We start from the raw sequence: 287,091 nt of genomic DNA on the forward strand, positions 1-287,091 counted from the left end.
GGGAAGGCCACAAACTTCAAAAGGCTTTGTTAGTGAAGCAGCAGAAGGAGATGTGCATGTCTGTGCCTCATCCATGGATTTTGTTGTGTTGTTGCTGAGGCGTGTGGCTTTGATACCAGTGAAAACACAGTGAACCCCCTCTGGGAAGGGGTCTTGAGATGAAGTGCTTCCTGCTCCCCCTCGCTTTTGAAACACCCAGTTGATGTTCAGCCTTCAAGGCTGCTGAGCGAGTTTTTCATCCGCAGGCAGATTTTGCTGCCACATTCTCACTCACTTTCCTAAAATAAAGGGGGAAAAAAAAATAAAAGAATCCTTGTGCTAATTTAATCTAGCCAAGCATCCTGCTGTCCTGCCTCATAATATCTCTCCAATCTGTCATTTCCAACAGACAGTGGTTTATTGGTTTGGCTTTTTTTTTTTTTCCTCCCCCTGCTCTTGAAATATCTCCCCTTCTTTCTCAAGTAGCCCAGAGCTCCCCCAGGGGTGTCCCAAGTTTTCCCCTTGCTTTGGTGGGAGCTCTGGGTGAAAACATCTCCCTTCTCCAGGAAAAACCCTACAACAGCTTCAGACAGAGAAAAGCTTGCTAAAGAATGCCCAACTTATGTCCTGGTCCTGTCGGTGCTTCATTGATGGAGGGACTCAATGGTCTTAAAGGTCTTTTCCAACCTTAACAATTTTATAATTCCAGGAGCTGGTGCAGGATCAAACCTCACTGGGTTTCTCTTGATCTCTTTTCCAATTACCCACCCACACGGGACCAGGGAAGGAGCATTTGGTAATTAGCACTCTCAGCCCCCTGAGCCCCTCATCCCCACACTGCGTTCCTCAAACTTCTCAGCTCACCTTTGTTTAGATGAACCTAGACAAAAAAACCCTTGAGGCATCCCTTGAGCCCCTCAGGGCATCCCCTCACACCCAGAGCCCCTCTGAGCCCCTGAGGCCACTTCAGCTCCATGGGGCATTCCTCAGAAAATCCCCTCAGACCCAGAGCCCTTCTGAGCTCCTCAGGCTGCCTCAGCTCCATGGGGCATCTTCTGAGTCCCCCAGGACATCCCCTGAGACTCACAGCCTCTGTGAGCTCCTCAGGCTGCCTCAGCTCCATGGGGCATCCCCTCAGCTCCATAGCGCATCCCCTGAGACCCACAGCCCTGGTGAACTCCTCAGGCCACCTCAGCTCCATGGGACATCCTCTGAGTCCCTCAGGACATCCGCTCAGCCCCTCTGAGCATCCCGTGAACGCCTCACAGCCCCGAGGGGCAGCGTCTGAACCCCTCAGTCCCACAGAGCAGCACCTCAGCCGCCCCCCAGCCTCCTCAGACCGCTCCCACCCCTCCCGGCGCGGCCCCTTTAAGAGCGCGGCCCCTTTAAGAGCTTGGCCCCGCCCCCCGCGGTCGCTGCCGGGGCCGCTGCTGACAACAAGATGGCGGCGGCGGCGGGTCCGGCGGGCGCTGAGAGTCGCGTGTTGGGCTACAGCCTGCACCGCTGGAGCAGCTTCTCCTCCACCTACCTGCCCGAGTGAGTGCCGGGCTCGGCAGCGCGCCTGGAACGCGCTCCGGGCTCGGGTCTGGGGGTGGCCGGGCGGCTGGGCCTGTGTGCGGCCTGCGCGGGCCCCGCGCTGAGGCCCGCGCGGGGAGGCCGCGGCGGGGGGACTGGGACCGGAGCTGTGTGTGAGCGGCGTTCTGTGTGTGGGAGGGCTCTGTGCAGCAGATTTTGGGGGAGCCGTGTGTTATCAGGGTCTCTACAGGAGAGTTTGGGGTGGCTGCGTGTAAGAGGGTTCTCTGCAGCAGGGTTTGACGGAGATCTGTACTGCGGGATTTGGGGGTGTTAGTGGGGCAGGAGGTGCTCAGCAGGGCTGGAGGTTCAGGGACAGGGCAGCATCACTTGGACCTGTGTTTGGGGCAGTGGTTCATGAAGAGATTTGGGAGGAGTTGCGTGGAGCAGAAGGTCTGGGCTTGCAGGTTTTTGGGGTGGTGAGTTAAATGGGGAGGGCCTGGAGAGTCGCGTTTGGGGGTAGCTTTAGGACGAGATACGGGCAAAGCAAAGTTGCAGGTAAAGCTGCCCCCAGATTTGGGGGAAGAACAGGTGCCGGTTTGGGGGAGGCTGGTCAGTTACTGGGTAAAACAAGGAGAAGGGTCAGTGCCCCACCTGCCCTGCCCTGCCTCGCCTCTGTCAGGTGCTTGTGGGCTCTGTGTTTTTTGGCAGCTGGGTGTCCTGTCCTGCCCCTGACCTCTGGAATGCTGGGCTGTGTCCCCTGCTGTGTGTGGCTTTAGGGGAAAGGGGTCACCTGCTGCTCTAATCGCCTGCCTCTAGGAATTTGGGGCTTGGCAGGAGCTGTTACAGCCATCGGTTTGTGCTGCTGTACCAAGTGATCCCATCCTCTGTTGACGTCCAGCTGCAGCCTGTGGAATCCCTCTAGTGCTGACAGTCAAGTTTGGAGTGACCTCAGCGTGGTTTAGGTGTGATGTTTTTGGTACACCTTTGGGATAAGCCATCCTTGGTGCTGGAATTCGGGAGGACTGCTGGGGTCACAGCACAACGAGGTCATTATGGGCTGTCGAGACTCATCCCATCATCGATTGTGCTGCATTTGCTGACCTTTGATTGATGTATCCTCAACTCACCCGCTATCAACAAGTGACAGAGTTGCCTTAGTTGTTAATTATTAATGCCCTCAATTATCTCCACTTTGCAAAATGAGATAAACCTCTAAATCCAGGTTTTTAACTGAACTCTGAATTGTTTTATTTTTCTGTATATTTTCTGTGTTAGATGTGAAAAAGAATTGGTTTCTTCTCTAATTGTTAATCTTTGGTGGTAATTAAGCCATCCCTTTACCTTTCCTGTTTAAACAGCTTGCCCTTAGGGTGCCTCTTTCAGGTCTCTGACGATCTTGTAGTTATTTCTACTGGCATTTCTGGCTTTTAAAATCTTGTTTAAGTGTTGGTCCCTGAGGAGAGGGGTGACAGTCCATTATTGATCTCAGTGATGCTATACAAACACAGAGTATTGTCTTTGTCCTTGATATTCCTTTCCAAGGCTCCCATTAGTCCCTTTTTGCTACAGACTCGTGTCAGGAATTAAGTTTCACGTGGCATCTGCAGTGCTGCCCAAAGTCCTTAATGCCTTCCCTGATACAAATTCCCATTCCTGTAGCTGGGGTGGTATTTTACAAACGTGTGACCTTGCATTTGGCTGGTTTTAAGATGTTGTTTGAAAGTGCTTGTCATCAGTGAAAACAATTTTATCTGCTTTTAAGCACTGTAATCCCAGCAATGGGCTTGTTCTCTGGTGTGCTGACCTTGGTCTGAGGGATTCTGGTCTTGCTATGGAGGTTTTGGTTTTTGCTTGCTAACTTTTTATTCCCATGGCCTGGGAGAGAGCTGGAATTCAGTCTGAATTGGAAGGGAGAGGCTGTGACCTGTAATTTAATTTAATCAGCATCTCAAAAAGAGAAAGTTTAATAAGAAATGGATGGGAGGGTGGGTTTTTGGGGATGGACTGAACATGGAAATCTTGAAAATTGCTGGGACAAGACCATAACACCCTGTGGGATCAACGTGCACACACAGCTAAAGGTTCTCTTAGTATTTAATACGCAAAACAAAATGATGCTTGTCTGGAAGAACTTGATCTTAGAGGATGTTTTCCATCCTGCATGATTCTATGACACTGGGAATTCTGGTTATGCTCTAGTTTAAATAAATTTGCTGGCATAGATAGAAAGAAACCACTTTAACCTTTAAGGAGAAAAGGGGCTCTGCCCTCATGTGTGTAGGAGTGAATATACAACTTATTAAATATTATTGATTGTTGTTGGGAGTTGTGGTATTGCAGGCAAAGTGCTCAGGGAGGAGCAGCAGAGGAGTTAAGCCTGATTTAAACACATGCCTTAAGTAGTTGTATGGTTTTAAATGTAAAACCAAGTTCTGGAATGGAAAACTTCCATCACTGCTGACCAGGGAGGAAATTAGATGTCTAGTGACATCTCACCTGCTTATGTGGTGCTGAACTGACATTGAAACTTTTCAGAACACTGAAATCATCTGATAACCTCTCTTTTAATTAAAAAAGCCTAAACAAAGCCAAACAAAAAGTGTTTTTCAAAGGCCTTTCTGGTCATGCTCTAGTTGAGGATCAGTAGTTTATTGAAAAGCACTCATTTTCTTTCAGTGACAGAGAAGCTTCCTCTGCTGAATGCCAGTGTCTTTCCTCTGCATTTGCTGGTGGTACTGAAGGATTAGTTAGTGCTGGATCCAGTTTCTGGCAGTTTTACCAGTGCTGCAGTTACCTGCATGTTTGCAAGGACCTTTCCAGACACTAAGTGAGGACTGTCTTAATGAAAAGAAATACTTCTCCTGTTTTTCAAGTCGCTGGAGTTGTCTATTGGTTTGTACCTGCAAGAAGACTGACTTGGATATTTATTTTAGGACCTGTGGGTAGAAATCAAAGATTTGGTCTGGTAATAAGTGGCTGTGTTGTAGGGGAGGTTGTGCCTTTGGGAAGAGAATTGATCCAGGAGGAAATTTGGTGTTGAAACATCTGATGCTTTCAGAGATGCTCAGCCTATGTGGAAGTGTGATGGTGTTCACAGGGGTCTCAGGATGAGGGAAGAGACGAGGATCTGACTCCATGTTTCAGAAGGCTGATTTATTATTTTATGATATATATTACATTAAAACTATACTAAAAGAATAGAAGAAAGGATTTCATCAGAAGGCTGGCTAAGAATAGAAAAAGAAGGAATGATAACAAAGGTTTGTGGCTCAGACAGAGTCCAGCCAGCTGGGCTGTGATTGGCCATTAATTAGAAACATCCACATGAGACCAATCCCAGCTGCACCTGTTGCATTCCACAGCAGCAGAAAACCATTGTTTACATTTTGTTCCTGAGGCCTCTCAACTTCTCAGGAGGAAAAATCCTAAGGAAAGGATTTTTCATAAAAGATGTCTGTGACACGGGAGCACCAGTTCAGCATTGAGAAGCTTCAGCTTATCCAACCTGGAAAATGATCAGCCCAAGCCCATTGCCTGAGGCTGCTCTGTCAGATCCATTCCTTGTCTCTCCAAGGTTCCTCCCTGGAAGAATGGAGCCTCAGGAGAGGCTGCTCCCTGGTGCCTCACATGGGGCTGGCCTAGGGGTTGCCCCAGCATGGCAGTGTCTTCAGTGACACAAGCAAGTGCTGGTGTCTTTAGACATGAACAGAACCGGGGAGATGGGCTCAGTCCTCTCCCTTCTCTGCCCTCCTGCAGGAAGTGATGAGCTCAGTCACTTTGTTTCTTTCTGGACAAGGAGGGAATAAAGAGTTGTAGAAGGTAATGCAGGCCCTGCACCGATTTGGTTTTTTGGTTTTTTTCCCCTTTGGTAAGGAATAGAACCAGGAGCTCTTGCTCTTCACTGAGAGAAGCACTTCATATCCTGACTTTTTTAGGGGCTTCTTTTTGTACCTGCTCCAGTTTGAACTTCCTCCTGAGGTGAATGAGAGGTGAAGTGCTGTGCTCTGTGTGATGGCAGCTTTGTACCCTTTTTCATTGCCAGATTACTGCATCCTGGGGCTGTGGCTTCTAGTGGCTGCATCAGCCTCGTGACTGATAGCATTTTGTGTTTGATAATGCACTCAGGTCCTTCTGTCACTGTTTTATATGGCTGAAATCCCACTTCAGAGACTAACAAGAGCTTTTTGCTGTGTTCCTCTATTCACATACTTCAGTGAGGAATGTTCATCCTGTTTCTGTTGCTCAAATTTTCAGTCCTTCAAGTTTTCCTGCATGGAATCTCCGTAGAGGAAGAGCAGATATTTCCTATGTTTGACTCCAGGATTTTTAATTAGTGTTTTGTTTATTTCTTGTGCTAAGGTTGTTATTAAGAATATAAATTAAGATTGGTTTCTTAGCTGATAATTAAATACCATTAGCAACCTCTTAGTTGGTGTCACTTTTTCACTGCAACTCACTTTTATCTATTTAATGATCAACTTCAGTTGTTCAGAGAATTCCAGTCTTGTCCAGTTTGATGCCTTGAGTGCTGTCCTATGCTGAAGGCTGAATAACTCTCTTGTCCCTTTCCTAGGAAGTATCCTGGGGCAGGGAAGGATCTAGTTGATTTGTTAAAATGCACTCAAAATAATTTTATTTTTTCATTGGTTTTCTGTATTCCCATCAAACTAGGGGAAGAAAACTTAGTGTAAGATACTTTGATAGTAAAATATGAGTGACTCATAGGCTTTTCAAGTGAGTATGCAAATTTAACTTTTGCTTTCTAGTTATGAGGATGTAACAGCAAGTTCCTGGCCAAACTAAAATGTACTGCTGTAGTGGTCTACTCTGAAAGAAGTGTACTCTGATGTTTTCAAATCTTGCAAAACCTTATCCAGAAGGTGAAGAGAACACATGCAGCAAACTTTTTGGGGTAAAGTCCATAAGGATTAAAAACAACACAGACCTAAACAAACAAACAAAAAGCCCCAGGTGAAAAATAACCTGAATTCCAGCTCCTGTGCTCGCTGAGATTTTTGTAACAGGAAAAAACATATGTTTGTGGCCAGTGAAATGTGGTTCTCAGTTTCTCCTCCAACCACATGAAACAGATGACTCAGATCTGTACCATAGAGGTTCATAAATCTCCTTGTAGATGCATCCAGCTCTTGAAGAATCTCCTGTTCAGGCTGAGAGCAGTCATGACTAATGAAAAGGTTTATTTTTAATATTATGTTCCCTGAAACCAAGCTCTGTGCCCTTTACAAGGCAAGGATACCTTCTGCTGAGGTCTAAGCAGTTTAAAGCCATCTAAACCAGACCCAGTGGTGGAAGAGTTGTAGAACTGTGACTTTGGAGTTTTTTGCACTAGTAATAACCATTAATGTACTTTTTTTCAGCTTAAGTTATCAGCATTTCTAGCTTTCCTTCAGTATTTTGATGTAGCCAATTCACTTTCCTTGTTGTAGTTGCTTTGCCTTTAGCTGGGGAAAGGCACAGGGGCTGGCTCTGTAACTGCTGATGACTTTCAATATTGATCAATACTTCCAACATTTCTTAAAATGAGCAGGGGATGCAAACCCTGGCTAACCAGTGAGCTGTGCCACTCCTTGCCTCTCTGGGTACAGAAATGCTCTCAGTTCTGCTTTTTGTCCTTTTCAGTGGCCAGTGGAAAATATTTTTTCGACTCTGCTTGTCTGTGTGGACTTTCTGGATGTTTCTAGACAACCTCATGTTCTGACAGGCGTTTTGCCTCTTGTTTACATCACTTCTGTAGCCTAGGGTTTTTCTGTGAGTGCTGAAATTCAGTACTTACAGAGCAAGGTATTTCTGTAGAAAATAAAGTTGCCTAGCCACTGAATGTATAACTATAAAATGGTTCTTTGGTGTCTGATAAAATTAATTAGTGAGAATGAAAAATGTCAGAGGTGGAGGGAGTGAAAAAAATCACAAAATTATGAAGTTATGAAGGATTATGAGTTATGATATATCTCTTGCTCCCCAGGTAAAAGCACAAGTGCTGTAGAGTATGAGGAGAAACCTCTTTAGGCTGCAGTTAAAATATAGATGTTATTGAAGAGATTAGACAGGTTTGTTCACTGGCAGGAGGAGGAAGGTGAAATGCTAATTGCTCAGGTTCCCTGGTGTGCCCAACCTGGCAGAACCTGTAGTGCTCTGATGTTCAGCCTATTCTGGGATGGCATTTTACAGAACATTAAGAATGTAAAATTTTCATGGGAGGTGTTAACATCATCAGATTGTGGATCATTTGCTGTGCATGTTGCTGTATAGCCTGGGAGTTTAATAAAAGTTTTCCAGCCTTTAATTACTAATTACTGGTTTAAAGACTAACTAGTAATTAAAACAGAATTTTCCTTGAGATAAATGTTACTGTTCAGGCATCACATATAGTCTGCTTGGTTTTTTTTTTCTTTTCATGGCAAAGAATATGGTTTTTAATTCTGTACATTCATTATGTTTTTATCACATTGCTGGTAGATTGATTAGGTTTATCACCACCACCAATTTTGTGATCTGATCCTGATTTTTTTGCTGAGATTAAGTGGTGTGGGTAGCACTGATTCCATCACTTACATAGATGGTGACTTGTTCCAAAGCAAGCCAGTACTTGACTTCATTGCATGTTAATATAAACTTGTAAACCCAGATGTAATTTTGCTTTTTTTGCCTGTTGAATTTTGTGGGAAGAGTGAGCTGTAAGTTCACTGGGTTTGAATTCCATATTCACCAGTTACTGGAAGGGGAGGAGGAGCACTGAGGATGTAGAGTAGTTTGTTGCTTTAGGTAGTTGCTATTTCAGTCATTCCTTCCAACTCAGTGTGCATAATCCTTGAGAAATTATTTCCTGAATCAATTTAAATCAAGGAGCACAACCATTTATTTAAGTTGAGGACAGCAGCCTGCATGTCTGAATTTAAACTGCAGTTGCAGTCTGGCTGATAGCACTTGCTCTTCCTTTGCTGGCACCTTCTGCTGTTCCTGGAAAAGGACAGGATCTTCATCATGGAGAAAAATTGTGCTCTGGTCAGTTTGAATTTGGTGGTGTTTTCCTTGGTCTTCCCTGCCTTTCCTCCTGAGACTGGCTGGGTTCATAATGTCATGCTCAAGCTCTGGGTTGGTGCCTGAAAAAACAGTGAAACTCTCTTTAGGACATGACCTGTGTTTTTCTGGAATCCTTTTCTGTCAGTACATAGTTTAAACAGCATTTGGCTGTTATGGTAATTATATTTAAACAGTAATTTCCCAGCCTGTTCTGCACTTGAAAGTTTTATTAGTATAGAAATGCTCTTAACACAGAGTGTTAAATTGGAGGTAAAAATTTGGTTTAGGTAAATTGACCCATGAATAAGGAGTTGATGAATGAGTTCCCACTCCACTCTTATGTGACACTGTACTATTACTAACTTTCAATTTTGTCTTCTAAAAATCCTCATTTCTGCTACAAGGTTTGGAAACTGCCAAATATGAAAGTAATTTTGGCCTGGGAAGTGCTGTATCCTTTAGCATGAATTATGTGTATTGATCCAAAATAAGGAATTATTCCCTAACGTAATCCAGGGTTAAATGTTTGACCTGTACTGCGTTTCTGCACATAACCAGCACTTAACAGGCTGAAACTTCCTTTTCTTCCCAGATCAGTATTTTGTCTTCTGCATTCCCTGAGTTGCACTGTCAGTGAGGGAAGCTTAATTTTGAAAGGAAAACTGTGAAAGTTTTCCCACCTGAAACCAGGAGGCATTTTCCATCGAGTTTTGGTGGAAACATTTCCAAACCTGACATCAGTTTGGGCATGAGGGCTCTTCAGTCTGTTTTGTTGAACATAGTCTGCTTTAAATTCTTTTACAGGCATCAGTTTTTTGGGTGAACTTTTACTGGCTGTGAGGTTACAGTGCTGATGAGTATTAAAGATGTGTTTATGGCTTACATTTAGCAATGTATATCTTTACATATCATCACTCAGTCTGGTTTTGTGGCTTCCCCTGAGTGGAATTATTACAGATATTGTGGAATATAAGAGCATCCTTGCACTGTTGTGAAATTGTGGAAGGCCTTGATCTACTTCCTGGCCTTTGTTAAGTTTTTCCATATGTGCATTAGTCAAGCAGAAATACTCTACTGAGCTTGTGATGCTTCCAAAATACAGCACAGGGAATTTACATAGATGTGTGCTAGACATTGCTTTCCTCTATTCTACTTAAAAAGAATCTGTCCCATCCCAAGGAAATGCTTTTGGAAAGAAGAAGTGAACAGTGCTGAAGTGGGCTGCTCCACCAGAATTTTGGAAGATTTGGAAAGTCCAAGTTCTTGTGGTGATTGCTGGCTGTAGAAATCCCTATGTTTGCACACAATCCAAACTATTTTCAAACCAGATAGGAGATTTTCTCAGAATGAAAACTGAATGTTGTTATCCAGTGGTTGTGGGTGGTGATATTTGTTTTAAATTCTGGAGGATTTTACTCCAGTATTTTATCTATTGGCTACAAATTCAGTCAACTGAAGAGTGTAATCTCTTCATCTTTATCCTTGAGTCTTGAAGGGCAGAATTCATGCTATTCTTGGTCTTTTTATTAAGCCAGGGATTTATTTCTACTCAGGGAGTCTTCTGGTATCTCACCTAAGCTTGGTTAAAAGGCAGGAATTCAGATATCCTTGAGTGCTAAAATAGCCTTACTGAGGATAACAATGTGTACAAGTGGACATGTGTAATACATGTACAGGTGAGCACAGAGTATGACATGAGTAAAGGAAACTGCATCAGATGATCTTATAATCACTGAGTTCACTAATATCACTGGCATTTTCAGTTATTTTCTTATTAAAAAAACAGACATTAATCGAAATATGTAGAAAAGATCTGCTTTAGTGATCTAACAATTTTTAAATTCAAATCCAAAGTTAGTGCAGAGAGAGAACGAACCTTGGTAATTTTTCAAGCTTAGCAGATTCTCATCATCACTTAGCAGTGAAATTGCATCTAAACTGTAATCCCTAAATGTTGGGACAATTAGGCTGGTAATCATCTGTGATGCATGAAGTTACTGTGGGTACCAACTTCAGTAAATAAGCCTGACTTTATTTTTTCTCCTGTTTGTTTTTCCTCTGTGCTAATATTGATATTGCCTGCCTGGAGCTGGGAGCTCTTGCCACCAAGGATTTGAGTCTCACAGTGATACAGTCAAAAGTTTAATCCGTGATTTAGAGTTGTTGAGTGTCACTGGAATAGAAGTTATTTACTGGGCTCTGATAACTTGGAAATGACCTGAAGTTGTGCCAGGGGAGGGTTAGATGGGATATCAGCAAGGGATTCTTTACCAAAAGGGTTGTCCAGCCCTGGCTCAGCTGCCCAGAGCTGGGGTGGATTCACCATTCCTAGAGGGATTTAAGGACACGTGGATGTGGCACCTGGGACGTGGTTTAGTGGTGGCCTTGGCAGTGCTGTTTAATGGCTGGACTTGGTGATCTTAGGGATTTCCCAACCCCAAGTGATTCTGTAACTTCCTGCACTACATTGCTGCAGTTCTAGTCATTATTGTTACTATTTCATTCCTGTCATGTCTCTAGGAAGAACTGATGAATCAAAAAAGTCTAGTTTTAGTCTTAACTAGATGGGGGGAGTGATAATAAAAAAGTACTTCTTAACTTGCCTCACTGGAAATGTCTGTGACAGGGTCATTTACCATTTAAGGTTGGTCTGGCTGGGATGATAGGCAGCTTAAAAAACAAAACCAAACTTTTCATTGAAAAAATTGAGAACCTGATTTTAATTGGGCTGTTTCTAGGCCAGAACTAAGTAATCCCAGGTTTGTTGTTCCAGTGTGATCTGATGAATATATTTCTGTAAGATTTCTAAATTCTTCAGTTTATTTTTGTAATGCTGTATTTACTAAGCTATTTTATTTTTTATGGAAATGGGTTTATAATATACTGGATGACAGGGTGAGACTGGTGAGGACATGAAGGAAAATTGAACAGAAAGTTGGCCAGTCTTGTCACATTTTAATATTTAAAACTGTGCTCCTGTGCATGTTCTAGTCAAACTTTGTTTTGCTGTGCAAGAGGTTAAGAAGTCCTATATTGTAAAAGAGCAACCCCAAAACCCCCCACTTTTTTTCCTGAATGAATCTGAATAAAAACTTCCTGTTTTTACTGTGTTTCAATCAAGACATTTTCATGTCTTTACATCCTTCTGCCACTCTGAGCAGAGAACTTTTCCAGTGAGGAGAGAAACTGTAGCAGAACCTAAAAAGTGGATTTTGACTTGCTTTAGGGGACAGCTCTAGGTTCATGCAGGTTTTCAAACATTGCAGCCAGGTGGTTTGAAACCAGCATGGCTTTTAGTGAGTTATGGGAGTTGCAGGATAAAAAAAAACCCCCTGTATTTCTTTCCAGATCCATTGGGTTTTTAGGTGGTAAGTCATTTTTTTTCCCCTGTTTTTCTTGGTTAAGGCTGTGTGTACATTCCAGTGTCTAGGCTGGGCAGGATTATCTCCCTGGATGCTTTCTGCTGGCTGCTGTGAGGGTTCTGCATGTTTGGAATAGTTCGATCCACCACGTCTTACAGTGGACTTAGTGGAAATTCTAGTCCATGTATTCCAGTTGCTGTGTTCTTCCCAATCTCTTTTGGGATGGTTGTAGGAAAAACTAAAAGAATCATCACGTGGCCAACCCTGGAGCAAGTATTTAGTCCATTTCTAGCCAGTCTGTGTTTTCCTAGCACTCTGAGTGCCTTTTTGCAGTGTAATGGCATGGTAGCTCTGTGGTTTTGAAGAAGAGAGTCTGAGTTCCAAGTCCTCTTAGTGCAGCCTGTGCCCTTTCCTGCACAGCTGCTCTCTGAAGAGCCACATGAATGTGCCAAGCAAAGAGAGTGTTTGGGATTTGTTTATTCTTCAAGACTTGTTCCTAAAGTCATGGATTTCCCTAATAGCAGCTCCATGAAAATATTTAGGTTAGATGCAAATTATAGCAGCCTTAAACCTAATTTGCAGCGTATTCTGCAAAGTCATCTTACTTCTCTCTTTCCCTCTGGAGCAAAGGAAGACCCTCCCTTAGTGATTGTCGTGCCTGAACCCACAGAGCTCTTTGCACAGAGAGGTCCCCAGGCACGGGGACATCTCTGTCATTCCAGCAGAGATCAGCCAGCAGTTGGCACAAAGGGTATGACAGTTTCTGTGTTGGTAAAAGGAAAAATTATCTCCTTCCAGCAGTTGTGAGACCAGTGTCTGCCTGGGTAATGAAAAGAAACTCGCACTGTGCTCTGCCAGGAGCTTTCTGCATGGAACCATCCACTCTAGTGATGGGAATGCTTACAGTGAGGCTTAGCTGCTGGGAGCTGTGCAGGCAGCCAGGTTAGGAGATAAGGCACACCAGGGCCGTCTCTGGAATTGCTTGTGATGTTAATAAATGGCCCCTCCTGCTTTGCTTTTCATAGCAGAGGTGCTAAAATTCTAAAAGCAGAGGGTCTAAAACTCTCAGCATCCAGAGTTCCAACATCACATCATCTCATTTTTTCTTTCCAGTGGGAAGGAGGGATTGGGAGTTCACTCCAGTGGGAGCCCCTTGTCCCAGTCCAGCTGCTCGTATTTTAGTCTCAGTTTGTGCTGGTGCTGGTATGAGCTGAGCTGGAGAACTGCTCTGATGAAATAAGTTATTTATGCAAATCTTTATTATAGCTGCTGGTGTAGGGAGGGGGAGGAGGATCCTTTGCGAGTGGGTGGGCTGGTCCCTTTGGCAGTGTTGTAAATTTGTGCTAGACTTGATCTTGTACCCACAGCTGATGATGGGAAGTTCTCTCAAACCACCTTTAATGGGTTGCTTTTTTCACAGGAAAAGCTTGCGTAAAACCCTTGGCACGTGTGGTAGCTCGAGGGCTTACAAATACCTTTTTTAATGTCTTGTGAAAATGACTTGGAAAGTCGTTGTGTTAATGGAATTTTCACTTCTAAAGTTTCTCAGATTTTAATCTAGGTGTCATATCTGCAAAGCCTCCCTCCGGGTACTGTGTAGGAGTTTTGTGATGTCCAGAAAAAGGGCTTTACATGGAAAAAGGCATCTGCTGTTAGGACATGCATTTGTTTGTTTCTTATTGCCTCACGGCTGCTGCAGTGCTTGAATTCCTCTGAGTCCATAAATTTTCCTAAACTGTTATGGTAAATTGGCTTTGTACACATGGACTTCTGTCTTCAGTGTTTGTTTAATCTTAATAAATTAATACCCAATGTATTTTAAACATTTCTAACTCCATTGATACTGCTGTCTTTATCTTTTACATTTCTTTTTATCTGTTATTTTGTGTGAGCTGCCTGTCTCTTTTCTCTCGCTCTGTGGAAGGGTTTTTATCTTGTCTAGCTGTGCTGATTGAGATCTTCCTTGGTTGTGGCAAAACTGATCTTTGACCTGGAGAAGCAAACAAATCTGCTTCTAAAAATACAGTATTTGGGATCTGTCCCAGGTACAAAATGCCTCTTTCCAGCTGGGCATAATCTGACCATGCAGCAGTGCCAATCCCTGCGAGTGTTGCTCAGTGTATGAGGAGTTTATTGTCTAATGTTTAAACAAATGTAATGGAATCATAAATAAAATTTATTCCGTAGGGTAACTTGTCTTCTTGTGTTCCAGGATTAGGATAAAGTTCCATAAAGGAGAAAAGCCATACAGCATTATCTAGTTTGATCTGCCTTTGTATCCCTAAAGTGTTTAATATAAGATACATGTCTTTAGGTTTAGCATTTTTTTTTCTCTCCAGATGCTGAGGTATTAAGAATTTATTAAATACCATGTCTTGCCTATGGCATGGTACAGGAGACTGCAGGTGATTCTTCTCAAAAGCAAGCGTCTTGTGGTTTCTAATGGTGACTTAGCTTTCAAACTGGCAGCTTTTATTAGAAATTTGTGTTTCACTTCCCAAATTCTTCCTTTTGCTTGGATTTGTTTGTTTTGTCCCAGTTGTTATTAAAGCCAGGGCCAGGTTTTCTCTTGTAATTGAGCCTCGTTGCAGTGCAGATGATGTTGTTAGCTGGATGCTGAATTATGCAGAGCCATGTTTTTTATGTTTGATGGGGTTGGAGCAGAGGGCAGTGCTGTTCCATTGCATTTTCCCAAGTGGGGATGGGTGAATAAAGCAGCCACAGACCTGGATCGGTGCTGGCATCACTGTGTTAATAAATGCTGTGCTCTGATGGCAATCAGCTAAAGGGAGGGGGAACTTCAGTTTTATTCCTGCACTGTGTGAAAATCCGGAGGTGTTCTCCAAGCCTATGGATAGACACAGCCACTTGGCCAGCTCTCAAAAGTGCTCAGATTTAAGAGGCCACCCTGGAGTGGCTCCTGGCCGTGTCCCTCGTCCCATCAAGGGACTGCCTGGATACCGTTGCTGCTGTGGTGATTTTGGGCTGCCCAGTGTGCAAAGAGCCAGCTGATTTCTGTCTGGTAATGCTCAACCTCTGACTTAACCTCTTTCCCTTTGGAGCTTTCATTGGAGTGCTTTTTCCTCCAGCCCTTTGTAGTAATCCAGATGCTCATGTTCTTTTCCTCCTACACAGCAGATGGAGATGGCAGAAGCCTTTTGATGACTGTTTCCTTCTTTTTACATAAGTTTTATGAGCTGACGAGTTCGTTAGTTGGAAGTGGTGAAGCTCACAAGCCCTGTCCAGCAGGTGGTGCATTGTCACCTTGCCAATAATTATATATATTTTAGGGATTTATAGGGTTTTTTTTTTTAGTTTAATCTGGGGTGTGAGCTTTACTGCGTGGTTATAGAAGAGAAAGCAGATGTGTCATGTAACTGTCATGATGAATCTGTTTCATTTGAGCCAAAAAACTATTTTGAATTTATTAAATACCTAAGTATTGTACTATTTCAAAGTGAAGAAAGCAACTCAATTTTGCTGGATGAAGACTTGAACTTCTACTTTTCTGTGTGTTGTTCAGGGCTTATAACTCGTGAAAAATACTTGTTAAAATTTGGCATGGCTCTGGTGGTCATCTTTCTATGCTCCAGGAAAGCTTAAGTGGGTTAGCAGCCCTTTCTCTACCCTTCCAGTATTGCCTATCTACTAAAGGAGAGTTTTTGGCTTACTAACCCTCCAACTGCTCATCATTTTAACCTTATTGAAAAGTTCTTACCCTACTGAGTTGTATAAGCCCATTTTTTTCCACTTCATTACAGTCTTAGGCCTATGTAAATTCATCTGTTTTACATTTATGTCACAGTTTGAATTTTTTTTTATTTTGCAACTTGCAGCTCTGTTTCACAACCACAAAGCTTGAAGGCGTATTTTGATGGGTCCTGTAAAATAGCAATTTAGGAAATCTTTAATAAAAAAGGGGGAAAACCTGAGTCTGTACCTAATGATTTAGTAGTTGCACGAGAATGTTACTGATCTGAATGTACAGCACATTTATTGGAGATGTAAAATATGCAGCTGTTACTTAAATTACTTTTGGCTTCTCGTTTCTTAGGAATATCTTGGTGGATAGACCAAATGATCAGTCCTCAAGATGGTCTTCAGAAAGCAATTATCCTCCCCAGGTAAGCTCCTGAATCTGTGCTGCTCTATGGAATATATGCTGGGTTTTTATTTTATATGTAGGCTGCTGCTATTGACATGGACATATTTATAGGCTTCCTTCTCTGAATAAAATGCAGGTTGTTGCTACATGAGATATTTACATTTCTAGCAAATTGTGATCCTTCTAGAAGTGCTTCATTGCGGGGGAAGTTTCAGGTTTCCTCCTTGGCAGTCCTTGGTCATGCTGGAAATAATCAAACCTTATGGTGAGATTAAGCTGCTAATGAGGCGTGCAGGTCCCCCTTTGTCAGCACTACTGGAGGCTGTTGTAGGTTCTTGGCCTTGAATCCCACATCTAAGGAGCTGGTATTTATTTTTCCTTATAGCACGTTCAGAAATGTGGCCTCTGGTTAGAGACACAAATGTCACCTCTTCTGCTGGTTAAGCACCTTATTAAAATAAGATTTGTATTGATTTTAGCATTTAATTTGCTTTCTTGCTATTATTAAGGTTGTTAGATTATCCAGAATAGTCTTTTCCACTTTTTTTTTCCAGTGAATATTCTCCTTCTCTCTGTGTTAGATCTGTACCTTATTACTCTGACATGTTTGATCAGCTTCTATGTTTCTTATGCTGCTTGTTTTCAATTCTTTATTTAAAGCACTGATACACAGCAGAGTGATTTGCACAGTGTCCCTCTCATGCAAATTTCTGCTTATTTACTTATTTAATCCAAGTATTCTTCATGAGTGAAATCTCACAGGATCTTTCTCCAGGTAAATCTTCCTGCTTTGTTTTGGAGTTGTGTTAAAGATCCAGAGTCTACACTGGTGGCTCCCTAGAGCAGCAGGTCATCTTCTGCCACTGAAGAGCTTTCACCTGGATTTTCTGATCAATCCTTCTATGTCATTGTGTCTGTAAAATTAGGTTTTTGGGTTTTTTAGAGGAGAAGGAAAGGTATCCTGTGTATTCTTTAAACCTGATTGTGAAGACTGATATTGATCCTCTTGATGCCTCTGTGCATCTACTGCTCTTTGAATTTGATTATTTTACTTATTTATATTTTGATAAACAATGCAGGATTTTAATCCATAGCCTGAAGCAGTTTAGTCTATCTAGGAACTATGGATTGCAGAGTAATGAGTATTGAGCATGGATTGTATCCCAGCCTGTGCCATCCTTTACTTTCTTTTATACAGGAAGCACATGTTTGTCTTGGGGTGGTTTTGTTCCCAAGTCAAGGTTGGCTCATGGTGTGTCTTTGGACTGGGTTTTTCATCAGACATGAGCTCTTAGTTGTTGCTTAAATTCACTCTTTATTTTCTGAGCCATCATGAACCTTCAGCCTTTTTAAAAATCTGATTCTGGAATGGAAACACACCTCCTGTAAGTGGATGCTTTAGAATATTCCCAATTTATACTTAAGGCTGACAAGGAGTGATGCAGGTTATACTCAGACATGTAGATTAAGCAGAGATTAATTAGAGTGGCAGACTTCTGTACAAACCACACGAGCTTGTTAAAGAGATGTCTTCCAAAAATTCCCTGTGTACAAGTCATGACCTGAATGGAGATACTATTGCAGAGTGACTTGACTCCAACCCTGGAGAATTGGGCACTGCTCTGCATGCTAAGCAAGGCATTTAACACAAACTTCTTGGTAGGAGAGAGATGAATTAACACTGGCATTGTCTACCTGGGTGTCACATACCAACACATATATTAGGTATCCAGAATTAAGGCCTGGCTTGCAAAAAAAAAAAAAATCCTCATGTGGCAACTGAAATTGGCAAGAGAGTATTTGAGTTTTATTCTCTTACTTACAAAACTAACAGAAAACGTAGCTGCCTGGCTGGAAAAGACCAAGTTGCTGTATCCTCTTGCTTGAATCTTTGTATCTAAAAATGAGAATATAAAGTACTGTGTAGTTGCTCATGTGTTCAGCAAGCCCAATCCTAAACACTAAGTAAGAGAGAGGATGTATTTGCAGTGCCTTTGTGCTATATAAAGTACTATATACTGCAGCTAATTCTCGTGTTTCTAATCTGAGTGTTTAATTATTCATGTCAAGCATTTCTTATGGTTTAATTTCTCTGTTGAAAAATCAGCTGGAAAGAGGAAGTAGGGAATTGAAATCTTCAGAAGACTCCTGTGTGCAAAGAGTGCAGTTTTTGTTATTTTTGTGTATATTAAAGCAGTTCCCATTTGTGTTGTCTCATATTTGACAAATGAAAGAACTCCAGATTTGGTTGCATTTTGATCAAAATAATTCTTGCACCTTGTCCATTGAAAGACTGCCAAATTAAATGCAGGAAAACATTTATATAGGTGTTCTGCTTCCTTGTTTTTTTCCCCAGTGGCTGAAGTTGTTACAGCAGAATCTTAGCTTGGAAAACTTCAGTTCAAACAGTGGATGACTGAATTATAAATGTGGTGAGGAGAGAATTTGGGGAAAAATCAAGCTGAATAGTTCATATTCCAAAAAATGTTGATTTATACACATGACTTTTAATCTCTGGAATAAACATTATGGATCCTGTAGGAAATGAAGCTGGAAAGCATTTTCTAGGTGTTGTGTTGGCAGCTCTCCATTTAAAAACTGGTCACTCGTGCGGTGACGCACTTGCTCAAGTGTGTGGGTGGCCATAATGGTCTGGACAGGAAGCGAACTAAAACTCAGGGAAATAAAGCTCTCCTTGTTCCCAGCTTTATTAGCTGAAACCAGGGCTTAGGCACAACACAAGGACTGATGTCCAGCATGCTCAATGTGAGATATTTTAATAAGCTCTGCAGCCCTGATCGCTCGTGTTTGTCTCCTCTGTGCCTCACCTTAATGCCAGGGTTTAGCAATTCCCTGCTGAGGTGATGATGCTGTGCTGGCTTAAGGGTAAAAATATGAGTGAGTCCCTTAACATTGGTTTATTCCCTTCCCTCATTGACTGAAACAAAACTTTTCCAGGCACCTTTTCTTTCAAAGCACGAATCAGAAGAACATAGGCAAAAACATCAAGATGTGTTCAGAAGCTCAATGAAAATGCAGTAAATGTTCTGAAGTCCCTACCAAACCTTTTTAAAAGGAGAAAGAAAATGAAAGTGGAAGTGTAGGCACTTGAAATGCTGCCACGTGACTATATTTAGTGAAGGGTTTTCCTGGCTTCATGGGTATGGTAGAGTTAAATAATTCTCATGGCCATGAAAGCCATCAGTTGGTTATGAATGAGTGCCAGTGAAAGGAAATACATCTGACAGCTGTTTTTCTGTTTATTAAACTAGATATCTTTCTTGAGTCTTGAAATAGATGACCCAGAAATTGTATATTTAATAACAAACCTGTTATGTAGTAACCTATTCAGGCAGGAGAGGGCTGATGGTTCTATTTTTAATGCTGTTCTCGGCTTACATTGGAAGTGTGAAGCAATGAGGCTGGTGATGCTGAAGACCATGACCCTGTCAGAAAGGCTCATTCTGATGATTCCAGTGATGGTCTGATGTGGAAGACTCTGCAGAGCACTTAATTCCCCTGAGTGCCTTGATTAATAACATGTAGAACAAGAGCATAGATTTTTATTTAGCCACCAACTTAATTGCAAGAGCAATCGAGATTTTTGTGTGGTGGACAAGGGCAGCCCTTGTTATTTTGTTATTTTGTGGGTTTTATTTTTACATGCAATGCAAGTTTCACTGTTCCCTAATCAAAAATTATGCTTGAGCAGAACTGGTTAAAGAGAAAGAAATTGGTAAAAGATTATGTGACTCTAATTGTACAGGCAGCTTGTGTAGTGCAGTTTGGAATCTAGTTCAGCATATTTGGTCACAGAATCAATTAAGTTGGAATAGACCTCTGAGATCAGAGTCCAACCCTTTACCAATCACCACCTTCTCAGTGCCAGAGTCCAGTTAAATGCCACATCCACTTGTTTCTTGGACACCTCCAGGGATGGTGACTCTGTCACCTGCTCCCTGGGCAGCCAATTCCAGTCCTGTGGAATTGTGAATTTTGAACAGTTGAAGATCATATGCATAAAGCTAGTGGCATTGTCCAAACAGTTGGTTTCAGTTTTGTATCTGAAGACCAGTTTTCCTCTGATTTCCATGCTGCTGTGTAGATTGTATCAGGAATTAATTTCAAGTACATTAATAAAATTTACACTGTTGGTGTGATGCAGCAGCCTACATATGGTTGTCATTAAATGGTAGCACCAGACCAGAGCTTCAAAAAGGTTTGGAATTTGCTGCAGCTCCCAGTGTGACAAGAATGGACTTGCTTTTTTTGGGGGGTGCATTGTAAGGAGCTGTTGAGTTGCTGAAGTGCCATATGTGACTCACTCTGCTCTTTGTGCATATTTACTTACAAAGGAGTTGGATCAGAAACCAGAAGTTTTCCTCTTCTGGTGTTTGTAGCATCTTTTTTGTTAGTGTTGTGATCTGAGGCCTAACAACTGGGCTGAGGTTTTTGCTCAGTCATGCCAATTAGTATCTGTGTGCCATGTTTTAATGGACAAACACTTCTGTTATAATTTGGATTTCTGGAATACTGCATGAATACGTGGACATTCAATGTACTGATGTTACTCACAGCAATAAAATGGAAAAGTGTCAAATATCTTGATGCATTTGCCTGAAATCTCATAGACTTGTTCTGTTTCCAGGTTGAATAAATCACTTGATCCTACAGACACTTCTGTCACATCTTTTAGAGCTACAGAGAATAGTCTGTCACAGCTAAAATCCTGGTAGCAGTCCAAAAATATTCATGCAGCCAGCTGCTAGCAGCTCTTGAGGCAGTGTGTTTTTTCAACATCAGTGAGGTTCATAGCTGGTACCCACACAGTGGCAGTGGTGTGTGTATAGAAACCCAAAAAGTACATCTCTGTATTTTTACATGTATCATTGAATTACAGAATAGTTTGTGTTAGAAGGGTCCTTAAACATCTCATTCCAGGGACACCTTCCTCTAGACCAGCTTGCTCCAAGTCCTGTCCAACCTGGCCTTGGACACTTCCAGGGATGGGGAATCCAGAGGGTCTCACCACCCTCACAGTAAAGAATTTATTCCTAATAGCTGATCTAAATGTATCTTCTAGTTTGAAAGACTTTCAGTTTGATGTGTGTGTATATGCATTATAAACCAGAAAAACACAAATCTAGGCACAGGTTTTTATAGCAGATCTGTTCTTTGTTTCCATATCAATCAGCAGATAATTCACAAAAAAAGGTTGAGTTTAGCTTTGGTGCTTCTATTTTCTGTAAGGTCTGCATGACTCAGCAGGTGGTGGGATGTGTGGAAGTGGGAAGGAGGGTGGCAGAGTTCCCTCTCCTGTCTGTAGGGTTAAGAAATCACTGCTGGCCATGTGGAGTAATTGCTGTGCCTTGCTCCCTTCCAGGCATAAAGGATTTAACTGCAGTCCTGGTTTTCTCTCCCTTAATTTAGGGTAAGAATTGAATAATGCAGGATGACGTTTGTGCCAAGTTTTTGCAAATCTTGTGTGGTACTTGAGAAAGTATGTGTTCATGGCCCAGGCATTAGGTTTGGGATTCCAGCAGGATTAAGAATTGCAATTGCTGGTAGTGCTGGCTTCACTTTTCCAGCTTTGGGAGAAATCTGTAGGGAAGATATGATGGTGTAGGAGGAGTTCTTAGACATTGTGTACTGTCTGTTCTGTATGGGAATTTTGGCAGCGGGCTGTGCCATGTATCAAGTGCTGCCTTGCTCATTAAAGGACCGTCCTTTTGCTTATTCTTTCCTTTTTTCTCTTTAGAAAATCAGTTTTCTCTATAGAATTTTAGTGGGGTTTTTCCCCTGAAGTTTGGGAAGTACTTTGAGACAGCAGCATGGCTTGCTGCGGCATAAATGGTGGGTTCTGACATTTAGGTGGATGGTATTCTTCACAAAAGCAGAAATTTCTCATTAAAAGCATTTGGAAAAGCACTAAAGTGTTCTCCTGTTGTACTCCCACAGTGCTGCTACTGGTTTATTTTCTTAATTTTGAAAAAATCTGAGTTGCTGGAAGCATCTTTGACAGTAAATCTGGTGTTGGTACCTATCCAGTCTGCATCCTCATCTGTAACTGCTTTGTGTACAAGTATTTCTCTGAATCTAAGCTTTTTGTAAGTATAGTAGGAACCAGGCATTGAGGTCAAACCTTTTTCCTGGTGCTCTCCAGAACAATATCAGTACTGCTACTAGATTGAGAATTATTTGCTTTATAGGGCTGAGGGGAAAAAAAAGAAGACTGAGAACTAAATGGATGAGCAAGTTTTTCCTGCTGCTCTCTGAAAAGTTAGCTTTGTAGGGTGAGATTGCCCTACTGATACACTTGTCTAGGATAGTAGATACTCTCCTAAGATGTTTAGCATAGGAGATACCACTCAGGATCTACAGAAAGCAGCCACACAGATGCAGATATCTACTTGATGCTGATGAAAGACCAAAACTCAGGCATCGTGTCTGGCTTGGCAGTGCTGCTGCTTGGAGGACAGGGCCACCAGCAGAGCCTGTGGTGGGAGGTGTCCTACAACGTGCTGATCTGCTTGTGCTGGAGCCCTGATGACAGGGCTTTGTAACAAAATCCAGCAGCATGAGTAATTGTCATTCTGTGCTTTGCCTCTGTGGTGCACTTATTTCTGAGAAATAAGGGAAGAGCATGAAAAACATTATTTTCAGATCTAAAACTTGATGTGTTCTGCAAGGTGAAAAAAACCAAAGTGTCTCCAGATTCCCTCCAGGAGCTGTTTGGTAGGGGAAGGTACTTGGTGGTCCCTGATGAATGGTGCAATGCTTCCCTTCTGCTGCTTTTCCATGGGAACAGACCTCTTCCTCCAGCAGTGCTGCTGAAGCTGGTAGCTGTGGCCTGAGTATAAACAATCTAACTACTCATACACAGATTGTGTTCACCCAGTGTGAGAGGGGAGCAAACGTTCACAAGGGAGAACATTTTCATCATTTTGCATGTAAAGCTCCTTTTCTGTAATTAAGTGGCTCAGTTTTATCTGGGATGGTTAATAAGCAGTTGGTTCCGCTGTTTGCCACACACCAAACTTTGTGTTAGTGGTTAAACAGCATCAGCCCAGAGAGGAAAAGTAATTTGATGTTCTCTTAGCATGTGGAACATACTGTATTTATCTAATTGTGTATTCAGTTTAGGTTTCATTTCAGGCTGTAGTGGGCGTTTGAATCTTCACTCTCTGTAGTTGGATCCTATTTGCCAGATTTCAGGAAGTCTTGAGTCCAACTTAAAGGAATGTATGTAAGCTCTGAATAGAATTGCTTGGCATAAGTAGTTCAACCAAATCTTTTTCCTAGGTAAACTGATTTAAAAATAGTATTTTTTTAAAACCTTTCCTTCATTCCAGGACCAGTGAAAAAATACCATAATGGGGAGGTTTCATCTTCACTTTTGTTCTCTGGCTTTGAGTATTTGGAGGCTGTAGTGCTTCTCCCTTAGCGTGTTTTGCAGCCTTAGCTTTAATATTCAAACTCACTGTTTTCTCTTCCACAGTATTTGATTTTGAAGCTTGAAAGACCTGCTATAGTCCAGAGCATCACATTTGGCAAATATGAGAAAACACATGTCTGCAATTTAAAGAAGTTTAAAGTCTTTGGTGGAATGAATGAGGAGAACATGACAGACCTCTTATCCAGGTAAGATGTGATTCCATCAGCTCTGGGAATCATAAAGGCTGGACCAAAATGCTCTTCCCCCTTGTCTCCCCAGCAGACACATGGCCAGCAGAGGGGCAGAGCTGTGGTTGTGACCCTGCCATTAGCTGCCCTTGTGTTTATGGTCAGGTCAGAGAGCAGCAATCCCAACACTCCCTCCAGGAGCCTTCCTTATCCTGCTCTAACCACAGAGGTTTGTGGAGAGCGAGCTTTTGGGGATTTGGAAGAGCTGAGTGCTGGGTGCAGTGTTGCTGGATTGCTGTTCCTTCCTTCCATGTGCATGAGGCATGGAAGAAATGATTCCCCAGGTGTAGGGGACTTTGAAGTAACTTTTAAAAGCCCAATCCCCTTGTCAAAACCCTTGTTGCAGCCTGAAAGATCTGAACTAGTCAGCTGATTTGCCTTTTTCACATGGGTAAATCAATCAAACAGGCAAGTGGAAACCTGCATTTTCTTCTGTTTAGTTGGATTTCATAGAGTTGTACTGATAGGTACTAAAAAAGCCTTTGGGCTGTTCAGTTTATCCAGAATTTCTGAGTAGTTGCTAATATAAATTTGCAAGGGCCTTTTAAGGAGTGTGCTGTTTCAGAAAGGGAAATGAGATTTAAAATTCAGGAGTACAAGAGATAAGAGTAGGAAGAACCAGTGTATTTTAGGGGGCCTACAGAAGAGAAGTCCATCTCCAGGGGTTCATCATCTGTAGTCAAGCAGAGTAGCCATGGACAAACATGGGAAATTCTATGTTGCAGGTATCATTCTAGACCATATAGAATCTATCCACAACCCTTCCCACACTTTTACCCTCTTTAGATAGATCTGTCTTGAAATTTGACTTCATTGCTGTTACAATTGTGGGAGGAAAAGTCTTTTAGAGTCATAGTAATTATTGGCATTTAATATTGTTTCACTTCTGCTGAAGTTTAATGAAAATCCTCATTTTGGGACCTGTACTTGTATTTTCAGTAAATATGGACTTAAGTTTCTTTATAAATTATACTAAGTATTTGATATTTTTTGAAAGCAATGCCCATAAGTGAATCACAAAGCACTTTGTCAGGGTGATCATTTTGAGACCTGATCCATCTCCCTCTTGAGAATGGAAGAGTGCAGTTCAGCACATCAGCAGCTGAAGTCTCAGGGTTCCAGTTGCAGAGGAGCAGCACTGATCCAAAGCCAATTCCCTCCCAAAATGCCAGTGCTGCCTCCCAGGGAGGCACAGGTAGGTGGAGAGCAGCCCAGGCCTGGGTCCAGCACGTGTACTGATGATTCAGAGTGGTGTGAAACAAGCTGCGTGTTTCAGGCGTGACCTAGATTGCATTTATTAGCTAGTCCTTAAATACAAGGTAAGATTTAGTAACCTTATTTATTTTTTCCCACAGTGGCTTAAAGAATGATTATAACAAAGAAACATTCACCTTGAAGCATAAAATTGATGAACAGATGTTCCCCTGTCGATTCATTAAGATAGGTAAATGCATTTTTTCAGCATTCTGAGTAGAAAATAATCTCTTCTGATACTTGTGCCTGTCTTGGCACTTGTGACTTCATTGTACTCAGGCACAGTATCCACAATAGCTGTTCCATTTCATCATCTTTTAGGCTGGTTAGATTGGAACACAGTGAAGTCCTGTTAATAAGAAATAGTAGCTTCATAATTTAGATCCTGGGGAGTGAAAGCAAAATAGAGCAATTTTCAGAAATACAGCTGTTGAGTCAACTAATTGCGGGCAAAGCTGCTTACTGTCCTCCTGTGAATTGCTGTATAGAGCTTTAAAGAAAGAACTAAGCTAAATACCAGTAAAAGTTTCTCTATTGACAGCCCTCTATTCTTGAAAAGTTTTGTTCTCAAACACAGTTGTAACCCATAAAGCAACAGCAGAAGCCTCCCTTGTTCTCTCCCTGCTGCTCTTACCACAATGTCTCACTCACCTCTGGCTAAGGATGACACCCAGGGGCAGGGAGGGGTTGTACCCTCTGATTTCTGGTTTGGCTGGGGCAGAGGTTGAGGGGCCAGGTACTGGGATGTGTGATAGGAGCAGGTGAGGATAGCTCTTCCTTGCTTTCTGCAGGCCTGAGAGAACAAGGAACAATCCTTACAGTTGTTGGATTTAATCCAAGGATTTGGAGCCTTTCAGCTTGCTCAGTAAATTTATCTTTCCCTTCCTACCTACTGAGATAGTACAAGAATGACTGGGTTTAAACTAGCTGTTTAAGGTTAAAAATAGAGCAAGGAGGTAATTGCTGAAAAATAAGATAAGATCCTGTTGGCTAGTTTAGATGAATTTAGGAGTGTTTTGATGTGTTGGGTAATTCCTTTGCCAAGACTCTGATGATAGTGGCTGTGTAGGGGCTCCCCTCTGAGCCCTTTGCTCCAGTGTGTTCTTTCTGAATCTCCTCATGTTTGTCAGGAACTGAAAGCTTCAGGCTGGGAATCCAGTAATCATTTGTGGGGTTTCCTGTTCTTAGAGAAGTGGAGTATTTGGTTGTTCACTGGGCTGGTTTCTGGCTGCTACTTTTGGAAGCAACTGTAGTGCTTGGCTTTAGAAAACCTCAAGAGTAGCAGAGGAATCAAGTTAAAGGTTGACTAAATCAGGGAAGTTAAATGAATTTTTAAAAGCTTTATTTTTTTTTTATTATTATTTTTTATTCTGAAGCTTCCAACATTAAGTTTTTGGAAAATGTTATTTTTCAGTGGCTAAAAACTAGCAAGTAGTTCCTGGAGGGCTAAAGGGCCCAATGGAAAGATTTCTGGCTGCTTCTTTGGATGTGTAAATTGTATTCTAGGAAAGTGTGTTCTGATGAAATGAAGTGTAGCTGTGAGTTGAAACTTGTTGTGAAAGTGAAAGGCTGATTAATTCCCATTACCAGGATGTTTTCCTCTGAAATTATATCAGTACCTTGTTTTATTGGGATGGGATCTTCATGTAGCACTTCTCTCAAGGGCATGTACTGATAGCACAAGAGGAAACAGCCTTATCTGAAGGAGGGCAGATTTAGATTAGATATTAGCAGGAAATTCCTGACTGTGAGGGTGGGAAGGCCCTGGCACAGGGTGCCCAGAGAAGCTGTGGCTGCCCCTGGATCCCTGCAAGTGTCCCAGACCAGGCTGGACAGGGCTTGGAGCAACCTGGGGTAGTGAAAGGTGTCCCTGAGCATGTCAGGGGGATGAAGTTGGGTGCCCTTTCAGTTGTCTTGCAACCCAAACCATTCCATGAATAAACATTATTATCTACGTTAATATTAGGTTTGCAATGAGCTGCCACTTCCTCACTGGTTATGGTTTGAGATGAGTTTTCCTTTATCTATAGCCTTTGATTTCCTGAAGCTGTCTTTCATGAAGAAATTTCTATGCTAAGACAGAATTGGAAATGGTCTTTTCACCTAAACCTATGAAAGCCTCTGGGTGATGGCTGGTGTCATTTTGTTGATGAAGTTTTTTGCTGTGAAACAACTGCAAAACACTGTTACGAAATTCTGTTATTTTTCAGATTCACAGCTTGAAAATGTTTTGAGTTTGTTAAAATTTCCAAGCTGCTAGCCAAAGTAACTCAAAATTTCAAGCACCGTGCTGTGTTCCTTGTAACAGTGCCAGGAAACAAGGCCAAAATCTGCCCTTTTGGACTCTCAGGGACTGACAGGGTGAAATCCTGCTATCAGTGAGGTTTGGGCTTGGGGGTTCACAGCACTTGCATTCAGGAATGGGCTTTATGATTCCACACATCAGCACAGGGACCTACAACAGCACTGTCAGCAACACAGCAGTGGGGTTTATATGGGGGTATGGGGCAGGAGAAACCATGGGCAGATCTGGGAGAGGGGGAGGTTCCTGCTCCAGCCTCCATTGCTCACATAGCAGAGGAATTTTCAGGCTCATAAAATGCAGAAAGAATAACCTCTCTCCTTTGGTCAAGGAAAGCCTTGCACTTCTGTTAGTTTAATTACTTCAACTGCAGTTCCTGAGCACTGAAATGCCCAGTTGTGCAGGCTTTTTGACTTACTTGACAGGTAATTTTTACATTTCATGTAGTACCTCATTAAAGAGCTGGAGAGAGAGAAGAAAGTATTTATCTGGACAAAAGATCAAAGAATAATCTTTATCATGTCTGTGAGCTTTGTTTCTGGCTCTGTTCTCATGATTTCTCCAAGCAGAGATTTTTCTGTGCTGTGTCCTTGAAAGCAGAAGGTGTAAAGACTGATTACCATGAAAGAACTTGAAAAATGCCAGGTGTAATTCTCATTGCAGTTTGTTATTAGCATGGGATTTGGTAACTAAGCTTCAAGATTTTTAGGTTTTGATGGAACAAAAAAGAGGGATACTTTTTTAGTGGATATTTTCTTCATTTTGCAAGTGTACCTGTTTGTATGTCTGCCTGTAGATGAGGGACACAGAAATTAGCTTGAGAGAGGTATTTAAAATTACTGTGTTTAATGCCTTTGCTATTAGCTTCTCTACTATAGAGTTGCAATCCTTGTCTAGGCATAGCTATTATTGAGAAGTATCCCCTAAAATCATCCTTGTATGGATTAAGAAGTGTTTAAGTGACTCAAATACCTTCTGTTTCTCAGAAGAATATTGATTTTAAGAAGTTTTTTTTTCCTCTGCTGAACTCCTCTCACTGTGGAGTGACAATTCAACTGCTCTGAGCAGTTACACCTTTTAGGATGGATTGCTGTGGTACCTGCAGGAAAAAACATAGTGAGGTGGCTTTTTGATAAAAAGTGGAGGAATTACATACCTTTAGGCCTTCAACATCTTTGATTGTAGCACATTTCCATCTCAAAGGTGTGCAGAAAAAAGTGCTTCCATGCTGCACTTAGTGTCTCCTCTTTCCAGGTATAAGTCAGATTGTGGGTGCTCTAAAATGAGATTTTTCTGAAGATCTGAGCACTCCTATGGAGGCCTCAAAAGAGAGAGGGCAGAAGAAAGGGTGAGAGGTGTCTCCTGGGAGTCAGGAAAGAAGTTCAAAAATGGGGAGATGATCCAGCAGAACACTTCAACTTGCCTAACTGGAACAGAAATCACATTTCAGTGTCAACCTTCAGCTTTGTTTCTTTTTCTGCTCCTGTGGAGTCAGGTTCAGTTTTCTCTGCCTGTGCAGTTCTGGGGAAGGGTTTTCTTTCCCTTCCCTGTACATCTTAATGTGCTTTCCTTAGAAAAGATTGCACCCTGAAAATCTTGCTGTTAAAAATCACCATTTCTGGTGTTTTGTTTTTTCCTTTTTGTAAAAAAGACTGTTGGAAGCTCTGAGTTAACTGTGGGGAGGACAAATGTCAGCAAGTTGATGGCTTTGCTTTTTCTTGTGTACATCCCAATAACTTCTTGGGGGTTGTAGTTAGCATCAAAGAGAGGAGGGTGAATTGTTAATTTGTTTCCTGAGAGAAGCTCATAGAAGTTTTGAGTTTTGAGGAGTTTTGAGGAGAAGTTTTGAGGAGAATTGCTGAAAAGAAAGGAGGTGGATAGAGAAGGGAGTAATATTTCAGTTTGGAAGGTGGCCTCAGGTTTACCATCAGGAAATGGATGGTCTTGGCCCATTTGAGGTGGTCTGTGGTTTAGTTGAGCATTTCAGTCCAGTGAGCTGTTGGATAGACTCTGATGTTTATAGCTGACCAAATAGCAAATTTAAGCTCAGTTTGGTCTGGTCTGTGTGTTCAGGTCTGAGGACAGACCAAAGGTGCTGCCCTTAGATGTGGTATTTTGCCAGACTGCTGCAGTAATGGGTAGGATATCCGGGACCCAACTTGAATTTAGCAGCAGTCATGTTTTATGGTGTTAAGTTACCCCATTGGCAGCTCTCAGCCTGTGCAGGGGCTGAAAGTCAGCAAGAGGGAAATTTCTTGGGCAGAGAGTGTGGATTGTGGATGGGAGACAGGTGACTTAGTTTTTTTGACCACCTCACTTCTCTCTTCTCTCCACAAACATGCACCTACAAGGAACTGCTCTGAAAGCATCACGCTGTGTGCTTAATAATCAAGTTGAAAAAAACCTGTTTGAAAAGATGTTTTGAGAGCTGTACAATAGAAAGGACCTTCTTAGGGATATTAAAATCAGTTAAGAGTTGCATATACAAAGTCTCTTTGGCTCTTGACTGTTCCCAGAAGTTACTGTGCATCTTTAGCAATAGGTTTGTAAATACACTCTCTAAAACTTAGAAAATCATGTGTTTGAACATGTGCCTTGTGCCCAAACACATTGCAGACAATCATAGATGTAGCTTGTTTGAGGTAGAAATACTTAAGAACCTGTAAGAGCTCAGGAGAAGCTTTCTGATGAGTTTGGGGTTTTTATTTCCTCAAGGAGTAGGTCAGAAAAACGTGAGTTCAGCAGGTTAATCTCAGTGGTATTTCATGGTGCCTGTTTCAACAGGCAATTTCTTAGTGGCAAAAATAGTGGAAGGGAGGAGGTAGTGGAGACTCCTTGGTGTTGCTGGTAACTGCTCCTTCAACTTCAATACTGTCTTTTCCTGTTTATCAGTTAGAGTCAAATAAAAAGGAAACAAAAATGTTTGAAATGAAACCACTCAATTTCATTGCAGTTTTAATGAGTCAGAGTTCACACACAAGTTTTCTGGGGGTTGGAGTTGCTTCAAAAAGCAGAACCAGGTCTTAACCTACAGATTAACCACAAAATCAGTGCAAGGCCACAGATACTAACCCAGAGTGGTAGAGAAGCCATAGGTGAGAGGCTGTAGTGTGTTTCATGGGTCTTTTAGTATTTCAGGTCCATTTGTTCCAATATTCAGATGAAATAGTACCAGCAAAAAAACTGCACAGATTAAATAAAGCTTTTAAAAAAATAGAGTTTTTAAGTTAGAAACTGACAGTTATCCCTCCCTCGCTCCTCCACAACTTGCAGATGTTACTAATTTTGTAAAATTTAAACTACCCAAGCTACTTGTCTTCACCATTAGGGAAAATAATTGTTGCTGACAAATGGGGAAATAAATGTACTATGAGGAGCAAATACTGTCGCTAGTATGCTCGTGATTCCCATCCTTGTCAAAGCTTGTTGCCTCTTGGAGCTGTTTTTAATGATAGTGTTTTTGCTCTTCTGCTTAAAGCAAGCTTCTGCTTTGTAATGATCTGCTGTGTTAATGTTGCTCAGCACAGGTTGCTTTAAATGACAAACTTGAACATGATGTATTTGGTAATTTTCCTAAGCTAAGTTAAATGAGCTAGAACTTAAGTCAGAAACACTGAATTTTGTGTAAACTTTAAAATCATTCTGTTGCAATAGTGATTGTTTGATGTTTATGCATAGTTTTTCTCCTTTTCCTTTCTTCTCCAGTTCCACTCTTATCGTGGGGACCTAGCTTCAATTTTAGTATCTGGTATGTTGAACTAAATGGCATTGATGATCCAGATGTGGTCCAGCCGTGCCTCAACTGGTACAGCAAGGTAGGCCTGCATTTTGGATGCCTGTTTGTTTGAAGATTCCCAGTCTCAGAATCTTGTGAAACCTCTCTTACTGGAGTGATGTGACCTTTTCATTCCTTGAACATCAGCTATTAAAACAGCAAACATGCATACTTGGAACCATGTGGCTGACTTTGACCCTGAGGGAAACTCTCTGAATTTTATCTGTTTGTTCTCTTTGAAAGACCAACAAAACAGCCCCAAGAAACCCCAAAACCACCAGCATCACCCAAAAAACCTGGCAGGTAGACATCACAAGAAATGGACACTGAGCCAAAGGGGACAATATTAGTAAAGTATTAGTATTTGTATTGGGAGGGAAATGAATGTTAACAAAACCAGATTCTGTTTCTTCCTCTTGTTGCCTTCTGACTCTTCTAACTCCAGAGTCCACGGAGTCCAGAACCTTTTGGGTTACAGATGCACCTTTTGTTGCAGGGTATAAAAATGACCTTTTTTTAAAGAGAATCCTTGTTGGTGTCTTGCTCTTTAGATGTTTCCCTCTTACTGTCTTTTTGCTGAATATCCTGGAACAGAGTGGGGCTGGTGCCACTGGACCGTGAGATGAGATGATTTATGTCATTTGTCATTAGATAGACAGGAAGTTCAAGGGTTTCCAAACTTTATTTTTATAACTTGTGTTTAATTGAGTATTAGAGATGCCTCTCCCTTGGGAGGGAAGTGCACACTGACAACCAGAACACATTTTATTGGTACATTTTGTGCTTTGGTTCCTCTGGAACAATTAATGAAACTCATATTGTGTTGCAGAGAAGACATCCTTCCCAGCTGAGTAGGACTGAGTAGTGGAGCAGTGTATCTCTGCTTCCAGAAGGAAGAGCTTAGAAGGAGATGGAGATTGTGTGTGATTAGTTCAGGGTGCTGCCAGAATGGTCAAGAAGCAGTGTGTGACTGTGGTGTCTGGCTCGTGCCCATTTACACCAACATCATGAGCTGCTTTGTGGAGGATTTAAATAACCAGCACAGTGGAAGTTGTCTGGAGCTGCTTTATGGTCCGAGTGGTGTTGTGGTCATGAGTCAGCTGATGATGGAAGTCCACTTGACAGAAGCTGCTGGTGGTTTTCCTTTTGCTGGCTCTGCACGTGGTGGCGTGTCTGGCAGTTTGGACCAGTTGCTGAAAGCAGGAAGCTCTGATTTTTATTTTCTCTTTTGGTCAGGAGTCATGCAGCGACGATGTCTGCATCTGTTTTGTTCCATCTTCTCCCATGGAATGGGTGCTTTTCCTGGTCAGCATTGTGTGTAGGGCCAGCTTCTTCAAGGGCTGCCAGCATTGTTCTCCTAGAGCTTGGAGCCCCAAGGCAGCAGTGCAGAGACTGAGTCATGGTGGTGTGAGCTCTGCTAGGATCCACTGCCAAGTTTTTGGTGATGAGTGCATGTGCCACTGATGTTCTCCTCTCTCACAGAAGAGAGGCTGCTCTTGCTGGATCCATGGAGAGGGATGTGCTGTCCCATATTTAGGGAAAGGCAGAAAGGTTGACCTGTTTCCTCCAGTTCTTTGAGATGGTGGGAATATTTTCACGTGTGTTTTTGGAAATCTCAGAGTCTTTGAAGTGTAATAATTTTCCACTGCCTGCAACATCAGATGAGAGGAAGGTTTTACACCACATTGCCCTTCCTTTTTGTTTTGTGCCAACAAAACCTCCCTCTCCTGTGGGGAGTGGAGCTGGGGGTAATGGATAAGGAGTGAAACATTCCTCAGCACTTTCTCCTTGCTGTCCAGCTCAGCCTACTGCCTCCAAACAGCCTTACTCCTCTTTCCTGAGGAGTGGACATACTTCAGCACCTGAGAAGGGGTACTTGATCACTGGGTAGCACTTCTAATAATGAGCACATAAGTATTTTTAATTCTACGAGTGTATTTGACAGTGTTGATGTCTTAGTTTCCTGCTCTTGTTACGTTTTTAACCATAGGAATTATTTTCAGCTTCAGATCAAAGCTATTATTTGGGTTGTCATCTCTTTAAACCTGTATGACAGCATTTAAAAAGGAGCCTTTTATATACTTTTTATACATATTTTTTGCTTAAAGCAGGTTTTTACATTTAACTTTTGAAGTACTACCATGATGTCACTTGAATATAAACTTGAATATAAACTTTTATATTGCATCAAGTGGCCAGACTCCATCCAAGTCATTCCTAGCTATCTAAGCCAGGTCTATCAGTCATGAGAGGCTCAGTGAAAGGGGGGAGGTACCCTCTGTCTCAAGTCTGCATTTTGTCTGATTTCTATACTGGAGGATCTAAAAATGCAGAAGCTGGTAGTTACTGGTGTGCAGCTCTCCTTTTACTTGCTATCCCTTTGAACAAAAAAAATCTAACTTGGTTTTGGCCTTGACTCATGCAAGTGAAGATTTGCTTAGAGAGTGTCTTAGGCATCTCTTGGAAAGAAAAAAAAGGAGTTGTTTTTTGCCAGTTGTGCTGTAAAACTGTTTTAGCTTTAATAATTCTTTGCTGCAGCCTTGCATTCTTATCGGTACATGTCCTTGGCCTTTATGTGGGCTGGGAACTGGTTTTCTAAAAATGCATAGTTCTGGCTATTTGCAGCTGTGAAATACTGATGGATTAAGAACTAAAAATACAGCACATGGCCGTGTTTCTTTTTAGCCGCTTCAGTTTATGAGATTCTTGCTATCGAGCCATTCTTTCGAGAGCATTAAATTTTGTTGAATGTCAGTGTTAGTTCCAGGTTTTCAGAAATATTCTGTTCATTTGAATACTATAAACTTCACTTTTAGCAGTAGTGTTCATTTAGGAGTAAAATCTTTTGTCTGTAATTTGATCAGTCTTATCGATGCTTAAAGTTACATTTGCTTTTTACCATAGTAGTTGTGTGTTAAAGATGGAAATGGAGATTTTTTTTTAATGCCTTAGAATTTAGGATTGAAAAGTCTGTTTAAAATAAAGTGTTTCTGCTACTTATCAACTTAAAAATCTGTGGTTTTTAAACGTCTTGTTAGCAGCTTTGAAAATTGTAGCTCTTACTCAGAGTTTACTACTCCCTCGTGTGTCTGTGCCAGGATGTTTGACCCAATGTGGGTTTTCTTGCACCTTTCTCACCCCTTCCCACAGCTGAGTGGGAGGTGGGCAGCTGTGGCTCCATCCGTGGTGTGAAAACAGAGGTTCTGCTTCAAGATGCAGGAGAATATTTAGAAGTTAAAACTTTGGCGTGCACAGAAATCCTTGGTGCTGTGATTGCAAACCCTCACAAACCCACAGGATTTGGGGTCAGCCTTCTGCCTTTCCGTGGCAGGAGTGCTGGTCATTGCAAGTATTCCCATTCTCACAGCTTTTTTTTTTTTTCCTCCTTCTGCTTCTAGAAAAGCTGTGACCTACTTACTCTTCTAAATTATTTTGTTATGTAAGAGTCATACAATCAAATTATGTAACGCTGATAGCGACGGCTTTTTCTTGCTCTGTGCTTCGTGTAGGCCTCGAACAGCAGGGCCAAGCAGATGGGGGGGAAATAATGGTCACCCCAGAGATCTGGGACACCATGCACTCTCTTTCTTGTATGCTTATTAAATTGGATGATACCAAATTGTATAATTTCTATACTGTTGGAAAGTAAATGCCTGCACAGCTTGTAATGTCTCTCACACAGCCTTCCTCCATGAGCCCGCGAGCCCTTAGCGCGGCGTGGATAAGAGATCCTGTCTCTGGGCAGGTTCACAGGTAGCTGCCAGCAGTGCTGGTCAGAGGAAGAATCTCCATGTCTCAGAGGTTTTCTTGTGTTCCAGTAGTACCGTGAACAGGAAGCCATTCGCCTTTGCCTAAAGCATTTTCGGCAGCACAACTACACCGAGGCTTTCGAGTCGCTGCAGAAGAAAACCAAGATTGCTCTGGAGCACCCCATGTTGACAGACCTGCACGACAAGCTGGTGTTGAAGGGGGACTTCGATGCTTGTGAAGAACTGATAGAAAAAGCTGTGAATGGTAAGAGAATCAGAGGAAGTGATTCATTAGCTTGAAAAAAAGTGCATTGAAATGTTACCTTCTTTTGAATGTTAGTGTGCTTAGTAGTAGAGTTGGCAGGTTCATGTGTTGTTTCATTTCTGGTGTGCTGTCAGCTTTTGGACTTGTGAGTGTGTGTGTGATGAGGGATAAAAATTCATGAAATCTCTTATTGCTGCTACTTTTGGAGTCACTTTCCCCCAGAGATGACAAGGCGGTGCACTTGAGTGGGTAAAGACAAGTTCTTCATGTAAGTGTTGGCAAGCTGAAGGTGGGCTTAAACTGTCAGGAAAGTCACTGGAATGGTGAGCAGGGAAGCAAAAGACTGGAGTTCTCAGTAGTAATCTGGATCATGGTTTCTGCTTGGAGCTCACCACTGAGTTGGTGTTCAGGCAGAAGTTTTCAGCTGTGTATCAAAGAGGATGCTCTCTTTGCTTATGGGGAAGATAATCCTTGGACAATTCTGTGGAAGTGACTGGAGGCAGAGTCTGTTTTCCTTTGCAGAGTGGGACCTTGGCAGGCCAGTCAGTTTCATTGGAACTGCTATTAATCTTTTGCTTGAAAGCTTTCTACTTAAAAACAGGGTGTATAAACAGCTCTCAACCCCTAAAAGGAGGGAGATGTACTCTGTCTTGATCAATAGGATACAGAAGGAGTGGAGCTGTTGCACTGAAGTGACTCTCAAGACCTGTGCAGCAGTTTTGGATTGCAGTCTGATAAAACAGATGTGCTCTTGGCTGTGGGTGTAGAGCTTTTTGACTCTGTGCAGTCATTTGTTATGGGAGACTTGTGCTGGTGTAAGAGGAAAACTTTGTGTCTGATGCCAGTGGAGTTAGGGACTTAGTGAACCAATTTCATGGATAGCTGGCACCAGAGATATTATTCTTTAATTCTGGGCTAATCAGTCATTTTGTAATACCTTTGGAAAGATGCCAGTGTACCTGCTTGACTCCCATCAGTGTGGTTTGTACCACTCAAGCTGGAAGTGCTTCTCAGAATGTGACAGAAATGATAGCTTGGAAATCAAGGGCTGTCTTCCATGAAAACCCACCATCTTTTTGTGACTAAGCTGTTCAACTGAGCACAGTTTTAAGGAGCTTACTGCAACAGGTCTTCCAAAACTGCAGTAAATAGTTTTCTATGGGTTTGGCTCAAGGTTTCTCTTCAGACAGAGCAGTGGAGACCTGCCCTGTGCTGAGCTCCATGAGCAGCTACACGTGTTGAGACTGAGAATTGCCATGTTCATCCTCACCCTCCCGAGACAGCGGAGTGTTGGCTGGGCTGGGAGTGTGAACAGCTTCCTGCAATGCAGGGGCATTTTGCAACTGGCAGCTTCCTCCTGAATCGTAAGGGCAAGGGAGGATTGCAGGCTGGAAAAGCAGCAGGGAGCTGTTTCTGTGTGTGTCTCAAAGACACGAGTGCCTGGAGGGAGCTGATGAGCCCACCATGATGCAGCAGCAGCCAGAGGAGTGCTGAGTGCTGATGGTGATGATTTTATCATTGCCTCGCTCTGCTGCCTTGGCCATGGCTTAATCTCAGTGCCTGGAGGCTGTCCTCTTTCCACTTCATTGCAGGCTGGAGTGGAAATGATTTCTTGAATGGAATTTCACTCAAAGTCTTAGAATGTGCTGAAAAAGTACTCTCAAAAATGGAATTTTTGTCTTAGGTGCTAATGAAGTGAATGTTTTTAACCTCATTTTTTGAGCTCTTATATTTTAATTTCTTTTACTACTTAATGTTTGCTGAGAGTGGGGCTGCTGTCAGCAGTGCACTGCTTTTCCAGGTGTGAAAATACTGGCAAAGGACTGGCCTGGTAGGAAACTGTAGGTCTTGTATTGTTCTGCCTGACAGACACTTGTTTCTTGTCAGATTTGATGTGGATAATCCTCCTTTGCTGGTTTTTGTTATCACATCCCTTTTTGGAGGCTGAGGGGCTCAGCATCACTTAGGTGAGCTGAAGGAATATGCTGCAGCTTGTTTCATCAGCCTTTTTTTAGTTCCAGCAAGTCTTGGTAGTAACAGACGGTGGATAATTTAGCAGGAGAGTCTTCAAGAGCATCATTAGGTTTTGTCACTGCTTCTAAGGGACAGAAAAATATGCATGGGGATGTTTATTTTGCTTCATTTTCATCCAGCACCTGGCTAGCTAAAGTTAAATGTCAGTGTGCGCATCTCCCAGCGCTCTGTTGGTCATCCTTAATGATTTTGCTTGTCTTGGAATACATTAACCTTCCTTCCCCCATCCTCCTGCCATTCTTTATGCTGTCTTCAGCTTTAAATGTACCCATTTAAAGCTCTATCGCCTCCCAGCACTCTTTGGAGAGAAGTGCTATCTATCCCGAGACACCGAGGCTGCATCCCATATTTGCTTTAAGCTGACACCGCTGCGGGTTTTCACTAACTGGGTCAATCCTGCCCTTGCTCAGGACACTGTGTCCCTGGCACTGGTGCTCGTGCTGCCACATGGCCAACCCAGACAGGGAGCTGATCAGGCTGGGGTGGGGGAGAGGGCAGGACAAACCTCTTCTGATCGCCACAAAACCCCTCAAAACTGCAGCTGGAACAATTTGTTTGAAGTTGTGGCAGTCAAGGTGCTGAATATTAATGGTGCTTAACAGCTGGATTCTTCTTGGTAGGATGGGAATAGAGGTTTTCAGCCTTCAGCATGTTCTCCTGCAGTATTCCTGATCCCTGTGATCTTCCACAGTTACCTGTCCTTACTGTGTTCTGCATCTGTCAAGCTCCCCAGCATTTTCTGAGCAGCCTGCTCTGCTGAAAGGTGTCCCTGTCTCCATGGCATGGGGATTAGAACCAGATTATTTTTCAGGTTCCTTCCAACCCAGGCCATTCTGTGATGATTTTTTTATCATTTTACTTTCCTAGCAGCTCTGTTGTGAAGTCTCAGTAGCTTGCTGCTTAGTCTCTAAGGTGTGGGTGTTCTTACCACTGAACTCCTGTCTGATGCGTTGTTTTTCCAAATAAAAGAGGATTAACTTTAGTCCTGTGTCTGTGTACTGTGTAGCTGAAGTGTAGAGTTAATTGAGACATACAGATCCTTAAATTATCCCTGAAATCGTTCAAAGAGCAACTGTTCTGTTGCAGACTGGGCATGAATATGTGAACTCCTGACCGCTTGCTGATCTGGGAGTTCATTGCCTTAAAGGCACAAACAGAAGTGCAGCGAGGTTGACAGAGATACTGCACACTCAGTTCAGCCTAAAATGTCTTCTGGAGAGGCTGATATTTGCAGTGGTGGGTATTGACAAAGTGCAACGCTCTGCATCTCTCGCAGGCTATTTCCATAGGCTTAGTCATGTAGAAAAAGAGTAGGTGGTCAAGAATTAGTGCTGGCAGAGCTAACTCTTGTTCTTTTGCATTGCTAATGATGAACGCTGTCTTCCACCTCACATCACCAGATGATTTCTTTTGAGAGCTCGGTGGCAGGCAGCCACACTTTTCCCACTGATTCTTTTGACTTGTGCGTTACACTTAGAAAATGGGCAAATGGAAACTCTGGCAGCTGCCTGACTTCGTCTCAAAAAGAAAAGGTTCCCTAAATCTCAGCTGGTTCACAGACTCGGTTCAAATGCTTCACATTTGGATCCATTCCTATAGCTTTCGGGCCTATATTATTGAAGGGAAAAAATCTGCTTAATATTCCTACAGAGAGTATGTGGAGTGCAAATTGCTTGGTTGAACTGCTCCCAGCTCCCGTAGACATGGAAAGCTGCTTGGAATGGTGGAAGAACTGCTTGTTTCCCATTAGTATTCCAGGACTGAGGTGTTCCTTCTGGCACTGCTCGTGTCAGTATGTGACATGTGTTTATCTGGTGACAAGTCAGTTCTGTGCGACAAACAAGAAGTTGTGATGTGCAGCCTGCAGGCTCCAGTGTCTCCCAGAACTCATGATTCACAGGAACAGGAGGCACAAGAACAATTGTATTCCCCCTGGAAACTCTAGACAGACACGTATACCTGAATTTTACCATTTAATATTGTTTGGATTTAGTTCTGAGGAAGCTGTTCTGTATACTGGGGTACATGGAGGAGAGAGGCTGGCTAAGGATCCAAAGCCTCTGGGAAGTAAATGATAGGGGTTTGTGTAGAAGTAGGATAACTTACATGGATTTGAGAGCAAACCTTGTTTCATTTTTATGAAGAACAAAGTGCAGGAAAATATTACAGCTCGGAGGCTGGAAAAAAAATTGTATGTTTCCTTCTTTCTCTCAAGTCTTGAGGAAATTGTCAAGGAATGTCTGGATTTTTATCTGGTAGAACCTTTCTCTCCTTCAGGTTTTCTTTAGAAGGTAGTTTGTGACTCAAAAAGCCTTAAGGCTGTTTAGGTATTTTGGCTGCTTTTGTTTGGTTGGAGAAAAATCTCAAAACCTCAAACCCCAGCTCCCAGAAATTATGGGCTAATGTCACTCTGAAGGTTTTTGAGCCATTGGCAGTGAAGTGAACAGATTTCAGCAGCCTTACCTGGAGATGTGTGTTGTCTAAAAACCCCCAAGCTTTATACAATTTGCTCCTGATTGGCTTCAACAAGTTAAATATTTTTGTCCGCAATGTTTGTCGTAATCCTTTCTGGATAACCTGCAATTGGCTGGCAAAATCAAGACTTGGCTTATCAGGGAGGCAGAATTTACCAAGCTTTAATCACGGTGAACTTCGTGTTGTTACATCCAAAATGCGTCATGGCTTACTGCAAAGGGCTTGAAAATAGTACAAAGTTGTTTTTTTGGCTGTAATTTTAGTAAACATGGACATTGAAGTGAGAGGTCTCCGGAGTGACAGAAAACACTTCATTTAAAAACTTCCACTCAGCGCTTTTTTTCTTTTTCTTTTTTTTTTTTTTTTTTGACAAGAGTCTTGAAATTTATTTTAAACTCCTGTTTCATTGGGAACAGCTGACAGACCTGAGCAGGCCTAGCTGTGAGCCTCAGTGCCTCACAGGAGCTTTGGAGACCTTTTGGTCAGCAGTGCTCTCCTGACAAGGAACATAAGGAGTGCGCTGGCGTAGGTCTGGCGTCGGGTACAGAATCCACCTAGAAATCCTCCTTTTTTTCCCTGGTGGTGTCAGACAGGTGGTGATTCAGCTTCCAAAACAAGCTGCTGCTGGTTTGCAATGCAAGTAGAGTGAATGTGGAACTGCTTCCAGCAGAAGGAAACATTTCTGGGAAGCAAGCTGGAGTATTTCCAAACCAGTGTCCCATGGAAGACGAGAAGCATTATTAAAAGAGGCCGAAGGCACAGTAGGGGAGAAGTGTCATATCTTGACAAGTGCAGCCTGTGGGTGTAGAGCATGGGAGAGAGGTTAAATCACCCTTTCAGATCCTGTGTGGTGTAATTCATCCTTTTGAGCTATTTATGTCCAATTATCTATTGGCTGCCATAGGGATAAATATGGTTTTGGTTTCTGTCTTGCAGACCCAAGGCTGTAACGATAACCAAAAAGCTGCATTTCTGTCTGGGTTTGTGGCTGAGTCACTGTGGGATTTCTTACAGCACATGCATTTGTTCTATTAGGCCTGGCTTTTCTGAATCACAATTTATGAGATCTCAAGCTTCAAGCCTCTAGTGTGTTGTCCCAGCTTCATAAATGCTGAAGAAGTGGGAGTTAAGAGCCCTGCTATTAAACCCAAAATAAACCACTTTTCCTTCTACATACGTTGAGCAAACTTCTTCTGGCTTTCCTCGATTACCTCATGTGGTGGGGAGAGCTGCTGGTTTTGCTGCTGAGGTGAAAGTAAAATCTGCCCTGTTTTCAGAGTATTTATTTGGAAAAACTTGCACAGCTGAGTTTATGGAAGTTTTATATTTTCAGACCAAACTCATCACTTTTCAGGAGCTCTTGAGTGCCCTTGTTTTCCTGTTAGATGGTCTCTAAATAGAGCTTTCATCTTCTCCCAGGAAATACTTGCTGGCTTGGATTTTAATTAAAACCTGGATTTCAGTCACGACAAAGTACAGGATGCCAGGAAACACTTGAAAATTTTCTCTGAGCCTTGTGTCGTGTTTAACAAAGATTTTTTACCTTTTTCTAAATAAATAGGGATGCATTCAGTAAGGATCATTCTTTTTTGCCTATATACCTACAAAGGGCTTTTGTATAAATAAACAGAGGCATTCATCATTATTAAATTCCTATTGTTTTTCTTCCAGTGCATTAATACATAAATAGAGCAGAAATATTTGCCAGGAAGAGTTTGTGTGTTGAGATGGTGGGTGATGGGTGGGATGTAGCCAGGCAAGCAGTGCTCAGGTGCTCTCATAGTTTGTTGTGCTACAGAAGGTAAGGTAGGTGTTTCAGAGGAGACATTTGAAGAACAAAAGCACCAAGTTCCCCACGTGCTAAGCCCTTCCCAGACTGGAGAGCAGTCCTAGGGAGTGTGGGTGTTACAAGTCTCCTTTATTGGTGTTTGTGTGATGGACTGCTACCATCTGAACAGGATTAGGAATTTGCCTCTGGATGCTGAAGAGGTGGAGGGCTCAAGGGGAGTGTGGAAAATGCTGGAGCTGGTGCTGCTCACAGAAATGCTGCACTTGGCACATCTGGCCCAGGATCTAACGCCTCCTCTGTCGCTCTTCTTGCTTAACTCTCTGAAGAGAATGTAAACTCTTGTTTTGTTTTTCATCCAGCACTTGGTTGTCCCATATCACAGCATTTAAACAATCTGCTCTGCTTCCCTTCTCAGATGAAGCTCCAGAGATGCTGTCTGACCTAGTTTTAACTTAACATGCACCAAAATGGTTGAATTTTATATGCACTGGCAACTTTCCTTTTGCTTAAATAAGGGGGAGGGATTCTATTCTTAATTAAATACACCACACTGGAGATTTATAGACACTTGGCACGACCTGGCAGGCAAACTGGATAATTCCTGATTGATCTAGTAGCAAGTATTCTTTTTATTTTAGTGCTCGCACATTTAGTTCATTAACAAACTAACAAAAGTTTAACAAACTAACAAAAGTTTAACAAACTAACTGACACATAATGGAGAACTCACTGAAAATGGAGTCTTTGGAGTGGCATACTGGATTGAGTTAGGCTGAAGTTAGCACCTTAATAGTGATTTTGCTGAAATGGAAGGATAAATGTTTTATCCAGCAAAATTTTTGTTTTGCAGATGGCTTGTTCAATCAGTATATCAGTCAGCAAGAGTACAAACCTCGCTGGGGGCAGATTATCCCCAAAAGCACCAAAGGTAAGGACATTTCTTAAGATAGAACTCATGTACTGCCAGTTCTGTCTTGTTCCTTTGAGAATATGGAGCAAGAGAATGATGCAAGAAAGTCTCCTCTAGGAGAGTTCTAGGGAATGGTTTCTTCTCTGAAAAAGTTGCGTTTGTCTGCAAATTCAGTGAAATTCAGCCTGCCCTCTGGATGAGTAAGGATCACTGTAGGAATACTAGCTGTAACTTCAAGAACAGATCATCAGTTTGGTAACAAATCCCAGAATATTGGTTAAACATGAGAACAGCTATCTGTGTTACTGGATTTAGAACATGGAGTTGATGTAAGTTCAATTTAAACTGAGGAGCTGGCAAATAAATACATTATCTCAACAGGGAGTATTTTAAATGAGGTGCATCTTTTGAAGCCCCGATCTGTTACACAGTAAATCCAAACTGCAGAATCTTTTCCATTCCTGTCTGCCTTGAGAGGAGACTTGTAGCAGCATCCTTAACTGCAGAGTACAAAAATCACTGTCACAGAGCAAATGCAGGATCCAAGGTGACAATTGCCAAGTGTGCAGCACTGTCCCCAAGCCCCTTGGGAGGGGTTATCTGTGTCACCTGTCCTGAATACTTAAGATAGATAAGGTGGTTGGAAAGCTGCTTTAATTGGACAGTTGGAATTCCCTTATATGTGAGAATAGCTGGTGCAAAGCTGGCTGTGCTCTGTGGTCTGCATCACCTCCTGTTCCCATCCCAGGGGTTCATTTCCCTGCCATTTGAGTATCTATTCTCACAGCTCAGCCCTCAGGCAGCTCTCAGGTGTGGAGAGATGGAAGGGGAGCCAAAGGGTGACTGTGTCATCCCTTCTGGAGAGCTGCAAGGACATCTCAGAGCTCTTTTGTGTGCACCAAGTGTGTCAGGAGCGTTGGAGCTCCTCTCCAAGGCACTGAGAGTTGCAGTATTCACTTCTGCTCTCTGTACTGTCAATCACCAGCTAGTTCAGTATAAAACTTTGTACAGTTTTATAATGCACAAAAGATATTACTTGGAAAAAAGTGATGTGCCAGTGTTTAAGGAAGGGTGAGTTACTCAGTTCCTCTGCTTCCATGTTGAGGCTGTACTTTTCTTTGGTTTAAAAATCTTAAAATGGAAAATTCTCTCTTCTCTCTTTTTCTGAAGGTGATGGGGAAGACAGTCGGCCAGGGATGAGAGGTGGCCATCAGATGGTGATAGATGTGCAGACAGGTGAGTAGTTGTTACATTTCTTAACTAAATTATTTAATCAGTTTTTTTCCAGATTAATATGCAAATGTGTTTTTCTTCAGACACTGTGTTAGCTTCAGGTTTTGAGGAAAAAAGAATTGCACTTTCTAATAGTTGGATTAAAGGTTCTGCTTCCTCTCTGGATCTATATCCCAGCTGCCTTTATCCTTCTTCCCTAATAATTCTGTGTTATGTCTTAGCTATTGTCTTGTCTTAACTAAGACAAGAGCAATTGGTTTTAATTTTTTGTTCCTCCTAACATCTTAGAGCAGGAATTCAAATAAGAGAAGAGAAATTAGGGAAAATAATTTCCCTTATCTTATACAGACTGTGTTCAAGCAATAGATCTGATGTGTTGAAACATTCCTTGTATTTTGGTTGGAGTGGCTTCTAATTCCCACAGCGTGCAAGAAACTCCTGTTAAATATAATTCTAGAAACTCCTGTTAAATATAATTCTTTAGACATCTTTTGCAAAAACGTTTCCTGTAGCAGTTTAAGGAATGGCTCAGCCTCTGTTTCAGAGAACATACAGAGAAAAGAAAGTGGGGTGGTGTATCAGGAGCAGTTCCAGTGATTGTTGTTCTGCATAATTTTTTATATCTTTGTCTGTTACTTAATCAGATTTCTGTGCTACGTCAGTCCTTACTAAAATAAGGAAAGCATCTGCCTGAGTCTTTGCTGTGTGAGTGAAAGGATTGTTCTTGGGAAGGGAGAAACAAGACCAGGGCGTGGGTATTGGACAGGAATATAGGGTGGCATTGAAGGAGCTGGCAAAAAAGTGCCCATGGCCATATCTGTCGTGGTCACAGGACAGGGACAGAGCATGTGACAGGACAGGACCTTCCAGAGTAATTTGCCAAGTCATGGTGAACAAGCAAAAATGCAGCAGTAGCTGCAGCCTCTGGCTTTTGCTCAGAGTAGTTACTGCACTGGAGGAAGCACTCAAGTTATTTGGTGTAGGGGAGTAAACTTCTTTCATTTGCTGGGAGAGGTTTGAGATTGATTAGAACAAAACACTGCTGGAGGATTTGCTGGTGTTTGTCTATGCAGAGGCTGGGGACGCTCCCTAGTGGCCTCGGGAATTAGCAGTGAGTGTTTCACAAGAGCGTGGAAGAAACATGATCCTTGTCAACTTGGAAATGATAGTCCTGCACACCTCCTGAAAATAAAATATCCATGGTAGTGTGAGCCTTCCTTTCCACTGCTCTTCTCTAAAGTCCCAGTAAGCTTGTCAGCTCTGCCTTTGACTTCAGTTTCACTCTGCTTTAACAAGGCAGTGAAACTCATCCAGATATTTTTTAATATTTCTCGATACATTTTATATGTATTATAGATACATTTGATACATGTGTGTATTTAATCTATAATAATATTTATATTATTTATGGGAATATATGTATAATACATTATATTATAAATGTATGTATATATATATTATACATTATAATATAAATTATCAAATATATATATTTTTAAAATTTTATTTTAATTGTTTTACTTGCACAAAAGTGGCTGGACACTACCCACAGAGGTGGAGTCCTGGATCTCCCCCCCTTATGGTGGTCCTTTCCTGCTGTAGCTCTACTTTCAGGTGGTGGGATACCTTCCCAAAAGTTCCCTGTGGGCTGTTTGGGAAGTTGCTCTCAGTTTTGCATCCAGGTCCACTGAGGCTTGTAAAAGCTGAAATGTTTTTGAGATGATCAGTTTTGCCATTTAATTTAGCTCGTGACAGGCCAGGGGAAGTTCTTGGGGCTGTTTCCCATTGCTGATTGCTGGAGTTTTCCTTTTGAATATAGGTGGAGTTTAATGAGCTGGTGGGAATGTAGCCAGTTATGTCAGGATGTGTTTTACAGACTGGAGCTGGAAAGCTCCCTGGCTAACCTTGGACAGATCCAGTGCTAATGGAAAAAGGAGCAGTGGTGTACTCTTCCCTTCAAAGACATCCTCCCTCCTTACTCACACACTTGCTGAGTGGGTTTTTTTCAGAAGACTTTGGCAACTGAAGAAAAATCATCTCACTTTGCACTCCTTTTAGTGGAGTTAGGTCCTTCTCAAAAATCAGTATTTTCTTCAACTTGAATCTTTTGGAAGTGAAGTGAAACAGCAAAAATCATACTTACAAGGAGATTCTGAAGTTTCAGATCATGTAGAATTAAGTATTGGAATCAAATTTTCATCTCTGATGTCCAGACCTGCCATAGCTATAGATGAACTATAAATGGTTCAGTATTTTGATTAACCTCAAAGAGATTTTAACCACTCATTACTGAGTAGAAGAATAATTTAATAGTACTGAGCCTGCTGGATGCAGATGCTGGTGTCAAGGTAGAGGATATGGGCTGGTGAATAGCTGAACTAGATCTTAAGTTGCTGCCAGTGCATGGAGTCACTGAGACTTTGTTTATCAGTTTTGGGTGGAACGTGGATTAGCTTGGTCTAAACTGCCTTTTAGCATGATTTATCTTTCACTTAGAGTAGGCTGAAAGTAACTGAAAGAGAATTTAACATCTCTGCTGGCAGCCAGAAACTTGTGCTGGAGCTCATTTCCATCTGGTACTCCTGTTCTTAATACCTGCCACAGCTGACTGAGTAAGTGCAGTGTTCCTGATGCTTTGGAAATTCCTTAAAGCAGTTTGAAATGGAACTGTAGGCATTGTGGCATGCAGAACTGAGAATGCAGCTTGATGTCTTCCTATATTAAAAAAAAAAAGAGAAATTAAAAATGGGAAGTTAGTGATTCCCACAATATCCTCCATCATTTTAATCACATTAACACTGAGACTGGAATGACTCTGTATGGGAGAATTAGGAAGTTGGATTTGGTATACATGTGCAGAAACAGAAACGAAGAAAAATTCACAGTTACAGCTGAAACCACTGGTAGGTACTTTAAAGCTTTAGGCTGCAAATGAAAACAGAAAGCTCCTGTGGTTCCTGCTTTTCCCTGCAAGGTGCATTTCTCATGCAGCTCTCCATGTGGGAGGCTGGAGAGTTCTCTCTGCTTTTCTACTAGGAAGGGGAAGTATTTGAGTAGTTGCAACCCAGGTACATAGATTAAAACAAAATTATCCCCCAAACAACCCCAAAAGTACACAAGAACACAGTGTTGTGTGCTGCATGTCAGGCATGAGAAGCTATTTGTGTAGGCCCTGGGGAAATACTGGGGCAGTAACACTCATGCTTGTGCAGAACTGTGTTCCCAGGGAATTGAACCTTAATGCAGTTTTGGATGAGGGTGTCAGCATCTGGCACTGGTTCCTTATTAACAGCTCTTTGTGTCTGCCCTCCCTGGCCTCCTTATGGGTCAGATCTGCCACATGTTTCACAATTCCTGTGCTTATTCTGGAAGAGGGAATGGGTAAGTGAATTGCCAAAAGCAAGTTTTAAGGAGTAATGTTGGTACTTAGGAACAGTATGTGTGTTGTGTTTTGGAGATGTGGTTTATAATTCCATAGGCAAGGTGGAATTGATCTCTTTTGCTCTTACAGAGCAGACACAGTGAATGACAGTGCAGTCCATAAAGCCATGTAATTGTTTTGGCAACAATAGAAATAGGGACCATGTAGAAATCATTCTATTAAAAAAAAAGATATTTGGTGTTATATCAGGCTTTCTTAAATGTTGAAGTTTTCCCATGAGCCTGCTTTAGAAATAACAGCAAAGCAGCCAGGATGATTTTTCTTCTGTCTCCATTTCTCTTCTCTTTGGCAAATGAAACAATTTTTTGAGGGAAAACATTAGTGAAATGATCTTTATTGATGTGGTACCTCTGTTCTATCGCTGAAGTGCAACTGCTGTGTAATTTTGGTTGTACATCATTTTTGCTTTTCCTTTCGTCCGAAGGAATTCTGTTTGCTTCCTTCCATTAGATAAACGAGGACAAATCTGTAGGTTGGGAACAGAGGGAGATTCAGAGCACTGGGCCCAGCGTGCCCATTGTGTACGTGGGCAGCACAGCAGAAATGACAAGGCTCCTTCAAAAGCAGCATGGAAAGATGAAAAAGATGAAGAGAGAGCAGCAGACATGAAGGATGCTGTTTTGCCTGAGGAAAACACTGCTATCCATAAGATATTTAAAGACAAGACTTGTGTACAGGATGAAGGGATCTCAGAAACAAAACACAGATGGCTTCTAAGCTCTGAAACACAAACAGCTGCTGAATCCTGGAGGTTACTCAACTTCATGGGGCTTTCACATTTGAGACTGTATGCCTATCCTTAAAAAAACCCCTTGTATTCAGCCAACTTGTATCCAGCTGAACTGTGGCTCAGAACCCAAGGAGTGTGATACTGCAAGAAGATTTAAGGCTGGTTTTATATTTGTGCTCTTAAATGCTCCTCACAAAGTGGGCAGCACTGCTGGCACATAACTAAAGGTGTGGGTGCTGCTTGGAGAAGTGACATCCTTTTGTAGAAGGCTTTTGAGAGATCTTACACCTTGGTTGGTTTGTTATTTCTGAGAGGAATCTTTCATAGCTGTAGAGACAGTGATGCTCCAGTATAGTCCAGCAAGTCTGTGCTGGCAGCTGCCTGTGAGGGCAGTGGCTGATGAAAAGGGGAGCAGGGCCATGAGTCCAGGGGGGCTGCAGGAGAGCATTGTGAGCTTCTGATCCTGCCCCTGGGATGTGACAGCTGTGCAGGAGGACAGGCTGACTGCATGGAAGGATTTGCAAGGCTCTGGAAGCTGAGTGTGCATCATCAACATGTCCTTGTGGCCTCTCCTGCTGGGCTGTACCTGCACAAGCACGGCCAGCAGGGAAAGGGGAGGGTGATGTTCCTCTTCTGGTTCCTTGGGGACACATCTGGAGTGCTGTGCCTGATTTGGGCTCTCTGGGACAGTAAGGATTGTGTCAAACTGAACTGACCAAGGTGATCAGGGCTGGAGCATGTGATGTGTGAGGAGATGCTCAGGGAGCCACTTTTGTTCATCTGGTAGGAAAAAGGTTCATGGGAGGATCCTAGAGCTGTCTTCAGCTACTGGTGAGAGCATGGAGAGAGCCAGGCCCATTCTGGGGGGAGCAGAGGGATAGGATAAAGGACAGGAAGGGAAAATCCTGTTGGGGAGTGAATATTAGGGGGAAAACATTGTAATGAAGTAAATTAGTCATTGCAGTCTGAAATGTCCATCCTTGGACATTGTATAACTGAATAATTACCTGGACAATGTGGTCTCTGCTGAAGTTAGCCCTCCTGTGAGGGATTTGGGGGGTGACTGATGGACCTTGCACAAGTGCTGTAGATCCACAATTCTTTTACATTCCTTAGATAACTGTTCTAGCAGAGACATGGAAATACTACTTGACCAAAGAATATAGTTAAATATGTCAGCAGGACTGGAATGTACTCACTGAGGAAGACCTCCTGTACCAAAATCCCACCAAGTATTTCAGCACATGGAGAAAATGCAGATAACAGGAGTTAGAGAACTGTCCCTGAGAATGTGTCTGAACCTGGACTGAAAGCACCCCAGGAATTTTGATATTTCATGGGTTGGAGAAGGCTGCTGTGCTGCTTTTCTGAGAAACAGAAATTAAGGAGAGATTGACAGGAAATATGTGTATTGTTGGGAATGTACGTCCTCTAATTTGAGGACTTCTGTGGCACCTTTTAATCATCTAGAGAGTAAGGGAAGAAAAGAACTCAGACATTACAGAAAAATTTTTGACTGAGCAAGCAGTTTAGAAATACTCACAGAACATATTTAATTAAAAGTGTTGAATTTGTATTCAGAAAAAAATGTAGAGGAAATAAGCTGAGGATGCTGGAGGAAAAATTTGACTTCCTAAACGTAGCTGGTGAAAGCTTTGGGTAAATATAATTGCTTTCATGTTTTTTTCTTGTTGCCTTGCAGCTAGGTTTGAAAATTCTCCTGCTCTGCTCCTAAAGCTGAATAGAGACTTGCTTTAATAAAGCAGCATCAATTTGCTGTGTTCCATATTGCTTGGATGCAGAGGGAGGATCCTTTCCTCCTTGAGTTCCCCAGTGCTACCAGAGTTATATTGGAGTGAGACTGCTTGGCTGCCCCACTGCTGCTGCCTGGGGTTTGTGGCCTCTGTCCTCTCCTTTGAATATTTGCATTTCATATCTGTCCTGGTTGGGTCTCTGCATGCAGAGTGAAAAAAACCCCTCCCATAAAATCTGAATTAACAGCTAGAATACAAACAGAGATACTGGTTGGGAAATAGAGTGAAGTTTGACTTAAAAAAAAAAAAAGTTTAAAGTCCCCAAAAAACACAAACCCAACCAAACCAAAACAATCAAACCCAACCTCAACTAAACAAGAACAATCCCACAAACCACCAAACAACTATTTTTTTGCTTTATACCATGGGAAAACAATTACAAATTTTCAGAGAACTATAAAAAATTATTTACTTGACATTACCAGCAACAGATGCATTTATGCATTAAGAAATATTCCTTTTAAAACATGGAACCTTCCTCTAAAATATGTATATACTTCTGCAATAAGCCAATAAGCAAAAAGTTATTTTCCTTGGGTCTAGATAGTGATGGAGCCTTTCTTTCATGTGAGCTACAGTTTTACTTCATGATGAAAAATGGTTCTGGCACAGAGTCCATGTCCAGTTGTGTTCAGGGTGTTGCTCTGGGGATGCTCAGCACCAGCTGGGTGCTCGTGCTCCTCTCTCAGTGCTCACATTTAATTCTGTCAGCCCAAGTTAGGTAACTTCCAAAATCTGAGTTTTCATCAGAGTCATTCAGGTTTGCTATTAAATTTCATGTGAGCCAACAAAGCCTTTCCAGGCAGGCCTGACATTTTGGCAAGGCCCCAGTAGGATTTTTAGCTGGTGCCAAATCTTTTATTTTTCTCGGCTATCAATGAAGCTGTTGTGGTAATGTGGGTTTTGTGAGCTGTGAGAATTTATGCGCACAAAGGGACCTGCTCTTTGCAGGGAACACTGGGAGCCCTGAGTCCAGGAGGAAGGGTAATTAAAGTTAATGAACCAGGGTAACCTTTCCATGGTGATGACCACTATCCTGATGGTAGGTAAGGGTCAGGGACTAGTCCCATTTTATAATCGCGCTCTAACTCCGTGCTTTAATTGGTGTTGGATTAAAAATTGGCCATTACCTCCATAATAGAAGTGGTTTGTGGATTTTAAAGGAGTTTTTCAAAGCTCTGCAAGTCTTGAGGAGCTTGTTCTTCTTGGGCTTGGCTTTGTGTTCTGTTTTAATGCAGTCTAAAAATGAAGTATTTTTAGAATTTGAGACCAGATAGTGCTGTTTCTATAATGGGAGCAGCTTGGTTATCTCTCCATGGCAGAACAGAAACTCCTTTCTTAAATGCTTCCCCTTTTCAAAGGCTTCATCTGGATTTATCAGTGAGTCTGGGAAGCCTTAGAACTTGCTGTACACAGAGCAGTTGTGGGTTTGAGGTGACAGCCCTGAAACACTGACTTAAATTTGTGACTCTTGTACTCACTGGTTTTGGGCATCAGGTAAGCTACTTTATGCAAGACATTTCCCTTGAAGAGGATTTTGTACTTGATTTTTCTATCTAAGGGATGGACTAAACAGAAAAACTTGGCTGCTCCTATCTCCAAAATCTTGTTGATGTATAAATCCTGCACCAAACAGGGCACAGGATGAGATGTCATTGATAGACTACATGCACAGGATCCAAAATGTTAAATATTGTTCATTTGTCTGTCTGGAATTTTAATCAGAAGGCTGTGGGTTTGATTGCCTCTTATGTAAATGTGGAAATAGAAAATGACTCTGAGAATTGGCTGTCTATCAATCCTAAAATCTTCCATTACTAAACCAAACCATATTTTTGTGTTGATGACTAGTTCCATTCAAAGAGCAGTGGTGTTTTAAATAAAAAAAAAGAGTTTAAATTTATCTTCTGATAGTTTGTCTCTGTCACAAATGTTTTGTAGGTATTAGCCTGTTTAAACACATTCTCTTTTTAAAATAAAATTAACTTTTTTTTTTTTTTAATAGAAACTGTTTATTTGTTTGGTGGCTGGGATGGAACTCAGGATCTGGCTGACTTCTGGGCATACAGTGTGAAGGAAAACCAGTGGACCTGTATATCCAGGGATACTGAGAAAGAGGTAAGTTGTGCAAACATCCATATTTTTAAAAATACATCAATGGTTGCCCTCAAAAATGCCCCTCCTAAAGTACTTGTGTTGAAGTGCAGTATAAGAGTGAGAGCCACAAAGTTCAGACCTTCAAGTTCTGAAGACTTTTGAAATGCTTACATGGGGAAAAGATGAGCTGGAGGTGGCTTTGAAGTGCTAAGATTCCTGGAGGGGAAAGGTTTATTTCTCAAAAGCAGAAATGATCGGCCAAAAAATCAGCTCAGCAAGTAGAGCACGAGTTAAATAATTTTGTGTGACTGAACAACCAGACTTATCACAGAATGTTTTGGGTTGGAAGAGACCTTAAAGATCATCCAGTTCCAGCCCTGCTGCCATGGGCAGGGACACCTCCCACTGGAAGGTTCCAAGAACTTGCTAATGAACATTTCAGACCTGATCCTGGTGTTTGAGCTTCAGAAACCAATTGTTTATTTTTTTAGCTTCTGTCAAAAATGAATAGAAATGGACAACTACCAGATGGAAATCTAGAGGACAGGGGTTACTGCCAAAGGCTACACAACCCCGAGAGCTTTCGTGGAATTCATTTGAACCATTTTCCTTGGCCTGTTTTGCTCAGTATTTGACGTATGAAACCTGAAATGAATGTAGCTTGGGTTGTAGGACCAGACAAAAAATATCCAAGACCTTTGGCTTCTGTAATTCATTTCACTGTACATCTTCAAGTTTTGTGTGGTTATTGTATTTTGTGTTCATTACTTGTTTTTCAGAGAAAATTCCTGCTGCCTCTTCTTGGAGGTATGAAAAGTTTGATATCCCACCATTTTTGATAAATTCAGGAGTTGATTTCCTCGGCTATTTGCAAACAGTATAAAAACATCTTGTTTCTCATTTATATTTCTCAGTTTCTTGTCATGGCTAATTTTGTGAGCTTCCTTACCAGATTAAATAACAGTTTAATATTCTCATTTTTTTCCCTAGCAAAGGTTTTTTAGAGATTGTGATCAAGTAGGACAAATAGCCTGAGCTGGGGAAAAAAAAAACTCATAGGCATTTCCTGTAGCCCTTGAATCTCTGTGTCATGTACTTACTGATTGGAACATCCTTTACAAAATGGGCAATAACAAAACTGAATGTGATACTCTGGTTTCTGTCATAACAGAGCTGTGGAGACGTAAAATTGTTATATTTATGTACTGTTTAGTCAAAAAGGGGCTGCTGTGCTTTCTTCCTGCACAAACCAGTGTGGGTCAGTCTGGTGTTTAAGGGATGCATTTCCTTCTTGCTGGGGTCATGTCACATCCAGTTGAGTTTCTCTAAAGCTTAGGAGGCCTGGCTGGGATGGGAGAAAGGAGGAATGCACAAAAGGAGAGCTGTGGAGGAGACACAGTAGAAGAGCTGTGATTTTGTGTGATTAAATGATTATAAAGGGATTTTGGAGGGAAAAATGTTAGCAGAGTGTTATGGAAGTTCAGGAAATTCAGATGGAAGTTGGGAAGGGTCTAGCAAGGAGAGGAAGAAAGGAATTTTTAAAAAGTGGAGACTTGCTGAACGTGTGAGGAGTTTTCAAGAAGAGATGTATTTAATTGTGAGAAGTGTGGAGAAACATGGCTTTGGAAAGGGAATTCTGGAAGGACTCTCTGTGACAAACTTATTAGGTGGGGCCCCTGTGAGCCTTGTGGAGTTCAGCAAGGCCAAGTGCAAGGTCCTGCACATGGATTGGGGCAATTCCAAGAGCAGATAGAGGCCAAGCAGAGAATGGATCCAAGAGCAGCCCCAGGGAGGAGGAGAACTTGGGGTGTTGGTGGATGAGAAGCTCAACAGTTTTCCATGATGTGGACTTGAGCACTTCTGCTCTGAAGTCAGGCTGGCAGAGCTGGGGGTGCTCACCTGGAGGAGAGAAGGCTCCAGAGAGAGCTCAGAGCCCCTTCCAGTGCCTAAAAGGGCTTCAGGAGAGCTGGAGAGGGACTTGGGACAAAGGCATGGTGTTCCAGGACAAGGGGGAATGGCTTCCCAGTGCCAGAGGGCAGGGTTAGATGGGATATTGGGAAGGAATTCCTGGCTGGGAGGGTGGGGAGGCCCTGGCACAGATTAGCCAGAGCAGCTGTGGCTGCCCCTGGATCCCTGGAAGTGCCCAAGGCCAGGCTGGACAGGGCTTGGAGCACCCTGGGACAGTGGAAAGTGTCCCTGCCCACAGCAAGGGGTGGCACTGGATGGGCTTAAAAGTCCCTTCCTACCCAAAGCATTCCATGATTCTGTGATACGTTCAGCAGTGTTCAGGAGGCATCCTGAAGTATAATTCAGGTTTTTGGTGACTTTCTGAGGTACAGTGAGCTGCCAGCTGCTGTACTTACATCACTAGAAACCAGCAATGGGTTGTGGTTTTGTTTTTTTTTCCCAAACAGATCTGGAAGAAACCTGATTTAGAAATGAAAAGGTCAATCTCAAATGTTGAGAAGTATATTCAAAAACAAAGAATCCAGATGTTTCTCTAATAGGGACATCAACTGCTCACAAACAATTTGCAAAAAGGAAATGTCTGTTGACATGGAATTTTAAAAAATATTCAGAGTAGATTCCAGTGGAGCTTAATCTTGTTTTGTTGTATTGTGCTAGTTCTTCTTCTGACTTTTTTATTCTAATTAATCAATGGCAGTGGTTAAATTAGCCACTTAATAATGAAACTTGGATAAGAGTGAAATATGGTGAAAGTTGCATCCTGTCCAGTGTTATTGTAGGGATAATGCAGAGTAATGCTTTGGGATAAGGGTACTGGGAGCTTCTGCTGCAGTGCATTAGGAGAACATTGTGTGACCTTTTTAAAAATATTTTTGCTTCTGTTTTTCAACATTTTCCAGTGAGGTGTCTCTTTGTCACCTGAAGTTGCATTTGTCTTTTTTAACAATTAGACACCCAAACTCATTTTTCATAGCTCTTTTTCATAGAATCATTGAATGGTTCAGTTGGAAAAGCTCTCTAAGATCAGCTCCAACTGTTTCTCCCAGCACTGCCAAGGCCACCACTAAACCGTGTCCCCAAGTCTCACATCCACATGGCTTTGGAGTTCCTCCAGGGATGGGGACTCCATCACTGCCTTGGGCAGCTGTTCCAGGGATGCAAAACCCTTTCAGTAAAGAAATTTTTCCAAATATTCAAGCTCAACCTCCCCTGGTGTAACTTGAGGCCGTTCCCTCTGCTCCTGTCCCTGTTCCCTGGAGCACAGCCCAACCCCCCTGTGCTGTCCCCTCCTGGCAGGGACTTGTGCAGAGCCACAAGGGCCCCCTGAGCCTCCTTTGCTCCAGGCTCAGCCCCTGCCCAGCTCCCTGAGGTTCTCCTGCTGCTCCAGACCCTTCCCCAGCTCTGCTCTCTTGTCTGGATATGCTCCAGCTCCTTATGCCTGTCTTGTATGTCTGGACAAACTGCTCAGGGCTCTGCTGGAGTAGCTGATCACCTACAGCATGGAAACAGGGTCTGCAGGACCTGCTGGTGAGCACACCACCACTGCTGATGGACAGACAGACAGACCCCACCACCCCTTCAGAGTATGGATCCAGCAGGATTCCTGCTGTGCTTGTCAAACCCTGTTCCTCAAGCCAGAATCCTTCCAGGGAGATGCTCCCTGGAGCAGCTCAGGACCTCTCAGCTTCCCCCAGCTCGTGTCTGTGCAGTGTGTGACAGCCCTGTGAATCAGCTGGCACAAGGCACAGCCAGAATGGGGTTCATTTAAGAGCCTTGAAGAGTTTCTACCCTGAATCAGTTGGAATGTTCTGACAAATGCTGTTGTCTTCAGGGTTTTTTTAGCGGCTGTAGATCAACAGACCTCTTCAGGATTAGGGAATAAATAGTTTTTTTAAAAACAAACCTTGTCATTCCTTGGACATTTTTACTCTAGGCCAGTGTCAGTTAACAGGGAAATTTCATGTGTGTGTTTTGATGTCTATTTCTAGTTTCCAAGTAGCAGCTTTCTCTTTTGAAGGGTAATTTAGTTAAAATCAGTGCAGGAGGCCAGTTTTAAATGTAGGAAAGACTTTGTTTGGTGTAAATTGATAGTCAGGGGATTTTGAAATAGGATCAAAATGCTGAGGGGTGTTGATGCCTCTGGAGATGAGATAAATGAGGCTACAGCAGTGTGATAGTTGGCATATTTTGTGTGTCTCTGGTATTCCTGTACCTTGTTCTAGTATTTCCTAGAGACAAGAGACAGGGGGATCTCCCTTCAAACAGTGTCACTGCACTGATTGGTACCTTCTGTGCTGCTTCTTGGAAAATGCATTGACTCATCCTCATTCTGGCTTCTTCAGAGGAAAATCCTGCTCACAAACCAGCTCTGTGAAGGATGTGGAAATTGTGTAAATGGGTTAGGTTTAGGTGACACTGTGTTTCTCTCAAAAATTGTTGAAGTATTTCCTTACCAAAGGTAGAAGTGAAGGTCTTGCAATGGTTTAACTGCTTGAGAGGATAAATCTTTGCTCACAGTGAAGGAAAGTGTAGGTCAACAAGTGCCTCCTGTTCAGTAGGTCCAAAATGATGTAGAAAATGGGTACATTGTGAGGTGACAGTTTGCTGTGAACAGAAAGTGCTTTTCCAGGATGCTGAAAGTAAAAGCTGACAAGTGTAGAAAGATCTTCTAATGGTGAGAGCCAGGGGGAATTTCAGCTGCTATTGTATTTCCAGTTAAATTTTCTCCAGTCTCTGCATGCATTTCTTTGCATTTGTTGACATGGATGAATTTACCCAAAGCTTTCAGTGTCATGTTACCACAGAAGCATTTTTTGTAGGAGTTTGTGACATCTCTGACTGGTTTTTTTTGGGTGTGATGCAAAAGTACATGAGCTTATCAATGTAAAACTTCTACTCTGTTCTGTTTGAAGTGTAGAAACTGAACTAGTCTCAAATATTGACTTCTTCCCACAGATGGTGATACAGTTTGGAAGACACATCAAGTGACTTGAGGGGCTTTTTGTTGCAAATATTGTGATGTTTACAGACTTGATATCTAATACAGTGAGTGTGCCATGTCCTACTGCTGAGCAGTTCCAGTGGTACAGATGCTCAGTTGTAGGAGATTCCTGGTGCTGCAAAAGCACATAGGGAGAAAGCAGCTGTCCCTGAAAGAAACTTGGATACTGCACACATACCTTGGAGCCAACTCCCTAAATAGTGCAAATGCCTACAAAAGTAGGGACAAAGACAGCAGATGCTGGAGTGAACTAAATGAAAAGTATCCTAGGCTGATCCTAAATACCACAGGCTAATGGTTTATTTTCCTCCCTATTTAGTAGCATAATGGTTTAAAATGTTCTAAGCCAGTATTCTTTCACCAGAATGTTTGAGAGAGACTTTCACATATGGCTAACTGACATCCCCAGTGATTTCCACTTAGGCAGCCTAAAGCAAAAAAAAGCCCTGTTGAGGGAGCAGCACCTCAGCTTTTAAAATAATTTATTTTTAAATAAACATTTTGGGAAAGGTTTTCAGCCTTTAAAGCTAACTGATGTGCTTATGCTACCTTGTGTGCCTCAAGAGTTCTATCCTCTTGATCCTGGTTTATTTGTCTTTTTTTTTTTTTAACTTTGACATTTTTTTAAGGAAAAGATCATCCATATTTGAAAACAGCTTCGGGTCTTGAGTTATTCAGTTTCCTCACTAGGTGCCTGTATTTCTTGCTTCCAGCATGGAAAAAAAAGCCCAGAAAACCAGCCAAACTTCAGTTATTCCTCACACCAGGTGTCTGAATGTGTGGAGGTCCTTTTCCTCCACACACTGCTGTTCAAGTCAGTCTCGTGAAAAAAGGAGCATTAAGTAAATGCCTTGTGCCCGATGTTCTGGAGGCTGCACAACTTTGGCAGCCCTGGAGCTTGTGCATGCCAGTCTTCAGGTTATGCTGAATTTCCAAGTCATCATAAAGCTTTCAGTTGCAAAGTAAAACTACTTTTAGTCCTTGAAGTAATGCATCAGGCAGAGTTGATTTGTGGCGTTTATGTTCCGATAAAAATCACCACTTCAGCTGCAGCTTATGATGAGTTTAATGCTCTGATTTCTGCTCTGGAATGGAACTTTATTTTACTTACATGGCTTTATTAGGACATTATTGCATCATCCTGATGCATTTTGCAATTCCCTGTAAATTGTAGATGAGGCAGTGTAGAGTCATTCTTGGGTGGCTGTGGATGCATACTGGGGGGAAATGGCATTACAGGATTTTCAGGTAAAGATTTAGTGAAGAGGTTGATGTTGGTACAAGGAATTCTGATTTATATCCTTTTGGCTTTTAAAGACACAGAAATATGCACCTGTGAGATGAGCCAGCTGGAATGCCAGGACCCCAGCATTTCACACTGAAGGGATTAAAAGAAAAGGATTTTAAAGAAATAGGAGAATATGTAGAGGTGGAAGGAAAACTTAACTCTTTTGCCGGTGAGTGAAAGTAGCTTCACACACCAGTCAACTTTGCCTTGGGAGTAGAGTAATGTCTTATTTCAGCTACACTGAGAGACTTGTTACATTAATGTTACATTAACATTGCTCAGTCTGTGCAAATACAGAAATCCCTAAAGAAATATCAGTTATCCCAAGGTGGTAACATAAGGGAAGCAGTCTCAAGTAGTATCACAGGCAAATCTGTAGCTAAAATTGTCTAGATAATTACGCGCTTGAAAACGTAGTAAGTTTTTGTGGACCTTGCTGCTGAGGTATTTCAGCAACTGGGTTTTGGAGGTAATTGGGAATTGAGCTTTCTGGAGTGTCTCAAGAGAACTTACTGGCACAGTGACTGGTGCAATGATGCGTTGAATTCAGATCTATCTGAAAGAGCTTAGTGTGCTTAATAGGACTTAATCCTTGAATTTTCCAGGGCTTGCATGTGATGGAGATGTTACTGATACTGGGCTCTAGGAAATTAAACAGCCAACTTGCCAACACCTTTTGTGCAAACTACTCTTTTGTCACAGCTCTAAACTGTCTTCACTTTCTCAGAAACATCTGAGAGCCTGTGGCTGTCGAGGGATTTAGACTTAGAATTTCATGTTTGTCTATCACCAGCATCTCAAGGACAATTAATTACAAAAAAAAACCAACTTCTAAAAGTGTAGCCTTGCTTGTAACCTTTTGTGGCTAAACAGTTTATAAGCAACCAGTTAAATTTTTTCAGCCTTCTGGTTTGCAAGCGAGGCTGTAGCCCAGCCGAGTAGTTTGTGTCTATGGAAAAATCTCTCTTGGCTGGACCTTTGCTGGCCATTGTTACTGGTAATGAGAGGACAGAGTGAACTTGTGATGCATGCAAAAATGACCTCATTCAACATCCTGCCATTGTTAATGGGGTTAGTTAAATTCGGCACACGAGGGACGTTGTCCTGAGGGCCCATCTCAGAGCTGGTGAAAGCTCTGGTTCTCTGGTGGGTTGTCTGTTACATTTCATCTGCCTTGCTGAAAGCAAAGCTGAGCACTGGATGTGGAACAAACTGACAATTTACTTGGTAAAATTTAAGAAGTTGAAACTTCTTTCCCATTTCAGCAGTGCGAGCAGTGCTTTGTTTGCAGGTGAATTGTGCCTTTTGTTAGAAATAGCACAGAACCGATGTCCTTTTGCTGCAAGGTCACCGTGTACTGGGGTGTTCCTTCAGTACTTCTCTTGTTTGCATTTGTAAGCAGAATCACAAAGGTTGGATGACTTTTACTTTTGACTGTAAACTAAAGCCTGCACAAGACCTTCATACACATTCCCGCAACCTTTTTCAAATAAATTAAAGAATTACAGAATAGTTTGGGTTGGAAGGGTGGAAAGATCAACTCATTCCACCCCCTGCCATGCACTGGGACACCTTCCACTATCCTAGGTTGCTCCAAGCCCCATCCAGCCTGGCCTTGAGCAGTTCCAGGGATGAGGCAGCCACAGCTTCTCTGGGCACCCTGTGCCAGGGCCTCGCCACCCTCCTGAGCAGAGAATTTCCTTCTAACAGCTGATCTAAATGTCTTCCCTTTCAGTTTAAAATTGTTCCACCTTGTCCTGTCACTATCTGTCTGTGTAAAAAGTCCCCTTTCTTTCATCTTTTTTAATAACCCCATTTTAAATACTGAGTGGCCACAAATTATTTCCCACTATTTGCATGCTTGAAGATGTGGGAGCTTTTTCCCCTTCCCATTGGCTTTTAAGATGTTTTACTGCAACACAAGATCCATGGTGTTATGCATTGCTGGAAGGCCTTGATGATACCTTGGTGTGAGAGCAGAGAGCACAGGAGATCCAGGAATGTGGCTCCTGCTCTGGCAATTCCTCTGGCAGTGGCTGCCAAAGCTGTTTCTGCACTGTAGGAAAACTCAGGCAGCACAGCTGTCAAAGCACAGTGTTGGGGCTTTGGAAAGTTGAGCTGTGAGGACACACTTGGTCCTTAGAGGTGCCTTGATCAGGGCACATCAGGAGCCAGAAGATTGTGTATTAATTCATTCCTTTATGAAAATACTCTCAATTTACTTATTTCTACAAGCAGGTGGCAGGGAGGCTAATAAATATTAATTTCATGAGAACAGAGCATTATCTATTTGTTTTCATAGCAATCCTCATGGGCTGCATCCAGTTTGTGCTGTGATAAACCTGTGCTGATCCCTGGAGGATGGAGCTAAGACTTGGAGTCAAGTTTGTGTCAGACTGGAAGGGTTGAGCTGTCAAGGGTCATCAAATCCAGCCCACTGCTGTCATAAGGATTGTGTTGTATGATCTCTGAGCCTGATCATTTGACTTATAAGCTCAGTGAACCGTCTTTCAAAAATAGAACATCAGGCCGTTTATTTTTTTTTAATTCTAATTTAAGCAGGGAAAGTCTCTTCGTTACTGTAATGAGAGGACAGCTCATGACCACACAGCATCAACAGTGGGAAATTAGGACTGTCCCAAATGTGAGCATGCTTTTAGGAAAGGGAAAAAGAAAGCTTCATTCTGTTAAATTTTATTGTTTTCCCACCTTGAAGAGATGTGCACACAAAACTGTGTGCTAAAAGCTGCCTCTGACTTTAATCTGCTCCATCATGTCTGAGTCAGATGCCCAGAAAGGACTTTGCTGGTAAATCTATCCCGTGGCATCACTGTGGGAGGGCACCAGTAAGCAGATTAGCCATAGCTCAGATTCTGTGTCAACTGCCTGACCAAGGGTGTCTTCCTGTCTTGGCTGTGCCTGGACTTATTAACAGTTAATTATAACTTTTTAATACCCAAACTTAATATTTATCATAAAGCATTTAACTCTCTTGTGTGAAAAATGGTGTAAATTCATGGCTTTCCAGTCCTGAGGAGTTTTTAGCATGATGACTCTTAGATAGATTCTGGTCTATTTCTTAGGCTTCCCAAAATATTTTTTAACAGAACACATTTAATTTATATGTAACACTTTTCTAGAGAAGCTGTGGCTGCCCTGTCCCTGGAAGTGCCCAGTCCCAGGGGCTTGGAACAACCTGGGGAATAGTGGCAGGTGGGGCAGTGGGACTGGATGAGCTTTAAGGTCCCTTCCAACTCAAACCTTTCTGTGGCTGATGAACTTGCTTGTTCTCAGAAATATCCTTTATAACTGGTGAAGCAGACTTAAAAATTTAGTTGGAATGTCTGTTACTTTTATAGATAGTGGCAAGAATCGTGGAATGTTAAAGGTTGGAAGGGACCTTAGAGATCATCTAGTCCCAAACCCCTGCCATGGGCAGGGACACCTGCCACTAGACCAGGTTGCTCCAAGCCCCATCCAAGCCGCCCCCGGCCTTGAACACTTCCAGGGATTATTTGTGAAGTAATTTAAAAAATGGAGTGTACATAGAGTATCCGAAAAACATTTTCTGGAGCTAAACTCCCATTTTAAGGTGCTGGAATCATTCAGTGCTGTGCTGCATCTACCTTGTGTGACATGCAAAGGTTTTTAATTCTAGTGTTGGAACTGGCTGGTCTTGGACATCAAATGACACGAGTGGCACTGATTTCTGCCATCATACAGAGTAAGAAGTTGGGATGTGCTGTTTGAGGGAGGGTCTTTCATGCTGAAGAAACCCTTCCAGGGGGCTTTGAGCCCCTGCCATGTGCCTGTGCTGGGCTGCTCTGGCCTTGAGCACAGTTGTGATGCTCCTGTTGTGGAATTGGACGTGCAGGACCCTCCTTCTGGTGGTTTGGTGCTCCTGGCAGATCATCAGTGATTTCATGGGTGATAGGAATGACACATCAGCCCCCAGCTCCTGTTTTGTGTTGAGGGACCACACAAATCCTCCATGCTACCATCAAAAAAGAAAAGATTAAATTATTTTCTTATGTTTCTGGAACCTTTAGGTTATGATAAACTTCTGTGAGTAACTTGTATGGGATGTAAATGTTTTATTTTGTTGTATAGCTGCAGTTGTTTCTCTTGCTGAATTTAGTGCTCATCTAGAGCAAAGCAAATCTTTGCTGCGGCTCAGATTAAACATTTTGGGACCGCATTAACTCTAGACTGGCATTGATAAAGCACTAACAAGCTCTAATCTTAAAGCACATGGACTTGAATTAATGCCAGGAATAATATGCATTTCCTTTCATTTTCAAGTTTGTGGAGAACTTTCCCCCCCTTTTTTTTTTTTTTTTTAATTGGGGGGAGGTGGAGGAGGAAACGAATTATAGTCCAAAACTGGGAAATGAGAGCAATTAATCTCTGCAGTTGTGTGTAGGCAGGAGGGACTATTTGTTGCCTGACAGACTGCTCTCAGGACTGGAAACAAAGTAGGTTGTTTGTGTCTTTTTATGTCCTCGTCCTAGTTTGCTTTAGGACAAGAGCATTTACCTCATGACGCTTATTTTTGAACTTCATACTGGAGGCAGTGTTCACATTCCACTCAGTCTTTTACAGGACCAAGAACGGAGAATTAGTCAGCTGTTCTTTGTTTTTATTTCCCTGACTCTTGAACAGGATCCAGGCTTGCTCCTGAGGTTTTTCATCTGGATTGGTCTGAATAAAACAGATTTTTCTTGCAACTGAAACCCCTTTATTTGCAAAAGGTTATGATAACCAGAAGAAGCCAAGCTCCCCCAGTTTATGTTTGGGATGGGCAGTGGAACCGGCTTCCTGCGGTCATGTTCTCATTAAAGGAGGTTCATAGGACATTTATTTAAAAACAAACTAAAAAATGAAAGCTATCATGTTTGTGCCTTAATGTAGCATTCCAGGATGCTGTTGCTAAGATGATGCCTGCTGATTCTGGCATAAATAGTGATTTGAGCAGACCCTACCCTAAGGAGTTGAGTCCCAATCCTTTCTCCCCTGTATAGGAACAAATCAATTATTCTAAGGAGGCGGTGTTGTCTCTCGGTGCTGTTGTGTTGCTTTTTGAAAACGTTTTGTAAGTTAGTCCTTAAGTGGGATAATTGCTTTCAGCATTTGCAAGTTAAATGAAGAAAGCTCTAATTAGATTTTATAAAGTGGCTTAGCATGTTGAGAAGGCTTTTCATAAAGTATACTGTGTATTCACTTGGCATTGCACAATTGAATTTCGTGTAGCACTGACGAAACCTAAAAATCCTATTTGGCCCTGGGTGCTTAAAGGATTGAAAGCCTTTCTTAAGTGCTCCTGGCCATACAGCCTCTCTTCCTTTCCCCACCATCCCACCCTCACCAGGGCATTTATCTCTGCTGTAGAGACCAGAGGAGTTACATCAACATCAACCTGTATAAAGAAGAGCCTTGGAGCTGGGCATAAAGCTTGGTATTTTGTAGCACTTCCAAGCAGGACCCTGCACATGCTGTTTAATCTGTTTTAGCTGTTACTGTGCTGTGCTGATTGTATGGTGGGGCTGGGTGGCACAAGAGCCACTTTGTTCAGGTCACTCCTGGCTCTGTGCGGGCACTTATTGAGTCCCACACAAGCCCAGCAGTGCCTGTGCTTAGTAGATTTTGGTATTGTTTGGTGTCCTGTAGGTTAGAAATGTGATATGCTAATGCTTTCCTCTTGCCATCACAGCCTTGGCAGCAGCTGAGGCACTGGCCAAAGCAGCCTGACACACTTATTGCCATCTGAATAAGGACTTAGCCCAGTCACAAGTTCCTTTCACGTGTGGTTTCTGCAGTGTGTGTGCCAGGAGCTTTCTGATGAGAATTGGAAGGAGTCCCCAGAGGCAGTGTTTGTTCAGATCATTTGGGTGCTGTTGCTGGATGTGACTTTCAGAAGATGGGCTCTGTTTGGGGAGTAACACCTCTGCTACCTCAGTCAATCAGGTCGTGAAGGTTTATCTGCAAAAATGTGCATTCCATGTGTAACAACTTAGAAGAAACCTGATCTAAAGTAAAGTGCTTAATTACAAAATCACAGAATGGTTTGGGTTGGGATGGACTTTAAAGACCCTCTAGTTCACCCCCCTGCCATGGACAAGGACACCTTCCACTAGGCAGGCTGCTGAGAGCCCCATCCACTGGCCTTGAACACTTCCAGAGATGAGTTTTGCACAGGTTTGTTATGAGTTCAGACAGTCACAGAAACAACTTGTCAAAACCATGACTTGGTGATAAGGCCTGAATGTGAAGAAGGGCGTAGGGATTTCTAGTAAGATCCACTCAGCCTGGGACATTAATTAATGGATCATGGTCAGCCTACATCCTGGCAGGGGGATAAAAGGTTGCTCTTTTGCCCTCTAGCCATGCTTGATCTCTTCAACCTTGGCTTAGACAGTCATCTCTGTCATGGTCAGTTTTTCTCAGTTATTGCTTTTAAAGGATCAGATTCTTTGAACGCTTGTGGAATCAACAAACTTTCCTGTTTGAATTTACTGGATTGCTGTGTCCATGGCAAGCTGTGGCAGAGTGTTCCTCGTGTGAACAACAGGCTGCTGTTGTAACCACATGGAGCACAGGGCTTTGGATGAACCCTCACAGCCACCCACGGGCACTTGATTCATCACATGTGCCTTGAAGCATTTTACTCTTTTGTGGTGTCTTTGTAAATGGACTTTGTGTCCCTCTTTGAAGTACATATGAGCTGCAAGGGCTGCCATGGTCAAGCTGAACTCAGAAGTGAACACAGATTTGAACCTTTCCCCTTTTCCTGCCTTAAATGTCAAGCCAGCATATATCACTGTTAATGGAGTTACTTACTCATTTTGGTAACATGTAGGCTAAGGAGGAAACTTTGGCAGGTTCCTTGTGACCTTGTGAGTGGTGTGCAGGCAGAACTCCAGTTTTCTTGGAGAACAGGTTTCAAACTGGATGAAGTTTCCTGTATTACAAGAGATAGCTCATGCTATGGCAGGCTCTGCAGTTTGGTAGAGCCGAAGTTCTTGCTTGAACTTGAGACGATGAGGATTCTGTGTCTGTAGAGATGAAATGTTAAACTTAAGAGCTCTTTAAGAAAGCAGATTATTCCTGTGTGAGATGTGGCTAGGATGTAATTAAAGAAAAAAGGTATTTTTCCTAAATTCTTTTCTCATTTTAGAACAGTCTTAGGAAATCTGTATGTTGCACATTTAGTGTAGCAACTGTGGTTTTGGTGCCATTGCCTTGAAATGGGTATTGAGTTGTGAAGTGTCTCAACTTTGTGTCTGTTTTTAGACAAATTTTGGTTGATGATGTAGTTTTTCATGGCAAGGCAGATCTGGAAATTGCTAAATTGGAGATTTACTCCTGAAAGTGCCAAAGACATTATTTGAACAATTTTGAGAGGATTTATTTTAGTCCGCATAGAGGTGAGAGAGAGGGGGAATGATTCTTAAATTGTCCAATTCCATTAAAAAACTGCAGTGACCTGCCAGAGGGGAGGGTCAGAAAGCACAGGTGGGTCCTCACATCTCACCCACAAGGCAGCTGTGCCAAGGCAAATAGGTGCTCATGGGCAGGGGAGTGGTGCCATATCCCTCAGGGTCCCAGCTCCATGGCTTGGCATGGACTTTGCACACTGGGGTGATTTATTGGTGAACCAGGGGCTGCCTTTGTGAGTGCACAGCCTGGTGCTTCTCATGCAAAGGAAGTCGCCCGTGTGTTTGGAACAGGGTCCTCTGCAAGATGCTGTTTTTGTATTTCTAGGAACAAAGAATTGTGTTGTTGCTTTCTGTGTCCAAAGGCAATCAATGAGCTTTTGCTGCATTTCAGGATTTTATGCTAATATTTCACTGCTATCAGTACTTTTATTTTCAGAAAATAAAATTATCCTAATTACCATGAAGTAACTAATCCTCAAAGCTGTAATCATTGCCGACATAATGCTTCGTATTTACAAAATATGAACAATTCAGTTCACCTCTTCACATGGTCTTTTGAGTTACTGTAAACAGTTTCCTGGAACTATTGCTTAATCAAGAAATTGAATTCTGTAACATGAATAGCAAAGGCTTTTGACAACAAAGATGTAATGCTTCCTTTATTGTTTTATCCAATTTGGTGATGTGCATTCCATTAGTGTACTTTAAATTTCAATAGACTTTAGGTGAAAGTACAAGTATGAAGATTTTTTCATAAGGCAATGCACATAAGGTAGCACAGAGAGCAACTGTTGTGCTGATTATTTGGTGTGATGTGGCTACTCTTTAACTATAAGTCTTCAATAATGATTTTAAAGATTTGCTATATCCTTGCCTACTTGCCTAATCTTTACTTTTCAATAGTTTTAAATAGATTTTTTTTTGTATAGAAATCCCAGAATGGTTTGGGTTGGAAGGGACCTTAAAGATCATCCCATTCCAAAGCCCTACCATGGGCAGGGACACCTTCCACTGTCCCAGGCTGCTCCAGGCCCTGTCCAGCCTGGCCTTGGACACTTTCAGGGATCCAGGGGCAGCCACAGCTTCTCTGGGCAACTTGTGCCAAGGCCTCACCACCCTCATAGGGAAGAATTTCTTCCCAGTATCTAATTTAAACCTGCCCTCTGTCAGTGGGAAGCCATTCTTTGTGTCCTGGCGCCCAACTGTGTCAAAATAAACTACAGAATTGATCTGTACTCATGATGTGATGTTTTTCATCTGATATTTTGCACATAAGGCTTTGCAAACCTTGATTTCTAACGTTTTGGTGTACCAGAACATCACTCTCATGCTTCAAGAAGTGTATGAAGGCCCTTAAAAAGAGATTTGGGATGCAGAAAGGAAACTGCTCAGGCCTGCATAATCATCATCATAATGTCATTAAATAAATTACTCCATGATTTAACTTGAGCACTCCTGGATGGATTAAGCCCATAATAATTTGACATGGGGCACTCTGTGTGTTTCTCTTGAAGATCATAACTCAGGGCAGTTTTGCTTACCGTGGGAAACTTTCTTTCAGCTGGAGCCTGGGAGGGCCATATCTATTTGTGAAGGACAGGGAGTGCTTTTGTTACCTTTCCAGAGCCATTACAGGATATGATTGCTTGGGGGAGTGTCTGCTTATGATCTGTTAGAAAACAGCCTATTAATAAAACAGAGGCTCTTGTAATAGAGCACTTCTTAATCTTCTTCCTGTGTAGTTATTTATAGGCTGTGACATCTTAATTTGCCTCTCATGTGCATCGACTTCTGTTATTTTAAAAGATCAAGTAGTTTTCACACGCCTCTGAGAATCACTTCTGGGAGAAACTGTCTGTTTTCTAAGGAATCTGACAAAAAAGGTTCAAATCATAAGTTTGTTGTGACAAATGCATTAAGGTTTTTTGCTGGTGTCTTTCTAAAAGGACAGAAGTTATGGGATGTGCTCTTGTAGTTAGTATATATTAATCCTGTATTTGATTACAAGCAGATTTTCCTGAATTCCCCAAGAATTTCTAGCTGCTGCTAATACTTATTTCCCCTTAGCCACCTACCTGGAGCAATATTAAATCCATTACTCTCTACATTTTTGTGGTCCTTGGCTTTCTCAGAGCGGTCCCAGTGCCAGGTCCTGTCACAAGATGTGCATTGACATCCAGAGAAGGCAGATCTACACCCTGGGGCGGTACCTGGATTCCTCTGTGAGGAACAGCAAGTCCCTGAAAAGTGATTTCTACCGCTACGACATCGACACCAACACCTGGATGCTGCTGAGCGAGGACACTGCAGCAGATGGAGGCCCCAAGCTGGTGTTTGATCATCAGGTCAGCCACACTCATGTCACCACATTTCTCTTCACAGAGAAAAAAGCAAAGCACAATTCTTCCCAAGAATATTTCTGGGTTTCATGTTCTCTGAACTTCAGAGAAAGGAAAAACAATTCTTATCATTTGCTGTGCCTGTGTTTGTGCCAAAGCAGAATGCAATATGGAGATGGTTTACCCACAGTGATGGTGTTTTGGTTCCTTGGCCTGTCAGGGCCAGGTGTGTGTGTGTGTGTGTGTGTGTGTCTCTCAGGACTGTCAGCTGAGATTCTGTGCAGTGTGTGCAGAGTTGAGTGCTTGGCAGATTCAGTTTAGATGTAATGTAATATAATGCAATATAATATAGACTAATATAGTATAATGAAGTAATTAATTAGCCTTCTGATACGATGGAGTCCTCCTCATCGTTTCTCCCTGCCATGGGGCTCATCCTGTTTCAATGCCCTCATCCTCCTGCTGCAAGTTCCCAGTGTTTAAAAGCCAGTTTTGACTGTAGTCTCTGTGATTTTGAGGTGCTGTAGCAGGTAACAGAGCAGGGATGAAGAGGGTGTGATCTGCACTCAATTAAATCCTAATAGCAGTGGTGCTCAACGCCACTGGCTGCTGGTGCTCTAATCAAACCGAGTCAGAAGAATCATAAAAACCTTTGCAAACAAATGCATTTTATTAAGACACGTTTTATTAAAGCCCAAAGCACAGTTCATCTGGTTTTAATCAGTCTCCTTGAGCTGGGTTTGCAGATATGCCTTGCCTGGAGGGCCTTGGGGAGCAACTTTTAAAGCTGTGTATGGTACCTTTGGAAGAATACTCTAAGCAAGCTGCTGGACTAAGGCCAGCACAGGAGCAGGATCCTTTCCAAATTGGTTACCTTTAAAAATTGTAGAATGTGCTTTCTTTGTAGAGCTTAAAACACCTTGGAGGAATGGCTACTAATCCTTTAAAAAGTCACATCTGTCCACGTGTTCAAATTAATAACTTCTTTACTTATGTTGTGTTCAGTGGCTTTTGTCTACTTGAAAAAGGTATTTTGTTCTCAATTGATTTTTTTTTTTTTTTTTTTAATGAAGCATCGCCAAGAAACAGCACATCAGGACTCATTTTTAAAGCAGCCCAAGATCAGCTTTTATTGGTACTGGCTGTTTTGTAACCAAAGCTGTTGTTTGCCAGCACAATGTGCCTTTCTGCTGACACCGAAAATTAAAGATACGCCATGTCTGCAGAACAAAAGCCAATCAGTCTTTCTGTTCTATTAATAACCAGTGCCAGTCTCCCAGGTGTTGGGGAAGAGGCACAAGGAAATTGTCAGCTGGCAAGGCTACTCTGGGTACCTTGCTTGCCTCTTGAAATGATTCCTTTTTTCCCTGCTCTGTCTCTCAGGGAAGAAGGGCCTCACTGACTTCTGTCAGTCTGCAGCTCTCCCTCTTCTCTCCCTCAGCACCTACTGCAATAGCAGTTTTTATTTAACCTTCAGAAATGTGCTGCACTAGAAGTGTTTTGTGTAGGCTTTGCTGAGTAGCATCTCTGTCTTACTGTAATCTTGTCTGTTGGTTTGCTTTTTTTTTTTTCCCCTCTGGTATTTTGTAACCCTCTGCTTTGCACTTTGTCTGAAAACATCACCTGGAGTCAGGGGGTTTGGTTTGATTTGTGCTGCAGTGCTTCTCATGTGTGCCATAACCTCAGTTAAAGTTTGGAGATTAAACAAGTTTCTGCTGCAGTCCCAGGAGGAATCTTTGGCTGGGTTAAGCCCCCACTTTGTGTTCCAGTAATGGGGGTAACAGTAAATGTGTGCTGGGGATGGAATCTCAGTAACAAATCACAGACTAATTTTTGCATCAGTTGATGGGTGGGCAGTGAATTAGAAGTGATTTTGAATTTCTTCCTTGCACAACCATTGCCAAAGGTGATACTCTGTTAACTCTGGCTATAAGAATGTAGCTTGAAAAGATTCCCATGGATCTTTTCTGTGGAATCTATGGGAAAGAACCTTGTGAATCCTTGTGAAAGACTCTCAAGTACTTTTCCCTGAAATCAGCAGGTTTTTTAGGTGATGAAGGGTACATTAATTTTTTTCTTTTCCACATTGAATGGCATATAGAAACTAGACTTGTGTTTTAAATTTCTTTTATGAGATTAGACCTGACAACCATGAAGATGTGTGTCCTTTTCTGTTTGTTGAAGGCTCAGATGTGCAGAGCACTGTCTTAGTTTAGTAGGCATTGCTTGCAGGAGAGGGGTGTTTAATATTAGATCTCAAAGTGTTCAGCTCTTACCTGCTTAAAACGGCTTCCCTGCTTCTTGCAGATGTGCATGGATTCTGAAAAACACATGATCTACACCTTTGGGGGCCGAATCCTGACCTGCAATGGCAGTGTGGACGACAGCAGAGCCAGTGAGCCCCAGTTCAGTGGCTTGTTTGCTTTTGATTGCCAGTGCCAGACATGGAAACTTCTGAGGGAGGATTCCTGCAACGCCGGACCCGAGGATATCCAGTCCCGGATAGGACACTGCATGCTGTTCCATTCTGTAAGTATCCACACCCTGCTTTGATTCATGAGGTCTGACTTTAAGGAGAACATCTGGTTTTGGTTTTTCTTGCAAATTTTGAGCTCTTTAATCTCCTGAGTGATGTGTTGTCTCAGTTAATCCAATGTTTGCTGACATTCTGATACTGCTTTGCTAAGTGCAGGAGGTGCTAATTCAAGTTTCAGAGCTTTCATGACTCCAACTGAATAAAATTTCAAGTAAAAATCAAGGTGAATTTTAAAGAGTTGATTTTAATATAATAATATTAATGGGACTTAATGGGTGTGCATTGAGTTGCAGAGGCCTCAGAGCCTTTGATGGAGGAGCATCCAGCTGCTCTTTGTAGTCCTGAGCAGCTGCAAACAGCTGTAAACAGCTGGAATTCTGGACACTTCATCCAGAGCCTCCTGGAGAAGCAGAAGGATGGGGGAAAGGTGTATCTAAGCATTTTACTCCATGTTGGGTATTAAAAAACACCTTCATTGCCTTTCCAGATGTGTTCATCAACCACATGTCCATTTAAGAGAAGAGAACTAAAGAGAATTTAAATTAATGTTGTGGCATTTAAATATTTACTGATACCATCAACTCAAACCTCACCAATCTGAAGGAATTGCTGATTTTACTTCTCTTGCCCTTTCAAGTGAGAGATCAGAATTTCTACAGTGAATACTGGGCTTTCTGAGCTTTTAATTTTATTTTTGTTTTGAATGGTTCTTTAAAATCTGGTGGAAAAACATATTGCCCCACAAATTCCTGCACAAGGACTTGAGGATCTTTCAAATAGTTGTCTGTGGTAAATATAAGAATACTGGTTTCTGTAAGCACAGGTCATGGAAGTTTAAGTCCTTTTCTGTTTTCTCAACCATTTGAAAGAAAAATAATCTGCCTCTTATGGACTTTCCACTTGGCAGACTTGAAAGAAGCAATAAACCTGTTATTCTTGGCTTGCTCCTTGCCATTTGCCTGTACTGAATTTAGTAATGTGCTGGTACTTGGATGGTTTCTCCTACAGTCTATCTTTTGTTCCTGTTGTGTTTTTAACAGTGATTTTATGATGGACTTTAGAAACAGGGCCTGGTAATTCTTTAATAATAAACTTGAAAGATGAGCTGCTGCTTTAATGTGCTGAAGTTAAAGCTAGATGAGGCAGGGGCTGCATCAGTTACCTGAGCACAATGATGTTAAACTTAGAAGAGACATCTCTGTTCCTCTTTGATTCATTAATGGCTGCCCCTGGATGTGCCAGGCCAGGTTGGATGGGACTTGGAGCAGCCTGGAATAGTGGAAGCGGATTGGAACTGGATGGGCTTTAATGTCCCTTCCAACCCAAACCACTTATGATTCTGTGATAAATATCACTGCTAACGATCACAGTTGACCAACATACTGTCTTGAACTCGTAAAGATTTTTTTTTTCCCTCCCTTTTCCAGAAAAATCGCTGTTTATATGTGTTTGGTGGCCAGAGATCAAAGACTTACTTGAACGACTTCTTCAGTTATGATGTGGACAGCGACCACGTGGACATTATCTCAGATGGCACAAAGAAAGATTCAGGCATGGGTAAGAGGATAACAACATAATATTTCCCTTGGTACAAGTGAGAAATATACTGTGAAGGATGAAATATTGTAAAAGGAGAAATATGGAGGTGAAAGGCCAGGTTCAACCTGTGGGATCACGTTGACATCCTTAACTAACCCTCCATACCCAGGTGAACTCCACTATCCAGGTTAAACTTCTGCCAGCTCTTCTGTTCTTTCTGTCATTTGACACTCTCCATCTTGAGCACAATACAAATAATTGATGCATGAAACCACACAGCACCTCAAAAGGAAAAAAAAAAACCTAGCAAAATAAGAACAAACACCTCTTCTGGAAACTCTTAACAAAGACTAAAAAGATTGGAAAAAAATCTTTAGGCCTGGAAAGGAGAAAGTAAATTGTTATTTTTCTGGTTTTCACTGAGTGTAAATTGCCATAAGATAAAGATAGTCTGCAGAAAGGCAGGTAGGGTGCCCAGAGGCAGAGAATTGGAGTAGAGGGACAGAAGTTATTTTCACCAGAAAGATGAGACCAGGCTGTTGTCCTGTTATATTTATAATAATTACCAGAAAAGAGTGAAAAAAAGGAAGAGGAGGGAGCAAGGCTTCAGTTCTGTGTGATTCATAGCACTGGAGCTACATATCCTGTGTGTAGTTCTGTATGACAGAAGTCTTTAAAAACACCCAGAAGGCCTGTAACATAACCATGAAGAACTGATTTCATGCCTTTTCTCCTCAAATGACAGAGAAAAATGTTCCTTTCTTCCCGAAACGCCTTTCTGCATGTATAAGCACATCATTTGCCTGTTACAAATACCCTGATCTTCATCCTGCCAGTCAGAATTTGAAATTTGAGTTGCACTGTGTACCACTATGGGACAGAAGTTATGAGTATTTCATGTTTTGTATGTTCAGTCCCAGCCTTCTCTTCTTCCAGTTACTAAAAACCCCAGGAAGGTAATTCATCTTCAATTTAGGCTGCCCTCCTTCTTTTGATCAGGATTAACTTTTAACAAGTAATTTTGCTGAAATTCTGAAGTCAATTATTGGTGGTGACGAGTGATTGTTTGCTCATTAATTTAGTTATGCCAGTAAGGGAGAAAGGTACCCAAGCTGTAATTCTCTGGAATCATTTATTTACTCAAGTGCTTCCAAGAAAGCACTAGCTCCTATTGTTGACAGTCTCCTTTATTCAGGTGCACATTGCCTGATGCTGCTCTGTACACACCCACGCTCCCTTTGTTGTCCTTAGAGCTTTTAAAGAATAGATTTTCTTTTCTCCAGGAAATTAGTAACATTCTGCCATTTTGATCTTTTCAAGCTACATGTCTTCATAGCTGGAAGCTTGAAAATATATGGCTTTAAGCTGACACCTTTGTCTACTTCAGATTTAAAGATACTGAGTTTGTCAGGATGCTGAGCTCTGCTTTTCATACATGAACTTCAGTGTTTAGTAAAGTAAATGAGAAATTTACTAAATTTTTAGCCGTTCTCCCCATTCCCACAGGCCCTGAAGTCATGAATAGAAGATTTTGTATTTTTTTTAATAAGAAAATGACTCACTGGAAATAATTCACAAGTAGATTTTTTTGGTTTACTGTTCTCCTGTGTGTGGAAAGTAAACAAAGAGATTTGAATGTTTCCATTGCTTTTGAAAGAAAACACTGAGATAATTTGCATTTTAACAGGAAGAGAACAAAATGCTTATTACATTCAGACAGCAAATGTTGACAGCACTATTTTCACCCCAAAAAAGCAAGTCTTTATTGTGCTCTTGTTAGGTAGTGATACACCATTTTGATCTGTCTGAACAAAGTGATTGCCTGCCTGGGTGAAGTTTTAAGCTGCTCAGTGTGATGAGTCAAGTTGAGGATGCCTGACCTAGATGTTCCTATAAAGTCCCATGATTACATTTTGTTCCTGGCTCGCATGTGGCATTCAGTTCTATTCTTAGTTGAGCTATTTTGATTTTTACCCTTTCTAAAAGAACTTAATTGTGCATTTGTTTAAATATCTCGTGGAGTAGGGATTTTTTTTTTTTAAAGTAGTGAAATAGATAATAAGGATTATCAGTAACACAGAGTTGTTGCAATGCTATGAAACCATGGTAATGATATGTTGGTTTTGCTATTTCATCTTCTGAGATATTTGTGCTGTTCAGCGTTTCTTTGATTTTGTTTGTGCCTCTGATGTTGATCCTGTGGCCAGCTTCTTGGATGGCTAAGGTGTTTGGGAGTGATGGGTGATAAGTATCACTTAAATTTTCTTAATTTGAAGTAAAAGACATAATTCTAACAAATTTAGACATGCACCTGTGGTGATGTCTTGTATGTGAAGGAAGACAACAGAGGTGCAAAGTAGAGGTGTTTTAGTACCTTTGTGTTTGGAGGAGAGACATAAATGTTTATGTTGATGGACACACTTTTAGAGCAGTTTTATATTTTAATTGCTTTAAAAAGCACATAAACAACACTCAAGCAACCTCCAGCAAAATAATAACCCCCCCAAGCAAACAAAAATTGTGTATATCTGAAGCATACAGGTGGTCTGGCGATGCCACCAGTCCCAGGTGTCCCTAAGGGCTGGACTGGGAGCTTTCCTGAGTCCCTTAATCCCATGACTAATTGTGGACAGTCATTTCAGCTCTGAGGGAGCTCATGGTAACATTTGTGGTTGAGGTTTCTGTGATAATCCCCTCTGGCCCTGACTCAGGTGGTGTGTCAGAGCTCCCTGCTCAGAGGGAGAATTCCTTCTGCAAGAGGATGTGCAGAGCATCTTCTATCCCTTGGCATCAAATAACTTCCAAAGTCAAATGTGAGCAAGCCTTAAAAGTTCTTGTGGCTCATTGTAGTGGTGGAGTGGTTCTTAAGGGCAGCCTGCAGATTTTAAAGCTAAGCTCAGTTTTTAAGCTACCAGGGAAGCTCCCAGGACTCTTGTTGGGCAGGTGCTCATTTCATGTACACAACTGTGCACCTGATGGATGGGGAATTTCATGGTTAAGTACCACGGACAGAGGCGACACAGCCCAGCCCAGGAAAGAAGGCAAAGTCAGAAAAACATGAATCACAATAGATAGTACAGCTGGCTCAGCATGGCTGGGGTCCAGCTCAGACAGGCAGCCTCAGTGTGTGATTTTCATCACCTCTTAGTGACACCTGGCACGTTGTGCCTGTGTTCAGGTAAGGTTTGTGGCCAGCACATCCCTTGCTGTGGAAGCATTTTGTTTTGTGAGGGACCTTATGTGCTTTTTATCTTGTGAGGTGCTTCTCAGACCTAATCCCCAAATCCTTTCCTCTACCTGTGAAGATGAGGAGGGGCAGAGGCAGTCACCAGCTCCTAGAGATGCCTTGCAGAGCTGCCATAGCTCAGAATTCCATTCAGATTTACTGCCTGATTGTTTTTTTCCAAAATCTCAGAGACAACCAAGCATTGGACATTGGATTGTTGCTTTGTCAACATGACAACCAAACTGTTCAGATGGTCTCCTTAGCTGCTCCTTGGCAGACTGCCAGATGCAGTCTCATCAGGAAAAATCCAAGAGGATAATCATTATCTTGCTGTGTCAACAGCTGGCCTGGTGCTATCACTCACCATGACTTGCTCCATTAAAGTCTGGGGGAGGTCCTGCTTCCACTTTATAGGAACTACAAGGAGTGGCTTGGAATAATTTGCACCTACCACTTTTTAAAAAATTAATCCACTGGGAGGTGCCAGGTTCTGGTGAGCTGCAGTATCCATGTGATGAAGTTTTCTCCCAGTTTTGTAATCACGAGGCAGCACAAGGAGGGAGGATACTTGTGAATCGCTTGCAGTGGGACTGGCAGTCACATGTTCTGAGGGTTTCATAACTCAGGTGGCACTAAAACCCTGTCACTGAACTTGCTTCCCTTATTTATCCTTCATGAATCCTTCAGGCATGGTCTGTAGACTATAAATTTATAGAATTGTTTTGCCATTGCTTTGTTTCAAAGCGTGTTGAAAAATTTGCCGTAGTATCCCCTCAAATGTAAGAGATGAGATTTTATTTCCAAAATGCTGTCCAGTACTATGAGAACCACATCTGTGTAACCATAAACTTGACTTTAGGTTACCCAGAGAAGCTGTGGCTACACCTGGATCCCTGGAAATGTCCAAGGCCAGGTTGGATGGGAGTTGGAGCAACTTGGAGTAGTGGAAGGTGTCCCTGCCGTGGCAGGGGGTGGCACTGGATAATCTTTAAGGTCCCTTCCAACCCAAACCACCCTAGAAGTCCATGAATTTAAACTTCCTGCTTCGCAAGCTCTGTCTCTGTGTTAAAGTTGTTTTCTTGCTTCGATACTGGCAGCAGCCAAGGTTATGCTTGAACAACTGTAGCTGTTTGCATACACAAGCCAAAAAATATTCAGCTGGCTGAAATGATCACTGTGATCCCATAAACTCCTGTAAGCAGGGACTGTGGCAGTGGGAACCTGGCTGTTCCATGATGAGGTGTCACTTTCAGAGAAAAGCTTTTCCCGTGTGTTGTGTTTAAATGGAAATGACACTGTACAGAGCTGCACAGCATCTCCTCGGAGCTTGCTCAGGAATTATTGCTTGCTTATGGAACTGGCTGCAAACTCCAGGCCTGTGTGGCTGAATATTGTTTTTTAAGTATTGAGGCCACAAGCTTTTAATTTTTACTGTGTAAAAATGAATGAAAATACTGAGTTCCTGGGCAAGGATTCAGACCTCTTATTTTCAGGTAGTTACTGCCTTTCTACCATAGGCTGGTTAATGAGATTAGGGGGAAGAAAACAGTCAGTAGCACAGGAAAAGCATTCACCATCTTCTAGACTTTTTAGGATTGTGTGGTGCTCAGTGATTTCTCTCTACATCTTTTCCTCTTCAATAAGTGATGCATTGTCATAGGAGCCAAGTTAATACCACATAGCCACAGGCCAGTGTTAAAACACCCAGGGCTAAGTCCTCAGTCACTGCTTTGTCCCTGGAGCTGGCTGCCCACGCTGACCCAGGAGGTGCCCTGAAAGGTGTGGAATTGGTGGGGATTTGCACCAAAGCTGATCTTACATCTCTGTGAAGAAGCTCAAGTGAGGGAACTTGCATGGAGCCTTTCTTATCACTTCATTCACCCCTTGGATCTAATACATTGCAGATAACAGATCTGGAAGTGCTCTGCTTCTCACCCCTTGTTACTTAACTTTTTTCTCCCAAGTCCTAAAATTTAAAAAGATATGTCCTAAGCAATCAATTATTGTCACTGTTATAGACCCATGTTTACAGGTTCAGTTTTGTTGCCCATGCTCAATTAGATTTCTTTCCCAGTGTACATTTTGTTACCTAAATGTCACAAGTATTTTTCCGATGTTTCCAGACCGTGTCCTTCTCTAATACTCCAACCATTCTCGTTTGGATTCTGTCCAACATTTCCTGCCAGTCTGCTGCACTTGCAGATGATGAACCTCTCTTACCCCCTAGTGGAAGTATTTCAGTCCTGAGTTTTTTATGGAGCCCTTTTGCTCTGGCAAGGATCAGACTTGCTTGGAAAACATCTTTTTGACGTTTCTGTTGGGTTTAAAGCATCACAGCTTTTCCTGCCCACTGTGTAGTATCTTGTCTTACTGTCTATTTATTTTCAGGGACTTGTTTATCAAATTTGTGTTATGGGGTTTTCATAATGACTCTGCATCCAACTTTCTCATTTTGTCCTCCTCTGCAAAAGACCAGATGTCAACTCTTTCTTGCCTAAGGCACTACTTAAATACAGTTTCTACCCAGTTGCTTAGATAGGTCGCAGAGTTTATGTAAGTTACTCCTTGTCTCTGGCCCTTAGTAAATGTGGGGATTTATATTTCTGATACTTTTCTAGGCATTCTGCATTTCAAACAGTCTCAAGAAGAGATTGATTTACAGCTGAGGGAAGCCTGAAATTACTTGACTTGAATCTTGGTTTGATTGCAGTTGCTGCAGATGAATTCTATTCTTAATATCAAGAGGAAAAAACCACCAGCGCTGAACTTTGGCAGCTTTTCCCTCCTTCATTATTTAAATAATAATTTCAGCTTCGGGAAATCGAGCATAAACGGGATACAAAATTATTTTATTTAACAACATTTCAGGAGGAGGGATGGGACTTCCATAGACAAGTTTCAGATGCTTTGAGTATCAGTGGTAAGAGAGCAGCTATGTTCCTCATGATTATAATAATTTTCATTTCAATGAGGTATTAGTGCTCTGAAGATTTGCACAAGGTTTTTTTTGTTTTTTTTTTTGTAATATTCCCAGCTTGGTTTCAAATGTTCAAAGCAGCAGATAGGGTTGCAAAGACATTTTCCATGTGCATTAGCATTGCTGATCAAATTTAGGTGGCTCTCCTGCCAGAAATGTCTCAAGCAGGCCTTGAATTTAATCCTTTTGGGTCAGCAACTTAGTCCCTGACTATGCAAGCAAACATATTGCACGATACTTCTCAAAAATTAGCAATTTTTAGTCTATAGTCATCTTTCTGTTCTCAGTTTCCTTATGGGATGACTTTCACAGTCCTCATTTGCTTTATTTAAAAGCTAAGTTCTTTGTGGTTTGCAGATAAAACAAGGTGTGCAGTCATTGCTGTGTCAGTATTATTCTCTTATTTTTTTCTCTTTTCTACCACCCATTTTGCTTATAAACTGGATTCATTTTCCTTTAAAACATTGTGGCAAAATTGGAGACCAAAGTAGACAGGTTTATGCTGATGAGGGCTCCAAAGCCTCTTCTTCCTGTAAAATCATAAGGAAGGATTTTGTCAAAGGAAGTCTGAGAATTAGTTACCCAAATATATTCCAGTTTCTATTTAAATTTACATGAGAATTAAGCATTTAATTTTTTTTTAAAGAAATGCTTAGGTTTTATGGTATTGCTAAATTCTTCAGTAGGGACTAAAATTGTAGAGAACCAAATTCTACTCAGAATTTTTTAATTCCTTTATTGCTTTCCTGGCCTAACAAATGAAAAGAGTGAAGCGTGAGAATGAAACCAGTTACAGGATGGGTTTCCAAAATACCATTTTGTGTATTCCCCAACGGCAATATTAAATATTTTATTAACATAGGGCTCCTTTTCTAGGCTGTGGGGGCAGTTCAGTTAATTGCAGGGAAGAATTTGCAAAATACAAGACTTCTGAGAATTTTTCATGCCAAAATCTTGACCGAAGGCCAGGAACCTTTACCAGCCTTTGTAAACTGACCCAGAAAGAGAAAGGAGACAAACAGGATCTGTAAACAAAGATCACGTGCCCCTCACAAATACATTTTGGAAGGATGGTTGCCTAGGGAAACAGGAAATGGGGAATTACACAACAAACAAAAAGGACTGCCAAACAAATTTGCTGACCTTTTTTTTCGGGGAATTATGGTGAAAACTATTGGAATCCGTAGGATTTCACCATATTTCTAAATCTGAAGGTGGGACAGAGAAATAGTTTGGTAATTACGCCACAACTCTTCAGAAAATACAAAAAGTTTCTTTGATATCTTTGTCCTGCAGGGTTGTGAGCTATAGAATTGAGAGGTCATCTTGAATTTTTTGGAGTTTCCCAGCTTTTGCAATTAAGCTTTCTGGAATCAATGCTTCCTTTTACAGATGAGATAATAACAAAACCACTCCATTCATATTTGTAAGGGTCATCTGGTCATTCAGCTCTATATTAGGCAGCTAATCCTCATTTCTGAGCTGGTCATCTCCCAAATGGCTCTGTCCATATCTTTTCCTAGGAAACAGCAGCTCTCAGAATGGTTTGTTTTTTTCTTCCATGAGTCAGAGATGGGAAGAGAAGAATTTTCATTGGACTTGGCTTTAATAGGGAAGAAGTTGGCCTCTGCATGGTGATTGCTGAATTGCAGGGGGAAGGAAACTCATTTGTCTGATGTTTGGATCCCTCCTGCATCCTCTGCTGTTTCCAGCATGTAACTTTTATTTTCTTTTCTCAGTTCCAATGACAGGTTTCACTCAAAGGGCCACCATTGATCCTGAACTGAATGAAATCCACGTCTTGTCAGGACTCAGTAAGGACAAGGAGAAACGGGAAGAGAACGTGAGGAATTCCTTCTGGATTTATGACATTGTGAGGAATAGCTGGTAAGTCCTAACTTCTGACTTCCACACTGACTTTATTTAGAAAGCAATCCTGTCTCCATAAGGCAGCTCTGTAACCTCTATTAACCATGGAATTGTTGAAAGTTGTGAAAGACAGCTGAGTTCCCTTTAGGCACCTCTTTTTCCCATTGTCTTTAAAAGTAATAATGGCAATAATCCAAATGAGAGAGGGAAATCATGTGAACATCTTTATTGAAGCCAGGTGGAGGGGATGAGGGAAGTGAGCAGTTAAAAAAGGCTTTTCCTGCAGGAAGGGTTCAAGGCCAGGATTCAGGTCCAGTGCAGCAAATTCAGTCCAATGTAAGTTGTTAATAGTAGTGTACATGGCTCTAGTTCTTAGAAACTGAGGAAACTGGTGCAAGTGAATGGTGATGGAGAAGTCTCTGTGCCAAAAGGGATATTCTGAGAAAATATCTCCTGGTTTTGTAGCTCGTTGCCACTGTTCCTTTCCAGAACTGGCAGAGATTTTATGTTCAAGGCCTCTTCTAAAGTGGGGTCAATCACTTCAAAGGTGTGAGTATTGTTTTTTAAAAGTGAATTCTCAGTTATAATTTAAGTCTGCTTAGAAATCACTGAGTGAAATACTACCTCTACTACAATATGTAGTCTAAAGCTCTACTGGGTTCAAGATGTTTTCTTCCATAATAAAAAAATACTTCATGCTGACAGTTCTGTAGGCAGATAATGTAACATGTGAAGAGCTCCCCAAAGCTTATGACAAATAATTTTCTAGAATTTTTTCCTGTTTGACTTGTGCTTGAGGACTGTTTTCAGCCAGATGACCTCTGATTGCTGGCTGGCTTCTTTGTAGAGCTATGGGATGGGATAATAGAGGACAACATTAAGAGAAGTAGGAAAATCTTTGGTGTTTTACATCATTTATACCTTCCAGCCTTTCAGCAACTTTTCTGCTTCCTGTAGGTACAACTAATAATTCCTTACTACTTTGAATTTCAGGTCTTGTGTCTATAAGAATGACCAAGCAGCAAAAGAGAATCCAGGTAAAAGCCTTCAGGAAGAGGAGCCCTGCCCAAGGTTTGCCCATCAGCTGGTGTATGATGAGTTGCACAAGGTAAAAAGTGATTTTAATTTTTTTTTTAAGTCTTTTTGCTCTGAAAATGTAGCTATTTCCTTAAAGATGGTACAATAAATATCCTTTTTGAATGTTTGGATTAATATGGTGAATAACTCTCACTTCCCATATTTTGAAATATGGTGCTAAACTACTTTTAATGTTAATATGAAGTAAACATGAGATCTGTTCTCACACTTCAGAACACACAAAGCTTCATTCATTATTCTTAGGGATTTAATCTCACCTTTTGGTGAATAAATGAGAACAGATAGTTACAAAAATTTCTAGGAAAAGATATGTTTGAATGAGCTAATCACAGTTAAGAATCCTCTGAATCAGAGGTGCCTGACTTTGCCCTGCATGTCAGAAGGAACTGTCATTCTTTAGCACTGTCAGCCTCCAATGGACACATTCATACTTAAATAGACTTAAAGTTTGGTTTAGTGTATATAACAGCTCAGTAAACTTAAAGCTTTGTACATATTAACCAGTAAAGCACAAACCCACAGATTAGGTTCATAAACTCATGAATTTAAATTACTGTGACATGTTTACTGGTCCTTTCATGGATTTTTCTAAAAATTCTCCCTAGTCTGAAACAGTCTGAGTTAAAGAAAAACATATTTTAGTCTTGCATTCTGTGGGATGTTAATCAAATTTGGGAAACCCAGCTAGCCCAAAACTTAAGGGATTTAAAGGAGGAATGGGTGCAGATTCTGTATGGGGAAATGGCATTGCTTGTTGTCTTCACTGCAATGATACATGTAAATAAGTAAATACTGTTCTACTTTTACTTCTAAGTGTAAGGCACCATGAGAGAGTAGTATTTTCTGAGTTACTCTGAAGGTTGCTAAATCATCACAGTTGCCCAGCTTTATCTGAGGAGCTGTTTGATGTGCTTGTTTTGAAGAGTCTTATTTTTAGAAACCTCTGTTCCAATGACCTTTCTAAACTCCTCTGATATAAATAAGGAGAGCCTTCAGCAGTGGGATGCAGAATACATTGTTTTGAGTGATTATTTTTAAAGCCATGGGGAAAGGTAGGCTCTTGGACTTGTTAAACTTCAGTATTTGAAGGTCCTTTGTAGCATGTTTAATATCAACACTTCTGAGTCTGAAATTACCACACGATGGGAAGAAAAATGTAGCAAAGAAATAAACAGTTCTTTTGTGACACTTCCACTCTTCTGGAAGTTTGCCTTTCTCTAGGTCTACATTGTGCTGGACTGGGCTTGCTCTCACTTTACTTTGGATGTCTGCAGGACTTCCAACTCACTTTGTCAGTGCGTAAGGATTTATCATGCTCATAGGCTTTTCCTAAAGAAAGAGTTTGCATGAATTTTGGATGTTCATTTATAAATATCTCAGGTATCTGCTAAAGGGATGTTCTAACAGTACAACTCTTTTATTATCTTAAAATGTAAATTGTTTAGGAGAACTTTCTTCATCTCTAAAGGGACAAAGTGAGGCTGATAGTAAGATGGAGCAGCTTGTCTAAAAGGCAGAGTTTATCCCACCAGAATAAACCTCTGCAAAGCTGCTGACATAGTAAATTGTCTTTGTTCAGTAGATTTACACAAACAATCAATTTTTTGATCTGCCTCTCATTTCCTTAGGTTCATTACTTATTTGGAGGGAATCCTGGTAAATCCTGCTCTCCAAAGATGAGATTAGATGACTTCTGGTCTCTGAAGCTCTGTCGACCTTCAAAGGAATATCTGCTAAGACACTGCAAATACCTCATCAGAAAGCACAGGTATAGAAACAAAGGTGGTTTGCAATTTCCTTTTCCAGGTATCTGGGTTTTTTTCAAGTTGCTAAGACTCAAATCTCTCATAAACCATTTTGTGAAATGTCATTTTGTTGGTTATATGAAACTAGATGATCTTCAAGGTCCCTTCTAAACCTTCTGCACATTTCTTGATTATTCTTTTAAATTATTTTAATAAAAAGCAGTGGGTTGGTGCTAAACTACAAAATTAACTCGATTCATTTTGCCCATGCTATTCTAAAAGTAGAAAAATCTGGTTATTGTGTGGGGAGTCATGGGGAATTTTTAGATTCCCTTTTCACTGTGCTGCTCATCAACATGTGTTTTGGTGCTGTCACCTCCCAAGGAAATGGAGTATGTTTTGGAAACACTGTGCTTGGAGATAGTAACAGCCTGCAAGGATGCTAATGAAGTCTGGGGGCTGGATGCCTTTGCACATCTGAGACTCAACCATGGTGAGGTCATCAGAGTTTCTCATTCAGAAACTCCTGAAAGAGCTCACTTAGGCAGAATTCAGCTACACTGCAGTGCTTCTTGCACTCTGGATGCTTCAGAGCTGCCTTATATTTGCTATTAAGGGCAACAGCTTTTCCAAATCAAGCTTATGGTGTTGCCTTAGTCAAGAAATTGCAGCAGTGAGAGAGCCTTTCAGGACCCAGCAAATCATCTGAAAGCAGTAAATAGCTCTCCCTGCATTCTGGGGGAGAATACTTTGTTATCAGGCTCTGCCAAGAGTTAGAAGGTCAGGTTAAAATACCTGATGGTATTTTATTTCTGAGGCAGCAAGCAAATTGCTGTACTCAACTCACAGCTACTGTGGCTGGGTGAGACACTGAGATTAGCCACACAGTAGATGTGAATACCTACAAGAATGAATAAAGGCCTTGCCCAGTTATCTGGGAGGCTTATTAAACCCAGATGTGATGGTATGGCAATGCAGCTGTGCAGGGACAGCTCTGAATTATTTGTTTCTACTTGCTTAAATTGCACTCGAAGGAAATGCTGCTGTGTGTTACCTGGCAGAAGTTTGGGGTTTATGCACCATGCTCCCATTTTTGGGGTCTGTGTGAGGGAGCCAAACCTGAGCATTCAGGGATGGTGGGATGGGTGCCTGGCTGGGGCTGAATTGCTGTGGAGTCACTGGCTGCCCTTCACCTGCACTGCCCCAAACTCTGGCTACCAGAACAGGTACTGGCCTTGCATCCACAGCAAACCCACAGCATCAGCCTGGGTCCTGTTTTTCCTATGAGCTTGTTCAGTAGCAGTCAGCCAGGCTGGGCAGGTGGGAAAGAGCAGGGTGGCAGTGGTTCCACTCATTTAAAGCACTTCAGCTCTCTGGACCGTGGTGATGTCATCTGAGAAAATCGATGGCAATGTCTGAAACCACGTGTAGTGACCAAACTGTCAGATGCAGCAGGTGACAGACAAGGTCTTTGTGCTCCCTGTGCTGCTCAATCACTGACATCTTTTGGCAGTTTCAAAATTCAGGCTATACATGTCCACTGTGGTATAAATAGCCAGATAGATGACCCAAATAAAAAAATAACAATATGATAAGATGACAAACAGTGTGATACTGCACCCAGGGGTAGGTGAGAGGAGGAAAAAGATGATTTTAAACCTGATCCTTTCTAGGCTTATGCAACCAGCTCAGTGCTGCAGGGAAGCAGCTCTGCTCACTGAGTATGCTGAGCCCAGAATCATATCCTGAGGGCTCTGTTCACTTCTTGAGGGAATTCACAGAAGTTGCAGTTCCTGTTCATTAAAAGACAATGAGGAAATAATGGTGGTAGTGCACAGGATTTTTATGGAGCTGTGCTCTTTCCAAAGGTGGGATGTTAATATCCCAGGGACTGAAGTGCTCAAGGCTTGCCTGTGTCTGCTCTGTGAGATGCTGCTCACATCTTACTTCATTTGTGGAAGACAAGCTGTACTCAAGATGTTATATATTAAGAAGTTTCTGTGCATATGCTTTTGAATATTTTTAGTAAGAATGTAATACTTTGCCCTTTTAACTCCTTTGCACCCCAAAAACCCTCTTCCATGTTTCAGTCTGGCTTGAAATTCCATGAAACGTGAGGCTCACTAATGTGGTTTTCTTTGGAAATACTGTGTGTGTTGGATGGGTTTTGCTCTCTGTTGAACCAGTAGTACTTAGACCTGAGGGATATGGCTGTGCTCAAGTTTTCTGTCTCTTCTCTGCAGGTTTGAGGAGAAAGCTCAGACTGACCCTCTTAGTGCACTGAAGTACCTGCAGAATGATTTATATGTAACCGTGGATCACTCGGACCCTGAGGAGACAAAGGAGGTGAGGATCAATCAACCTTGTCCTAAAGAAATTTAGAATGCATTCTCATTGAAAGTTTTGGGCTTCTTAAACCTGGGTTTTATTCCATTTGTAAAAGCTCAGCAGGTGCCAGACACTTTGCTGTATCATGTATTTCTCTGCACTTAAGTCAGACTGCTTTGGAAACAGTCATGTAACAACTGCAGGTCCAGATAAAACAGCTTTTGTACTCCTAAGAGTGAAGGCTAAGCCTTGTTTTAATTCCAGTGTGCTGCTGTATATTTTGGGAGCTTTAATTGAAATGTAAACTCTCTGAAATGTCACCACTCTGTAGTTGGTTGTGCAGTAGAAAGGGAATAGAAACTTACTTGTGCTCAGGCTTCTCAATATTCAGCATCTCTGGGGAGGGAAAGCTTTTCCAAAGATGATCAGTATTTCTGGAAGTAGTTTATACCTATACACTGCTTGCTACCCTTAAAATCTTATGTCCTTTGCCTTTTGAATATTATCCAGTAGGCATGTTCTTTATTTATTCCAGGAATTTGTTTCCATTTCCTGTTTTGATTCCAGTACTGCAGCGCGTGTCGCTTCACAAAAGGGATTAAAGAAAGAGTGAGAAGTGTCAGATAAGGTGGTTGATTTGACTCTGGCATTAATTTCCACATGGAGTTTGGGGCAGCCAGCTGAGATGTGCCAACATTCAGCTCCTGATGGGTAGATAAGGAAGAGTCTGGGGGTCTTGCTGTCTTCTTTCCTTAATGAATTGGGAATGGATTCAACAGCTCCATTTATAAAATCACGCTAGGAGGAGGGGCAGTTCTATTCCATGCTGAGTCCCTGGATTAAATCTCTTAATCTGGTGGCTTTAACTTGCTACTTTAGCTAAAGAAAAGATTATACAGACACTGAAAGGTCTTGGGGGAGAATATAAGAATATTCTTGTGTGTGCACAGGATGGAATTGTAGGGTTAGAATTAGGAAAAAAAGCTTACTCTTATCAGGATCTTGGAAGTGGTCACATTTGTCATAAATTCTAATCAGCATTTATAAACATGTGATTGAACAAAATATTTAAGTGCTGGGACTCTCTGTTCTCTCTAAATGGTTTCTTGTTCAAATTGTTCCATAACAAGTAGTTTCACATCCTTTCTAGTCATTTCTAGCATAGGAAAGACAACAGATGATCTTGATTTTCTTGAAGTAGGAAAGGAGATTTTTTTTTCCTCAATATGTGTCATCTTCCCAGTGTGGTAACACTTCTAGAGTCTTGGAGGTTGGAAAAGACCTTTAAGGTCGTCAGGTGCAACCATGGCATCAGCACTGCCAAGGCCAACACTAAATCATGTCCCCAGGTGCCACATCTATATGGCTTCCCCAGGTGGCCTGTGCCAGAGCTAGACAGCCCTTCTGATGAATTTTTTCCTGATACCCAGTCTTAATTTGAGGCCATTTCCTCTTCTCCTGTGTTTTATTACTTGTGAGTGACCCCACACCCCAGCTGTCCCCTCCTGTTAGGAGCTGTGCAGAGCCAGAAGGTCCCCCCTGAGGCTCCTTTTCTCCAGGCTGAGCCCCTTTCCCAGCTCCCTCAGCCCCTCCTGGTGCCTCAGACCTTTTCCAGCTCCATTCCCCTCCCTGGACCTACTCCATCCCTCCAGTGACTTTCTTCTTGTGAGGGGCCCAAAACTGAACCCAGAATTCAAGGTTTCTTCTTCCTGTTTGAGCCTGTACTAACCCATACAGTACAAGCCCCCATCCTGATGCTCTCTTTTTCCCTCCCACTCCTATAAGGTATGTCCTGTGTTCTCTGATCTCCTTTTTTCTCCATGTCACACCTGCGTGCTGGTTGCCTGTCTCTCCTCAGCCTGTTATTCCTAAGGAGATTTTGCATCTCATGGCTGGCTGGGCCTTTTTATTATTCCCTGAACAGCAAAGATCTGTGGTGTGATGAGCAAGCTCTTCTCCTAGTTCCTGCTGCCTCCTGTCGCCCACAGACCGAGGGAGCTGCTGCAGAAGCTGCATGTTGGGCACATCTGGCACAGAAAACCCTTTAATATCCTCCTTTTCCTTTTCCCACATCAGTGTTCAACTTGTCCACCTTGTAGGAATGGAGAATTTGCATGTCTGCATGGGCTCCTCTGAGATTTTGGGGAATGTAGAAGCTGTATCATACCAGTAGAAGTAGAATAAAATGAAAAAAAGAATTACCCCTTTTCAGAGAGCACACTGGTGTTCTGAACATTAATGATCCAATGAATGAGCTTACATAGCTCAGTCCAGCTGAGTGAATATATTGTGGATTCTTTCTCTGCAGGCCTAATGTCTGATCCAAACAAAATCCAATAGCTTCTGTCTGTCGTGCTGGGCTGTCGGATCAGCACACACCATTCAGCAGAATTAAAGCTTCCATCCATCCCAGCCATCTCCAAAAATCATCTAACAATTTCTGGGATGCTTTGTTGTTTGGGTTTTGCTATTTTGTTTTTTGTTTGGAATTTTTTTTTTTTAATTATTCTTCATTGTGCTGATCATAAAGCTTTAACATCCAAACCTTTTTTTTCCACTGGGACAGATCTGCCAGGGCTGTGGCACAGAGCCAGCTGCTGGGCTGGTACTGACTGGGTGCATTTCCAGTTGACGTCAATTTACCTTCCGGTTATCACATCGAGTTGGCTTTTTGCTCTGGCATTGCATCTTCAAATAGCTCCTGTGCTTTCCAAAGGACTGACTGACGCAGGCATTTTGGATTCCATATCGAATTTCAAGCACCAGTTTGATTGTGTCTGTCAGCCCAGACACCTCCATACCCTGCCTTTATTTGATTTTGGCATCTCGATTAATAGCAAAGGTGATAGATGTGATTGGCTGCAGCCATTGAATGCTGTAAGGCATCTTAGAACTTTAGGGAATCGATTCCTGCCTGTTTTCCCTCTTTCCAGGGCAGCTGTTACATTTGGGAAAGACCAGGCTGAATAGTTTCATCCCTAACTTCATGCAATAATTCTGGAGACTGGCCTGTATGGCTTCATGTTTTATGGATGGAGATCTGGGTGGTGTTATATACCATTACAAGCAGAATTTCCCCTTGTGGTGAAGCTTGCTTGCTTTGTAATAGAAGTAATTCCTTCTGACTTAGTTAGGCAAGTCTGTTCAGCTGTTTGCAGTTGGATGCCAAGGAAAACAAACAGACTGTTCTTGAAACTTACTTTGGCCTTAGTGTAACCAATTTTGTTTAAAGTAGCATGAATGATTGATAGTAGGAACATACCCCAAGATTTTCATTCTGTTGCTGTGAATTTTAGGGATGCTAAGAGGTCTATTTTTTTTTCTATATTTTTTTATTACTCTGAAATGAAGTAGATGCCTGCAAGTAACAGGTATTGCATGGGTGCTTGGTTTAGTAGCCACAGGCTGTGTGCCAGCAATTTCTCTGCCCACAAATGCAGATCCAGTCATTAACTGTGATTCTGCTTGGCATCACTTAAACCTCCTCAGTCAGTTCAGTGTTCCCAGATCAGTGGATCTTTTTAGTGGCTGTGGGTTAATAGCCCTGACACTATAGGAAAAGGAGGGTAAATTTCTAGAAAATGGGGAATTTTGCCCATGCTTTAACTGATTAAAAGGGTCATTTGCTGGTGTAAAATTTTCTGCTGGCAAGGCTGTTCTTCTCTGTCACACACAGATGTGAATTTGGTGGAAGATTACAACAGCAGGCTTTTAAAGATAAAAGGATGGTCAAAATAAATATCAGTTGAATTCCAAATTTTGTACTTCGAGAAAAACAGGTGCTGTTAAGTCACAGAAACATCAGTAGTTCATGTATAAAAGCTAAAGATGCTCCTTGAACACTGCAGTAATCATACCCAGAACTTTGCTGCTGTTAAATGGGCTGCAGTAGAAATCAAGATGACGCACAAAAATGTCCAGTGCTTTCCAAGTGTGAGAGAGCAGGATGACTTTGTACATGGAGATTCAACAACTGATGAAGCTCAATCCCATGATTGTTGTAAAACAGATACAAAGCACAAGGAAAACTCACAGTATGTTTTTCTTGGAGCGTGGTAGGAGAAAGAGCAAGGACCTGGAGGCCAATCTGAGGCCTGACTTGCTTGTAGACTGAGGCTGGAGGCCCCTGTTCAAGGCTGCTTCATACTTTCCATTCTTAAGACCTTGTCTTTAATAAATTTGACAGATAAAGCCAGCAGGGCCCAAAAGTATTGTTTGAATCTGCATTAGACTGGTATTTCTGGGAAAATTGAAGCCCAAATGGGAAAAATAGTTCTAGGAAGGAGCTAAGAAAAGCCTGTTTCTCCTCCTTGTGTCCTGCTGTGATTCTTTGTAAAGCCTCAGAGCCTGAGTGCTGCAGGAGCAGAGGCTTTGGAGCCAAGGAGCCTTTACAAAAACAGCGTTCAGCCTTCCCAATTTCAGCAACAGCTCCATCCTCAAAGGGTTTGAGCTTCCCTTTGCCTCTTTGAGCCTGTGCTGGGAGTCACCAGCCCCAGAGAACTGGTCAAAGCTGAGGAACTGGTTTATGCTGTGATCTGAGCACTCACACACAGGCATTACAGAGGAGGAGGAGGAGGAATTGTGTCTGATTCACACAACTGGCCAGGTATCCCAAACGAGAGTTACTCATTCCCCCTTAATCATTTTGTTTGTGCAAAGGCAGAGGTGTGCAGCAAATATATAAAAATAGACATAGTATATGACCTTCTGTTAGTTAACCAGATCTGTTTATCTCCAAGGAACCCCTGCCTCTGTTCAGGAGGTTGGTTGGATCTCTGAGAGAGAAGTTAATTGGGTAACAAAGGGAACTGCTGTCTTTTGAGTGGAGGCTTAATTTGGAATGGATGAAGCCAGTGAGCCAGAGGGATTGTCAGAAGAAAATGGGTGGTGGTGTGATTAAAGCAGTTGGATGCTTCTGCTGGATAATTGAATTCTGCTCTTGTCTCCATAGCAGAGTTGCTGTGTGATATTAAGCAAATTGTTTTTCCTAGATGGTCATTAATTGGATGTTTCATTCTGGTGCCTGATGGGAGAGATCTGAGGTGTGATTTGCTTGAGGGCCATGCTTTTCTGCAAATTCAGAAGCTGTTGCATAACACTACATATTTTGAAAAATCAGATACTGTTAGTTTCAAATAGACCCAAAATTAATCAGAGTTTGAAGTGCCATCTGTTAGAATAACAATTAATATGATAAGAAAGTCAATGAAGAAATTAATTCCTTCTTTAGAGCAGAGCTTGTACTTTGTGAAGAAAATAGTACATTGGATATCTGCTGGGAATGGTATGTAGGGGACCTGGTATTGAGTGAGCAGTAACTGTCCTGCACTTTGGGAAAAACATAGGGATCTTATGGGAGAACATTGTAGGGTTTGGGATTGTAATACAGATGCAGAGTGAACCAGCTTGGGTTCAGCACTGTCCTTAACTGATGTTATTAACTCACAAGCTTGACTTTCCTATCAGAAAGTGCTTTTCAAGTGTGAGCTGATACACAAATTAAATTTCAAACCAAACAAACAACAGCCCTCAAGGTTAACTCAAGTGTGGCACCATCAGTGGAGAAGGGAACAAGATCCTCCTTCCCCACAAAGAAACTCATAGCCATGAAAATCCATCATGCCTGCTGCAGATGAGGCTGGAAACTTGGCAGAGGCCATTTTCAGCGGGGTTTTGGTCTCAGTTCAGCGAGTTCTTGGCTGAACCCTGCTCATCTGGCCTCTTGGTCAGGCACCTGAGCCCCAGGGTGGCTTTGTCCTCCCAGCAGGGCGTTGCTGCAGGAGCATGGGAACCCCTGGGAGCGCGTGGCACCCTCTTTATCCCAGCTTGCTGTGCCACCAGGCAGCTGGCAGCGGGCCCCTGAGCCATCCTGTAGGAGGCAGGGATGGCCAGAGCGTGGCATTTGCTCTCAGAAGCTGCAGGGATTTAGCCACGGGTTTATTGGAACTTTTGGAGCTATTTCTGCTGGGCAGCTGTTTAAGTAGGGTGCTGCTGGGAAGCCAAGCTGCTCTCACAAATGAGGCTCACAGTGGAATCCACGTGGGGCTTTGCAGTGATTTAGTGTGACCAGGCCTTGCACTCAGGAGGGCACTTTACAGCCCCTTCTCCCTCAACTCCAGTTTTTCAATCCTGTGTTTTACCATACCCTCCCCAAAGGATGCAGACATACCCCAGACACTACAGTCCTTATTTTAGCCTGACTTTCCCTTTGATGTCACATTGAAACTGATCTCACTGAAGTGTTTTTGTAGCTTATTGCACTTGGTTGTAGATCTACTTTCTGTAGCATCTTATTTTTCTTTTTTTTTCTACTTTTTGCTTCTCTGTTTTCTGGCAGTTTTGTGTTTGGCCATTGTTCTCTGCAGCCCTGACTCTTTTGAGCTTTCTTTGTAGAACTTGCTTTTTAGACCACTTAATTTTTTTTCTAGTGCTTTCCTCATATGTTGCTAGCTGATACAGGCCATCCCAAAATGGGCTCCTTATTGTAGAGGAGACTTTGAAACCTTGATAACAGCAAGAGTATTTTATTTAAAGATTCTGCTCCTTTTCATGCATTTGTCAGTTTTATAATAAAGTGATACTGATCTGTTGTAGTGCCTAAGTGCATTTTCACAGAGCCTCTGCACCTGTTCTGTATTGCTGATTTTTCCTGTTTATGTTGATTTGCACTCGGCCCTGGTGAAATGCACCTAAATCCATCATTATAATTTGGATTAAGTGGAAAAACAGTTGGAAGGCTGTCTGTGCCATGCTGGCAGTCAGTCTGAGTGTGGTGTAAGGTCTGATGATCCTGCCCTGTTCTGCCAGTCAGGTTATCACTGAAAACCCAGGGTGATGCTGACCCTGGGGCACAGATGAATCACTCCTGATTCAAGGCTCCATTTTGATGTCAAACCATTGATGGCCACCCACAGAAAAGTTATTTGACCTGTTTGCCTTTCCCTGCTGGCTTAATCTAAGTAATGCCTTGACAATGTGCCGTAAATATCATATAAAAGTGTTAGAATTCCTATGAAAGTCAGAATGGACAAGGTCTATTGCCAAGTCCCATCCCTAGGGCCTTCTGCCTCATAGGAGAAATCAGATTGATGTGCTACAACTTGTTGTTGCCAAATTCACGTTGGCTGCTAGTCATCACCTTCTCCACTCCTACATGCCTACAAACTGTCTGTGTTCCCATTTTTTATTGAAATTGAAATTAAACTGATGGATATGTAATGCCTGGCTGTTCTTTCCACTCCTTCCCTGAACATATTTGCTTCTCTTCTGGTTTTTTTCCTCCCTTCTTTTCCTTCAGGCTGTGTGCTGAAAAGACACACAGGCAGGAGACACAAGATTCCAAGGCTTTAAGGAATCAACTCTTTCTTTGCAGGAGCATGACAAAGCACTAAGCTTTTCTGTTCCTTGGGTTCCTGGAAACATCAGTCAGGGGCAGAGGAAGACGCCGTGGTCACTGTCTATCAGTGAGACATGAAGGGAGAATAAAACCATGAATGTGTTAAGTAAAATGTTTTTATTCATGGTCTTGATGTTCCCAAACAAAGAATTTTTATTTTTAGTTAAGAAGATATTGCCTTAAATTTGTCATGTGAGATCTCTGGCAGTTCAGAAGGGCTGTTATTAGAATCTTAGAATGGTTTGGGTTGGATGGGGCGTTAAGGATCATTGAGTTCCAAACCCCCTGCCATGGGCAGGGATGCCACCCATTAGATCAGATTGCTCAGTCCCATCTGGCCTTCAACACTGCCAGGGTTGGGGCATCCACAGCTTCTCTCTGAGGGGCAGAGCTTTCTCTGTGTTCAAGAAGTTCATGCTCACTCCAGCAGTTACCCTGTTTTTGTGCCATCAATCCCTGGCTGCTGAGCCTGTACCATGTTAATCCCTGGGAATGTTACTGTGTGGAGGGACTCTACCTTCTGCCAAGGATTCAAAAAATTACATGTAAAAAAATGAGATTTTTAGAGCTCTCAGTCAAATACCTTTCATTGCATCAACACTGCTCTAATTCTAGGAAAAACCATCTAACTTGTGCCAAGGTGACAAATTGTAGTGCTCATGTGAAAGTGCCTGCTGCTGTTATTCATGTGTATGGCACAGGAGTTAGGACGACTGTGTGGAGAGCAACTCTAAAGCTACTTGTACTTCTGTGAATCCCTTGGGGTTCTTGCCTTTGTGGTTAATAACACTTTTTTCTTTCTTTGTCCCTTTACCTCTTCTTCTGCAGTTTCAGCTTCTTGCCTCAGCATTATTTAAGTCTGGCTCGGATTTCACGACTCTCGGTGAGTATTGTGTGTCAGAGGAATTACATGATGTTCTCTTTGATAATTACTCTTAGTTTCTACTGGTTTTTATATCAAATTTTATAGTTCCTATGAACATTGCAGGCTCTTTTCAATATGCAAAGTGCCACTACCCAGACATTTGAGAGGTTATTTATAATGACCAGTGTCCAATACCTCAAGCCCACATTTAAAACATCTGTCAACATCAGTGGTTTTAAACCAATGCCTCCTGGGATCATTTTGTGTCTCTTATTACATCTGATCCTTCGCTGTTACCCAAGTAAACAGAAGCTTTGGTCAGAATAAAGCACCTCCTGTCATGTCACTTTGGAATCTCACAGCATGGCTACGGCTCTGTTTGCTGTGATAACTGCAATTCCTGGAGTAGTTTAGTTCGCTCTGTTCTCTGCAGAACGAGTTCTTTGGGCAGGGTGTCAAGAGTGGAGAAAACAGTGGCGTGAAGGGCTGGAAACAGGAGGGCTGAGCCAAAGCCATGATTTGTTTCACTTCGCTGTCCAGTTAACTCTTTGAGAGATCTCAGAGACTCATCCTGGGCAAGCTGTAGGAAAGGTACAGGCAGAAATGACATCCTTGTATTGGAGTGTCCTCAAGTCACTGAGGTCTCACTAAGAGAATGGATGACTTCAGTTTTTGATGGAGGTATAATTCCCAGTCTGAGAAACTGAGGGAAGGTTAAGGCCCACTGCAGTTCTGTCCTGCAGGATGAGAAAGCTCTGCTGAGTTCCAATGGTTTGGAAGACATCAATATGTGTGATAGGATCAACTTCTTTTAAAGGAAGAAAACCCAAGTTTCAAAAAAGTTAGATTTTTCATAGACTCATAGAATAGTTTGGGCTGGAAGGGACCTTCAAAAACCATCCCATTCCAACCCCCTCTGCCATGGGCAGGGATGCCTTCCACTATCCCAGGTTGCTCCGAGCCCCATCCAACCTGGCCTTGAACACTTCAGGGATGGGACATCCACAGCTTCTCTGGGCAACCTGTGCCAGTGCTTCACCACCCTCAAAACTTTTCCCTAGTTTTAAGCATTTTAAAAGATGAATTAGTTCTTGACTCAGTACAATATCCAGATTTTGGATTTACAGATAGGAACATATGTACACCAAGAAGTGCTTTGAAAATAAAAACCCCAGCCCTCCTTGATTTGATTAACTTGGTTGACTTTGATTAACTGAGGAGTGAGTTCACTGAATTAAAAAGCATTCCTTTGAGATAGCAGCAATGGAAGTAATCCAAAGTGGAGGAGATCATTGTGTGCCTGCCCTATTGTTCTTGCTGATGGTTTTAGTGTAGGATTTGGATAAACAATGCAAATCAAACCCTCCCAAGCCATGTTGGGAGGCAGCGCTCCAGAAACCAGTTTGCAAAGCTCCTGTGTGCCAAGATGCAGCCAGGTGCAAGTCCAGTGAGTAAATACCAACTCTGAGTTGGGACTCCTGCTGTCAAGACAGCTTATCTCAAGGAAAACTCCAAGCAATCCAAGGAGCAGTTCTGGTTATGGCAATGAAGATAATGAAGAAAGCCCGAGGACAGAAGAAATGAGGCACCAAATAAAAATAGCTGCATGGATTTTGTTTTCTGGGACATCAGAACAGTCCCCTGAGAACTCCTGCTTCCCCTGTTTCTTCAGGGCTGTCAGTGAGCTTGACAGGCATTTGTTTATTACTTTTTATGGCATCTTGATGGCAGTGCTGGCTTGGGGTGACATAATCTCTCTATACGTGCTCACAGTAGTGGGACAGAGCGGTGGCAGCCTTATTAGTGGAGGCAGAGGGAGCTGTTAACATTTATCCCAAATGGACAATTCCACAGCTAAACAGAGTGTTTGGGATTGGGAGCAGTGACTTATTTTCCCTTTCCTTCCTCCCCCAGGATTTTCAGATGTTGACCACACATATGCCCAGAGAACTCAGCTGTTTGACACGTTAGTCAACTTCTTCCCAGACAACATGACCCCTCCTAAAGGCAACCTGGTGGACCTCATCACGCTGTAACGGAGCAATCACTGGACACATGGAAGAGGGGAAAAGCATCCATTTTCAGTATTTTAATTTTTTTACTGCATTGATTGACTGCTGGGATGAAGTTAATATAGTAACCCCTAGGTGTTTGAAAGGGGTTTTATACTTGTATGGTGAATCCCTAGAGCTTTTCCCTTGGAGTAGGTTAATAAAATGTAACTGACGTACTTCTGACTAAATATATATATTTTTTCTGACTTTGGATTTTGAGTTAGCAAATGTAAGATGAAAAGGTGGGGGAAAAAGAAAAAGAAATAAAACCCAGTCATGCAGTGATCTTTTTGCCTATGGGGGAAAATTTGAGATTTGTGAGTTGTCTGGGATTAAAGATGATGGGTTTTATTTTGTGTTTCCTGAGGAAGAGGGGGAAGAGGTTTTTCTTTCCTCATTTGTAACTAGTCACGATGTATTGCTTTATCCTACAACTCCATCCTCAGCAGCTGAATAACTTGGTGGCAGGACACTGGCAGGTGTTGAGATGATGTAATTTATGTCCTGAGTTTTGCACTCACGGTGTGTTGCGGGAAGGCGAGCGTGTGTTCCAAACCGTCTGTCTCCCCTTCCCAGAGTTGTGCTGACAGTCATGTCTAATTGCTTCTGAGACTCCACCTAAACTGACGACCTACATCCCTATCTCCTGTTCTCTGGAGCCTTCCATTAAACCTGGCAGGCAGGAGGGAAGCTGAGATACAGCTGGAAAACAGGAGTGCGGTCACTGCCCACACGGGCCCCTTTTCAGGGACTGATCTCTTTGCTGCTGTGCTCATCCACTGAGAAACCCTGTGGGTCCTCAGCGAGCCTGGCAGAACTGGGTCTTCCACCACACACATCCCCAACCTCTGCAAACCTGACCCCAGGTTGGGTGTAGTATTTCTGAAGCAGATTGTCTTCATTTCCATGTGAAGCGTTTCTGTGTGCGTTTGTCCATGTGTACATGTGTGTACAGGGCGTTGCTCCCAACAGCTTGTCTCCTTCCCATGTAAGTGCAGCTCCCTTGTCAATGCATTTTAGACCTAGATCTGAATGTGAGGGAGGCCTTCTTAGCATAAATCTCTGAAAATGAGCTGATGCATATGTATAGAAAATGTATTCTTCCTTTTGCTGAAAGCCTTCTTTATAAACACTGTAAGGGCTTGGTGCTGCACTGTGAGGTTGAATGAAGGACATGCATACCCAGCATTAGAAACTCTGCATTCAGTGTCTGTGAGCATTCAGTACACACTGGCAGATGTAAATATTTATATGAAACTGCAAAACTTTCTGTCCAGCAGTGTTCATGCCAGTCAGGTATCGTTGCTGCACCCGCTGTGGCTCCTGTTGAACTTGGTGGAAGTCCTGTGTGTGCAAAGATGATTTGGACTCTTGAAATAAAGAGTTAGTCAAGTGTCTTTTTCAGAGCTCGAGTGTCTGCTTGCTTTGATTGTATTGCCTCTTTATCATGTTCTTTGTGTAACTTTTGTAGTCCTGGTGCATTAGAAATAAATTTCAAAACCTCATACTAGTGTTTAATCACTTAGAAAGGAACAGTATGTCAGAGGCCAGGCTTGTCTTCAGGGAGGACTGTACAAATGAAGTGTTTTTAACCTGTCACTTGAGACTGTTCAGACACTGTGCACTTCAGTGGATGGCAAATCAGATGTCTGCAGAAGAATCCACTCTGTGTGGGAAGTGAAATCTGATGAAATTGTTTCTTTGGAACGTGGCAGGTTTTTTTTCCTCTTGACACAGAAAGTTTTACATCACTGCTGGGCTTTGTGGTGTGCTACCTGTGCTGAGGCTTTGTTAAGTAGTGTAGAGTTTATACAGTACAAATGTAGATACTGGGGGAATATTCCAGCTGAGCTGTTGCTTCCATTGAGATCAAAATGAGCACTTTTAAAGCAACCAGCCAAAATTCTGCAACCTTTTTAGTACTTAAATTTCCTGCTGCTGTGCTCCTTTACCACTTGATCTCATTGCTTGTGTATCCTCAGCTTCAGTCAGATGATTAAATACTCTTTGTGACACTTCTCTAATTAACCAAACTCTTCATAAACTGTTGTGTGTCTACCTTGGACAGCTGAAAGAAGCCAAAAGATACACCTTGAGAAGCCCTGGTGAGCAGGCAGGGGAGGTTCAGGAGCAGCCAGAGCTGTGAATGGCATTGCTGGTGAGCAGTGCATCGTGTCAGGTCGGATTTGTGCGACAGGAATTCGATCCAAACTCATTGTCCTCTGCGCCGGGGGTGCGCGCGGAGCCCGGCAGCCTCGGCTCTGTGCTCTGTAGCATGGTGCAAATCAATGATTTGTGTGAGCCAGGGGAACGTGGCTTCTGCAGGACTGACAGTCCCAGCTAACGAGAGCACTTCAGGATGATCAAATATTGACCTGCCTTTGTCCCAGGCAGATCGATGCCGCTCGCACCAGCACAGTTCATGGATTACAGCTGCTGATTAACCAGCAGAAACTTTGCTCAGCTCTGCAGTATTTGTTGAGCAGCAGAGGCACCGTGTGGCCAGAGAGGTTAATCCAAAGGGAAGGCTTCTTGTGGCTTTGCCAAGGATCTTCCCTTCTTTTTGTCCTTAAAGCTAGGAGTCAAATGATCTCTTTGCATTGATGTATGCTACGTTACCTGCTTTAAATTCTAACCAAAAATTCTGAGCAGTGAAGTATAAATTTACTTTTAAAATCAGCCACTTGCTGTCGGGCAGTGACACAAGTAGTCTGAATTTCATTGCATGCTGATCTTTAAAGACACTGATGATATTCCAGGAAAGCATCTGATGTGCTCATTACAGAAAGCCCAAAATACAAACAGCAAAGAAACCCACTGGATCAGAAAACAGCCACCTGAAAACGTTTCACAGCCCAGTGCATGCAAGGTTATAAATACCTGAGCTGTGCGTGAGAAGTCTTTGAACCTCACCATCATTGCTTGTAGGCTGTGTCTGAGGCTGCTCCTTAGCTTAGACAAGACAAACATACTCTATTTGCCTTTACTTTAGATTATAAGGTGACTTTGTGTATGAACTTGACACCACATAATCTTTGCACTACAGTGAGTAGTTCTATCTGTAAATTCTATGTTAACTTGTAAATAAGGTATTGCGAAGGAAAGCGTCGTTCCTTGTCAGAGAGGGACTCATTCATCATGTTTTGGGTCTTTAAAGCCAAAGTTACAAGGTTCTGGTATGTCTTTTAAAGCTAGAGGAAGTCAGGGTGGGGTAAACTTGATACAGACATCCAGACTTCACTCTTGATTTAGCTTTTTAAAAATATTCTTTGAAATCCCTGTGTTTGGTTCTTCACTGACTCTGTCCCTTACAATAACCTTTAGTAGATCATCTCCTTGGAAAACAAGAAATTATTCTTTATATTTTTCCTATCAAGTGATGCATTTTCTTAGAGAAATAGAGCCCTTCAGAATTAATTCTTTTGGTCACTTGGATTAGGTAGAATTAAGTGAGTTTGTTAATGTTCATCTTACACAACCCCTCATAGTAGGCATGAGGTAGAAGTTGTTAAGAGTTCTCCCAAAATTACTTCTCCAAGCATGTTCTGCTCTTGCAGTGTGACCCAAAATGTTGTCATGTGGCAGAAGGACTTTGTTACATGTTGTTAAATGAGATTATAACCACTTTAGCCACCTTTTTCCTCTTTTCTTTTGAGGATCCCGTTAGTTAGTATTGGTCCTGGGAAGGCCTGAAGGGTGATGCAACATGTTCATTGAAATTAATTGTAGTTGTTATCTTCTGACTCTTTATATTTGTGATGTATTTATTCTTATAATCTCTTCCTTTTGCTGAGCATAATGAGGAAGGAGAACTTTGTCTTGGAAAAGTTCAGTTTGCCCTTTCCCTGGGTGGCATCTTGCATGGGTAGTTAAGGTAGTTGTACCCAGTTGTGTAAATAAACCTCTGGAATTTGGTTTTTGTTTGCCTGGGCACCTGGCTCTGGGTGTACACAGGTACACGCTGGCTCAGGGATCATGCTGGAGCTTCCTACCAGAACTTCAGTTAGCAAAGTCTTATTTTGGAAAATCAGTCTGGGAACACCCAGTTGGAAAAGCTTTTCTAAGGCATTGCCTTGTGCAGTGGCAACTGGAGTGAAATTAGAAATTTTCCTAAAGAGCATAGAAAAGCTTCCCTTTGTGGAGTAACAAAGTTAAATTAAATTGCTGAAAGTTTTTGGTCATTGATAATAATTACCCAGCTTGAAAATTGAATGATTCATGATTACAGTTTAAAGATTGAGGAGGCAATAAGAAAATTAACTGGACCCACCTATTTACAGCAGGGTGGCAGAGATGTGGGGCTGGTGGGCAGGGATTGCCACAGCTCATCTGTGTGTGTCTTTAATTGGCAGCCACAAGTGTCCAGGGCTCCATGAGCTATTCCTTCTTCCAGAAGAAACTCCTTCCAAAGCCGAGTAATGACTCTGGAAGAGTGTTTTCCATAGGGCTTTGTGGAACAGCTGTTGGCTGAACCATTTTCCTGATGTGTGCAGATTTTTTGAAGGGAGTTTTCTCTGTCCCAGAGTTTTGTGCTGACCTGGCTGTGCTGTGCCAACCTGCTCTGGTGAGTGATGGGTTCAGAGCAGAGTCCTGAGGAATGCTGCAAACTTTTTTGCTGCTCTTACTGTGAGGAAGATGAGCATTAATGCTGCTTGTGTCAAATGCAGGAGGGTGGTAGGTACCTATAACACAAATACTGTCAGCTCTCTTGCTGCCTCCTGCATTTCAGAATCAAGAAATAAATACTTCTGTAGAGCTTATTGAGTGAACTTTAAGTTTGAATAACTTGTGTACAGCCTCCATCTCTGTACAGGCAGTAATTCTGCTGATGTAATGCTGTGCCACTTCTGGGGAAAATGGCAAAAATTAGTAGATATGTTTCCATTCGGTCCCTTTGTTTTTAAAAGTGGAAAAATGTCTTGTGAAACTTTGAATTCCCCGTGTATGCTTTGAATTTTAGCTTATTAGTTGGCTCAGAGTTAAGGAATGTTTGGCTATTGTCAAGTGAAGTCCTGACAGTAAAAGCAGTTTATGTATGTCTCTGGAAGTGCTTGTGTTGTTTTATAGCTGTACTTATTACAGAAACAGAGGTGGACCCAGTTGAAAAATCAAAATTATTGGTGTTTTAATTTAGGGGAAATATTATAGAAACTCTGAGCTTGGCCTATTTTAAATAAGTACATGTGTTAATTTGGAGATGGGTCTTATTTTGTGAGAGGAGAGTTTAAGATCAGCTATATGACTTGTTCTTGCTATAGATTGCTAGTAGTATATAAGCTGTAAATACTGTTGAAATGTAAATGTGCTGTCAGAAGCTTGTTAGTGTATCTAAATGCCTGTGGGAATGGGAGACCCAATCATATCCTGTCATGGAAAAGGTTATTTTGGAGATTATTCAGGTTGTGGTAATGGCTTATAGGCAGAATCCCTCTTTTACTGAAAGCTTCTAGTATACTGAAAAGTAGGAGTGGAGAGAGTAGGTTAAATGTACTGGAACCAGGGTAAGAGTCCATGGCTCAGTGCTTGGATAAATTGACTCCAGATGCTTTTGTCCATAGTCAGTGGCTCCAAACGTGGTTTTGGAGTGGAAGCCAGTTAATGAGCTGCTTATTGCTGCTGGAGAGTCCTACAGGAGAGCCTCATGGGGATGCCAGCAGGTATCCCTTGGGCATTCCAGGCAGGGGTCACAGAGCTGGCTGGAGTTTGGGATTATCCACATGTGCTTTGGTTATATCCTGAACCTCCAAGGAGGGGGCAGTGGCTGCGTGGGTTGTGTGCAGTTCCAGCTGTGTGGGGTTTGTGCAATTCCAGCTGTGTGGGGTTTGTGCAATTCCAGCTGCATGGCTGAGGTGTGGAGCCCTGCAGGGCAGCACCTTCCCCAAGCACAGAGCCTGAGGATAACACATTGCTGCTGTCTGCTTTGCTTTCATGGGCTTGGTTTGACAGGGGTGAACTCCAGACATTGCTGTGACCCAAATTCAGTGCTCTGCTTCCAATGGAGCTGCTGTCAGTGCATCACCTTGGTACCCTGAAATCTCAATTTATATTTGGTGCAGACACAGCTCCATGCTGTCTTGGCTTCCAGCTGTTTGCTGTAAGTCAGCACAGCTTTTACTGGTGACCTGGAGAGTGTGAGTGCTGTCAGAACTCACTCGGCTGTTCAGCTCCAGCGTGGAATCACAGTTCATTCCTGGAAACAGGGATGTGAGTGAACAGCTCAAGCCTGGCTCTGTCAGGTTAGATGTTTGGGTTTGCTACTAATTTTGAAAGGAAAATCTTATCAGTAGCAGGTGTGATGGTTAAAGCATGACCCCTTGGTTATTCCCCCATTTATTCTGAGTTTTCTTTCTCTGTGTGGCTGTTCATTCCTATTAAAGTGCTTCAGACTTCCCTGAGTTTAATGGGTACGTATGGAGGAGTTAAAGGTTAGAGCTGCATAGTGGGTATTGAGGCATCAGTGTCTCCACATCATACTCCAGTTGTTTCCTTTGCAAAACTCCTCCTGCTGCCTCTGAAGCAGTCAGCAAGGATCCTTGTGATTTACATTGTTCTTTCCAGGGCTGTTTCTCATCCTGGGTCAAGGACAGGGAAGCCTGGGAGATGATTTCCCACTGCAGCACACACTTATTTACTTGTGCCCTTCCATGGCCTCACATTCAGTGCTGTGATGCTCCTTCCTTCCCATCTCAGGGTTTATTTTGTGAAGAAGAAAAAGGTATGGTAATGATACCAACCCTTAAGTTGTCCTAGGTTCCTGCACCTGCTCTAAGCATCCCAAAACTTTCATGAGTATTGGGTTGTTTGGTTTATTTCTGTGGGGTAGAAGCAATGAGAAGAGAAATAATCTTGGGGTTAATGCAGAGGTGCTGATGTGAGTAGGTGTGTAAGGTGAGGTCTGTCTTTGTGGAAGGGCTTCAAAGGACTCTCCTAGCAGTACCTTTGCTATGTAGAGCTGGTTTTACAGTGTGAGCTGGATTCTCTGGCTCTTTTTCAGAAAGAAGTGATGCAATATCAGGATCTTCTAGTCCTGGAGCTTCACCTCAAGCTTCAGCCCACTTCCACCCCAGACACCAGAGAGAATAATACAAATTCTATTCTCTCCACAGCAATTGTGAGGAAGCCAGTTGGGCTAAACCCTGCTCAAACAGACCTGAGCTGGTGCAGCCCCGTTGGCTTTTGGATCAGGTCTGGCTGCCCTAAGGGATTGTTAAAACCTAAAAATGTTTTGAGCTTTCTGATGAAATCTGCCAGTTTGATTAAAGGAAATTAGGTGCTTTTTAATTAATATGATGGTGGGGAGGCTAGACCATAATAGTGGCTCTAGTGGTTGCAGTCATCTCCACATCCCAAATAGCAATGGATAGGTTTTACTCCCCAATGATAGGAAAATATGCTTTAAATATCCTGATTTAGTAACCAAGGGATTCAATCAATTACTCGGTGTTTCACTAAATAGAGAAGTGCTGCGGTGTGTGAACAGGGTCTGTTCATTAAAAAAGCCACTTCAAGGCTGAAAAGTGCTTTTTTTTTTGAGGTTTTGACAAAAACTCAGTTCTTAAAAGGGGAAAATGGAGGAGAACTACTGTGCTGCTGACTTGTTTTCCCCTCCTGTCAGCTGTGGTCATCAGGAATGCCAACTAGCAGTGCAGGGTGAATATTGTCTTCATCTCTCCCTCCTCATTCCTGTCCCTCCCGTTGATGTTTTGATGTGCAAAACACTCTTCACTTCAGAAGCTGCTGTGCAGGCTAGTGGAAAAGAAAACAAACCCCTCATTATTAGTAGCTGTTGCCATTTGCTAAAGCTGTATTTTCTGCTGCCTTCCAGCACTCCCTCCTCCACAGCAGGAAATGAGGGGGTGCTGGGGAGACCATAAGCCAGAGAAAAGAGCTTAATTATACAAACAAATGTGTTCATGGGAGTCTTGCGAGTTGGAGGCCCCGAACCACGCAGACCACTTTGCTGAGGGACAGAAATTGAAAGTCTGTGGGCTCATTCCCAGTTAATTGGAGGTGACATTCCCATCCTTGTGGGCTGGTGGTGTTGTACATGTTGTGCATTCAGATGCTGAGATGCAGCGTGTCTCATTTTGGGAGTGCTGAGCCTCGTTAAATGTTTGCCCTTTGAAACTGCTGCAGTTGCCCCTTTTAGGGGCAGTTGGCCCTTTTAGGGGAGTTGGTGGTGTGGACAGGACCTTGGTAGCTTGGGGTCAAACACCAGTGAGCTGGCTGGGCACCATCACCTGATTGGGGTGGGGTTTGGAGCTGTTTGTTGAGCTGTTGCCTCTACTCTGATGGTATCACTGTAGTGTGTGATGGTTTGTTTGTCTGGACCTTCAGTGTTCATTATCTGTCCTCTACACCCCAGTGTGGTCCCCAGAAGCTGGTTCTCCTTCCCTAGTGCTGGCAGTGTGAGTGTCCACCCCCTGTCCACAATTTGGCCTCTCTGTTCTGTTCTGGCACTCAGCTTGAAGTGTTTGCACCTCCCCAGCAATCCTGCAGGCTCTGGATTCCCTTTGGTGTCTGTCCTGCAGTTGTTGTCTGGGACACCTGAGCACAGGAGAGCTGAGCTGAGAGGTGTGGACAGCCCTGGGCTGGAAAGAAGCATCCATGGGGTGATGAAAGCTGTGAACTGCTCATGTGTTTGAATAGGCAGGTCAAATATTGACTGCTCCTGTGCTGAGCCCATGGTGGTTACAGGCATCTTCCCTGGACTCTGGTGATTCCCCTTCCCACCCTTTTCTTTATGGATGATCTTCAGCCTGGAGTGTTAATTTTCTTCCTTGGCATAAATCATCTTTGATGATTTCTGGGTTGGTGTGTGAGCCCCATGCTGTACATAAATGAATGAGTGACACGAGGAATATCTACAAATGTAGTTATGTTGTATGTAATGTACATAAGGAGAGAATGTATTTTGTTCATTTTTTTCTTAATAAAAATGTATATGCTAGCAAGGGTGTTGATTTAATATCTGTTTGTTCTCACATCGCTTCAGAGAGTGGAAAAATGCCTGTGAAGGTCTTTTAGTGGTAGAGAAATTGTGGAACTAGTGGCACATTACATCTGGCCCCGTTGCTTGACCTCACTGATGAGCTCAGTCAGTATCCCATAAATCCAGCATGTTCCACACATTCACAGGAACTTTTTCTGGGGAGAAGCACAGAGTTAGAACACAGGCTGCGGCAAACCACTGATTTTTAATATCTGACTTCAACAAATTACTTTTTTTTTTTTTCCTTTACATAAGCAGAAACTTAACCTGGAGCAAAATGTTTTATTTTGGGTGCTTGAAGGCCAATGGAGTTGCTGAACTGCCCACGCTGCTGCTGCCCCTCTGGTACCCTTGGGTGATGCCTCTCCTGCTTTATGTGTGAGGTTTGATTCCCTCCTCCACAGCCTGACCTGAGGAGGGGCTGCACTCTGCAGACCAGAGTGAGTTAGGATGAAATGCAGAAATAAACGAGGCTGAAATGGAGAAATAAGGGTGAAATGCAGAAATAAGGGTGAGTTGCCTTTTCCTGTGAGAGCCTGAAGGCACCAAGAGCTCAAGCAAGTGCCCAGGCTGTGGTGGGGGTGCCCTAACATCACCTCAGCTTCCCACCCCTCTGAATCCTCTGATTTTTACATTTAATAGGTTTTCCACCACTATAATACTTCCTTCTGCACAGGAAAAATACAGGCTTTTCCATGGCTGGCTACCTTGAAGGTCTGGGTTGGTTTTGTTCCAGCTGTTCCAGTGTTTTCCCATGGAGCCTCTCCAGAGCAGGAAGTTGTGGCCCTGGAACTTGTCCTCTGACCTGCCAACCCCTCCTGACTCATCCAAAGACACGAATCTTTTACATAAGAATGTTTATTGACAGAAATACATGATGCTCTCAAAATATATTTGTAGGAAAATGCAAGAATAATCTCTTACAATCCAGTTCCTCAGTAAATTCCAGTGTAAATCAGACTCCTGTCCCCGTGAGAGGTGCTGCTACACACAGTATTTAAGAGCTCTACTCTATGTGCAAGGTTCAACAGGTAACCACCTGGGGAATTAGGTTTTCCTTCACCAGTCCCTCATGGATTATGACTTCTGTGTGTCTTCTGTAGGCAGCAGTCCCAGTATCAACCTCATCAGCTGGGTCACGGCACTGTGAGTGGGAGATAAAATGCTCCTAAAGTATTTACACGTTTCCTCTTGAATCTGAAAATAGAAAAGTCTCTTGCAAGGACATCTGAGCTGCTTGTAAAGCTCTCGCCGAAAGGTAAGAGCAGGAATCTCTTTGTACAATGTGTGGGATGTTAAAGCTGGTTTGGGGCAGAGAGGAGGAGCACAGGGAAGGGAGGAGGGGCAGGGAGGAAGGAAATGCCTTGGTAAATCTTATTTTTTTATTTATTGTTTTTGGTCTAACAATTATGGCTACACTCTATGAAGGGAAGGGTTAAGGCCAAAGATGCTCATTGCTGCATTTCCTACCTGATTTTTTTTTTTCCAAAAAAAGAATGTTCTCAACATTTAAAAAAAACAAAAAGTACTGTTTTCTTTTCCTGTGGAAATAGTTCTTTTAAATAGGGGAAGGAAAATCTACTATAAAATATTAGTGGTTTAAAAATATGGTGTCTGGAAAAATAAATAAATGTACAATTCCTATTCAAATATAAATCACTATAAGCACTTGCTGAGCAGTTAATATCCTCACTGGTCTCTGCTTGGAAAGATTTAAGGTTGCTTGATCTCAAGCCTCTGTAGGATTCTCTTGGAAAGTCTTTGGACCTGACTCATTAAAGCACTTTGGCATCTCTTTGCTGGGAAGGGGGAATCTTTAGGCACATGCCAAAGCCTGGAGATGCCCTGCCAGGGATGTCCTCGTGGCAGCTCCAGCCCTGGTGGCCACAGCGTTCCTGCTGCCCTGTGTTTGTTTTCTGGGAAGGACAGAAATGTGAGGAATGGGCCTGCTGCTTGTCTGTCAGGGCAGCTGGGAGGCCACAATGCTCACAGGAGCAGTTGTGGATGCTGAGGTCCATCCTCTGAGACTCGTGGCCATGTTAAAGAGCTGAACTTGATGCTGCCAGAACAGGGACAAAGCTGTGGCACAAAGTTACCTTGGGCAAGAGATGTTTTTCTGCTTCATGTCAATTTTTTATCTCCTACCAGGCTGGCCTTTAGCTTTTTCTTGCCTTTTTTTTTTTATTTTTTCAGATTTAAATTTTTTTTAATTTATTTTATTTGTTATTTCCCCTCCCCTCCAAAATTACTTCCCCATAGTGCAGTGCACAAGTAAGTGAAGTGTGCTGAATACATTGCTAATGAATAGCAGGAATATTTACATACAAAAATAGAAAGGCTTGAACACTTCAGACTCTGCCCTTCAGTGCAGGACAGAAGGGGGAAGAGCCACTTGTATCTTCTGCCAGTTCCTGTCCTGGGGCTGAGCAAAACACCCCAAATCCCCTCCTTCCTGAGTACTCCCAACTCCACCAGGGTTTCCCCAAGCTTCCCATTGCTTGGCTCTGCTTTTCCCCTCATTCAGGGCAGCCGTGGGAGCAGATCCCAGTCGGGTTGACTTGGTGGCAGAGCCCAGAGGAAATCTCCCCATTGTGCCTTGGTTTATGGCAGGCAGAGGAGCAGGGCTGTGTTTGGGCATCGCTCTGATCTGCAGCTCCTCTGGCTTGCAGAGGGTTTGGGACAAGCACCATCCTCATGCTGGGAGAGGGACTCAGCCAAGTCACCTTCTGCTCCTCGTGTGCTGGAGGGTGCACCCCAGCTGGAGGATGATCCCTGCCTCTGCCAGGACTGAGCTACTTCACCAGAGCAAAGGCATGAAACTCTCCCCAGCCTTTCAGAGCCATTCAGGAGCTGTGCTGGGGAGTCAAAATCCAGACATGGCCTCAGTCCAGCCATGTTTTTCTTCTCCCCTTGAAAGGCTTCAGCAAAGGGAGGCCTGGGTGACAGACCAAGGGCTGCAGGACAAAGCTCAGCCCCAGCTTCACTGCTGAGCTGGAAGTTGCTTTGCAGGTCTCTGTTATTTTAGTGGCTTACGAAGAAGAGCTTGAGGCTGAGCTTTTAAACCTTGAGGGTGTGAAACACCGAGGCCACCTGAATGCCACTGAGCTCCCTGGCTCACGTTCTGCTGCTCTTCTACCTCTTCTGCTGCTCATGCAGGAAAATGTGCCCTCAAAAATCACAAACCATCGTGGTGCCTGTGTCCCACAGTCTCGTGGAGGATGGCTGAGGGCTGTGAGATGCTGCTGTGTAATTCCTGGAAGGCAAGTGATCCTTCCAGAGGGAAATGCAGCACCAGAGCTGGGCTCCTGCACCACAAAACCCCCAACATCACACCTGAGCTAGAGACCAGGCATTGCTCTTGCTGTCCACACCCTTCCTAAAGAGGGATGAACTCAAGGAATTCCTCCTTTTCCTCTCCCTCCATCTCATCCTTTCAAAACAAGAAGCTGCTGCACCTCTCTCGGTCTCCAGGTGGGTGCAGGATCTGTTCCTCAGCCCTTGGCACAGGGGCTGAGCATCACTTGGCACTGCTGCATCCCTGCCATCCCACTGGGTCTGGATGCATCCATTTGCCCATGGCACAACGAGGGGCTCTTGTGCGTTTCAGCTCTGGGGAGAGGCTGGAAACTGGATTAAAAAGGAACAGGCAGTTCCAGCTTTCTTCATTCACTACCTGGGTGTCAGGGAGGGCAGGGTGATGACTAAACAGCGTGGGCCAGAGGATTTGTTGAGCTGTAATTGCCAGGTGCTGCTTTGCTGTCAGATGCACTCCATCTCCTGTCCTATTTATTTTATTTCTCTTGATTTTTTGAGTCTCTCGGTGGCTGGAGGATGTTGCTGGCGTGGTCAGATGTGGGATGGGAGGGGACATGCTTGGAGGAGACACCAGCAGCTCTTCAGGAGCAGAGCCACCCTGTTTGCCCATGGCTGGTCAGGTCTGGCATGGGAGGTGGATGGGGGTTGGAGGATGCTTGGCCAGATGTGGCCACCAAAGTGGCGCGTGGTGTTGTGCCCCAGAGGTGTCTTCTCATGTCCTTTTCTCTTCCGTCCTGCACCCCATGTGGTGGCACAATTAGTTCATTAAGGGATTTTCTGCTTTTTGGGGGGAATTTTGCCTTATTTTGGAGCTCTGTGTGCGTGTGTGTAGGGTTTATGGGGTTTTTTTTGCGGGGGGTGGTTGTTTTTCTCTTGATCAAGTTCTGCATCCTATAAATGCGTGTCCTCCTCTTCCTCCAGGTCCTCCTTCATGAGGGTGTCCAGAGGAACGATCCAGCTGTCCCCCAGCTCACCATTGAGGTTCACCTTCTTCTCCTGCATTTCAGAGGAGGTCTCCATCACCTCCAGCGTGGGGTTGTCGTGGTAGCCATTCTCCATGGTCTGCATCTCCTCGGTCAGGCGCTGCTATGAGGAAAGAAAGCCATAAACCCCACTGAACAACACCTTGGCCATGCTGCAAGTGTCACCTCAGGGCTGTCAGCTCCCAGCCAGCTGTGACAGCTGCCCCATATAGAGTTACATAGCTACATATAGAGACTTTCATGGTCAGGTCGAGGCAGGGGGCAGCGAGGGGATAGCATGGAGCTGGCAAGAGGAAGACTCTGCTGATGATGGGAAGGAGGAGGGAGCAGCCAGAGACAGGAAAACCTTCAGGAGCAGCTGCCAGCTTCAGTTTGTTCCATCCAGGACCTTGGGAAGAGGTTGAGCAACACTGCATCCCAACTCCTGCCTCCCTACCTCAAATCTGCTCTTCCCCTCCCCTTTCTATCCACCCCTGTCCTTTTTCTAGTTGCTTTATTATTCTTCTCCTTTATTCAGGGGCAGCTCCCATCTGCCAGATCTTGAGCATTATCCTTCCTCATTCTGGAACTTTCAGTGGAAACCAGGCAGGGGAAGATGGAATCAGACACTTTATCACCCTGGTCCTTTGGTGTGATGTGCTTCTGGCTCCAGCTCAGCCCTTCATCCCTTGGCAGAACCCCAGCCTGTCCTAATTTTGAATTCACTTGGGCTTCTGCATCCCCATCCTTCCCTAGAGGGATTCAGTGGGTTGCTCAGCCCTTTTTGGGAATAACAGGGCTCTTGGTGGGTCCTTCATCCCTATCCTTCCCTGGAAGGATTCAGTGGGGAGCTGCAGTCCTTGCTCAGCCCTTTTTGGGGAGCCCTGTTAAAATCTGCCTGGATTCACAGCTTGCTCTGTTACAGTGCTCCTATAAATGTCAGGAGACAGGCGTGGGAGGGAATCCATGGAGAAGGAGAGGGATGGAGAAGCAAAACTGCAGGGCTTGGTGCTGGCAGAGGAGCTGCAAAGGCACTGCTGGGAGTCCCCTGTGTCACTCCCCTGTGGCAGGGTGGGGATCGTGGGATGCTCAAAAAGCAAAGAACACACCTGGGGCTCTCCCAAGGGCTGCTTCCCTGTGGGATTGCTGGTCTCCCACCATGGCAAGGCACCTTCCAGCCATGCAGCAAGAGGAAAGGGGCTGTAAAGCTGGGCTTTAGTCCTGTTAAAAGCTACTGGGCCCTACCAAGCACTGGAGGTGAGAGCTGGGGGTGTTACGGATGCGGCGCCCGCCCCTCCGATCCCTGTGTCGGAACTCACATTAAAGATCAGGGCCACATGTCCATCATCAAACCCGGGGACATCAGGGTGGATGTTCTGGGTATTTCCAAGATAAAACAACAGGGAGGGAGGTGGGGGATGAGGAGGGTTGGAGAGAAAAAAAAAATAAAATAGGAAAAAAAAAAAAACAAACTTTCAAGTCATTTTTGGAAACGAAACAGAAGGAGAACAAAAGAAACCACCCAAAAACAAAGGCAGGAAAGAGGAATGTATTTGATTTTTGGAAATAGCATCCCTTGCTTTGATTTTGCTATTTTACCCTGTGTCTGGTGGGAATTTACCTCTGGAACATCCAAGTTGGACTGGTACCTATTGCTCTGCACCAGGTTATTTTAGGGACACGTGTTCCCATCACTAAAATACCCTATTTCTACCTGTTTTCTGAACAACATGGGGCATGTTATGCTGCTATCTGTCCCTGGTGGGATGTTTTTCATGCCAGCCAGGGAGATTTCATGCAAGGGATGATGAAAACCTGGAAGCTCCAAGAGGACCACAGTGCAGGTCAAATATTTATTGAGGTCTTGCCTCTTCCCCTATTTCTTCCCAAAAAATCAAGCCTGGTAAGTACAAACAAGTCTGACAGGGAAATTAATTTGCTCTTCCCTCCCTGCTGTGTTCACCTACCTTGCACTGTAAATATTTAAAGTTTTATCCCTTGTTTTCCTGTGGTTCAGAGGTTGGGGTCGCTGAGAAAGGATGAGCTGGTCCAGAGGAAAGTGATTTGAAGTAGGAGTGAAGTAGGTTTGCTTCTCCATCAGGAGGGTGATTTACCCTGATTGCATAATCTGATTTCATAACTATTTTCCTTTTCTGTTTCTGCCCTAGAGCTAAGTCCTCAGGAACAGCAGCTGGGACCAGTGCAAACCTCAGTGCCCCAGGGTGTGGGAATGGCCAGTCCTTGCAGGTGGATGCTACACTAAAATCGCCTAGGATTGCTTCCTGAGATAAAAATCACATTATTTTCTCTTTCTGTGTTGGTTCTTCCTTAAATCCTGCTGCTGCTGCTCTGAAATTTGGCCCTGGCCCAGCTCTAGCAAAGGCTGAGCCCTGCAGTGTTGATGCCCCTCCTGCTGACACCCTCCTCCTTCTCTGCACACAGCTTGGGGCTGCCTGGCACCCACCCCAGCTCCACTACTTGTAAAAGTATTACAAGAAATTTTTTGAGGGCTAAAGCTTGTTTTTGGAATGAGGTTTTGGATTGAGAAAGCCTTTCTTGTCAAAATTACAATCCAGGGTGATGCCCACTGGGGAAACCAGGATATCTCTGCCAGCAGAGACAGCAACATCCTCATCTCCTGAAGATGCTTCTGGGATGGAAAAGGTGTTGGCACACCTGTCCCCCCCTCCTGCCACCTTACCTGGTCCTTCTTTTGGGAGAGGCGCTGGTGGCAGCCGTAGATGGCCGCGACGAGCAGCAGGGAGCCGGCCAGGGTGATGATGGTGATGATCAGGGGCGTGCTGAACTCGTCCTTGATGGTCATGTCCTCCACCATTTTGTCAGAGGTGATGTTGACGATGCCAAGCTGCCGCAGAAGGGACAGGTCAGGCTCCTGTGCCACCCACCCACCACTGGGGGACATCCCTGGGGCAGCTGTGCCGTGACCAGGGACCCGCTTACCTCCTCTAACCTGTCCTTCTTCTCCTTCAGCCCCATGAGGACTTCTCCAGAGTCCAGGGGAACTGGGGGAAGAAAAAGGCTTCAGTGAGCACAAGGTGTGGACAGGGGACAGTTTGTGCCACTATCCCCTTGTCAGAGGGGTGACCCAGTTTCTGGGGGAGGTGGATGAAGATGTGTGGGGATGAAGCCAACCCTTGTAGGTGCTTCACAGCCAGACCAGGAGCCAGGCTGTCTTGTGGAAGTGGGACAGCCCCAGAGCCTCCAGGCCCCACCATCCATCTCCAGTGGATGATTTACAAGTAAGCCCAGTGAGGGGCTGTACCTGTCTCCTCAAGGATTAGTCTCCATTGCCTGGGTGTTTTCCCTGAGCTTGGATGTGGAGTTTGGATCACCCACCAGCTCCTGCTCTGATGATGAGTAAGAGCAGATGGAGCTCAGGCCTTCCTCCCCCTCATGCTAGGGCAGCAGGATGTCTGCATCTCCCAGGCACCCTGATCCTAAAGCAGTGTTTGAGCACACCCAGGCTGAGCTGGGTATCCCAGCAGGGCTCTGACATGGGCAAGAACCTCCTCTGTGTGGTCTTTGGAGAAGGATTTAAACTGGGCACTGGGAAGAATTCTTCCTCCTGGAGACTGAGGCACATGGACTGGACATGGCTCAACAGGGCAGAGGGATCTGGTGCATTCCTTGAGGCGCAGAGCTCATTTCTGAGATCCTTCCTCTCCCAGACCGCTGGGATGGGGCAGAACAGAGCCCTTGGGCCAAGCTCTAGCAGATGTGAGTGCTCTGCCAGGCCTCCAGCTGCAGGGTGCCCAGTGCCAGTGATGGGATCATACTCACCGTGCAGGACCACCCTCACGGCCCATTGGCGGGAGGGTCTCTCACAGGCCGTCAGTATCAACGTGCACCAGTCCCTGCTGGCATCAAACGCCTGCTGGGCCGTGGAGCAGAAGCTCTCAAAGAAGGAGTTGTTCTTGCTGGCAGCCATCCACTCATCCTGCAGTGACAGCAAGGGTCAGCACTGCTCCCCCAGCCAGGGACTGCCCAGGATCACCCTGCCCCATCGCCAGGGGTGCAGGATGTCCCATCCTGACAGAATGACCCCTTTAAGACTGGATATGGTGCCAGGCTTATGGTGCCCCTCCGTGCCATGGTTTGGTGGACAAGGTGGTGTTGGGCCATAGGCTGGACCCATAGCTGATCTCAGAGGTCTTTTCCAACCAGATGGATTCTGCGATCTTCCCTCCTCCCTGTGCACTGCCCGGCTGCCGCCGGCCCTCCCGGGGAACAGGAAAAGTTTAAAAGGAGTTTCTTTACAAGGAGCCGAGCTCTTGGCTGCCGTTCCTCACCGGGGCCCTGCACCAGCCTTATCTGTGAGCCACAGCTTTCGGTGTTCCAGGAATAGCAGGTCCCTGAGGGAAGCAGGGCGGGGGGGCTGGCTAGGCCAGGGGGCCACAGCGGGAGCAGGGCAGGGCTGTGCAACCCCACAGTTCCCCATCTCCAGCCTTTCTGGCCTCTGTCCCCACCAACACAGCTCCCTGTCCTGCCTAAAACTTCCCCACAGCTCTGCAGGGAAGAGCAAGAGAGTGTGTCTTGCTTTTGGATAGAATCACAGAATGAATCACGGAGTGGTTTGGGTTAGAAGGGACCCAAAACATCGTCCAGTTCCACTCCCTGCCATGGGCAGAGACACCTTCCACAGACCAGATTGCTCTAACCCTGGCCTTCAACACGTCCAGGGATGGGAAACCACAGCTTCTCTGGGCAACTCAAAGCATCCCTGGAGAGGTGAGAGAGGGGTGCTTGGAGCCCACGCTCCCTCTGGGGTGTTCCTCAGGTTTTTTGCTCGATGTTTTGTAGCATTTGGGAGCTCAGTAAAGTGCTCCCTCCTGCCTGCACAGATCCTGATGTGTGGATGTGGCACTTGGGGACACAGGTTAGGGGTGGTTTTGTCAGTGCTGGGTAAATGGTTGAACTTGATGATCTTAGTAGGCTTTTCCAACCTAAGTCCTTCCATGATTCTGTGCACAGACCTGGCCCTCTCAGGTCCTATGTGAGAGGCGCTGTATTTTATTTACAGCTCCTGCGTGCACAAGTCTTTTATGACACAGGTGATCCTGTGTGTAAAAGTCCTTGATCCCTGCTGAAATGAGGTGGGAAAGGCTCTGCTCCTGCCTGTTCCATCACCCCAAACCTTCCCTTCCCATCCCAACACCACTGGTGGCTGGAGCACCCCACTTGCTGCCCGGCTGGGATGGGAGCTGCCGGGCCCAGGGACGCACCTAATCTCACCCCATCTTATCTGAACATTTGGGAAGCAGCAGCGGAGACAGGATGCGCTTGCCGGGGCGGAAGGCTGGCCCCGGGTACAGAGCTCAGCATCGGGAGGCCCCGGCCGTCCCTGGGAACGGCCGCTGTCCCTTGCCTGTCCTTTCGCTTTGCAGCGGGACAGCCTCCCCGGGGCCCCTCCGTGGGGTTGTGCCATCCCTGGGAAAAGAGCTGGATGGGAAACCTGCCCCAGCCCGAGGGCAGCATTCCCTGCGAAGCTGGTTCCCAGCAGGACAGCGAGGAGGGGGCTGTAGCTCGGTGGTTTTATCACATCTGGACGCTGGGTTGTGCTCCTACGCTTGGAATGTCCTGACATTTACCAGAGCCTGTCTGTGCAGCGCTTTCTGCTTGGCAGAGGAAGGAAAAGCCTCTGCTGCCTCCCTGCATCCTCCTTCCCCTGGTTTTGCCGCAGCTCTGCTTTCCCCCAGCCCTCAATAACCTGCTTCTTCCCCTACCACACCATGGGAGATAAAAGAAAATCATTTTTTGGGTGAGGAGGGAAATGGGATGCGAGGCTAAAACCTCGCTGAGGTTTTTGCCACTACAGGGGCAGCTGGTGAGCAGCGCCTGGAGCCCTTCAGGGGGTGAACTGGGTGGCTTGGCCCTTTGCAGGGCTGGAGAGGGGCAGCGTGAGGCAGGGATGCCCCTGGCAGCTCCCCCTCCGCCGCTCGCATTCCTTGGCCGCAGCCGACAGCGCTGCCGAGCAGCTCGGATCCGGTTCCCACACTGGCGGGGACCTAAAACCAACATCCCCGAATGAGGTAACAGCACTTGAGTCAACAAACCAGCCCCGCCAGCTGCACGGGGTGAGGGGGGACCACGGCCCTCGAGCCTGCTTGGTGAGAGAGTCCCTCTGCCTGCTCCAGGGGCTGTCCTGTGTCATCCCTGGGCCAGTGGGTGTCACACAGCAATTCCAGTGGGCTCCAGTGGTCCTGCTGTGGTTTTTGCAGGTTCTGGTGCTCTCCAGCATCCACTGACTCAGCTCCTTGGACACATCTGTGCCCAGCTGGGGGACACGATGGAGGAGGAACTCCTGGGAGATGGGCACGGGGTTGTGTGGCTGAACCACACACTACAAACTTACTCTAACTAACATTAACAAAACCACAATGGGATGACACAACTTATTAAAGATTCTATTTGCAGCTGGTGACTACCTAAAGATCACATCTCACTAGCGATGATCTCCATTTTGTTTTATTCTTTGCAGAATTCTGGTTATTTCTTTCTCCAGGCTACACCAACCACCTCTGTCATCGTCACGTCTTGCTTCACCTAACTCATTTTGGGGTTGGAATGAGGAGCAGATCATCCATCCATCCATCCGTCCATCCATCCATCCATCCATCCATCCATCCATCATCCATCCATCCATCCATCATCCATCCATCATCCATCCATCATCCATCATCCATCCATCCATCCATCATCCATCCATCCATCCATCCATCCATCCATCCATCCATCCATCCATCCATCCATCTTCCACCCATCCCTTCCAAAGCAGGAGAAACCCAACTGAAAATGAATTTGTGAGCCAGGAAGAAGTCATCCTCTTGAATGTAAAGCATTGAGCTAATAAGCCTTACTAAAAAACTCATTAAGATACTGCTGTAATTAAAGGAAGGAGGAGGTGGGGGAACATGGACCAACCTGCTCAGCATTGGTTCAAAGCATCACCTGAAGAGGAAGGATGCAGGGAACCAACCAGCCTGTGAAACACCTACAGTCCACAAAGTGGTACCAGCTCTATATTTGGCTTTTGTTTTGTTTTGTTTTTTAGAGGATTTCTAGTTTGAATTCCTTGTTTTCTGGAGAAAGTGAGGTGTGGTGGGGTGAAAGGTCTGCAGTTCCTGGGTTCAGTCCCAGCTGTTTGCTGGGGTACCCCCATCACTGGTGCTGCCCCACCAGCCCAGCTGTGAATGGGGTGGGTGGCTCTGCACTGTCCTCTCCCCTGCCCTGTGTGATCCAGACCTGTCCCCCACCACTGGTCCCCCCACACAGCCCTGGCTTCTTGCTGGATCTGAGTTTTTAGTACAATGCCACCCCAACTCTGGCTTGTTCCTGGAGCAGGGTTGGAGCTGTTTCTGGAACACTTCTTACAGCACACACTTTCCTGTTTTCCCACGGGCTGTGAAACACAGAGGATTTTTTCACTTTGCTGTCAGGATTTGGCTACAGACGTGTTTACCAGGCCTACAAAGCAGGGAAACCAGATAGTGCCATTTCTCTGTTATCTGCTGGGCTTGGGAGGCACAAAATGGGCTGTGATTTTCGGGAATACAACGAGTGGAAAGTTAAGGGCAAGCTGGGGGGGAGGTGCTTTGGCAGCCAAGGAGGGTGATGGGATGGGAGGATGCAGCCCTGCAGCTTTTCTGTGCCTGTTTTGGGGTGTAATTGGCATTTTGTGCTAACAATGCTCTGGCTTGTTATTACACCCAGAAGGATCAAAGGGAAGCAGGGTGGGAGACTCCCTGGCTCTCCAGCTCCATGGCCCTGGAGCAGGCTGTGATGCCAAGATGTGGTTTCTGCCCATCCCTCAGCTTGCTGGTGCTTCCCAGCCTCACCATCCCTGCTTCCAAAATTCTCCCAGGACAACCCCATGGGAAGGACAGCAGCTCTGGAACATCACTGTGCCCAGAAGGAGGGGGGAAGCTTTAAACACCAGCCTGGTCCTAAGTCCCTTTAAGCTCCAAAATTGGATTTTGTCAATCTGATTGAATATTTTTATCTATTCAGTACAAAATTTGATGAGAAGATTTTCCAGCATGAACCCCCAGCCGTGTCCAGACATTACAGGGGGAAAGGGATGGTCTGAGGAGAGACCATCCTGCTGGAGCCCCATGGAAATAAGGCCCCTCCTTGGAATCATCCTCAGCATTCAGAGCATCACCAAGGACATCTCCACTACTGCAGGTGTGTGGGCAAGGAGCATTTACACCCAGCAGCAGCCAGAGCAGGGAGGTGACAACAGGCAGCAGGCGGGTGCTTTCCCTCCTCCAGGAGCACAGTGGATGATGCTGGGAGGTCCAAGCCCTGTCCAGGGCTGCCAGGCAGGGCCATCACCCAGGCACAGGGAATTTCAAGAGCTGCTGTGCTCAGGAGTTGAATTCACAATGTGTCTGGAGGGGTTTTGTGAACACTGTGTGGTTTCATTTGGAGAATCCCTTCCAACTTGGCTGATTCTGTGATTCACTTAGGAGTGACAGGACAAAGGGGAGCAGTTTTAAATTAAAAGAGGAGAGATTTAGATTAGATATTAGGAAGGAATTCTTTACTGTGAGGATGGTGAGACACTGGAGCAGGTTGTCCAGAGAAGCTGAGGCTGCCCCATCCCTGGAAGTGTCCAAGGCCAGGCTGGACAGAGCTTGGAGCAGCCTGGTCTGGTGGAAGGTGTCCCTGCCCATGCCACAGGCTGTGAGAATGTCCCTGAGGTGTCAATTTTCCACTGCTTACACTGCCAGAAACCAGATTATCATGCCAAACCCCACCCCTGAGCCCTGCCCACAGTCAGGACCTCACCAGTCATTTATTGGTGTCTCTTCCTCTCTATCACCAACTTCAAACTTCTTCCTATTTGGAACTTATCAGGATAGTGCATCTTCCCTATTACAGGAAGCTCACAGTTTCCACCAGAACCATTCTGGATATCCCTCAGGAACACCAGCAGACAGTGCCCACCCACCAGAAAGGGTCCTGGTGTGTGGTCCTAAATTTGGGCTTCCCTGCTCTCAGCCTTCCCACCACATTTTACTGATCCCTGGTCTTGCAGAGGCTCTGAAACCAGTGAAATGGAGTTTTTCCCTCTCATTTAAGGGCTCTATGAGGAGCACAGGGAACCCCAAGCTCCAGGCTCCTCTGCTTCCCAGCTGCTGATGCCACCCTAGCCCAGTGTGAGGTGCAAGATCTCACAAGAGCACAATAACTGTAGAGGAACACCTCGAATTTTTCTTGGGTTTTGGGACAGAATTTCAGCCCTTCAGTTTAGGAAAAAAGCTTTCCTGCTAGCATAGGGAAAGATTTATCCTTTAAACTTTTCCATTTGTCCTTCTGTAAGACCTGGATGGGCTCAGCTGGTCCTTCTGCTTGGAGAAGACAACACTGGCCTCTTGTCCTCCTGCCACATCCCCCACTGGTGACACTGCTGAACATGGGTTTGCATTTACCATTTTACATTGGTGGCATCTTTGATGAAATTCCCTCATTTCTGAGCATTTTCTCACATCTTCAGAGCACCACAGGTTAAAATCTGAACCTCCAACAGCTGCTAATTCTCCATGGAAGTCAAAAAGGTGACACTTACACAGGTTCTGGGTTCTTTCAGGTGGATGCTGGGCCTGGTATGTTGCACACCTTCTTTACAGATGAGCTGGAAAGGCAGAAGAAAAGCATCTCTAAGTGGTGGACAAAGATTGGAAGGACAGTTGGTCACCAATCCAACAGCCCATCATTTGTTTCCTGGGAAAAGAGCCTGGCCCCCTCCTGGCTGCACTCTTCTGGGAGTTGTAGAGAGCCAGAAGGTCCCCCCTGAGCCTCCTTTTCCCCAGGCTGAGCCCTCCCAGCTCCCTCAGCTGCTCCTGGTGCTCCAGACCCGTCCCCTGGACACGCTCCCTTCACCTCCATCCTCATTGTCTCTGCTCTGGAAAGCTCCAGGAGAAAGGGATGGGAGGAAATGACCTCTAAAGGTCCTTTCCAACCCAAACAGTTCTGCCATTCTACAACTCCTGGAATTCCTTTGCTGGCAGATTTTCCCTCTCTCTGACACGGGAACAGCGAGAAGAGCCGCAGACTCTGCGTGCACGTGGGATGGAGCTGAGTTAACACCCCTGAGAGGTGCCCACCTTCCCATTTGGTGCTGTTACCTCTGAATTAACACCCCTGAGAGGTGCCCACCTTCCCATTTGGTGCTGTTACCTCGTTTGAGGAAGAAATGTTGGGTTGTGGGTGGCCAGAAGTGCAGGTCTCTGCCTGGTGTGTCTGGTCCCCCGGGGCTGGAGGCTGGGCACTGGCAGGGCTCTGGGAGGCACTGCTGGGCTTGGCTGATGCAGGTCCAGCGTCCCGGGTACTCTGGTCTGGCTCCCCAGCATGCACCAAAGAAACAAGCAGACAGACACTGACACAGTATAGAGGATACAGCTGGCACAGCCCTGTTAGGGATCACCTCAAAATCACTTCTCATCTCTAGTTCTGCCTTGAAGCTCGTTTTGCTGGAGAGGCTTTAGATTCCTTCTTTAATTTTATTTATTTTTTGACTGAACTTTGATATGGAAAGAATCTGATTACTGATTTTATTTTCTGCTGCTGAAACTCATCAGAGAGGAAGCAAAGGCCACTGGATGGCTGTGTGTGGGTAGCTGGGTAGTCACTGAGAAGTGTGGGGTGGCCCTCCTTTCACTTTATCTGGGGTGTCTTCCATGGATATTTCCTCAGCAGACACAGACCTGGATCTGCCACGGCTGGGAGGGGATGTGATGCCATAACCTCTGCTGACTGCACCTCCATGGAAGAACTCCAGGGTGACCAGCTTAGAAGCAGTGCCTGGTTCTACAGGAGACAGCCTGGTGTGTCCTGCCTGGTGTTCCAGGAGGGCACAGGTCCCAAATCTGCCAGCCCCATGCAGGTGTCTCTGATAGCTGAGGTCACCCCTGAGGACTTGGTTAAGCTCTGTATCATCTTAGAGTTGTTTGTGTAGTGGGAGCAGGCAAGGAGCACAGCAGCCTCCTGCCTCCCCAGATCCCTTTGAAGACATGGATCTTCATCCCTGGCTTACTAATTGATCCTTAAGTGGTGACAAAGAGAATTAAAATGCCACAGGATATTCACAGCCTGTTTGCTCTCGGGACTCCTACCTCTTCCACAGAAAAGATGAGGGATATTTCTCTCCCAGACACATTCTGAAGGCTCCAGGAGAGAATTAATTCCAAAGCCATCTGTTTCTCATGAATTCTGCCAGCTATTTATTAAATATAAAGGGGTTTTTAGACCTCTTCAGGCTTAAATGCTTGAGGCCCAATTCGAATTAACATAATTTTATATATGATCCTTCAGTGGAGAACAGTCCTGTGGAGCAGAAGGGGAAAGAAAGGAAAAAGAAACATCCTTCATGGATATTTTCACCTCATTCCTGCCCACACATGAAAACATGACTTGGGGGAATCCAGTGAAGATGGCCTTGCAATAAAACCTTGGCCCATTCAGTGGTGCAGCAGCTGAGAGGGATGGAGATGGTTTTTGAGTGGCTTCTGTATTCCAGGTAACTGCAAATTGGGTCAAGAAGAGCATTTTCCAGGGGAAGATAATGAGGGGCTCCAGTGTGATCACAGATTTTATTCAGAGCCAGATGTGAGCTGAGCCCACAATGCCAGCCAAGGCTGGAAGGCTCCATGGAGCCCTCACAGGGTCTGTGGATCCCCTGTGAATGCTACCAGACAAAATGCCAGTTTGGGAGGCTGAACCAGACCAAATGCCAGTTTGGGAGGCTGAACTGTGCCTCACCAGGACAGCCAGGAGCTAACACGACTGTAAAACTCCAGAGGTCAGAGAAAACACCTTACTGGTGTTCAGCAAGGTCCTGAACATCATGTGGACACTCCTACTGCAGCAGCCAAAGCCCTCCCGCAGCACTGATGGACGTCCTACCAAAGTCAGACTCCTCAGGGCTTGTAAACTCAGAGTTTAGCCACAAAATCCCCTTAGTCATCTAAAGCTCATTTTCTGTGCATGCCCAGACAGCCTTCCCTGAGCTGTCAGCTGCACCAGGGATCTCCCAGGGGCAGCATTTTGGGGGCTGTCACACTGCTTCCCCAGTTCTCCCCCCTCAGTCCCCAGCCCATCGCTGCTGCTCCTGTTCCCTGTCACTGAAGATGGAGCCACTGCAGCTGATGGTGCCTCAGGCACCATTTGGTCCATCCAAAAGCCAGTGCCTGCACTTTGCCACTTGATTCATTCCTTGGATTTCACTGACTGCATTGACTTGACCTCCACCGAGGACAACGGGGACTTAAACACACGCTTGTCACGCAGACAACCGCGCTGGAAAGGCCTAAAATGAGACAAGGTGGGGACAGCCCATAGTGGCAGGAGGTGCTTAGGTAGCCAGAGGGAGAGAAAACACAAAAAGGCCTCCCCAGCACAAGTAAACCAAGGTTCCTGTCCCCTGTTACCTGCCCCAGGAGTTGTCATGGTGGTTGCCTCCGGGACTGTGTCTTTGCTGCCATGCTGTGACATCGGAGTGGTGGCTGGGGACGGGGATCCAGTTGGAGGGGTGACAGTTTTGGTGCTTCCAGGACTGGTGGGAGGGGTTGATCCCTGGGCTGGAGAGCTGGAAGAAGGAGGAGGCTGCTTGGTGGCACATTGTGGAGGAGGGACAACACAGTCCTTGGAGCTTTGGGGAGACTCAGTCCTTGGAGCTGCGGTGCTCACAGTGGTGTTGGACTTATGATCCAAAGGCTGCTTTCCCTGAGGCTCTGGGGTGGGAGGGGATGTGCCAAGAGCCCCTGCAGCTCCTGCAGGACTGGTTGCATCAGTGACAACAGATTTTGCAGCAGTGGTGCTGCCCGAGCTTCCTGAACTGGCTGAAGTGCTGGGCTGCTGTTGAGCAGTGGAGCTTGCAGCAGGGCTGGTTTTGGGGCTAGCAGTGCTCTGTGAGGAGCTGTCCTGCCCAGGCACGGGGGCTGGGGTGATGGCAGCACCCGATGAGGTCTCTGATGCTGCAAGGCTGGACCCTGCCACCGTGGCGGGAGATGTAGCAGTGGGGGATGAAGCCATTCCTGGGCTGGTTGTGGTGGTGGTGGTGGTGCTGGTGCTTTGAGCAGAGGTGGCTGCTGACACGGTGGGCGGGCTCGTGGCAGTGGTGGTGGGTTCGACTGCGGTAGCTGCTGGTGCAGGTTTGGTTGGTGAGGTCTCTCCGGTGCTTGCAGGCGGGGTCGTCGTGGTGGTTTCTGCGGTTCCGGTGGTCAAGGCTTGTTCTGGGTCTGTATTTTCCTGAGACCTGACACCTGGGAGAAGAGAAAACACCAAATTGAATGCTGAACTAAGGAAACTGCCCTTGGTTTCTCCTCAGAACGTGTATCTGTAGAAGTAAACACTGGTATAAACCACGAGTCATTCCCTCAGGGCTTGCCTCGTGCTCTCCAAAGTCGTATCAAATTCCATGTTCTGGTATCACTGTGTCCTGCAGAAGGTACAGCAGAAGAGGACAAGAGGAACCTCCAGACATAGTCAAACTAGCAGGACTTTAGAGCAAGAGCAGGAGGACAAGGCCTGCTGGGTCTCAGGACAGGTCTCCCTCAGATGAGAGGTCCAGCATGAAAATCTTTTCACTTCCATGAAAAGTCCTGCAAGTGGTTCCCAAAATAAAGCAGATCCAGCCCTTGTAAGGGGACGGGCAAGGGATGCACTGACTGCAAGTGTCCATCCCTGCTAGGAGGGTCTCCCCCATCCCTGGTGACACAGAATCACAGAGTCATTAACGTTGGAAAACACCTCCAAGATCATGAAGCCTAATTACCTTCCATTATCACATGCAAAGAGATCTGTGCTTGTTTCTGAAGAATATTTTAAACTTTCAAATGATGAAGCTGTTCCTCAGTGGGGGATGCAGCTGAAGGACAACTCACCTGACAAGAGAGAAGTCTCTCACTGCAGAGAGCTCTGCAATGTGCAGTGATGCCAAAATGGGGCATTTTCACTGCTAAACCAGTATAAAAACCTAGGTCTATTCTTCTGTTTGTAATCACTGCAGGAGCTCCATCAATGGCCACAGAGAGTTTCCCTACGTGGCAATCACCAGTTCTGGGCTCTTGTTCAAATTCACCCTGGAAAAGTTTTACCAATTTTTCATCTTTCAGGAAACATGGGCTGAGCCACTTTATCCATGGATCCCTCTGGAATCAAAGCAATGACCTGATTTGGGGACAAGGTTCTTCCACTTGGGGACTGTGCACAAGAACTGCTATTTTTTTTTTTTTTTTTTTTTTTTCCCATCAAGCATTCATATATTATTTCCAACCCTCAAAAACAGGAGTCACACTTCCAAGGATTGATTTTTAGCCTAATGCTTCTCTCCAGAAATCTGCTTTGTTCCTCCATGCTGGCACGCAGGCAAACTATCTTCTCTCTTAGAGCCTGTCTATTGGCACTGATTGTGCACCAAAGATCTGATGAAGCTCAAGTTTCTGGTGGGAAAATTTAACTCCACCATGTCAGGATCTGGCTTGAGAAGGACCTGGGGAGTGGGGTTTGGGATGGGGAGGCTGCAACAAGTTTGGGTTCCTGTGGGAACTGCCTGGGGACAGAGTGGGATTGGAGGAGGCAGAGGAGCTACAGCTGGGTCCTGCATGGGCATCCAAACAGGGAATGGCAAGGAATGGAATGGAATGTAGAATATTTCAGTTGGAATGGACCTGCACTGATCAGATCATGCAACTGCCTGACCATTTCAGGGGGATCACAGATACCACAGAGTGATTTGGGTTGGAAGGGACCTCAAAGATCATCGCCTTCCAACCCCTCCTGCCATGGGCAGGGACACCTTCCACTATCCCAGGCTGCTCCAAGCCCCATCCAGCCTGGCCCTGAATGTTTCCAGGGATGGGGCGACCACAGCATCTCTGGGCAACCTGTGCCAGGGCCTCCCCACCTTCCCAGACAAGAATTTCCTCCCAATACCCCATCTAACCCTGCTCTCTGTCCCTTTAAAGCCATCACCCCTTCTCGTGTCACTCTGTGCCTTTGTAAAAGTTCAGATCTCCTCCCAAAACATGGTTTCCTCACCAGCCACCAAGAGCAGCCACTCCTGGAAACACAATCAAGATGTGAGTGCAACTGAAAGCAGCAGCATGAATTATTTTAGGAAACACTTGGCTGGTGAGAAAACATTTCCATTACATCTGCAGGAAAAGGGCTTTTGTGGAGATAAGTTATGTTTCCTATAGGCTGACCACTGTCTGCAGGAGAAGAAGAGGTGAAGAAGTAAAACACCATCACAGGGTCCTGACAGATAAACCCCAAGTGCTGAAGACAGAAGGGAGTTTTGATCTACCACCTCCTTAGATGTATTTTAAGTTGTGTTATCAATTTGTGTGGCTTGAATTGTCAGTGATGGTTGCACCAAGCTGGGGGGAGACCAGGAATCCAGTGAGCCACAAAATGGGTCTGTCCCATAAATAGGGTGTAAAAGTTTGACAGGGGGTCTGACAACAAAAGAGGTACAAAAAAAAATCCCCTAAAGGTAGAAACAATACAAAAGAGATGTAAAGAAAGAAAGGGTTAGAAGGAAGGAAGGAAGGAAGGAGGAAATCCCCCACTGCTCTCATTTCCTCCTCATGCCCCAGGCTCATCCCAGAGGGGCAGAAACTAAAGGCTCCCAACAGAGGTCAAAAAGACAATTCAATTCAACTGAGTCCAAGAGAAGGGGACAGGACCATGCCTTGGCTCTGGGCCAGTCTTGGTGTCCAGCTGGGACCACCCTGTGATCCAAGGAACCAGGATCCCTGCCCCAGCACTTTCCTGTTCCACCCTGGGGAGGTATAGATAGGATTTTAGCACTTTTAACAAAAAACTGAGAGCAAAAACCCAAAACAAGGGGTTGTTCTGCTAATGGAGAGGTCTGGTGGCATCCTCCAGGCTAGTCCTGTCTCTGGGGTGTAGCAGGGTCTTTTTTGGGGCACACAGAGTGACACAGTCTCCCCCCCAAAAAAAAGACTGGGAGAAGAACCAGGACACAAGTTGGTGCCCAAAAATTTCATTAGTATTCTATCTTTCTGTATCTCTGCACCCACTCCTAGTGTTCCTCTTCACTAAGGTCAAGAGACATTAAAAATCCATTTATTCTTCCTCATTAAGCCAGGACCAGTGATTTAAGTGGGATCAAGCATCATGGGCTGGACCTACCACACACCAGTGGAGAGGGTTTGTGGCCACAGAGATACAGAGGAGCAGCAACATCCATCTCCACACCCCTTCTGCAGGTTTTGGGGCGCCTTCCTGTCAGCAAAATTTACCTTTTCTATCCTGCTGCATTAAATTAAACTGTTTTCTCACTGCTGCTGCACCTGATGCTGCTGCAGTCACGGGGCTCAATACCTTCCTGCAGCTTTATTGCTCTGAGCTTAATGTTGTTGTTTGTCCAGGGACTCTGTCTCACTGCAGCTTTAGGAAAAAATGCATTTCATTTAGAAAAATTGCCTTTTTTTTTTTTTTTTTTTTTTGTTGTTGTTGCATTGCAGGTCACCACCCACAGAAGACCTGGCTTAGGCTAAGCCATTGCAAACTTAATTCCAAAGCAGAAACAACTACAGAGCAAGCACCACAGTCCCAGGAGTCACTGTTTTCCTTCCACACGTACTGTATCTCTTTCAAATGCCAGAAAATGGGATTTTTTTTTTCAATCTCTTCCACCCTCACTAGCCAGCCTTGCCAAATTTCAGTGGTGGACTCAAGGGTAATAGCTGGTAACAAGCCCCTGTTTGCCTGGGCTGGTGGCCAGTATTGCCTGACAACTGTCCCCAGCAGAAGAAATGAAAAGGATCTGGTTGAAGGAGGAGAAAAGCCCTGGTAAGAACAGCCAGACAGGACAGGATTATGTCTGGGGCCCCTTCAGCATGAAAATCACTCACAAAAGATACAGTAAGTCCTTTAGCAGGGGACAAGTGATCCCTTCATGCCGTGAGCCCGGAGATAAAAGGATTTAAGGCATCTATGAGAGAGAGGGAGGATGGAGCATGGAGATGCTCCAAGTTATCACTCCCCTTATCCAGAGGAGACCCTTCCCAAAAGAAAAACCACTTGAATTTCAGCCAGAGTCCCTCACCTTGTTTTCCAGAAGGCAGAAAAAAACCACCTGCCCCTGACCTTCCTGGCTGCATTTTGGCACGCCAAGGCCGCTTTTCTGATTTCACTTTTCTGGACCGTCACCAATTCCCCGTTTTATGGAAGATGAGAGCGATTTAGCAGCTACTGGGGGCATTTTGACCTGGCTGCAGTGAGTCTAAAGGTTGGTCTGTGCTTCTCTTTTTTTGTGTCCCTCAGAAAAGCCAAACCTCTGGGGCTGGGTGTGGGGTGGATCTGTGGGAGGAGGGCGCGAGCCCTGCAGGCATCCGCGGGCCAAACGGGAGGAAATGAGTGCGCTGCAAAAACATGATTTCATGTCCGGATACGCGTATCCCACAGCCAGGCCCGTGATACAGAGTGTCTGGGACAGCTGGGGACAGCCAGGAGGGGAGACAACTTTCCCTTATTGCTGGTGACCCAGACGGGCCCATCTGGGAGGCTGGGAGTGCCCCTGTGGGTGGGGATGGGGATGGGGTGGGAGTTCTCTGGCCAGGGGCTGGTGGGATGTGGAAAGTCACCTGTCACAGACATCTTTTATGAAAAATCCTTTCTTTAGGATTTTTCCTCCTGAGAAGCTGAGAGGCTGCAAGAACAAAGTGTAAACAATGGTTATCTGCTGCTGTGGAATGCAACAGGTGCATCTGGGATTGGGCTCATGTGGTTGTTTCTAATTAATGGCCAATCACAGCCCAGCGGGCTCAGACTCTCTCTCCAACACACAAACCTTTGTTATCATTCTTTCATTTTCTATTCTTAGCCAGCCTTCTGATGAAATCCTTTCTTCTATTCTTCTAGTACAGTTTTAATATAATATATATCATAAAATAATAAATCAGCCTTCTGAAACATGGAATCAGATCCTCATCTCTTCCCTCATCCTAAGACCCCTGTGAACACAGTCACAGTCACCCAAAATGTAAAAGGAAAGGTGATCTCATTTGTGCCAGCACAGCTCCTCACAATAGCAGGCACAGACACAACTTTGAGCACCACCTCTAACTCATGGAATCACAGAATGGGTTGGGTTGAACGGGACCTTAAAGGGCCTTTAGTCCAACCTTCTGCCATGGGCAGGGACATCTTCCACTATCCCAGGATGCTCCTTGAACACTTGAACACTTTCAGGGATGGGGCAGACACAGATTCTCTGAAGGCATCATCACCCTCACAGGAAGAAATTTCCTACTAATTTCCAACTAACATCTAGTCTAAAGTGTCTCTCTCTTTCCAGTTTAACCTGGCCATGGAGTGATGCTCTGGTTGTAACCTCAGTGCAGTGAGTACGTGAAATTTTGCAGGCTGGGGAAGGCACTCAGGGGAGAAGTTTTTTTGGAAAGGTCAAGGCTTGGAGAGCAAAAAGAGAATCAAAGAGGCTCAAAATGCAAAGTGAAAGGACACAGCCCGTCCATCCTCCCAGAGCCCACCCAAAGCCAGCGATTATTCCCTCTCCAGGCAGCTCCTCCGATTATTCCCTCCCCAACAGCTTCCCGCTTCCTATTTTGGTAACGCCTCCCCCTGTCTCCCCCCCATCCACCTTGTTGAAAGAGCTCAGATATTGGCTGAAATTCTATTAATAGTGAGAAAAGGAAACTCAAAAGAATAACTTAGGAAATGGTGGGTGACACACCCCAGGCCGGCAGGCTCGGAGCCTTAGGGCAGCCGGCTCCTGCTCCTCCCAAGGCGGGATGAGAAAGCCAAGGAGCCTGAGCAGCCCGGGGAAGGGGAAGGGATGTAAGCCAGGCCCTGAGGAAGTTCCTATTTTCCTCCCCTTTTGTGCAGCCTTTCCTGATTGAACAGGAGCAGCGGGCTGAGTTCATCAAAGGCAAAGCAGGGGCTGAGGCTCCGGGGGTGGCCTTTCCTAGGGGACAGCATTTGCCAAAGTCATGGAGGAAGCTCCTGGACTTTTCTTTGCGTTGCAAGGAGCTCTTGGGAGAAAGGAGGGTTTTATCCACCCTTCTGCAATGCAGCCATATCTGAGATGCAGCAGAGCCCAGTCACTGCAGAGGACAGGAAATCTGTCACCTCCTTTTGAAACTGTGAGAGGGATCAGATTGGCAGAATATCACAGAGCAGTGTTATTTATCCTGGAATTAAGCTGGGCTACCAGAGCAAGTGGTTACTTCACAGGGTTTTTAATTTTGCCTGCGCAGAGGCTCTTTCCCTTCCAGTGGCTTAGGGATAGATGGGATCCAAACAGGGTCTTCCTGAGCTGCCTGCAGAGATTTTAGTGAGGGATGTGGTACAAGGACGTTTTACACACCACCCTGGCACTCTCCATCTCTTAAGATGCTTTCCTAATGAGCATCACCCAGGCCCTTTGCTGCCAGCCTCGCCATCAGCTTTATGAAATGGCTTCACCCAGGCCAAAGACCAGCTTGGCTTCCTGGGTTAGAGAATGGGGAAAGGTCCAACAGCAGCTGCCAGAGCACTTGCCTCTAATCCATCAGTCCAATCATCCAGTGCAGACATATCCTCTCCAAACCCCTGCCAGAATAAAAACTGCTGCAGAACACTTTTGATAGAATTGCTCTGCAAAATGTTCCAGATGAGACCTAATGGCTGGGTCTAATTAGTGCTGCAATAACACTTGGGGAGGGGCTGCATGAAAGATGTGTGGGCAGCAGGTCAGGGGAGGGGATTCCTGGCTGTGAGGGGGGTGAGGCCCTGGCACAGGGTGCACAGAGCAGCTGTGGCTGCCCCTGGGTCCCTGGAAGTGTCCCAGGCCAGGCTGGATGGGACTTGGAGCAGCCTGTGACAGTGGAAGGTGTCCCTGCCCATGGTAGGGGGGTTAGAATGAGATGATTTTTAAGGTCCTTTCTAAACCAAACCATTCTATGGTTCTATGAAATGAGTGTGCCCCGGCTCTGATTTAAAGACACTGGGTTTATTGTCCTCAGGGAACATCCTTTGCCCCTCTGTGAAAAGACTCTGTTGAAAAAAACTCTTCAAATTGCTGCTGTTTAGATCGTGCATGGAAGTGACAGTGAGATGGAGGCAATAATGCTGACAGTGCCCTCCTCTCTGCTGTCAGATTGAAAGAATCTGCAGCCTCTGCCCTGAAAACCCTTCCCAATAAACCCTTACTGTCTGAGTTGGAGCAGGGCAGGGGGGGAAATGGATGTGCTTCAAGCCCCAAGGAGTTTTGCCTCATCTCCAGATGGAGAGGAGCACCCAGGGCTTCCTACTCCACTGCCAGCCTGGAGATACCCCTCAGCAGGAGATCTGGAGAATGTCCCCACAGCATTCTAGCATCAGCTTGAGGACTCTAAGTCTGCAGCATTTTGCAGTGAATCATATCCCTACAGTAGCCAAAAGGCCACTCTGCTTTGAGAACTGGGAAAAATTCAAGTTTTCCCTATTTTTATAAAGTACAGGTAACCCTGAAGCCCAAAGAGCAGGACTTGAAACAAACCTCACGTGAGCTTTGGCTGCTTCATCTTCTCTAGTAGATCTGCCTGGCTTTATTTTATTCACACAACAGCCTTTAAACCTCCTTGGTTTCAACCAAGAAACCCACCCACAGCCTGATACACTTTTCCTGCCAGGACTGCAACACATGTCCCCAGAACCCAGGTTTTGATGAACCAGCATTTTCTGATGACAAACTTGCTTCATTAACAAATTCCCAATCAGCTCTTTCTGCAAGTGTTTGAGCCAGCTCAGCTCATCTGCTGTTTCATTTGGAAGTGTGACAAATATTAAAAACAATCATCCCAAGGCACACCTCCCCATACTCCCCTTTCCTTCAGCCCTGACTCGCCTCCTCTTCACACTCCCCTGGTCCCTCTAAACACCACATTTGGGGAGGCAGAAATGGGTTCATTTGCTGCACTAATTAATGACCAGACAGTGGGTTTGAGGGAGAAGGAATATCTCAGTGTTCCTCACTCCCACCTTCTCAAAAACATTGTTGTTGAGTTGTCCTTCATGCCATGCTTGGAACTCTTCTGAATTTCTCCTCAGAGCCTGGGGTTTGCCTGAAATTTGTGGTCAGGGGCATTTTTCACTCAAGTGGACCCAGCTGGTCCATCCCAGGCTGTTCTGCATCCCATGGCCAGCTCCAGCCAGAGGTGAGGGATGCCAGCAGTGGGAAGTCCAGCCCCTCTTAGGGATAAACATAGGACATCCTATTTAGGATTGTGTCTCCACCGCTCTTCTCATGGAAAATCTGTGGCTAAGTGAAGGGGAAAGATGAGAAAACCATCAGAAGGAGACAGGAAGACCACTGTGGAAAATGAAATCTCCAAAATCCTTCACAGGAGGTTGTCAAGGAATCAAACCAACACAAACACAAGTGCCCACCTCTATCCACGCAACCCACAGGCATTTTTCACCACTAAGCTTGGAAATAATCCTCTTTCCATCAGGGGAAAGAGGCTATTTCCACCCTATCCATGATGGGATTTTTAAGGGAGCTGGCTCCAGCCCTGCACCCTTCCCAGGCTGCAGAATGAGCTGGGGTCTCTGCAGCCAGAATCATCTCATTGTGTAGGAAATGGCACCAGAGCTGCTGGAGCAGAAACGTGGGGAGCACGAGCCAAAAATGCCTCATGTCCCAGCCTGACCAGGCCCTCCAAAGCACAGAGCATGGACGGGCTCCTGTCCTCTCCTCAATCCTTTGTACCCTTGGAGTGGAGCTGCCCCATGATGACCTTGCTGCTGTGGAGGAGGATTTGTGGCCCAAGAGAGCATCAATCACCCAGTGCTGAAGGACACGGTGTCTGCTACATTTAGCCCTGAAACCCCTCTATTTCTGCAAAAGTCACACAGGACTTTGGAATAAACTCAAGGTTTACACCGAGTAATGGGCCAGAAAGTCTCCCTGGATCAAGGTAAAGCACAGGTGCTTCTGTCCCAGAAGAGTGGTTGTGAGTCAACACAACACTGAAAACCTCAGGAAAACTTTAAGAATACAGAACTTTGTTATGCTTTGAATATCTGGTGTTTTTCTTCAATGTTTTAAGTCTTAAAGCTGGTCTTTCAGGATTTTTTCTATGGACATGAACACTAAAAAAGTCCTCTTTAAATAAGAAAAGGCAGATAAGTTAAAAGTCTAAATTTTTCTGAATTTGGGCAGGAATCCATGAGAAGAACCTAAAGACTTGGGCTGCCACATTGGCAATTCCACCTTGACCATATGAGGATCCCATCCAGTTTCACCACAGCTCTCCAGGGTGGAAGAAGGGTTGGAGGAACTTCACCACCTCTCCCCGAGGCTGAGGGCTGGACCACGAGTTGATACCAGCACTGAGGAGCTGTGGAGCTGTCAGGGTGGTGGGAAGGAGCCCTTTGGAGAAGCCAACACCATGAACTGCTTGGCCAAAGCATCAGCTTTGCTCTGGAGGGCTGAGGTGTCACATCCCAGCAGCTCCTGCTGGGGACCCGACCTCCTTTCTCCACCCTCACCAACGAGGGTGTCTGGGCACACAGATTTATTCATTCAGACAGAGGAAAGTTCCTCCCTCTGCTTTTCACCCTAGAAAGATTAATCATCCCTTGCTGGATTCTCCTGGAGGACTCCAGACAGCTTGGGAAGGAGTGAGGACGTGAGCCCGTGAGACAGGAACTGATCTTGATACGGCCTGATGGCTTGTCTACACAGGGGTACTCAGAAAAAATTAATCTAAAATTAAAAGGAGGTATGACTTCAGAGTGGATTAGTCAAAGTGCACACAACCCACCAGGTGGCCACTCTTGCTCAGCTTTAAATCATTCTTAATTTAATTTGGACTAAATGAAGTAAGTTAAATCAACCTCTCCTCAGCTCTTAAACCTGATGAGGGGGATCTGATGCACTTTAGGAAAGTTAATTCAGGAGAAATTTGGTGATGGTCCCCAGAAAACAAACTCCTAAATGTTGCACTTACCAAACATCAGGGATGGGGCACACTTTCCTCCCCAGCTGAGGTTGGCCCTTCCTAATTCCTGGGCATGGGAAGCTTTGTTTGATGCCAGATTTGATGTCACATCATAGAATCATAGATTAGTTTGGGTTGGAACAGATGTTTAAAATCTTGTCCAACCCCCCTGTAATGAGCAAGGACATCTTCAACTAGATCAGGTTGCTCTGAGTCCCATCCAACCTGGTGCTGAACACTTCCAGGGATGAGGCATCCACAGCTTCACAAAATGTGACAGCATCTCAGCACCCTTATCAAAAATCTCTGCCTTGTATTTAATCTAAATTGAACCTTGTTCAGTTTAAAACCATCATCCCTGTCCTATTGAAACAGACCCTGCTAAAAAGTTTGTTCCCATCTTTCTTATAAGTGCCCTTAACTACAGAAAGGTCATGATCAGGGCTCCCTGGAAATCAGTTTTTCTCAGTTTTTGCCATGGGGAAAGGCAGAACCCAAGAAGGCAGCGGAGAGAGCGCCCTACAAGTTGTTGGGTGGCAGGGGAGGGTGGAATTCTTCACCTTGCTCTCCTCTCCAGCTGGCTGGGCCCATATTTGGGCTCATGCTGAGCAAGGCAGGGATGGAGCTGGCCCTGAGCTACTCATCCTGCCAGCTGAACCTCTGCCAGCTGGCTGGCATCAGGGAAGGGTTGTCACATCCAATGTCACTCAAGTTGGGTGCTGTGCATCAGCGACGTGTCTAGACTTTGTCCACGGGCAATGAGGGCCACAAGGCTCTTGTGGAGCAGAGCTCCTGTGGGTTGCTTGTGCAGCCAAAACCCCTCACTTTTTGTGAGTGTCACTCTAATTTTTGCACTGAGGAAGAAGAAGGGAGGGAATATTCCCTTTCTTGTGGCAGGGGCTCTTCCTAAAGGAAAAGGATCAACCCCAAGCTCGAGGACAGGCTTCTCTGGAACCTCACAGCCTGAAAAAGCCAGACCACAGAGAGGTGTTAAAGCTGATATTAGCAGCAGGGATCTAATGCCCAGATTTGTGCCATCAAAACCAAGGATGCCATCCTCAGCTGGAGACTAAAGCTGCAGGCCCAGCACACAGGAGGCCCAAACCACAGCCCTAAGGGGCAGAAAACAAGAGGAAGAGACCCTAAACCCAAAAGAATAAGGAGACCTCGGCCTGGCCACAGGCTGCTCTTGTCCAAGGGAAGAAATGGGGAGGGGTGAGTGGGAGGTGAGTTTGTGCTGGCACAGTGCTGCTGTGGTACTGCCACACGCTGTGCCCTGCTTCTTGCACCTCCCTTTCCTCTCCGCCTCCCCCGAAGATTTACAGCAGGAATCGCCCTCAGAAACAGCTCTGCCTGCTCCTGCCACCGCTGTGGGTTGTGTGGGGAGGCTGCCAGTCCCCAGGGTCATGCTCAGGGCAGGACTGGGACATTGCCTGCCTGTCCCCAGGACAGAATGGACCAGCGGAAAAGAGATGGTGGGGACAGGATAAGGCCCAGAGCCTCACCCTCCTTTGTGCACCCAGCGCCTCTGATGAGTCACAAATCAGCCCAAATTTACGCCCTCCAGCCAGCAAATTTACTTTTCTGGGTGGTAAGTCACGTTGCCTCCCCCGGCCCATCTCACACACCACCCACCACCAGGCCAGGATGAGCCCAAAGAGGACTGACCTCAAATGTCTTGAACTGGATAATCCTTGTGGGTCCCTTCCAGCTGGAGATACTCTGTGATTCTGAGGTCTTTGGTTTATTGACACTCAAAGGTGATGTGAAAGACACAAGTGATGCCAACTGACATAGAAGCCACCTCCAAGAGGCACTGGTGATGCCCTTAAGCATCCCAGCTTCTCTAAGTAAAATTTTGGGTGATTCCTGGTTAAATATCCTCCCCAGTTCTGTCTACTTGGCTTCTCTTTCAGGCTATGCTGGAGACAGATTCCTCTGCAGGCACATCTGGGACACCTGCAAATCCTCTCTGACATAAAAGCTTCCAGCTCACACCCCTCACCCCAGGATTTTTGCAGAGGATGGATGTCAGGATCCATCTCTCCACCACAATCAGTCCCCCATGACCTTGGCTGGCCAGGGTTACTGAACCAGCAGCCCAGAGATTTCCTGTCAATGCCGTGAGGAGAGCTCCACATTTCCTTGGGATCCTTTGTGTGTCCGTGCTATTTTGGGTCCTACCTTTTTTTGTTTTACTTTTTTCCCTCCAGTTCCACACCCACACCTCCCTCAGGGTGGGGTCTTCCCAGATGATTGGGAAGCTCTATATATACACACTGCATGCATGAGCACCTACATATATTTATATATTTATATATTTATATACTGGGCCTTCGGGCAGGGACTTGGCAGGAGGCTCGGTGCTATTCTTTAGGTGGGGAGAGCCTCGGAAGGGAAGGACACAGCCAACCCTCCCTCTTATTCAAAACTATTTAAAGACTGTCTGGCACTGAGTTTCTTTCCCACCAAATGGCCCCAGTGACGATCTGGCTTTGCAGGCCCCTGGTTTTACAGGCCTGTGTAATCTGATCAGCTTCTATTGTTGGCAAATCCGTAATTGCCTCATTATTTAACTCTCCTGAAACTTTACAGAAAGATAAACCTATTTTAGCTTTTTGTTTTGTTGTTTGTTTGTTTATTTTGTTTTGTTTTTCAGGAGAAGCGAGACTTAGCTTCCATTTGAAGCACTTGTGTTCTTTGATAGCTCCTGCTCCTCCCCTCCTTAAAATAATACACATGATCACAGAAATCACTTATTAAAGGCACAAACAATGAGAAACTACCTTTTCCAGTGCTGTCCTAGGGCAGGACCCTCCAGCACAGCATATTTGTTACCCAATGGCCTCTTAGGTGGAACTGGAAACAGCACAAGTAAAGGAAGTGTCCAAGCCCAGGCTGGATAGGATTTGAGCAACCTGATCCAGAGGAAGGTGTCCCTTCCTAGGGGGTGGAACGAGATGGTCTTTAAAGAAGTCCCTTCCCACCCAAACCATTTTGCAGTTCCATGTTCTAGGATTCACCCCCAGAGAGGAAGGATGCTCCCATAAGCACTGCATGCTGGTTCACCTCCTTGCTGAGCCACAACTCTCCAAAACAACCCTTGTTACACTTGACAACCTCTCCCTGCCTCAGTTTCCCCATCTCTACCTGCAAGAATGCACAGATTTTGGACAGAAGATCTGTCTTCATCTGCAGGCTGATCCAGCACCTTGCTAACCGGGGCCCCAACCTTGGTTGGGTGCCAGAGCAATACAAATAATTACTACTAGTAAATCCCATGGGAGTGTATTACATTATGGTTCAACTTCCTCCCAAACAATTGCTCCTCTTCCTTGCTTTGTGTGTTCTTCAAAAGAAGCGGCTGCTGTGCTTTAGGGCTGGGACACAGGCCCTGGTAAACACACACCCAGCGTTCCTGCTCAGCAGGGCCTGGGCAGCAAAAAGGAGATAAATCTGCTTTGACACAATCACACTGCAGGCTGAAAAAACCCTGGGGGTTTAATGGAAATGGCAAGGTGGCTGCACGGAGCAGGGTTTGTCCTGTGGAGTCCCTCAGGGCACATTTGTTCTCTGGTTTGGGGATGGTGTTACTCAGAGTGGCAATGAGAGCAAGAGATGCAAAGAGCAGAAGTGGCCATTGGTCTCAGGGCTCAAAACATCTTCATTCAGACAGTGATGAGGGTCCTGGCAGAGCAGGAGCACTCAGCTGAGGAAGCAAGGATTTACTGTGGGCACATCTCTTGCCAGTGCTTGGGCATGTCCCTGCTTTCCACCTGCACTGCACCACCCAAAAAGTACATAAATTTTTATAAACTATTAGAGTTAATTAGAGTTTGAGTAGTTTATTTTCTAGGGAGGCTGCAAGGGGGAATGAAAGTAGAATGATTATGGAATAAGTGAATGAGGCTAGTTGACCAATGATGATGAATGAGTGTTCTATTGGTTGGCTGCCTGCTCAGGTTAGGACGAGGATGTTAGTGACATAAAGAGAAAGATGGCCCAGAAATGGGAAGAAAAATGCTCTTGGCCCACAGCCAGTGGATCAAATTGTCCTTGTAAAGCCTGCAGGATATGGGAGCACCCCAGTGTCATAGGTTTAGGTGCAATATCAAACTCCTACAGGAGCCGGGAACCCAAAATACCAAGTGTCCAACAAAAGGTGTGATGGTAACACAGAGAGGCCATCCCAAAGTGGCTTGAGTGGGCTTTGGATGAGCTTTCTTGAGGTCCTTGGGGCCTCAGTCAAACAGCTTGCTCTGCAACACATGGTGGGATATCTCTAAGGAGGTTTTCCCACTGCCAGGACCAGGAATTAAGGCCTGCACAGCAAGTGGCAAAGTGGAGAAGGAAGAAAGGTCTTGCTTCTTAATCAGCCAACTGGCCTGACTTAATGCTGACAAAGAACAATGTCTATTTTGGTCATCCCTTCGAAGATGGAGCCTGCAAAAGCTTTAATTAGTCAATTAAAAGTGGCTTTGTCACAGGAGATGAGACACAACCGGGATCAGCCAGCTGGGTTCTTGGCTGCTGAATGACATTGTCTTTCCAGCCCAATGACCTCATTGTTAATGACTCAATAGGGGAACAATGTTGTCCACCCTGCAGCCCAGCAAGGAGTGAGATTCCTGCCTGGTTACAGCTGAGCAGAAGAGCATGGGAAGCTGTGGGATGTCACTGGGTTGGGGATGCAATGCTTTGCACTCAGTAGGTTTCAATGGAGTGGTTGCGTGCTGAGAAAATGCAGCCAAAAAAAAAATGTAATATATGAAAAAAATACAGCACACAACAAGGATCATACTCAGGTCCCCAAAACTCCCATGACAGGTAGTGAGTTTGAGCACAAAGAGATTTGCCAGGCAGGGAGGAAAAACCTAAATGGTATCTAGAGGAAAACAAAGCTTACAGCACCTGCACCCAGAGTGGTCTGGATGGAACAGACCCTGTCCATGCCACCTTTTGAGCTCAGGGTTTTGCTGAGCTCAAAAACATCTCCCTGCCAGCAAATCCTTCTCTCCAGGGCAGTGCCTGGAGGCTGTGCCACAGGGAAGGCAGTGGCAGGGCAAGGGAAGGGAGCAAAGGAAGCAGGAAGGAAGAAGGAGCTGCATCCCCTCCCTGCTGCTAATCATCCTCCTCTTCCTCCTAAGAGAGGCCATCAGGTCTGCAAATACCAGGCTGAGTTCTTACCTTGGAGGGCATCCACAGCTCTGGGTACAGGAGGGAGCTGTGGGGCTGGGCTTGGTGGTAATATCCCAATTCCTCTGCTTCTGGGGTGACAGACACCAGGTCCTGCTTTGGGCTCAGCAGGGAAACTCTGACACGTCAGCTTGGGCATTTCCTTTAGGAAACTGAGCTGGACTCGTGGTGGGGATGGAGATGGGAGGAGAGGGCAGGGACCTGATGGGACCCACAGAAAGCCACCAGCAGAGCAGAGGAGAGGGGGCACTGAGCTGGGATTCAGTGGGTGCTGCTGGTTGTAATCCTGGGGCTGGGCAGTGGAGGTGGAGCCCCTGCTCTGGTGAAGCCTGCAGCTGCATGAACGTTCCTGGCATGTTTGCAAGTGATCCCTGGCCAAATCAAAGCATGGCTTTGCTGCCAAAACTACCTGAAGACAGCATCCCTGATTACAGCTAGGCAGAACAGAGCTGAAAAATCCCCATGCACATTTCAAATATGCATTTGGAGAAGCACAATCAGCTGTGCATAAATACCCTCTCGCTGCCCTGAGCCCCATCTCCTCCTGACATCTCTGGAAATTATTCTCTAATTGGATAAAATGATGCTGGACACCACTCAGAAATCAAGCCCTGAGCCTGCTGACCGTGGAGGCAAGAAAGAGCTGAGCCATCAAAAGCAAATGACAACTTCCAGCAATGCTCATTGATAATTCTCAGTAACTGACTGTTGTTTGTTTTAAATTCTTAGCAACTGATTGCTTTAAATAATTAATTACTTGCAAGCCCGTGTACTGCAGACACTGCTCTGTGGTGCAGGCATGCTCCTGGCCCTGGTGGCTGGCACAGAATCATCACAGAATCACAGAATGGTTTGTGTTGGAAGGGACCTTGAAGATCATCCAGTTCCAGCCCTGCTGCCATGGGCAAGGACTGGAACTGGATGATCACTAGACCAGAACTCCACCCAGCCTGGCCTGGAATTGCTTTGCTTCTCCATCACCAGTCCCTCCCAGTACCCAGGCCTCTCAATGTGGGCCACAGAGTCACTGATGAGAGGCTGAAATGCTCAAATGGTGCATTTGAAACTTCCTTTGCCCAGGAAGTTTCTGCACGGCAGAGCAGCCAAATAAATAGAATATATACTGGAATCCAGGCACTGCATTTTGGGACTAAGGATGATGCAGCAGATGGCCAAGTCCTGTGCTGCTGCAGGATTCAAAATCAGCTCTCCCAAACAGAAGCAGAAACAGTGTTGGAGGAAAGCAAGGTGTGGAGCAAATCCCTTTCTTGCAAACCCAAACCCTAACCCTGATGTTTGGAGGGCAGCCCAAATGTGTGATGGAGATGAGTGACAGCATCAGGACATTTGGATGCTGGGCCCTCACCCCTGGGAAGATAGCTCAAATCCAAATCCAAGCAGATCCAAAAGCTGATCCTTATTACTACAGAACAAATTCCTTGTTCCTAATCTAGATTATCAAGCAGAAGGCTCCTTCTTTCCCCACTCTTGGCAGTTTCATGGCAACAGCCATAGCTTAAACAGACTGGGAAAATTTGCAACTCTTTGGCTTTGGGGAGTCCTGAGAGATGCAGGTGGCACCAAGTTCCTGTAACAAGCCATTTCTTGCCTTTTGTGAGGAGAAAAATGGGAAATCTGCCCACAGGCATCACTGTCCATCTCAGGAGGGAATAGTGTCAGTGCTTAAAACAGGGCGTGAGAGATCCGAGGGTCTCAGAAATAAATATTTCCTCCAATATTTCCTCTATTTCCTTTCTAAAAAAGTTCCTGTAAGAAATCAATTCCTGAGGCAGGAATGCTTCTTATTTCTTCAGACATAGGCTGTGAGCATCTGATCTTGTCAGATTTGAGCAGAGACAAAACCTTAGCACCCCTTCTCTCTCCTGTCCCTCTCTGTGGAGTGAGTGCCTCTGCTCAGACTGAGTTGAAATCCTTGCAGGAACAGCTCATGGGCTGCACTTTTTTTATCCTCCCTGTGACTGTGATGAGCGTCAACCTTCAGGACATGAGTAAATAAATAAACAAATATATTAATTAGTTAATTATTAATTAATAAATAAGTAGAGCGGGATCCCAAAATCCAGACGCAAAGGCAGTTCCCCTACAGAGGTTTCCTTGTGCCTCTGCTCCTCACCCATCCACTTTATCAACACTCCTCCTCCAGCACCTCAGGGTACCAATCTGACCAGCCAAGACAGAGATAAACCCCTGCCCCAAAACTGCTTCTGAGCTGGATTAGGAGGGATCCCTCCCTAAAAGGCCAGCTGGGCTCGGGGCATCCCCTGGCTGCTGCTCCCAGGGAAAGCAGCTTTGCATCCATCGCCCTGCTGCCCCCACAGACAGCCCCCTCCTAATCAAACCTCCTCCTAATCAGATTGGAGCCATCCTGCCAGACATGCAAAAGGCTCTCACGGCAGAAAAAGTGTGGAGCTGCAACCCTCCTCCTCCTCCTCCTGCTGCTCCTGCCTCTCAAACACAAACACAGCCCGAAATAGCCGGCATTCCTTCGGCCTGGCTGTCCCCCCCAGTGCTCCCCATCAAACCCCCAAGGCACACCGAGTTTCTTTTGGTGGTTTCCTGACTTATTTTATTTTTTTTTTCTTCCCTTGCAGTATTTTATCAGGATTGGCAGTGGGATTTTTCAGTGTGAGAACACAGCGGAGATAACGGAGAGCTGCACGCAGTGGGACCACTCCAGAGCCTGGCTTTGGGTTTGGGCCAAAATAACCCACTCTCCACAGCACCCCCATGAATTTCTCATCGTGCTGGGGCTTTGCATCCATCCAGAGCCTCTCCAATTATCCATGAAATGTCCTGCAATGCTGAAAGCCTCTACTCTGGCCAGGGATTGTGCAGAGACTCCTGCAGGAGCTGCTGGTGGGGCCAGGTCACTTTGCTTCCAACAAGGATGCTGACAAAATGCTGGAATTTTCATTTCTAACATGATCAGGGAGGAAGAGCACTGCTCCTTTGGGGTTTTCCTGTCACACCCAAACTCCTTTAAATGCCCCAAATTTTACCAGGTGCAGCTATCAGCTACCTGTGGCCAGGTGCAGTAACAGGAACACACAAACAGGTGGATTTTTTTAAAGCAGAAAAATCTTTTTGCTTTCTCAACCATCTTTTTGCTTTCTCAGCCATCAGTTTGGACTCCTGTGTTTCCCTCCCCAACCCTCTGTGAAGGGCATTCATAAATGCACACACCAACCACGACATCCCCTGCTTCTCTTGCCACCAACCCTACCTCACATTTCTACTTTTCACCACCCTCCCACCACTCCACCCTGCTTGAACCACTTCCTTTGCCAAAATAAAAGCTTTTTTTCCCTCCCCCTCCCAAACTGGCTGCCCTAAATCACCCCCAGCAAGTGAAGCTGTGATTTGGAGAAACCTGGAACGGGGAGTGTGAAGAGTGATGGGTGACAGGTTTTGTCCTTCACCGGGCACCCAACAGTGGGGGTTTTATTGAATTCCTCAACACCACCCCCTCCACTACTGACCTTCTCCTGGCTGGAAAACTGCCCAGAAAATAATGTTTGGGGTTGAGATGGTGAATTACAGGCCAGGTTTTGATAAGCACTCACCATGGAAGAACTTTTCAGGAGCATGGCCATCGTGGGATGCTGCTCCTCCCGAGAGCCTGGGAGGGATTTGGATTAAGGAAATGCAGAGTGAGAGCACCAGGAACCTGCCCAGGGTCTGTTAGTGCATCCTCCACCCTGAGCTGCTTATCAGAGACCTTTATCAGCCTCAACTGATGTGTGGCAGCAGAAGCAGATGTGTCCTCTCACTGGGATGGATTTGTGCAAAGAGTGATGGCAGGAGTGGCAACCACAATCACCTCAGGATTATTTTATTTTCCTTCATTTTCTCCCCTCTGTTGCTTCAAACAGCAAAGTTTTATTTGCCAAGCCTGCTGGGGAAAATGCTCTCATGTTGGACCAGCAAGGGGACACATCAGAGCAAGGTGGATGAGGGGAATGGGCCACAGACCATCAAGCCCAAATCTCTTCCTAATTTTTGGGGGATTTTATCATCTAGCACTAAAAAGAACATTAAACATATTACAGTGAGACCAAACCCAGCAAGGACACCATGGCATTTGAGGAACTCAGCTTTTCCAGCACTAAGTGGGGCTGGATTTGGATGTGAGACAATAACAGGGCGGTCAATTAAAGGAAGTTTTGTTAATTTTTGCTTCTCTTTAATTGCTTTCTGCCTACACTATGGGCAGATGTCCAGGGTATCCAGACATGGGGTAGTCAGTCCTATTTAGACAGTCAAAAGTTATTTGCATAAACCTCAGCTATCCACTGAAATTGCCTCTCCAAGTCAAGGAGAAACACATTCAGCTGCTCCACCAAGAGTTAATTACAAACTGCAAAAACAACTGGAAACCAGCAGCTGAAAAATAAAATTGTTTCCTCTCCCATTTTAAACATTAGAAGTGAATTTTAAGAGAATGACTCCTGTTTATTTGATACCCTCAAGGGACACAGAACAATTCATTTCAGTCACTAACTCCATCACAGATTGACGCTGGAGATTTGCTCTTAGCATTAAACTGAAAAGTTTGTTCAAAAGTTTATTGCACAAGGTACCCAGGTCCTCGGTTATTTGATGTATCTTAAAGGAATTGTAAATGCTCTTTTGCATTTGTCAGTTTAACAGAAATTTCCTCTACAAGCAAAGACTGATTTCCACCAATAAACCCTAAATTAGTTTTATTCATCATTACCAAGGACAACTCCAGAGATGCATAAATTAGAGACCAAAATAGAGAGGTCTCAGGCTATAAAACTCCTTCCACAAATATGTTCAGAGTGTGCCAGCCTGGTTAGAAAACACAGCTGAAAGGCAAGAGTGGGCTGTAAATCTCCAAGTTTTACAATGAGGAGAATCAGCCCTGCTTAAGGGATATAGCTATGAATTGTAAATGAAAAACATGATAAAAATCAAATCATTCAAATTATGACTTTCTCCTTCTGTATTTTAAGTCATGATTAAAATTCATAATTTAAGCCACATCAATTTAAATCAAAGCACCCTGCCATAAAATGAGGTTTTGAACCCTTTGTGAAGCTTTAATGAGAAAAAAAGATCATTCTCCTGTTGAATGCAGTTAATGGGGATTTATTTGTGCCATTCGTGGGCAGGAACTGTCTTAGAAGCCCACAAAATCACATGGACTGAGAGCCTTGAAGGCTTTTTTTAGCCAGCTGGGAAAATTTTAAGGAAACAAAGTAATTGTCTATAATAGGGTGTTGCATTAATCTCCAAACTTTCATTTTCCACAGCATTCTGTGTACTGTACAGGACAGGAAGATTCATTCTCTATGTCAAAGAGATCAGCATCTCTCCTTGGCTTTTTGGTATGGGAATGACCCTGAGCCTTGGGAAAGTGGAGGTGATGGGGAGATTAAATCCTGCACATTTGAAATTTGGGCTCAAGGCTGTGAATTTTGCTCTCTGGCTTCACAGCTGACACAATGCCCTGTCCCATTTTGCTTATCTTTTGTGCTGGCTGTCTCTCAGTTGGATCAGGATTTCTGGGAGCCCCAGAATTGCTGGTTCCTCCCATTTGCAGCACAGGTATCACAGCTTTTCTTTGCCACACTGGATTTTGGGGTGTTTATGGCAATGCTGTGATTTGGTATAAATTTATGTGCCCTTAGAATGAGGCAGTGGACAGCACAAACATTTCTTAGCACTTGTCAAACCAGATCAGGGTGCTGATCCATCTGAAAATGAGACCAATGTTAGGAGGAAAAAGCCAACAAAGGAGAAAATAAAACAGGAGGAGGCTGTTTTCTGCTTTTACTGCGTGTTGCTACTTTCTCTGCTTTGCCAAGAGAAACCCACAGGAACAAATTCTTGTTTGTTTATTTGTTGTTTTTATTCCTTCAGGCTCCAAAACCAAACCAGGTCGCCAGCAGAGAGTGATGGCTGCAAAAAATGCATGATGAGAATACTGATTTGGAGATCTGCAACCACAACCTGCTTTGAGGCTGCTCCTTATCAACTGACCCAGTACGTGGTAAAAAACTTCCTTCCCTTACCTGTGCTTTAAACATTGCTTCTGTTGCTTGATTAATTAGAAATGTCCAATGAGGACAACTTTATTGCTTATTTAATGTGGATATAGATATAGATACATATAGATAGATTAGATATATCCTGAGGACCTTGGTTACTTGATGTTGTTCCAGTACAACCACTGCTAACCAGATCCGTGCTGGCACAGAGCATCTCTTAAATTACTCTGCTTTTTCTCACAGTCAGGGCTCACAGCATTTTGATAAGCAGCACATAACAGTCACCCTGAGAGCTCTCCACTTTCCACAGCCTGCAGCAGTATCATTTAAACTTTTCTCTTTTTTTTTCCCCATTTGCCTACGTGGTGGAATGTCTTATCTTGCCCTCCTGCCTTTAGACTCCAGGGAGGAGGGGGAAAAAAAAGTGGTCTTTGCTATTAGGTTTCAAAGAAGCACTTTCTCAAACAGAGTTTCTCCAAGCCTTTCTGAAGAGCCTTTCAAGTCCCCTTTGTCCAAGTTAGAAATTGGGTATTTTTCGCTTTGCCTGTATCCAGCAGAAGCCACTTAGAATAAAAGTTTAACAAGGCTGTCTCCTCATTTCTCTACAATAGATCTAATATATATTTAAGTATTAGGGCTTAATTTCTAAGCCAATTTCGACTTTCTCCTCCAGTTAAATTTGCCAAAATCAATTAAGGCTGAGAGAGAAAATTTCAGCCTTTGCCATTAATAACTGAGGCCTTATTCTTCCACTACAAAATGACCTTCCTTCCCCTTTCACCACCCTCATCAGCCATGTGGCCTAAGACCAAAGCTCCTTGCACACAGAGCCTGTGAAACAGAGAAAAAAACACTGGATTAATCCAATTTTATTCAGGATGATAAGAATATGAACCAGACCTCAAAGCAACATCTAAAATGGGGCCAACTCAGAAAGAAAAAAATTACCTTTTCAGTTTTGGAGGAGCTTTTAACTCAGATCCCATCTCTGCCTGTTTCTAAGGATCTGTCCTGCACCTGACAACAGGCACAGATTTGGTTTTTAAACCCAAGGACCATGTTCTTCTTATTTGTCTGTTCATTTTGCAGCCTTTAGGGTGCACTCCTGACCCACCAGCAAGAAGTTCATCCAAATCCCAAAACCAATTTTGTTTTTTTAACATTTTTGAGCGTATACAGAGACTGTTACACAATATAAGTGTTTCCAGGGGCAGGTCCTGGATATTTTTGGTGCAACATCAGACCATGTTGGGGAGCATTTATGGAAACAAGCATCTCTAGTGGACAAATCATCCCAAGACCCATCTGAATTGCCTTCAGAAGGCACAGCTGGATTCAAGGATAACTCAGCTTCAACCTTAAGCACCTTAGTTAAATATCTGAACCTCCATGGCCTTACCTTGTGTCCCTCAGTGGGAGGAAAAGGCAGAAGAGTCACGCTGTGACTCCAATTTTCCCTTCCTCCTCAAGTCCAGTCATCCCAGTTTGCCCAAACTGGAGCCCATCCCCTTCCTGCTGCCACCCAGCCCCAAGACACAGAACCTTGGGTGTTATTCACAAGTGGAGCCTTGCTGAAAGCCAAATCTCAGCCTGTCCTTTTCCCTTCCCTCTGCCGCTCATTTTGGATGCACATCCAAAAGCAGATGTTCCAGCAGCGCTGGAATTCCCATTGCCCAAAAGAAAGGTTCACTCCTATTCCTTCCCCCTCCTGCTCTCTGCTGGGTGCTGTGGCACCACACTGAGTTGATTTTAATAAGTTGTTTGAATTCTCCTTGTGTCCTTGCAATGCTTTGTCACCAAAGTGCCACTGGTGTCTGCCGAGAGCGCCTGGCCCGCGGCCAAGCCAGGCGTGAGACACACATTATTTAGGGGGCAGAAAAGGTGCCTGCAGCATGCAGAGCTGCAGGGATGCAAAGATTTGCTAAACAGGCACATCTGGTGATGAGAAAACTTCCATCAGCAAGACCTGGGACCCAACAGGCAGACGAGTAATGAAGGATGTTGGTGCTTTTGGAGTTTGAGAGGCTTTGCTTTGATGCCTCAGGTTTGAGCTTTCAGGGGGGAAATAATGACTCAGGTTTGAGCTTTTATATTTTTCAGATTCTGTGCTACTTTAGTGTGTGGGTCTGGGCTTCAGATCAGGGGATGGTGAGCTCTGTGCACAGAGCAGGGAGACAAAACAATTCCTGCTCCAGCTGGGCACCAAGGACAAATGCCCCAAATCTCAGCCCAGGAGCACAAACCCCGTGGGCTGGAGAGAGAAAAACAAGCAGGGTGGGACTGCAGGGGCTAAAGCTGGGATGGGACAATGAACTGCAAGATGCAAATGGAGCAGAACTGATCCCAGGGAGAGACCCCGGGAGCGCTGGTGCATTTTGGGGCCATTTTGGTTCATCTTGGGTGCAGCCCTGGCTGGGCTCTGGTGCTGCCCAAGGTGCATCCATGGAGGAGATCCTTGGAATGAATCCCTGCTTTATTCAGGAACTCTGCTCTGCATCTGCTCTAGCTCAGCCTTCACAAGGCATCAGTTTCACCTCTTGAAGGAGAGAGGGGTTTTTTCCTCTTTAGGGTATCCTGGCATTTTCTGGTTCCCAATGGATTTCAGCAACATTCAGTGACAAAGGCTGGCTCTGAGACACACAACAGCTGAAATCAAGTGTGTATGGGCATGTGACCCTCAAAGAGTCACCCTAAATAAGCCACCACAGAGCTCTACAATCTCTAAGGTCATGAAAGGTACTATTGGCATTTTCCAAGATTCCCACCAATAATCACTATTTCCAGAATTATTTGCAATTCAAAGCCCGCAGGTAACTTGGAACAGGTTTAGTCATCTTTGAAGGAACCTCAGCTTTACTGTGAGGGTGGTGAGGCCTTGGCACAGGGTGCCCAGAGAAGCTGTGGCTGCTCTGGATCCCTGGAAGTGTCCAAGGCCAGGCTGGATGGGGATTGGAGCAGCCTGGGGTAGTGGGAGGGGTCCCTGCCTGTGGAATCATGGAATCATTAGAAGGAAAAGACCTCCAGGAACATTAAGTCCATTAAGTCATTAAGCTAACATGCCAGATCCCCCACTAAACCGTGCCCCTAAGCACCACATCTACACTTTTGAACACTTCTTGGTGCTATTTTTGTACCACAGCAGCCCCAGCTGAGAGAATGTCCCCTGTCCCTGACCACTTACTGCACAGTCTGGGCAAAAAACACTTGAAAAATAGAGAGAGGAACTCCACACAGCCAGTTCTTTAAACAGCATTTCACCTCTTCAGTTTATACCTGAAAAAAAATCTTATATGATTTTTGTACAGTAACAAGGAAGATTATCTGTTTCTCCCCAGCTCTGTCTACCTTCCCAGACAGGGCTTTTTAACATAAAAATTAGCATCTTTTTGGATAAAAATTAGCAACTTTTTTGGATAGAAATTAGCATCTTTTTGAGCACCTTTGGAGCTGTCATATGAGCAGAGCACATCCCTCCTGCCTGTTTGCAGTGGATCTGTGTATTCCTCAAGGATATACACAGATATATCCAGAGCAAAACACTGCAAGGCTTCAGCTCAGCACAACAACAAATATATAATTAGAGCACTTAAAATCCAATGAAGCTCAGAAAAAACTGTCCCCAAACAACAAAGCACTGGAGGAAGCACCCTTACTCTGGGGTGGGGGACACCATCCCACCAGGCAGTTCAGGGGGAAAAAAAAAAGATTTTTTTTCATTAAGCCCCAGTGTCAAACAGAGAGGTTTTTGGGGGAGATGGGTGCCACATTCCCAAAGGAGCTGCAAGACCCAAATGGAGAATCAAGGTGGTCTCACAAACTGCAAATGAAACACTTCATTGATTTGTTTGGTAATTCCCAGCCTAAAGGAACTGCTCTCTGCAACTTGGAGTATTTGGCAAAGCCCTGGGGGTGGCAGTGGACCGAGCACAGGTAGCTGGAGAACAAGAAATGCCAGATGACTTTGTGTGTGCGTTGCTTAGAGAGTGGGAAAAGAGGGAAAAAAAAAAAAAAAAAAGAAAAAGCAAGAAAAGCAAGGTTTGCTCAGGATCTCTGTGTGAAGGAAAGGGCAGGCATTGCAAGAATTCAGAAACAACATCCTTAGGTGGAGATGGGCCAGTAGTGGAAGGGGCTGAGCACGTAAACAGGCTGAGGAGCAGGAAGCTGCCAGGAGCTGAGATTTCACGCGCCTGCACACGGGGAACGGACCCAACCGGGCCACCCGGATTCCTTCAGGCTTCAAACCCTCTGCTGCAGCTCTGGGCAGAGCTGGGGCTGGATCCTGGCCCTGCAGGGGTGGTGTCAGGCTGGGAACAACACTGGAGGTCAGGGGCATGCACAGGCTCACAACCTGCACGTTTCTGAGCGCCACTACTCAGCAGTGGGGAGGGAGGAATTCCTGCACATCCTCAGGTGGGTTTGCTACAGGCATCATCCTGCCTGGAGCACCTGGAGATGAAGCTGCTGAAGGCTCCTGAGCTTGGGGTTTGAGCCCCTGTAGCACAGGCAGATGTTACAGCAGGACCTTGTCACAGACATCTTTACTGAAAAATCCTTTCCTTGGGATTTTTTCTCCTGAGGAGCTGAGAGGCCTCAGGAACAAAATGTAACCAATGGTTATCTGCTGCTGTGGAATGCAACAGGTGCATCTGGGATTGGCTCATGTGGTTGTTTCTAATTAATGGCCAATCACAGCCCAGCTGGCTCAGACTCTCTGTCTGAGCCACAAACCTTTGTTATTCAGTCCTTCTTTTTCTATTTTCAGCCAGCCTTCTGATGAAATCCTTTCTTCTATTTTAGTATAGTTTTAATATAATATATATCATAAAATAATAAATCAGCCTTCTGAAACATGGAGTCAGATCCTCATCTCTTCCCTCATCCTCAGACCCCTGTGAACACCAGCACAGGACCTCACCTCCACCCTGTAAGGATAAAACCCCACTCACCCCATCCCTGGCTCTGTAGGGCTTCAGGGAGCTCTGGGTGGAATTTAAAAGTGTGTTTTTGCCTCATTTGCTGCATCTCTTGTACACACTGGCTGTTCTAACACCCAGGGAGCAACATAAAAGCATCTCTCAGGAGCTTGTGTCAAAATTTAAGAGCAGCAATGAATGGCAGAAAACACTGTTTTGAAGGATTTAATCAATTAATTTTTGAGAAAGATGTACTAGAATATCACTTCAGAGTGTTATAGAAACAGGTCCCCACTCCTATTACATGCCTGGTTTGTCCCTATCCCTATGATATGTATTTATCACCTCATTTTGGAAAACAGAACAAAACCTTCTGAGAAGGCAAAGTCAGCTAAACTCAGCTAAATTCTGGCCAGCACAAGAAAAATTGCATGAACAGCTCCTACTTTATGCCACTATTAATGATGCTCAGGGCTTCCTGACTCTTAATGGGGAGAGAAATCTCTTTTCAAGCCCATGTTGGCATCAGGGACAGATGGGGGTTCACACCTGCCTGCCCCCCAAACCCCGTGAGTCCCAAGAGGAAGAGGAAAACACAAGGAGCAGGCAGAGATTTCAGCCAGACCTCGGGGAATTCACCCCAGAGTTAAATCCCCAGGGCCCTGCCTCCACTTGTGCTTTTGCCTCTGGTCTGGTGAGTCCTTGGGAACACAGCAAAGGGGCCACCCAGAGCAGCACCACAAAAAAAGGGGCAAAATTACCTAAACCCCAACAGCTCCTCTCTCATCTCACAGAGTGATAAAACCCCCAGGATAATGGGGCACAGCCAGAGGGATCCTCACTGTCTGTAAATCACCTCCCCCAGTCCCAAAAAACACCCCAGAGCTCATGCTGGTGGGTTTGGACCTTATAGAAGTGCAGATGGGGATATAAAATACACGGTTTATAGGGCAAACAATACCCAAAGCAAGTGCTGGGAGCAGATATTTCCAGCCAGCAGAATGAATGATCCCCCTCATCACAAGCCTTCAGAGCGACTCCCAGGAATTAAATCAGTATATTGCACGGTTCCAGTTCCTTTCATCCAGGAATCTTCAAGTGATTTACAAACAATCCTTTAATTAAGCATCCCAAACAGCCCCCGGGGTGGTGGTACTGTGTCTGCGCAGGGAATCCAAGGCTTTGCACGGCTAAAATGGCACAAAGGCTGCAAAAGTCTCATCAAAGTTCCTCCGAGACAAAATATCCTAGAAGAGTCTCTCTGCTTTGATGCTGATTCTCAAACCCTCTGGTTAAACATTTCTTTTTTCTCCTCCTGGGGACGTGGCCCCAGTTGCCTCCTCCTGCCCGTGTCAGGATTAGTATTCAGAGGGTAAAATGTTTGTTTTTTAAATGCACACCTCTGACAGCTCATCCACAAACACGAACTCCCAGTACCAGGGAACTCTCAGTGCTGGGGAGGTGGCCTGGGAATTCAGCTTTGGGAATGAAAAGCGGTGTTTTGGCAACAAGGGTTTCAAACCCATCAATCTGTGCCTTGCTTTGAGCCCGGTGCTTGATCTCCAGTAAAAACCCTTCGTGCTCTTTTTTTGCCCCCAGGATAGGTTTGAGCTGCGGCTCTTTTGAATCCCCTAAGAATAAAAAGTATTTTTTGTCTCTTCCTGATGCAATTTTGGTGGGAATACAAGATGCAGTGTGGAGAAAGAATAAATAAAATATAATATCCCATGAAGATGCTGTGATGGGTAACTCTGAGCCCCTCTCCAGCTGGTGGAATTTAAAGATGTTTTTTACCTAATGCTATATTTATTGCATCTCTTGCACACACTGGCTGTGCCTTGTCTAAAGCTGATTTAAGCAAGGATATAAAGAGGAATCTCTGCAAAATCAAAGGATTGGGATGTACAAGCCTGGAAGTCAGTATTTCTAAGGAAATTGCTGTATCCCAGAGAGCTGCTTTTAAAAACTACATCAACCTTGGTTCTGCTCTGCTCCACACAGAAGTTATCACCTTCCAAAAACTAGCTCTGAAATCCCCAACTCTCATTTCACATCCAATTTAAACACAGCAAATCATGCAGGCTCCATCCCAATTGCTATTTCCTAAGATACTCAAAATACTACAGCTTCACTTATAAACCCAAATTCTTCCCATCAAAGGAGGAAGGGGGAAAAAAGATGAATTTTAGGCTTTGAGGAACTCAGATGACCACAGCAGGTTCCAGTTTTGGAGTTAAGCACTGCTGGACTCTGAGCCCACACACTCAGCAAACAGGGATGTCTATCTTGGCCCCTAAGGAAGAAAATCCTGGTTCCAACACCCAGGGAGCAACATAAAAGCATCTCTAAAAAGCTTATTTCAAAATTTAAGAGCAGCAATGAATGGCAGAAAACGCTGTTTTGAAGGATTTAATCAATTAATTTTTGAGAAAGATGTAATAGGATCACTTCAGAGTGTTATAGAAACAGGTCCACACACTACAAGCCTATTTTGTCCCAATCCCAGTGTATTTATCAGCTCATTTTGAAAAACAGAACAAAACCTTCTGAGAAGGCAAAGTCAGCTAAACTCAGCTAAATTCTGGCCAGCACAAGAAAAATTGCATGAACAGCTCCTACTTTATGCCACTATTAATGATGCTCAGGGCTTCCTGACTCTTAATGGGGAGAGAAATCTCTTTTCAAGCCCATGCTGGCATCAGGGACAGATGGGAGTTCACACCTGCCTGCCCCCCAAACCCCGTGAGTCCCAAGAGGAAGAGGAAAACACAAGGAGCAGGCAGAGATTTCAGCCAGACCTCGGGGAATTCACCCCAGAGTTAAATCCCCAGGGCCCTGCCTCCACTTGTGCTTTTACCTCCGGAGCATCCCCCAGCTTTTGTTACCTTGAATAAAAGCACATTCAGCTCTGCAGAGGCTCTTCTGGGAGCCAGGAGTTGAAGCAGGATTTTATTTTATTACTTTATTATTTTATTTTATTATTTTATTTTATTCATTTAATTTCATTTTGCTTCATTTAATTTCATTTTATATTTTATTTTATTCTATTATTTTATTTCATTTTATTTCATTCTATTATTTTATTTTAATATTTTTATTTTATTATTTTATTTTCTCACCTCCCTCTCCTTCCCCGATTACAAGGAAGAAATGCCCCACTCCTCCCTACCTTTATTCACTCTGGAAAGCATCAGTGCCTTTCCTTTCCCTGCTACTTTTCCATGTGGTTTATGGCCACTTATCCAACAAAACACCCCACCGGAGCACCACAACTCCCACTCCATCACCCCGAACCCCAACACTCCCGCAGCACCCCAGGAGCTGTTTCCCCTCCCAAACCTCCGCAAGAATCCCCAGTTTCACCTTTTCCCAAACTCCACCATCAACTCCCAGCCGGGAATCGCTGCCTCCAGCAGCATTCCCCACTCCTCTCCCGCGCCATCTCCGCCTCCCGTTCCGCGGGTGCAGCACCTGGACCGCTGCACGAACAGCCCAAAATTCCCCCCCGGCTCCATGGGACCCCAAAAGCGGGATGGGAAGCTCGGCTCTCCCCAGAGCCCGAACCCCCGAGCGGGATGCGGGAGGGCAGAGCTGGAGCTCATCCGTCCCTCCGCAGAACCGAGCGGCACTGCGGCTCCAAGCCGGAGCGCTGGATGTGCCCCGGCTGCCGATCAGAGCCGCGATAAAGCCGCATTCGGGCTGCGCCCCGCGTCCCCCGGCTGCTTTTCCTCCAAACTCGCCGATAGTGACGGGAAAAGCGGAGCGCGGCGAGAAGGCGAGGGATGCTCGGAGCGGGGGAGAAGGCACGGGAAGCGGAGGGGCGGCACTCACTCACCGAGCAGCAGCAGCAGCAGCAGCGGCAGCAGCGGCAGCAGCCCCGCAGCCCGCATGGTGCCTCGGCGCGGCCGTCCCGGCGCGGCTCCCGGCGCTCTCTCCCGGCGGGGCGGGCGGGCGATGCCCTCCCTCCCCCGGCCCCGGCCACGGCCCCGGCCCCGGCCACGGCCCCCCCTTCTCCCGCCGCCGGGGGAGGCGCAGGACGGCCCCGGACCGCCCCCGCCTCCGCCCCCGGCGCGGGGGGAGAGAGCGCCGGGATGGGGATGGGGATGGGGATGGGGATGGATGGGGATGGGGATGGAGATGGAGATGGGGATGGGGATGGGATGGGGATGGAGATGGGGATGGGGATTGATGAGGATGGGGATGAGGATGGGGATGGGGATGGATGGGGATAGATGGGGATGGGGATGGGATGGGGATGGGGATGGGGATGGATGGGGATGGATGGGGATAGGAATGGGGATTGGGATGGGGATGGATGGGGATGGGGATGGGGATGGGGATGGGGATGGGGATCGGGATGGGGATGGGGATGGAGATGGGGATGGGGATGGATGGGGATGAGGATGGGGATGGCGATGGGGATGGATGGTAATGGAGGTGGGGATGGGGATGGATGGGGATGGGGATGGATGTGGATGGGGATTGATGGGGATGGGGATGGCTGGGGATGGGGATGGGGATAGATGGGGATGGGGATGGGGATGGATGGGGATGGGGTTGGGGATAGGAATGGGGATTGGGATGGGGATTGATGAGGATGGGGATGAGGATGAGGATGGGGATGGGGATGGAGATGGGAATGGATGGGATGGGGATGGGATGGGGATGGGGATGGATGGGGATGGGTATGAGGATGGCTGGGGATGGGGATGAGGATGGAGTGGGCAGTGAGGAGCAGGGGATGCGCCTTGGGAGGGGATCAGGGAGATTTCGTTGGGATGTGAGGTCTGGGGAAATTTGGGCTTCTCAACTTCACGGAGGAATTTGGAGGGGCTCATTGGAGATGGGAGAGGGTTTAAAAGGTTTGTTGGGATGGGGATCTAGGGGAGATTCAGACTTCTCAACTTTATGAAGGGATTTGCGTGTTTCGTTGGACTTGGGAGGTTGGAGATTTGTTAGGATGGAGGTATGGGAGGGGGGATTTGGGGTTCTCAACTTCCTGGAGGGATTTGTGGGGTTTCATTGGATTTGGGAAGTTGGAGAGGGTTTAAGGGGTTTGTTAGGATGTAGGTATGGGAGGCAGAGTTCAGGGTTCTCGACTTCATTAAGGGATTTAGGTGTTTTGTTGGAGTTGGGAGGTTGGAGAGAGTTTAAGGGGTTTGTTAGGGTAGCTGAATGGAAATGGGGTTTGGGGCTTTCAACTTCATGGAGGGATTTGGGTATTTTGTTGGAGTTGGGAGGTTGGAGAGAATTTAGGGGTTTCATTGGAATTGGGAGGTTGGAGAGGGCTTGGGGTTCTTTAGGACAGGGGTATGGGGGATTTAGGGTTCTCAACTGCATGGAGGAATTTGAGAGTTTTGTTGGCTTGGAAGTTTGGAGAAGATTTTTTAGGGGTTTTTATTGGTATTTGGGGTTCTCAACTGCATGGAGGGATTTGGGCGCTTCATTTGATTTGGGAGGTTGGAAAGGGGTTTTGGGGTTTAGTTGAAGAGGGGCTTTAGGGGGATTTGGGTGTTTCTTTGGAGTTAGGAGGTTGGGGAGGGTTTAGGGGTCTTGTTTGCATTGGGATTTGGGGTTGTCAACTGCTTGGGGGGGGATTCAGGGGTTTTGTTAGGGTTGGAGGTTTTGGGCTTTGATTGAGGTGGGGATTTGTGGAAATCTGGGGAGGGGATTTGGGATTCTCAACTACCTAAGGAGATTTGGGGGTTACATTTGATTTAGGAGTGGATTAGGAAATTTGGGATTTCCATTGGGATGGGGGCTTGGGGGGTGGTGGGATTCCTGCCTGCATGGAGGGAGTTTGGAATATTCATCAGGATGAAGGCTTTGGAAAGATTTGGGTTTTTTGTCAGGGTGGGCCATTTGAGGGGGGATTTGTCTTTCCCATTTATGTGGAGAGGGTTTGGGTTTTCATTGGGTTTGGGATGTTGGGGAGGATTTTGGATTTTTATTGGAATGAGAGGAGTGAGGATGATTTGGTATTTCAATATACATAGGAGTGATTGTGGGAGCTGAGGGTGGATTTTGGGTTTTTATCACGGTGAAAACTTATGGGGGATTGGGAGTTTTAATCTGGATGATGGTTTGTAAATTGATTTTGGATTCCCACCCACGTGAACAAGGATTTAGGATTTTTGTTTGGATGCTGATTTGGGGATCTCTTTGGGATTCCTACCTGCATGGCAGAAATGTGTGGGTTTTGTCAGGATGAGCACATGGAGGTGGATTTGAGATTTTCATCTGGATGGGGATTTGATTTCAGATTCACATCCAGGTGTGGGCTACTTGAGGATTTTCATCCATATCGGGTTCGTTTGGGGATTCTCAGCAGGGCTGGGGGTTTATTTGGAGTTTTCATCTGGAGGTGGGATTAATTTGGGATCACCTTTTGCACACAAACCCTGACCTTTCCTCTTGCCCCCAGAGAATAAACATTTTCATAGGATGTTTTCTGGGAAAAATTTCCACCTCTTTGAGAATGTCTCAAAGGAAGCCATGCACCCAAAGCATGAAGGACAAAATTATGATCAAATCTTGGCATAGTTTTGTGTTGAGGCACTGCAAGTTGTTTTGTGGTGCTCAGGCAAGGAGTGCTCACTGCAGCTGGGAGGAGACTGAAAATAAGCTCAGGGCTTTGCACTGAATCCTCCTCTTGGCTCTGCTGGATCCAGCCAAGCCAGGAACCTTCCCAGCCTGGACCCAGAGGTGGTAAAGACAACCTTCACTCCAAAAAGGGCTTTTCAAACACGGTTCTCTTGATGCCTTCAGTTAAAGGTGGACTTTATTCTTGTTGCAAGGTCACCTTCAGAAGATGAGGAAATGCTTGGGGTTGCTGGCTCAGCCCTCCCTGCTTTGCATGACAAGAAAAGGTTTCTTGTCCTGATTTAACTGCTGGGTCAGTTAATAACATTTTTTAATACAAAAAGAGAAAAGAAATACAAAAATTTAAAAAGTAAAAACCTTCACAAACTGAAAGAAATTAATTTACAACTTTAAAAAAATCTCAAAATTCTAAAAATTAAAAAACATATAAATTAATATAAAAACAAAATACACAAACATTAAAAAAATCATAAACTTATGATTATGAGAGACTTTCCAGGTGCCTCAGCCCAGCCCCACTGTGCACTACACAGCAGCCAAAACTGTGAAACTCGAGTTGCAATAAATGAATGAAAGTGTTGGTACACATTATTAGTCCTGACAGTATCAGAGATGCCATTCCTTCTCCCCCCCGAGGAATATTTTAATAACAGATCCCATTCACACTCACACTCTCCCAATTTTTTGGTGTTAACTGCCAAGCCAAGACAGCCCAGGGAAAAACCTGGGCTGCTTCAGTAGAACAAAGATTCTGGGATAGAGAGGAGGGAGGTGATGCTGAGCTCCTCAAACTCTCTGTTTATGGCACCAGTGCCCATAAAACACTGCAAAAATATCCTTTGGCTCATTGCCTGGGAGATGGGGCTTTCCCCAAGTGTGCTGGGTCTCCTCTCTAACTGAGGGCTGTGGGAATAACAGATAAGAACAGAGCTCCCTTGGCAGCAGCCTAAGGAAAACAGAACAGAACAGTCTGAAATCCACTTAAAAGTCAGGCTGGATTTGGTTTTATTGTGTGATGTTTGTAACTAAAGAGAGTTAGGAGAAGAATTCTGTCTGGTTGGTCCCATCAGCAGATCTGGGCTATGCTGGTCCTTTGGCCTTGGGCCTCACCCCATGAGCATCTGAGTCCTTCTAGATTGCTGGTTTGGGATGGAGGTTTTCTCTTAATTATCAGAAAAGGCAGCCTGGCACTCACACTGGGAGTTTTGTGACTTCTCAGCAGACTTGTTGGACATAACTCTCTTCTGTTCCCTCAAACCTTGGCTGCTGGCAATTACCATGGTGGCTGAAACAACAGCATGGCCTCCACTTCTTGGAAGCAGGGATTCATCCAAAAACATGGAGCTGAGCCTCCTTTTGCAGGAGGGCAGCAGGAAGGTCTCCTACTATTCCTGCTGCTTTGCAGGGTACAGGCACCTTCCCACTTGTGCCAGCTCCAAATCTGCCTCTGCTGGAAAGGGGGTAATTACTGAGGGTGTCAGATCAGGGCTGTGAATCATGAACAGCTGATGGCAAAAAGAAAGGGATATTTAACATGACTGCTTCAAAAGCTGGGGATCTGACAAAGTACATCCCAACCATCAGCTGGGGGAAAGGTCAGGAAAAAACCTGAATTTAGGAAACTGGGCACTTTTTGGGGGTGTCAAAAAAGCATTGTCAGTCTTTGACACCCCAAGACATGCAGCATTGCTAACTAGAAGCTTTTTCACCAATATCCCAGCTCTGGAGGTTTTCCTAAATACCAAAACCACAGAGCCAGGAAATTATGTAGAGGCTTTTGCTTTCAACTCCAAACATCAATGTCTCAGAGGTGAAGGGAAACCCTTTGGAGAATGGCCTGCACATCTGTCTGAGAAGTGGGAGCCAAAAATAAGAATTTACTTTAAAATGTATTATTGACATTATGATTATTTAAAATCTCACAGGCTTAAGTGAGTCAAGTGTGTTTTTAATTCTGACATTGATGTGGCTGCACACAGGTTCACATTTACCTAGGTCTGTGTGTTCCAGCCAAATATTTATGTAAGGCTCTGAAAGAAGAGCACAGGGAGTCAGTGGTTTCAAGGTATGCAAGTCAGCTGGGCTGAAACCCTCTCAGGAGGAGGAGGACTCCACATGACACAAGATTTCCTTGTTGGGGAAATCTCAAAATGTTTTTGTGATTCCCCACAGGATACAAACACCCCATTTCTTCTTCAGTTTAGAAGTAAAGTGGACAAAGGAGAGGAAAACATAAAGTAGGAGGTGCTCTTGTGCTGGGATTAATTCCCTAAGACAGTTTTATCTCTTCTGCACCTTGTAATTCCTTCTTGGCTGCGTTCAGATTTGTCACAACGTTTGACTGACGTCTCCAGGCAGCCTGGCAATATTTACCCTGGCAATATTTACCTCTTCTCACAGAAAATGACCGAGGGAAGCCTGCACAGCTTGAAAATCCTCGGGCTGAGATCCAGCTTGGGATCATTTAACTTGCCAGTAATCCGATTTCACTGAATGTCGTCACCTATCTCCTTGTGAGACCGGGCACAAAGTAATAACGTTTGGAATTCAGATTTGGGGTTGAGGTGGGGAAGAGGAAGGGCTGATACCTCTGATGTGAGTAACAGTGTGAGCAACAGCCTGTGGACTCTTGAGCTGAAGATCACCAGAGGCTATTTCAGGAAGGAAAGCAAAAAAAAAAAAAAAAAAACAAAACCAACCACCAAAGCCAAACTACTCTCCTTTCATCAAGAGACAAAAATACCTGTAGCCTGATGTTTGTATTTGTATCTCAGAAGATGGGGAGTCAGAAGTGTCACGTGGGAGTCTGTTCCTTAGCCTGGACCTGACACAGGAGAAGGAAACAAAATGCAGCTTGCCTCAGGAGCAGGAATTGTCTTGAGAAAGCCAAGAACAGCCCGGGATACTGCTCACAATGCCAGCTGTCTTTTCCTGAAGAGGCAAAAATCCTATTGGTATTAGACAAAGATTTATAAAATCCAGGTTCAGCCCTCAGTTCTGAAATAATCGCCTGATCTCAGCTGTGATTTATTTTGAAGACTTCTGTTCTTCCACTTTTCTCTGCACTTGATCGTTCAAAACAGGTGCAATTTCTGATTCTCTTGGGTTTAACTTCCCAAGAGAAAAATCGAGGACTGATTTTCAGCAAGCTGCCAACATTCCTGTCAGGGAATCTCCTGCAGTGTTTCACTGCCTTCTTGGTAAAGAAATGCCTCCTCATGTCCAGCCTGAACCTCTCCTGGCACAGTTTGGAACCATTCCAACACCTCCTGTCACTGGATATCAGGGAGCAGAGCTCAGCACCTCCCTCTCCACTTCCCCTCCTCAGGAAGGTGCAGGGAGCAAATCAGACAACTCTTTTTCCAAGGCCATAGTGAATGGATGACTCCTGCTCCAAAATCCCTCCTGTTCATCCTCCCCACAAACTCCTGCAGACGTCTGTGGGCTGTGGAGGACCAGTGGAAGACCTCTAGAAGAAATTTGGGATGGATTGCACCATTTTGCTGGACAAGGGATCAGCAACACTTCCTTCTAGATGGAGTAGGGAAACTCCTTGAAGTCCCAGTCTGGATTCAGTGGGAATTTCCCAAGATGACCCTTAGGTGCAGCACACCTCTACAACCTAAATATCTTCTGCCACTTGGGCCCACACTGCTCTCCAAACTCCAACTCCACATTTCTTTGGAGTGGCCCTGCCACCACCTCTTCCCTTTGACAAAGATCTGTCCCAAAAAAAGCCTGGAAGTTACCAGGGCAACCTGCAAAGGTCCGGCAGCTTGGATCATTGTTTGGGGCTGCAGCAGCCCTGAGGAATTCACTATTTGTTTTAGAGATAAAAGCTGCAACTTCCACACATTCTTCTTCAATTTCACTCTCCATTAAGTGCATTGCCCTGTCATAACAAAGCTCATTGAATTATTCGAGATGAGGGGAATTTTTCGGAGCCTGGAGTGGGGAAGGGGATGGGAGGGAGATCGTGGTTTGCCTTTGTGGATCCCCTCCATGGAGCATTTAGGATGTGGTTGGGGCTTTGTGAGGGTGCCTGGGGGGGCAGTGAGGGTTGGGAGGGAGGGCCAGAGGCTTGGATTGGGTTGGTGGCTTTGGGCAAACCCCTGTTTGTGTCTCTGTCCCTGTTCCTGTCCTGTTTCAGTTGCTGTTCTCCTTGTGCTTTTTTAGACATGGATAAAAAAAGAAGAGGAAAGAAGGGGTCAAATGAAAACCTCATGTCCCAGAGTAGTGGTTGACCCCTCCAGTTCCTCCAGCACTATCAAAAATCTTATTTCCTCTTCCCCACTCCAATGTCCACTATTGGACACTGGTGCTCCCAGCTGCCTTGTGAGCAGTTTCCTTCATGCTGGTGCAAGCCATGGGCTGCTGAGACATGAACCACCTCAGATGGTTTCCTTCCACCCCCAAAACCTCTCCCTGGATATCAGCATGGTAGAGTTGTGAATCCTGTGTCACCCCAGCACCCCCAATCCTTATGCTGGTGTCTGTGGTAAATTAAGGTGAGAAAGGTGCTTTTGGAAAGGGGAATTAACTTCTGTAGTGGGAATTCAAGCTAGGCCAGGTGAGTCACTTCTTGCAGTCAGATGAGGTGAACCCCACTCCTAAGTCTCATTTCTAATGCTCGGGTTGGTTTAGTTTTTAAAAAGCCATTTTCCCTTCCAGCTCCTCAGTTTCTCCACAGAAGCTCTGAGTTACATCCGGCATCTCAACAAGATTAACAAGATGGTCATGGGCTGAGTTTATGAAAGGTTTTGACATTTACAGACAGAACATGCAGTGGAAATAATAAATGTCATTATTTCCATGAACCAAAGCTTTGTACAGATAAACACATTTTCTCTTTCTCTTCCTCAGCTGTGAGGGGTTTTTAAACACTTTATGTGGAGCTCTCCTATTTAAAGACAAGGCTGAAAACAAACTGGGAGCTAATTGAAACACTGCTTCCCTTTTATTTCCCTACTTCCATGTTTCAGGGAAGAGTAATTTAAGGAGTTAGTGGAAATGCGTCACTCTCATCAGCAATAATGGGAATTACAGAAGGACAGTGGTTGCAGGGTTGGCAAGGATGGAGCTCAATTTCCCTGCTGGAGAAGTGGAGGGACAGGAGAATTCCTGCTTGCACCAAAACCTGTTGATAAAGTACTCTTCAGGAGAGGTCAGCTGCAGCTGTCTCCTCCTGCAGTTGCAAAAGAATAGCAATAAATAGCCAGGGGAAAAGGGGAGATGCAGTGAGGTAGCAGGGGAAATCTCCATCCAGCCAGCTCCTCACCATTCCTGCAGTTCTGTGCAGGTGCCCACACCAGCAGCACCCCCAGCATGACAATTTTTACATGATGTTTGAAAAGAAAAGACAGTTCAGAGCTTCCCAAGCAGCTGGGAAAGGAAAGATTATGAAGGTGTGAGATCCTGTCATCATCTCCCCTCTGCTGGCGCTGGGACTCCCAGCCAATGCTGACCTTGAGGAGGGTTTGTGGTGGTTCCCCTGCTGCAGTTGGGTGCTGGTGATCTGTGATGGCTTTAACTTCTTCTGTGGCACTCAGATGTAGGATTAGTTAGGCAGGAATTATTAACCCAAATCATCCCAAATGTGGAGTCACTGCTGATTTGGCTTAAACCAAACTGGGTTTAACTGCCCAGGCACTGGGAAATTGTTGCCAGGAGACCTCCTTGAGATTGCAGAATGCCTGCAGCCTCTACCAGTAGAAAGAAATTCTCCTTTCAGCCTGGGACGTTGGCAATGAGATGGGGTTTATTAGAGCTAAGGAATATTACTGCTCATTCTTGTGGTTCAGATGGATCTCAGGAAGCTCAAATGGATTCAAAAGCTGCCTTTTGCTCAGTGCTGTGCAAACAGGCATGGAGAGCATTCCTGTCCCAGCACAGCATAAAGCCACGTCCTCTTGGCTGTGTTAAGGATGCTAATGAGGTACCTGGGGAGCTGACATTTAGTGAAGGACAATTAGCAGCATTCACAACCCTCCACCTTGGTATTTTACATCAGATGCAGCCCTGCTTCGTGCCTCAGCCCTCTGCTACCTGCAAGAGGAGGGGTTCAGCTCACAGACGCAGGAGGTGATGGCAGGGGAGTTGCTTTGTCCTAAAAATGTCAGTTTTGGCTCTCAGGTTGAGCATCCTGAAGGAGGGAGATCTGCAAGGGCACTCTGGCTCTCTGCAGGGTGATGGGCTGCAACTCTACCAAGATAATAAAAATAGAAGAGTTAAAAGCCAGAGTGGAGAGAAAAAGAAGGGAATTAAATAAAATTAATTAATAAATCCCCAGCAATCTGTGGTTTGTGGCCTGGTCTCCTCTCTCCAGGGTGGCTGGTGGGAAAGTTGAGTGTCCAGGAGAACACTCCAGATGTGGTCTGTGTTTCACTCTGCTGAGATTAACAATAAAAGGAAATTCTGGGGAGAACAGGGGGCTGGGCTGGACCTGCTCCTGTAAGGAACATGGTGGGAAGGCCCCTGTTTTGGGGAGAGCTTTGCTGAATTTCTGGGACTGAAGGAAGTTGTCATTATGTTGTGCATCCTGTGTGTGAGGGAGAACTGAGGAGAACATCTGCAAAAGATGCAAAAGGATCATACGAGGCTTTGACCTCTCTCTCCAGGCTGAATCTGATTGGTTTTCCTGCTAGCAAATGGCAAATCCACTCAGAGAAAACCTGCAATTCCTTCCCCAACAGGCTTGCAAACAGCTAGACCTCAACACACCACCTGCAGTGACCATGCTGGAGAGGTCCCATGGCTCTGATGATGGGGTTTTGCATTTGGGTTGGGCAGCAGGGGATGAAGAGGGTGTGCTTTCCATGCTTTGTCTGATGGACCTAGTCCAGGATCAGAGCTGGATCCCAAAGCTGCAAAGAGCAGGGTGGAACGAACTGGAATCCACACTATTGATCTCTATCTGCACTTTGGTCTCTATTTCATGTGTCTTGGTCTGAACCAGAGGGAAGGCTTAGTCTCAATCCACATCCCATCAGTGAATGCTCCATATCCACTGTAAAGCTCCTACAGCTCCTGGCTCACCAGCAGCTGGACTTTTTCAAGGCTCTCTCTCCTTTTAGGGTCTCTACAGTCACTGGAGAGGATGGAGATGTTTTCCTCCATTGCCTGGGTGGGATGAACAGAGAGGGATTAACATGGATGTTCATTTTTTCTCTGGGACATGTGAGATGAGGCACAACTGCCCCCTCACAACCCGTAATAACTTCCTTCATACTTGGAAATATTTAGGATCCTAAGCCAACAAGGAAAATGTGAAATCTGTAATATTTCTGTATTTATAAGCCTCTCTGGACCTGGGGTCCAGCATTGAGATGATCAGGGAAGGCAGGGTTGCCCACCCATGTGCAGCAGCCATGCTGATGATACCTGGAGCAGCCAGGGGGGAAGGAAAAGGATGGTCACAAAGGTGATAAGGGAGATGCAGCACTGGGGAGAGCCAGGTAACCTTGGAAGAACTCCCAGCCCTTTTGTCCCCAAGGTCCTGAGAACAAAATTAGTTCCTACTCAGACTTTAGGAACGTGGCTATTTAATGTAAAAGGCTTCATCTGGATCAATGCAAACTTCCTGCTTCAGAAGGTGGAAAAACCTCTGTGGAACAAGGACTGTGAACACAACTGCTGTCCCATGAGAATCTTCCCTGCAGGAAGAGCCTCACCTCCCTCAGGGCTACTGAATTCACAGGGTACATGACAATCCCAGATGTTGACTCCTAATGCTGCTTTTCAAGATGCTGGATTGAAGAACAGGTTGATGTTGTAACATTGTAGTTCACACACTGAATTACAAAAAAACCCCACTCCATTTTCTCCAAAAAGAGTCTGTTTGCCCTCCTCAAACTGTTTGCTTTTCTCTTTCAGGTGTCTGCATGTGATGGCATTACAGAACAGCATTTAGTCCTGCACACAGGAGGGCAAACATGGAAAACAGGAAATATTATGGCCATTTTCTACAGATAACAAACCAAAATATGGTAGGCCCGACCTCACCCTCAAAGCCCTCCCAACTTAGTTGTCCTTTTTGAGGACTGAACCTCAGATGAGTGAGAACCAGGGAGCCAAACTGCAGTGACCAGCCCAGGCGGGGATCTCTCTTTTCCTATTTTTATGTGACATCACTGAGTTTTCCTGATGTGCTTTCCTGGCTCCTATAGCACCAGGCAGGGGTGGACTGCTCATTCTTCATTAAAAAGCACAGGATAATCACAGGAAATAGTCAGAAACAAAATGGAAGCCTGAAACCTCCTCTGTTGTATTAGTCACAGACAGTTTCCTCTCCAGCGTGCAGTGGGTTTGATATGAGACATTTATTAGTCAATGAATGAGAGAGATTCTCACTGCAGGGTGCTTGTGCATGTTCTGAGAATGGTAAACAGAGAAATCCAAAGCAGAAAGAGGAGTAGGGAAGGAGAGGAGCAGGAGGTGGTGAGGAGCTCCCTTTTTCCCTGAGGTCACTCCTGGCAGGACACAGAGGCACAAGACAGAACGTATCCAGGAATAAATGAAGTTCTTCCTCCTTGACTGTTGTCATCTCTTATTTACTGGCCAAAGGACACTCTCCAAAGGCATGGCACACATCCCACCACGCCTCCCTGTGCTAAAGAACAGCTCTCCCTATATTTAGCATTCCCCATCTCCCATTGTGTGGCTGCAAACACATCCCAACCGTGCTCCATGGGCACGCCAAGGTGGGGCTTGGTGGTTCCTGGTGGACACTCCCTATTTTTAGCTATCAGATGGTGTGTGGATGTTTGTCAGCTCCTGGCAATTCTTTCCAGGAAACAGATCTGGACACAGTTTGTAGCTCCCCATGATGTAAAGTCCTGCACATTTTCTCCTCCTGGTGCCAGCAGGATGGAGGAGGAGAGAAGGGTTGGAGATGTGTCCTGCAAGTGGGCTGGGTGGGATAAGATGAGATGATTCCCCCAGGGAAAATCAGTCCAGGCAGAGCTCTGGGGACTCAGTGAGAAGAGGAGGCTCTGGGGAGACCTTGTTGCATCCTTTCAATACTGAAAAAAGATGGGAACAAAATTTTCAGCAGGGCCTGTTTTGATAAGACAAGGGGTGATGGTTTTAAATAAAAGGGATCAATTCACATTAGCTCTAAGGAAGAAATTTTTACAAAAAGGATGAAAAAATACTGGCACAGGTTGCCCAGAGAGGTGGTAGATGCCCCATCCCTGGAAACTTTCAGGATCAGGCTTGGAGGAACCTGCTCTAGTGGAAGGTGTCCCTGCTCATAGCAGAGGGCTTTTAGAGGTCCCTTCCAACCCAAAGTATTCTTTGATTCTATGATTTAATGCTTGATCCTCTTACTATTAGGCACATTCATTTTCTCACAGGGTGATGTGGACTACAGGAATGCCTCTTGTGGGAATTCTTCCTGACAGCACGAAAAAGCAGCAGTTGGAACAGTTTGAACAGTTTGGACAGTTTGAACCTCAGGAGTGAGGCCATCCGGCCACTGGGCACTTTCTTTTGCTGGACCCTGTCAAAAACATGGGTGAGTTGGCACATGGGCAGAATCTGATCTGATGGGACTGATCCAACTCCTGGAGTGATTCTTCTACTGTCCTTATTCAGAGGCTGCAGTGGAGTAATTAAATGTCTAAAGCTGGGGAACAAAGGAGAGGAATGTGTGGCTGATTTTCCCAGAAGAGTCGTGGTGCTGGTCCTGCTCTGCTCAGACTGATCTGGCAAAGGGGGTGAATAGTGAAACCAGCAGAGATTTATGGTACTGAAAACTCACCAGGAAAGCCTGCTGAAGGATATTCTTCCCAGTCTGCAGGAAGTGGGCAGGAAAAGGGACAGCCTATATTTGATGTTGAAAAGTGAAAAAGATTGCACATGAAAAAAAAAAAAAAGCAGCCTGAGCATACAGAGGCCCCAAATTAACCATTCCCAAGGAGTCAACCTTGGAAAGAGTGAAATGTCATCACTGCACTCAGCCAGAGTCAAAAAGGTTAAATAGGAGTTAGAGTTTATGAGAAGAATATGGTTTCAAAAACCCCACGTGGGCTCTGAGCCCTTGTGTGGTGAGCACAATGCTGATCCCACACCTCAGGGGGATACAGTGGTGCTGGGAAAGGTAAAAGCAACAGGAACCATTCCAAGCCCTGAATGGCTTCTGTGTAAGAATAGACTGGGTGCCCATTGTCTGCAGCAGAGAAAGCTGAGCAGGAGAGCAGCCCCTGGGTCACAGCATCCGGAGGGTGAGGGGGAGGAGGAGGAGACAGGAGCATTTGCTCCTTCCCCCAACTGCAGGAGCTGGGCAGCATCCTTCAGCCAAGCAACAGCCAGGAAGAGCTCAGGTGTGGCTCTTGCTGCCTCAGTATGCTGTGGAGAGCAGAAACGTGAAAAAAGCTGAAAAAATTTCATGGAGGACATGAAATTCTGGTGGCATGAATACTGGTGGCTGATGGAAACGATGCTCTGGGCCACCACCCTCGTGCTGGAGCTCCTGGGGAGATCTGCTGTTGCTGCAATTCTCATTCTGCTCTCCAGGAATATTCCTCCATTCCCATTCTCCCCCTTTATCCAACCCTGGTTGTTTTGGGGACCTGCTGGTGGCTCAGGCCAGGCTTTGCTGAGCTCCAGGGTGGTGGCTGTTATTCCCTGAGGAATGTGACCTGAGGGATCTGACAGTGAAAAGAAGCACAGTAGAATGGTGTCAAAAGAAGAGCCAGGGGAGCCCCATCAAACAGCAATTATGAATTGAAACCAGCCCAAAAAAATGAAGGGTTTGAGCCCCCAGGGATGTACAAAAATCTGCTTTCCTGCAGGGATCAAAAGGAGTCAGGGATACCCAGTGAGATGGCAGGGAGATCCCAGAGTTCCCTTGAGAGCGATTTCTCCCTCAAAACCCCAACGAATTTGTAGGGTTTTTTTCTTGGAAGCCTTCTGAGGAAGGGGATAAAGAGGCTCTCAGTTCTGGGAGCGCAATCCCTTCTCTGCTGGAGGGGGGCAGGAGGCTTAATGCAGCCCGGCATCCCTCCCTTTCCAGCCCCCAGACACAAAGGCAGAAAAATGCCAGGAATTTCCCAGCGCCCTCCCCAGACCTGCTTCCATCTCCCTTTCCCCCCTCACCACCTCCTCCGGCTGGGAGGGAGGAATACTAATAACAAAATAGGGATTTTTAATAGGCCCCTTGCCTGGTCACTTTGGGATTGAATGCTGAAAGGGATGGACGTGACCAACCATAAGGAATGAAGCTTCTTCAAGTCCCATTTCTTGATTTTGCTGCTTTTGTTTTTTGTTTCTTTTTTTTTTTTTTCCAATTTCCCCCCCTTTCTACTCCCCCTTTCTACTTTTTTTCAGCGCTGAAAAAATTCCCCTCGGCCCCTCGCCTCTGTTCCTTTCCCTTGGAGTCAGGCTGCAGCTCTAATCACTGCAGGGTGATTAGCATGTGAAGGGGGAGAGGAAAACAAAATCTTTGTTGCTGGCTGGTGGAGCCGGAGCAGCTGTCTGGATGGATGCTGGCTCCTGTGGGATCCTCCCCACCGCCTCTGATCCCTTTCATTGTGGATTTTTTTCCTGTAAGAACAGGCAGCACACCAAGGAAGGGCACAAAACGGGATGGGGACCAAAGTCAGGGCAGGTGGGCTGTGTTTTCTGTGGGGAAAAACCAGAATGTAATATTTGTTTTCAGATTTGAACTTGGGAAGGGTGGGGGGGACAGGGACTTCAGTGCTGTGCCAAATGAAAGGATAATTTGTAGTGCCGACCTCAGTGGGAGCGGGAGGCACAACACAGAGCCCTTTGATGAGTCCAGGCTGGGGATGGAGGAGGTGGATGGAGCTGGAGGCTGGGAAGGGAGAAAAGGCAAATGCCATGAGTTAGGTGGTGCTGGGTGTTAAAAATAGGTTAGAAACTGTTGTAAAATAGTTGATAGATCGTTAAGCATGTACTGTTAGTGGGGTTATTATATTGTTAAAGGGGTTAAAAGAGTAGTTAAAAGAAATAGGGTATTCAACATACCAATACACACCTCAGTAAAGTGCATCATAAGCCAGCCTGGACAGAACTGTCATGGCCAATCAAGCACCTTAAACCTTCATGCAAATGAAGGATCCAAAAAGAAATCAATCCAAAGGGACAAAATACAGGATATAAAGGGGATTCTGACTCACTGAATTGTGCTGCTCCATCTGGGACATCGGGGACATCACTACAGGTCTTGCAGCATCCTCGACGGGAACGCTCCTGCTCGGCCCACAGGCCCCCACGCTTTAGGCCTTTCTTTTTATTGTAATAAATGCTGAAATCACTCTAGTACTGCAAGCCTGCTCTCGTTTTTAACATGTACTGTTAGTTTGGTTATGGTAAAAGGGGTAAAAAGGGTACTTATAAGAAATTACACCTCAGTAAAGTGCGCCACCCCCAAGCCAAACAAGCCAGCCTGGACAGAACTGTAATGGCCAATCAAGCATCTTAAACCTTCATGCAAATGAAGGATCCAGAAAGAAACCAATTCAAAGGGACAAAATACAGGATATAAAAAGGGGCTTCTGACTCACTGAATTGTGCTGCTCCATCTGGGACATTAGGGACATCACTACAGGCCTTGCAGCATCCCTGATGGGAACGCTCCTGCTCGGCCCGTGGGCCCCCACACTTTAGGCCTTTCTTTTTATTGTAATAAATGCTGAAATCACTCTAGTACTGGGAGCCTGCTCTAGTTTTTAACATGTACTGTTAGTTTGGTTATGGTAAAAGGGGTTAAAGGGGTACTTATAAGAAATTACACCTCAGTAAAGTGCACCACCCCCAAGCAAAACGGGCCAGCCTGGACAGAACTGTAATGGCCAATCAAGCACCTTAAACCTTCATGCAAATGAAGGATCCAGAAAGAAACCAATCCAAAGGGACAAAATACAGGATACAAAGGGGCTTCTGACTCACTGAATTGTGCTGCTCCACCTGGGACATTGGGGACATTACTACAGGCCTTGCAGCATCCCTGATGGGAATGCTCCTGCTCGGCCCGCGGGCCCCCACACTTTAGGCCTTTCTTTTTATTGTAATAAATAATGAAATCACTCTAGTACTGGGAGCCTTTTCTTGTTTTTAACACTGGGGACAGTGGGATGGGGACCTCTCAGAGTCTCTGCTGGTCAGAGTGACCCTAAGATGTGTTAGAAAGTCTCTTTTCTCAGCCTGGCAGTTGAAGAAGGAGTCAGGATTCCTCGGCTGAGGTTCTCAAGGTTTATTATTTCTTATCCATAACATTCTTTCTCTGGCCTGCTGAGATCTGTCCAGCAGGTCAGACAGAGGCACACTGACTGCCCTCAGAGCAGTGTTATCTTTTATACTAAAAACTGCGTGTACATTATTTACCATAACTTCCCAATACCTATCACCTGTGTTAGACAGTGAGCTTCTACCTTAAACCAATCCAAAAGTGCCAACATCACCCAGAAGATGGAGGCTAGGAAAAAGAAAGAAGAAGGACAGGGCACGCCCAAATTCCTCCATCTTGGGACCCCTAGCCCCCATTCTAAAAAACCCAAAAATCTATTTTTCACCCTGTGACAAACTAACTATTATTCTACTTAAACTCTCTTGACTTGCAATTCTTCCTACAAAGGTGGTAACTTGCTCCATGGGTCAAAATCAAAGTCACAGGTGTCTTGGGTTCTGTGCCAAGGTCTCTGAGCCCCCTGGGAGGGGCTTGAGCCATCCAGGACGGCCGGAGGGATGTCCTGGCTTCTGACAGGGACCCAACCTGTGCAAGACACCCCTGTGCCCTGTGAGAGAAATCCTGGCCAGCAGAAGATGATGAAGGGCTGCCAGGTGGACAGGATGGTTTTTGTTCATCCTCCCCAACACCTTGATGAGTGTCATAGATGGATAATGAGATGATTGGCTCTCGCAGTTAAGGGATAACAATTGTGTGAATATTAAGAAAAGCTTTAGTGTTGTATGGTTATGTTATTGTAGTTTAGACGTCCTCTGTTCTCCCCATAGTTCCCTTTCCCCCCCTGTATTGTTGCCATCAGACAGCCTGGGCTGTCTAGGACAGGTACAAAGAAGCTGCACATGTGCCCCTTGCATGGGGCAGGTGGGAATGGACAAGCTTGGTGCTTAGGGAGTGAGGCATCGCAACACCTGAGCTCCAATCCAGTTACAAGAAAGCAGTCTCCACTGAAAAATGGCAAAGAGCTGACTGACAGACTTTGGGAAGGGCCAGGGCTGGCTGATGAACCCCCCAGGGGTATAAAAGACTGAGCATCCATCCTGAAGATGAACCAGCTGTGTGGTATGCACGACAGGCAGTTCCCAGCACTGCAGCTTTTTCCTTATGGAGTCCCTTGTTATATTTTTGTTAAGGTTTAATGAACCTCTTTAAATTTTCAAAGTGAGCAGTAGTTTCTCCCAATGAGCGATGGATCCATGAGGAGCCTGCAGCAGCCTGGAGCAGCAATTCCAGCCTGAGGTTGGACAGTGACTCCAAAGGGACATGTTAGTGGGGTGGAAAACAGTGTCTGGTATTTGTTAGGAGGCTGTGATGGGAACACTGCTGCCTCTGGGGCAGGTATTCCCTGCAAGCTCCAGAGCTGGCTGTGCTCAGCCCCTCCTCCCCTCGCTCCAGGTGTTTCCTCTTCTGAGCTCGATAATGAAATCTGTGAGCCCAAGCCAGTTTATATTTAGTTTCCACCATTGCTGGCAGCGCCTAACAAACAGCAGCAAAACACCTCTGGTGGGTTTCCAGTCCCTGAGGCTCAGGATCTGCCTCTGTGGGGGCAGGAGATGGGGTTGAGGGATGGGAACAGGGGCAGCACACAGCTGGTTGTGCCACTAGCCACTGCTTTGGACCAGCCCCTCACAGAGCAATGAGATCCAGAGCAGTTTTGTTTTGGGAACTGTCTCTGGCTGTGCAAACTAATCCCATATAATGTCTGGTATTCCTGACCTGTCTCTGCTCCCTTAATGAAGAAGCTCTTGCTGAGTGCAGGTGTCCTCCACCTTCCATGTCACTTGTTCCTCAGGCTGAGCTTTACTTTGTTCTCCTGACCATGCCATGCACAGTAGGTGGGGTTCAGCTGCCTGGTCATGGGTTTATTGCATCATCTGGGTTGTCTTGTCAGGTGTCTGATATATCTGTGAGCTTTCTATACCCCACAGAGAAGACTCTCAGGCACAGGGTGGGGTTCCTGGGGTGTCCTGTGCAGGGCCAGGAGTTGGACTTGGATGTGGTGGTGTTTGAAGGTCTCCAGGATGAGGGAAAAGATGAGAATCTTGACTCCATGTTTCAGAAGGCTGATTTATATTATATTATATTATATTATATTATATTATATTATATTATATTATATTATATTATATTATATTATATATTACATTATATACTACATTATATTATTATATATTATATAATATCATATTATATCATTATATATTACATTATATTATATTATTATATATTACATTATATTAGCTATACTAAACTATAGAGAGAAAGGATACATCAGGAAAATAGAAAAGAGTGAATAACAAAAACTCCTGCCAGACCAGAGAGATTGACACATCTGGCTGTGATTGGTCATTAAGTAAAAACAATTCACATGAGACCAATCAAAGATGCACCTGCCACATTCCACAGCAGCAGATAATTATTGTTGACATTGCTTTTCTGAGGCTTCTCAGCTTCTCAGGAGAAAAAAATATGACAGTGACACTTGGATGATCCTAGAGGATCCCTTCCATCTCAGGATATTCTATGACATCCTAGAGCAGCTCAGCTGGTGTCAGAGCTCAGCTGAGTGGAGCCCTCAGTCTCTGTTGGCTGCCATGGGAGTTTAAACACCAAACTCAAAAGTATGGAATCACAGAATGAATCACAGAGGGGTTTGGGTTAGAAGGGAGCGTAAACATCACCCAATTCCAACCTCCTGCCATGGGCAGGGACACCTTCTACTGTCCCAGGTTGCTCCAAACTCCATCCAGCCTATTCTTGGACACTTCCAGGGATCCAGGGGCAGCCACAGTTTCTCTGGGCACCCTGTGCCAGGGCCTCCCCACCTTCATAGGGAAGAATTTCTTCCTAATATCCAATCTAAACCTGTCCTCTGTCAGTTTAAAGGCATCACCCCAAACACATTTTGTGTCATGGGCAGAATTTTAGGGCATATTTTGATTCCAGTCACAGGAAGCACTTATCTACTGGCATCCTGTAGGATATCTTGAACTCACCAGCCAGGCAGGCAGAGAGGAAACTTTTGACAACTACATCATTGAATCTGTTCTTAAATCATCTCCTTGTGGTTGGGTAACTCACTGTCATCGAGGACTTTCGCTCTAGGCTTAAATTAGAAACATCACTGAAATTAATGGACAGCAGACAAGGAAATCTTGATATTCCCAAAGTATTTGTGGCACTGAAAGTCATCTTGAGTGATGGAGATGAACTGTGGCAAATAAGGTTAATTTTCAAACCCTCCTGCTGAGGGAAGTTAATGCCTCACAGAGTTTTGTCATTGTGGATGCTAAACCAAAAGGCTGCTGTGTCAGGAAGTTGGTCACTGCTGATTAGATCAGAGCTCCAATGTGCTTCAAAACTCATTCAGTGTGTGTTTGCTGCAATGAGGGTGTGATACCTGTTATTGATGTGATGTCTATTTATTCACAGAAAGAAAATTCCAGTCATGGGGGCAGAAATTCCATGTTTTGCCACACGTACCTACATAACTGTGCTCTTGCACTGGGCAGTTATTTTAATGGAATCACAAAATGATGGAATGGCTTGAGTTGGAAAGATGATCCAGCTCCACTCCCTGCCATGGGCAGGGATATCTTCCACTGGACCAGGTTGCTCCAAGCCCCATCCAACCTGGCCTTGGACACTTTGAGGGATGGGGCATCCAAAATTTCCCTGGACAGCCTGTTCTAGTATCTCACCACCTCACAATAAATATTTTTTTGTAATTTATAATCTGAACCCACTCTCTTTCTGTTGGAAGCCATTCCCCCTTTGTCCTATTGCTCCATGCTTTTGTAAAAGTCCCTTTCCACGACTGGAATTTTCTTCCTGTGAATAAATCTTTTTTCTAGGCCGCCTTCAGCTACTTTAGGGTCACATTCCAGTCCATCTGAGCACCTAAATGACACCATGTTTGGTTTTCAGGGCCAAACAAAACAATGAGTTTTGGATTCTGAACTTCTTGCGAGCAAAACTACCACCCCCAAAATTTCAAACCTGCCAAAACTCATGCAACCGACCTTGGGAATTATGAACCAAAGAGTTTGGGTAGTAAATTCCATATTCCTGGCTAGGAAGAACTGCCCAGGTTAGAGCTGAGGCAGCAGTATTTGTGCAGTGGGACTGCAGAGATCATTCTGACCCACTGGGGACACCTCCCTGAGCATTCATCCCCAAAAGGTCCTGCTGTGCACACAGAAGTCAACACAAAATGTCACAGCAGGCAGCCTCCTGAACCTGCAGTGGGGAGAGAGCCCAGGCATAATTCTGAAATAGCACTGGAATTGAGATATTCTATCTGGTAACAAGCTCCAGCATGTCAATTATTTCGAGTTCTTGGGACATTTGATATTTTTTTCCTTTAGCCACAGCTAACAGCTCCTGTGTCACCATCTGTCCTGCAGCCTGGAAGTGCAGTGGAGTGCATTGTTTATCCTCAAGGAGCTTTCTGTAGGTTTGAGGCCATCATACAATGCCAGTTGAGATGTATTTTTGGCAGGAGCAGTGACGTTGGACGGAACATCCTTCTTGACAATTTCTATATATATTTCCATTTAAAATAAACTTCTGTTTAGCCCGGGTTTTGATTATATGCTCCCATGCTCTTGAGAGTTAAAGAACATAAGGAAATGCATTGTTAAGTGAAACCTTTGTTTTAGTGGAGCTACTTGAAAGAAGTTTCAAACTAAGAGGTGGTCGCTGGAGTTTTCTTTTTGAATAAATTGAAAAATTGCCTTTCTTAGCACAAGAGTATGTGAAAATTAAAGGGACACACTGATCAGTGAGACCTGGTCTACACTTCCACAAATTCCTATTCAAAAAATCAAAGAAAATTCACTTAATGAGAAGAAAACAACTGATACCCACTTATAAAAAGCCCTCTTTGCAAGGAAAACCTCTTGAGAGATTCAGAAGCAAGGACACAAAGCCAGAATGAACTTTGCACAGTCAATGTGGCTGAAAGGTGGGGGTCAAAAGAGGAGTTTTGGGGTAGGCTGATGAAATAATAATCACAGTGGCAAATAAAGCCAAGTGAGTTCAAAATTCAGAGGAATCAAGGCATAATGTATTCCACACCCTCCCATGGTTCCACACTGTGCATTAATGGTTGAGAGAAAGATCCAGAGGGATCCACAAAGATTTCTTTATCCACAAAGATTTCTTTAAAAGGTGATGGTGGGAAGTCTTGTAAGGAATATTGCTTGTTGATGTGGAGCTGATGAGCTCAGCTCTCCTGCTGTGGTGGGATTGGGGCAGGGCACGTGCCCACCCCAGCCCTCCTTTTTCTAAATTTTTCTAAATTTGCAATGGTGACATTTAGTCTTCAGGGGACCGGAATCCTTCCCAATTTGCTGAACTGGAGCTGGAGAAGCACAGCAAAACTGCCAGGGTATCCCTGCCTATTGCAGGGGGCTTGGAACCAGAGAGTCTTTGAATTCCCTTCCAACCCAAATCAGTCTGTGGTTCCAAGTGAAGGAAACTGAGGGTTTGAGGGCAAAAATTCGAGCCTGGCAGCAGGAGCTGCTGTGCTGCCCTGGCACAGGGAAGTTGACTTTGTGCCAGTGGCTGCAGGAAGCTCTGAGGGTGTGATCAGCACCACATTCCTGTGCCAAGCATTGTTGGCAAGCACTGCAGTGACCTGGCTGTCTGCTGAAACAGACTGTGGGGCTTCAGATGGAGAAAGCTGAGCCCAAGGGCCTTGGGTATTTCTTTGTGACCACCCTAAAGCACATCCCACCTTGCTATCTCTGTGCTAAAGCATGAGGCAGGGACTGGGTCTGCTCTGTGTGCAAGGTGGATGCAAAAAGTGAATGAGAATCAGCTTCAGAGCAAGAATCTACATTTTTGTTTGCAAAGAGGTAAGGCAAATAGTCACTGGTGTTGTGCTTCCTCCAGGCAAATAGCACGATGTGCCTCTCCTCTGCACCAGTCTAGGGAGTGAAAGAGAGAGCAGACACCATCTTTTCATAGAACCAGAGAATGTTTTGGGTTGGAAGGGATCCTGTCAGAACCCAGGACATTGCTCTGGCTGGCCTGGGTGATTCCAGACCCTGGCAGGGGGCTCAGAGACCTTGGCACAGAGTCACAAACACCTGTGCCTTTGATTTTAGCCCATGGAAACGATTACCAACTTTGTGTGAGGAGTTACAAGCCACAAGAGTTTGAGCAGAATGACAGTGAATTTGTCACAGGGTGAAAAAGGAGAATTTTGGGGTTTTAGAATGGGGGTTCAAGAGGCAAGATGGAGGAATCTGGGTGTGTCCTGTCCTTCTTCTTCTTCTTCTTGTCCTCCATCTTCTGCTGTGATGGTGACACTTCTGGATTGGTTTAGAGTAGAGCCAGACTGTCTAACATAGGTGATGGGTATTGGAAAATTATTGTGAATAAAGTACAGGTAGTTCTTAGTATAAAAAGCCAACACCACCCCAAGGGCAGGGACTGTGCCACAACCCAACCTGCTGGACAGATCTCAGCAGGTCAGACAGACAATGTATTAGAGAAGAGCAAATAAACAACCTTGAGAATGAGAGCCAAGGAATCCTGTCTTCTTCTTGGGTCTTGGGGCGGGGAAAAAGAGACTTTCCAACACCTCGGGGTCATCTCGACACCAGAGACCTTGTCAGGACCCTAAAAATCATCTTGTAGACCTTAAAGATCATCTAACAATATTTTCCAAAATATCTGATTGTATCTTCCCCCTGTAGTGCTGCAGACTGTTTTTCCTCCACAAGGGGTAAATATTTTAAAGCATTAATTCAGACTATTCTGTTTTCAAAAGGCACCAAGGGAGACTTGACCAGGATTTATTATCATTCAGGGACTGGGGACATGGGTTGGTGACACCACCATGCCATTCCTGCTCTTCAGACAGATTTGCAATGGAAAATTGAAACAGATTCCTAACTTTGATCCCAGAGCTCTGGCTCAGCTGCTTAAAAATGTTTGTGGAGGTAACCAGCCCAGGCACAAACTTATTTTGGTGAACCTGGTTTTCCTTCTGAGGCATTGCCTGAAGATCACTTCACCTTTGCAGCTGAGTTGGGATGTGAGAATTGGCCCAACTTTCCTCTCAGAGTGCAGAGCAGACATGGAAATCAGCTTTTAAGCACTTGCACAATTCTCAGTGCCTCTTCAGGGCATGAAGGGAGTCAGGCTAGGAGATTTGCTGGTTAGAAATAAATAAATAGAGTCAGATGGGAAATAAATCTGAAATATAGGAGGATATCTGCTTTTTGGGTGTTCAGTCAGGCTCTTTAGGCTCACCTTCATTTTCAAGGTCCTTCCCTAGGTGCAGGTGTGTCCAAAGAGGGTCATTTACAGCAGACTGAGCAGAGGGGGATGTTCCAGGAACTTGGGAGGGATTTCTGATTTTGCTTTTGATGCAGGGAATTGAAGTTTCCTGTTTTTACATATATTTGCCAGAAATACCTATCTAAATGTAGGTGACCTCCATAAGAACACAGAAAGTATCTGGTGGTTATCAGCTGTTTCACAGAGTCAGAACGAGTGTTACATCTTCATCTGGGAGATTTTTTTTGGCTCAGAAGCTCTTCTCAGAAAATATAGTCAGTCAAAAATCAAAATATGGATATTGGTTGAACCAGAATGATTTTTTTTCTTTTTTTTCTTCACAAAAATAGGCAAAAAAAAAAAGCAGGCAAAAAGTAGGCAAAAATCATATCAGGTTGAGTCATCACTTTGGGTTTGTCTTAAAATGAAACATTTCAAATCAGGTGGCTTTTTCTGCTTATCCCTGCAAGCTCTTGAGAAAGGTCAACTTGAATCACAGCAAAGTTTGCAATTTAGCATTTCAGGTTTTCAGTTTGAAAGCAAGTAAAAAAGTCTTTTTTCAACATCTCTGAGTTATTTATTTACTTGTTTATGGGTTTTTTTCTGTTTGACAGTGTTTCTCTGGGCAGTTCATAGGCAGACCTGTGGTACACTCCAGCAGGACCCTCGTCTGGAGGAGGATGTTTCTCCTTGATTAGATTGGACCCTCTTGACCTGCCAGCCTTGAGAAAAACCTAAAATAAGCACATTTTTGACCCCTCTAAGCCTCCCTTGGGCAACTGGAAAAAAGGAATCTGTCAGTACTCAAAGCTCAAGAAAAAAAGAAAGAGGGAGGAAAAAAGATGATACATTTTTGGACATTGCGGTAGCAGACTAAAAAAGGTGAAGGAAAACAGACATTTAAATCTCCTGTCACTTGTGGGTGAACCCCAAAGTATTGCTTTCGGAGGCAAAAAAGGGTTAATTTAGCCCATCCAATGGGGTTTTTGTGGATGGGGAAGTGCCCAGCTGAGAAATGCAAAGCAGAAGCAAACCAGGGAAGGAGATCACACCTCAGGGGTGTGACCTGGCTCAGAGAGGTGCTGGGGAGGCACAAAGTCCCTGTCCAGCTGATAAGGCTCACACCCTTCGCCAGGCTGAGGACTTGGTGTACAGAGCACTAAATGTTCTTATTCCTTTTGGAATAAGGAGTTATTCCCTGGCAGCCTGCTGGGCTGGGAGGAATGTGATTCTCCTCCCTCTTCCCTTTTATCAGTGCACCATTACTCCGTGGATTTGTAACTGTCTTGGATTTCGCCTTCGTAATCCTGACGCAAACCTATCGGATCCGAGCAGTGAATTATTACTTATTTTGGGACACTTCTCCTGGCTCTCCAACAAGCTGATTCCAGTTATGGCAACAAGAGGAACATATGCTTGGAGGAAAAAAAGCTGCAGTTGTCTCTGTGGTGATGTCTATCTGTGTTGGCAGGGTCCCTCACGGTGTTATTCCGACCCGTCTCAACCGCTCACTTGAGACATGAGGCAGCTCAAAAACAGCCACAGAGAAAAATCTGCAATGTTCATCAGCAAAAATGGATGTGTGGTTCTGGGGCAGAGAGGATGGAATGGCCTCAAGTTGCACCAGGGAAGGTTCAGGTTGGATATTCTGAAAAGTTTCTTCACTGGAAAATCGATTTGGCATTGTAACAAGGGATGTGGCAGAATCCTTTTTTAAAAACCAAGATATGGCACTTTGTGATATGTAGTGATAGACAAGGTGGAATGGTTTGAAGCAGAAAGAGGAGAGATTTAGGTGGAATATTAGGAATAAATTCTTCCCTGTGAGAGTGGTGAAATACTGGAAGTGGTTGCCCAGAGAAGCTGTGGCTGGCCCATCCCTGGAACGTTTAACACTTTTTCTCCTAATGAGCACAATTTGGGGCTTTCAAGACAGAGCTGCTATGAAGATTTTTATTAAATCTGTACATCACATCTTTGTGCACTGCAAACAGGTCATCCAGTCACCTGAGGCACACACAGAGACACCCAGAATGTGAGAATCTCTCACAGGCAGGCACGGGAGAGGAATGCCATGAGAGGGAGCTGGAGAAATTACCTGCGTGCCACGGGGCTGAGTCACCCTGGGACTGGGTCTACTTATCAGGGGGAAGTGGTACACGGTGGAACATTGTTTAAATGTGAAATCCCATCTGTGTCAGGGAAGGGGCAGAACGTAAATTACAGGCAGCAGAGGGAGGGGAGGGAGGCTGGCATGCGGGAAAGGCAGAGAAATGAAAGGAAGGTTTCAGTGTGAATTCACATCAGAGTTACAACAAGAAAGGGCTGGATTTAAGGAAGGAACAGTGGGGCAGGGGGAAAGGAAAGAGTTTGGCAGCGTGGAAAGAGGAACAGATTAAAAATGTACCCCTGTTCTAATCAGTAGTGGAACCCAGGAGCTCCAGACATGGTTCTCTGAGCAAGGAGGTGTCAGCCCAACATCCCCCAGCTCACCCTGTGCAAACTCAGAGCTGGACTCTGCTTTGGGCTGCAAGACAAATCAGGACCAAGGACTGAGCTACACCTCTTGGAGTGCAAGCCTCTCTGAGTTCCTCAGAGAGAGAGATGAATGCAGGCGTTGAATTAAAGACTTTAGAGAAATTAAGATATATTAAGCCACACAGATATGAAGTGGAAGTGTAGGTTTAAGTTTTAAGTAAGTGGAAGTTATAGTTTTAAGTTAGTAAAAATATATTTTAAGTCCCTTAAGAAACTGTGCTAGCTAGTAAAGGCCCTAAAGCTTAGTTTAAAGTTCAGTAACTTAGCTCCAAACATAACAAAAACATAGCAGAACCTTGCTTGCATCTCTAGAACAGACAGAACTATATGTGTAAATAGATAGAACTATTCATGTAAATAGATAAACTTATACATGTAAATTTTAACTAAGAAAACAGTATATTTGCATAAATAGATAATATTATATGTGTAGTCTTTTTAGGTAAGAACTGACACTATTTTTGTACTACTTTCCCACATCAGAATCAAGTTCAGATTGGTTTAATAAGAATGTTTTAGAATTGTGTTTTTGGCTGATTGGATGTTTTATGAATAAAATGCCCTGAAATGGGGTTCAAGAAACAACAACCACAGCAAGAAGAGAAGGAAGGAAGAGCAACAAAAAGAAGAAAGAAGAAAAAAGGGCTGTGGTTCCTACTGCTGCTGCTGGGGACATTGGACTCTATACCAGGGAACAATTGTTGTGCTGCTGCTGCTGTTCCTGCATGGAACCTGGCACCCCACAGCAGAGAGCAGCCCTGCAGCTGCTGCTCCAGCTTGGGGCTCTTTGCCAGAAAGCTTTAGCAGGGACTTTAACACCCTGAACTGTTTGCCTTTGAGACTGATATATTCATGCAATAAACAACTTTATAGCAACCAACAAATGCTCGTGTCTCTTTGAAGACCTGAGGTCCAGCTAAAGCTTGACACGCACCAAAGGCAGAACCTGATCCTACAAAAACAACAACAGGATGGGCTGCAGCAACTCTCCTTCCTCCTCTCCTGCAGCCCAGCTTTGCAGGCAGTGTGTGGTTGTTGCACTCTTGGATTTTAATCCTGAGCTGTGGGTTAGTGGTAACTGGTGGATGACTCCTTGTCCTGCAGAAGTGATGAAGAGGATCCTCTTCCTCCTGCCCCCTACTCAGCAATATCAGATGTGTTGCAGGGCTCTCTAATCACTCTGCTGAAATCCACCATCTGTGGGAAGGGTTAGCATTTACTGAGCCTTGTACAACATCTGGAGAAAAAGCATCTCCAAAACAAGCATCTCCAAAACAATATCATCATTGATATCATCAGCTGATATCATCACCAGGTATCCCCCAGCTCTGTTCTGATGACGATGACATTGCACAGAAAAGCCACCCCTAAAATCGTGTCTCTGATGGAAAGTGCTCCAGGAAAAGGTCAGAGGCAGCTGCTTTCTCTGCTGCAGCAAAACTGTATAGGATGCTTTATAAGGAAATAACCAAGTGCTTTCTTAGATTCAGTATTTACTGGAGACTCCTCCAAACTTCCCAGATCTACCTGCCTTGTGGCAGGAGAAGAGACTCTACTCAGAGTAGAGGAGGATTGAAACATTTGTAGGCAATTACAAGTCCACAGGACAGCAGAGGACAAGGATATTTGTCTTTGAGGGTGCTGGCCAATGTCTGAATGACTGTGGCAACTCCTGGGGTTTCCTGATGGAAAAAGGCAAACATCCCATTCAGATTCAAAGAGGCAGGTCAAAGAATCCAAAGAACTTAAATTTGGTTAACTTTTCTTCAGACCTTTGGAAAATAATGGGGCAAGTCCCCCTGTGAGCTGTTTACAAGCACTGGAGTTTAAAAAAAAAGAAGATTATGAACATGATTTACTGAGAACAGGCTGTGTTTGGGCAACTTTAACTGCTGGGAAGAGCTGACAGGCAAGAGCAGCTGATGTCTCCTACCTGTACTTAAGCAGCACTTCTGCAGCAGGAGATGGACTTTGCTCAGTGAAGACAAAGGTGAACTGTGAGATAGCAAGAGAAAAGTAAAAAAATAAAAGCAGAAAAAGAAATTCTGTCTGGTTTTAAGATGCAATTCTTCACCATGGGCATGACTGATTGTTGAAACAGCTTCAGAATATCCTTGGAGAGGTGAAAAGTTGGGCTAGATGAGATCTGGTACTACAGAATCTAACTTTGAAATTAACTCTGATGTTAATCAGGCTATGATGGGTCAGCCTCAGTGCACTCTCACCTCTCAGAGGCCAGCTTTTTCTGCTCTCTACCAGAGGTATAAAAATGGTTAAAAAAAACTATTCAAAGAATGACAGGGTACAGGAGGAATCACTGGATTTTATTTCCTTGTTCCTGAAGCCTGGGAATTCCAGCAGCTATGCTTTGACAGTGAACATAATGTACATAAACTCAAATATTTGCAAAGGAGGAAAGATAAAAAAAGTCCACTAATGAAACCTTATGCCCCAAAAGGGGTTGAACTTAATCAAAAAAGGGGAAACTTTCAACAAGAAACTATAAGAAATGGCAAAAATTACAAAGTTCTTATATAGGGTAGAGTAAATATTTTGCAGGCAACAAACTGGATGCTCAGAGGACAAATATATATCATGTATTAAAAAGATCTTTAGAAAAAGACTAAATCTAGATAAATAAGTGCTTAGTAAAAGACTAAAAGTGATTGAAGCAAGACAAAATCCTTAATAAGATCTATATGACAAATGAGGCATAGAAGAAACTCAATATCTGGAAGTTTAACATAAAACATCAATAAATTATGCCAACAAGATTTGAAGAAACATTTTACTAAAGGAATGAAATATCAATAAAACCTCGCTCCAGTTTATTGGTACAAGAATCTGCCAGGGACTCTAAGGGACTTTTAAGTGGAGTAAAAGAGATGAAAGGGAGAAAGAGATGGTCACTGTGTGCAGCAGAAAGGTTTGATGAATTCTTCCAATCCTGTTAAATATGGAGTGGATTCAGATGGTTCCTACACCAACATTGATCTCGGGGAAGAAGAAGGAGAGAGTCAATCACAGGAATGATTCCTCACAGAAGGGTCAGTAAAATAAATTATAAAAAAATCAATGAAAAGAAAGGAAACATGATTCAAGAGGGAATGGAGATACAAAACTACTGTATTATTAATCATGGTATGAAGTTTGTCACTTCAATCAGACTTAGCTGCAGGGGAATAGAAAACAGCAATTGTGCTGGGAATTCTTCAGAAGGGCACCATGAGGACCTGGGAAATTATTGCTGACATCTGAATTAAACTCACTGGTGGGGTCTGCAAGGAGGAGCAGCATCCATAGTCCCAGGAATAAATGCAACACGTTGGGGAAAAGGCAACCCCTCTTTTAGAGGAATGAATCCCCACAATTCAAACTGTGTGGAAGGAGCTTGTGAACATGTGATAAAATCACCCAGCTGTGTGGAAATGGGGAGTTGTCAGCATGGTCTTTCAACAGAGCAGTCAAAAAAATGAAGTTGTGGGATTAATTATTCTTGTAGATTATTAACTTATTAAAAGGTAAGAAACAAAGAATTGCTTGGTTTTGATGATGGGAAACATTTCCAGGAGAGTCCTGCAGGGTTTTCCACTGGGAACTGTGTTCTTGAACACACTTGTAAATTATTTGGAAAAGACTGACAATAAAAGAGTGATGAAATTTGCTGATGACACAGAATTATTCATGGTAATTGAAACTAATATTCCCATCAGGAGTTGTAGGATCATCTCAACACTGGCCAACAAAGAGACAGGTGAAACTGAGTGTTAGTAAATGCAAAGTAATGCACATATGGGAAATGCAGCTCTAAATATTTATACACAGTGATGGCCTCTGGGGTAGCTATTTCCACTCACAAAAGAGATCTTGGCATCAGAGCCCAGGGGAACTGAATGTTAGGAATTACTGGAATAGTGAGCAAAACAGAGAGTAACAGAATGGAGCTGCTTATACCTGCAATGTAGCCTTGTCTTTTGTGTGGAATCATTCCAGTTTCTTTTCTAAAATCACATTTGAGAACTATGAAAGGTGGAGAGGAATGGAGAAGGTGAGTAGGAAGTGGTTACTCACTATTATTCATTACACAGGAACCAAGATGCATCCAGTAAAATGACCAGGAGTGAGACTGGAAGAGAAATGAAAGGAAATACTTCATCACAAATGCCTGTATGACTGCAATTCCTTCTCTCTGAGTCACCAGGGTGGGATTCATCTGACTGAGCTCTAAGAGTGGATTCACCCCATTTGAACTGGGCACCTTTTGTGCCAGAGGCCACTCCTGAGCTGGGGACAGGCTCCTCAGAGAGGCAGGGTTGGTAGGAATGTGATTCACCTCACCCACTGAAGAGCTTTCTGTTAGCAGAGCTTGTGTAACACCTCATTGGCCACTGACTGTATTGTCCAGCTCCCTGCACACAAAACCATGGAATCACAGCATGACTGGCTTGGGAAGGGACCTCAAAGATCATCCTGTGCCACCCCTGCCATGGGCAGGGACACCTCCCACTGTCCCAGGCTGCTCCAAGTCCCATCCAACCTGGCCTTGGACACTGCCAGGGATCCAGGGGCAGCCACAGCTTCTCTGGGCACCTGTGCCAGGGCCTGCCCATTGTCACAGCCAGGAATTTCTTCCTTATATTCAATCAAAATCTACTCTTTTAGTTTAAAACTCTGGTGTGGTGGTGTTCACAGGGGTCCCAGGACAAGGGAAGATATGAGAATCTGACTCCATGTTTCAGAAGGCTGATTTATTATTTTATGATATATTAAAACTATTCTAAAAGAATAGAAGAAAGGATTTCATCAGAAGGCTAGCAAGGAAAGGAATAGAACAAGAATTGGAATGATAACAAAATCTTGTGACTGACCAGACAGTCTGAGACAGCTGGGCTGTGATTGGCCATTAATTAGAAACAACCACATGAGACCAATCCCAGATGCACCTGTTGCATTCCACAGCAGCAGATAACCATTGGTTACATTTTGTTCCCGAGGCCTCTCAGCTTCTCAGGAGAAAAAGTCCTAAGGAGAGGATTTTTTAGAAAATATCATGGCTACACTCTTGTCTTTTTCATGTCCTTGTAGAAAGTCTTATTCCATCTCTGAACCTCCTTCATGTACTGGGAGGCTGCAACAGGGTCTCCCCAAAGCCTTCTCTTCTCCAGACTCCTTCGTAGCAGAGGTGCTGCAGCCCTCTGAGCATCATTGTGGCCTCCTCTGAGCAAATGGAGCTCAAACATCAGGGGTAAGAGCTCCAAGAGGAACACAAAAAGCAGGCACAGGTCCCATTTCCCAGGGATTGCCATGATGACAGGCATGTCCAACACACCCGAGCTGCTAGGGAAAAAAAAACAAAGCTTAAAAATGCTGCTACTTCTCCTTTTTTTTTTTTTTTTTCCCTTCTTTTTCAACAGGTTGACCTTAAAGGGCAACATGCTCCATACTCTGTCTGGTTTACAGGCAGATAAGAGCCACATCCTGGCTCTGGGTGGATGAAGGGGAAGATAAGTTGCTTTCATGGATGTGTCTGGGAAAGGGATAAATGATCTCCTTTATGGGCTCTTTGTTGCTCCTTGCTGGACCTGGGGCTGTTTTTGTGGCAGAGCAAACAGGTCACAGAGGGAGATGCAGTCCATCACACAGGGCCATTGCTCTGTCACTGGGCTGCACACTCTGTGCCCACAGCAAATGGCAGGGGAAAATGGATGGGGATGGGAAGCACAGAAAAGAGCAGCAGTGCCTTTCTGCTGCTTCTGATACTGGTGGTAGAAGGGCACAGTGAATAATTATGCTCAGAGAACAGGAGCATCAATGAGATAAGGAAATCTGCTGCCTCTGCAAACAGGTATCCTCCTAAAAATCACATCTGCCTGGTTTTGCCTGGTTTTGCCATGTGCCAGTCCTTTTCTTCCTCCAGCTTTTGATTCTGTCAGTCAGAGGGGGCAAGAGGACAAAGCAGCAGGCTGCCAGCATACCTGGGTTCATCTCCTACCTACTTTGTTGGGAAGGATGAAAGTTTGACAAGAAGGTCTCACAGAGATGTGTGCTTAGCAGAAAGATTTTTGAATGTAGAATCTGAAGAAGAATAAAAATGAAAGCAAGTTTTGATATAGAAGAAAAGAATTGCTGAGCCAGTCTCACTGGATAACCAAGGAGGCAAAGGGTGTGTTAGTTAGAGGGGGTTTTATGGCTTAGAGCAAAGGATAAACCCACCCCAAACAAGAAGATGTTTTTACCAAGCACAAAGAGAGCACAGGCAAACAAGGCAGCAAATGGTGCAAGTAGAAAAAAGGTCTCAGAATTTTCCACTGCAAGAAAACTGGAAAACAACTTCTAGCTTAAACTGTAATGCACTAACTTTGAGTGATTGGAGAACAGTAATATGAATATGGTAATTACAGTAGTTATGACAGGCTGTAGATAACAGTTCAGGTATAGATGGGTTCTACTGTATTGAGATGCTCAGCAAAGAAAAGTCTATAATGCACTGTAACCAAAACCAAAGGGTCTGCAGGGCTGCCTGCAGCTGGAGCTGACAGCTGTGGGCACAGCTCTGTCACCCACCACCCTGGGCAGCTGTAACATCAATATAATATAAATTCAATAAAATACAATAAACTGCATTTTGAAGAGCTTCCTGGAGTCCCACATCTCTCATTCAGGCTCTTACTCTACTTCTACCTCCTGTTTATTCCTGGCTGTGTCATTGTTTTCTTTTCCATCCTTCTTCTGTCCTCTCAAATATGAACAACATTTTTTTTTAAGTCTCTAAAGCTCTCTGGGAGCAAGCTTTGCTTTTATTGTGCTTTCATATACAATGAAAACAGGCTCTCTCTCAGGCTGCTACACATTCCAGCCTTATGAGTTGTGTTAGACAAGAAATGCACAGTAAATAGCAAAGCCCAGGTCAGATGGCTCCCAGAGGGTTTTTTTTTCTCAGACTTGCTCAGTCTGAAACCTAAATCTCCTTTTCCCAGAGCTTCCCTTTCACCTCCTGTGTTCCTGGATGATGCAGAGGATCACTGGTTTCTGTAAGTCAGAGCTCAGCAGCCTTTTCTCAACTCAGCAGTGACAGAAAAATTGTCAGCCTTGGACTCCTCTCTGTCTCTTCTAAGCCCACAAACCCTTGGTGCTGAAGGATTATTGATCAGCATCAGCACATCCCAGGTGGGCTCTCCCACCTGGAGAAATGTAGGAGTGGCCTGAGCCAGCCCTTCACTTTGGCAATCCCCAAATTTTAAGATCACAAATATGAGTATTTAGTTACTGCAGATCGGATGATGGGTTAATGAAAAAGTTTTTACTCATTTATAACATCAGAGATTGTGACCCCACCCTTCCTTGTACTTTTTTTTAATGGCTTCCTCCGAGAATAAAGCATTCCTGAACACAGGTCCTCCCAGTAGCCCTGGGAAGGATGTGTCTCTATGAGAGCAGATGGTGATTCACCCCACTGAGGGCTTTTTGTCCTTTACAGGGCTCTTTCTGAGCCCTAAAAGTGCTTTTAACCAGCTCCTGACAAGATGTCAGCTGAGAGTGAGAGCGATTTATACCAATGGACTTGTGACTTGACCTCCACAACTGCTGAAAAAAGCACATTTGTAACAGCAACTGGCATAAAGTTGCTTGTTCTTTAAAATAAAAAACAAACCAAAAACCAGACCTGAAAAAATATTCTGACAGCTATTCCCAGGGACAAGACACTTGCATGTTCTGGGGAGGAAAAAGAGCTTTTAGTTTTGGCAGGACAAAGGTAAAGGGTTTACTTTCACTAAATTCAGGTTCCTCCACCTGACCTGCTCATTTTTGCTGCCTGGCTATTTAAAGGTGAGGAACAGACAGCTGTAGGGCTTTGCTCACCCACACAAGCTTGGCTGTCTGGTGTAGAAGGAGAAGAATTGCATCCTGGAGTTGCCTGTTTTGCTCTGTGCTGGCAGCTTAGAGGATTGCCTTATTGTCCAGGTAAAATCCCAAAAATCTGTTTAAGAGCAATATTGGGAGAAACAGATCAGTCACAGTTTGATCCTGGCTGGAGTTTTGGTAGGAGCCAGCTCCCAGTGTCACACTCTAAGGCTTGGAAGGGACCTCAGGGACTCTGTCTGATTCTTGTGCCATTATCAGCTTTAGATGTTCCTTATAAAAGAGGAGCACTGCCAATGGGCTGAGCTTCCTGGAAAAGGAGCATCTGGAATTAGTGTGTTAAGTACAAAGGGAGCAAAGGTTGGCATGCAATGCCACCACTTTATTTGAAGGTGATCTTGATGTTTATCAATGACCAGCAAGAGAAACACTCCCACCACCAGAGAGAGAGAGAGAGAGAGAGAGAGGGTCTGACTTTAGTAGAATTATAGAATTAATAAGATTTAATAAAGCTCTAAGATCATCAAGTCCAAGTGTTAACCCATTGCCACCAACAAAGGACAACACATCACCTGCTCAGAAGATAAGAAGGAGGGGCACTGGTGTGTTTTATCCAATGTTTTCTGAGGAATATTCTCACTGGAGCCAATGGGAGCTAAGGGCTGGTGTCCCTGGTAAGGGTTTGGAATATTTCTATGAGGTGTCTCTCTGGATTTCCCCAGGAACTCCTGGTTGGTTAGCCAAGCACAGACGTTCCTCAGGAGGAGATGCTGACAGCTTTGCCTACACTTGGAGAAATAGACTTTCCATTCACACAGCAATGGAAAAAGGCTTGAACATGTGAAACTCCATGGGTCAGGGTGGAGGTCACTCAGGTCAGTCCAGGCAGGAGCACAAACACACCCTGAGGAGAGCAGTGTGCTCGTTTCAGAGGCTGCTGATATCTCTGCTGAGCTCCTTTGTACCTCTGTGAGCCACAGAGGGGGATTTAGCAGGGTTTCTATCCAAGCCACAAGTAATTTTATCTGCCAGCTAAAGTGGTTCTCAGGGAGAGCAGCCTCCAGGAGGAGGAGGAAGATGTGGAATGCTGGCCATGACACCTGAGTCAGCACCATGCTGTGAGCAGGGGCAGAAGGAGCTGAGATATTCCAGCTGTGCCTGCTGCCCAAAGAGCTGCCCCAGGAAAAGTTGCCAAGGCAGGTTTAAAAATCTGTCCATCTGCACACATGGGTTCAGCTCGTGTGTGTGTGTGTGTGTTGGTGTGTGTGCAGACCACTCTGAATGACCCTAAGGTCTTCTCCACCCTGGGAACTGCTGAGCTAAGCCCTCCCAGTGGCCCCAGTCCTTGGAATATCCATACAGCTGCCAAGGAAAATCAATGGGAAGAGCTGAGTGGTGGAGCCAGGCTTCTGACTGAAAATGGTGTTTTGCCACTGGGACTTGAGGATGAAAAAAAGGCTTTAAGTATTGAATGTATTTGACAAGAATTCTGTCTTCAGGAGGGGCTACTTTCTCAGAGCCAGAGTCCATTTCCTCTGGGTATTTGTCCTTGAAGGAGTCCCCCTGATCACAGAGACTGTCTGGGAGCTCTCAGGCACCTTCTGATCTGCTCTGTCCCACTGGAGGAGGAGCTGTGATCCAGAGGTTGGAGTCTGGTCCCTATGCAGCAGGGATGGAATCCATTGTTTCCTCTGAAAGTGATGACTCTGCCTTTGGGTTGGCATTGGAACTGGAACTGTCCCTGACTTCAAAAGACCGAGAGGATCTCTTATCAAACATCTTCAAAAACTGTGAAAGGAAGACTGGGAAATGCCAGCCAGTTTCCTCTGTTTTTGTAGGAACTTGTTTATGTTTTCCAAGTTCTAGCTCTGAAAAATAAGTTGGCTTGAATTAATATGCAGCATGTTTGGTTTTTGCTGTTCGTGTGTATGTGCACTTTATTTGATTCCCAGAGGTTGCCCCTGCCTTGTTTTCTCAGAAAGGATTGGAATATTTCTTTTGCTGTTTTTCAACATTTCTCTGCGTGTCTGGTGCAAATTCTCATTTCTTTCTTTGCTGCAAATGCGTGCTTAATAATAAATGATTTTAAAAAAGCAAACCCACCCCTTCTATTTCCTATTTTGAAGAAAAGCTACAGAAATGACTCAGAATTGGGGGGAAAACTGAGAATGGCTGTGATATCACAGGGCAGGGGATGGAGGAGGGGAGTTGTGTAGGCTCAATGTCTCTGTTGTGTTGTAAGGACTATTGTCACCCCACAACCCTTTGTATCATGTCAGCCTTCAGTCCTGCATTTTGGGGATGAAAGAGAGGGCCCAGCCACAGGACTGAGTCCCACAGCTCCCCCATGGAAGTCCTCAATCCAATTTCTTCCCATTTCAAACAGGCCCAGGGGATAGAGAAGGGAATCCTCCAAGAATATTCAGTGAATTTCATTCATAGAATCATGGAATGCTAAATTGGTTTGGGTTGGAAGGAAACTTCAAAGTTCATCTCATTCCACCTCCTGCCATTGGCAGGGACACCTTTCACTGGACCAGGGTGCTCCAAGCCCTGTCCAGCCTGACCTTGGACATTTCCAGGGATAGGACATCTACCACCTTTCTAAACAGCCTGTGCCAGTGTTTCTGCACTCTTACCATAAAAAAATTTCTTCTTTATGTGTAGATTGAATCTACACTCATTCAGTTTGAAACCATTTTTCTTTGTCCTATCACTACAGGTTCTCGTAAAAAATTTGTCCCCATCTCTGCAGGCAAACACTTCACCACAGCTTTCTAATTTTTAACTTCTGATTTTTCAAACTCACCACCTTCCCCCCTCAAAAGAAAAACCTCTCTAAATCGTTCAGATAGAGGATTCAGCCTTTTTGGTGAAAACCGTGTTTTGTTGGTTTGTTTTTCCAACTTCTGGGGCTTTCACAAAACAAACAAGCAAACAAACAAACACACACGGAAAAGCCGCCATAAGAAAACACTTCCCCCTAAAAAACAAACAAAAATTTGGCCATTTGAAAAAGCATCCACTCAAAACACTTGGTTTATCTCCACAAAATTTTAGAAGGAATTTAAAATCCAATCCCTGACTTGTGCTGTCCTAAGCTCAAAGTACAAGAGGTTGGATGCCAACAGGAAACCTTCAGAGGTAAAGGTCACCCAGACCCCCCATGCAGGGAATCACATTTCAGGTAGGGGTAAGATTTATGTTACTCTGCAATCTTCCAAGGATTTAGTTAATGTCCTTCTCAGTTTGCTCTGTAGCTTACAAAGTGCTCAGACTATCCATGCTTTTATATCCTACATTTCCACCCCATTTGCACACTCTGAACTTAAATTGCACTTCTTGGGATTGGTGGTGAAGGAATTATTTAATGAAGGAATCTATTGGCAGTGAAGGGTTTATTTAATTTCACTTCTGCAGGGCATGAGAATGGGATTTGCTCATGGACACCCCAGCACCAAGTCACACCAGTTAAACTCATGGAAACACAAGTGTAAGGGCTGCTTTATTTGTTTTCCTTCCAGCCATTTCAAGGATGCCTTTCTGATTTCCAGAAGAGCACAGAGACTTTCTGATAGCTGGGAGTGAGCAATGCTGCTTCAATACATCATCTTTTTAACACATCAGCGTTCTGGCATGGTGAAGTGTGGGAGAAGGGCAAGTCCAGTAAGGGCTGCATGGAGAAAAATACGAGTGAGGGTAGATCCTGGGGTTCTGCTGAGGCACAAGGGTTTTGAGGAGCAAAGCTGAGGATAGAGGCTGAGAGAGGGAATTGCTGTCAAAATAGGGGACAGTGATGCATCTTCCCAAAAATGGTTTTGAGGGTACTCTCACAGCCAGGGAGCAAAACCATTCCAGCCCTCCAGGCTTCCAGTACTTAAAGGGGGTTGTATAAAAGAGGGAGAGTGGCTTTTTACAGGGACAGAGAGTGATAGGAAGAGGGGGAACATTTTTAAACTAAAAGAGGAGAGATTTAGATGAGATAATAGGAAGGAATCCTTCCCTGTGAGGGTGGTGAGGCCCTGGAACAGGGTGCCCAGAGAAGCTGTGGCTGCCCCTGGATCCCTGGCAGTGTCCACGGCCAGGCTGGACAGGGCTTGGAGCAATCTGGGACAGTGAAAGGTGTCCTTGCCCATGGCAGGGGTGACACTGGATGATCATCAGGTCCCTCCCAATCCAAACCCTCCCCAGGATTCCATGGCTGGTCTGTATTAGTTACCACTGAGCTGTGTAAGTGAGGTCCCAGCTATCTTCCATCACCTCTCTGCACTAACCACAGCCACCCTGAGAACAACCTGGGGGATGCTTATCTTTGGAAAAATGTTCCTGCAGGACATGGGAGCGCTGTCACAAGATGGTTTGCAGCATCCTCTGGCCCGTGTCCTTTCTGCAGTGCAGAAATGAGCAGCCACCCTTCCACAGCTTCTTGTTGAGGAACTGGTTGCTCTTTTCCTTCATCTTTGTAGTTATACCTTCCTCCTCCCAGGCCTCAGCAAACAACAGGATCTCCTTGGCAAGGGAGCAAAGCAGAGTGGGAGAGAGGCAGCAGGGGCAGTTTCTGTTCCCTTGTCCAGCCAGGACCCTTCCCAGAGCACCATTTGGCAGCCTACCAGCTCCTGGGCTTTAAACACTTTTTTTTTCCCAGATTTTCCCCGTCTCCCTTTAGTTTCTCCTCCTCTTAGAGAGATGTGTTTGGCTTTGGTAGGACAGGCTAACCCTGTCTGGAACAGGAAAGGCAACAGAAGTGTGGCTGCAAGGAGACCCCAGGGGAAAGGTCCAAGCAGGGCAAGCACATGTAATATCCCTGTTCGGATATTTTCCAGCTTCCAGTTATTTTCAGAAGTTTGTCTCGCTGGGAGCCCCCAAGGGATCTCTCTTTTCAATACTTGTCTTCTACAGCCTCACACCAGACGTCTCAATTGGAGACACAGCCTCTTAAGCATTCATATTTAATAACACTTATTTTTTAACTCCATTAAAACATGCTGGGAGGTGGATTCCCTTCACCAAACAGGAGGGAAGTGGTTTTTTCAGGGCAGGCTCTGGGAGGGTGACTGCTAGGCAGAGATCTGAGCTGTGTTGACATGTGTATGTTACAGCTTCATCTTTAACCTCTGTCCTCGTGGAGCCAGCTGGGAGATGAAGCTGGAATTAACCTTTCCCCACTGAAGGACGCCCACAGCTCTCTGCTTACTGGAAAGTTTTGTCTTTTCCCTTTTTTAATTATAGTGATTCTGTGCAGCTGTCGGCATCTTCCTGCTCCTCCTGTTAACACGAGATTGGTAAGGAGGGTCTCAGCTCAGGAAGGCAGCTGGTTTTTGTCATTCCTCCACTTAATTAGGATGTAGGCTTCTTCTACAATCAGAAATCACTTTGGGCTCCTTGTTGAGAGCTCATCTGAGTTGGAGTTCCCCAAGGGAAAGCGATGCTCAGGCCCTGCCCACAATCAGGGTTTGCATGGTACAGCCAGCTAATATTTGTTGGATCTGGTAGCAGTTTGCTACACACAGAGATGTGTTTTTGACAGTTTTTCTACACTCCCAGAGCTGGCTGCCACCTCATCTTTGGCATTTACCAAACTTGGAGGGAGGACCCAAACCCAGAGCTGGATCTGGCCACCCTCATAGATGTGATCAACAGCTGAGCAGGAGCCAGGAGCAATGGGCAGTGAGAACAAATAAATAAATGAAACAAATAAAGCTATGAGATTAAATTCTTTCTCTGTTTTAAATTTGTGTAAACTCTTCTTATTCTCTTCTGCCTCAGTGACTGGGCTGCTGCAGCTCTCCAGAGCTTAGGGCCCTGTTTGAATGAGAGCACCAACAAGGAAAATCATCCCTTCAAGGCTGCTAATTTTGCAGCTAATTGGAAAATACCCACTGCAGAGGCAATATTTTAGATTCAAAATGTACCCTGACCTCATGAAAAATTCACCTGGTGTTGCTTATTGGGGCAAACAGAGGCAGAACTGCTCCACTCCACCAGATAGTTAAAGGTCAGGAACTTCAGATCATGTATCCTGAGAGCTGGGAAAAGCAGAAATGAGGTAACAATCTCATGTTTTCAGCAAATTTTCTTGTGCTTTGTTCATGTTTATTGTTCATCCTCAGCCACTGACATTGCTATATGAGATTCTTGGGCTTTGTCTGTAAAGAACTGAGAATTTCTAGGGAAAAAAAAATTGAAGCATTGTATTATCAACAATGTTAAATGTAACATTATATTCTAAGCATTAGATTCTAAATCCCACTGAAGTCAAAGTTTTCCTTATTTCATATGCTGGCTTTTCTGAGCAGAAAACACTGGTGAATTTTCAACATTCAATTGTTTCAGAAATATCTGGATTTTTCCCTGTTGTAGCATAACTGTGGAAAAGGAGCTGCACTGAGCAGCTTTTCACCACAAAGACCCAGGAAGGAAGGTGAGAGGTCCCTGTACACCTCTCAACTCACCAGTGCTCCATCTCTGTTGGTGGAAAAGGCTTTGCTGGGAAGGGAAGCACATTTCCCTAGGGAGCAACCTCAAAGGATGATTAGATAATGCCCAATGATGGGCAGGCAAGCTCAGGGTCATGGTTTGGGGAGGTTCTCAGTGTGGACCCTGGCTGCAAACACCCTGATGGCAGAGAGTCACTCCAGTGACAACATTCCCCAGGGAACAATGTGGAATGTCAAGCTCAGGACCTCTGTCATGGTCTCCTAGATGAAGAAGTTTGGACTTGTGAGGCTTGAAGACTGTCCCTGCAAAGGCAATTAATGTGGATTTTTCCTTGCAGGCCATTTTGCAGAAATGTGCTCCCACACACTTCAGGGCGCTCCAGGTCATGGAATTGTAGAGTCATGGAATGGTTTGGGTTACAAGGGACCCTTAAAGGTCACTTAGTCCAACCTCCTGCGATGAGAAGGGACATCTTCCACTGCATCAGGTTGTTCAGAGCCCTGTTTGACCTGTCAGGATAATCATATCAATATAATCAATATAATAATCAATAACTGAGCTGAATAATCAGGGACTTCTTGGATGGGTGTCAGATGCCACCTCTGGGACAGCTTCTGCCTCCGCTTTGCTCAGCAGAAGTTCAAGGCCTCCTTCCTTTCCAGATCCCCAGACAAACTTCCCAAACTGCCAAAATCAAGGACTAAATGTCTTGGCTTCTAGAGGAGAACTGTGGAAATGGTTCACACCATTTAATAGATGACAGGAAAGTCTCTGTCACTGTACAATGGAGAGAATGTGCCATGGAGCCAGGGCAGGACAGATCCAGAGGTTTCCTTCTCTGCAGGCACCTTTATCAGGCTGATATAAGCATGAATTTCCCCAGAGGATGGTTTGGAAGCTGGCACCATCCCTTTAGCACTTGCTCAAGAGGATATAACCACAAACTCCTCCAGATCTCCCTTTTTTAATGCAGTTTTCAAAAGCTCTCCTCCTCATCGCCCAGCCTGACGGGGTTAAACACCTCGGAGGAGGCTGGAATGTTTCTAATCCCACTGATTTATTAAAATTGCCTAAAGATAGCCAGCTGCAACAGATAAAACTGCTGCCCTCTGCACTTCAGAAAGGCCCTCCCTGAGCCAGCTCTGCATGGAAAACATTGGCAGTGTGTGGGTGACCTCTGGAACATGGTGGTACCTGTGCTGCCCAAATCCATCCCTGGCCACATTTCCAGCTGGGCTGCCTTCTGCCAGCTCTGGCATCTTCCTTGCTCAGAGGATTCATGGACAGAGGTATTGTGGTGGCAGTGGAGGTGGGCATCAAGCTGCTCCCAAAAGGATTTCAACATGTAGGAGCAAGAGTGGAAACAACAACAAAAAAGTGCACGGCAAAGTGAGACAGAGGGATTTTTATTTATCCCTGAAGGGGAAATGTTGGGAATTTGCACACACTCCTTTGGGGTCTCTACCTGATGGTCTGGAAGACAAAGAGGGTGTTCACCAATGTTTTACTGCCCCTCAAATCCCTGCCATGATAAGATCTTAGTGGTGCTTTGCTCTTCCCCTCCCAGCTGTACTCCCTGGACCACCAAAAGAGCTCTGGTCAATGCAGTGCTGCAAAACCTCACCTTTCAACATCAGTGCTTGAGGCTGGGGAAAGAGGCAAAAAAGGCATCCAGATTTCTACCCTGCACATTTTTCTGCCTGTAATAAATGGTTGCACAAGGCAGAGTTCAGAGATCTCTGCACTCCAGGCCAAAGCAGGGCTGTGCAGGACGTGACAGCTTTGATTTGTGCCTGTCCAGAGCCCACCAGAGACAAAAGGCAGTGTCAGGAGTAATGGGATGAGTGTGGCAGGCAGGCCCAGCAGTGCTCTTATCAGCTGGGGGAGGCAGAGCAGATCCCAGGGGCAGAGCAGACCAGGTACCAGGAACCAGATCTTAAGGTTGCATTCCTCACATACGTGGGATTGCCTGCGGTCCCCCCTCAGTTTTCTCTGCAAATTGAAAATCTAAAACCTGCAAGGGGAAAAAAAAAAAAAAAAAGTCTTAGTGAATAAAAGGTAATTAATTTTCTGCACTGTATTAATCTATAAAGTAATACAACACGAAGAAATCCTTAGCCCAACTTAGAGGGAGTGTATTGTTGAAACCCCAGGAGAAGAAATGTTTAATTTAATTTCACAGGTAGCTATTTTGCAAAGCCTCTGAGGGAGGAAACTGCCAATACCACCACTCCAAGAATTTGACACGATATAATTTACGTTGCCTTTGTACTGAGAGACCTCAGAATGTTGCACACACATGTGGGCACCCCCACACGCCCACAGAGAACCCCTCCCGTGCACTTCCAATGCAACAACACAAAAGGAAGCGGGGGAAAAATGGAAAAGAGCAGTGGAGTTTGCCAAAGTCTCAACACAAGCCTGTGCTGAGCCAAGAGAGGGATTTCTGGTATCCCATGACCCTGTGCTGGCTCTTCCCTTGGGATCACATTGCTCTCCTGCCTGCCTTTACTTTTGCAAGGATTAGACACAAATAATTTCTAAAAATGATGTTTTATAGAATCACAGGATGTCCTGAGCTGGAAGGGACCTCCAAGCATCGTCAGTGCAGCTCCCGGCCCTGCACAGACACCCCAACAACCCCACCCTGTGCATCCCTGGGAACATTTTCCAAATGCTCCTGGAGCTTTCACAGCCTTGGGAAAGTGACCATTCCCTGGAGAGCCACCATCCTCTGGGAGAAGAACCTTTCCTGGTATCCACCCTAAACCCCCCCAGCCCAGCTCTGTGCCATTTTTGGCCCCTCTTGGTGGCCTGTCAGAATGGCACAACCATGCCAAGGCTGCACAGCCTGTGCCCGGTGCTGATGCCAGCAGAAGTCACTGCTCTGCAGGGTAAGAGAGGGCACCTCCACACACCATTCACTCTCATTTCACTCTCCCATCCATTCCAAACCTGAGGGAGTTTGCTGTGAACAGTGAGAGGTTTCAGTTTGCAGGGACAGAAAGCACTAATAATGTCACAGGCAGCCTAAAACTTTAATCCAAGCCCCAAGGGCTGTGATGGTTCAGTGCCTTCTGGCAGAAATTTTATTTCATTAACTCCTCTGGGGCTTGATTTACCCTTATCTTAAAATGGGAAGAGCCTTTTTCCCATGTTATTCCCATCAGGCAATGATCAGACCTGCCAAAAGATGGGACATGGGGTGCTTGGGGACATGTTTTAGTGGTGACTTGGCAGTGCTGTGTTAATGGCTGGACTCAGGGATCCTGGAGGTCTTTTCCAACGAAATTATTCTATGATTCTGTGATCTCTCACAGAATCTCTCCCACCACTGTGGGGCAGTGGAATTTCAGAGTTGGTTTCCTCCTTCTCTCCTGCTGTAGCTGCTTGGCTTTTCCTCCACAATCCCCACCAGCCAGACTCAGCTGGGTTGAGCTCTGACTTCCAGCCTGTTTTCAAGTGGACCTCATGGAATCATGGAACTGTTTGGGTTGGAAAGAACCTAAAGATCATCCAGCTCCAACCATGGGCAGGGACACCTCCTTCTATCCCAGGTTGCTCCAAGCCCCATCCAGCCTGGCCTTGGACACTTCCAGGGATGGAACAGCCACAGCTTCTCTGGGCAACCTGTGCCAGGGCCTCCCCACCCTCACAGTGAAGAATCTTTTCCTGACATCTAAATTTCTCCTCATTTAGTTTAAAATTGTTTCCCCCTCATGCTGTCACTATCTGCTCTGTAAAAGTCCCTCTCCACCTCTTTCATAAACTCCTTTCAAGTACTGGAAGTCCACAATAAAATCTCCCTTGACCCTTTTCTCCTCTGGGCTGAACAACCCCAACTTCCTCACTCTGTCTCCACAGCAGAGGTGCTCCAGCCCTGGAATCATCCTGGTGACCTCCTCTGGACCTGCTCTGACAGATCTGACTGAGAAGGGGTGATACTAAAGCACCCCATGATATGCCAGGCTCAGGAAAAGGCACAGGAAAGCCTCAGGAAAGGACACATTTCTCAGGCCCAAGCTGATCCTGCAGCCTGGGGTCTGCAGAGCAGACACTGCCCTCCCACTACAGCCCCATGATGGGATTTTCATGAAGTTTTCACAGGAGTTTCTTGCCAAGGTCCGTGCTCTGTCAGGGCGGGACAGCACAGCCCACATCAGTCCCTCTGCTGGAGAAAGGACTGAAGGGACTGGGGGTTATGTCCCAGGGGCATCCACTTAGATCCTCTAATCCCTTTCCATTCCACAGCTGTCCCATGGCACTTTGCCACCCGTGAGCTCGTTGAGTGTGAAAGTCTCTTGCTTCACAGCTAGCTTTGCAAAATCTGCTCTGTCCCTGCTCCAAGATAAACAGAGAAACCCAAGCAGCCTGTGAGAGCAGTCTCCTGATGGGAGAGTCCTGAGAGGGCAGATAAGAAAATAAAAGGAGCAAGAAATGTGTAAGTCCTGGCCAAATTATGACTAAGGCCAAGATAGGATAACGGCTTTCGGTTCTTTGAAGCGCGTAAACACCGTGATGGGAGAGCAGATACTGTGATGGTGAGGTGGAGGAGGCTGAGCAGAGAAAAACATTTGCTCTGGGCTAGGAGATGATTTGAGGCCATGAAGGAGGCTCAGAGGGAGGACAAGGAGCCCTGTGGCTGTTGTCCATCCCACATGGACAAGCCCAGGTGTAGGGAGCACTGCTGGATGGCGTGGCAGTGCCACACTGTGCGCTGCCAAGCTAGAAATTGGCAAACTTTGCTGGATTTCTCCAAAACTAAAACTGCCAGCAACGAGGACCCTGCAAGTCCTTAGTGCCCCAAAGGCCACCTTTAATCTGATAGCCAGACCCTGGGTACCTCATTGAAAATGGCCTCTGTATGTGGCCACTTGCCCAGGCCGACAGGGCAGTGCCAAGCTCAAAATTTGCAAACTTTGCTGGATTTCTCCAAAACTAAAACTGCCAGCAACGAGGACCCTGCAAGTCCTTAGTGCCCCAAAGGCCACCTTTAATCTGATACCCAGACCCTGGGGAAATAACTTCTTTTTCTCATTGAAAATGGCCACTTGCCCAGGCCTACAGGGCGCTGCCAAGCTAGAAATTGGCAAACTTTGCTGGATTTCTCTAAAAGTAAAGCTGCCAGCAACTAGGACCCTGCAAGTCCTTAGAGCCCCAAAAGCCACCTCTGTGCTGATACCCAGACCTGAGGACATGACTTATTTGTCCCATGGAAAATGGCCTCCGTTTGTGGCCACTCACCCTGGCAGACAGTGGGGTGCCAAGCTAGAAATTTGCAAACTTTGCTGGATTTCTCTAAAACTAAAGCTGCCAGCAATGAGGACCCTGCAGGCCCTTAGAGCCCCAGAGGCCACCTCTGTGCTGATACCCACACTCTAGGGAAATTACTTCTTTTTCTTAAGGAAAATGGCCTCCATTTGTGGCCAGTTGCACTGGCAGATTGTGAGGAGCCAAGCTAGAAATTGGCAAACTTTGCTGGATTTTTCCAAAACTAAAGCTGCCAGCAACGAGGACCCTGCAAGTTTTTAGAACCCCAAAGGCCACCTCTGAGCTGATACCCAGACCTGAGGACATGACTTCTTTTTCCCATGGAAAATGGCCTCCGTTTGCCCTGGTTGACAGGGCGGTGCCAAGCTAGAAATTGGCAAATTTTATTTCTCCAAAACTAAAACTGCCAGCAACAAGGACCCTGCAAGCCCTTAGCACCCCCAAAGCCCCCTTTAATCTGATACCCACCCCCTGGGGAAATGACTTCTTTTTCCCATGGAAAATGGGCTCCATTTGTGGCCACTCACCCTGGCAGACAGTGGGGTGCCAAGCTAGAAATTGGCAAACTTTGCTGGATTTCTCCAAAACTAAAGCTGCCAGCAACTAAGACCCTGCAAGCCCTTAGAGCCCCCAAAGCCCCCTTTGACCCTGGGGAAATGACTTCTTTTTCCCATGGAAAATGGCCTCCGTATGCAGCCACTCACCCTGGCAGACCGTGTGGTGCCAAGCTAGAAATTGGCAAACTTTGCTGGAATCAGATGGGGGAAGGCTGGGAAAGGAGGGAGTTGTTCCTGTGGTTCCTGGCAGCAGGGCTGGGTTTGCTCATTCCAGCCAGGGAACTCCATGTCCAGGGCTGCATCACACCTGGCAGCAGGTCCAGGGAGGGGAATTTCCCCCTCTGCTCTGCTCAGGTGGGACCCCACCTGCAGAGCTGCCTCCAGCCATGGGGTCCCCAACATCAGAAGGATGTGGAGGTGTTGGAGTGAGACCAAAGGAGGCCACAAAGATGCTCCCAGGCCTGGAACCAGGCTGGAAGAGCTGGGGGTCTTCACCTGGAGAAGGCTCCAGGAAAACCCAAGAGTCCCTTCCAGGGCTGAAGGGGCCCTCTAAGAGAGGGGGAACAGACCTTTTAGCAGGGCTGTACTGATAAGACAAGGAGCAATGGTTTTAAATTAAAAGAGGTTCCATTTATATAAAAATGAGAATTTTTCTACAATGAGAATGGTAAAACACTGGCACACATTGCCCAGATAGGTGGTGGATGCCCCATAACTGGAAGATTTGTGGGCAGATTGGGCAGGGCTTGGACCATCCTGGTCTAGTGGAAGATGTCCCTGCCCAATACAGCAGGTTGGACTAGAGGGGCTTTGGAAGGTCCCTTCCAACCCAAACTGCTCCATAATTCTCTGATTTAACTTAACAGGGCACAGCTTGCAGCTTTCCTGCCACATCTGGGACACAGACTGTGCCATGGGGCTGAGAGATGAAGGAGTGGTATAAAACCCCTTCTGCAAATTAAATACATCTACCTTTAAAAGAACCTGGCCCCAGATGCCTGAGATCCCTGAATGCCCAGGGTGTAACCCGTGCAGCCAGCCCTGGCAGAGCACCAGTCCCTGCAAAACAGTGATTATGTTGCAAAATAATCCCCAAACTTTAATCAGTTCTTAATTAAGAGGTGCCTCAGAACTGAAAGAGCACATAGCATTTAAATCTCTTGGTGCATTGCACCAAGAAATCATCCTCCTGCCTGCAATCCCTGGATTGCACAGCTTTCCAAGGGGGCAGATGAGTGAGTATTTCTCAAGCAGTTCTGAGGCCAACGTGACAGCACATTTAAATAACATTTACATAGGGCTGCTGAGAGATCTACTTTTTGCTTTTCAGCCTACCAAATCAAATAAAGTGAACTTGACACAGAAAAGAAAAAAAAAAAACCCTCCAGGATTTCCAAGCTCTGTAGAAAATCACCAGGAGCATTTTGGGAAACCTGGCTTCAGAGCCAAATCTGCAGCCTAAGCTCAGGCATCTGGGAGCAGTTTCACTGGTGGGATACTGAGGGTGAAAATTGTTTCAGTGAGAAAGTCAGTGTAATACCAGAGGAAATAAGAGAATTGGTGTTGCTAAGCCTTTCAATTTGATCACATGTGTGTTTTGGATGTAAAGCCCCAGCTGCTGCAGTAATGGTGTGTCTTGGGGTTCCTAGAATTGCACTGCAGTTGTAGCACACTCGACTGCAGAGAAAAATGGCAAAATAGGGCAGCTTCCCCATCAGAAGGCAAATAAGTGTCTTGGGCAGGGTTTCAGCAGTGTCTTTAAAACAGGCAGTGACAAAACCTGAACGGGGGAAGAGGAGATGCTGCCCTTGAGGAGCACATGGGGATCAACACTGAAAAACCAAAGGGTCAGCTCTAACCTTGGACAGAAGTTTTAGCATGACCCATCAGTCTGGGCATAAATATTTGCTTTCCACCTGCCAGCTTCTTTAATTTAGAGGGAAAATTATCCATGGTGGGAGGAGAGAGGATGGAGAACTCTGAGGTGTTCTGGAAGTGGGACCTTCGCTGTGCAAAGCCCACCTTCACCTGAGGGCTCTGCAGGGACACAGAGTGAAGCTGTCAGCGCCCTGTCATAAGGCTTGCAGAGAGAGCTGGAGGCAAAACTCATTGAAACAGAAGATTTTGGCAGACCACAGTGGGACAAAGCACGTGGAACAAGGCACCTGAGAAAGCATGATCCCAGAACAGCCTGGGATAGGGACAGAAAAGGAGCAACATTTTATTCTCACTCCTTGCCATCAGATTGCAGGGAATCTCCCTCTGCAAGAGCTGGGAGCACTTCTGCTGCCAGACAGATCCTGGCAGAGCCACATCCCCTCCCAGGTGCTGACAGGGCTGTGAGTGAGGGGCTCTGTGTTGACGTGAGGCAAAGACAGCCTGGGATGGATTTTTTAAAATTTATTTTTTTTTTTTCCACGCCACAAAGGTATCAGCAAATTGTTTCTCCTCGTTCAGTCTGGGAAAAGAGCTGCAGCTGAGAGCAGAGGGGCTCCCTGCAGCTTGGGGGGGTGCACTGTAATCCAGGACAGCGTGGGAAAATCCTGGGAGTGACCCCGGAGAGAGGAGGAGGAGGAGGAGGAGGAGGAGGAGGAGGAGGAGGGCAGGACGTGGCCTTGCTTTACAGGAGGGTAGGTTACACAAACATCTGCCAGGGGGTTAGAGGAGAGCTGATCCTGCCTTGGGGGATGTCATGGGCTCTGTGACCTTCCCAGGCCCCTTCCCACCCTCTGAGGCTGCGGGCAGGGGGGGCTGGGGGCAGTAAACCCCCTCTGGCTGTAGGGAAAGGGGTGTGGGGCAGAGCTTCCCTGGGTACAGGCAGCACCACCCCGAGTCCCACAGCTGGCTGAGGCCTGATGTGGGTGAACAAATTGGGGATTCACTGGTGTCTGCAGCCCTGCTCAGCTGCATTTGGTGCTTCTTGGCTGCACTATCCATGGATTTCAGCCTGGAGGGGCTGGGCTGGGGCTTTCAAAGAGGGAGAACTGAGGTGAGATGTCTTAACGTGCAAAAATAAAATAAACTGGAGAGCACTGCAGCTTCCCTGGGGTTGTGATCTCTGCTACCTCCCATGGATGGAAATCAAGGGCTCCCAAGGATGGGCTGGGAATCACCTCTGGATGACTTTGTGTGAACTGACAGCCAAAGCAGGACCAGAACACAAAGCACAGCAGGAAATTGGGAAGAGTTCAGGTGCTGCCACCAAAGCTGAGCGACTTGACCGAGGTCCTGCAGAGTCATGATGCAATCCTGGAAAAGCTGTGGCTGCTCCTGGATCCCTGGAAGTGTCCAAGGCCAGGCTGGATGGGCTTGGGGCAGCCTGGGATAGTGGGAGGTGTCCCTGACATGGCAGTGGTTGGAACAGGATGATCTTTAAGTTCCCTTCCAGTCCAAATCATTCTGTGGCTCTATCATTGCAGACCTTTTTTAGGAGCCCCCAAACACTACAAAAGCCCTAATCAAAAATTGCCAAGGGTCTTAGGAACCCTTGGGACCTGTAGCAGCCATAAGAGAAACTTCTGCTGACTTCACCAAATGGAAACATCCATTATTGCAGTGCTGGCTGTGAGCAGCAGCCTCTCCTCTGGGAGCACCCCTCAAACCCCACAGAGGAGCCATCTGAGGGTGTCCCCTGGGATGGAGGATGGATCTGGGCTCTGTGTGTGTGTGTGTGTGCCCTCGGAGGGAAGGAACTCAGGGTGGAGCCCAGGGAAACAATCCCAGCTTCCTAGTGGTGATTAAAGTGGAGTGAGATTGGAGCAGCGGATCAGGTCAGATTAAACAATGAGGTCAGATGACGGAAAGGAGCCATCTGTGCCTTGTGGAGGGCTGGGCTTGCTCCAGGGATGGAGTGCGAGCCGACATCCCACAGCCTGTCACTGTCACCGGGGCCACCACTCCCTGCTGGCTGCAGCACGCAGCTCCCTCCGGCAAGGAATGCTGCGGGAAGCAGAGCTCTGCCCACATCTTATCAGCTCCTGATAGGGAAATACCCCCCACTGTGAGAGGGTGTGCAAACCCAGGGCACTGGGAATATTTCTGTGTCTGCTCTGGGGTGCCCTGACCCCCAGGGCAGCACTGACTTTGGCCCTCATTCATGGAGAAAGTTTCCCAGACTTCAAGATGGACTGGAATCCACAAAAGTGTGAAATAGATTATAGAGAGCAGTGTAGAGAAATTAGTGATGAACATGGTGGTGGTTCTGTGTTGATGGTTTGATTTGATGACCTTAAAGATCTTTTCCAGCCTAAATGAGTCTATGAAATGGAAAGGACAGGGGATGGTGGATAAACACAGCAGTAAATTCAATCAGAGTTAATTGGAAGGAGATCACTTGGTGAGAAATTTAGGTTTGGGGATTTTTAGTCTGTTGTGGATGGAAGCAAGATGGAGGGCACAGGGTGTCATCCTGGGTTTCTTCTTCATGCTTCTTCTTCCTTCTTCATGGGTTTGGGTGGCATTTTGTAATTGGGCAGAAAAGTCTCCATTGGGGGCTCTTTGGGATCAGTAATTGGGTTAAAAGGGAAAATAATCCAGGTGTCAGTTCTTAATTGGATAGTTTAGCCTTAAAAGACCTTGGAACTAGAGATTGTTGGCCATTTTGTGCCTTCTAATGAAAAGCTGCCCAGCTCACACTAGTTAGACTGTTTTACTGATAAGAAATAATAAACACTTGAGTCTGAACATGAACTACTGCCTTCAATCCAAACCCAGAGAAACCAACAGCTGGGACCCAGGCAACTGGGACCCTCACAAGAGGGGAAGGCATGTCCACAGTCCCCTTCCCTCTCTCTGCTTCATGTGTCACCTGTGGAAGTCAGGGATGTGAGGAATGATGGAATGGAATGGGCCCATTGGGAACGGGCCCATGGAACGGGCCACTGGGCTGGAGGGGTGGGAATGCCACCATGGCCAGGGCACGTAGGAATGGACAGGAGGGGCTTTGGGCACGTAGGAATGGACAGGAGGGGCTTTGGAGGGTCCATCCTCCTGCGTTCACTGTGGGGGTGGGGGGCACAAAGAGTTGCAGAGGTGGGAGAAACACCTTCTTAAGGAACTTGTGAAGTTCCAGCCGCACTTCTCACACTTGATTTACACAATGAGATCCTCCTTGGAGTCATGAGGTCTTTTCTTTTTCCTCCCTCAGCCCCGAGCTCACAGCCTGGAAAGAAATGCTTGATTTTAGAGAATTTTTGCTGCTTCTCCCTTCTGGCCTCCTGCATCCCCAGGCTCAACCCTGGTGGGCAGTGGGAAGATACTTCATGGAGCAGGGGGACTCTTGGCTCTGGATCTGCTTCCAAGTAACTCTGCTTGAATTTACTGCTGTGTTTATCCACCATCCCTGGTCCTTTCCATTTCATGGACTCATTTAGGTTGGAAAAGACCTTTAAGGTCATCAAGTCCAACCATCAACACAGCACCACCACCATGGTCATCACTAAACCATGTCCCCAAGTGCCCCATCCACATGGTTTTGTAACACTTCCAGGGATGAGGACACCACCACTTCCCTGGGCAGGTTTTCCAATTCTTTACAACCCATTATATGATTTTTTTTCCCCAATATCTAACCTAAACCTTCCCTGGTGCAACTTGAGGCCATTCCCTCTTATCCTATCAGTTGCTACCTGGGTGACATTTGCTGTCCCTCACTTGGTTCTCCAGTGTTTTTGTCCCAGGAAGAACTGCAGGGACTTGACCAAGCTACCTGAACACAACTGATGTCACTGGAGATGTCCCACAGCACCTTCAGTGTCCACAGAGGAGTGGCAGATGTGGCACAAGACCATGGGAGACCTTTGCATCCTTTGAGTGGCACTTTGGTGTCTGGCAGGACTCTGGTGACACGAAGCCTGACTTAGAAAGTTAATAATTTAAATTATTTATGAAATTGTTCTGCTTGTTTTGATATGAAAATTATTATTTTTAATGACTTTTTAAAAGTCATTTAAACTTTTAAAAGTTTATTTTCAGGATGGATTTAGGCCACCCCAGCAGGAACTGTGGAGAGAGTGAGAAGCTGCAGATATGGTACAACCGTTGTCTTCTTCCCCCATCCTTCCCATGGCCTAACGTTGATTTTGAAATGTTGGTGACAACTTAATTCCTTGTGTGTGCCTTTAACAGTTTTCTACTGTTATTAATCATAATGACCCTTGGCTGCTGGCAAGAGCTGATAGAGTCAGGCTGGAGTTTCCCAGGAAGCATCAGGGGGGCTTCCAAAAACTCTAAATTAACAAAGACGGCAGAAATGCTTCTCCAGAGGAAGGTGTGTGGAAAGGATCAGCCAGGACCTTCCCTCGGTGTCAGGAAAGTTGATCATGAGCTGTCCCCTGCCCCTCTGCTCTCTCCCATGTCCTGCAGGGGAACACGTGTGGCTGTTTGCAGCCTGGAGCTCTGTTGCTGTGGGAATTATCAACTGTGAGGTGCACTGGAAAAAGCCCTAATCTCCTTCCTGCCAAACTTTGTGCTTATCTGCAAACCAAAAAGGCCATGTTGGGTTCTTGCCTTTTTTTTTTTTTCCCTTCTCTTTTAGGACTTTGGTGATTTACGAGTTTACAGAGTTACAGCTTTTTTTCTCTCTTCATTTGCCACCTCCTTTGGCACTGAGTGTGAGCCAGCTTCTCCCAAAAGGAGGAGATGTCTTTTGAGGCCTGTGTGGCCCCAATGTGTCTTTGAGATGGTTTGAAGGGGTTTTAGATGCCTCTTAAAGCAGAACAGCTCCAGAGGCCTTCTCCTCACCGCCTTCACCTGGCCAAGGAGCCAGTGTGGGGAAGAGAAGGATTTGGGTATAGCAGCAGAAAAATGAGCAACACTCCTTTGGTGCCAGGAGATGAAGGAATCTTGGCTTGATTGTTGCTCAGAGAAGCAGTTCCCATCCCTGGCAGTGTTCCAGGCCAGGTTGGAGGGGGCTTGGAGCAGCCTGGGACAGAGGAAGGTGTCCCTGCCCATGGGAGGATCTTTAGGCTCCTTCCAACCCAAGCCATTCTGTGATTCTGTAAAAAACCATGGAGGTGTTTGACTCCCCATCCTTCAGCATGCACAGGCAGATCTGGGGATGGCTGCAGTGCACCAGAGAACTGAATGTGACCCTTCAGGACCCTGTCCCACCACTCCAACACCAGCAGCATCCTCCAGATATCCCCCCTCAGGCAGTGGCAGTGTCTGGGGAATGCCCTCACACACGTGCCATAGAATCATTATGGCTGGAAAAGGCCTCTCAGAGCACTGAGCCTTTTCCCCTTGCCCTGTCCCTCCAGACCCTTGTACAAAATCCCTTTCCAGCTCTCCTGGAGCCCCTTTAAGCACTGGAAGGAGCTCTAAGGTCTCCCTGGAGCCTTCTCTTCTCCAGGCTGAGCACTCCCAGCTCTCTCAGCCTGTCTGAGAAAGGTGGATGGAATTTTTTCAAGATCATTATTCAGAACTGGAAAAACCAAACCAGCTGGTTGCCAGCCCCCTCTGCCATGCCCTCTACTTTCCAAGGCATCACATCTCAGCAGCTGTCCTATACCTGGTCATCCCTTCCTGTCCCTTATCTTACCTGAATGCAGGAGAAAACCCCTGGCCAGGCAGGAGCAGCTCAGAGCTCACTGTGACCTGAGGGGAAGCTGTAACTCTCAGGGCAGCTTGGTTTGAACTTTGCTGGTGTCTTGTCCAGCTCAGCTCTGCTCTTTCAAAGCACCTGGTGCTGCAGAAGCTCTGAGACTCCTTTCTGGAGCCCTCGTGCTGCTTGCCACCCCGGCAGAAAGAACATTAACCTCCTAAACCAGCTTTGGGTTATTTTATCCCCTAGATCAAAAGGGTAGCACAGAGAGCTGCTGTGGCAGAGTCCTGTGTCCTTTTTGTCAGAGGACACTTCTGCACTGACCCTCGCAGGAATTTCCTGTCACGGCACCGTAGATTCAACGCAGTCATCAGTGGGGTCTTGGATTTGAAGGGACATCATGAAAAAAAGGGCAGAAGAATGGAGATATCTAGCAGCTGCTCTGATGGGCAGGCTGATTAATTTTCCTCCACGTCCTTCAGAATGGTGATATAATAATCCATAAATTTGGTTTTTTCCCCTATCACTCCAAATTTACCTGCTCTATCCTAACTTGCAGAACCCATTCAATGTCATGCAGCACCTGTGAACACAGATAGGTCATAGGTAGAAAATTTTTCTGCAGTAGAAGGGGTTTTTTTTAGTATAAATAAAGGTGCAAGGTTTATCTTGACAGGCTGAGAGAAGTGGGGCTGTTGAGTATGGAGAAGAGAGAGGCCTTTGAGGAGAACTCAGTGTGGCCTTCCTGTACTTAAAGGGGGCTGATTAAAAGAGGGAGACTGATTTTGCATAGGCAGATAGTGATAGGACAAGGGGGAACATTTTTAAACTAAAAGAGGAGAGATTAAGATGAGATATTAGAAGGAAATTCTTCCCTGTGAGGGTGATGAGGTCCTGGCACAGAGAAGCTGTGGCTGACCCTGGATCCCTGGAAGAGCCCAAGGCCAGGCTGGACAGGGCTTGGAGCACCCTGGGATGGTGGAAGGTGTCCCTGGGATAGTGGAAGGTGTCCCTGGGATAGTGGAAGGTGTCCCTGCCCATGGCAGGAGGTGGGGCTGGATGATCTTAAAGGTCTCTTCCAACCCAAACCATTCTGTGATTCAGGCTGATAAATGTCCTCCCACATAGATGAAGAGCAGGTAAGGTGGAAACCAAGGTGTCATCTCTCTCATTTGAGGTCCCAGGCTGGATCAAAGGGGATGTCAATATTCACCTTTCCATCACCCAGCCTTTCCTCCCACCCTGGAAATCTCTCCATGCCCTGGTCCCCTCTGGCTGGGCCATGAGGGTGCCAAGTAGGACAGGTTTTCACAGCTCTCCTTCCATCCTGAGCAAAACATTTCTGGGGTGTCCTGAGCTAACCTGCTTTTATCTCATCCCACATTTTCCCTTCAGTATGGTGCCAGGATAAGAGGACGAATTTCTCTGCAATAAACGGCCAATTCTTCTTTTACATGTTTATCTTTTTGTGCCAGTTGCCTGATAATTTATTTCTTTTTTGGAAGGGTTGGCACCAGAATAAACCACACCCAGTTATCTTTGGGTTTGCAGAGAATGGATGCTCCCCTTTCCCCCCTCCTTCTTGCCAACGAATTAAAAGCACACCATCTTCTGATGCACAAATTGCTCTGTCAGATATAATGATTTTTATCCCAGCTCTTAATTTGCTTAATATGTTAAGGCTGGTGCCAAATTCACTCCTGCTCCGATAGTCAATTGCTCATGTTCAAGCAAAGTGGGTGTAAATTGATAATCTTCCTGATTAACTTGCTGGGACAGTCTGCAGAGCTGAGGCATTGGGGAATCAAGCTCAAGGCTTGAATTTCTGCACAAATTCAGCTTGCACAGGCTGTCAAGAGATGCTGTGGTTGTTCATCAGGGTGGGCTCTGGTCTTTTTGGCCAACCTGCTGTGTTTGGGTTGTGGCAAGCCCAGGAGGATGCTGAGATGAAGGCTCAGTCCATGGGAAAACACCATTTCTGTCTGGAGAGGGGAAGGAGGAATTCTTCCAGAAGTTAATCCTATAACACAGAGTTTAAATATAACTCATCATAAAATTCTTTAAAGGCACCTCAGGGAGAAATCTGGGAGCAGTCCTTCAGGAGTGATCACAGAAACAATTCACTTCATGGTGGTCACTGCTATTCCTCCTCTCCAGAGATGCTGACTGCAGGGCTGGCACCCACAGCTTGGAGACAGCAGGGTTTTAACAGAGCTGCAGCTCTGGCTCTTCCTGCTGCTCTCTGCTCTGGAAAGCAGCTCCTTTGCCTCCACGGGGCTGTGAGTGCACAAATCAAGAAGAGGACACAACCCAGGGCAAAATATGTGTGTAATTCAACGCCTTCAGTGGGATGTTCTCTGCCCACACACAGCAGTGACTCCAGCAAACAGCAGCTGATAAATCTGCTGCTGCCTCTGGGTTGCAAGAATCAGCTTTTATTTATCTGCTGTACGTGGTGGCTCTTGATGTAAGAGCCAGAAGAATGAGGTTTGTGCCTGTTGGAGATGACTTGGCCAGGAATTCAGTGTTACTCACACAGGACTCATCAGTCATTACAGTTATTTCATTTGTTTTAACCCCGTGCTTTCAGTGGCCACAGTTTGAGGTGTGGGAGTACTTTCAACTCTGTCCTTAAGCAATGTTCCTGTAGCTCCAGGCATCCTTTTTGAAAGCCCTGTGATGATTTTTTATTTTCTTTTAATATAATAGAACAATATTTCATAGAATAATAGAATCATTTAGGTTGGAAGGCATTTTTAAGATCATCAAGTCCAACTGTTTGTACATCTCTCATTGAAAATCATGCAACAGCTGGTGTCACCACAGCAATACTATCATCAAGGGACCTCAAACAAGCTAAAGAGCCTTTTATCCTGGATTTGGGAAGATTTTTGACACGGGAATGTGGAAGAGGCTGCCCTCGCGTGGTGGAATTGGCAAAACATCCCTTTCTAACATCTGGCTTTGCCAAGTTTAGGGGAGATTCCCTGGGAAAGAGAAACTCTGGAGGGGCATTCCCTGGGTCACATCTGCATTCCGGCCAGAGACACTGGGGATTCAAGAGGTGAGTGAAGGAATAGCCCTCTCCCAAAGTTAATCTAGGAAAGAAACGCTCTGAATTAGTGTTGGTCAAATTAAACCCAAAGAAAAATACAACACCAAAAACCCCCAAACCACAAACAAACATCAAAGAAGTTTCCCAAAGCAAAGCAAGATCACATCTCAGCAGGTGCTGTGGTGAAGAAACAGGTTTGGGGTGTTTTTCCCAAAGTTATTGAAACTTCTGTGGTGCAACCTCTGCCTTTGCTGTTACCTTGCTGTGTCCTGCTGTACCCTTGAAAACAGACATGGGATAAACCTCCAAAAACCACAGAACCACAGAACAGTTTGGGTTGGACAGGACCTTAAAGAATCCAGTTCCAAGGGACACATTCAAAATTCCATGTTGAAGCTCTTTCCAACATGGCCTTGGACAATTCCAAGGATCCAGTGGCAGCCACAACTTCTCTGGGCACCCTGTGCCAGGGCTTCATAACCCTCACAGGGTGGGAAATGCAGCCTTTGTTTGGAGAAAATTCAGCTGTGTCCCCAGCAGGAGGATGCTCATGGCAACCCCAGGCAGTTTTTTTGCTTATCCAGGTGGAGCAGCTTTTGTTCCCCTCCTTAGCATCCCTCTCCAGCCACGCTTTCCCCAAGGACATCTTCACATTTTCTCCCTTCACTTCCAGCTGTGGGATCCCCGGAAGAGCAGCAGGTGCTGTCAGAGGGGAGCAGGGACACAGCTGTAGGAAAAGTGGTGGCAGCCACTCCTGCCTACAGCCCCTGGCTCCTTGTGCACTGATGGACATCGTCCTCTCCTCTCCTCGGTGGCAATCCTGGACTGGGGAGATGTAGGGAGGAACCTCAGCTGTTTCTTACACAGCACCATTCCTGTTCCTCTGCAGACATGCCTGGTGGGGGTAGATGGGATGAAAAAACAGCACAGCTGAGTGCAGGGACCCTTCTGTGTCAGACTCTGCTGTGGCTGATGATAGCAGTGTGCTCTTTGTTGATGGAGTGACAAAACTATTCTTTGTCTTCTCCAAAAGGAAAGAAGCCCAGAAGTTTCTCTTTTTGATTAGGTGAAAAAGACACCTCCTAAGCTTAGGGGACTTCACCTCAAACTTAAAGATAGTTAATTGGACAGAAGCTAAAAAGTCTCACCTAGGTAATTAACTAGAGAAAGGAGTGAACAAAAAAACTAATGGCTTTTGTAAGGTGTTTTACCAGAACCAAGAAAGTCTGTCACCTGGCTCACTTTTGTTCTGTTTGTTATTTTGCCTTTTATTAAACCTTTTTGTTTCCAACACTGCAACAGAAGCCATCCTGCTAATTTTTATGCCTCCAAGAGTAGCTGAGCTGTCTTGAGTGTGTTATAAACCTCTGAAAGCTTCTTAGACCCAGCTCGATGAAGTTACTATGTGAGCTGATCCAGGTGAGGTCTTTGTAGGATGAAAAAGCATCAGTTCTCCTCTGTAGAAATGAGGAATCAACCAGGGATGAGCCTCTATCCATTGCACATCTGCAAAAAATATGAAAATCCTTGGAAAGGGCAGAGCCAGGCCAGGTCTCCACTGGTTACCCCAGTGTGCTTGTAAGAGAAGCAGAACATCTTCATTTCACAGGTGAGGGAAACTGAGGCACGGGGGAAAGGCTTGCCCCACGATCTGTGAAGAAAACAAATGAGCCCTGAGGAGCTTGTTTGGAGATGTTGTAATTATGGATTTTTGACTCTGCTGAGTTCATAGTGTTCCTTCCACTACACAACCCACACAAAGCTTTATTGCAGAAACAGAAGTTGGCAAGTTTCCTAAACAACCCAACAGGGCAAAACCCACCTGAAAGACACTTCCATTTTCCTGGGATTCTGCCCTAAAAAACTTTCAGACACTTTGTAATCATTGAGCTAATTTACATGCAGCCAGGAGGGTGCACCACGTCCTCTCAGTCCCATGACATCACGGTGACATTAAATAAGAACATTGCTGCTAATTCAGCCATGGTCTGAGTGATGCTGCCTGAGGCAATGGTTGGAGCTGGGCCAGAGGAGGTTTAGGTTGGATATCAGGAAAAGTTTCTTCATCCAGAGGGTGGTGGGGCACGGGCCAGGCTTCCCAGGGAATGGGCACAGCCCTGAGGCTGCCAGAGCTCCAGGAGAGTTTGGAGAACATTGCCAGGGATGCACAGGGTGGGATTGCTGGGGTGTCTGTGCAGGGCCAGGGGCTGCACTGGATGATGTTTGTAGGTCTCCAACTCGGGATATTCTGTGATTTTATGGCTGCAGTGCCAGAGTAACTGACCTCATTAAATATCCTGTTTTGTGGAAGGAATTTTTTCCCCTTCCTCTTGCCCAGGAGCTGATCCCACCCACTTTAGCACCCCGTGCTCTGGGAGCCCACACTACTCACCCCTTATCAAGGGTAAATCCCTCTTTCCCTCTTTGCCACCAACATTTTACAAATCAGACCTCTGTCTTCTAAGTTCTTCCAGCATTTCCAGTGCTTTCCCTGCTAGCTGTGACACTGGAATTAAAGAGTTAACCCAGCCCATCATGCAAAGCTCAGCTTTTCCCCGCTCTGATGCTCCCAGCTCTGCTTGTGTCTCTTCATTGGAGAGAGGGGCAGCATCAAACGGTGCTTGAATGATGCTGAGGTGAATTCCCCTCTCCCTCCTGACTTCCAGGCGGCTGGGATTTTGGAAATCGAGCGCTTTGCACTGCGGAGAGCAGCCAGCTGAGGGCAGGAGAGGCCCGTGCATCGGCGCTGGGTGCTCACACAGCCCGACTGAGGGGAGGAGAGGGGGGGAGATGGGGAAGGAATAAAGCAGCGCTGCCTTCAGCATCCCTCCCGCACTGACTGCCCCTATTTTATATCTCCACAGCTCAGGGTGATCCCAAAAGAGGGCCCGGAGGGAGGCTGGGATGGGAGGTGGTGGTGTTGAGCACCACAGAGCTGGAATGATGGAAGAGCAGGAGAACTGGGGCTTTGCACTGGCAAAATGGAATGATTTGGGTTGGAAAGGACCTTAAAAATCACCTCATTCCATCCCCTGCCATGGGCAGGGACACCTTCCACTATCCCAGGGTGCTCCAGGCCCTGTCCAGCCTGGCCTTGGGCACTTCCAGGGATCCAGGGACAGCTGCTCTGGGCACCCTGTGCCAGGGCCTGCCCACCCTGAGGCACAAAGAGAAGTCCCCAAGAGCCTCAGGGGTCACTCTCCAAAGCCCCTGGGATGGAGCAGCCCTGCCTGGGCACTCAGGCTGGTGCTGGGACTATCCCACCCCAGCAGCTGGTGGAAAATGAGCTCCAGGCAGGCAGATGGAACAGGATATCCTTGCATGTCCCATCCCTGAGGAAGGATGCTGGCCAGGTAATAAGTAAAGTTCTTGTGATGGGAACAACTGTGAGTAGTGGTCCTTCTGTACTCCTTTCCCATCCTAAGATGATGTGAAAGAAAGATGCTTAAAATTTGTTCTTGTACCCTTAATTTTAAGCCTGACTCTTGAAGGGTTTTGTGTTTTTATCAGGATCTCCCTCTCAGATTAATCTTTGGTCTCCAAAATTGCTTTGCTAATCCCCATTTTCCTTCAGCTTGGTTTCAGAAAGTTTGCAGGAGTTTCATAGCTACTTTCTGTGAATATTTTTCACCTTAGCAGGAAGGAACAGAATTTTGAATCTCTGGCAAAAATTGGTCTTTCTCCCAAGTTTGATGCTGGGATTTGTGTTAATTAAGAAATCAATCCAAATGAAAGGGGTTTCAATTGTTTGGCCCCTTTTTGCAATGACTGTTCACAATTCACCTTCTGCACTCTTGCAAAAGTGTGTTCTCTTGGAAATATCATATTTTCAGTGCTTCTACCAGCCTCCATCTTCTCTAATTTTATTCATCTAAAAGTTAAGCAGCCAAATTGTAACTGATTGCAAAATTTCCTTCCGAGGGTAGATTGAATTTTGCGTTGACTGGGGCACATCAGCCTTTCTATTACATTGAAATGTTGAAATGATGTTTGATATTGGCTGAAAAAAAAAACAAAAAAACCAAACAAAAAACCCACAAACCAACCCCACAATTGTGATATCTATATATTAGAAACCTGGTTATGTAGGAAGAACTCATTTCAGGTTTGAATCAAATACAAAGGGAAACTGCAATCCTAATATAACCATAGCAACGCAATAATATGTGTTTGAAATGATCTGTGTGGTCAAAAAGAGCAGAATATCTGAATGTCTCAGCTAGAAGGGCTAAGCAATGAGTATGGAAAAATAAGATTTGAAGAAGCATGTTTAAAGAGAGGTGGCTGTTGGGAACTTTCTGGGGTGAATGTTTCTGAATGCCCCCGAGGATAAAACCTTGATGGGAAATAACTCCATGTATTCTAAACCTGGATTTTAACAGAGATTTTCTGTGGTGAATTGAAGCCTGATTGACCTGAGGTGGAACGAGATGTGCTGATCAGATCCTGTCAATGTTTCCTTGTGATGGACATCAGCTTTTGGGCTTTCCTCAGCACTCAGACGGGGAAACCTCCCCACGTTCTACAACAGAAGGGGTTTTGCCCCAAACCATAGAAACAGAGAATCATAGAATGGTTTGGGCTGGAAGGCAACTTCAAGATCATCTCATTCCATCCCCTGGCATGGCAGGGACACCTTCCACTACCCCAGGTTCCGCCAATCCCCATCCAACCTGGCCTTGGACACTGCCAGGGATCCAGGGGCAGCCACAGCTTCTCTGGGCACCCTGTGCCAGGGCCTCACCACCCTATCAGGGAAGAATTTCTTCCTGATATCCAATCTAAATCTGCCCTCTACATCTTTAAAACCTCTTTGGTTTTGCTCACCAACAGCAGAGTTTCAAGGTACACCCCACCAGAGCTCTGCCCAAATGATCTCAGGAACGGCACATGCAAGTAACACAGACTCAAATACCTACGAAAAATACCCAAAGCAGAGCTGTTTACCATCACTTCAAGCATGTCTTGCACCCAACCTGCATCCCTGGGGAAGCACAGGCAGAGGAAAGGACATCTGTACCTTCTGACTGTGCTTGATTAGTTAAATCACCTCTAGGAAATAATTTGCCTTCTCTGTTAGTACAACACATCCAATTTTCCTCTCCTTGCCCCAGGGAGGCAGCAGCAATGTCTGTCAGTGCTACAAGGCTGGTGTCCAGACCTGGGAATCCTGTGCTTGAGTAAAGAATCCACTGCAGAATGGTGTAAAAAGCCACTGTATTCTCTCTGGAAATCCCTTTGAGGGTGCAGATTTCTTAGAGCAGAGAGCCTGACCATTCAGCAAGTAAAAGATCCAGGCAGCTGCCATCCATGGCAAGGGGAAGATCATTTGTGAGTGTTTAAAACTGGGAAAATCACACTTTTAAAACATTGTACTGATGGAGGGCGGAGGAGAAGATAAATAGGGACCAGGTGGATTGTCCTCTAAGGAAAGAAAACCTGGATATCTCTTTTTCACAGACCCTCTTGTCCCAGCCCAGGCTCTGGATTTAACACCAGGATGCTCAAAGCAAAGCCACGGGGATGTGGGAGGTCAGGGAGCAAGGTCAGAATATGGGTTGGGGTTTGAGGGCAGAGCCTCAGGCAAAGGGCAAACTGCTCAGGTTAGAAACAAAGGCAGCGTTGTTTTTTTCTTTTTTCCTTTTTAGGATTTGCTTAAAAAAATTGAATTAAAAAAAGAAACAGAAGAACAAAAGAGCGAGGAAAGAACGCCTGAAATACAACATGCAAGTCTGCCTCTGTTTAGGGCCTGGCTGGAGATGAAACCCAAATGTTTCTGAATTAGAATAAAAACAACAAAGTAAAGGACATTGTGTTTTGATGGGTTTCATTTTATCCTTTGATAATTTTTCATTTGTATCCCGCAATGGCATTTCATTTGGGTCTCTGCCTGACTGCACATTTTATTCTGGAGCTTGATTTCACTCTATTACTGCATACATCAGTGGCTCCCCAGATTCAGTAACTTGGTCCTGCTCCTTAGCAAATAGACATGTCTGTGCTGTGCTTTGCTGTAGATACTTTTACAAGCCATTTCCCCATTGTGCAGGCTCATAAATATTCCTCTGGCATGGCCTTTTCTTCAGTAGGGGAAAAAAAAAAGCCCACAGCAGTGAAACTGAGAGTCAGTAAAAACTAACCAATTTGTCAGTGGCATCTTTGGACAATTAAGAAACCTTGCGTTTCTCCTTGGTTTTTTTTTATCCTTCAGAAGAATAGAGAAATACAGAAGTGAGAGGAAATGCACCTGCTGCTCATTTAACTTAATTAAAATCCAGGAATAAGGGAAAAATGCAGATGAATCGGATGCTTTTAATACTGGATCTTCTAAAAACAATAAACAACTGATATTAGGAATGGCTGGGAATATCAGAGGGCATAGAGGGTCTTGGCTTTGAGCAGAGGGGATTGTTTAGAAAATCTCCAAGTCCCTTTAAGCTCTGTTTGCTGATCCCACTTGATGCTGAGATTTGGAGACAAGCTGTGTCAGAACACGAGTTCAGTGCTCTGTGTCTCAATCAACCCACCAGAAAAATAAAAGTGCTCCTTCTTCATGGCACAGGCAGTTAGTCAGGGTTCAAAACCCTGTGCCCTCCTCCTGGGAGGAGATGCTCAAGTGGTCTGCACTGGCTGGGCAGTCAGTCTGCATAAGAAGAGCTGAAAATTTGCAAATGTTTTCTGTTTTCCCAGGTTTCTCTTTCTCTCTGATTGGCATCAGGATTCAGAGGTGTCTCTGCATCCAGCTCTTGGGCCTCAGTACAAGGAGGACTTGGACCTCTTGGAACAACTCCAGAGGAAACCCCTAAGTTGATCACAGGGCTGGAGAACCTTTGTCATAAAACAGGCTGAGAGACTTGGAGGTTTCAGCCTGGAGGAGAGAAGGCTCCAGGGAGAACTTAGAGCCTCTTGCAGTACCTAAAGAGGCGCCAGGAGAGCTGAAGACAGACTTTGGACAAGGGCCTGGAGGGACAGGACAAATGGGAATGGCTTCAAACTGACAGGGGGTAGATTTGGGTTAGATATTGGGTAGAAATTCCTCCCTGTGTGAGGGAGGTGAGGGCCTGGCATAGAGAAGCTGTGGCTGCCCCTGGAAGTGTCCAAGGCCAGGCTGGACAGGGCTTGGAGCAGCCTGGGACAGTGGAAGGTGTCCCTGCCCATGGCAGGGGGTTGGAACTGAATGGGCTTTAAGGTCCCTTCCAACCCAAACCATTCTGTGGTTCTTGGTCTTCAACTTTTCTGGCCTTTCCTACAATACAGAGACAGAGGTTGTGGGTCCATCCACAATCTCCAAGGCCCAGCCTAAGGGAGATGCCATCCTGAGGGCCAGCATGCTGCAAATTCCACTTGTGAGGGATGTGGATGGTTGTGAATCTCCCTGGGGACATCTCTCTGCACAGTGGGGTGTCTGTTGTGCCACGGCATTCAAAGCCAAAGGGGAGAAAATGGGACAGGAGCAGAGCAGGTAAACAACGCTTGGAAAAGAGCTGAACCTCCCAGCTAATGCAAATATTCCCTTCACCATGTCCTACAGCATTTGGCCTCCCCAAAGTTGATAAAATATCTCCAGGAGCAGCTGCTTCCAGCATTTCCCTTTGAAAACAGTCAAATATCCAAGAGACTGTTTAGGGAGCTTTTCCCAGCCATATTTTAACTCCACAGTCCTGCCCATTAACCTGTTAATGCCTTTCATGTTTTCCTAAGTAACCTCACTTCCTCTGTCCAACCCACACCCATCTCATGCTCAGCTTAGTTCCCTTGGTTGTTTCCATTTGGCCAAAATTGTTTGGTTCTGTAGGGATGGAAAGCTGAACTGAAGTCAGGATTTCAGCTTCAATTTCCCTCTTCTACCAAAAATGGATTCCTACTGAATCTTTCCTTGAGGTCACAATTTCTGTTTCACACTTGAAGAACAGAGTCTGTGCTGCAAATCCTTTAGATACCAGGATTGTGCTCCCTCAGAAAGAACCCCTTCCTACAAATAGTTCAGCCACCCCAGTTACAAACAGTGTGATCACAATGCCAAAAAGTGACATTCCTTTTGGCTGAAATGATAAAGAATGGTGGGTTTGGGGCCAGGGAATGGTGTTTTGTGCTCTTGTAGTTCACGCTGCTCATTGTGGCTGTGATTTACAGCCTGCTGATGGGTACCTGGGGTTGTACTCTCCCCAAAAATAGCAATCTGAGCCCCAAAGATGTGGCCTTCTAAACTGAGCAGCCAGACTGGAAAAAAGGGGAATTATTTACCCATTTTGTATAAATTAATCCCCTGGAGTTCTGTAATTATTAGATGCAAAAATACACTGTGAGCCTGTAGCCAGGTGAGGCTCTGAGCTCAGATCCCTGCCCAGCAATCACAAACCCTTCCCTCCTCTATTCACAGTGCATTAGGAAAAGGTCTCTGTGACCTAGAAAGATCATTCAGTGACTCACTTTCCAATCTTCCAGCGTCCTCTCGGAAGGGAGGAGGGATGGGGAGAGAGTCAGAGCTTTGGTTATTGTTGTTTCCCATCTTTTTAATTTGCAGCTACATTGCTTGTTAGTCTAAAAGCAAATTGAGACAAGGCTGAAGTAACCATCTCAGCAATAAAAGCTCTCTGCCAGAGAGACAGACCAAACACTCCAGGAAAGTGCAAGCAGGAGGGAAAAATTGGCTGCTGGAGCTAAACAGCTGCTCAGGTTGACTTTCAAAGGCAGGTGAATCTCATGCCCTGCAGGGGACACTCCTTGATGTCCCCTCCCCACTCTTCCCACCTACATTTAGAGACCCTTTCCTGCTCTGGGACTGTGTGGGGCACAGCTGGGGGAGCAGATCCGTGCTGTCCTAACAGGGATATTTTGCCAGGTGTTTTGTAAGGTGGGAGAAGGTTGCTGGGCTGCTGTGATTAAAGAAGTCCTAATGCTTCCAGGCAGGCAAATTCCATGTAGTCCTTGTCATTCCTTGGCCAGGAACCCCTTTGGTGGCAGGGAACCTCAGGCAACCTCAAGTCTCAGGTGTGGGAGGGAAGGACCAAAGTGCCACAGTGGGGTTTTGGTGGGAGCAGCCACCCAGCAGGATTTCTGGCAAAAGGAGAGCAACACCCTCTCCTCTGGAACTCCAAAACTATCAATTCTAAATAACTTCACCTTTGCCTACACAAATATTGAATTTCCCAGCCTTTCACCCTAGCTTGAGGGGGTCTATGGAATGGAGAGGGAGTTTGTATAATGGGCAGACAGTGATGGGACAAGGGGCAATGGTTTCAAACTGAAGGAAGGCAGGTTCAGGTTACATACTAGGAATAAATTCTGTACTCAAAGGGTGGTGAAGCACTGTCATAGGTTGCCCAGAGAAGCTGTGGCTGCTCCATCCCTGGAAGTGTCCAAGACCAGGTTGGATGGGGCTTGGAGTATCCTGGGATAGTGGAAGGTGTCCCTGCCCCTGGCAGGGTGTTGGAACAGGATTATCTTTAATATCCCTTCCAACCCATGCTGTGATTCTAGAACCACAAGAGCAAAAACTGGAAGAGAAATTTAAAAAAGAAATCTGAAAGTCTGGAAATGTTCACCTAACTCCAGAAGCAGAGGCTTCCAGAATGCCACAAGAGTCATCAGCCATCAGACTGGTGGCCTTGTCTTTAAGCTCAAGTGCCTCAGGAAATGTGATCCCAGACATGATTCTCTGGTAGGAGCCAGAGTGGTGCTTTCCTTGGAGGTTTCCATGGGTAAATACAGAGTATTTGAGTGAGAGTGTGGAAAAAAGACCTCCTGAATGCTTTCACAGCTCAGCAGGGAATGTTCACCTCCCTGCAGAGCCTGGGGATGGTACCAGCCCCACTTCTGTGCTGGGGCCAGGATCTGCTCTTTGGTTTGAGGCTTTTCCTCAGCAGCTGCCTCCTGAACAGGGGCTGCATGTCATTAATGCATGGGAGCTTTTCCAGACTTATCTGTGCTGATCCTCTCAAGGCTCCCTCACTAAACCCCTTCTATCTAATGAAGTAATTGGATTAATAGGCAAACAGCAAATCAGTGTGCTTAATTGATGTTCCCAGGTAAATCAGCACAGGTAGTGCTTGTGTTGAAGGGCTGTTCCTGAAGGGAAAGCACAACTGAATTAAATCCTTTTTTCTGCTTTCTTATGATGTCTGAGACTGATGTGAAAGGTGATGATTTTCTCCCCATTTGATTTTTGCATTAGGAATAAATTTGGTCTCTCCTGTCCTGTTTGTATGTGCCTCAGACTCCTGAAAGCTACCATGGGTGACTGGAAAACTGATGGGGCTGCAATATTGAACACTGAGAAGTGTGAAGGGACTAATATTTAGGGATGGAGAATTTTTTTGTTCCTAGCCCTGGTTTAATTTGCACTCTTCATTTACCTGCATGTAGCTGAAATGCCTGTGGGATGCTTGAGAGGAAAAGCACTTTTGCTGCAAACCAGACACCCTGGCTCCTTGTTAGGGGCTGTGCAGGAATCAGGAGCTTCTGCCTTTGACCTCCCAAAGGAACATTCCCCCAAAGAGGGAAAATCTTCATGCCACTCTGCTCCTCCTCAGGATTGAAAAAGCAAGGAAAAGAATTCACTTTTTCATTATTTCTATGTTGAAATAATGCTGTTAAAAGTAGAAACAAATATTCCAGGCTTTTCAGATTCCCTTTCCAGCTCCCTGTCACAGGCAGAGCACTGCTGTTGCTGTTCCAAAGGCCTTTTAAATCAGGGAAATTCAGGATGTAATATAAAATATCCTAAATTAACTACATAATACATATATCCCAAATAATCCCTTCTATTTATGCTAAATAATAAGTTTCACATCTTTAAGACCAGTTCCAAGAACAAAGGTGGAGGGAGAGAAGCAGCGCAGAGTTTGTTTGCAGGAACTACACTCACTCCTCCACATTCCAACTCCTGAATTTGGTTTTTCAGAGACTCTGGAGAGACACCACAGTATCTGGCCCCCTGTGCTCCACCACAGAGTCTGTCCCCAGAGAGAGGGACAATGATGAGCAGGAGGGGACAGGGAGAAGAGAATGACCTGGAGGAACTGGTTTAGGAGCTGAGCACAGCAAGGATGGGAAGGTATGGGGCCGCTCTTCCTCACAGGGATTTCTCCCTCTCCCAGAACAGGGCAAAACTGTTTGGAGAAACTCTGGGATACCAGAAATGTCTCCTTAGAGGTTTGTTCTGGATGGTGGCACAGCCTCTGTTGCTCCTTGGGGCATTTGAACCAGGTCAGAGTGGCTCAGAGCCCGCGTTAGGAGGACAACAGGCAAAGCTGATGCACAGGCAAAAACCCTCCTGCATCCTCTGGATTTAGAGCAAGGCTTTTCTTGCAGCCCTTCGCCTCAGGAGTGAAGTGAAAGGAGTCCCTGCTCCGGGGAGTTATTTTGATGTTTTTACAGCTGTCCTGGTGCCTCTGTTCCCTGTGAACACTCCTTGTCTCTGGGCTCACGATGGCAGCAACGCGCTGTGGCAGAGCACAGCCAGGCACCAGGTGCTGCCTTCCCCCACGCAGAAATTCAGTCTCCTCCTGAAACATCCCTGCCCTTCCCTAGGGCTGGAAACACCCAGAGGGCAGCTGAACCTGTTCCCTGTGCCCTGGGGTGAGGAGAAGCCAGGATGGACAGAAGCTGGGACCTTGCTTCCTTGCCACAAGCAAAGTCTCCATCCAAAGGAGCTTTTTGCAGCTGAATTCTCCCCTTTTTCAGGATGGACCCAAGGGGTTCCTGTTGCTCGGCCCCTGCTTTTTCCCAGCTGCTAAGCTAAGGCAGTGGTGGCTTTGTGTGGAGCAGACCTTGGAGAAATGTCACTTTTGGGAGCTTCAGAGTGAAGGGACAAGGTGACAGGGACCCTGCTCCACCCTGGCTTTGGCGAGGAGGAAGGTGGCTGCATGGTCCAGCAGGAGAGGGCAGCAACATCCTCTGTGCTTGGTGTAACTGCATTCTGTGCCCAGTTTGGCACAGGTGCCTCAAGGTTTGTGCCTTGCAGAGCCCGTGGGTCACTCACTGCTCTCTCTTGGGCAGCAGCTCCAGGGCAGAGCCCACAGAGCATCTCCTGCCACCATCGAGCACCTTCCTCTGCCACCATCCTGCACCTTCCTCCACCTCCTCCTGGCCTTGGGAGGAGAGCAAGGATGGTGGGGCACAGGAGATTTCTTTTCTGATCCTGCATTTACCATTAGCATTTTACCTGGCCATGCAAGGGCTGTAAAACCTTTCCCAGTGTGACCTGGGAGGGCTGTGAGCTCCCTCTGGGAGCTGGAATTGGAGTTTGGGAAGTGCTCAGGAAGGATTTTGCACAAGGCAGGAGGGCCTGCGTGAGGACTCCAGGCAGCACTGGGACAGAACAACAAGAAATGATTTTTTTAAAGGGCCAACAGATTTACTTTCTTCTGATCTGGTGTGGATGCTTACTTGGACCTGTGCTGGAGCAATTGAAGATATTAATCTGCCAAAACCCCAATATTTTTTTTCAGTGTGGTTTATTTTATTCCTCTTTAGAGAGCTGGACTGTCACAGAGGTGTTGTGCAAGAGCCAGAGTGTCACCAAGGATGGTCTGAGTGAGGAAGGGGCAAGCTCAGAGGATGTTTTAGACCAGTCCTGCTGGTGTAGTGAAGCCACCCTTTCACAGGGCCAGCATGCTGCTGCCTGGGGTCAGATCCAAGGATTTGCTCATCCCTGGATGCTCAGGTGCAAAGACAGCCCCACAAGTGAGCTGCTTAGTGGAAAGCCATCCTCTCCCCTAGAAATAATGGTGTCACAAGCCATCAGTGACCTCCCATGCACCAGACCTCTCCCCCAGAAGTCATGCAGAGGTTTCCCAACTCCTCCTTGTGAAGGAGCCTTAAATCACAGCCAGCAGTTCTCACAAACTTGCCATTGATTTCTGGCAGCTCGCGAATACAGCGAGTGGCACAGAGTTGATACTGCAGATCCATAATTAATGCTTTGTGATCCCACATCTGAAGGCCCTTTCACAGACAGAGGGACTGTTAAACTGCCCCTGAAGATGAGGGATAGAGTCGTGGAAGGGATTAACAGCCAAGCCAGTAATGAGCTCAGAAAAAAAAACCCACAAGCATGGGAGATGAAAAAAAAATATAAATCTGTGAGTGAAAAACATCCATTTATGAAGTGCTCTTTTGCAGAAGGCGAGTGCTGCTGAAGCCACCTAAAGTGCAGATACTCTCATTGCCTCTGGAAGCCTGAGTCAGACAGTTTGGAGCCTAGAATTCCCAGGATGTGGCTCAGGCAGACCTAGCTGGGAGGAGGTTTGGGGGCTGATGTGCTCAGTGCAGTGACAGAGCTCTCCAGGCTGGGGGATCCATCCCTGGGATTCTCTTTTTAGGAACGTCCCAGGGTTTTTTCTTATGTTTTTTTCACAATTGCAGGGGTGGCTTTGGCTGGACAGTGAGGGAAGAGGGTAAAAGGAACTGGTGCAAGGAGCTGGGTGAGGACCTAGCACATGGAGTAGCAGGAAGGATGCTTATCCAACCCCTTCATCCCAAAAAATCCATGTCCAGCAGAGAAGCTGTTTGTTGGGAATGCCTGTGTAGAAGAGCTTTGCCGTGTTTCATCCTGCTCTGTTGTAAAATGCTGCACCCAGAGCCCACCCTGTGGTGCTGGCAGCCTCTCTGAGCTCACCCACTGTGGGGCTGGTGACATTCAAGTGGCAGATGGGCCATTTGAGGTGTCCTCTCCTCACCAGAAAGAATGGAGCCTGGTCTTGTCAGGCTTGGTGATGGATATTCACTAAAACTTAAACCAAAAAAAAAACCAACCAAACAAACAAAAAAACAAACCAAAAACCCCCCACATATATAGAGTAATCACAATTATATAAAAAATTATTTTCGGTCAACAATTCCAATATTTTCATACGGGTAGTGGAAAAAAAAGAAAGAAAAAACAGACAGTGGAGAGGTTTTGAGGACAGATGCAGGCAGTCTCCCTCTTAGGAATATTGTCAATCTTGAAAAAGGAGGGATTTATATCAGCTGGAACCAATAGGTAGATAAAGAGCCCACTTCAACAGGAAAAAGAAGCCATTATCCATTGCATAGTTAGCTTATGGGAATGAAAAAAGAGCATTTGGAGAAAATATCTGCCCATTAAATATGGAGTTAAGAGCTTGGCTTAGGCTCAGAAGGAGAAAAAAAGGCTTTTGATTAACCAATAAAGCCAATGGTGATGTTGAGATTATTCAGCGTTTATTGCTTTTATGAAAAGGGGAAAAAAAAGGGAAAAAATGAAAACAAAACAAAACAAAAAAGGAAATAAGGAAAAGCCAGTCTGTTTTACATTTGTTGGGACTGCAGTAGATTGCTCTTGCCAGGGTAATAAACAGTAGCTTGGATGCATCATGCAAGGCTGGTTATGAAGATGAAAACATGCAGCTCTTTGGGTTTTAAAATGCTTGGAGGCATTTCAGCTGACAGTTCCCCCTGCTGATGCCTCTGTGGAGGGAAGATTGACTGCAATGGCCTCGCTTGTGGTTACTTAACCTCGGTGCAATTCTTCTACTTGATGGATCAATGCGAGGCCTTCAGCTGGGTTATGACATTTAGATGGACCCATTAGAAAAAATCAAGAGGAGAGAGATCCCAGGGCTCCCTGTCCGTGGGGAAAGGTGGGAGGATGAGAGAGGCACCACTTCTCAAGCTGCAGAAGACCAGCACAGAGGGAAAGGAACGTGCTCCTCTCCATGGGATAAGTCAGTGTCTGGGTTTGGAAAGCCAGGTGTCTGCTAAGGAAGGGAGGAACCTCCCCTGAAATGGAAAATTCAAACCCTCTCCTTCTGAATTGTTATCATTTTGAAATTAAGGGGCTCTCAGGCAAAGATATGGGAGTAGGAATAGCAGTTCTTTAATAGGAAAATTAAAAATACAAATTCAAAAGTATAAAAAAGAGAACAACCCACTGTCAGAGTGAGAGCAGTCCCTGTCCCCTGTGTGTCAGGGGGGTGGCACAGCCCCATCCCATGGGGGCTCAGCCCTCCTGCAGTGCCAGCTGTGGCTCTGCTGGAGCAGGGATCCTGCACAAGGGGGGAGTTTTCCTCTGCAGCTCCAGGGCTGCTGCAGATGGGCCTGGGCTCCCTCTGGCAATGCAGGGCAGCAGAAGCTGCTCCTCTGGCAATGCACTGGGCAAAGGCTGCTAGGCTGTGCCCAGGCTCAGATTGGATCCAGGTAGGAATGCTTGGCTCCTCCCCTGGGCAATGCAGCATCTCCCCATGGGATGCTGGGATTGGATCAGCCATGCAGGGACACTCAGTGGCCATGGACAGCAGAGATCTCCTGCAGGGAGGATTGGCTGTGGGAGAGATAAAGAAAAAACTGCCCCATGAACAGAGAGAACTGCCCCAGCTCTGACAGAACAGAATACACAGCCCCAGCCACATCTTGTAACCCAAGACAGGAAACTCTACAGCCCTACAACAAAATCAGGGAAGTCTCAAATAATGGCCTGTGAGTCATTTCCTAAGGGGACCCTGGTGATGGTGTGGGAGGGACTGGAGGAATCCCACAGCAGGCCAGGGGCACATCAGCATGGAAGTGCCCAGGCTTGGCACTGCATGGTAACACAGCTCAAGGTTCCTGCAAGACTCCACTATCAAAATCAAAGCTGTGGATGGCATAAAATGTGGGAAATCTTGCCTTTAAATGGACTAATGAACAGGATACAACACTGCTCAGGCCTCTCTTACAGCAAAGCAAAGTTGCTGTTACCTGGAAAGTGAGCATAGACAAATATGAATGATAAATAGAGGTAAATTATCTTAAAAAGTAATTTTGAGATTGACTGTTGGAATAACCTGCCAAAGGAGCCACTGCATTCCTCTCCCCAAAGGGAGAGTGGATTGTCCCCTAGTCAAAATCTGAAGTAAGTTTTGGAGAGATCAGCATGGTTTATACAACAAGCACTGACTGATTTCCTGCTGTGGGCATTGTAGGAGTTCAGAGTTATCTCAGAGGTCCTTTTTAGCCTGGAGTTATTCTCTGTTCCACTGAGTCCATCAGCTCTTGTGTCCCCTCAGCCCGGGGCTCTCTTCACTTTGAAGACATCAGACACACAGAACTGGACTCTGGCCATGGACTCTGGCCATGGACTTGACACCCAGAGCAGTCAAAGTCTCTTACAAAGCAAAGAAGGATTCCCTTCTCTGGTCCTGACAGCTGAAATCCCATCAGGTTTCAGCCCAAGTTCCCTCATTTCAGCACTTTTTCTGGTCTGAGTCTGGAAAGGCATTAGGACTCTTCTGAAGTAACTGTGAGCATCCTATAGGGCCCCAGTAGGGTTTTAATTAAAGCTTTAGGAACCAGGACAGATTAAAGGAGAAACAATCACTGCAGAAATCCAGTTTGCCTTTGCTGAGTAATAGGAAAGAAAAGAGGAAAGAAAGTGGCCTCCTTTTTTTTTTAATTTTTATTTTTATTTTCACCTGTCAGAACACAATAGAGAAGTTCCTGGCTGTTTCTCCCAGTGCTCCCCTGGGAGAAGTGTGGGTGCCCCTGGGTGCCCCTGGGTGTTTTGGAGGTCCATGTTCCTGAAAACAGATACATTATTTCCATAGGAAAATTCTCACAGGAGACCATAAAAAATGGTCTCCCATTTCTCAGCTCAGTCCTCCTGGCTCCCCACAGAATTGTAGAGACATTTGAGTTGGAAAAGACCTCTGAGGTCATCAAGCCAAACCCAGCACTGCCAAGGTGATCACCAGTGATCCATGTCTCTAAATGCCACATCCCCATGGCTTTAAATCCCTCCAGGAATGGGGACTGCACCCCTGCTGTGGCAGCTGTGCCAGGGCTGGACAACCCTTTTAGTGAATAAAGTTTTCTGAATATTCCATCTAAACCTCCTCACAACTTGAGGCCATTTTCTCAATTATGGTTGATCTCAGGCGGCTCTTCCAACCTTATTGATTATATTCCTCTCATCCTGTCTCTTTTTTTTCCCCTGGGAGCAGAGCCCAAAATCCCCTGGGTGCACTTTCCTGGCAGGAGCTGTGCAGAGCCAGAAGGTCCTCCCTGAGCCTCCTTTGCTCCAGGCTCAGCCCCTTCCCAGCTCCCTCAGCCCCTCCTGGTGCTCCAGACCCTTCCCCAGGGTTCCCTTCCCTGGACAAGCTCCAGCCCTTCTTGGAGGAAGGACTGGAGCCAAACTCAGAATTTGAGGTGGGGCCACAACACTCCAGCTTTGAGCATTTGAGAGCCTCCATTTAGTGGTGAGTGACCAGTGGGATGTGGGACTGACCCACAATCCTGCAGCCACCATCAAATCATCATCCAGCACCCCGTGGGAGGAACTCACCACCCTTCAGTGAGCAACCAGCACCTCCAGGCAGATTTTAGCAGACCCAGGGCATCCCTGCTGTCCCCAGCATGGCTCCAGGGTGTCCCAACCCTCCACTCTATAGGGATTTCAGGCTTGGCCTCCTGGGCTGGGTCCTGCATCCCTCTCCCTCTGCCCACAGCCTCTGTCTAATCTCTGCCTGCCTTCCCAGAGGTTCCCTGCAGCCATCAGCAGAAGCAGGGGCTGTGTGTGCTGCCAGGATAATTAGAGTGCTGCAGGGTGCTTAGTATGCAGGCAACGGCTGTGCTATTGCTGGGGAAAAAAAAAAAAAAAAGAAAAAAAAGAAAAAGAAAGGGGAAAAAAAAAAGCAACTGAAAAAAAAAAAGCCCATTTGCCCAAGCTAAAGAAAAACACTTTTTACCACTTGTTTCTCTGCTTCCCCAGGAAAGTCAAAGCTCTGCACAGAGGCACTTCTGGCTGCCATGGGAGGCTGGCTGTGCAGGGAATACCAGGCAGTTTTTTGCCCCAAAACAGGGGAATGCTTTCTGCTGATGGCTGAACAGGGAATGGCTCTGTTGCTCTCTTTCTGCCCTGGAGAAGCCTGAGATGGAGCAGGGGGGGCAGGTTCTGTGCTCCCTTCAATAGCAAGGGCTCTACTGGGGTCTGATGGAGCTGAGAGGTTCCAGGTTTGTGTGTTTAGGGCCAGTTGTGCAATGCAGACCTGATGCCCTCCTGGTGTCCTTCATCCTACACATGATGGGAACCAGCTTGGATGTCCCTGGTGTGGGAAGCAGAATCCAGACAGAGCCCCAGGGGTGAGTGGGGCATCTTTTACCCCGGGCCTCATTCTTCTTCAGGCATTAACAGGGGAAATCACCTCTGGTTCAGTCTGCTCCATGATGAGGGGGGAGAAAGCAGGAGAGGCCACTCATCCAGCAGCATTTCCACAGCAGATGGCAAGCAGGAGGCTGGAAGCTGTCTGCTTGCTGTGTTTGGGAAGGGAATGAAGCAGAGACCTGATGCTTGGCCAGCACAGAGCAATCACCACCTGCCTGCCCCCAGCCTTCAGTTTGCAATGCCCAAGGTCCTGCCCTACTCCCATCAGGCACTCCACCACAAACCCTGCGACTTTCCACCAGAACTGGTGGCTTTTCAGGTGGAGCTGGAAGGGTTAAACGTCTTCCTTCATCTAAAGCACATGCACAGGGCAGTGATTGTAACAGCAGAGGTTGCAGCAAGCCTCAGAGTCTCAGGCATGATTGGAGCCCAGCACCTGGCACACAAAGGCAGCAGGAATCATCACCCACCTGTAAATTCCAGGTGGAAACAAGGGAGGAGAATGAAAAAAGGCACATTCTCATTTTTCTGTTCCCCCTGGAAGGAGCTGAGGTCAGAGGGGATCAGTGCCATGAGCTGGCTGTGGGATCTCAGGGTTCTTTGTTATCATCAAGAAACCAGAGCTTCCAGATAACTCAGGCTGGGAAAAGACCTTATCCCCCCTCCCTGTACCCTGAACCCACCTCCTGTCCTTGTTTCTGTGGTTGAAAACATTGCTATTCAGGATCTTTTGCCATTTTGGGCATCTCCACATTCTTGTGGCCACCCCCCAGACCAGGCAGAGCAGCTGGCCAGTGTCCAGCAATCCCAAGGAATGTCATTGTCACTCCATGGGATGCCTGTACCTGTGAGATCCATGGAATTGCTGCCTGTGCAGATGTGAGCAGGCAGGATAACCTGTCCCAGCACAAAAGATGTTGCTGCTTTCCCTCCCCAAGATCTTCCTCCAGTGTTTCACAGCCTGGGTGTGAAGACAATTTTCCTCATGTCAGCAACCCTTGCTGGAAATTAAGCAAACTAAGCAACTTGGCTTTCTTGGAGAGCTCCAGGGACAAATGAAAGGAATTGTCCTCCTATCTGCACCAAGTGCAGAAATACTCAGTGTTCTCCTTTGCACCTCCCAAAATGAATTTGCTTTCAACCTCCGAGTGTTCTCCATTCATGTCCCCAATTCTCTGTTCCAAATTTCTGCCTATCCCATCATTTCCCTTTTTTCAGTCATATCCAATTCTCTTTCATAAGTTCAGCCACTTGCACTGGGAACAAGGGGCAAAAATTCAGTTTTCCTGGATGAGGAAAGGACACACTCAGGATCATTCCTGCACTGCTGATGCTTTTTGCCTCTTGTTTTCAGTCCTTATCTCACTGGGCAGAATTCAGAGCAGATAGGTGTGAGGGAGGGAAATGCCTTTTCCCAAACAAACTGCATTTTCTTCAACCAAACATCTTCAAGTGTCTGGAAATGTTGGCTCAGAATCCAGCCAGATTTGCCTGACTGGAGATGGAGCAGTGGGCAGGGTGTGTTTCACAATTACAGATGGATGATGCAAACAGCTCTCTCTCTTGCACATTTACTGATACCTGATATCCTGAGGCAAAAAGTTCTTCTGATGGACCAGGAACTTTGTGAACAAAGGCTCCCTTGGTTTCAGCTGTGATGGTCTGAGTTTTTCACTGGGAACCTCTCAGCTCTTGCATGGTGGGGTCAAATTAATTTCAGTCCACCCCAGCAGACAAAACTTTAAAAGCCCTCAGATGCTTCTTTCCTCCACTGGAGAGCCCTGTGCTGCACAACCCAAACCAATTCACCTCCCAGACCTTCTCTCTGTGCAGCTGAGCTGATTTTTAACCTGTTTCCAGCAGTTTGTCTCAGTTTTGTTTTCCTCACAACAAGGTGTTGCTTTGGGCTGTAGACTTGCTGTCCTTGGAGTCCTTGATCTTGGGGCAAGAGAAACCTTCCCCATGTAGCAACACCTCCAGACCCCTCATAAATGGTGCCTTAACAGCAACCAGCTTTTCCTAGGCTTTGATGCAGAAATTGGCTTAATTCACATCGGCTGCTGAGGGATTGATTTTGGGTGGCTGGCTCTGTCCCAGAGAGGGGCAGGTTAACCCTTTCTCTGTGGAGAGCCCCAAGCACCCTGCCACAGGCCTGGTGGAAGGGAGAAAGGCTGTTTGCCATGGCAAGGGAGTACTGATGCCTTGAATTTTGGCTTTTCTATTTCCCAGCTCCTGTTCTGCATCAGTGTGCAGCTCTGAACTCCCTGCAGTGTTTGTGAGCTCTCTTCACAGTTTGGGCACACAGAACAATCCCTCTGCCCTGAGAACCAAGGACACCTCACAGCCTCAGGCCCAAAAAGTACAAACTAAATTGAACTGGGAGGGGCAATCTGGGGGAATGTGACTTCATCACCTGAAGCTGTAATTGATCAATTAACCCTGGATATGTAAATGGACCAAACTTATATCTGCCCAAAAAACTCGTGACTGTTGTGAATCTTGGTCCATCTTTGGTGTAGCCTCTGCCAGGCTCTTGCACTGCCCAGGGTGTATCTGTTGAAGGCCTTTAATAAATCCCCACTTTATTCTCCAGCTCTGTCCAGCCTCTGTTCTAGGCAGCCAGTCCAAGGCATCAGTACAGCTGCTGGAGAGGATGGGCTGGCAAATCCAACCTGGATTGCAGTTGTGGATAATCTGAGGAGTGCCTTGGCCTCCTCCTCAAAATCCTCGTGGACAAGAGGGAAAGTGAAGCTCAAGGTCCCTGCTGTGCCCAAACCAGGATGTCCTGGGCTATGGGGACCAGCAGCCAGCTACCCTGGAGGGACACCAGGAGATGTTTCTGCACATTGGTTACACCTGGATGATGAGTTCCTTGGTGCATCTCCTGATATTAGTGTGTCCTGGGGCTGGGCAGGGAGGGATGCACCTCCACACCAGGTAATATTGTGTATTAGGAAAAAGTTCTTCACCCAGCAGGTGGCTGGGCACTGGAACACCTTCCCTCCCCCAGCAAAGAGGAAATGGCACCAAGTCTCAGAGAGTTCAAGGAAGAATTTGGAAAATGCTCTCAGGTGCATGGTGGGATTTTGGGGGTGGGATTTCTGGGTCCAGCCCAGAATATTCTCAGATTCTAAGAAGCAAGCTGGACTCAGACTGGTTCAGATCCCACTGTTTCTTATGTAAGCAACCTCTGGGCTCTCTCAAGAAGGATCTGGGGCTCTTTTCTCTGTTAGCCATAAGAAAACACTGCAAGATGCCTTGGAGAGGGCTTCGTGCCAAGCCTCAAATGAGTGGGACCAGGGAGCATCCACAGGCTCAAAATTCCCTTGAAAGCTCCATCACCCCCTGGAAGCTGGATGATCCCAGAGACTCCTCAGAGTTTCCAGAGGAAACTCATGCAGGAGAGTTTGTTCTCATGCCCCAGCCCATGAGATATGCAGACACCAGGGCTTGTGCTGGTTTGGGGGCTTTGGAGAAACCTGATGGAGAGGAAATCCTGAGGAAGGAATGTGAAACACCTGCTCCAGGAGTGTGATGGTGTTCACAGGGGTTCCAGGATGAGGGAGGAGATGAGGATCTGACTCCATGTTTCAGAAGGCTGATTTATTATTTTATGATATATATTACATTAAAACTATACTAAAAGAATACAAGAAAGGATTTCCTCAGAAGGCTGGCTAAGAATAGAATCAGAAGGAATGAATAACAAAGGCTTGTGGCTCGGCTCTCTGTCTGAGCCAGCTGGGCTGTGATTGGCCATTAATTAGAAACAACCACATGAGACCAATCCCAGATGCACCTGTTGCATTCCACAGCAGCAGATAACCATTGGTTACATTTTGTTCCTGAGGCCTCTCAGCTTCTCAGGAGGAAAAATCCTAAGGAAAGGATTTTCCATAAAAGATGTCTGTGACACTAGCAGCCAAGGACAGCTGGGCCAGCAGCTCCTGTGCTGAAGTGATTCCCAAGCACATCCTTGCTCAGGCAAGGGGAGCACAGGCAGATTTACCCCACCCTGCAGCTGACTGGGAAGAGGGATTGCCAAAGTTTTCCCATCGAGTTTTCCTCCCTCTCCTTCTCTACACCAGGTCCTGAGTCATGGTGACTCATTTAGCCCTCCATGGTGTTGAAGTCACTCAGCACATTTTTGATGGGTTTTCCTCCAGCTGAAGGCTTTGTGGGACATGTGGTACAACAGATAAGGCTGCTAATGGGGATGTAGGGGGCTTTGAGAATTCTTTTCCTTGTGCCTCTGTCTCTGGCCCTGCTCCCCTCCTGGAATTTGTGTGTGGGTGTGAGTCCCTGTGTCCCTGCTGCCCTCATCCAGGGAATGAGGTGATCCAGGTGGAAACTGGTGCTGAGAGGTCTGTCACAGGCTGGGGGAAAGGCAGGGAGTGATTCTTCTGCTGAAAGCAGGATTTGTGCAGTTCTCAAAGGGAGAGGCCCTTCTCAGCTGTTGAAAAGTGAAATTTCTTGTAAAAACAAGTTGTTTAAACTTCTTGGAGGAGGTGGCAGAGAGAAAAATGAATTTTCAGGGAAAGTTTTTGTCCAGCCTCTCTCCAGCTGGGCTAACAACCTTCTGGTAGTGTCTGTCTCCATCCATCTGCTATCAAAGTGGCTGTTCAACCTGGGCACTTACCTTGCTAAATTCTAGAATCAGGTGGATCCTAAGAGAAAGGGAATTCCCCCAGTGAGTGTTTCAGTGCTGGAGATGTGCAAGACAATGTGGAACACTTTTGTGTATTACCTGTGGAACCCTCTAAGGGAGAAGACAGTCATCCCGTTGGTCAGAACATGGGATTCTGAGCAAATTTCCTTCCTCGTTCCTTTTCAATGTAATTCCTGTTGGGGTACACAGCAAAGCTCAGAGTAGCTGGCTGCCCTTCCTGAGAGTGGCTGGTGTGACTGAAATGAGAACAGAGGCAGCTTCAGGGCTTCACATTCTCCTTTCTCTCTGCTCCTCCCCGTCCCTCCAGCAGCAGGGAGTTGTTTGAAATCCGTGCTGAGTCCCTTTCAACACCTTCACCCACCTCAGCATCTCTAACAGGCACGTGCACACGCAGGCACAAAAGCTGCCATGGTCTTTGTTGCTGCTGCTGTTGTTTTGATGCTGAACAAAAGTCCTGGCTCCAGCCCCCCTCCTTACTGGATCACCTTCAGGAATCAATGCTGCAGATGTTGACTTAAGCCATGGTGCTAGCAGGAGACTTTTAATACATTTCAGATACAACAACAAAGAGCAGATGCCAGTTCATAGGGAGGGAAGGGAGATGTTTTGATCTGGGGTTTTTTTGGAAATGAATTTTCATGCAGCCTTTATTTCAAATTTTATAGTTTTTTTCTTTTCCCTGGAATGCATATTAAATGCTGATAGCCTGTTATCCTTGACCTTTAGAGCTTGTGAATTTGAAAATCCAATTCCCTGTGAAAAGCAATGCATACAATATGGACTTTGAAGAAAATGCCAGTAAGTGAGTTATTTTCTTTATAGCCCTGCAAGAGTCTCTTAATGACTGAAAAAAGGCAGGACCACAACTTGGGTGTGATAGAGGCAACAAGGAGAGAGGTTTCCAGGCTTTGCAGGCCGGGGGTCTTGTTCACCCAGTGGGTAGGAAGGAAGATTAAATTGTTAGGAGAGATAATTCACATTTCTGTTTCTCAGCACTCCAGTTCTTGTGCTTTTTAACTCCTCTAGTGCTGCCAGATGGGCTTGGAGCATCTTGGTAGAACGTGGCACCAGATGTGCCACTGTGTCCTGGTGGGATTGTCTTTAAACACTCATAGGTTATGTTGGGAATATCATAATCACCTTTTCTTTCTGGTGTGCTGATAGAGCTCTGGTGACCTCCAGTCCTGTTGGTGACAACCATTGGAAGCTCTTTTCTGATGTGCTGGAGATACCCCAAGGGAGTTTTCTTCCAGCTGTGCTGGGAACATCCCTAGGGAGGTTTTTCCAGGTGATGTGGAGGTGGGTCAGGGCACTGCTTGTCCAACAGCCCAGTAAACCCAGTGCAGTGCTCAGTTTGCCAAATATTTCCCTTCTCTTGTCCTCAACCTGTTACAACTTTTTTAAAAATGCTTTTTGCTTGGGCAGAGTTGCTCTGGCATTTACACACTCTGCTTACAACAGCAGAATTCCCTCAGTTTCCAGCTTCTGGCCAGGCATGATGGTCACCTTATTCTTGCTTTAAAAAAATATCCCACGGAAAAAAAATCCCATGGAAAAAGGCTGCAAGGGGTGTTTAAGGACTGTGTTAAACTCATAACTGTATTTACCAATGACAGTCATAGAGCTGTGTGGTTGGTAAGATGGGAAATCCAGATGTTTTAAGAACAAAATAAGATATTTCACAAGTGACAGGGTACATTCATCAGTGGCAGTCCCCATGGATCTGCTGTCTTTTCTGAGCATTAGAAGACCATCAAAACCAAGGAGCAGGAGGTGGAATTTACAGAAGAAATCCTTCCCTGTGAGGGTGGTGAGGCCCTGGCACAGGGTGCCCAGAGCAGCTGTGGCTGCCCCTGGATACCTGGCAGTGTCCAAGGCCAGGCTGGACAGGGCCTGGAGCACCCTGGGACAGTGGAAGGTGTCCCTGCCCATGGCAGGGGTGGGAGCTGGATGGGCTTTAAGGTCCCTTCCAACCCAAACCATTATTTGATTCCATGATGTTCCACTCCTGAAGAATCCAGGCGTGATCCCATTGCTTTAGGATCTTAGCAGATACACAGGACTTCTGCAGGAAGAATTGGAATTGCCCCTGTGTGCAGGAACTGCAGTTCAGGACCAGCACAAACCACAAATTATCTGGGATTAGGTTCTCTGACTTTTATAAGGAAGCCAAATGTTGCATGAAATCCAAAGGCTGGAAAGCCACGTGTACCAAAACTCCCCAAAGTCAGGAGCTTTCAGCGTCGTTTTGCTGGCAGCTAAGCCCTGTCTCAAATAAGACACAGCTCCTAAGCCCCTTTGTGCATCTGGACCTTTTCCCCACAGCCAGGCTCAGGCAGGGAACCAGGTCTGTCAGACTCCAGGATGGGTCTGTGATGGGTGGACACCTTGCCTCCGGCTGTGCTGCCTGTGAGTGGCATGAAATGAATCTTCAAAGGGCTCTGTGGATCCCCTGCCCTCTCTCATCTCAGTGGGGGCAGCCCCTCAGGTCTTTGCTCTCAGACAATGACACCACGGGGTGGTTGGCACACACAGATATTCTCTGCCATGCTTGGCTTTTCTGATTTTTTTTTTTTCCTCCCCTTCTTCTGTTCTCCCCACTCTTTTCCTTCTAATTTAGAGCTCTAGATTAAATTCAACTTAATTAGAAGGATTATACATCTTATAAATTTAATATTTAATATGCAAGCATAGGCTTTTATTAAAGGTGTCCTAGGAGGAATGGTAATGAGTTATTGCACAATAAATAGTTGGGCGGAAATGAGTGTGATAAAGGACTGGAACTTCTGGAGAAAGGGAGGGGGAAAGGGGATGGGAATGCTTAGGGAACATCTCTGGTGGCTGCTCAGAGTGCTGCTGTCATCTCTCTGCTGCTCACACAGTGACCCTTCCAAAAGCAAGAGGAATTTTCCTTCAGCACAGGCAGGAGAAAAGATTTGAGAGGCCAGGGAGGGCAGCAGGGAGGGAAGGATGTGGGGAAGGTCAGGAATAAAAGGTCCTTGCAAAGAGAAGAAACTCTGATGTAGGATCCTGTCCAAAAGCCATGAGTAGGAGCTGTGAACTCACTGTCTCCAGGGCAGATAGAGGTGACAATTTGGGCTTGGTTGGGGTTTTTGTAACCCATCCAAGTCTCCTGCCCTCAGGAGGAGGAGCCAGGGCCCAGTTGTGACATGCCAAGGAGAGCCTGTTGGGGAACTGGAACATCCCATTAGGCTGGTCCTGTTGTGATGGTGCTCACAGGGGTCCCAGGATGAGGGAAGAGATGAGGATCTGACTCCATGGTTCAGAAGGCTGATTTATTATTTTATCATATATGTTATATTAAAACTATACTAAAAGAATAGAAGAAAGGATTTCATCAGAAGGCTGGCTAAGAATAGAAAAAGAAGGAATGATAACAAAGGCTTGTGGCTCAGCTCTCTGTCCAAGCCAGCTGAGTGTGATTGGCCATTAATTAGAAACAACCCCATGAGCCCAATCCCAGATGCACCTGTTGCATTCCACAGCAGCCGATAACCATTGGTTACATTTTGTTCCTGAAGCCTCTCAGCTTTTCAGGAGGAAAAATCCTAAAGAAAGGATTTTTCATAAAAGATGTCTGCAACACTGTTGTCCTTCACATCTGCTTTTTTCAGAGCTCATCCACTTGCTGTGCCAAGAACAGGAGCTGGGTGATGGAGGGATGGATTCTGCTGCATCTCCTTGAACCCTGGTGCAGAACTGCTCCCCTTTGGGCTGAGAGCTGAGGTGGGATTCACCTCTTGGAGTGTCTCAGACATGGGTGGCTCGAGAGCTGTGTTCCCTCTGCAGACAAGAGGGATCTCATTAACACCTCATCAGACTGGGGCTGTGACTCAGGGGCCAGGAGTGGGTGTTTGTTTTAGGATGACACAACTTGCACTCTGAGTTCTGCACAGCAGGCTCCTCCGGGGACTCTGAGGGATCAAAGGCTTTGTTTGTGCTGGTAAATAAATAAAGAGGGCCAGGGATTTGCCCTCTTCAGCCTTGAGGGCAAACAGAGCAGTCTGACTCACACTTGGCATTGTCTGTGAGAGCTCCAGCAGGTCCCTTACCTGTGGTAGGTTGTTCAACAACAAAATAAAGTGGATGCTCTGGCTGGTGCTTGGTACCACACCTTTTTGGTTCCTGGGGCAGAAATGATATTTTGTGTTCAGATTTAGGTGTTTATTATTTTTTGTTTATATTAGAGCCTTACTAGGTGTGAGTTTTATAGTATTTTATTAACAAGGTACAAAATGGCTCACTATCTTTTTCTATAAGGCCTTTTAAGGCTAAACTATTTAATTAGGAAATGATACTTAAATTATTTTTACTTTTAACCTAATAGCTAATTGCTTGAAGTCCACAATGCAGACTTTTCTGTCTAATTTTAAAATACTACTCAAACTTATGAAGAAAAAGAAAGAAGAAGGTGAAGAAGATGGAAGAAGGTAAAGAAGAAGGACTAGCTCCTGTTCTAAAACTTTTATCTTACTCTCTATATATTACTATATTCTAAAACTTTAAGTTTTCTACCTTGTGATATTATACACTTTTATTCAAGTGACACACTTGTATTTCTAGTGTTATTAATCAATTTTGAAAGCTTTCTCTACGGCTTCAGGTCAAATGTAGTATTTGCTTGTGGGTCTGTGCCTTTTAGCACAGAAAGTTAAAAAATTCTCAGCTTCCAGGGTTCCAGCGAGAAACCACTGCCCAAACACTGTCTGAAGGCACTCAGGTGAATTTTTCCTCCCCTGTCAAGTGATCCTCACCACCAGGGTTGTCCAGCAGTGGCACAGCTCCTCAGGGCACTGGTGGAGTCCCCATCCCTGGAGGGATTTCAAAGACACGCAAATGTGGCACTTGTTTAGTGGCGGCCTTGGCAGTGCTGGGTTAATGGTTGGACTTGGTGATCCTGGAGAACTTTTCCAAGCTGAATGGTTCCATGATTCTGTTCTGCCTGGGTGCCAAGGCAGAGCCAAGTGAGGGCACATCTGGGAGAACGGGGTTGGGAGGGTGCTGTGTCCATCAGTGAAACACCCTCAGGGGTGTCTGGTGCTGGGGTGGGGAGAGAAGGAGCCAGCACTAAACTGGGGGCTCAGGGTGGGGGTGTGGGGAGCACTGGGGAAGGGCTGGGACTATGGGAGGGTGTGATGGCACAACGGGTTCTGGTGCATCTACGTGCAAACTGGCAAAAACCCCTGGGCTCATTGTGGTCTGTGAGGGTAACTGGGGTGGGAAACGTGCTGGCTGCTGGATTTGTGGCTGGGAGAACCTCTAGGGCCAAACCTGCCTTGATTTTATGAGGCCAGCCCAAGGGAGTGTCACTGAGGTATTTTATGAAAATCCTTTCGCTAGGATTTTTCTCCTGAGAAGCTGAGAGGCCTCAGAAAAGAAATGTAAACAATAACTATCTGATGGCTGTGGAATGTGGTCTGGGGGTTGTTTACCAACAGGTGCATCTTTGATTGGTCTCATGTGGATTGTTTTAACCTGATGATCAATCACAGTCCAGCTGTGTCGGACTCTCTGGTCAGTCACAAGATTTTATTATTCATTCCTTGTTAGCCTTCTGATGTTTCCTTTGTCTTTCTTTCGTGTAGTTTTAATATATAATTTTCTTATGATATATAATATGATATGATATATTATGATATGATATATTATGATATACTATGATATGATATAATATGATATAATAATATAACAGCATTTTGATATATTATTAATATATCAAAATATAATAATATTATAATACATATAATAATATTTCAGCCTTTTGATATATATGGAGTCCAGATTCTCATCTCTTCCCTTGTCCTGGGGACCCTCAAACACCACCACATTTGGTGACCCCAAGTGAGGAGCACCCCCACAGGGGAGAAGGCACCTTTTCCTGGAGGTGAATTCTAGCCAAGGCTCTGGGGAGTTGGAGCATCTCATGGGAGTGGTTGTGCCTCACTTTACATTTATACTTCCAGGGACCATCCTCTTATTGTGTCAAAGCCTTTCCCTCCCATTCACCCAGGATTTTCTCAGCCAGATGAAACCTTCTCCAGCACTTCCCCTTTATTTCTGTATGGAAAGCTGCTCTCTGGAGGGTGCACCTGAATCCTGGTCCCCTTGCCCACACTCAGGATTCATCTCCATGTGTCCTAGTCTGGCTCTAAGGGATGAGCAGGATAAATCTGCCCCCCATGTGACAGGCAAGCCAGGCTTCAGAGCTTGTTCAAATAAACACCTTTTTATTCCCATCCAGGGTGGGAAGGCTGCCCTTGACAAGAAGGGAGTTAAGGAGCCATGTAAATACACAATTTTAGGCCCTTTGGATTTATGCAACAGAGCTGGCCAGTAGCTGGAGCCATCTCTGGTTGCTCTGGTCAGCACACAGGGCAGTTGTTATCTCCACAGATGGCCCCCCCCGGCCCCCCAGGCCTGATATTTGTAATTACAAGCAGGGATTATGCAGGAAGGAGATGGAATCAAGCCTGAAAACCCAGCAGGCAGCAGGGGAGCTTAGACACCGGCTGGTTCCTCCTGATGGAGGCAGAGATAGCACCAAGCCCTGTGAGCAGGCTTGGGGTGCATATGTCAAACCTTTAGGGATCCTGATTGAGGGATTAAAGCCAGGAGGAGGGAGGGGGGAAACTCTGATTAACATTTCTGATGCATGCCCAGGGCTAACATGGTGTGCTAATGAATCCTGGTGTAGCAGCAAAGCTTTCTTAGTGCCCTCTGCCCTGAACAGCCTCACAGGGAAGCTGGACATGGACAGGATTTAATTCCTGCCTTTTTAAGGGACCTTGTGGTGACACAGCCCACAGCCTCTCCATGTCCTTGGGAAGTGGGATGGTGGAGCCAGCAAAGAATCCTCCCAGGGACCAACACATGGCACCAGCTTCAGGAAAAACTTTATCTCCTTATTTCTCTGAAGGAATGCAGTGGGGATGTCAACCCTCACTCCTACCATGAGGGTTAAACAAGCACCATTTCCTAGGGAAGCTGTAAGGTGTTCCTGCAAACAGCCAGGAGTGTTTAACCACCTCAGGGTTACAGGAAAAAGGGCATCCAGGCCTTTCCATGGGATATCTGTCATGGTTGAGGAGGTCATTCTGATCCTCTCAAAGATCAGGATAAGACCAGACACTGCACAAGCCCAAAGCAGGATGATCCCTTTGGGCTGGAAACCCAAAGCTCCCTTGCCTTTAGGCAAGAAGACATTTCCTTGGCCTGAAGACACCTGGGGAATGTCAGTCTTGGCAGGGGATGGGGAGCTCATCCCATCATGGAGATCTGCAGCAGGCAGTGCCCCCTTTCTGGGCTCCAACACACCCCACTGGCTCACACTGCCCTACAGACTGCAGCAAATTCCCCTTTTCCTTCCTTCTCTCTCTCCCCTGTGCCAAGGATTGGGAATTCCTGCCTGACAGGGAGTGAAAACAGACAGAAAATATGGGTGACAACTCTCTGCTACGTGTTTGTATCAGAAGGAAAGGGAAAATTCATGGTAAAAGAAGAGGAGGAGGAGAGGGGGGGAAGACACTGTGTGGGTCCAAACTGTGTTTTCAGTTTCCTGCATTGTCTTTTTTCCTCACAGCATCCAAACAAGACAACAGGAACTGATGATTCAATAATGCAGAGCCAGGAGACAATGGGGGGAATAACAACAACAAAGTGAAGAGGGTTTTAATAACCGCTTATTGAGGCTGTAATTAAATTTTGGTGTCTGTTTGGAAAACAAGAATCTCATTTTGTGCGTGCCCCTGCCTCCCCACCACATCTGCACCCGTGTTTTCTCGTGGGCAATTACTGAGCATGCTGTGAGCTGATTAGCAAATACAGGTGTGGCAGGCAAGGGAAAAGGGAGGAGGAGAGGATGAGGAGATTTTTCCAAGTGTGGCACCAGCCCTGTGCAGGTGGGAAGCAGGACCCTGGCAACAAGGTGTGGAACCAGCCTGGGACTTGAGAGAGGTGAGGGAATGTGACCGTGTTCACAGGGGCCTGAGGATGAGGGAAGAGATGAGGATCTGACTCCATGTTTCAGAAGGCTGATTTATTATTTTATGATATATATTATATTAAAACTATACTAAAAGAATAGAAGAAAGGATTTCATCAGAAGGCTGGCTAAGAATAGAAAAAGAAGGAATGATAACAGAGGTTTGTGGCTCAGACAGAGTCTGAGCCAGCTGAGTGTGGTTGGCCATGAATTAGAAACAACCACATGAGACCAATCACAGATGCACCTGTTGCATTCCACAGCAGCAGATAACCATTGTTTACATTTTGTTCCTGAGGCCTCTCAGCTTCTCAGGAGGAAAAATCCTGAGGAAAGGATTTTTCATAAAAGATGTCTGTGACAAGGGAAGGTGTGGAGTGGGGGGAAAGTGGGGCTGAGCCCTGGCCTCAGTGGTTGCCAGCCAGGCAGATTTGGCTTGGAAAAGGGATTCAGTCCCTGTAGAAAGGCAAAAGGATGCTGAGAATTGTGGCACCAAGGGTGTTATAGTGCATGTACTTTCCAAGTGGGCTAAAGAAAGTTGTTGTGTGGCTAAAGGAAGTTTTCATAGGTGTTGTAATGTATGTGATGAAACGCAGCAGTGCCCCGAGGCTGAGGGCACATAGTACAGCTATTTATGTCCACAAATCTCTTCTCCTTTCTTCCACCACATGGCCTGATGGGCTCAGGGGTGTCCAGGCCATCTCCTCAACCCTGCCAGGGCACTGCTGGACTGTCAGGCTGAGGGTGGCACTGGCCAAGGCTGTGCCAGCAGCTGTTTTCCTGGCCCTGTACCGTGTGTTTTTACAGGCTTAGCCTCAGAGGTGGAGCTTTTTGCAGAGGGATGAAGAGCACACCAGGAGCACAATGCCCTGCCCACACAGACAGAGCCATGGCAACCCTGGGCTGACACAGCTGTGGCCAGAAAATGGGAGAAAGGAATGTGCAGCTCAGTGTCCCTCCTGCAGAGAATTTCACTTGGAGCCGCTGTTTTCCAGCAGTTGTCTTTCCTCCTCGTGCTCTCCCAGCCCAATGAAACTCAAGAAATGACCAAGGAAAAGTCTACCCCAGCTGGACCAGGCTTTCTGTGGGACAAAACCAGTACTTGCCCCATCCCAATCTGCTGCAGGGCTCATTGCCTGGCTTCTGCCTGCTCATTAGAAGGCACAGCAGTAACAGTGCTCTGGTCACTGCCTCAGAGCCCATCACCTCCCTGCATTAGCTCTGCCTGCTAATTGCCAGGAGCTGGGTGGAGGAGCTGCTCCTGGTGCCTGCCAGAGTTTTCCCTGGGCAGAAGGGCTGCACTCGACCTTCATTTGTATTCTGGGAGCACCACTCACTTAGCAGTATCTCCTGCCATCAATAAACCAATGCAAACAGAGATAAGCCAGATAAAGCGAAAGTAGGTCACTTCTGCAGTACAATGACATCCAGCTCCCTTATCCCTCACACAGCCTAAAAGTTAACTCTCTCTCCCATCACTGCATTTCTTTTCTCTGCTCTTGCTCCTTTTTTTTGCCCAGAGTGGCCAGGGAAATGGGGCAGGGTGATAGGGCAAGAGTGAAACCCTCCCCACAGCCCCACCATCCATGAGGATGTGTGCTGGAGCTGATGGAGGGGTTGGTGTCACTCACAGATTACATCAACCCTTTGTTGCTTTTTTTACCAATTAAAGCCCTGGAAAGCTGTTTCCTGGTGATGGCTGGGGGAAGCTGGCTTTGGTCCTCTCAAGAGCTGCTCTCCTTGGTTGTCACTGTCATATTCTCTGAAAAATCCCTTCACCAGGATTTTCTCCTGGGAAGCTGAGAAGCCTCAGAGAAGAATGAAAACAATATTATCTGATTGCTTCTCCTGTGTTTTGCTGCTTTGGAATGTGGTCTGGAGATTGTTTACCAACTGGCCGTTGTTTGATTGGTTTCATGTGAATTGTTTTAACTTAATGACCAATCACAGCCAGCTGTCTTGAGGCTCTGGAGAGTCACAAGTTTTTCATTATCATTCTTGTGAAGCCTTCTGTAAGTATCCTTTATTCTGTAGTATAGTTTTAGTATAGTATTCTTTTATATAACATAATATAATCTAAGTATCATAAAATAATAAATAGACTTCTAAGATCATGGAGTCAGATTCATCAATTCTTCCTTTGTCCTGGGGACCCCGAAAATACCACAAATGGTGACCTCAGACATTGAGGACGAGCTGAAGAACAGACCCACACTTGGTGGCATCCCTGGGGTTGGTTGGATCATTTTTAAGTTCTCTTCCAACCCAAACCATTCCATGATCGTGTGAAGGACACAGATTCTGTACATGCAGAATTCTCTGCTGCATCTCTGGAAGGAATCTCACAAACTCTTCCCTCAGTATCAGCTCATCTTTAGGCCTCAGTGTTCATTTAACCACCTCTGGTAGTGAGATAAGATTTCATTCCTAATTGTCAATTACATCACTGACTTCTTCACTGAGGACACTAAGAGCTGGTTATTGTCCCATAAAATGTCACTCCTGCAACATGAGATGATGGTGGCTTTCTCTTGATGTCACCTGAGGCCACGTTTGGGCTGGCAGCACAAGGTGAAGCTTTGTGACCAAGGCACCACCACCAGACACCTCATTTATCTGTAATTTTACTATCAGAAAGCATCTGTGCTATTTATTGGCTGTTGCATAGATTTCAAGTGCTGTTATAAAAGCAGAAGAACCCCTGGAGATGCTTCTAAGACCTTCTAACCCTGCAAAGGAACATGAGCATTATCTCAGCCTTGGATGATCTCCAGGAAAAGAAGACAAGCAGGAGTGATTCAGTGCTGCTTTTTGGAGATTTCTGTAAATGCTCTCTTCATTAGCATAAATGCTTATGGGAAATAAATTTTAAAATGTCTCGTTTAAGAGTTCGTTCCTACAAAATGGGTACTAAAAGTGACCCTCATCCATCCAAGGAAACAGAAATGACACCACAGTATTGGGTATATCAGCAAATAATCTCAGTGCTACCTCTGCAGCAGCAAAGAAACTCATTGCAGAATAAAAATATAAAATAAATAAATCTCAGAAAGCAGCAGCCAACTTTAAAGGTACTAACCAAAACATATGTCTTGCTCTCTGAGCCTTGCTGAAGGTTCCAACTTCTCCCAAAAGCTTTGGTCGTGCCTCTCCCAAGCAGTTTCCTCCCTGGTGCCTGAGGAAGGACAGAATACCTAGAGAGGAGATGTCTGGAAGGTCCTATCAGAGCTCTGAAACACTTGTGTGTGTCCTGAGATGCCCCTTCCACTCAGACAACCTCAGTTTGTGACCCTTTGACCACCATCGGCCCTCCTGATACCCACTGTCTGTGTTCCAAAGGCAGAGGGGGAGCAGGAATGCTCTGGCTCTTGTCTCAGAGGGGTGGTATGGAATTTTCTCCACCCTTTTCAAGGAGACACTTCCCACAGAGGAGTGCCTGCAGGACAGAGAGGATCTCAGTATGGATAGACTTTCTATTTGGGCCTGTTACCCCTTAGAGGAGCCATCCTCACATCTGTGTCAGCTCTATTTCTTCTAGAATTGCCCATCTTTCCATTAAATCTGCCTCTTCCAGCAGCCTCCACCCTGCTGGGCTCCTGGGCCAGCAGAAATGCCATGGAAGCCTCTCTGTAGCCAAAGGCACGGGAGATAGGATGCACCTGGCTTCACATCCCCTCCCCTCTGCTTCCTTGGCATCTCCTGCATGGGAATTACTCAGATGACCTTTCTGAAGTCTCTTTTGGAGCACCAGGCTCGTTTACCAGCAGAGGTCAAGTGTAGAGAGCTGAGACAAGAATCCCCGGAGCTTTGCGCCAGATTCTCTCCATCTACTCTGCCTCTCATCCTTCATCCAAGTCTGCTCCTCCCGCCGTGTTTGCCATTGCCAAACTCCCCAGGAGGCAGCAAGGAACTGGTGCCACATCCTGCCACATCCCAGATTCTTGGGTTTTGTGTTGTTGAAATGACCCCAAAGGTATTAAAACTCTTTTTTCCCAGCCCCATGACTGAAGAAGAAGTTGAGATTCCTCAGTTCTGCTTTTCAAGGTTGTTTATTTTCTCTTATCTATGACATTCTTTCTCTGACCTGCTGAGATCTGTCCAGCAGGTTGGGTTGTGGCACAGTCCCTGCCCTTGGCGTGGTGTTGGCTTTTTATATTAACAACTACCTGTACTTTATTTACAATAATTTTCCAATACCTATCACCTGTGTTAGACAGTCTGGCTCTACTCTAAACCAATCCAGAAGTGTCACCATCACAGCAGAAGATGGAGGACAAGAAGAAGGAGAAAAAGAAGGACAGGACATGCCCAGATTCCTCTATCTTGCCTCTTGAACCCCCATTCTAAATCCCCAAAATTCTACTTTTTCACCTGGTTATAAATTCACTATTATTCTACTCAAACTCTTGTGGCTTGTAACTCCTCACACAAAGTTGGTAATTGTTTCCATGGGTTAAAATCAAAGGCACAGGTGTTTCTGACTCTGTGCCAGGGTCTCTGAGCCCCCTACCAGGATCTCAAGTCCTCCAGGGCAGTCAGAGGAATGTCCTGGGTTCTCACACCAGATTTGGTGTTGGATCATCCCTGCATCCACTTCATCTGCTCCTGTTTGGAAATCAAGCTCTGCTGGCAGCATGTGGTGTGGGCACATGCCTGGTCTGGCAATGAAACCTCCTCCAGAAGCTCTCCCATCTTTCTCCTATGTTGATATGACCCTGATGGCCACATTAGTTCTAATTTGTTTGGCCACCAGATTTAGATGAGTATTCCAGTGATAACGTGAAACCTGGGGAGTGCAAACAGCAACTAATTAATGCAGTAAAATTCCTGCCTAGGGTGGCTATGGAGGAGGAGAAGGACAGTGCTGTAAGGCAGATTTTTGTGTACCTGAATGCTGCTGGGCACGGATTCACAGCTTCTGCAGAGGCTCAGAGCTGGCAAACATCATCTGCAGCCTGGCCTGGAGAGAGCTCCAAGAACCCTCCCAGAAATCACCAAGGCAGGAACAACCCCTCAACGAGCAGGAAAAGCACAGAAATGTAGGGATCAATCCAAGGGGTGATACTGGATGTTGGGGAAATAGGATAGAGGTGAAATGACTGTCCCGGATTGCAAGGCAAGGTGCATTCTGTTTGCCATCTGTATGGCAGTTGTCTTCTGTTCAGTGGGCACTTTTCCTTATCTCTTCCAGAACCACTGCTCCATCCAGGGGGGAACATCTGCTGATAACAGCCATTGAATGTCACTGCATGGCTGATAAGAACTACAGCATCCCACTGGGAGATGTGAGCCCAGAGGGAGGAGCCAAGCATTCCTACCTGGATATAATCTGGAGATTCTGGAACACCAGCACAGTTTCTCCACTGGATTGCCCAGAGGAACAGCAGCTGCCTCTCCTTCCACTGGATCTTCAGAGGCAGAGACTGCACCCTTCTACAGGATCCCTGCTCCAGCAGAACCAGCCCTGACACTGCAGGAGGGCTGAGCCACAATTCCAATGGGACTGCCGCCAACACCCTGACCCACAGGGTGTCAGGATGGGTTCTGACTCTGTCACTGTTGTTCTAGTGCACTGCATTGTTTATTCTATCTTTTTATTTTCTTCCCTAATAAAGAACTGTTATTCCTGCTCCCATATTTTTTGCTGAGAGCCCCTAAATTTAAAATTCATAGCAATTCAGAGAGGGGAGGTTCACATTCTCCACTTCAGGGAAGGCTCCTGCCTTCCTTAGCAGGCTCCTGTCTTTCCAAACCAAGACAATGACGCTGCCCAGTTTCTCTGGGGTTCAGACAATTCACTTTAACAGGCTCTAAGGGGAGCTGCTCTGAGGCTGGTGTCAGACAGCATCCTGCATGTCAGCACAGCAGAGGGAATTTGCCCCTTTTCATGTGAAATTCATGTGAATTTCATGTGAAAATGTGGGTGTGGATCAAGGAGTCTTGAGAGGACAGAATGCTGTCCAGTGCAGATTTTCAACATTAAAAGATATTCCCAGTGGAAAACCAGCTTAAAATGCTTCCTCCTTTGCATACCTTTGCTCTGTCACAGTCCCCGGGGTGTCCTGCTTGGAGTCCTCTGATAAATGTGGGGAAAATAAAGCAGAGAGCAGATGTATTAAAGGGCTTTTTGGCTGAAGAAAAGTCTCTCAGAAATAGTTGGTCTGTCCTGGATTTTGTTCTTGTGACAAAGTAAATATCCTTCTCCCTTCCTACTCCCTGTAGCTTCCTGAGGACTGGATTAAATCACTGCAGCCCTTGGATGGACAGGGTGGTCCCTCCTGCTCAGTACAGAGAATTCTGGTTCAGACCTTGCCTGTGGCCACAATATTTACTGGCTGTCTTCCAATCTGAAACCTCTTCCTCCTTTTCTTCCATATTTTCCTTGCACTTTCACATTCATGTCCCCCTTTCTGCCTGAAACAAGAGATGAAAAAATAGGGGACTGTCATAGCAGCAAGCTGGCTGATTTAGCTTGGATCTTATTGAGAAAGACTCATGCAGTCCCCAGCACTAGTTTGCTTTCACTGAGGGCTGCATTGAAACTTTAGCCAAGTTCTGGGACAGAGGGACTCCAGCCCTTCTTCATCTCCTACTGGGTAAATAATTTTTTTAAAATCCTAATGGATTAGTGGTTCCTCCAGGAACAGCTATGCTTGAAAAGAAAAACGTATGGGAGATTCCTTACCTTGTATTATCTGTTCCCAAAACGCTGAGATTGCTGCGAGCCTTAACTCTATCACAAAACATCATCTCACCCTTGGCCCCACTCCCGTGCTCCTCCTCACTGATTTCATCTGGTGTTAAACACTGCTTTGCTTTTGCAAGCTGAGAACAAACCCTCTGTGAGGCACTGCAGGGAAATTCCTTTCCTCTGCACGAAGCAACAGCCTCCAGCAGCAGGAGAGAGACAGCTCACCTCTCCCTGAGTGTTTCCTGCCCTGTCTTGGTGGTGGCTGGTTCCAAGAGCAATAAAAGGTGTATATTTTACAAGGTTTTGCTCCACTGACAGGTCAAGGATTTCATCTTTGTGACAGAGTGTGGTCACCAATTGTTGCAGTGTTCGAGGGTCCCCAGGATGAGGTGAGAGATGAGAATTGACCCCAACTTCTCAGAAGGCTGATATATTATATTATATTATATTATATTATATTATATTATATTATATTATATTATATTATATTATATTATATTATATTATATTATATTATATTATATTATATTATATATTATATAATCCTAAAACCATACTAAAGAAAGAGAAAGGAGACATCAGAAAGCTAGAAAAGAATGAATAATAAAAACTTGTGACTGACCAGAGTCCCAACACAGCTGGGCTGGGATTGGTCATTATTTAAAAACAATTCACATGGAACCAATCAAAGATGCACCTGTTGGTAAACAACCTCCAAACCACGTTCCAAGCAGTCAGATAATTATTGTTTACATTTCTTTTCTGAGGCTTCTCAGCTTCTTAGGAGAAAAATCCTGGTGAAGGGATTTTTCAGAAAATATCATGGTGACAACAGAGATGGCAATGGTTGGAAATTTTTGACTGTCAAACTCAGCAAGTAAAGATTCAGCTGGGCTCAGATTCTCCCTGTTGGGGAAGGCTGAGATGGGGATGGTTCAGCCTGGAGAAGGGTCTGGGAAAACCTCAGAGCTGCTTCCAGTGCTTAAAGAGGCTCCAGAAAATCTGGAGAGGAACCTGGGACAAGGGATCGATGGACAGAACATGGGGAAATGGCTACAACTGACAGAGGGCAGGGTTGGATGGGATATTAGGAAGAATTTTTTGACTGTGAAGGTGGTGAGGCCCTGGCACAGGGTGCCCAGAGAATCTGTGGCCGCCTCTGGATCCCTGGAAGTGTCCAAGGCCAGGCTGGATGGGATTTGGAGCAGCCTGGGATAGTGGAAGGTATCCCTGCCCACAGCAGAGGGTGGAACTGGATGAGCTTTAAGGCCCCTTTAAATCCAACCCATTCCATGATTCTGCTATAGTCATTAATCAGTGGAATAATGAAACCTGGAACTGCCCCCAGAGCCAAATCCCGTGATCCTGCTCCCAGCACAGATCCTGCTGTAGTTAAATTAACCTGTATCAAACCAGGGATGCTAACAGCAAGCCATACATCAAGATTATGTCTTCTCTATTAATTAAGTCGAGGTCAAAGCCCTTCTGCAAGCTCAGGCTCAGCACTGTTAAGGACTCACTTAGACACAAATGGTGCCTGAGTTCTGGAAACACAGCAAGAAACAAGTGTACATGAGATTTTTAGTGGGTTTTAGCACTAAAAATCCTTGCATTTTGAGCCCTGGATGTATATATTAGGTGTGGGCACAGTGGGAGGTTTTTGTCCAGCTCACGGGCACATGTGTTGGCTGCAGTTCTTCACCTGCCCCTTTGGAATCTCCTTCCAAAGATTGTCTGTGTAGGTGTTTATGGGCCATGATGCTGCATGGATGGGACAATGAATTCTCTAAGGAGATGCTCCCTGGCTCTGGGACTCTGGATTTGCTCCTTTTTCCCAGTTTGAGCCCTGACTTTTGCAAGGCTGAGAGCCAGCACTGTCATGAAAAGCAGACAGAGCACAAGTAAACGCTCATCATTTCACAGTTTGAACATATCCTTAAGTTACTTGTGCTCTCTGATATCTCTTCTGCACTGTTTGAGCAGGATCCTCACCATCTGAGCAGTGTAAAAATACCCCCAAATCCACCCACACCCAGATCCTGAGCATGGCTGCCTAGTCTGCTACCTTTACACACCTTCTCCCACCTTCTCTGAAGGGCAGAATTCTCTTTTCAGGAGACAACAGCAGCCCTTGCTCTCATCAGGTCACACTGCTCATCATAGCTGTCATCACACAGCATGGGCCAAAGTACAGCTCAGCTAAAGCAGGACTGACAAAATTGCTGGAGGGTTCATTAGAGCCAACGATCCTGGGGAGATGAGCACCTAAAAAGACTTTGAGGTTGAATTCATGAGCTGGCTGTCTAGACTCCTGCTTTAGCTGGAGCAAAACAGGTGCTTCCAGGGCGTAATTAATCTCATTCTGAAGCAGACATCTCAAATAGGTCAGATGACTCATGTCCTGGCAGGGCTTGTTTCTCTCTGCACGCTCTAAAGGTGTCTGAAGGTGACCAGTGTGGCTGCAGACGACCAGTGCGGTGCACATCAAACACCAGGTGAGATGAATCCCACGCCCAGAGACAAATCAAAGCAGTGAACTTTTCAGGCTGCAAGGAAGAGGTTAGAATTGTCTGTCTGGCCAGGTGGAAAGAGGTGTTGAGGGAGGTGAATTTAAAGCGATGTGGCCAAAGAAAAAAAGCTCCTTGTGTGCCTGTTGTCTGGCAACTATTGCCCCAGGAGCTGTGTTTTCAGCAAAGAAGGCAGGGAAACTGAGGAAGAGGGTGAAGCACAGCCAGGAATGCTGGAGGCAGTGCAAAGGATCCAAGGAGGTCAGGTGTCAGAGTTGAGACAGAGACAATACAAAGCAACACACTCCATCTCCAGAAGATTTCAAACTGGTTTTATTCCAGCATTCATGCTTTTTATACATTCTCACACAACTCATCAGTTTGCACTTTACTCATTGGTCACAAGAGACAAACAAGGTGCTCATTGGAACAGGCAGTTACAGTTTCTCTGATTTATCCTTCTTTCTGTCTTGGGTTCTGTGTCAATGACCTGGGGAGGAAATTCTTTCGGGGGTAAACATGGAGCCTCTTATCAAACATGGGTCCTCCTATCAAACATGGATCCTTTTCTTACCAAACATGGATCGTCTTCTTATCAAACATGGACCCTTTTATCAAACATGGATCCTCCTATCAAACATGGATCCTCTTATCAAACATGGATCCTCCTATCAAACATGGATCCTCCTATCAAACATGGACCCTCTTCTTATCAAACATGGATCCTCCTATCAAACATGGACCCTCTTCTCAAACATGGACCCTTTTATCAAACATGGATCCTCCTATCAAACATGGATCCTCCTATCAAACGTGAATCCTCTTATAAAACATGGATCCTCTTATCAAACATGGATCCTCTTATCAAACATGGATCCTCCTATCAAACATGGACCCTCTTCTTATCAAACATGGATCCTCCTATCAAACATGGATCCTCTTCCCAAACTTCTCTCTGGCTCACAGAAGTTGCTGTAAAACCTCTTCCACACTTGGGCACTTCCCACCTGCACCGTGGCCATCAACAGCGTCCGAGGGCAGGGACAGAAGTGCAGGTGGCTCTTTGGGAAGACACAAACAGCTTAAGGGCAGTAGCCTTGCAAAGTGAAGGGTAAGCAGGGTGAAACTACTCAGAGTTTACAGACTGAGCCTCTCTCTCCATGTACAGTGCTTCTGTCACCCTTCAGCCCCAGCCTGTGGGTGATATGGGGCTACACCAGGATGGAGGGGAGGAGGGACAATGACCTGCCCCTCCTGTCCTGTTCAAGGAGTAGACTCTCACCACTCCTCCAAGGGATGCAAACTCAGGCCTTGAGGTCTGGGACAGCAGAAAGTGCTGCCCAAAAGCACAGTTTGTGTCTGCAAGTGCGTTTGGCAGCTTGGATGCATCTCCCTTTCACTGGTATGCTCAAGGAAGGACCTCACAGCGTCCACACTCTCGCTGTGCTCTGCAAAGTCTTGTCCATAAAAGAAACCTTCCTGTCTGCTGGAGAGGTGACCTGTGTGCAGCCAGAGCAGCTCCCAGCTCAGCTCCAGGTCTCCCGATCAGCTCTAGCTCTGGCATCCACCGTGGCTCAGCTGTGCTTGGCACGCACGAGGGAGGTGGGACGTCTTGGGACAGGTTTGTTCCAACTGTGCACCCCGCCTGCTGCCAGGAAATCAGCTCCAGCAGCTTATCCAACCATATGGGAACCTTCTGGGGCATCTCCATGGGACATCCTTGCACTCTTGGCTTTGCAGGATTGCAATTCCCTCCCTCCTGTGGCCTGCAGTGAAAGCTGGCAGGGAGGGGGCTTAAGGAGATATGTTGGAGACTGGAGATCTTGTAGGATTAAGACCCAAAAGGTGCACACTTAAAATGTGTGAGATTTCACACACTTAAACCCCTCCCATATAATAAAAAAATTATATATATATATATATTTATATATATATATATATATAAAATGTATGTTATATAATAATTTCTTTTTTTAAACTACTAATTTCTTCCAGCTCCCATTATATTTTAGCATCTGATTCCCTCACTTGTTTACCTGTGGGGTTATTGAGTGGCATGGCACCAGTCCAGGGGTCCTCCTGTTTCTTTCAGTGATTGGCAAAGGAACAAGTAAAAATATCCTCTCTGTCTAACACCTGAGCTTCCTCCCTTACAAAGCCCAGCCCTGCTGTTGTCTGGGCACAGATCCCTTTTGGAAGAGAGCTTTTAGGCTCCTCAGGAGCCTTTTTTTCCCAGGAGGAGGCCCATCCCTGTGAGCAGAATTGTTGGCTAGTTAAAGCCTCTTGTTTGAGAAGTTCAGATTCACTGTGCTTGGGCTGTGATTGCCATTCACACGGAGCCATCACCGTGTCAGCTGTCACAAAAACAAAACCCTTAATGGATGGACAGGGATGGGCTGTCACCACAGCTCCAGAGATGGACATTTGCTCAAAGGGAGATGTCATTCCTTGCTTGACAAGACCTAAATAGTCCCAGGTGCTGCAGGTCCTGGTGTGTCAGGACTTCCCTCAGGCTTTTGCTCTTCCCTGATGCCTGATCCAAGTTACAATTTTGCCTGACAAGCTCATCACAAACCCTGCTCTGCTCCTTTCCCTGCTGCATTTGCACCAAACCTGTCTTGCTGCTTCTTCTCATAGGCTCACTCTGCCTGCAGATGAAGGTGAGCACCCATTTTAGGAGCTCCATGTGTGTGCCAAGAAGCAGATTCTTTCTGGTCCCAGGCTGGCATGGCCAGCCTGTGGTGTGAAGACAACGTCCTTGTCCTCGTCATGCACACAAGCTGTTGGCTGGACAAGCCAGGATTGTGATGATGGAGCAACTGCTTGAATTGCAGCACTGCCTGGAGCCTCCTGAGAGGAAACAGAGGACAAAAAGTCACCAATAGTCTGACTGAGACAGGAGGAGGTGGGTGCTGCTTGCATGGCAGAACAGCTGGAGCTGAACTTCCCTGTCCCTGGTGTGAGGGATGCTGGGAACAATTCTTCCTCTGGAGGAGGCTGGAAAAAGGAGAAACTGAGGAGTTGGGAGTGTTCAAATAATTTTAGGAACTCAGACTTTTACTAGAGAAGGTGAAAACTTAAATCCATAGAAAATTAACTTTTAATGGAAGTGTTCTGTACACCCTGGAAAGGAAAGCTTGCTGTGTGGCCAAGGCTGTGCCCATCCAATGGGATGCAGTTCCCTCATCCAAAATCCCCCCAAAGTGGTAAATTTGGGGTAAATTTGGTGGTTATGGGCTCCAGACTGTACCATCAAGACCAATCCTTATGCCCAGGGTATGTCCAAAGAGGCTGCTCAGCATTTCTCTGCCACCCTATCCTGCACTGGGTGGAATGCAAACACAGAACATCCACAGGGGAAAGCTTTGCAAGGTATGGAATACTGCAATATGGAATATGGCATTTTTCTGGCCTTAAACTGGCTGCCACACCAGCAGAAATGAGACTGCACCTTCCAAGCAGGGCTGCTCTCTTCCCTTTAGGAGATCAATCTGCCAAGGGAAACAGTGAAGCAAAAATTGGGAGAACTCATGGATACTGCAAAGTTGGTTGCTTTGCCCTAATACTTCAGTGAATGAGGTTGTTGTTTTGTTTAGAGAAGGGGCTTGGGGAGGCTTGCAGCATCCCCAGACTGCATTGCAAGTGTTACTGTGAGTTTTATATTCGTGTTACTGTGAGTTTTATACTCATCCCTTCCTCCTTACCTTGTGCAGGAGGCAGTTTCTCAGACAAGAATTTGTTCCAATTTGTAGGGGAAGTTCAGGCTTATCACTAATTTTTGTCCCAAAGACTTAATTCACACCTAATGGTCACTCAGGGGAGCTGATGATTTAGGGTTGTTCCTCAGGTGACATGTCCCCATTTGAGATCAGAAGCATGGTGTCCACTGAAAAGCCACCATCCACAGAGTGACCTTCTCCCCAAAAGGACACTGAAGGCTGGGAATGTCTCTGTCTTGTTTGAGGGCTGTCACTCAGGTTTTAGAGCTGAGCAGATGCAGCTGGGGAGTGGGGATGGTGTAAGAAAAGTGACTTTAGTGAAGTTTCAGAGCAGAGTCAGGAATAGAAGCAATGTCCCTTGGCCCTTTTTGGGATGAATCATCCTTGTAAATCCGCTTGCCTTGGCTGATCTGGTAAATATAGGGTGTGAGAAAGGGTGATTAAGTGACTTATCTGAAGTCACATGTGGCATTTATGGGATTTGGACACAATCCTAAACTGGCTCCACTGCTTTAACTCCTATGCTTTCCCTGCTGTAGCTGTGACCCTGAAAGCATGCAAACACCATCATGTATTAGAGCAGCAAAGAATAAATTCACAGCCAGCCCGGAAAATCAGCTCCCTAAGGAAATACAAGATTAATCCCATACGGGAGAAGATGCAATCTAAAGCAGCCTGTTAATTAATTATTATTATTATTATTATCTTAACCAACCCAAGTACGGAGTCAGGGACACAAGAAAGGTTACAGATTTTGACAGATGCAAACTGATTTCTTAGAGCATCCGCACCAGGCAGAGCAGCTAATCCCTTTCACAGAGGTGCAAATTGTTAATCTGATTTGCATGCTTGGCTGGCTGCTTTTGTCCCACCACTAGGCAACAAACAGGAGGAGCTGGAAGAGCTGGAATCGTTCAGCAGGAATTTGATAGTTGGACTTGCTGATCCTAGAGGCCTTTTCCAAGCTGAATGATTCAATGAATCTGTGATTAGGAGATTGGGAAGTCACTGGAGTTTGATGAATAAATGAGAAGTTGTGACTCGGCTGCCACCTGAAATTAATTTTTGATTGACTTTGGAAGGCGTCTCTCTGGGGCTGGTTTCTGTCTTCTGAAACAAGGCAAACCAAAAAAGGGGGGAAGGAGGTGGGTGGGGCTGGGGGGAGAAGGAATGAAATTAAACCAAGAACAGCTCTTAATTAAGGCCTAGGAGCGCATCTGAAGATCCTGACAGGTGGTAGCTGGCTTTAGTACCTCGCAAGTGAACTCATTAAACACCAGCCTCTCTCTGCATTTTTAATATCTGTGAAGAAGGTGATTGAGTCTCTTCTCCAAGGAAAACAAATCTGTTTAGATTTACATTATATTTAAAGCAGTGCTAAAATTGTGACTGGATCCCCAGTCCTGTTGAGCCAAAAGGCACAGCTCAATCTGATAAACAACCACTTGCAATGAACTAAACTTTTTTTCCCTCTTAGTCTTTCTCTTGCTGATGAAAGTTGGTCTTTTATTTTATCTTTTAGTCTTAGGCAAGTGATTTTATGGTCAGTTTGTAGACTGCATCATCCAAATCTCCACACCAGGGGCTCAAACAGGCACTAAATGTGGGTGTCTCTGTCTGTGACCCCAGCCCTAGCCCTTGATATCAAACCTGTAGATGTTTACCAATGAGCTTTCCCCTTCAGGCTCTTTCAATAATCAGTCAAATTTCTGCCTTTTGGAGTAAAATCCTATCGGTTTTGTTGTGTAATTTCAGGGCAAACTCCCCTGACCAAGCTACCAGTGGAGGACTTGCACCCAGCTGGATTTGGGAGCACGAAGTGACATAACAAAGCCTGGGTGAACCAAGGTGGGCAGATCCTCTGGAAGTCAAAGCTCCACGAAGCAGAGACACCTTGAAGTGTGTTTTTCCAGTAAGAACTTTGCAGCCACCCTGAAGGGATCACCCAGCCCTTGGGATTTCCACCTGCCCCATCCTCACACAGCCCCAGCTGTGGCAGCACAGATTGCTGCAAACATCTCCATTGATTTGCCCCGTGCTGGAGGTCTCAGCAAAGCTGAGAATTGAACCAAGTTAAATTCCCAAGCCACGAACTTTCCCCTCCTTTCCCAGGAAGACCCAGAGGTGAAGTCCTGGTGTGATACAGCAATTAATCCTGCCTGATGCCTGGCTACCACAGCAAGTTTGATGGCTGCAGTTGGTGACACTTAGTTACCCAGAAGTGCTATCAGCTCTGTAACACAATTTGCAAGAAGTCACCATTAATTAATGCTAAGTTATGAAGCACTTCTAGGGAAAGTGACACACCAAATCGACATCAGTGCAAGAGGAGTTCATTATGGCTAATGTTATGACAATAAAAGACAGAGGAATTAATGATGAATCTCAATGTTAAGTATCACTTTTCCCATGCTTTAATGCGTTGTCTCAGGAGGGAGGGGGCACTTGGAGAGGAGCTGGGAAAGGACAGCATAATTTAGCTTGGAAAAAAAAAAAAAAGAAACAAAACCAAATCATTCTCCAGCTTCTCTGCGCACAGAATGTGTGAGCTGTGCTCTGTACAGCCCCACTCACACACCCCACTGATCCTCAGCCCTATAAACACCCTGAAGTGCTCCCTCACATTCCATGACTCCCAGGAATCCCTCACAGCTCTCCACATAGAGCAGGTTTGACATGAACAGACCTATCTACAGCTCCCAGCCTTGTTTTGATGGCTCAAGCACTCATCATTTACTCAGATGCTGCTGTGTCCTTCCCACCCCACTGCAGACAGGCCCATCTTTCTCCCCGTCCCTCCTCTCTCTCCTCTTGCCTTTCCCCTCCAAAAGCTCTGCCAGATCTTTTGTTTTTGTCAAATTCTGGTTTGTTCTTTTGTGAATCCACCTGAATGAGTGAAAACATGAGGAAGAAGGTGGTGATTTTAGAGGTTTTATAAATTTTTTCAAATTTGTTCTCAGTTGGATTCAGAGGGCAGCATGAAGCCTCAGGGAAAAAAAAAACAAACCTCTCAAACATTGTACTGAAGAAATGAAAAGTTTTCATCTCCACATTGGTTTAAAATATAAAGGAAACCACCTGAAGAGCTGAGCATTGACTAACAAACTACTGCAAGGTGTATCCACACAAATAACTCCACTGAAAACCTCTGAAGGTTTAGTATGGCATCAAAAACTCCAAAGAAATTAGTCCCAGGGATTAAAACACCTCAGGATGATAAAGCCATATGTTTTATTTGAAGGAAGGAGATGTTTGGTGTCTTCCATTTCTGGCTGAAACAAGTTTACTTTTATCACTGCTACCCCAAAATTGCAAACCTGCATGAGACTATAGAATAAAAATCTGTCCTGCAATGGGCTGTGTAGCCAAACCATGGCAATTCCCCCAGTTAATCAATACACAAAGTGCTGCTGAGGTTCTGATCTCAGGCAAAGCATCCCCTCATCACAGAGCCCTGCCAGATCAAACCCAGGAATTCAATAGAAAACCCACTCCAGCACTGCAGAGCTGCCCTTCTGAGACAAAACAACATTAGTGCTGAAGTGTTTGATGGTGGCAGCCCCACTGAGCAACAAAGACACTCCTGTCCTGGGAACAGGCCCTAAAAATAATAATAAAAATCCGATATGCAGGAAGCTGGGAGGACCAGATTGGAAACAAGGAGCTGGTTTGGAATGGATCAGTGCTGGGATGCAGGATCCCAAGAGCAGAGAACATGACCTCCTCCCTCTTCTTTGCCCCAGGGACACACAGCCAGAAGCTTGGAGGTGAATGATTGTAGTGGCCCTCGGGAGGAGAGCCTGAAAGAGAAACGTGTTTTCATCTGCATTGTTCCAAATCTGGTGAGATATGAGGAAACTTCCTTTCTCAAATTATCTGAAAGGGAATGGAAGTGTTTGTCAGACTGGATTAGGGTTGGCAGCTCCATGACATGACAGGAAAGTGATTTACCCCAGTGAATTTGGGGAAAGCATTTTCCTTTGACTGTTTTTCCTCCTTTTGCTTGGTCTTTGTTACCTACATTTTTTTTTGTGTGTGTTTTTAAGAGGACAGGGACGTAAATAAATCTCATCTTCTCCTCTCTTTCAATGCCCTGTGGCCCTGCACACCTGTTCCCAGGTGCATCCCTTGGGAGGGTGCTCTGAATCTCTGCTGTCCCTTCCAAGGAGCCTCTCTACCCCAGCATCTTCCTTCTCAGCCTTGCCCTGCCGCCAATTGACACCTCAGCCGATGAAACACCCGAATATTTTGGTTTTTGCTCACTCTGAGACCTCTTCCCTCCACTTTCCTGCCACCTGGACACACCTCACCTTTTTGGGTGCACTTCTGCCCCGTGTGCTGCTGTCCCCTGGCCACCCCTGCATCCCCCCTGCCCACAGCGGCAATGAGATGGAGATTACAGCCCCTAATTGCACACAAACAAGTGATTAGGGGGACAATTGCAAAGCACACCCCACCCTTGCACTAATTCTTCATTCCCTGCATGGAGTAATGCCCTTTTGTTTCCCTGCATAAGTCCCTAATGATGTTAGGGGGCATGCAAAGAACACGGTGGCACCAGGGTGAGCTCATTAATGAGATTAGCCGAGTTTTAATTTAGATGAAAAGCAGGCAAGGCAGGGAACAAGGCCTGTTATTATTTTGCATTACAAAAGGTGGGTTTGGGAAGCAGGGAGGCGTGGAGGCAGCTGGATGAGGGCTGGGCTGGAGACCTTACAGGGGGAATGGCAGCAGATGTCCTGGTGAGTCATTCTCTATTTCTGTCCTAGACTTGCTGAGCAGCATGTACCTGTAGGTTGAGGTGAGACAGTGAAATTTCTACTTTATTTATTATATTTATTTATTTTTTGTAGAGCTGCGATTGGACTTGGCTTCCCCAAGGAGTTGCTGGGTGTGGAGCTGCTCTGGGTGCCCCGTGTGAGGCTCCTGGTTTTGAGCTGAGGGATGTTTGTCTTCATGGCTGGGCAGCGATCACTCTGTGCCTGCAGCCTTATTTTTGCCTACCAAGGCTTTATTGATAATCCTGATCCCTGTGGCTCAGGTAGGATAATGAGCTGGTGCCTCACCATGAGTTCAAAATGAGCCAAAACCTCTCCCTGCTGATTTCCCTAAAGCACCCAAATTTCTTCTCCTCAGCCAGCACTGAGGAACATCTCCAGACAGAGCCTAAATGCCACCTCAGCAGCATCTGTCCCATCTCCTGCTGTGAGTGAGGGTCTCTGAAACCAGGGCTTGTGGCCAGGAAATTGCCTTTACCTGCAGCTTGCCCACCCCAGGAGCTCCATGCCAGGATATCTGAGGATGCACTGGCCAGCCACTCCAGGTGCATGGGCTCCTGGAGCTGCAAAGGAGCTGTGGCTCTTCAGGAGGCTCCCTTTAAGAAGGTTTCCTTTAATGGAGAAGGATAATGACCTTTGCTTTCCTATCCCTGCTGAAACACAGCTCAGCTTCCCAAAAACAAGGCCTCAGGACTCCTTTTCCATCTGCCCTCACTCCTCCTGGGCTTCCTCATCAGCTGTGAGCACCTCTGCCCCCACCACAGATCTGGGATGGGTTTGGTAATCCACATTTATCCCTTTGCTTTGCAGTGCTGAGAGTTTGGACACCAAAGGAGGAGTCAAACCTGTGCCAAACTATTCCCACTTGGCACTTTCTGAGCAGCTCACTAGACTTGGAGCACAGCAAAAGAATTAAACACTTTGTAGGTGTAGGGTGGGATATTTGAGAGATCCACTAGAACCAAAACTCTTGGAAAATGAAGAAAAGAGACAGACATATTGTCACCATGATATTTTCTGAAAAATCCTCTTTGCCCAGGATTTTCTCCTGGGAAGCTGAGAAGCCTCAGAGAAGAATGAAAACAGTAATTATCTGATGGCTGCTCCTGTGTTTTGCTGCTTTGGAATGTGGCTTGGACATTGTTTACCCACAGGTGAATGTTTGATTGGTTCCGTGTGAATTGTTTTAATTTAATGACCAATCATGGTCCAGCTGTGTCAGACCCTGAGTCAGTCATGGGCTTTTATTATTCATTCTTGTGGTCTTCTGAGGTCTCCTTTCTCTTTCTTTAGTATAGTTTTAGTATACCATAATATAATATAATGTAATATAATGTAATGTAGTATAATATAATGTAATGTAATATAATATAATATAATGTAATGTAGTATAATATATAATATAATGTAATATAATGTAATATAATATAATATAATATAATATAATATAATATAATATAATATAATATAATATAATATAATATAAATCAGCCTTCTGAGAACATGGAGTCAGATTCTCATCTCTCACCTCATCCTGGGGACCCTCACAAACACCACAACAAATCAAGCAATCCTTCAGCTGCATTTGCAAACTGTGGATGCCACCAGAAGATGGAAGGCAGGAGCTGACACTGTTTCTACCAATTGCTGGTTGTGAATTATTCAGGACTTCTAATGGTCTGCAGTTAGCCCAGGTAGAAGAGGCCAACTACAAACATTGAGAGAGAAATCTGAAGAGCCCTCCACTCTTGAGCAAAAATGCAACCTGGGAAGGGAAGATGAAGAGTTGCCTCTTTTTCCTGAAATGAGAAAGAAGAACAGCAAAATGGGAGAAAGATGGTGATTTGCTATGAAGTGAACAAGTTCTGTCCCCTTTGACTCCACGAGGCCACAGGAACCACAGCACAACCTCAATAACCCTGCACCACAGAGACAGAAGAAACATCCTCTGGGGCTGGCATTAATTTTAAATAAGCCTCTGTCTCCTTGCCTCTCACCTTACAGACAAATTGCTGTTTACAAACTTGATTTTCTTTCTTTTTGAGGTATTTTTTTTCACAGGAATGGGGCTGTGGGAAGGGGTATCCAGTGTGCTGGGAGGTGTCTGTCTCCACAGGCAGGGAGGGCTGCAAAGGGTGAGTCAGATAACGGGGTCACTGTGGATCTGGAGTCAAAGGCACGAAGTGCAGAGCATTGATTTTTGTGTCTGTGCTTGTTAATGGCACCTCTAGGAGCATGATGACTCTGGCCTTTGCTCGTGCCATCTCTCTGATGATATAGTATTGCTCGTGTGGAATAAGGAATAAAATCCTCTTGTGAGAGTTATTGATGAAGAAATGAAGCTCCAAGGAGGTCCAGCAGTGTTTCTGATGACCCTCTGACCTCCTCCCCCCCTCCAAAACTGTGTGTTGGAGAGGCCATAAAGGAATTTTCTGTATTGCTGGAAGAGATGGGAATTGCACAGGACCCCCACCTCAGCTCCAAAATCATCCAGCTGCAGAACAGTGGGGAATAAACATAATTTGTAGCTTCAGTTCCTCTCATCTTGAGACAGATCCATCCCCTCTTATAATGGAGACCCTCCTCTGGCAGAGCTGGTTAAATCTGAACTCAATCTCAGCAGGGAAAATTTTAACCAGTTCCTGTTTCTCTTCCTGTGGCAGCTCCCGAAGTAAATAAAAATACTGAAGGCCTTTGCTTGACTTGCTTTTCACTGGTCCGCAAATGGGATTTGGGAAGAGGAATGGAAAGCTGTTGGGGCAAATGGGATTTGGGAAGAGGAATGGAAAGCTGTTGGGGCAAATGGGATTTGGGAAGAGGAATGGAAAGCTGTTGGGGCAAGGGCTTGGTAGGAATAAAAATATCTGTTGGGATGAGCAGCCTGGCACGGGGATGAGCTGGGAAGGTGATGCTCAGGGACTGGGGTACCTGGATCAAGGCAGGTTCCTCTGTCACCTGTCCCCATCTGGGCTGGCACCAGAGGTGTCAGAATAACTCCTGAGACTCTCTGGGCATGGCAGAGGAACCAGAGCACAGAAAAACCCCACCTGTGAGCATGAAATGAATGCCAGTTTTGAGGTGACAGCTCCAGCTGGGTGGTGTCTATGGGCTTGACCACCACTCAGAGGCCAGGAGCGATTGGGAAGGCCTGAAAAACTCAGTTGGAATTTTCCAAAATACATGGAAAACCTCTGACCTCTGACACCAGATGTCAAACTGACATTCAACCTGACCTGCCAGACCTGAAGGACACTTCCTGGGAGCCAAAGGTGTTTTGGATCACACATGAGGGGGAAGAAGAATCTGTGCTGCCAGGGGATGATGTGGGGAGTGCTCAGATCCTCCAAAGAACTTAGAGATGGCAATGGTGCAGGAGAGAGGCACATGAAGCAAGGAGGAAAATCAAGCACATGGATCTATCAGTACATGCTTGTTATTGTCATCACTGGCTTTCTTGTGAGTATTTCAAGACTTGTTCTTTTGTCCTGAATTCCCTGTGATTCAGGGATAATCCTTGCATTAGAAGAAAAAACCTGGGTTTTTTCGGTTTGGGTTTTTTTTTTTTTTTTTTTGTTTTTTTTTTAATTGACAGAGATTTTTAGGCTTTATCCATGATTCATGGCCTGCCCTGCCCTGTCTCTAGAAGCCAGGAAATATTTATCCTAGGGTAACCTAAGGGTGAAAATCCAGGATGCAAATAAAAGCAGCCCGTGTTATCACGTTTAATCTTTATTTAGTCAATTCTGAGCCAGTTGATGCTGAGGAACCTGGCCCTCAGTTTGGGCTGCTGGCCAGGCTGTTGGAGGTGCAGTTGGCAGATGGCCTGTTGGCTCTGCTGGCAGCACACTGACCTGTCACACCAGGTCAGGGAGAGACAGCAAAACACTCCCAGGCTGCCAGGTGTGCTTTGGGAAAATTCAGTTTGCCTGCTGAACACTGCTGGGGTTTTAGGAGACAGAGAAAAGGGATAAAGACAGCAGGGAGAAGACGCTTCTGTTGAAGATACCTACATAGCAGCTCTGCTTTAATGGCTTTAATTGATGTTTGACTTCAGTGAGAGCAGAAAGATAGAGATAAATGAACGAGCTGCAGAAAGAATGATCCTTGCAGGAGCTGCCTGCTAGGGAGAGACAGGGAAAGCACGAAGGTTAAAAGTCTAATGACAAGCATCCTTAATGATTGCTCTTCCTGTATTCCCTCTGGGTAACATTTCCTGAGACTAAATTGTCTTAAAACCACTCTAACGTGGCTGAAACATTTCTAAATATAATTCAGCTCAACTAATGCTGAAGAATATAATGGAATTTCAGGAAAGAAAATCAAGCACAGTAAGTTTTTTAACCATTACATGTCTTTCAGGGCAGGCCAAATGGTGCATGAATTTGGGTAAATAAAGGAGAAAAACCCTTTTTTTGTTTGTGTCAGCTGGAAGTTCACCTGTCTGCAGCAGTGCTGAGGGTCCCTGCATGGATCCATGGAGTGTGTGAACCCCTGTCTGTGGCAAAAACAGAAACCCCACCTATAATCCTGGGGAAAAAAAAAAATCAAGGCAGCTTATTGAAACAACACTAAGAGTTGCCACAGATGGTGATTTTTCAGTGCTGGGCAAACAGATGTGTTTGTTGGTAGCCATAGGTGTCCAGGGGAGGCTGCACCACCCCTTCTCCAGCAGCCCCAGCTCGCTGGCTGCTCCAAAGTGACGTGGAGATGCTGCAGAAAATGGCTTAAAAGCACAATTAACTTTCTGCAACAATAGCCTCTTTATTCTTCATTATGAAAAGGCCTGAAAGGGAATTTGTTTTCCAAGATAGATGTGAAATGAAGCTCTATCAGAACAAGGAACCTTGCAAGCCAGACACAATAGCCGGTATCTACCCATCTCTTCCTCCCTGGCCCTCCCCAGGCAGTGCACAGCTTACAAAACTGTAAGCCTGGTTTTGTCTGCTCCCCCTGCTTATAAATTACACTCATTAATATGATTTTCATTTCTTGGGAAAGCAATAAAATAATAAATGTGCCTCTGCTGCAGCTCCTGCCTTGCTCGGGGCCCGGCTCCGGCATCTCCCGGGCAGGAAGGTCACAGTGGTGGGATGGATTCACCCTGCTGGCTTAGAGGCTCTTTGTGCTGCCACCCTCTGATGATGGCACTGCCTCCCTCCCCTGACCCCCCCATGTCCAGCCCCAAAGCTGGTCTGTAACTCAGAGACTCACAAATAGCACAGATTGAGGATGCGAGCCCAAAATCCACCTGACGGACCCATTTGTGCATTTTCACTGCAGTGTTTGAGCAGTCGATGCAGAGAATGGCCAGGCTCGTGCTTTGGCTCAATTTTGCTGTAGCAGATGTGAGGGAAAACACCTGAGACAGCTTCCCCTGTCCTTGAGGGGCTTCAGATCCAGACCTGCCCCTAAGCATTGCTGCTCGGGTCTGTTTGCACTTTCCTACCAACAAATGTGAGGATGATGCAGCTGCTTTTGGTATCATGGAAATATTTTCCTTTTCTCCCTTTGGAAAGCCTAGAAGTAAGAACAAAACTGGAATGAGAAGGATACTGGAGAACAACAATTGGGATTGCTAATGGCTATAAGAAAAACAATTTCTCATTATATAATATTATATATAATAGGCATAATATAATATTTCTTATATAATAATTGCTAATTTCTATATTGCTAACCTGCCCTCTTTGGGGGGCCATCAACCCCTCTTCCACTAAAAGTTTCCTTTTGCATATGGGACTGTCACAAAACCTCTGCTTTGCACTGTAGTATTTCTATTCCCAGTATTTTTGGAGAGTTTTCCAGTGGAAAGCCTCTTTCAGAAGCAGGAAATAAAATTCATTGTAAAAATATGGGACAAAAACCCAACAAAACCTTCCCCAAAACCAACCAACTCCCAAATAATGACAAATAATGTCAGTCAAGAAAAGCTGATGACAGAAAGGTGACAGAAATCCAGTAGGGCAGTCTCCAAGCACAAAACTGGGTGCTATTTGCAGAGTAACCCAAAGCTGTGGGTGCCTCACAAGAAAGGAGGATTTTCTTAGGAATTTAGGTGGGCAAAGCAGGAGGAAAGGATTTGTTTTCCCAGGCTTTGTCAGAGTGTCAAGAGCAGAACAGAGATGTGAGCTGTGCTTCCTGCTGGCAGCAGGACACTGGACACACCTCTCTGGGGTGAGGTGACACAACCCCAGACATTCCAAACAAGGGGCTCAGTGGCATTTAAAGGGAAGGATGAGGTAAAAGTGCTGTGCTCTCTCATATCAAATTGATCAGGAAAAGGTTTTTGGGGAACTTGTTGCTCTTGCAAGGCAGGAAAGGGTCACACCTTTTGACTGCAGTGTAACAAGAGTTGGCTGCTGACTCCCTGGTGTCTAAAGACCTTTTCAGAGGTCTGACCTGTCTAGAGATCAGTAAATAATAAGGTTTGCTCAGCTCTGAGGTTGCTCCCTCCAAGTGTGCTCAATCCCCCAAAGTGCTGAAATGAGAGCTGCAGCTCCAGGCACATCTGGGGGCACAGCTGGAGCTCTGGAGCCTGGGACAGCCCAGGGCTGGGGCAGCCAGATGGGGACAGGCAGGAGAACAGGGCAGAGTTAACTGGAGCTCTCCCTAGAGCAGCCAAAGCAGGGCCAGAGCAGTGCTGTGTTCACAGCAGAGTTTTGACCACCATCTGCTAAGCATGATCTCATTCCATTTCTTGAGGGATAGCACAGGCTAAGAGCATCCCATCAAGGCTTCCTGATTCTGGTATGGGGAAAAAATATAGTTATGTGGAAGAGAGCAGTGCTCCCTAGCCCAGGAGATGATCCCTGGCTGTAGCCATGATATTTTCTGAAAAATCCTTTCCTTAGGATTTTTCCTCCTGAGAAGCTGAGAGGCCTCAGGAACAAAATGTAACCAATGGTTATCTGCTGCTGTGGAATGCAACAGGTGCATCTGGGATTGGTCTCATGGGGTTGTTTCTAATTAATGGCCAATCACAGCCCAGCTGGCTCAGACTCTCTGTCCAAGCCACAAGCCTTTGTTATCTTTCCTTCTTTTTCTATTCTTAGCCAGCCTTCTGATGAAATCCTTTCTTGTATTCTTTTAGTATAGTTTTAATATAACATATATCATAAAATAATAAATCAGCCTTCTGAAACATGGAGTCAGATCCTCATCTCTTCCCTCATCCTGGGACCCCTGTGAACACCACCACACCTGTTTTATTTGGGAGCAGAGCCCCAGTGTGACAATGTCTGTGCACCAGCCCTGGCAAGTCAGCAATCAAGTCACTCTGCCTGCCTGACTGCTCAGCTCAAATGACTGCTGGCTGTCCAGGGCATGCATTCCTAGAGCAAGGAGGAGTCATTAAATCCTCCCAAAGCCCATGGGGGCTCAGATCCACCTCCTCTGGGCACAGAAATAAATCCCTGCTCCCTCCAGCAGGTAATTATTTGCCTGCTCAGGTTCCTTGTTCATGCATGTGCAGTTCGTGATTTGCACGTGGCCGGGGCTGTCAGTCCTCCCTGTGACTGTGCAGGTAAAACCAGCAGGGAGACACTGGCTGTGGCTGTCACCAGGCTGGGTTCCAACTTCTCCAGAGGCTGCTGCTCTCTGTCAAGGCTCAGGAACAGCCTCAGGGCAAGAAGTGATGCAGGGAAGAGGGTAGGACTGAGCTGGTGATCCCCAGGTGATATGTAAAAGCATCTGCAGGAATTTAAATGGGAAGGGGGCATCTCAGGGGACAGAGGGGAGGAAAAAGCAGATAAAAAAGCATGGGGAACAACATGGATTTATTCAGCTGAGGCTGATACTGCCACATCTAGAACCCCCGTTAGTGGATATTTGTAGTTTCTTAAACTTAAACTAGACTAAATAAGGAATTACACAGGTGTGTGGATTTACCTAAAATAAGGAATTACACAGGTGTGTGTATTTACCTAAAATAAGGAATTACACAGGTGTATGGATTTACCTAAAATAAGGAATTACACAGGTGTATGGATTTATCTAAAATAAGGAATTACACAGGTGTGTGGATTTACCTAAAATAAGGAATTACACAGGTGTGTGGATTTACCTAAAATAAGGAATTACACAGGTGTGTGGATTTACCTAAGCTACATGCTGACATGTTGCCCTCTGGAAAAAAAAAATATGATTCCTACTCACCTTGTAAAGACCACGGGCTTTCTTACAAATCATAGTGACTCCAGCAAACCAATAGCCCTCCCTCCAGGCAGCCCTGCAGGACCCCATCCCTGCAGGGTGTGATGGGGAAGCTGTCCTGGTTTCAGGGACAGACATCTGAAGCAGGAGGGCCCCACCAACACCTTTGCAATCTGCATCAAGGCAGGGAAAATTGCTGTCATGTTCAAGCTGTCTTGGAGATAAACTGAGTGGGTTTGTTATAAACCTCCCGTGTGACAGAAATACTGCACAGAGTGTCTCTCCTCTCTGAGGAACAGGCATACAAAACTTGGTGTGGCAGCTCTTTACAGGACCCCAGGGCTGCCACAGGTCTTCCCAGAGCTCCAGCCTGGTGCTGGCCTGGTGGGAGATGCTCCATGGGCAGCTCGTGGGCATTCCCACCTCCTGCTTTTCTCTTTGCTGCTCCACAGTGGGTTGAGGAGCTCACTGGGCTTCATCATTTCTGTTTGGTGGGTCCAGCTGAGTGCTCACTCAGCTTCAGGACCAACACACCTGTCACTATGGGACACAAAACAACATGAGCTCACACACTGCTGCTCTCAAGGTGAAGAAAAGGGAAGTTTATTTTATGACTCTAACATTTATAGTTTTCCAAAAGTAACAGTGGATTGGAAGGTGACAGCGCCACCTCTCCAATGACACTGGACAAACCAACAGTCCATCAAATTTCTCCTCTTCCACAGAAGAATGCAAAACAATGAGTTATTCACAGAAAGTGTGTGAGAAAGTTTGCTACAAGAATGTCAACATCAGAAGGCTGAGAAAATCTTAAAAAATCAGGGCGACACACACCCAATCAGTTTGCTGTTCCACCACCTCCCAAATTTCCCAAGTGGAAATTACCACAAAACCTGTCCCTGTTTCTGACAACAAGCATGACCCAGAAAGGACCTGCCTGGGGATGGAGAAGGATGGAGAGGAACGAGCCTGAAATTTGCAGGGAAAAGCATCCAGGACAAGTTGTCCCAGCTGCTCCCACCACCCCTCTGCAGAGCCAGGTGATGTTTCTCGTAAGGTCACCCAAGCTGCATTTTCACAGGCACGATGAACAGGCTCGCCAGGCTCCCTCCTGCTACAGCAACATATGGTGGTGGGAGGGTGACTGACTGGTACAATGTGATTTTCAATAAAATGTCTTGCAGACAGAAGAGTTCCAGGTGACTAGAAGTAAGCAATCATCGTGCCAATCTTTCAGCAAAAAAGGGTCACACGTTGAGTACGGCAACTTGAGGGAATAAGGCAGCTTTTTATAGCGAGTAATATCTCTTCTGACAGTGCAAGTGAACTGCTTCAAACCACACTTGGCTGGGAATGTGCGAAGATGAATGGCTTTGTCTCTCAGTAAGTATTACCAGGAGCACTAGGAAGGATGAGAAATGGTCTGGAAAGTAAGCAATAGCTAAAAATCCTCCTCTTTCCTGACCTTATTGTAAAGAAACCTTTAGCAGTGCAGGGAGGAAAAAAAATAAAAAAGAAATGTAACGAGGTGTCCCTGAGGAAAAAGAAAAATCCATCCTAAAGGGAAACCTGGAAGCTTTTAGTAAGGATTGGATGTCATGAGCTGGAGTCTCACAGCCCACAGTGGCAGCAGCCTCATCTTTCACTCCTGTTTACCTGATGTTCTGGGGGTGGATGAGCTTGGCTGGGTCTAGGTGCACAGTGTAAAAGGTGTTTGCCCCTCTAGGGAGAGACAGCTGGACACAACTGCCTAAATAAATAAAGCAGGGTCAGGGAGACTTTTATCCCCTTTTTTTTTTTTCAAGCCTGTTCAAGGTTACTCTGAGAAATTGAAGCCATGTGGGGAAGTGACCACAGATTCCCGCATCTTCACAGTCTGACCTGTTGGCAGTCACTGCATCTTGGGAGGGCTCAGAATTAGTTTTCCTGGTGAGGACCTGGTTCTTCATAACCTGAAGTTCAAAATAATGGTGCCTCCAGGATTTCAAGGGAAGTGTTGGCTTCTTCACAGTTCTGGGGGGACTGGAGAGGGAGGCTTGTGAAAATTCCTGTTTAATTTGGGATGGGTTTATTTATGGGAATGATGCACTCTGCCTTGTGTCTTCCCAGGTGTGATCTTGTAAGGATTGGAAAGCATGGGAGGACCTACATTCACTCTACAAAATATCCTGTTTTCAGATTGGCACCTCTCACAGAAATCTCTTAGAAACAGGACTGGGAGCTGCATGGCATTCAGGCACCCATCTCGAAGTCAGCCCCAACACCTGCAGGATAATTAACCCCCCTGTGAGTCCCCACCTGAAACCACCCCTCTTTGGGGAGCCATCAACCCCCCCTTCCAGTAAAACTTTCCTTTTGCATATGGGACTGTCACAAAACCTCTCCTTTGCACTGGAGTGTTTGTATTCCCAGTATTTTTGGAGAGTTTTCCAGGGGAAAGCCCTCCTAGCACACCTAGACATGCATTACTAATTACAGAGTTTACTAATTATTGTCTTAATGCAAATTGACTGACTCAGTCTGCTCATAGGGAAAAAAAAAAAAAAAACCAAAACTTTGGTGGTTGTATTTTTCTGGATTAAGCAAGAAGGGAAAAAAATATGAGAGAGAGGAATTGGAGACTGCACCAAACAACAGTTGTGTGTCTGGTACTGTGGCTGCCTGAGCATATGGCCTTTTATGGGATTCCAGGCCCTGTCAGCTCAGAAAGCAAATCTTCCCTCTCTGCTCAGGCTGAGAGAGAGTCTGCTCCTCTCTGACCCTGTCACCGAGGCATCTGGCAGGAATGATGAACTCTCTATCTCCTTGTGTTAAACCTGAGGTTATTGGTTGTTTTGGTTCAGTTATTATTTGATTTTCCCCCGGGGGAAGAGAGGAGCAGGGGTAGAACTAAGAGAAGTTATAACCAGATGTTTGGTATTTCCATTCCAGCTTTGGCTTTGCTCAGATGGAACTTCCCCACTGATTTAATGAGGGCAAAAGTCCCTTCCACCCTTGTCTCCAAAACCAGCTCCAGCAGTTGTGGGTCTGCTTGTTTCCTTTTCCACAAGTGCATCCCAGATGTGCCCTTGTTCTGCACACAGAGGCAGAACATCTGTGCTGGAAAAAGGAAGGAAAAATGATGATGATGTTTGGTTGTCTTGGATGCTGAGAACCTGCCAGATGTATGGGCCAAGGGGAACCTTTGTGGGTCTAAATTAGGGGCTGCAGGACTTGGAAGGGTAGGAATCACTCATGGTTCTCAAACCTGAACAAACAGATCGTTTTCCTTTCAATCAGGACAGCGAGCACCAGACTTGATGCTCTTCATCTCCCAGACCAGTGCTTGGATGATGATGATGATGGTGAAAGTGGTGGTCTGAAATCCAGAAATCAGGGGTGTGGCAGCTCTCAGGGGGGCCTGCAGAGCTGCAGTCATGAAAATTGGCACATGAAAGGTCAACCAGAAGTCATGGCTGGGCATTTTTTGCCTCCCACAGATGTGTGGCCAAACTCCTGCTTGTCACTTCCACAAAGGTTCCAACTGCCCCCTTTTAATCCTTCGCTATCCAAGTCACACACCACCAAAATTACCTGCAAGCTCCCCGTATTATAAATTACATAAATTATTATTATAAATCTCTGCTCCACATGAACAGCGCCCAGGTGGACATTTGAAGAGTTAATGATACATTTTTCTGGCATAATTGATGTTTACTCCTTTTTTTAGTTTGAGATACAAAAATGCCTAGAAGGCATACGGGACTTTAGGATCTCTTTTATACCCTTAATTCCTGAAGATCATTACAATCAAGGAGACTTTAAATCCCCAGATCAGTCTCAGAAAAAGGGATGATGAATAGATAAGAAGCAGCAGTGTATTGCAATAATATTCATCCATAAATCTAACGGGGTACTTAGAGTGAAGGGAAGAGCTTGCAAAATAAAAGTGAGGTGGGAGGAGGGATGGGCATTCAGCCCAACACAAAAGTGTGAGCAGTACCCTGTGGATGAATCACATTTTCTCACCAAAAACAAGCAGTCCCATGACACCAGAATGGGGTTTGGTTTCCAGAAGAACTTCATTTGGTGTGAACCAAACTTCTTTATCAGTTTGGTTTCTTTATCAAACTTCTCCTCTCCCCAGTTGCTCCTTCTCCTTAAAACCTGTAAGGTGCTTTGTGATTTTTGGTTAAATTCAGCCAGGGTGCTTCACAGCTCTTTGAAAGGAAGATGCAGAGACAACAAAGAAATTTTTCCTTAAGGAATCAGAAATTTAAGGCTGCCCAGCCTTTTTTTCACCCCCTCCCTTTAAGGGGGTTTGGAAACACGGGTTTAGGGAAGTTTAGGAACATTGGTTGTCTTCCAGGAGGGATGAAAGGCAACAGCCTCAAACCCAAGCATCTGACATTAAAGCACTGGGCATTTCCCTGGTGTCTCTGGAGCTCCAGCATTGCCCTGTGTGGGAAATTAGGACCAGGCCTGGAGGAGTGTGTGCTGCCCATGGGGTCTGATTGTCAGAGACACTGCAGTGTCTTGGTTGGAAATTCAGGTGTCTGCTAAGGAAGGCAGGAGCCTCCCTTGACATGGAAAATGTAAACCCCTTTCCTTTGAATTATTATCGTTTTGAAATTAAGGGGCTCTCAGGCAAAGATATGGGAATAGGAATAACAGTTCTTTACTAGGAAAATTAAAAATTCAAATGCAATAGTACAAAAAAGAAACCAACCCACTGTCAGAGTGAGAGCAGGAGCTGCCCCCTGTGTGTCAGGGGGTGGCACAGCCCCATCCCATGGGGGCTCAGCCCTCCTGCAGTGCCAGCTGTGGCTCTGCTGGAGCAGGGATCCTGCACAAGGGGGGAGTTTTCCTCTGCAGCTCCAGGGCTGCTGGAGATGGGCCTGGGCTCCCTCTGGCAATGCAGGGCAGCAGAAGCTGCTCCTCTGGCAATGCACTGGGCAAAGGCTGCTGTGCTGTGCCCAGGCTCAGATTGGATCCAGGTAGGAATGCTTGGCTCCTCCCCTGGGCGGAGCATCTCCCCATGGGATGCTGGGATTGGATCAGCCCTGCAGGGACACTCAGTGGCCATGGACAGCAGAGATCTCCTGCAGGGAGGATTGGCTGTGGGAGAGAGAAAGAAAAAACTGCCCCAGGAACAGAGAGAACTGCCCCAGCTCTGACAGATGGGGATAGATTACACAGCCCCATTTCCAACCTAAGACATGCAGAATGGAGAACAAGAATATTTTATTTATTTTGCTTTCTGGAGCTCTCAGACCCAGAAGAAAATATTTTGCAGCTGTAGATTGGTCTGTTGGCTGCACCTTCCTTGACTCTGTGAGGCTGCTCTTCAGGAAGAAAGGCTGAGTTTCCTCAGGGATCACACAGCAGTGGCTAAAGTGAGATGACATTATTGTATTTGTGTTGCCCCCAGACAAAGGCAGGAATGATGAATCTGACTCCATGTTCTCAGAAGGCTGATTTATTATTTTATGATACTCTATTATATTAAAGAATGCTATACTCTACTATACTAAAGAATACAGAAAGGATACAGACAGAAGGCTAGAAAGATAATAATGAAAGTCCTGACACAGCTTGGCCCTGATTGGTCAAAGAATGAAAACAACTCACAGCAAAATCCAATGGAACAATCACCTGTGGGTAAACAATCGCCAAACACATTCCACATGTGAGCAAAACAGAGGAGAAGCAAATGAGATAAGAATTGTTTTCCTTTTTCTCTGAGGCTTCTCCGCTTCCCAGGAGAAAAATCCTGGGTGAAGGGATTTTTCAGAAAATGTGAATGTGACATGCCATCATATTTCTCTGCTATAATCTGGGATTTCAGGTACAGGAAAAGTGGTGCCACCCTATTGTTTTGCCTAATACAATACTGGAGTCAGAAGTCAACTGATTGCAAAATACTTCTGTAAGGAAACCCAACAGGAAAGTTTGGCTTGTTGTGATTCCATGTTTTTTTTTTCTGTCTTACATTGGAAAGTCTGGTTTTCCCAAGGGCAGAGAATTATTTGCCCCAGCAAAATCTGTATGAAACTGTATGTATAATGTCGAAATCAACTCTCTCTGTCTATCCCATTAACAGCTTTCTTTTCCACTGTTTTTGGTGACACAAAAATGACCTTTCAAATCAAAGACTTCTGAAGCTTATTACAGAAAGCTTTCACTTTTCAAAATTATTTCAGCTTTGTAATAAAGACTGTTTTTTCCTTCCTCAATCTTCTGCTTCCTGCTCAGCACAAGGAGTAATGTTGTCTCAACTTTCCACACCCTTTAAAAAAAATTTATTGTATTAGATTTTTCCTTTCCAAGTGTTCCTTCAAACAGTTTCTGATGTTGGAAACAGTTAAATAAATAATTAAAAAAAACCCCCAACCAGCCAACAAGAAAGTGAAATTGAAGTTTGTTAATTGTGAACTTCTGCAAAAATTGCAATGTTTAAAAATTTGAAGTATTGCAAAATATAAAATAGGAGAAAGAACATGAAGATAAGCTAAAATAAACAAACAAAATGCTTAAATTGTTTGAAGTGTTTTTTTAACATCAAATGTTTCCTACTACCAACACTGAAAACAATGGAAAGATGTCTGAACTTTTCTTTTGGTAATTACATTCTTATCATCAGTGTGGGGCACTGATAAATACTCTGGCACCTCCTTCCTGGTCTATAATGAGATAACTCAGCGTAAATTCCAGCAAGTTGTCTGAATTCCCAATATAATCTGGAGGAACCAACTTTGCACTGGGTAAGACCTTCATCCTTCTATTTCCCAAACTCCTGCGAAAGTGTCTGCAAAGGTGGCAAAGAATCTCTTTTAGAAAAGTTAAGAAAACAAAGTAAAACAAAGGAAGGAGCCCACTGGCACTGATGGACATGTGCCCTGTTACCACTTGGTAATTTATAATTTACAGATCTCTGTGAATTTGGCACGATTCTTGAACTGTTGTTGTAAGCTAGAGGGGGAGAAAACGGCTGAATCCAAACTGAAATAATTATTTGTGGGAGTCAGAAAACGAGTGTGTCAGTTGTTAGAAGAGAGTATCAGAAGCATGAAATATAGATCACCAACACTCTGTAGCTGGGAGCGAGTTGTCCCTGCAGTGTTCTGTCAGACTGCTGCAGAATATCCTTGAAATCTTTTCTTTTCAAGAGGCAGCAACAGCTTCAAACCCTTTATGGCATGTCCAGTCTCAGGATGCAATCCTTTGCCTGAGGAAGTTGTTTCCCAGAGAGGCTGTGGATGGTCCATCCCTGGCAGTGTCCAAGGCCACGTTGGATGGGGCTTGGAGCAACCTGGGATAGTGGAAGGTGTCCCTGCCCATGGCAGGGGGTAGGACTGGATGATCTTTAAGGTTCCTTTCAACCTAAAATATCCATTAATTCCATGATTCTCGGCCAGGATCAGAGCTAGGGAGGGTAGAGAAGCTGGCTTGGAGTGCAGAGATGCATGGAAAGCCCAGGATATAACTTTCAACTTCTTATTTTTTTGGATAGAGGCGCAGCTCAGTCCCATTAACTTTAGACTCCCAGAGTGTGGGAAGCAGGAGTGGGCTTGTGCCCAGGGCACATTGCCACCATCAATCCCACTCCCAGGTCACTGAGCCACTTTAATGCTACCCAGGCAATTGCATAACATTTAGCCACCTAAATTTGTGGGATCACTGACTTTTTCACACTGAGCTGAGAGGTGCCATTCTGGTGAGGGATGGGCTGGAAACCAAACACAGGCAGATGAGCTTGGCAGGCCTTGTCTGGGAACACTCTCCTTAATGCTTCTACTGGAGGCAGAGTCATCTTCACAGCAGCTGACCTTAAAAGTGGGAGCCTTGCTGGGGAGTTTGCAGCTTTAGTTAATCACTGGCAATAGCAGAAATGCTGTGATTTTCAGCAGTGATGATGGGAAGTATCTGTAGGTGGCACTTTTCCCAGGGAAATGAGGATGCTGCCTGTTCTCTCTGCCTCTGTCCCAGCCACGAATCACAGGGGCTGCTTTCTGAAGGGTTCTTTACGTGAGGGTTCATTGCTCTGTGCTCAGGTGAATATTTAGGTCAGGCTTCTGCTTATAAACGAGAAAGACTTTTTGTTTCCCAGCTGCTAATATGAAAGGTAACACCAGCAAAGAGCACTGGAAGAAGAAGTGAAATCTATTCCTTCAGGCTACTTGGGAGAAATGTGGTAACTGGATTTGATGGGGGTAAAATATTTCACACAAGGACCTAAAAGAATAGAAGAAGATTCCTAGTCACTACACCATTTCTCCTGATTCAGAATGGAGAGAAGAAATTTTAACCATCATGGGCCTTGAGCCTTCCTGCTGTGCCAGTTAAAGAGCTGCTCTGCTCATGCCTTTCATTCCTGCAAATTCCTGCCCATTCCAGTTGCTGTTTCATTCCCAGAGGATCTCTAAAACTAAAGTTATCTTCCAGTCATTATCAGGGGGAAATGCTCTCAAGCCACAAACTTAAAAGCAAGAGAGAACCACGCCAGAACCCAAAGCACAGGCCATTGATTTCTACAAGAGTTATCACAGAAGAATCCCTGCACTTAACAAAGAGATTAGGAACTAATGAGGAAAAAAATATCACTCACAATGCAAGTCAAAACAGGTCACTTTCCTTTTCCAAAGAACTGAGAAAAAGATTAACTTTTCAGCAGAACTTTCTTTGTGTCAGAGGAGAGCTCCTGACCCAAATGTCTATTGATGTCCTCCTCTCTGTTGGCAAAACAGAGATCATCACTTTACAGAGCCCATGCTGCTGAAATGAATATAACAAATTAGCATTAAATCAAATGAAGTCTGTCCATGGCTTTGGACAGCAAACTGCTGGGTCTTGATCTTAAACCTCAATAATGTTTCCTGAAATGAGCTTCCATAGCAGAGCTCTGTCAGCAGGGCTGCAGCTGGAGAGCTGGGGCTTGAGTTACTCACCAAGAAGGGATTCACAGAGCCACCAGGAGCAGGGATTTTTGTCTCCTGGGTGGGCACAGGCAGTCTCACAGTGAGGACCCATTAGTGGTGCAGCAAGATGTGATATGGTAATGACTCTGAGCCGTGCTGCAAAGACATAAGGCACTGGTAAGTGTTGGTGTGTGGCCGAAATCTTGCACATCACAGGAGAAATTAAGGGTTTTTCTTTCTGCTTTCTGCAAAGAGAGGTGAAATGAGCTTCTGTTGCATTTAGTGGTCAAAACTGAAAAGTGGCTGTCCTGATGCCTTGAGAAGGCTGAGCTAGAGCAGAGGCTGGGCAGAGTTCCAGAATAAAGCAGGGATTCATTCCAAGGATCTCCTCCATGGATGCACCTTGGGCAGCACCAGAGCCCAGCCAGGGCTGCACCCAAGATGAACCAAAATGGCCCCAAAATGCACCAGCGCTCCCGGGGTCTCTCCCTGGGATCAGTTCTGCTCCATTTGCATCTTGCAGTTCATTGTCCCATCCCAGCTTTAGCCCCTGCAGTCCCACCCTGCTTGTTTTTCTCTCTCCAGCCCACGGGGTTTGTGCTCCTGGGCTGAGATTTGGGTCATTTGTCCTTGGTGCCCAGCTGGAGCAGGAATTGTTTTGTCTCCCTGCTCTGTGCACAGAGCTCACCATCCCATAATATGGAGCCCAGACCCACACACTAAAGCAGCACAGAATGGGAAAAATATAAAAGCCAAACCTTGAGGCATCAGTGTGAATTTGTATCTCAGATTTTGTGTGTGTGAGAGGTTCTGCAAGTTCAGGTGTGTTTGAAACCACTGGACCAAACGTGGAGAAAAACCGTGGTTGAGACTGTGAGAGCTGCTCCTCTTCACACACAAAATCAAAGTTGAGTGCACATCTAAGACTGAACATTCAACTCAATGAGGGGAAAAAAGGTTTATGGATGAAGAGGAAAGGAAAATCACTTTGCTTTTTTGTGTTGATGGAGAGCTGAGGTCCAGCTATCTAAGCCGTTGGAGAAACTTGAATTTGGGTTCTCAAAGCAGTTCAATCCACACCATCTGTGAAACAAACTTCCCACTCATAAATATGGAGTAATTAGAAAAATTTTCCTTCAGGTCATTCATTTAGGGACAGTGATATTTGTGCAGTATGAGATCTTGTAAGATCTTTTACTTCCTTACTGAAGTGAAAGGATTCACAAGTGAGGTGAGTTCTACTTCTTAGTTCTGACCATAAACCAAAGGAGAATTCCATGATATTCCCCATTATCACCATCAGTGTCAGAACTGCACACAAGTATTAGGATTGCTAATTTACCATTGTTAAATCCACCGGTTTCTTGCAAACCTATAAATTACAATTCTTCTCAGAATCTGGTTGTTCTCCACATGCACTGCTCAGTCCAGATCTAGGCTGGAAATGTCCTGTTCTGTAATTAAACAGCTCATTAAGGGACTGAATCCACCCGGAGAAAACCAGCTGCTCTTTCTATACCCTGCACTGACCCCAACCCTAAAGAAAGACTGTCATTAAAGCTTCACTGCCCACCAGGAACAATGACCAGATTTTCCTTTTAAACTGAGAAAAGGCTTGGAATATCGGGGTTGTGTGAGACTGGTATAAACTGAATTTCAACCCATGATGGGTGTTTGGGGTTGACCCTTGTTGATTTGCAGGGCTGTGATGATTTGCCTGGTGGCTGCCTGTCTTTATTTCCATTTATTGTGTTCCTCTAGCACAGTTTCCACTCCTTTTCTCAAGGAGGAAGAATCCTGGTCTAGCTCTGAGAATTTGCCCAAGTAGTTGCAAAATTTTGCATTTCCTGATGAATTTTGAAAAGCCTGTCAATCCCTGTCCTGTCCTCTTATTTCTGATTCTCACTTCACAATAAATGCAGGATGAAACCAGAGGAAGCAGCAGCCCCTGGGGTGGTTTAGAAACCTTTAACCAAGAGGAAAGGTTAATGGAGTAGAGTTAATGCACTGGAGTTTATTTTTAATAGAAAAGAAGAGACTTTGAGATGACTTGGCAGAAATCTTCAGCCTTAGGAAGGAAAAAGATGATAGTGGGTAGTTTTCTCTCTGATGTCATGGTTAATAAACTCAGGATATAATTTAAAGCGGAGATTATTTGGGAGATGTGCCACATCAGGCAAAGGGAAGAAGATATAAGCAGTGAATTTCTAATAACTCAAAACCTCCTCCATACTTGGGTTAACAGTCCTCTGGATTTTCAGGTTTGTTTGTTATCCAATAAAATCCACAAACACTGACCTTGATTCTTCACAGGGTTGAATTAATAAATTGTTGAAGAAAGGCAACTCTGTAATTATGCCAGAGAACCTTTCTGCAGGTAGGCGAGTGCTTGGTTCTCGAGATGAAATAAGGTACCATATGTTAACATTTTGTGGGATATATTACAGTTTTATGTTTTCCTGTGGCTTAGATTTTTCCCTTGGTAAATAATGGGAAATGTGGAATGCCTCAAACCACGGACAGCATCAGTTGTTGGTTCATAAACATTTACAGAGAGCTTGGATGGCAGAGACTGAATAAGCACAAAGTATTTTTTCAACCCAGCTAAAGAATTTGTTACTTCCGGAATATTTTTTTTTTTCTTTTTTAATGTACCTTCCATTCAATCAATTTGCAATTAACTCCAGCCCTGACACTTGTGGCTGTTTGAGCCAGCAATACCTCTGTGTGCTGTTTGCTGGACAGCAACCACGTGAAAAATGCTACTTTTTGGAAGATAATTTGGGAGAACTTCGGCGCCTCTTCATGGCTTGGAATGGATGAAAATCCTGTCGTGTCTTAGGGACCTCATTCCCTGAGCCAACCCCCTGGAAGCTGGGTGGGAAAACCTGCCCTGAAGTGCATTAGCAGCTCCCCCAACACTTAATGTGAGCTCTGTGGGTCTGAAGTGGGGCCTGGTGGCATCACTGTGCTTCAAGCCACGCTGTTCATTAGGTAATCTCAGGAGATGACACAAAGCTTTGGAAGCTCAATTAGCCCTTAATTAAGAGAACTTAAAGAAATGTAAGAGCTCTTAGCTGCTCTTTCCACTCAAGCCATGATTAAAATGCTGCATCTAGCGCTCGATAACCCCCGTGCAAGGAGGTGGGTTGGTGCCAGCTGGCTGGGAAGCAGCCTTGTGGAGGAGGAGCTGGGGGTTTTTGCCAGCTCATGAGTCAGCAGTGCATCCTTGTGGCAAACTGTGCTCAGGGAAGTGTTCACCAGGATGTCCAGTGAAAGGATTCTTCACCTCTGAGCAGCAGGCCTGACACCACTTCTGCAATGCTGGGCCCAGTTCTGCACTTCCCAAAACAACAAAGCCTGGAGAATTCAGGGGTGAGCCCTGCAAAGTGTCACCAGGAGGTTCAGGATCCTGGAGCACACAGTGGGAATGGCTGAGAGCTGGGTGTGCTCAGCATGCCCAAGAGAAGGCTTGGTGACATCTTGTCTTGTCTTGTCTTGATATCTGCAATATGCAGTGTGGCCCTGCAGAGAAGGTGAATGTTGTAGTTGAGATGGAGAGAATACAAAGCAACACACTCCATTTCCAGAAGGCTTCAGACTGTTTTTATTCCAGCATTCATGCTTTTTATACATTCTTACACAACTCCTAAGTTTACTCATTGGTCATGAAAGACAAGGTGCTCATTGGAACAGGCAGTTGCAGTTTCTCTGATTTATCCTCCTTTCTGTCTTGGTTCCTGTGTCAATGACCTCAGTAGGAAATTCTTGCAGGGGTTAAACACGGATCCTTCTTATCAAACATGGATCCTCCTATCAAACATGGATCCTTTTCTCAAACATGGATCCTCCTATCAAACACGGATCCTTTTCTCAAACATGGATTCTCCTATCAAACACGGATCCTTTTCTCAAACATGGATCCTCCTATCAAACATGGATCCTCTTATCAAACACGGATCCTTTTATCAAACATGCATCCTCTTATCAAACTTCTCTCTGGCTCACAGAAGTCACTGTAAAACCCCTTCCACAGGTGGAGCCTGCCTGTTTGGGATACAGAAAGACAGGGCCGACTGAAGAGTTTAAAGGTGGTTTATTGCAAAATCAGTCTCATGGAAGGGTGAGACTGTAAGGTTGTTACATCCAAAGCCATCACTTTAGAAGCCTTGCATCAGAAGCTGCTATAATTCTAGTTACAATGTCTTTTATAAATTTCTTTTCCAATTAGCTACTTCCAGAAAGCTCGTTAGCATCTTCATAACCGATTGCTAATTGCTACGTTTTACACAATTTACCCCACTGCATCTTTTTCTATCCAATCACATAACTCTTCTAATAAGAAGAAACTTATTGTACCTTCTACCTTTCATCAACTCTGCAACAAGTTCTATTGTTAAACTCTAAAATCTTCTATTATCTTGCTTAGCATATTTGTTCACTTATATGAGGCCTGTATCCACTTGCCTAAAACATATTTCTGCTTAAACTACAAATCTTTATTCTTATTTTGTGCCTGTGTCACTATTCTATTCTAAAGCTTCAAGCCTTCTCCAAGGTCTTATCCATCTCTATCTCTGAGCTTGTATGCTTGAGGCCTTGGGAGCTCTCTGTGCTTGCATTTTCCACACCTGGGTACAGGTGAAAAAACAGAGGTGATGCACGTGGGACATTCTTATTGGATATAATGGCCAAAAAAAGGTGCCCTGTGACTGCTGAACACTGGAATGGGCTTCCCAGAGAAGCTGTTGGCTCTCCATCCTTGGAGACATTCAAAACTTGGCTAGACAAGCCCTGCTTGAGCATGGGCTCTTTTCCACCTGATTATATTATATTATATTATATTATATTATATTATATTATATTCCTATATTATATTCTTATATTATATTATATTATATTATATTACATTATATCACATTATATTATATTACATTATATCACATTATATTATATTACATTATATCACATTATATCATATTATACCACATTATATTATTCTCTAAAATTGACTGCTGTCTCATGTAACAGATTTCTCCTTTTATCAGCTGACAGAGCTCTCTGGTGAGGTTATCCTAACCTGCATCAGTGAAATTGAATGGACATAATCAGTATATCTTTACTAAAAAATGTATTTTTGTCTGCAACAAGCCAAGAAATGAGAGAATTGATTCTTCCTGGAGAGGTTGTGACCTTCAGCAGAGTGTGAATAAAGAAAATCTGGGGGAAGTGATCTCTGGATCTAGAAGACGACTGCTCACGACAGACTCAGATATTTAATTTTTTCTCACTCTCTTAAATCAGGCCAGCTCTTGCCTGGGGCTCTTTTTGAGTCGTAGCATACAAATTGCTTTGGGGGCAGCCATACCATGGAATTTCTGCCATGGGAAACACATGGAATGATAATAAAGGCAGTGACTGGAGGCAGGGGGATTTTGAGTCTGTGGCTCCCAGGCTTCGAGCAGGGTCTCCAAGCTTGCAGCAGCCTGGTGGTGCAGAAGGAGCAGGCAGACATTGAGCTATCAGATTGAGAACTGTGTTGTTCCATGAGAGATACGAGCATAAGATGGGCTGTAGAGGGTCAGACAAAGCTTCCTGCCTCCAGAAATGACTAACAGCAGATGCCTGGGGAGCAGTGCGAGCACGTGGCAGCACAGAGTGATGCTTCTCCAATATGTTCTGCCTCTCTCCAGCAGGTGGGTAAGGGGGTTGAGAATTGCTGTTATCTTTGTCTTTAGAAACCCTTGATTTGTCCTCTGTGAGTGTTTTTTTGCTGTTCCTGGGAGTACCTGGTCTTTGCTATAGGCCACGTGGATGCCCTTTGCTTCTGGTCAGCCCAAAAATGCCACAGGACAAACTCTGGGTTTGGTATTAAGAGTTCATGAACATTTACCTTCTCTTCATCTTCTTCATGCTGGTCCAGAAAGGAGATTGCATTGACTGGAGTTTGAGCTGAGCACCAAAATGGAGATTGTGAAATGGCATAATGGTTTGGGTTGGGAGGGATATTAGAGATCGTCTCATTCCAATTCCAATTCCAATTCCAATTCCAATTCGAATTCCAATTCCAAAGGACACCTTCCACTACCCCAGGTCACTCCAAGCCCCATCCAGTCTGGCCTGGAACACTTCCAAGGATGGAGCATGAGGTCCATGAGGGCTCATGAAGGTTCCATGGTTCATGAAGGCCCACCTGAGGTTGCTCCTGACCTCAGCCAGGAGGCTGGAAGGTCCCCTCAACCCTATTTTGAATGGCACAGTCTGGGGGGATGAGAAAAAATTATAAATCATGGAGGGAACAAGAGAAAGGGAAGTGTCAAGAGTTTCTAAAATTTGGGTTGACATCAGCACTTCTGGAGCTAAGATACCATCCCCCAGGGAGAGCAAAATAGGGAAGGCCAGGCTGCAAGAGGTCTTGGAGGCTGGAGCTGACTTCAGTGCAGTAAAACAGGCAGCTGCCACGGTTGTGGTTATTCCTCTCAACATTTTTTTTGCCCCTGCTGCTGTTTAAAATGCATGGAGAGGGACTTGCCAGCTCCTGTTCTCAGTGTGAGTGCTGTCTTATTCCTGCATCCTGTGTTTTCAGAGTGAGTATATAATGATGGACCAGGGTTCAGCTCATTGAGAGTTTGTTACACAGAGTTGGAGCCATTATTATGAAATTACCAAATAAAACATACATTTTCATTCCCATTGGTAATAAAAATTATCGAAGTACCTCTCCTGGGACAATTATAATGAGATAATGCAGAACTCCTGACTGATTCCTGTGGCTGTAAAAAAAAATAAAATCAAAGAGCATTCAACAAGACATTAGTGTATGCCTTGGCTCCAATCACTTCCTGTCTCGGGGGGTAATGAAGTTATCAAATTAGTTTTAAAAAGGTGAAACTTCCATTTTTCAGCCCATCTGACAGGTTCTCCCCTGAATAATGACATTATGATGAGGTGCACAGGACAGCATGAGCCTTTATTGCTTTTGGTCTAGACACTACAGGACATTAAGAAATTTTGCCCTCTTGTCTCCACGGTGTAATGTTTATACTCAGAGTGTCCAGGCCAATCAAATGATAAAGAACAGAGGTTTAGGTTTTAGGGTTTTTCTTTTTCCCTTCTGCACACCCAAAACATAAATACAACCGTATGTTCCAGCCTGCATTTGCAGAAATGAAGCATAAATGGCCTGCTGGGTTATATAGCTCATCTGTTTCCCATTACTGCTCTGCAGCAAATTACATTCTTTCCAAAGAGCAATGCCGGCATGGACAGCCTAACAGCTCCATTCCCGGGGATCCAGGATGGAGGTCATGAAACGTACTCAGTGCTGCTCTAAAAACCAGTTTGTCAGCCTGGCATGAGCAGAAACCCTGCCCTGAGATGCTCCAGTGGCACTGGAGAGAGCAGAACACTCTGAGAAGATATTTCAACCATCTCTGGAAGTGTCCCCTGCCTTTATTGAGCGTTGAGAGTAACAGGACACCAGTGCTCCTGATTCAGGCACTCCAGTCACGTTCCAAAGGCAGGGCTGTGCCCCAGGGCTGATGCCTCCCACGGCGTTGAGTAAGAGGAATATTTTTCATTTTTCAAGCATTGCCATCTCTCCATTTGCTGGGAAGTGAACCCCAAAGTTTCAGGAGCAAGAGCATCATCTCCCGCGGTTCCCAGCTGAACGGCTGGGTGACCTCCCCGAGAGCAGGAGCACATCCTGCATCCTGCACGGGTCAGGCTGAGCAGGGAGTGATTTACATACCCAGAGACTCTCAGAGCCCCTTTTGGGAGCAGGGATGGTCTCACTGCCTGGCTGTGGTAGCCCAGGTAACCTCGGAAAAATGGAAATGGGCAGCAAAACTGCGCAACCTCCGCGTCCTCCCCAGCGACCTGTCAACACATCAGAGCTGGACACCCCCCCCACCGTGATCCCAGCCACAGAGCTGTCTCATTTCCCTTGTAAAAGAGCCCCACAGGCAACAAATGCACACACAGAGCAACTTCTGTATTTACCTTGACACTACATGAGTCACAGCGCTCGCCTCTTGCCGAGCAGCCGTATTCATTATCATCACTTTGGCATCTTGGTTGCTGCTTTCTCCTATTCTCCTTCTGTTCAGCAGAGCAGAGAGGTTGTTTAGGGTCCCCCCCCCCCCAGCCCCTCATGCCTGCACTCCTTCCCAGAAAACCATTACCCACAATTCCAGCTTTCCTTGAAGCAGCACTGAGCAAGCTGTGCCGTGTTTTTCCCCCTCCAGGCTTCTTTTTTTTTAGTGTTTTTTTTTTTTTTAGCAGTTCTTGCAGGAAGGAGTAATTTATCCAGAATTAAAACATCTGGTTATCGTGCTCCCTGGGTTAGTCAGCACTGAAATAAGAGGGAAACAAAGTGCCTGGCTGTCTCCATCATGGGAGAGGAGGAACATGACCCATGTCTCCACAGGAAGGCCTGGGTTGGAAGGGACCTTAAAGAACATTCAGTTCCACCCCTGCCATGGGCAGGGACACCTTCCACTATCCCAGGTTGCTCCATGCCCCATCCAACCTGGCCCTGAACACCTCCATGGATGGGAAATTCACAGCTTCACTGGGCAACCTGTGCCAGAACTTCACCACCCTCACAGTAAAGATTTTTTTTCTTAATATCCAATCTAAACCTACTCTCATTCAGTTTGAAGCTTTCCCCCCTTGTTCTCTCACTCCAGGCTCCTGTAAATAGACTCTCTCCATCTTTCTTGTCAACTTGTTTCTCTTCTCCAGGCTGAACAGTCCCAGTTCTCTCAGCCCAATTCTTCTTCTGGCACTGTGTGGTCTCTTGGTCAGGGACAAAGCAGGACGGCACGGCAGGGACACAAATTTACAAATCATACAATTTACAAATAGTGCAAAATTACAAACAGTACAATGTGATGTCTAGTGAGGGAGTGTGTCCAGAGGAAAGCTCAACTCCTCCACCTGAAATCCAAGGATGTGCCTGTTGGATTGATGCCTTGAGGAGGCTGAGTTAGAGCAGAGGCTGGGCAGAGTTCCAGAATAAAGCAGGGATTCATTCCAAGCATCTCCTCCATGGACCCACCTTGGGCAGCACCAGAGCCCAGCCAGGGCTGCACCCAAGATGAACCAAAATGGCCCCAAAATGCACCAGCGCTCCCGGGGTCTCTCCCTGGGATCAGTTCTGCTCCATTTGCATCTTGCAGTTCATTGTCCCATTCCAGCTTTAGCCCCTGCAGTCCCACCCTGCTTGTTTTTCTCTCTCCAGCCCACGGGGTTTGTGCTCCTGGGCTGAGATTTGGGGCATTTGTCCTTGGTGCCCAGCTGGAGCAGGAATTGTTTTGTCTCCCTGCTCTGTGCACAGAGCTCACCATCCCATAATATGGAGCTCAGACCCACACACTAAAGCAGCACAGAATGTGAAAAATATAAAAGCTAAACCTGAGGAATCAGATGTGTTTGGTGCAGGCTGGGACAGTGGAGCCACATCTTGTTGCTGGCCTGTGGAGGAACCTTGACCAAATCACTCCATCCCTCTACTCCTTCCCTCTCCTCCCATTTTTGCTGGGATGAGTTAGGGAAGAAACTTTCCATTCCAGAGTGTGCACCCAGTGTTTATCACACCCTGGTGCATCCTCAGGCTACCGGCGTACAAATAATGAAGAGCAATAATAACTGGTTGCCAATCAGCACAGGATCAGGTTTGCTGTTTCCAAATCAGTTGGAAATTGTTTTTCTCTTGCTTTGAATAATGTGATGGCAATATGTAAGTAAGAAGAAGTCTTGTTTCTTTTTTTTTTTTTTTTTGGCTAGCAGCTAAAACAGCCTTTATCAACATTCCAAAATATGATTAATGCTAATCTTGACCTTTCCAAAGTTCCATGCCAGGGAGTTGATGATGCTTCTGTGTTGTAAAGAATCAAACAGAAGGTGTTTCTATCCACAATGAAGTGTTCTTTATTAATGAATGATTTGCTTACCAGGAAATCCAAGAATTCCTTTGCACTGACTTTTTTTTTTTTTTTTTTACCAGCCTGAGGGATTTTAATCATTTGGAGTGGATTGAAAGCATAAATATATTTATGAATTTCTCATCTCTTTTCCCCCTTTCTCTAAAGTCAGAACACGAACTCTATTAGCTTATTACTTTAGGTCAGAGATCTTTTTTTTTACCTTTCCAAGAAAAACACCTGGGTTATCAAGAAAATTAATGTATCGAATCAATCAACGTTGTGATATCTTGTGTCAGCTGTTTCTGAGACTCCTGACAACAAGCAAAGAATACATCTGCAAAATGTGAAGCAGTAAAGGCTGCAATTGTCCAGCTTCCAAAAAGGATAATATAGAATAATTTTCTAGGCTTGAGGTGTAGGATCTGACCCTGGACACCCCAGGATGCTGACAAAGTTCTTGTTCTCTTCCTCTGTGAGTAAAGCAGGAAAACTTAAACAACTTCCCAGACTCCCATAAACACCATGGAAATATTTCAACCACTGCTCTGGAAACCTGTCAGAACCTGAAGTTTTGTCAGGTCCTTCCAGAATTCTCAAGTCCAAGGTCAGAGAACAGTGGAATGAAGATTATGGAGGGCAAAATGCTTAATAGCCAGAAATTGAGGGATCACTGGACATTTTGCCTAATTAATTCCCAAATGCAGCATATTAAGGTGACCAAAATCTTCTGCTACCAGAAGGGTCACATGGATTCATTAAGTTCTTTGGGAGTCACAGATTGGGGGTATGAAAGAACTGTAAAACATATTTCTTATTTATCATTATTCCTAATTCAGGCCACTTATCTGCAATCATATTTCTCCTGACTCCTTGTGTTCTCTGTGATGGGGATGTCTCAGGCCATTAGTGACTAACCCTCTGAATAATTAGGCTGTGAAAATCTAATGGCAGGATTTATTATTTTTATTATTATTAGCTACTTTCCACTCTGTTGTACTAAGTCCATTTGGTAATGTTCTGTTTTCTTGGAGAACAAGGCTCATTCATATAAAATCTTTTTGTTGTTGTTGCTCAAAATGCCTTTCATCATGTGATTTAACAGACCATGAAACATCTTAACGTTGGTTTTTAGATTTTCAACCCAGTGCCAATACTTTGATGACATGAATACGTTCCTTGCATCACCCCTGGAATACTTATATGAAGTCACTGTATTATCTTCTCCTTTTTCTGCTGTCCTTTGTGTCCTTTCCTCATTGCCCTCCTGTGGTGCATAACAATTTCTGTGCTGGAGGTTTCACTGATGGGCTTCTTTCACCCTAAATGCCACTCTTGGACACACCTCTGGATGAGAAATCCAACTGCTTCCATGAGAAACTCCTGGATCTAGCCCACCCTGCATAAAAATGGTGATTTTTCTGATTTATTCATCATCAGTGACCATCAGCTGGGCAGGACCCACCCTCACAGCCTCCTGCAGTCTTCTGCATTTCATTTAAAACCAGATTTGTTTCACCAGGCCCTGCTGTATGTCACCCTCAGCACCCCATGGGGGTGAGGGGATGAGGGGAGCAGGGATTCCTGCTCAGGGAACAAATCCTGCCCTGGATTTGCAGCAGGGAATGTGGGCAATGCTACAGGCATGGAAATCATGGAATGGTTTGGGTTGGAGGGGGTTAAAGCCCACCCAGTGCCACTCCTGCCATGGGCAGGGAAACCTCCCACTGTCCCAGGCTGCTCCAAGCCCTGTCCAGCCTGGCCTTGGACACTTCCAGGGATCCAGGGGCAGCCACAGCTTCTCTGGATACCCTGTGCCAGGGCCTCACCACCCTCACAGGGAAGAATTCCTTCCTATTCCTATTCCTATTCCTATTCCTGTTCCTGTTCCTGTTCCTGTTCCTATTCTTATTCCTATTCCTATTCCTGTTCCTATTCCTATTCCTATTCCTGTTCCTATTCTTATTCCTATTCCTATTCCTGTTCCTATTCCTATTCCTGTTCCTATTCTTATTCCTGTTCCTATTCCTATTCCTGTTCCTATTCTTATTCCTATTCCTATTCCTATTCCTGTTCCTATTCCTATTCCTATTCCTATTCCTATTCCTATTCGATTCCCTTCCTATTCCTAATCTAAATCTCTCCTCTTTTAGTTTAAAAACATTTCATATTCTCCTATCGCTGAGAAAAAAGTCACTCTACCTCTGTTTTATTAACCCCCTTAAAGCACTGGAAGGATGCAATGATGCCTCTCCTCTCCTCTCCTCTCCTCTCCTCTCCTCTCCTCTCCTCTCCTCTCCTCTCCTCTCCTCTCCTCTCCTCTCCTCTCCTCTCCTCTCCTCTCCTCTCCTCTCCTCTCCTCTCCTCTCCTCTCCTCTCCTCTCCTCTCCTCTCCTCTCCTCTCCTCTCCTCTCCTCTCCTCTCCTCTCCTCTCCTCTCCTCTCCTCTCCTCTCCTCTCCTCTCCTCTCCTCTCCTCTCCTCTCTCCTCTCCTCTCCTCTCCTCTCCTCTCCTCTCCTCTCCTCTCCTCTCCTCTCCTCTCCTCTCCTCTCCTCTCCTCTCCTCTCCTCTCCTCTCCCTCTCCCTCTCCACACCTTCATTTCAAACCAGTCCCTTGCATTTTCCATTCCCCTCACGAATCCCTGACTCTGTTGCCTTCTGCATTCCCTGCACTCGAGCAAACTCTGCTCATTTATCTGCAACTTGCTAAAAAAAAAAAACAAAAAACAAAAAAACCCCATTTTTTTTTTCCCCCCACTGCAAAAAGCTGTTGTCAAAAACTTCAAATCATCTCATCCATCAAGTGCTGTGTGCAGGGACAAGTGTGTGACACGTCCAGCTGACAGGTCCCTGCTCCTCCTGGGGTAGCTCCAAGGTTAGCTGGGCTCCCTGGGCTTTCTCTGGACCAATACTGAGCTCAGACACAAACCACATGCTCCCCCAGGGCACTTCCACACTTCCCTTTTCCTTAATTTGGGGAGCTAAATTATGGGCACAGCAAAAATGCTGTAAAAAAAAAAACAGAAAAAAAAAAGGCATTTTACCAGAGCTCTTGCCCTGCAGCAACCTTGAACCCTTCAGCCTGGGATTTGTGAGGGAAATGGGTTCCTTCTAAAAGCCTCAGTGCCTTCTCCTCACCCCATTTGTTGTATAAATTTATTTCTCCCACCAAAGGAGGCTGAAACAGCTGGGGTCTCTTTGCTTTCCTGTTTTTGCCTGTTCTGCTGGCTCATCTGAGAGCTAAATCATTGCAATTTTTTTGAGCCAGTTTTGCCTGTGAGAGTCGAAATGCCTCTATTTCAGGAGGCAAATCTGTTGGTGAGAGGAGGGGACACCACATTTCCAACGGGCTGTTCTGCCTCCAAGGCCAAGACGTGACACCAAAATCCACTCCCAAAGCTGCCACTGCTTTGGCAAAGCCACTTCACCTCCTGGCATCTCCTGGGCTGCTGAGGCTCCACTCTGGCACACAGGGAGGGCTCTGCTGGGGAAGGTTGGAGGGCACTGGGAGCCAGCACAGCCTCGGGCACGCAGCTCTCACGTGGCAGATTTAGCATCCTGCAGGTCCTTGGCCCATCTGTGCCTCCAGCTGGGGCCTGGAGGAGCTGGACTGTGTTTCCCTGCAGAGCTGGGGCTCTTCTTGGAAGAAGCAGAAGCAGAGGATGCTGGGTTG

The 287,091-nt window shown here is 45.4% G+C and overlaps 2 protein-coding genes across 9 annotated transcripts; one reads left to right on the forward strand and one right to left on the reverse strand.

The window, feature by feature from the left end:
* The first annotated feature begins 1,390 nt into the window (after positions 1-1,390).
* MKLN1 (muskelin 1) lies at positions 1,391-104,173 on the forward strand. Of its 5 annotated transcripts, XM_071424180.1 has the most exons (18): positions 1,391-1,515; positions 15,952-16,021; positions 23,501-23,643; positions 25,041-25,129; positions 30,947-31,056; positions 34,838-35,030; positions 42,179-42,256; positions 43,409-43,474; positions 51,463-51,575; positions 67,380-67,592; positions 69,894-70,115; positions 71,550-71,679; positions 79,604-79,751; positions 80,727-80,841; positions 82,460-82,599; positions 84,820-84,922; positions 93,129-93,183; positions 95,080-104,173. In XM_071424180.1, the coding sequence occupies exons 1-18, from the start codon at positions 1,421-1,423 to the stop codon at positions 95,199-95,201; spliced, it is 2,205 nt and encodes a 734-aa protein (XP_071280281.1). In that variant the 5' UTR covers positions 1,391-1,420; the 3' UTR covers positions 95,202-104,173. The 5 variants fall into 5 exon arrangements, with proteins under 5 accessions (XP_071280281.1, XP_071280282.1, XP_071280283.1 ...); XM_071424181.1 differs by lacking the exon at positions 67,380-67,592; XM_071424182.1 differs by lacking the exon at positions 15,952-16,021 and having other exon boundaries at positions 1,407-1,515.
* An 880-nt stretch (positions 104,174-105,053) lies between these two features.
* On the reverse strand, positions 105,054-151,618 carry PODXL (podocalyxin like). 4 transcript variants are annotated; one of them, XM_071424186.1, is made up of 9 exons: positions 151,447-151,618; positions 120,941-121,774; positions 118,692-118,849; positions 118,081-118,146; positions 112,290-112,446; positions 111,450-111,511; positions 111,190-111,354; positions 109,808-109,864; positions 105,054-108,609 (listed from the first exon to the last, which is right to left on the reverse strand). In XM_071424186.1, the coding sequence occupies exons 1-9, from the start codon at positions 151,499-151,501 to the stop codon at positions 108,418-108,420; spliced, it is 1,746 nt and encodes a 581-aa protein (XP_071280287.1). In that variant the 5' UTR covers positions 151,502-151,618; the 3' UTR covers positions 105,054-108,417. The 4 variants fall into 4 exon arrangements, with proteins under 4 accessions (XP_071280287.1, XP_071280286.1, XP_071280289.1 ...); XM_071424185.1 differs by having other exon boundaries at positions 105,054-108,612; XM_071424188.1 differs by lacking the exon at positions 109,808-109,864 and having other exon boundaries at positions 151,447-151,617.
* Between the last annotated feature and the right edge of the window lie 135,473 nt (positions 151,619-287,091).

Source organism: Agelaius tricolor, unplaced genomic scaffold, assembly GCF_023055355.1.
Source record: "Agelaius tricolor isolate 1412-34295 unplaced genomic scaffold, bAgeTri1.0.p SCAF_3, whole genome shotgun sequence".
Lineage (NCBI taxonomy): Eukaryota > Metazoa > Chordata > Aves > Passeriformes > Icteridae > Agelaius > Agelaius tricolor.

Excerpts from the sequence above, each read along its gene's own strand:
- MKLN1 (XM_071424180.1), top strand. The coding sequence starts at position 1,421 with ATGGCGGCGGCGGCGGGTCCGGCGGGCGCTGAGAGTCGCGTGTTGGGC. Across the intron at positions 71,680-79,603 it reads AAAGAAAGATTCAGGCATGG|TTCCAATGACAGGTTTCACT; the intron begins GTAAGAGGATAA and ends TTCTTTTCTCAG. Across the intron at positions 93,184-95,079 it reads CTCGGATTTCACGACTCTCG|GATTTTCAGATGTTGACCAC; the intron begins GTGAGTATTGTG and ends TTCCTCCCCCAG.
- PODXL (XM_071424185.1), bottom strand. The coding sequence starts at position 151,501 with ATGCGGGCTGCGGGGCTGCTGCCGCTGCTGCCGCTGCTGCTGCTGCTG. Across the intron at positions 118,850-120,940 it reads CATGACAACTCCTGGGGCAG|ACCAGAGTACCCGGGACGCT; the intron begins GTAACAGGGGAC and ends CTGGGGAGCCAG. Across the intron at positions 111,512-112,289 it reads CGTGAGGGTGGTCCTGCACG|TTCCCCTGGACTCTGGAGAA; the intron begins GTGAGTATGATC and ends TTCTTCCCCCAG.